The 245,808-nt window shown below is 37.6% G+C and overlaps 9 protein-coding genes, 1 long non-coding RNA gene and 1 other non-coding gene across 22 annotated transcripts; 8 read left to right on the top strand and 3 right to left on the bottom strand.

Annotated features, from left to right (window-relative positions):
- The first annotated feature begins 7,457 nt into the window (after nucleotides 1–7,457).
- Nucleotides 7,458–13,909, top strand: glb1l (galactosidase, beta 1-like). 2 transcript variants are annotated; one of them, XM_030125299.1, is made up of 16 exons: nucleotides 7,458–7,679; nucleotides 7,889–8,058; nucleotides 8,140–8,290; nucleotides 9,014–9,074; nucleotides 9,154–9,248; nucleotides 9,328–9,508; nucleotides 10,556–10,614; nucleotides 10,713–10,834; nucleotides 10,988–11,028; nucleotides 11,115–11,233; nucleotides 11,324–11,398; nucleotides 11,483–11,572; nucleotides 11,697–11,810; nucleotides 11,993–12,117; nucleotides 12,892–13,126; nucleotides 13,254–13,909. In XM_030125299.1, the coding sequence occupies exons 1-16, from the start codon at nucleotides 7,614–7,616 to the stop codon at nucleotides 13,455–13,457; spliced, it is 1,908 nt and encodes a 635-aa protein (XP_029981159.1). In that variant the 5' UTR covers nucleotides 7,458–7,613; the 3' UTR covers nucleotides 13,458–13,909. The 2 variants fall into 2 exon arrangements, with proteins under 2 accessions (XP_029981159.1, XP_029981158.1); XM_030125298.1 differs by having other exon boundaries at nucleotides 7,460–7,679; nucleotides 11,993–12,124; nucleotides 12,899–13,126.
- On the bottom strand, nucleotides 13,763–19,833 carry ankzf1 (ankyrin repeat and zinc finger peptidyl tRNA hydrolase 1). 2 transcript variants are annotated; one of them, XM_030125295.1, is made up of 16 exons: nucleotides 19,770–19,833; nucleotides 19,321–19,459; nucleotides 17,922–18,037; nucleotides 17,721–17,823; nucleotides 17,415–17,626; nucleotides 17,221–17,330; nucleotides 16,983–17,136; nucleotides 15,922–16,144; nucleotides 15,728–15,826; nucleotides 15,457–15,624; nucleotides 15,223–15,348; nucleotides 14,843–15,119; nucleotides 14,641–14,752; nucleotides 14,393–14,560; nucleotides 14,241–14,311; nucleotides 13,763–14,117 (listed from the first exon to the last, which is right to left on the bottom strand). In XM_030125295.1, the coding sequence occupies exons 2-16, from the start codon at nucleotides 19,433–19,435 to the stop codon at nucleotides 13,991–13,993; spliced, it is 2,181 nt and encodes a 726-aa protein (XP_029981155.1). In that variant the 5' UTR covers nucleotides 19,436–19,459; nucleotides 19,770–19,833; the 3' UTR covers nucleotides 13,763–13,990. The 2 variants fall into 2 exon arrangements, with proteins under 2 accessions (XP_029981155.1, XP_029981157.1); XM_030125297.1 differs by having other exon boundaries at nucleotides 19,321–19,462; nucleotides 19,770–19,799.
- Nucleotides 19,834–24,286: 4,453 nt separating this feature from the next.
- trnak-uuu (transfer RNA lysine (anticodon UUU)) lies at nucleotides 24,287–24,359 on the top strand. Its single transcript has one exon. It is a non-coding gene; the product is annotated as a tRNA-Lys (tRNA).
- Nucleotides 24,360–24,771: 412 nt separating this feature from the next.
- hce2l2 (high choriolytic enzyme 2-like 2) lies at nucleotides 24,772–26,908 on the top strand. Its single transcript, XM_030125301.1, has 9 exons — nucleotides 24,772–24,898; nucleotides 24,985–25,027; nucleotides 25,120–25,182; nucleotides 25,285–25,440; nucleotides 25,582–25,699; nucleotides 26,012–26,190; nucleotides 26,395–26,476; nucleotides 26,560–26,684; nucleotides 26,787–26,908. The coding sequence occupies exons 1-9, from the start codon at nucleotides 24,839–24,841 to the stop codon at nucleotides 26,804–26,806; spliced, it is 846 nt and encodes a 281-aa protein (XP_029981161.1). The 5' UTR covers nucleotides 24,772–24,838; the 3' UTR covers nucleotides 26,807–26,908.
- A 939-nt stretch (nucleotides 26,909–27,847) lies between these two features.
- Nucleotides 27,848–29,900, top strand: hce2l1 (high choriolytic enzyme 2-like 1). The gene is made up of 9 exons (XM_030125300.1): nucleotides 27,848–27,979; nucleotides 28,078–28,129; nucleotides 28,258–28,317; nucleotides 28,405–28,557; nucleotides 28,640–28,757; nucleotides 28,865–29,043; nucleotides 29,167–29,248; nucleotides 29,338–29,462; nucleotides 29,543–29,900. Exons 1-9 carry the CDS (start codon nucleotides 27,908–27,910, stop codon nucleotides 29,587–29,589), a joined length of 888 nt encoding a protein of 295 aa, XP_029981160.1. The 5' UTR covers nucleotides 27,848–27,907; the 3' UTR covers nucleotides 29,590–29,900.
- An 806-nt stretch (nucleotides 29,901–30,706) lies between these two features.
- On the top strand, nucleotides 30,707–36,881 carry tra2b (transformer 2 beta homolog). 5 transcript variants are annotated; one of them, XM_030124723.1, is made up of 8 exons: nucleotides 30,707–30,839; nucleotides 33,690–33,835; nucleotides 34,367–34,502; nucleotides 34,693–34,881; nucleotides 34,972–35,087; nucleotides 36,026–36,148; nucleotides 36,248–36,318; nucleotides 36,415–36,881. In XM_030124723.1, exons 1-8 carry the CDS (start codon nucleotides 30,807–30,809, stop codon nucleotides 36,423–36,425), a joined length of 825 nt encoding a protein of 274 aa, XP_029980583.1. In that variant the 5' UTR covers nucleotides 30,707–30,806; the 3' UTR covers nucleotides 36,426–36,881. The 5 variants fall into 5 exon arrangements, with proteins under 5 accessions (XP_029980583.1, XP_029980582.1, XP_029980581.1 ...); XM_030124722.1 differs by having other exon boundaries at nucleotides 34,340–34,502; nucleotides 36,251–36,318; XM_030124721.1 differs by having other exon boundaries at nucleotides 34,340–34,502.
- Nucleotides 36,882–40,656: 3,775 nt separating this feature from the next.
- igf2bp2a (insulin-like growth factor 2 mRNA binding protein 2a) lies at nucleotides 40,657–117,127 on the top strand. 5 transcript variants are annotated; one of them, XM_030124460.1, is made up of 16 exons: nucleotides 40,658–41,097; nucleotides 42,340–42,400; nucleotides 78,041–78,089; nucleotides 84,503–84,554; nucleotides 91,745–91,808; nucleotides 92,954–93,244; nucleotides 94,333–94,467; nucleotides 100,507–100,629; nucleotides 102,382–102,517; nucleotides 105,377–105,514; nucleotides 106,041–106,109; nucleotides 106,716–106,838; nucleotides 108,013–108,087; nucleotides 108,229–108,360; nucleotides 110,941–111,054; nucleotides 115,820–117,127. In XM_030124460.1, the coding sequence occupies exons 1-16, from the start codon at nucleotides 40,923–40,925 to the stop codon at nucleotides 115,916–115,918; spliced, it is 1,836 nt and encodes a 611-aa protein (XP_029980320.1). In that variant the 5' UTR covers nucleotides 40,658–40,922; the 3' UTR covers nucleotides 115,919–117,127. The 5 variants fall into 5 exon arrangements, with proteins under 5 accessions (XP_029980321.1, XP_029980320.1, XP_029980322.1 ...); XM_030124462.1 differs by lacking the exon at nucleotides 40,658–41,097 and adding an exon at nucleotides 41,523–41,582; XM_030124461.1 differs by lacking the exon at nucleotides 106,041–106,109 and having other exon boundaries at nucleotides 40,657–41,097.
- LOC115412143 (uncharacterized) lies at nucleotides 85,695–108,603 on the bottom strand. Its single transcript, XR_003934298.1, has 5 exons — nucleotides 108,593–108,603; nucleotides 106,995–107,004; nucleotides 99,001–99,003; nucleotides 93,163–93,168; nucleotides 85,695–85,801 (listed from the first exon to the last, which is right to left on the bottom strand). It is a non-coding gene; the product is annotated as an uncharacterized LOC115412143 (long non-coding RNA).
- Nucleotides 117,128–120,793: 3,666 nt separating the features above from the next.
- tmem41aa (transmembrane protein 41aa) lies at nucleotides 120,794–126,400 on the bottom strand. The gene is made up of 5 exons (XM_030124465.1): nucleotides 126,234–126,400; nucleotides 124,984–125,134; nucleotides 124,037–124,198; nucleotides 123,487–123,625; nucleotides 120,794–122,676 (listed from the first exon to the last, which is right to left on the bottom strand). The coding sequence occupies exons 1-5, from the start codon at nucleotides 126,398–126,400 to the stop codon at nucleotides 122,456–122,458; spliced, it is 840 nt and encodes a 279-aa protein (XP_029980325.1). The 3' UTR covers nucleotides 120,794–122,455.
- A 420-nt stretch (nucleotides 126,401–126,820) lies between these two features.
- Nucleotides 126,821–139,264, top strand: ehhadh (enoyl-CoA, hydratase/3-hydroxyacyl CoA dehydrogenase). Of its 2 annotated transcripts, none has more exons than XM_030124459.1 (7): nucleotides 126,821–127,123; nucleotides 130,571–130,669; nucleotides 130,894–131,063; nucleotides 131,403–131,514; nucleotides 132,052–132,156; nucleotides 135,947–136,288; nucleotides 137,648–139,264. In XM_030124459.1, exons 1-7 carry the CDS (start codon nucleotides 127,114–127,116, stop codon nucleotides 138,898–138,900), a joined length of 2,091 nt encoding a protein of 696 aa, XP_029980319.1. In that variant the 5' UTR covers nucleotides 126,821–127,113; the 3' UTR covers nucleotides 138,901–139,264. The 2 variants fall into 2 exon arrangements, with proteins under 2 accessions (XP_029980319.1, XP_029980318.1); XM_030124458.1 differs by having other exon boundaries at nucleotides 130,566–130,669.
- Nucleotides 139,265–139,986: 722 nt separating this feature from the next.
- Nucleotides 139,987–169,478, top strand: zgc:162707 (UPF0524 protein C3orf70 homolog B). Its single transcript, XM_030124947.1, has 2 exons — nucleotides 139,987–140,786; nucleotides 166,986–169,478. Exons 1-2 carry the CDS (start codon nucleotides 140,603–140,605, stop codon nucleotides 167,693–167,695), a joined length of 894 nt encoding a protein of 297 aa, XP_029980807.1. The 5' UTR covers nucleotides 139,987–140,602; the 3' UTR covers nucleotides 167,696–169,478.
- The last annotated feature ends 76,330 nt before the right edge of the window (nucleotides 169,479–245,808 follow it).

Raw genomic sequence — 245,808 nt, 5'->3', positions numbered from 1 at the left:
CTAATGTGACGGACCTCCCGGGGTCAGAGGAATTAAAATCAAACACAAGGCTTTCACAACATATCTCACCACAAACATCCCCCCTCTGACATGATCGCACCACAAATACATACCGTACCTTCTTTAAAGCTGAAGTATGAGGACCAGCTCACACTTCCCATGCTCCCCCACACTGTCAACTTCCTGTTTGTTTATGGAGCCTCATATTTCAGAGCTCCCACAGCAAAAATGTACTCTTCCATCTATATGGTCATATTTGTGGTTTGCTTAAAGTGACCTGGAAAACTGATGCCATTGATACAAACAACAGCTGAGTTAAATTAGTCATAAAAATGCTACTGGATGTTTGTCATATCACTGTGGTGGTATTGTTTATTGTTTAGCTTGTGAGCGTAGTTTTCTCTCGGAGACTTCGGTTTTAGTCGGATTGAGGCCAGCGGTGACTCACCGGCCATTCAGAGCCTGAGAAAACAGAGAGGGCACATTCTTCACGGTGTCCTGAGCTCAGGACTGATATGAGGATCTGCGGGGAATTCTGAACTCTCCTTTTTCATGATTCAACTCCGTGAATCACAGACAGCTCAGCAGTTAGATTTCCCATTAACTTCTACATCACTGATCAATATTCTTTACCGTATATGGTCAGAATTGGCAAACCCTGTAAAATCCTTGTAGATAGTTTGCTTACACTGCAAAAAAAGGCCTGTGCAAAATAAACTCATTATTGGGTTAAAACGTCTTATCTGCCAGTCTAGTTAGAAAATTGCATGCATCACGTTATATATATATATGGTCTTGTGAAGATGTAATGACTCAATAGATATGTATAAGCAAAACTGCATAAAACAAGTAAAAATTTCTTGAGGGCAAACAGTTACTGTGTTCATTGTACTTATCCCCTGACATTGTAGCTTGTTTGTTATAAATATTGCTTAAAATTAGTTGTAATATCTAAGTGGGGTAGCTCAAGATGAAAATTCTTGGAACAATTTAAATAATCTAAACAAAATTAAATCTCAATAAGTAAATAAATCTAAAAAACAATCTTTCAAGATAAGTATTCCAAATTCAAGTCAGTTTATCGAAGTCAGATATTCCTTTTTTGCAATGTACAGCTGAATTAAAGCTCTTACTAGTTTCTTACCCTATGTCAGGGGTTCCCAAAGTGGGGTCCATGTATCCCCAGGGGTCCTTGGAAGAAGCCCAGGGGGTACATTTTGGGGAAAAATACACTAAATAAGTCATCATGTACCAAATACAACATAAATACTGAAAATTAATGTTGAAATATAAGACACAATAAAAACATTCATATAATAGTTTTATTGTCAATCATCTTGTTTAAGCTTTGGTAACATTTTGAGAACCGTTCTTTTTTACATTATTCAAAATGAGTTTATTTGAGTAGCTAAGTAATTATTTTTTGTGACACGTCCCAAATAAATTTTTCTCTCTATTTTAACCTTTTTTAAGTGATATATCACCATTTATTGTAATATTATCTTCTTTATTTTGCATTTTTTTCAGTGAAAATCTCTTATTTTCCTCTATTTAATTCACTGATTGTGTAGATGTTCATTAAAGCTCAGATTAAAGTTGAAGTTCAGTATATCAGAAATGGAGAAAACTGAAGAAAAAGTGACTTTTACAGTAAAATATACCATTAACTGAACATAAACCAAGTGTATCCATCCTCTGAACATCCAAACGGGTCATATCTGATGACCATACACTAGTTATTTACGTGTATTGATAGGAGTAGTGGATCAACAGGTATTAAACAGTTGAGATCAGTAGATGCTTTTGGTCAAGGGTGGTTGTTTGGGTTTTTATGGATTAAATCGAGCAAGGAAATATCGGTGTGTTGGAGTTGTTTTTGTTTTTTTTTAACCTACCTTGAAGTGCTCCTTTAATATCACCCTTATTAATTAAACTGTATTTCCGATTGTTCAGTTGTGAGGGGGCAGGGGGTGGTTCTGAATACACCTGCTTCCACCAGAGACAACAAAGAGGGTTAATGTTGGGGGTGGTACTGCAGGAGTAATGGTTCAATCTAATTACAGACTCTGCAGATGACTTCAATGAGGTGACGCCCGACCCTGGGGTGAGTGTTTCCCTGAGTCTGCCATCTCACTGCAGGAAGGCCTCTCCAATTACTGTAACGGGGGAACGGTCCACTCCTTTAAAAGTGATTAAAAGGCTCAACATGGGCTCAAACATATTTTTTAACCATACACCAGTGCAACTTGATCTAATCTGAGTGTGCTTGTGTCTGCAGTAATGACAGTTAAGCAGTCTCTCTGGTGTTTGTGTTAGTCTCAGTCACTTCCTTTAGAGTTCCACTTTTGCTGCAGTATCTCAGTAAGTGGTGTTGTTCTCAGTGCATTAGTCACGGGTTTGTTTTTGTGGTTTCATCTTCCATTTTCTACAAGCTCAGAGACCTCAAAGCCAGGATACTTACAATCCCTACTGCAGCGCTATCAAGCTTATAACCAAATTACAAGCCTGTATATGTCATTCTTCCTCTCATTCCCAGGACAATTAGGTGTCTGACAGAGGCCTAATGAGCCACAGAGCTGGAGCATTTTGTCCTATCTGTGGCTGACATCAGTTGCCATTAGCAATTGAGATCTCCCCCCTTCAATCTTCTTAAAACAGAGCCTGATGAATCAAGAAGCACTGCAGGAAATTAGATTATCACTGGAGAACGAGTGGGACTGAAAGCATCTGTAAAAGCGTGTTTATGTGAATATATGAATAAAGTGACAGGCCAGTGGATTATTAACCCAAATTTCCAGGATTAACTGCTTTGTGTTTACAATAAACATGACAAACAGAGACAGACTGCTGTTTCCATTTTGGAATATGACATCAGCCACTTCGGAGCTTTCTGCTATAGTAATGATGTGTAGAGGGACAGCGAATGTGTCCTGGGGGCAAATTGTTAAGTATGAAAACATTTGGAAGCAAAAGACTCCATATGAAGGCATGAATTATTATTCTGATGGAAGATATGGGAGTGAACAGTCCGTAAAATAGGCTTCTATAAGAATAAAATGACCAAAAAAAAAACAACCTGTAAATAAATAAATAGATAAATAAACTACATTTTTGGGAATTACCTTATGAACTTCTGTCATTGCCTTTTATTCCACTGGGCTGCCTGGTTCACTTTAGGTATGAAAGCGCCATCTAGTGCCTCTCAAACAAAGTAATCACAAATGTAAAATCCTCAATATTCATGTTTATAACTACACCTCCTCAATATGCCACAAAAATGAGATCTGGCATTAGAAGTCTGCAGAAGAGTAATGAATTTTCAGTGAAATCAGAATTAGTGTAACATGTTTCAATGTGATGTAACGATGAACAAAAACAGAGCTGTGTCCTGAAAGTAAAATAAAGCAAACCATTCCTGAACTGGCTGTTTTGTTATTTTACCACACAATGGGAATTGTTGTTTGACAGCATGTTGTGGGAGCTCAACATCATATTGTGTCCATTTTTTTGTTTTTGTCACAAGCAGTTTTTATGCTTTCACATTAAAGGTATAAAATGGAGGCTTTTAGTCAAGTAAAGAATGTCTGCAGAAACCAAGTAACATATTCTGTCAGTTTTGCTCTTTTTTCATTTTCTTATTGTGTAACATGATCGAATGCACAGCAGTCAAATTAAATGTTATTATTTAGTTAAAAGTATTCAGGAGATTGGGTATAGTTTTACCACTTCTTACTTTAGCGACATTAATTTTTCTAAGATACAGTTCTCAAATATTTCTACAAAGAACGAACATTTTCCTACAACATATGAAACAAATACAAACTTGTTGAAGAAAACCACAGAGCTTGTGAGTTCGTGTCAAACATTTGGTGACCCTTAATTACATTGTATTAACCCATAAAGGCCCAGTGCTACTTTTGTGGCACTTCCAAAATAAATTTTTCTCTATATTTAACCTTTCTTAAGTGATTTATCACAGTTTATCATTATATTATCCTCTGTATTTTGCATTTTTTCCATGAAAATAATGTATTTTTCCATATTTAATACACTGACCATGTATAGATGTTCATGAAAGCTCACAGTAAAGTTGAGGGTTATTATATCAAAAACAGAGAAAACTGAAGAAAAAAATTACTTTTTCAGTACAATATATCATTAATTGAACATAAACCCAGTGTCTCCATCCACCGTCATTGATCAGACTTGATGGGTTTTACTGGTGAATTAATGTTGTAGAGGATGACGGTGTTTCCACGTTCACTACGAAGCCTCTGAACATCCAAATGGGTCATATCTGATGACTATGAAAAGATGACAAACTGCATTTTACACTAATTATTTACATGCATTAATAGGTTTAGGGGTTCAGAAGTTATTAAATATTTTAGATCAGTAGATAGTTTTGGTCGCCAGTGGCTGTTTGGGCCTTTTTTTATTTTAAAATAGAGGACACCTGTTATGAATAGCCTCAAAAATAGGTTTATTGAGATAAAATACCTAATACACACACACAATGACATGTCAGGCTAGTAGAGGGAAATATATAAGTGATAATGAGATTTTTGCTGGAGGGTGTTCCTTCATGTCTGGAAAAAATGATTTACAGGCCAAGAAATTTCTCTGTCACCATAAAACTGCATTTCTTTATAATGTCATGTTGTAATGCAGGTTCAGTCCTACAATTCAAGTGTGTAAAGAACATTTAGTTCCAACAAAACAATGTCAATATGTGTGTCCATGTATCAATAATCAATAAGTGTGGTTAGTATATATTTAAGGTAATGTTGTAACCCCTACCCCTGTCAGCCATTGTTTGACAGCTGTTTCAGCATAATTGTGTGAAAGTAACACAAGAAATGTACAAAATATATTGATTGACAGACTATATTTTCAATAAAATATGTCATATGATTTTAAGACCAATCATATAAGTCCTAAAAAAAATAGTTTGGCTAGAAAATGTACTTTCTTACATCATTTACCACTTTTTTTTTGACTACCACTATTTACCGCCTTGATGCCAGTCATGTGGGGGACATGACCATGGAGAGCAAAATTCATGCCATTTCCAGTTGTGCCCCAAGAGACCTTATTTCAGAAAAAAAATTTATATATTATTATTCCAGCAATTATGCATATGATTTTTGTTGATTTAAAAGATAATTTTACAAGTCTAGAAAGTCATACTTTGTTGTAAAACTGTTGAGGAAAATATGCAAATAATCATAATAATAAAATAATAAATAATAATAAAAGACAACAGACCTGAATGCCTCTGCAGCTTCAGCATGACCAGACTGTAGTGATTATTACATCTTTTAATACTTTTTCTCATGTTGGTGTCCCACGTGTAACAAGAAATGCAGAAACTAAATGGTTCTTTGTTTTCTTGACGTGACTTTCTTGGGTTCTAAATGTATCTTTTAATTGATGTGAAACTGGTGTCGCAATTAAAATGGATCTAAAACAATTTGTCTCTTGCTATAGTCTAACATTAATGTGCAATTACACCATTGCCCAAAAGTTGGAATAAAATATTTTTTTCTCTTCTCATGAAATTATTGTGACAATGTGATCTATTCTTAACAGGTAAAGTGTAACTGGGACTCAGTATGTAATCATTGGACCTGGTCGCAGACGACTACTGATGTGTAGAAATAGGAATAAAAAGAGGAATGTGTCTGAAAACAAAATTATTTCAGTTTATGAGTAGAAGTGTATTTCCTGACTTCTCTCAAGAACCATAGATTCCTCCTTTGTATTATTATCAAATTTTTTTGCTTCCATTTGATTTAAAAATTATTATTTTATACATTTTGTCTTGTATTGTCTGGTTGTGTGTGTGTTGAATGCATCTTATCTTATCTTATCTTATCTTATCTTATCTTATCTTACCTTATCTTATCTTATCAGGTGAAGAAGGTGGGACTTTGACTCTTTATTTGACACCTATCTTATCCCAAATTGACAGAGCAGGTGGTATTACAGCCATATCCAGTTCCCTACATTATCTCCACAGATACTTTCGAAACAAAGAAAGTAAATAAGTAATAAATAATCTCATATCACATGTATTGTAGCTTATTTTGGCATCGATCCAGCTGATGTCATCATGTCTATGCGTGTGTTGATGCCAGCATAATAATTACTTCTATGTACGTGCCAAATGTGAAGTAAATTAAAACAAAATTGATGTTTTCATAGACATTTGAATTTCTGCTCATTGTAAGTAAATGGGCAAAAAAAAAAAAAAAAAAGATTTGAAAAATTCTTTAAAAATTTTTACTTTGACCTACATTTCCCAAAATGTAATGACATCTATTCTGAGTCACTGGCAATCTATAAACCACATTTGATATGAATTCTACCAAGTTTTACTGTTACAGACATATGAAATTTTGCCCATTAAAAGTAAATGGGAGGAAAAACAGACATTAAAAACTCATTAAAAAAAATTTTGAACTTTGACCTACTGTTCCCAAAAAATAATAAGACCTATTCTGGGTCACTGGCAATCTATAAACTGAATTTGGTATGAATTCAACTAACAACGTAGGGGAGTGCCGTATGTACATACCCTATATAATCGGAATAACTAGTGATGGGACTTTTGGCTTTTTGAAGGGAGTCGTTCAATCAGGAGCTGTTCACTGAAAAGAGCCGTTCAAAAGACTGGCTCTGTTATGTTTTTGGCATTATTTTGAAACACTAATGTTTTAATGACTAAATAGACTACATGTGATGATTGACATTCCATTTTAAAGGTGTTTAATTGGCGCGGCAGTAAATATTATCTTACCGAAAAAAGAATAGTTAGTTCAAATGTGTGGGCTAAATCCATGACATGAGAGGTGACATTAGGCAAATGATGGAATTGGACCAAAAACATCACGTTACATTATGTGGACTAGTATGTAGTCTAAAAATGAAGAAGAAAATAAAACATTTTCTTATGAAATAACATTTGATTCTCCTCAAAACAAAAACAATAAATGTGTGTAAACATATGGAAAAAATTGCACAAAACACAACAGTGATTATTCATTGCAATTACTGAAATACCTGAACTGTAGTGCAATTCTCAGAACAGGAACAGTATGTTGGTAAACATACAGAAATAATGCACAAAACACAAAAGCCATTTATCATTGCAATTACTTAAATACCTTAACAACTGTAGTGCATTTTCCCTCAGAATAAGAACAATAAATGTGTGTAAACATACGGGAAAAAATTGCACAAAACACAACAGTGATTAATCACTGTTATTAATCAAAACAAAAGAAAAAAAAGAATGGCTCTTTACAAAGACTCGGTTCTCATCGTTCATTTCAAAGAGCCGTTCAAAAGATTCGATTCGTTCGTGAACGTCACATCACTAGGAATAACCATGCCAGAACCCGGTGGGCTTTAGGACCCTGCAGGAGACAAAGGGGAAAGTCACATGACAGTGCAGTGGAGCGGGCGACACAACACTTCTCTTCCTCAGTTTAGAGTCATGCAGGACTCAGAGCATCACAAAAACCCCCACAGACATTAAACTGCAACAACATAACCCACAGCACAGATGTATTCACCTTAGGGCCGGTCGTCGCTCGTGAACGGAGGCCATGGCTGCGGGCTTTTTGACGTTTGTTGCACTGAACTTTGCCTGTTTATGTGTCAGTGGAAACTTGGTAAGAAACTAACTGAAAAGTTACTGTTTAATTCATAGTGAAGTCACCTGATCAGTCATAGGCTGGCACTTCCTGGAAAACAAACATTGCATTTTTAAGTTTACAGTTCAGTGTGAAAAGTTAAATCCAAAAGCATGTGTAAAAGATTATGTTTTAATGGAAATTATAGTTTCACTGAAGATTAACTCTTACCTCTGATCTTGTTGCAGGCCTCAGGAAAAAGATCCTTCTCTATAGACTACAAAAACAACTGTTTCCTCAAAGATGACCAGCCTTTCCAGTACATCTCAGGCAGTATTCACTACTCCAGAATCCCACAGTACTACTGGAAGGACCGGCTCCTGAAGATGTACATGACTGGGCTCAATGCTGTCCAAGTGTAAGCTCAACAGATGCTGTATTCCATCCAGTGTGTTGTCATCTGTCATGTGTCCTCACTGTGGTGGTTGACTGTGTGTAGATATGTGCCATGGAACTTCCATGAAGGAGCCCAGGGGGTGTACAACTTCACAGGAGACAGGGATTTGGAGCATTTCTTGAATCTGGCCAATCAGACGGGACTTCTGGTCATTCTGCGTCCAGGCCCTTACATCTGTGCAGAATGGGAAATGGTGAGGAATCTAGTATTTTATGGTCAAAAATATCAATCAGGATAAAAAAAAAAATCCTATCAGAAAGTATCAGGTTGATTTGTGGTCTTGAGTAAAAGTTGTTGTGGTTTTATGCTCTAAGACATATAATTTCCAAGAAGCCAATCTAGAAAAAGGCATTCAGAAACTAGTGATAACATTATGTCAAAATATTTATGACAAAAAGTGACTTTTTAGATGATATAACTAAAACTAAAAAATGACAAAGCATTGAACATTTTGTAACTGTTTTGACAATGTCAGCACAAACTCTAAATAACAGATTTTACTTAAAACTTAACTCATATCTGAAAATTATTAATATTATTAACACAGAAATGTTCTGCTGTGTTAACAGAATCTCAGTCTAAACACTGAAAAAGAAGAAAACAAAATAGAATATAAAAGAAATGTACTTAAAATAGATCAAAGTAAGTACTTTTACATTTCTTATTTCACTGTTGTGTTTAATTTGGTTTTACTCTCAAATTTTTTGATCAGTTTTTTTTTTCTCATAGCTTTTTGATTTAATTTAAAAAAAAAAGATCATTGTAAGTTCATAGACAGCCTAAAGTACACTGGTAATGTCATTGGAAATTAATTTACATTATTATAGTTGTGTTGATATACATGGATGTCCTTCTAATTAATTAATTTCTTGTTAATATTATTACCTGATGAGATGGTATATATGGTTCTTGACAGGGTGGGCTTCCAGCGTGGTTACTCCAAAAGCCAAACATCATACTTCGCTCAGCTGACACAGGTATTATATACAAATATTAATCATCTGACTCTAAATTTCCAAATGTATTTTTCCACTGATGTGCTTTTGTCTGCTTCAGATTATTTGCAGGCAGTCAGCAACTGGTTCGCTGTCCTCCTCCCAAAAATTAAGCCATGGCTCTACATCAACGGGGGGAACATCATCAGTGTCCAGGTAGATCAATAAGGAATGAGGTGCTGGTAAAAGTACCAATGTTAATATAATTTTAATGGGTTGTCCTCTTCCACACCAGGTTGAGAATGAATACGGAAGTTATTATGCTTGCGACTACAACTACATGCGTCACCTGCAAACCCTGTTCCGCTTCTTTCTGGGTGAGGATACGGTCTTGTTCACCACTGATGGGAACACAGATAAGGAGATGACATGTGGGACTCTGGAAGGATTATACGCCACTGTGGACTTTGGTACAGGTTAGTATTATACACAGGATCATCAACAGACAGTATGATCTACATTTCTGGGTAACATTAAAGTCCTTGTAATAAGCATGAATTAACAGATAATTAAGCCATTATAAGTCCTTATAAGATGCTAATAGACTTTATAACATGTTAGTAAGATTATGTAGGTGTTAATAAGCATCTGAACAGTACCTACAGGGATTACAGTTCAATGCCTGGTTTGGTTTATCAGCCACAAATGTTTAATTGTGTAATAATGGATTTATTATCCACCAAAAAGCATTATTCTCAGCTCATCGGTTGTCTGCAAAAAGCACTTCTAGCTGTTAATAAGAGCAGGTACCTGCTACTAAATACATAAAAAAGAATGTCTTAATCTTAAATAAAACAATGACCATCTTAGTAAATGTGACATTGTAGTAAATAGTAAATAGTTACTGTATAATATTCACAGTTATGTTTTCATTCATCTGTATTCTATTAAAATAAGAGTCATTTTCATTACTTTTACTACCTTAAAATGACCGAGGGAGTGGTTCACTGTTCATAGAGTGCACCACAGTACACTGCCATGTGTCTTCAGTAGCTCAGAACCAACTTTCTGTTCTTGTTTTTCCGTTTAATAGCACGTGGTATTCAGTGTGAAGCTGCATTACTATCATTTAATAGGTTTGAGTGTAGACTAGAGTTAACATCCACTTTATAAAAACATCCGTAACCAACAAGAACAGGAGCTTGTTTGCAACCATTGCAGGTGGGGTGTATTCAGTAAATTACAGTCTGTAACATCACCACTAGATGCCACTAAATATCACACATTGAAGCTTAAAAGTCAAATAAATATATTTTCTATATAATAGGGGAAATGTTCAGAACTTTCTAATGAGATCAATATGATGCTAGTATTAATATTTATAGTCTTTATTATACATAATAATTCCAACAAGCGTCTTATAAGACTTATAACGGCTTTACGACCTATGAATGAATGCTTATTTCAATGATCTTGTTTGAAGTTACTAATTCAAAAACTCTGTTATTTATTCTCCTATTCAGACACCAACATTTCCGAAGCCTTCAAGCGGCAAAGACGGTTCGAACCTCGAGGCCCCCTGGTTAGTGTGACCTTAATCCTTAAAATACATTCCATGCAGACACGAATGAACCATAACACCAGCATAACATGAGGAAAATGCTTTGGATGATGTTACAGGTGAACTCAGAGTTCTACACCGGCTGGTTGGACCACTGGGGAGATCAGCATGCTAGGGTTACCACTGAGAAGGTTAGCAAAGTGCTAGGAGAAATGCTAACCATGGGGGCCAACGTCAACATGTATGTCTCCCCTAATCTTCCAGTCTTTTCCTCCTTCTTCCAGTACAAAAGTGTAATGCATGTGGTGTTCTTAGCTTGTATTGAAAAATCCTATGAAGATTGGTCATTTTTAGAAGATTTTAAATAACACATTGTACACCTCCTTCTTTTCAGGTACATGTTTGAAGGCGGTACTAACTTCGGCTACTGGAATGGTAAAGACAACTGTTGTGTTAAATCATTTTACTTCTCCATAGTTTTGATGCCTTTTTTCTAATATTACTCTTTTGTTCTCTAAAAGGTGCTGATCATGACAGACGGTTCCGCTCAGTTGTGACCAGTTATGACTATGACGCCCCGCTGTCGGAGGCAGGAGACCCCACAGAGAAGCTGCTGGCTATCAGAGATGTCATTAAACAGGTACCACTAAATGAACATTAAGCCACCAGTGTTCCTGTTGTGACAACAGGTGAACAAGTGTCTCATTAATGCAACACTGTCTTGGTTCAGTTTCGAGATATTCCCGCTGGACCCATGCCTCCTGCCACTCCAAAGTTTGCCTACGGCTTTGTGACTCTTAAAAAGGTAAAATCATTTTTTTAGTTGCTGATGGCTCTAATGTCATCAGGGTGGATGTGATTGACACTAATAATACATACGCCTACTCAGGTTGGAAGCGTCAGTGCTCTCTTGAGCACCCTGTCGCCCATGGGACCTGTCCAGTCCCACTATCCTCTGACATTCGAAGAGATGAAACAGGTACGTTGTCTGTCTGAAGGCAACAATGGGAGAGGGACTTTCATTGTACTCACAGTAAACCTCTTGAAACATGGAGAACTTCTAGACTTTTGTGTCCACGACCTGTCATGTCTATTGTCCTTAGTACTATGGATACATGCTGTACCGGACCACGTTGCCCAGGGACCTCTCAGAGCCCACGCCACTTATCTCTCCACTGAATGGGGTTCATGACCGTGCATATGTGTCCGTCAATGGGGTAAGCGCTTACAATGAACTTTTGTTGTCTGGCCAATCAGATTTCCAGGTCAGGTGTGGGGAAAACATCACAGGTTAAGACCATGCATGCCTGTTCGTATACCATCGTGGTAGAAAAACAGAATTATTTTGTGTTTTCTTGCTCGTTTTCCTGATAAAAATCATGTGTTTATGTGTAAACAGGTTTATCAAGGTCTGTTGCAGAGAGACACAGCGCTGGTGATGAACGTCACTGGACACCAGGGGGACACAGTGGACATCCTTGTTGAGAATATGGGCAGGGTTAACTTTGGGAGCAAGATCAACGACTATAAGGCAGGGGTCAAACTCAAAAAGTCACTTTTCCCATGCAAACAAAATCACTTTAACCTTCTGTGTCTCCTCAGTGTGTGTGTGAAGCATTGAAGCATTTCTTTTTGATTTCTTTCATTTAAAAACCCAGCTAATAGGCTATACACTGGGGTCAGCAGCCTTCACCGAGAGGATGTTTTGCCCAGAAATTAAATTTGTAATAAAAAAAATTAGTCCTAAATTAGCCAACAACCACATTACATTAGGTCTAAATAAGATTTCATTCAAGTGGCTACTTTGCAGTGTTTGTATTATTCAATACTTTCTGCTTTTTCTGGACTATTTTTAGAGTATTTCAATGTTTTGGTGCATTTATGAAATTATAGAACAATTAAGACAGTTGACATTTTTATTTATGTTTTAGGTTCTTATTTAGTGGCATCATAAAATAAAAAGTAGTCTGAGGACATTAGAATTTTGTTTGGACATTATCTTGGTTGTAATGTAATGGTGTATTTGATTTACATTTTGCTGAGACATTTTTTAAATCATGTGTATTAGTTACATATTTTTTAGAAGTAATTAATTTAATAATGACTTTAGACAACAATTAAAAGTAAAAATGTTACAAACTGAGACACATTAGAGCCACTAGAGAGGTTTAAGAGTCATAGGTTGCACACTGCTTGTCTGAAATATGTATGTGATATTTAGGTTTTCTTTAATGTGAATTTTCTATGTGAAAACGGTTTAAATACATGTACTGATATGAAGTGGTAATCCGTGTGTGTTTTCCAGGGCCTGTTGAGTAACCTGATCTTGGGTAAAGATGTACTGACTGATTGGAAGATTTACTCATTGGACATTGATGGCGCTATCACAGGGGGGTGGCCACATTCAGCCCGTAAACAGTCCAACCCCCCCATGAAGAAAGAACTTTCATTTGGGCCAAACTTGTACATGGGGACATTTCCACCAAATGGCCTGTCGTGGGACACTTTTCTCAAGCTCAATGAATGGACAAAGGTATGTTTCTAGTGATACTTAATTTACAGAAATATTGTTTTGTCATTTCTCGAGAAAAAAACAAAAGGAAGGATTGAGCACTGGAGACCCTATTGTTTTCATTGTTCTCCTTTTTTCTTTAAATTAGGGTCAGGTCTGGATTAATGGTATGAACCTGGGTCGATACTGGCCAGCCAGGGGTCCTCAGCAGACCCTTTATGTCCCCGGACCCCTGCTCAGCTCCAACCAGCCCAACAACATCACGGTGCTGGAACTGGAGGGGGCTCCGGCACACCTGCGGGTCCTGTTCATGGACCGGCCTCAGCTCAATGCCACTACTGACAAGTCTTGACAGAGTTTTGTTACATAGGTCTAATTCTGTGCAGCGGAGTTTCTCAACACCCAGCTCAGAGGAATCATTCTGCCAGTGGCTGTTATAGTGTCTGTACATGAACATGCTCCGAGGCACGATGCTTTGTTCCATATAATTTCTGTAGCAACATTTTATCATAACCACTCGAGATTTCAGTGTTTCATATGTTGGCATTTGTTTACTGCTCTGCAATTCAGACATTATACCGTCATCTGCTTTCAACTTGGGCCTGTGGAACAAATGACACAAACAGAATTACTGTGTATTTTTATTGCATTTGATTCTTTTTTAGCTTTAAATAATTTTAAACATTGTGAACAAATGTTTCTTTTACTACATTTGCATCCAGTTAACATTCTGTTTATTTAATTTTAGACACTAAGGTGGTGTCTCAAATCATCTGCCATAATAAAAAATACCTTTGAAATGTGGCTCTGAGAGCAGATTGGTAAGACACAGTATTTAATGTGCTATGAGGTAGATTCCCCCTGACTTTTAACTGTCTGTATGTCTTAGGCTTTGGCTGGAGGAGCATTTGCTTTTCGGTGTTGCTGGACACAGCGAGGGGTGCAGAATGAATAATCCAGGTACTGAAATGGAATTTTCCCCAGCAGAGACTCCCCACACATCCAGCACCTCCTAGGAAACATAAAGAATATGAGGTTTTATTGCCCATTGTTCAGTAACCAGTCATTTATGCGTTGCTTAACTGTAAGTCCTAAATTACATAATAATAAGAATGACTCTTAAGGGGGGTCTTACTTGACATTAGAGAGGCTGACTCCTGTTGCAGCTGCCTGCTCTGCTAACCTCCGCTCTGCTGCCAAAGCTCTCTAAAATCAAAACCCAAAGCACAATCCTTTATTCCAACAGACAATGAATAGTGAATACTGATGATGAACATGTCAACCTACCTTTTCACGATCCGTAAGTGCTGCGAACCTCTTCTTTTCCTCCGCCTCCAACTCATGTTTCTTCTTCTCCTCCTTTTGCTCTTTTTCTCGCTGTTTTCTTTGAGCCTTTTGTGCCTTTTTCTTCTCTGCTTTGTTAGATTCAATCTCCGCTGTAAGTGGCCCAGGAACCTTAAGGTGCAGATGTGTACACTATAAGTATGCTTGATTTTGTGTAACGTGTTAAATATTATCAGAGATGAGCCTCTTACCTGGGCCTTAATGTAGTCATACTTGTCGGGATTCTCGCCCATGTATTTGCGAAAGACATTCCTCGTGTCTTTATCAGGGGCGACGATATATGGGGTTTGCCCTTTGTTATCCCTGTTAAGGAATATTGCAGAAAAAGATGTTGAAGTATGCATCCACTCCACTTTCATTGTCTTATACCGGTACTTAACCCTTTCCTCATACCTGCAGGCGGGGTCTGCTCCTGCATCCAGAAGCATCTTGATGGTTGCCTTCTGTGCAGCTGCAGATGCAACATGTAGCAGAGTAAACCCTGATGTGTCTATAGGCTTATTTAGAAGCACCAGAGGACTTTGGACCTCAGAAATGTCACTTTCCTCTGCAGTTTCTGTCTTCTCTCCAGGTAGATGGAGAAGTCTTTGTAGACCTTCCACATCCCCAATTTTGCATACTGTAAAGAGTGCGTCTCTCAGGCCGTACTCCCATGATTCATCAACAATTTCTAGAAAAATGCAAAAATATTCAAATAAATTCTATGACCAGAGCTGTGACTAGTTGAGCGATAAAGAAACAAACACAGGTTCATGAAAATACCAAGTAACTACCTTCCAGTTGTTGCTTAGCCTGTGCTCTCTTCTTCTTCTTGGTCTTTGATTGCGTTTCTTGAAATGTGTCTTCTGCTGGTGGAGCTTCTGGTGTCTCTTTAGCGTCTGTTTCTGTATTACTCACGTCTTCACATTAACCACAAAGGAAAAACAAAAAGGTGAAAATTCTGTGTAGAGCTTCTGGGTATTTTCCATGAATTATAGACAAGTTAAGCTGCCATATTCAATATCTACCCTCATTTTGGATTTTGGTGTCCTCCTTCTTTCTCCTCTTTCGCCTTTTACGTTTGGAGGGACAGATTTCAGAGTCCCTGAGATCCAGGGTCACTAGTGTCATTTCCACTGTCTCCAGCTGGATTTCTTCACCATCCTCCACCTCATCTGTGCTTTCATGATTATTTTCTGAAAACAAAAATATAGGGGAGTGTTGTTACCTTTTAAAATATAACTTCATTATTAAATTTTAAATTAAATCCACAGTGTGAATTTGAACTGTTAAATTCACCTTTTTCTTGATCCAAGTTGATTTGTAGTGTAGGTTTGACAGCTTTTTTCCACGTTTTCTTGGATGGACTGAAGATGGCAGCAACATCTGTGTCATTCCCTATATCAAGATAATTTACCCACACTATTGATTATACCTTTGCTCAACTACAAACTGAAAACAGGTTATTATAACAACTATATCATTTAACTTACCATAAACATGAACGCTGGAAAGTACATCATGCACCCTCTGCACCTCTCGGAAAGTTGCCCTCCGCGTAGCAAATGGAAGGCTGCGTATCCTGGGATCTTTTTTGTCAAGAGGAGCTGCACGACCACCAAAAAATATGGTTTTATTGTAGCTCGGAGCTCGCACAAATATTGCAGAGGCCCCTTTCAAGTGTTCAGCCCAGCTTTCTAGAAGATCCTGAATGTCCTGAAAATGTTAACAGAGATGCTTTTATGTAAATTAAATGACAAAATGAATTCACAATTTAGTTCAGTTATTATTTAAGAGAACAACTGTCAGAGAATAAGTGGATGATGGAGGATTTAGAAATTACCATTAGTACATTAGTAAAATATAAAGATTTCAGCAGTGTTGTGGAATAATAATATCGACCCTGAACACATCACTCGTGCCGTTTGTCTTCTCTAATTAATCTCTTTTTAATCATCTTTTAATTAATCAGCAAAACAAGTACATAAATAGTCTCTCACTATGAATAAATAATTAGTCCACTTGTTTTTTTAGGACCCTTTTACATGCCCCTTGTTTGTTATGGACTTTAAAACTTTTCAGTTTGATCCAAACCAAATTTCTGGACCATGGTGCAGATTACGTAGCTGTTTTTTTGGTCTGACCACAAGAGGTGGTCTTGGACATGATCAAACTAAGCCATAGTTTGGCTCATTTACGGTACAGAAACACATTTTTCACAGTCTGAACTTTCAGACTACTCCAGACAGTTCTGCATGGCTACTGTTGCCAATAAACAAAGAGTGAAGAAAACCAATAGAAAAGGATAAAAATGAGCAAGTTAACACGCTGATGTCAGCTTTTCACCAGTCGATAAAGCAGTTAATGACTCATACAGGAAAATGCAGCATACATAAATGATACATGATGTACATACATGACTGCACTGTGAAAGTAAGGACTAACCAAACCAAATGTATAAAATGTTAAAAGAAAACATCAACCTTGGTATGGACTTTCAGATGTGACAACACCCTTCAAGAGAGAATAATTCATGGCAGTGCTGTAATCTTGCCTTGACTAGTGCTGCTTCATTGTGCCGCCTCAGTGCAGCTCCTGCAGATTTGGGGGCGTGACTGCGGTTCTGAGAATCTCTGAGTCCTTGAGCAGTCCCTCGCTTTGCTCGCACAGTGTATCGGTGAAATGTCTTGTGCTGAATAACGTCTTTTCTGTAGGTGACATAAATTACAACTCTTCATATATTATGTAACCCAAGACACAGAGGAGATCGAATCTAAGACCTATCCTCTTACCCCTGAAATACAGCGCCGGCAAAGTGGCCTCCACCTGTCATGAGGATGACCCACACTGTCTTCTTACTTATAGACTTCAAGGCGGACCCCAAATCTTGCTCATCATCTGACTGAAATATTAGAGAACAGAACATGATCCAGACAAAAGGATTAAGGAGCAACATTAGACAGTTTATGTCACTACTGAGTCTCACCTTCCCCTGGAGAATGCAGCGGTATACTGATAGATACTGTCCAGCAGCATTCTGGAAAACCACCTTGCTAGACAGACGGCCAGTGATTAAAGTGGTTTCAGCTGAGCTTTCATTATCTGTGCCGGTGACGTTACTGCTTGTTCCTCCATAGTCACTATCTGAGTCTTCGTCCTTGGAGTCGGACTCTGAGCCTGAGATACTTGACATATCTCCTGTAAAGCCAAAAGTGAACGTCACTCAGCAGCTCACACACCTCTTACAGGTCTAGCACCCTGCAAGACTTAGTTAAATGACCAGTTTCCTCACCAGCTCCAGTCTTCTTCTCAAACTCCTCCACTGTGACCGAGGACAAACCTGCCACCTTCTGTCTCAAGTTGAAACGATGCCAATCAAGCTTGTAGTGCTCCATCTTAAATTAAAAGTAAAAAGACACATATTGCTTGCATGTTTTCCTTTTTACATTTTTTTAGCGATTAAATGTGTTTAGAGCTTCGTTGTTCAATTTACCTGTTCCTCACGATTAGTAAAGGAACACTTGCAGGCTGAACATGTCATCTTGTCTGACACCTCTCTCACCAGGCTCACGTCTCGTTGTCTGTCATCCTGGTTTTTACTCTCCAACCCTGTGTTAAAGGCAAAGCAAACAGTGACTAAAAGGCACTGTCTCTGGATTAAGCCACATACACTACTCCAGTTATCAAATACCCAAAAACAAAGGGGCAAAGAGTATGTTTGAGTGAGACAAAATAGGATGCATTACATATGTTGATTAAATATCTGTCCGACATAAAAAATGCACATGGCAATTTGCATAGGTTACAAGTTAAACCCTCATCATGTACAGTTATATTATAGTTGTTGCAGTTGAATGAGACATCTCTACCACTGAAAGTTCATACACTAAGCATAAAAAGACAGTGCTTTATGTACGTCTTAAAGCAGTGGTTCTCAACCTTTTTTGGCTCATGACCCCATGTTAACATCACAAATTTCTGGCGACCCCAGGCATTCAAAATGGAGACTTTTTTTTTTTTTGGCTAAAATTAATTTGTTTTTGATCATGTAATAGTTTGCTATACTATGTTGAAAATAAACATTAATTTTAGATGCCATTTAGTCTATATAATGTATATTATTATGGATGGAGGCAGAAAAGCCAGGTGTACATTACTGCACAAAGTGAGAATTTTATTTTCCTTGGTCAGGATATGTACAGTCAGTCCATCTTGGATTTACAAGGCTGACAATTAATACTGAACAAACAAGAACTTAAACTATGAATTATGAAAGAGCTGCAGCATCTTAAACTGACCACAATGAACATTTGAAAGATAAACAGTACCACAGTGCTTCAGCTTCAGCATTTGACATGTTTTTTATGTATTGTGATTGTCTTTCTCAACTCACCATATATTTTTTATTAGTATTTTTTTTTTTTTTTTTTTTTTATCAATTACTAGAAATTTCAGGCGACCCCATTTGAATTCCAGGTTTTCCAAGGTTGAAAACACTGTCTTACAGTCTAAGTAGATCAATCATTCACAATATGGTACATCATCTCAGTATGTGGTGACTTAGGAAAAGGGATAAAATGCTGTTCAGTCCTATATTATGTCTAGTTGCTGTTCTATGAGTACTGACAGGTGAATGTGTATGTGGCTGTCATACGCTGCTATGAATGTTTTGCATTTGTTTGTTCCTTAATTGTTTGGATGTTCCATAAGGCAGGTAACTGTGAACTGAATTGGCCTTCAGGAATGAATAAAGTAGTCTGGATCTGAATCTGATTTTAGTTCAGGGGCCACATTCAGCCCAATATGATCTCAAGTGGGCCCGAGTAGTAACATAACAGTGAAAAAAGTAAAATTCATATAGCCACACTGTAGTAGATACAACATATACATACCCTCTGGGGCTGGATCAGTCTGTTTCAGGACGGAGCTGACTTCTCTGAGCCCACATACAGACTCTTCATTGGGACTGAAGTCAAACACTGACCGCTGAGCAGCACAAGTCGTCATTCTGATAAGTATTTATCTCAAAACCTGCTGAGACATTAGTATGGGTTTTTCGCCGGGACTTATCCAAAATAATAATTTCAACTCTATCCACAACAGTACAGTGCAGTGTGTTGTTAACAACTCAACATAAAGACACAAGTGTTCAATTCTGGCAACAACATCAGAGCCACTTTTACACCATTATGGTCTTTGAACGACACGTGTTGTCACGTCAGTAAATAACGATAAATATTATTTGTATTAAACGGCTGATGTTTCTGCGTCTTCCTAGGTGTCTTTATGAAAACATACAACTTATACTACAATTATCAATCGTAAAAATAGCAAAACTTACCATAAAAGGCTGATCTGCACTAACGTATCAGACTGTCATTACCCAGGGCTTCCTCATAACTACGGTAGCCGCAAGGTGTCAAGAAAAACGCGCTCTCACAGAAATCGCGAACCATAACAAATAACCAGTAGATGATTAAATTAATCTTGACTCTACTTTGACATTTTTGTCCAATTTGTAAAGGTTTTTCCCTGAGTGTGTGGAAGGCTATTGTGCCATTTTGTTATTATAGTTCTTATTTAAGAAACAATTACGCATTTTTTGGAATTATGTCATTATAATCTTTGGAAAGTCACTCAAATAAACACAGTGATGGTTAATGTGTTTCATACTGTGCACACATAAATCCCATTTAATCCATAACTGGCTTCATAAAGGTTGATTCCCAGACAAACTGTGTCTTCAGGTGTTTCTTTGTCTTCAGCTTAGGTGTGAAATAGTACTGAGGTGTTCACCCTAGCCATTTGGCACAATGCATTTTATAGATCCCACCTGATAGCTTCCCTACTTGGTTTATAATGATCAATGTTTTAAACCTTGTTCTTAAATATTCTTTAACATTTAAGTTGATTTCTTCACAAAAACAATGAGTTAAAAAAGGACTAAAAGCTATATGGACTTGAAATGTGGGGAGGCTTAAGTCATCTTAAACTGTTTTATTGCAATTTTTTTCCTTTTAAGTGGCATGTAATATGATGGTAGAGTGGAAAACATGGCATACATTTTCTTTGTAAATCTCTAAAGGTGGTTGTAGCAATAAAGTGACAAAACAAGTCACATCTCATTACATTTTAACAAACTGAATGTAGGCCACAGTTCATTTCTGAAACATTCTATTGGTGAAATCTGTGCACACTAACATTAGGAGAGAAATTACATGTTTGTTATTTTTAATATTATTAATGTTTTTAACAATTCCTCTTGTACAGAAACTGCATTACACTGATTCATAATAGCTCTCTGCGTAAAGATACTTCGTACCTGAGGTCCAACCTTAAGGCGAATGAAAAGGAAGTAAAAATGCTTTAAGAATAATGTTATATCAAAGACTTTATTAGATGTAACAAAAGTACATGAATCAAAATGCATTTGAAGTAAAAACAGGGCAGCAGTAAATCAGGTAACTGAATCACTTGTGTTTTCTTTGATTTCTCTTTGATTTGCTGGTTGGTGCTGATATCAAAGCTTGTGCTGTAGGCAGAAGACGAAATCATTACAAATGACCTAAAATACAAGTTTAGCCAGATGTTTACACACCCTACAAAACCCTTACCAGCTTTGTACTGAGCTTCTCCAAGACGCTGTTTCACTTCCACTATTTCAGCAGTGAGGGTTCTTGCTTCACTTGTGAGACACTCATTTTGTTCTTGTAAAGCCCTCCATTTTCTTCTAAAAGATAACAAATACAGTGGGTGTTTGCGCAATCACCTCTTGTTTTCCTCTGTACACTGCATGGTACCTGTCTGCAGAAGGTGGATGCTCCAGCTGTTCATTTAGGTACTTTTCCTCTTGCAGCATTTCGCCAAATTGCTGCAACAAATCCACAACTCCATTTATCTCCTTCAGCAAATCCACTCTTCGCTCAGCTTCCCTAGTGCTGCAAGTTTGACATTAATGACAAAAAACACACAGGAAATAATTTACTGTTTGTCAATGCACACTTTAAAGCCTGGGGCTAAAACTGAGGTTTGCTCACTATAATTTACTAATTGTAATTTTGACTATTCAACTAATCACATTCTTTATAAAATGTCAGATAGACTACTAACATAGCCAAAAGTAATGTATTTGAATGCATTTGAAATAACTTGGGGTTCATTACATTTGACAAATCTAAGCCAAAAGAAAACCACTTTTATGCAAAAACCAAAAAAATTAAAGCCGCAAGTGGCATCTAAAGGCCCTCACCACAGGCACGTCCAGTACAAACATGTCCATCGTTCAGCAGGTGGCGCTCTAGCACCAAATTTTAATGTCTTCTGATAATTGGTGTAGGCCTGGGAGACTGACAATTAACTCAAATTTCAGGTAAATCAGTGTTCGTATGTACGAACTAAAGAAATGTTTGTATAAGTAAATCTGTAGGGGGTGCTATGCAGCCAAAATTCAATTTGTTCCATTGAATGGGTGTAGGCCTGGAAGATGTACCACTGAGTCAAATTTGAGCCAAATCGGTGTTTGTATGTCTGAACTGATACAATTTTCGTAAAGGTAAATTTGTAGGGGGTGCTATTGTGTGAATTTTCAGTGTCTTCTGACAAATGGGTGTAGGCCTGGGAGATTGGCAACTGATTCAAATTTGAGGCAAATAGGTGATTGTATATCCAAACTGAACCAATTTTAGTAAAATTAAATTTGTAGGGGGCACTACGGAGTCAAATTTCAAATTTTTCAGAAGAATGGGTGTAGGCCTGGGAGACTGACAACTGACTCAAATTTGAGCCAAATCGGTGATCGTTTGTCCGAGCTGAAGCAATTTTTGTAAGGGTAACTTTGTAGGGGGCGCTATAGTGCAAAATTAAAATTTCTCCCAATAAATAAGTGTAGGCCTGGAAGATTGACAACTGATTCAAATTTGAGCCAAATCGGTGTGTGTATGTCCAGGCTGAAGCAATTTTTGTAAAGGTAACTTTGTAGGGGGCGCTATAGTGCAAAATTTAAATTTCTTCCAATAAATGGCTGTAGGCCTGGGAGATTGACAACTGATTCAAATTTGAGCCAAATCAGTGATTGTATGTATCTTGATGAAGCAAGATTTGTAAAGGCAAATTTCTGAAAAAACTTTGCAAACTTTGCGACCTCCTCACACAAAAATGGTAAAACTGATCCCAAAAATTCTGCTGACTTTTGACGCTCCACTTCTCTAGATACTGTACACCGATTTTGAGCTCATTCGGCCAAACACCCAAGGAGGAGATAGTTAAAATACAACGTCAGCGAAGACGCTGACTCAGCACTTTGGAAATTTCAATCCAATATGGCCGACTAAGGGTTGGTTTAGGGGCATGGCCATAGTAATATTTTTTGTTTGTCTCCTCATGATGAATCTGTGTACCGATTTTCATGGCTCTACGGCAAACTTTACGTTGGACGTGCTCCCATTGGCGTAATGCATTTCCACTTTTCAAGGGGGTGCTGCCGCAACATTTCTTTACCGACATCTACGAAACCTACATGTAAATTCAATTTCACGCACTTCTGAATTTTGGGCAAAATCTGGTGAGTTTTCGTAAATGTTCAGGGGGTCAAATTTGAGCTCAATGAGCAGGAGAAGATAAATAAATAAATAAATAAAAATATATAATAATAATCTGTGCAAGAACAATATAGCTGATTCTATGGCAACCATATATTTGGCCTTATTTGAAAGCTCTCGAGGTCCCCCATATGTTTGTGGGGTCAGATGTCTCCTGTCATGCACTACACACACGTGACTGACCCCGACTGGGCGTGTCCCATTGACTCCCATTCATTCTGAGTAGATGTAAATATGTATTACTGCACACGTCATGTACATCTTCGGAAAGGTCTCAGTGCCATGAATGTGAATATGTGTGAGAGTGGCGACAGTGGCAAAAGGCGACCGCGTCACAGGCGACTTCGTCCCCATGCGCCCACTGCAGACTCAATTGGCCCTGCGCCGGCTTTATTCGGCTCGGGCCTAAAAAACAATTCACTTGAGACAGATTTGAGATTTTTTTTGTGTAAAACAAACTGAGGCTGCGCAATAGTGACCGGAAGTTCTCAAGTAACGCTAATTAAAAGTTTCACATATTATAATCAAATTGGGAAATAGAAAAAAAAACACAGAAAGCCTTCATTATTCAATAGGTCTACAGTGGAGAAAGTCTGAAAAATAATTTATGACGGCAAAGAAGAAAATGGAAAAACAAAAAGGCTGGGTTCAACAACAAGTGGAATCTCACCTGAACGGAATACAGGTCAAACAAATCACGTTTTTACATCGATAAATTTTAAGTAATGCATACATAAAACACCAAGTTGGAGTGTGTTTTTAAGCCCACTCAGGTTCACTTGCTACGCATGTATGATACATTACCACTGACAGGTTTCTTTGTCAGTTTTGAGTCTTTTCTGTTGAACCTCCTGTAGTTTCCGACAGCTTTCTCTGATTTCACACTGCAGCTGTTGTATTTGGTTCTGTAATGGAGAAAGTTACGATTAGTACATTTAAATACCTGAACCTGCGTTGAGAATTGTTAAGGCATTAGAGTTTCTTGTTGCTTATTTGTAATTTATTTCGACACTTGTTACCAACAGCAAAACCCAGCACTAGCATGGTGTTAGATTTAGTTAGCTAGCGAACTAAGCTAACAGTGAGTCACGTGGTTAAAGCCAACTTACTGTAGAATTATCGTCCTGTGCCAAAAACGCATCGTCAGAAAATGCCGTCATTGTCTTGTCTTAGTATATGTTGTCTAATTGAGTCGCTTATATGGAACTGACGTATCTGTGTACATATGATTTAACAGTGTGCTTCCGGTAAGTTTGTCAGAGCCCGGATAGCTCAGTCGGTAGAGCATCAGACTTTTAATCTGAGGGTCCAGGGTTCAAGTCCCTGTTCGGGCGAACGTACTTTTCCTTCTCGGGTCTCGATTGTTTTCCTTTTCTCAACACGATGAGTAGATATTTTCCCAACATAATAACAAATATTCATTGTCATTTATTCAGTTTAGCAGTGCAACATAATGTGCAGTTGTTGGAAGCTTCAGTAGAAACAAAACAGCACTCCTGGTATATGTATAATACATTTAAAGCCTAAAATTGCCCTTAACCGGTGCCAAACATCAAACCATTTAATTTAACGCTGGTCATTGAACTGGAGCTGTTATTACACACAGTGAGACCTCACATTATCCTACTGTTGGAGTTGCTGTTTATAAAAGAATGTAACTAATTCAGGGATTAAACTCACTGACAAACAAATACCAGTCACCCTGTAATTTACCAGAGATAATCATGGGTATTTTTTTCTGAACAGTGATTGGGAACACCTATAAAGCCGGGTGTTAGTCCAGGTAAAATGGCAACACTGAAGACTGGCAACGATGGATCGGATTATCCTCTTGTGCCTGGTTTCTAGCTGGCTGTCTGCTGTACATGCTCAGGTAAATTTCCATAGGACAAGAGTAAAATAATAATAATAATAGATTTATAGCATCACAAACTAACCGTTCTCTCTCATTTTTTGCAGAAATTCTTGATCAGCCCAAAATGGGTTCCCAGGGGCTTCAAAGGTAAATGCAATTAGAAAAAAGTGACCCAACTGTTATCTGTGTATCTTAATTTCTGTTAAAGCATGTTCACTGACTTGAATTTTCTGTTAAAGAGCGTGAAGAACGTGGGGATGGGACTGCAATGGATGAAATCATTAAAGCAAATGAGTTCCATTGTGAGTTGCAGAGGGAAAATTAATTATTTTGTAGGTGATACAACATAAACACAATATTTAATGTCCAGAAAGGATTGGATTTTTCTCTGATTTCTCTCTCAGCTACTCGAATCATAGATGGTTCTACCAGCCTCAGAGAGGGAGACATCGCTGTTTCTGCTGGAAGGCGCTCCAAAACCTGCTTTGCAAGGAGCTGCCTCTGGTCTAAGTCAGTGGATGGACATGTCTACATTGCATATAATCTCTCACCTGAATACAGTATGTTTTTTTTGTGTGTTTAGCATGCAGATAGATACAGCATAATATAGTCTGAATCCTTTTTAAGATTTACCAACATAGCATTCATCAATGACTGTTAAATTGTTTGCCTATGTACATATTGTCTGAACCAAAAAATAGGTGAAATGGAGGAAAAGGTCATAAAGAAAGGGATGGAAACCATAGAGAAAGGTACCTGTGTGAGGTTTGTTCCCCGGACCCACCAGCGAGACTACATCGACATCCAGCCAAAGTCAGGGTGAGAGCCTTTTCTTTGGAGAATTTGATTCCATAATGTCTTTTCTTGAAATGTTGCTCCTCAGGAAAGTGTTTTGTCTCTGTGGAAAGGAAGTTAAATATCCTAAATCCCATACAACAGCTGCAGAGTTGAGTAGCAGTATTTCTTAGAAAAGAAGAACAATAAACCTGACAAGTAATACATGCAGATAAAGTGTATTCTAATCATCTGTCTTGTAATTTCTGTTTTGCTCCTGACCGGTGCAGCAGTAACCTCAGTCCTTGAAGATGTCGTAATGATACATATTGTGTCTGGGTGTGCGTGTTATATCAGGTGTTGGTCCTACCTCGGTGCACGTGGTGGAAGACAGACCGTTTCTCTGCAGGCCCCTGACTGCCTCCGGACCGGAGTGATCGCCCATGAATTCATGCACGCCCTGGGCTTTGTGCATGAGCAGTCCCGCTTTGACCGGGACAACTATGTCACCATCATGTGGCCAAACATTTGGAGGGGTAATTTGAAAGGGGTGGGGGGGGGTGGGGGTGGCATTAGGGAATGAAATCACCTCAACTGGTAAATTAGAAAATATTACAATCTCATTAAATCAGTTACATTGTAAATTTCGAAAGAAAAACTAAAATGCTTCCCACTGTGTTTGTAAAATGAAAATGGAAATAAATGAAAAAAAAAAAACACTAAATATTTTCTTCCATCAGATCGTTTGAGGAACTTTGAGAAATTCAAGACTGACAGCATGAACCTGCCCTATGACTACGGATCAATCATGCACTTTGGGATGTAAGTAACTTTCATTTTAAATCACTGCATCTCACTGGGTTATTTAATTTACAATAATTTAATATATAAATGTGTTTGTTTAGGTATGCTTACTCACAGGATGGGGAGCCAACCATTATTCCTAAGAACAGCCAGAATATAAAGCTGGGCCAGGCATTGACTCTCAGCCACATCGACAAGATGAAAATCAACAGGCTCTATAAGTGTGGTTAGTTGCAATTTTCTTAAAACGAGCGTCTTGAATTACCAAATAATTGCTGAAATGACTCAGGTTGATAAATGTTTGATTCTGCTCTTCTCTTCTCCTCAGGTGACAAAGACGATTACTAACCGAACTGAACTGAGGGGAAAACAGGAGTGTACTGAAAGCTTATATAATAAACATATATTTAATCATGAAAACAATTTCAATAAAGATTGATTCAAGCTTTCCATCAGCACCTTCTTTGTGTATATGTAGTCATGTGTGTGAAATAAACAAGTTGTGTTCTTTATGTCTTGAAGGTTAGGAAGGAAACAGCTGTGCAAATGTTTGCCACAGCTGGTGGATGAGAGAAACAAAGGATGTGATGAATGTAAACTAAAAGATAGCAGAATGGTAGACAGAGATTGAAATGTCCTGATTGACTAAATGTAAGCTGTGTGAGTCCCATCAGAAACAGAGAGGAAAACGATGTGTCACATCACTAAAATGACAGAAAGTAAGGAAAGTAGTTACAAGTTTACTTAGAAATGACTAAAAACAACAAAGTGCTATCTGTTTATGGTGCAGCAACATGTTAAATATATACTGTCTTTGGCTTATACACTTTTTAGTTATAATGAAGAGAAATTTAACTGTTACTGCACTAACTGTAAAAACTATTTCATAAACTGCCAACCCACGGGGAACCTATCCTCAGTCATCACCCTGCAAATTGACCCCTTGCTATAAATAGAAATAATGTTTGGAGGATAATGTTTTGTTTTTATATATTTACGAATGCGACAAAATGATTGTTGTCAAGATAGCTATCAGCTGATAGTTTATCACAAAATCACCGGTTGCCACTCCAGTCAGACACAAATTGACGGTCTGTAGAACTGGGTGGACAGTTATTCTCCCGATTGCAACTGCTGAGCCGAAGCTTGTGCAACAGCAAAACACCTTTAAGTGTCTCATTTCTGAAAGTGCTGAATCTTATAGGAGCTAAGTACAGGGCACAAGTGAAGGTCAGCATGGACCACCTGTTACGGATCAGCTGTGGACTAGAGTAAATTACATGCAGTGGATGATGAGGGGTCTTAATCATGCTTCATCACAGAATATGTGCCCAATCAGTACAGAGCACACGAGGAGAAGTGGGTATATAGATTCAGTGGAGGTGTGGAATTCATTTAGCTCCTGGAGGACTGTGGACTGAAACCGGTATACCAGTCTGAAACACAACAATGTATTCTACCATGATCCTTTGGGGCATCTCCATTGCCTTGTTGACCCAAGCCTACACTCTACCTGTTAAGGTCAGTACGGAGAGAGAATATTTTAGTGCAAATCCCCCTTTTAATCATGTCAAGCATTTGCATCCAAAATGTATTAACATGCCCTTTTTATATTGCAGAATTCTACTGGAGTACATGAGGGGAAGGTGAGGTTAAGAAGGAAATACTCAGGTAAAATTGGATTTTACTTTTAATTTTTTTTGCAGTTTTCCACAAACCTCAGTCATCCAGGTCATGGTATATTTAGGTAGGCAACTATACCTTTTGATTATACTTGCTCTTCATGTTTTTATAATCAGATGAAATAACAGACCGTGATGAAATGAATGCAATGGATCAAATCCTGGAAGTCAACAGCAGTAAGTAGGTTGTAAATTATGTAAAACAATTGTGTTAATAAAATAATGTACTACTTTCTGAATGTAATCAAATGTTTTTGTCACCAGGGTTGCGAGCGCCCAGAGGACTGACGTTCAGAGAGGGAGACATCGCCACCTCTTATGTACGGAGTGCTATAACGTGCCCTGGAAATGCCTGTCTGTGGCCCAAATCAGTTGATGGATTTGTTTATGTCCCATATATCCTCTCTCCATTATATGGTATGAATCTTCATATTAAGAGTTTTTTCAATGCAATGGGAGCTCAAATTGTTTTTAACTTAACTTTTTTTTTGTATATTAGATGACATGGACAGAATTACCATAGAGACTGGGATGCAAGACATTTCTTCAGGAACATGTGTTAAATTTGTTCCACGCACTCACGAAATGAGCTTCCTCGATATTCAGCCTAGATATGGGTGAGTGAGACATTTTTGGTTTAATTTTGCATAAATGCTTCATGTATGTTAGATTCTTTCTGTTAATATGAACTGAATGGAGGCATTTGTTTCTTATGCACCCAAAGCTGCTGGTCATTTCTGGGGCAAACAGGGGGAAGTCAGACCCTGTCACTGCAGACCCCTGGGTGCATGTGGTCAGGAGTTGCTGCCCATGAGCTCATGCACGCTCTTGGATTTGTGCACGAACAGTCCCGCTCAGATCGAGACCACTATGTCACAATCGTATGGAAAAACATCATGCCAGGTTAAACTGAATGATCTCTAAAATCACTTCAATCAGCTGATTTTTCAGAAGCTGTGTGTTTGTTTTCACTTTTTTGTATTGAGTATCTTCTTCTATAGCTTGTATTCTTTTTGTTTTTGCCAGATCATATACACAACTTCCGAAAACATGCGACAAACAACCTCAACAGCCCATATGACTACAGTTCTGTTATGCATTATGGAAGGTGAGCTGCTCTTCAAGGTGACATAATCATAGGTTCGACGTGCTTGATGTAGAGTTACTGTAACATATATTTAATATATTCCCATATAGGTACGCCTTCTCAGAAGATGGTGGACCAACAATAATCCCAAAACCAGATCCTTACATTCCCATTGGCCAAAGAGATGGACCCAGTGCTCTAGACCTTCATAAAATAAATGTCCTCTATAATTGTGGTAGGTGACCTCACATGTACGTCATAAGTTGCATTTTTCCTTATATGTAAAATTAATTTGTCCTCTTCGCTCCACTATAGGTGCCAATGATCCTGGATCCATGATTAGCATGGTGTCATTCCACTGAACTCCGATCTTCAGTCAAGACTTGAATCAATATCTGGTCCTGAGTAGATCACATGGACAACATCTTATTTAATAACTCATTATCAGCTATAACATGTTAATTTCTTAGCCGAAATTCTGGTCTGTACTCATAATACACAGCTTTCACAGTTCAATTTATGAATTTATTTTTGAATTCATAGCCTCATGTTTCATGTTAGAAAAAATGCTTTAAGATGTTTAAGACACGCTTTGCTAAAGCTATCATTTAGATCTCCGAATGAAATCCTTCCATTTTCTGTCTCAACTTCCGCTCAGTTTAAATAAAGACAATGCAACAATGATTTCCATGAGTGATGGTTTACTTTACACATACTTAAACATGACAACAAATCATACTGGGTCTTACGGGGGTGAGTGATAAATTAGGTCTCATATCATGGGATTTATGTTACAGAACAGAGTTTGACTGTAGAGTATTGGCTTCAGTTCAAGACTTTCTATAAATAAGCAAAAATACACCTTCTGTTCCCATCACACACACATACAAATTGAATTTTAGGGCAACAAAATGAGCAATTATACAATTATTCCTGGTATTTCCCTTTTCTGCCACTAAACTGTGTAAATGTTGAGAGGATAGAGGTCAGGGGAAATTAAATCAAGCAAAAATAAAGTTTTTTTCTCCAGTGTATGAGGTGTTTTCAAGTCCCCTTTTCAGTGATTGACAAATACAGTGAGGAATGCTCTTACATCTGAATAAACTGCAGCATCTGATCCTGACTTTATCTACAGGTTACATGACATTGACTGCTGTTTACTAAAATTGCAGTGGAAAAAGGCCATATGTAGTATTTTGACAAATGCTCTTTCCTGTCTGGTAAAAAGGGATTATTGCTTAAGATATATAGTGAAACTTATTAATTATTATGGAAGTGTTAAAACAAGTGTATTATTCTTTAGTTTTATCTTATAATGTCTGCGTTGAACGGCTGTGACTGTAGCTGCTTCATCTTTATAGAGAGATATGATGTATTTGTTGTCTGTACATTTGTTTTTCCTGGGCTTGGTGTCATGGTCCTTGTGCATTGGTGGCATCTGTCCCATTGAGGCCCGGTAGTGGGCGGAGCCAATGCCTCTGCAGCCGCGCGCGCACACACACACACACACACACTGTAGTTGGTAGCTGGTTAGCATTGGACACAGTCTATTTCTTTAATATATTCACCCTAAAAAATCATGAGCGATAACGACAAAGGTTACGGCGATCGGGTATGTATGAACTTTAAGAAGGCTTCATTATAATGGACCAAAGCATCATTTAGTTGATTGAAAATTAAAAGGTTACCTTCTCTTTGTACTGTGTTGGCTAATGCTGGTTAGCTAAAGTTTGCTGCCGCGCATAAGTTTGCTGTCGACTACTGTTAGAGAAACAGTATGTGATTTCCAAAACACAAATTTGTCTCATTAGATTTATTCAACGAGTAAACGATAACAATGTTTCCTAGTGTATAGACAGCTTTATCGTCTGTCCAAATTACTCGGCAGTCTCAGCGTTAGCCTGCTAGCTAACGCTTGCCTGTTGGTGTTAACTAGGCCTCAGGCCTGCATGTGCGGGCGATGCAAACTGCAAATGTCGGTGCCAACTTTAGGCGACCAGCAAGCCAAAATGGAATTAGAATAAATGGTGTTAGATTTATTGGTAGTGCTAATTCATTTAAGCTCATTTTCCATGTTATATAATGTTGTTGAAGCAGCCTTACTGACCTAAGCATGTTAAACATAGCGTTAAGTTACCCGCGAACTGAAACCGAATCTAATATGGCTACATTAAATACAATAATTTATTAGAATTTACCATTTCCGTGTCGTGTAAACTATTCTGTCTTATTTTAACATTGTAAAAAATTACGTGCGATAGATAAAACCCGTATTGAACATTAAATCTGACGATTTTTCGTGTAGATTTTCTTTCCCGGGGCGTGGGCCGCGTGGTTCCATGATTAAGTTAACCGACATTATGATAGTATACCGTTTAGGAAATCTACCAGCAATACGAATGACCTCAAGATTTATTCTCATTCGTTTGCATTAACTCCCACGTGTCGCCCTTATTTGTACATGCAGAAGTGACCAAGGGTTGTCTTGGCTACAACATGACGATACCATGATTCAGTGTGCAGCGAGTCAGAAAATAGATTAGACCCGTGTTCGTGTGTCTGCACATATTAGAAAGCTGAAAAATTAAGAAACCCCCTCTATATCCCGTTATATAATATACCGTGCACGCTGTATGCACCATGCATAGGCTCTTTGAGGAATCTAGAGCAGTTAGCTGTAATTAAAAATTTAATGTAATGTAAATGAGCTCCATATAAAGGTCACAATAAATGTTAAAGAGTTAAATGAGATCTGAGCTGTATGAGGATATTTTTGACACCAGAAATGATGGAGGAGCATGTTTTGAACTAATTTTCCCACCAGTTTGCATGGAAATTGAGTTTTTTTTTTTAACAGTTTGTGCTCTTTGGTGTCAAAATTAACTCTTCAGTTCATATGCACATCAACTTCACCAATATGATGATATGAAGCTCATCATATGTAGTCTTTATGAAGAGTAGCAATTTAACTATCACAATTAATTATTTGACTATTTAGTGTTAGCATTATATATGCGAGAATGGACTTGCAGTTTTTGATATCACAAAGTTTTTACATTTGTTTTTTTTTTTTCATTGAGGTATTGCAATCATGTTTCATAAATATAAGATCTAAAATGAAAAAATCAACTATTAGATGTATAATATAATTTAAGAACACATGCAGAAACCCTATTACTGCAAAAGTATAAGTACCTATATGTGTATTTTGTGTTGTATTTATCACCTGATTGTGACCTCAGTCTTGATTTAGTTACTATGTATGTTGTAGTTGACTGATAAGTTTTCATGTTTGTCTTGCTAAACAGTGCTAGTGATGTAAGTCAATATGAATGAGTAGCAGCAGCATCTTGAGGTCTTTTGTGCTAGCTTAGGAAGTAACAATGACTACTCATATTTATGAAAGTATGCCTCTCAGTTGGCATTATTCACATTCAGGGGTTTACCGTGATCTACAATGACTTAGGGGCCACTTAAGTTATGTCAGTGGTGTCCAGTTGGATACTTAGTTTTAATGAACATCATTTTCTTTATTACAGAAGAAATAGAGGTACAAAATGGAAGGTAATCATAGTCAAGGCTCAGCCAAATACAGATTATATTGCTGTTCCATGTTTACCTTTCACTTTTGGCTATAACTTAAGGTATCTATATTTATCTTTAAAATATTTGTACACTTTATAGTGTACTACAAGTGGCCTTTAAGACATGTGGATTTAGAACCACTGAAAGTGAAACCCTGTAACTAACATCTAAAGTTTTGTATTTTGTGGTCTTAAACATTCCCATGCATGTAATAAGAACATAACACATTTAAAGTTTAATGCGGGTGCAGTTTTAATTGTAGTTATATTCTTCATCCTTTTCTTTTTCATAAAGGTTAAGGTTGGACGAAGAAAATGCGGAAGAAGTCCACTTTATTTTCAATAATATGAAGCTCAGATGTGTGAAGCTGAATTTGTGAATGCATGCTAAAACATGAGGAGGGAAGAAGTATGGGCAGTGTGTGAGATGGGGGAAGTAAGAAGAAGTAAGACATTTGAAGAAAGAAGAATAATGTGAAGTAATGAAGTTACTGAAATGAAGTTAAGGAAGTAATCTGGATAAGGTCACTGCGCTAAGTAATTTTCTGGTCTGTTTGTCAAAATGCGTGCATGTTCTTGTTACTGAATGCAACACACATTAATTTAAATCATTACAATTTTTACACAACTGATAAATTTCTGTTTTTCATCATGTTGACAATTTAAATTTTGGTAAATGTAATTCTATTGTTTTCATTAGTATGAAGAACTACAAAATTGCTTTAACCTGCATTCTTTTAACTACAATTCTAAATTTGTTCCTTTCTATATTCCTCACAGGCTAGTCTTAATTCATAACTACATAGTTATTTGTAGGCAAAGTTTTCAGCTTGCCCTCTGATCTGTGCTGATAAGAGCTGTGTGTGTGGTTCGTTCAGGACTCCCGTTCTGGATCGAGGAGCATGAGTCCACGTGGCTCAGGGAAGTCGGCAAGCCGATCCCCTGCTCGCTCACCTGCTCGGTCTAAAGAGGGATCCCGTCAATCCCGCTCCAAATCACGATCTCGCTCCAGGTCAAAGTCTGGGTGAGTAACCTTTACATTTGTATTTCAAATAACTTACAGAAAGCTTATTGTAGGCAGCTTTTTACTGTCAGTGTTTGTTTTTGGCCTTTTTTTATTGGTTTGAGATTTAAAATGAAGTAAAACTCTTTTGTTGCCCTTTAACTGTCTGATTATGTGACAGTGGCTGGATAACAAACTTCAGGACTTTCATGACACTGACCATTTTACTTAGATATTGTCACAAAACTTCAAATTTCAATGTTGTAGAATTAAATCTGATTGACTTCAATGCATGGATCATGCACACTTGGCTTTCATTATATAAACAGGCAACTCCAGTTGTATTTAATGGGGTTATCTGAGTAAAGCTAAAGATTTCCTTTTTGTTAGAATGGGAAACTGGTCATTTTTTAATCATTCCCAGCCATATACGTATTAGCAGATAATAGATGGATAGATAAATGGAATAGATAGATGAGAATAGCTATAGAGCCAGCCTTTATGTAGATGATGGTTTTTAAACAGGTCCCATTCCCATCGTGGCTCACGCAGACACTACAGCCGATCTCGCTCCCGTTCAAGATCCTATCGACGCCGCTCTCGCAGTAGGTCCTACAGTGGAGAACGCCGGCGCAGGAGCCACAGTCGCTCCCCCATGTCCAATCGCCGCAGACACATCGGCAACCGCGTAAGTGCTTGCTGGTTTTTGCATGTGTCTGGTGTTTCTGTTATGTTTGGTCTATTTGGATGAATCTGTTGCATCATGGTAACAGATTTGTGTTTATATCTCAAATGTAAAAGAGAAGAATAGAACGGATTGGTTATGCTGAAGCATATAGATAAACTCATAACTCAAAAAAAACCCTTCGATGTTCTAGGCTAATCCAGACCCAAACTGCTGCCTGGGAGTGTTTGGCCTGAGTTTGTACACCACAGAGAGGGATCTGAGGGAAGTCTTCTCAAAGTACGGCCCCCTTGCAGATGTCAGTATCGTGTACGACCAGCAGTCGAGGCGCTCCAGGGGCTTTGCCTTTGTCTACTTTGAGAACACAGATGACGCAAAAGAGGTATAACACAAGGAACTGACACAGGCTCCTGTCAGACCTGTTCATGAAATATGTAAAGGATTCACAGAGGTGTATTGTTTTATCACCCAGGCAAAGGAGCGAGCGAATGGCATGGAGCTGGATGGTCGAAGGATCCGCGTTGACTTCTCCATCACAAAAAGACCTCACACCCCAACTCCCGGTATCTACATGGGCCGTCCCACATAGTAAGACATGACTTTTATTGTGTTACTGCATTCACTGTAGTGTTGAATTTTCTTTATGTCAGCATTTAAGTTTAGATGTGTTAATATCAGGTTTTGCTCTTTTTTTTTTTTTCTTTTTGAAGATGTATGTTATATTTAATCCTTATGATCCCAGACGGTCTAGACATCGAATATAAAACTGCTCAGATTGAAGATTCATAAAAAGATGAGTTGATTTATGATGAGATGAGGTGAAACTTGGCATCTACTTGCAAAGCAAAGTTCTGAAATGTTACAAAAAATCTCCAGTTTATACCAAAGTGAAGGTTAAGTGTTCTATAATGTCTCTTTTGACTGCCGACTTTTCAGGCTTCTTTTGATCCTGGGTATAATTTATAGTGTTGTAAAATATGAATGAGGGTAGTGGTACTGAATTACTTGCTAGAGCTGCATTTCTAGCACTGAGTTAACGGTGAAAACAAAAACAGGGTAGATACTTTCTCCAATGTTTCCCTGGAGTAGTTTCACTGTTTAGAGGAGTTTGTCACATCTAAGCAGACAATAACAGTTGTGGAAGGCATTTCAGTGGTTGAACAGGTGATAATGCAGTGCTTCTTACTGAGAAAACTGTCCTGAAACGCTGTTCTAAAACCCGCCGCTGGTGACATGACGAGCTGAGTTGCACATGACACCAATCAGCTCACTTGAGTGGTACAGATCACTTCACACTGCTGCAGCATTTCCCTGCATTATCTCATCCTGAATCTTTGGTCTGAAGTGGACTTAAGTTTCCTGTCAGGACTAGACTCATCTTAAGTAAATGGAGGTTCTTTAATCATAATGCTTCAAGTACAATTGATTTTATTCATTTCAAAAGATGAATCATAACCATAATTGTCTAAATGTAATGTTGAATTATACGACTACAGAATCTAATCTTATTGTTGTCCTCTGTGTAGCGGTGGAGGTGGTCCGAGTGGTCCTCGCCGCTATTCACGTGACTATGACCGAGGATATGATCGCGGATACGACAGAGGCGGGTACGATCGCTATGACGACAGGGATTACTACAGATCATACAGGTACATCTATTAAATAGCACAGATGTTGATTATGATAATGGTAATAAAATTGACTTTTCCTTCTTGTTTGGAAAATGGAAACTTCTCATCTTGTTTCAGAAGGCGATCTCCTTCACCGTACTACAGAGGCGCATACAGGTCCCGGTCCAGATCCCGGTCTTATTCTCCACGTAAGTCGCCTCCCATAAATTATCCAGCTGTTTTGTTTAGACATACATTAGGCCTGAATGTTAGGACTGGCCTAATGACTCTGTTTGGTTTCACAGGCCGCTACTGAACATTTGCATCCAAGACAAACTTCATCCTCCCCCCGAAGCACAGAAAGAATTATATTTGACTGGTACATGATCTTAATTTTACTATGGAATTTATGGTGATCATCAAAATCTGTAACACTCATGAGCAGTTTGAGAAACATTTGTTAAACACTTAATGTGACACATTAAGTCCATTCACGTTTTAATTTTAAATGTATAGGAAACATGCTGTCAATGTCATTTTTTATTTTGTTTTTTTGTATGCAGTTTGAGTGCAAAAATTCATGTTTAAGGAAATTAAAGCAAGATGCGTTTTTTTTTTTTTTCGTTTTGAGTCATGTCCTTTCTTACAGCACGTCTCTATAGTCTTTAACCATTTGCTGTTACAAGACTGTAATCCAGACAAAGATGTACAGTGTTAAAATTGTTTTTTCTCTCAGTTGATGTTTTCTTTAAAAATAAAATTGTTTGCTACATTTTTTTTTTTTTTTTTGCGATACTTTTCTGACGACCTGCTTTCAACTGTAAAAATTCGACTAAGATGGCAAATTTTGGTATTTGCAAATGTTGCCTAAAATTTTTTTTGCCACACATTAAGACTGAACACTTACAAATGTTTCAAACCACAGTATATTATCCTCATGGGGAAAAATCTTGATTGCAAGCCTTGAACAGGTCACCTTATAGCAGATAATAAGTTTACTATTGTTAACACAAGTTACTTAGTGCGGTTGCTTTTGGAGGCATAATTAACTGACCTTGAACGAGACCTTTCTTGAAATACTGAACTCTCTCTCTCTCTCTACATATATACAGGGTGGAGAAGCAAAATTTACAATATTTTGAGACAGGGATTGAAAGACAGTGTATGACCAATTAGTTTATTGAAAGTCATGAGAATTTATTTGCCACAAGAAAATTGACATAATAGAAAATGTTTTTGTTTTATGTGTCCTTCTTTCTCAATAACTGCCTTCACATGCTTCCTGAAACTTGCGCAAGTGTTCCTCAAATATTGGGTTGACAACTTCTCCCATTCTTCTCTAATAGTATCTTCCAGACTTTCTCGTAATAGTTTTGCTCATAGTCATTCTCTTCTTTACATTATAAACAGTCTTTATGGACACTCCAACTATTTTTGAAATCTCCTTTGGTGTGATGAGTGCATTCAGCAAATCACACACTCTGACGTTTGCTTTCCTGATTACTCATATGGGCAAAAGTTTCTGAAAAGGTATGGATAATAGTGTTAGGTATGATTATGACATCAATATATGTTTGGTTTCAAAACAATTGACGTAGTGCCTGCTGAGAAAAAACGACTAAATGTTCATTGTAAATTTTGCTTCCCCACCCTGTGTGTGTGTGTGTGTATATATATATATATATATATATATATATATATGTATGTTTGTATATAATTTTTTTTTTTTGAGGCTGAATTTGGACAAGATGAAAAATGTTTTCTGGTTTATCCAACAACCATTGAAAGTAGTTTAATAATGCTTAATATAGTCATTACCTGGTTTCACATCTCTAAATTGATGACCATATCTTCTATTTATTTATTTATTATAACTCAGCAATTCATGTGTTCACATACTTCTAAACTTGAGTTCCATTGTGAGGGGTTTACATGTCAGTAGTGGTTTATTTTTCAAAGAAGCAGGCACATAATTGGATGTTCTGATGATACTTGTTGACAGATCCATGAATAAACACAGTTGAACAGTAATTTAATATCATAAAGTAGCCTGTTTGCGCTCTGACTATCAACCAGTCCGGTCCAGATGGGTGTGATGGAGTCGAGGCCAATATCTACCCCTGCTGGTTCAAATATGGTCCAGCATCCATGAGATTCAGAACATAACATGGGTCTAATTATGGTCAAATAATATACATTTTTGTAAGTTGCTGTAAGCTTGTAAAGCATGTGAAAACCCAATAATTTGAGGAGAAAAAGTACTAATTAAAGCCAGAGTGCGACTAAAAATGCATATTGAAACTATAGTCATTTAACCTAATATTAATTAAAATAGAATAAATTCAAATACCCTGGATGGGGTCTGGAATTGGGTGATGAAGCATAAAATATAGGTACACCGGTAGTAAAAGTTCAGTATTTATTTTGTCGTAATGACACTGATGTAGTTATAAAACCCAAATTCTTACATTATGAAGTAAATGCAGCATTCCAATATATAATAAAAATGTCTCCAAATGTTCCTCAAAAACAGCATTTGTGTGCTATTTTTGAATATGTTTGACACTTGCTTTACTCTTTAAATTATTAAGAAAACTGCAGAGCATGACGGGTGTGTAAACAATGACAAATCACAGCCATAAAACACATAAAGGTCATAAAAAGGAATTCCAGTTGTCCAAAAAAAGTGCTGTTCGCGTGAAAAGCAGTGAAAACAACAGTCTCAGATGGTCCTGAAACTCAACATAGTCCAATTTATTTCCCAATTTTCACCACAAGTTTACATGTGTAGTTTGTTTTGTTGAGCAGCTCTCTGTGCAGTCACCAAACATCACACCCCTTCCTTCCAATTCCACTTCATTTTCTTTCCAGACGTCCCTTTTGTTCAGCTTTATTGATATGTCAGCATATTTTTGGGGTTGCACGCACAAGGGAAGATACAAAAAAAAATAAATAAAAATACTGAGTGTTCCTCCTGATGACTGGAATGTTATAAAATTACCACCTAAAGGGCAAATGCAAGCAAATAAATACAATAAGGTTAGTATTTTGCATGTAATTTTTTCATTGTTTTTTTTTTTTCCATGAGTGGGGGGTTTGTCAGAAAGCAGGGCTGCCACACTGTGTCAGCATCTCATCATGTTGGTCACTACAGAGGTGTTTGGTAAATAAACAGGCCTCGGCTCGGACATTCCACCGTTCACACCGACTCTGACGTAAACAAGGAGAGGAATGGTCACTCCTGCTGCTGGCACTTTCTCCACTACAGTAGGGTGGCAGTAATGTTCCAAGGCACAGGCGAGTCACATGTAGAAACACTCAAGTGGTGGAAGGCAAAGGCTCCTCCTCCTCCACCTCCTCCTCCACCTCCTCCTCCTCTATGGTGGTGTACAGTAGGTACAAGACATCCATGCATAAGCACTGCAGCCTGTCCTCCTCAACCAGAACCAGCTCAACCTCTGCTTTGAAGTCCACCTGGGCTTCTTCCGCCTATACACAACAGAAGCCATACTATGTGTTTGTGTGTCTGTGCAGCCTGAGTGACACCATAAAGAGGCACGGAACAGTAGTGTCAGATAAAGTGAGGGCCAGGAATCCCCTCTTATGTCTCCTTATCAGGCTCTAAAAATAAATATTTGCAGTTTAACATTTTTGCATGTCCTATTAGCACTATTCACATGTCAGTATAGAAAACAAAGGCACCATCATCTATAATAGTAAAGTTAATGGAGTATAAATAGGGGGTTACTGGTAAAAAAAAAAAAAAAAAAATTCCAGTGTGAATTATAAACACAAATTCTGCAAATCTAAGAAAATGCTTTAGTAAAATAATAACTACTTTTTCTATTATTATTTTCTGCAAGATTTTAAACATCTATAAGAGGACCTGTGCAAATCTAAGACAGTACTTTGATAAGATAATACACACTTTTTCCATTATTATTTTGCAATATTTTAAACATCTATAAGAGGACATGTGCAAAAAATCTAAGACAGTACTTTGATAAGATAATACACACTTTTTCTATTATTAAAGTTATTATTTTGCAGAATGTTAATCATGCACCTCTGCAGGGCTGCACCCCCTCTGCTCCAATAATCCATATTTCTATGTTGCTCATAAATAAATTAAAGCCAAAGTGCGGGGATCAGTGACACTGTTTGAGTCGACAAGTACTGTGACAACGACTTGATTTTCCACACAGTAGCTTTTTTTTTTTTTTTTTTTCCTTCACTCCACCAGCCTAGAGAGAGGAACCCAAGGCACGGCCCTTATTATGATTTGATGAAATAACCCCTCTGCCTTCCTTCTTTTTTTTTTTTTTTTTATTATAGCCCATCCCTTTGCTTCAATGATGTACCCGGTGATCATCATGCCACTTTCATACCCTAATGCACTTTCTTACCGCTGGAAAAGCAGGACTGAGCCCACATGTTACCTCCAAACATTTTTTTCTTCTGATTTTAAGGGAGATTTTATTTAGAGGCGGTGCTTGTTGGCTCCAGAGTAGCGTCGTAACGACACTTTTTTCCCCAGTCCCTGTTAAAAGAGTTTGACCAGGGCCAGAGTTGGTGCTGGGGGGCCGCCTCTATATAGCTTAGTATTTCCTGGGGGGCGATTGCTGCGTTTTTTTTTTCCTCTCTCTCTCTCCCTTCCTCCTCTTCCTCTCCCAGCTGATTTTTTTTTTCTATTTTATTTTTATTTTTTATTTTTCTACTTCTCTGAATATCGCCACTCTCTCCCTCTCTCTTACACACACACTCTCTCTCTCTCTAAGATCTGATACCCCTTCGAGATTTTTCCTTGCAGATCATGAACAAACTATATATTGGGAATTTAAGTCCTTCGGTCACTGTCGAGGACTTAAAGCAGCTCTTTAGGGAGAAGAAACTGCCAGTGCCCGAGCAGATCTTGGTGAAATCCGGCTATGCTTTTGTGGACTTCCCCGACCAGAACTCGGCCATAAAGGCTATAGAGACTCTTTCTGGTAAGTGTGGATTTGATAAGTAAACGGGTGATGCTGCGGTGACAGGAAAAATACACAGCGACTCAAACTGCAAGATCAGGTTTAAAAAAAAAAAAAAACACAATAGAATTGCAGGATCCGAAATGTGAAATATTAATAATTGCTTATGCTTCTTTTTTTGTCTTTTCTTTTTGCTTTTTTTTGTTGTGTGTGCTCGGGACAGTGTTTTGCGATCACATCCGTGTGCCATCAGAGTTTAGATGAACGCTCAGTCATACACGCTCCAACAACAACAACAACAGCACAAAAAAAAAAACAAAAAAACAACTGGATAAATGATCGATCACAGGACACACTCAGGGCTTTAGTGCCCGTTTGCGTAAAGAAAACACCAACCGTCGTAACGCAATTAACGCACACAATAACAGTATTTTGGGAGATTCCGATAGTGTGGGCGCTACTTTGCAGTCACCCGCTGGAATGTATGGGATGGTCTGATGGTTCGGGTAGGCATAATTATTTTTCACTTATTTTTTATCTTGATTTTATTGAAGAGAGTACAGCGAAGCCAGCGCGGAAAACTTGTCAGATCCGTGTTCCTGTGATGTCTGGCTATGTTTTTACGAGGTGTCTTGGAGGTGGGTCATGGGGGTCCGGAGGAAAGAGCTAATAAACAGGTAGCTGAGTGGGGGACGAGGTGAGACGCTAATTCCGTGCTGCGCCAGGCAAGGCCACTCATAATAGTAACGGAGACCCGTGTTCGAGCTCGCCGTGGTGCGCGTCAAATCCACCCCGGCTTGTCCAACACGAATTAAGAAACACCTACTTACATTAGAAAGAGTACAAGTCATTTGTCCTTTGCAAAAAACCATCTCTTCTTTGATGTTGCATTCTTTACTGAAAGCTGAAAAAAAAAAAACATACCCCACATTGCACTGTGAAGGGCTGTGGGAGTGGAAAGCATGGCTGCCCATTTCCCCCCCATACTATATAAGCTTATCATGCTTCATTTTGGCGCCGATTCCCTCAATTGTTGCACATAAAACAACACGCTGTGCACGATTTAATGCAGACATAACCCGGTTTATCCGCTGCCGTGCACACAACGCGCCGTTTTAAACTAGTTTGGAAGGCTTGAGCTGTATGAATGGGGACGCACCTACTTGGTGAAGTGATTCAAAGTCTTTGCTGTAGGCCTACCAGCTTGTATTGTTACTTTCATGACACGGGCTAATGTTACACTATCAATTTTCGTCCCTACAGGTAAAGTTGAATTACACGGAAAGGTGATAGAGGTAGACTACTCTGTTCCCAAAAAACTAAGGTAGGCCTACAATCTGACACAAACACACACTCACCCATTTGCACGCACACATTTTGTCCTACGCCTCTATACTGACTGACTGTGAGCCCCATGACAGACTGTGTGACCTGTAGGCTTCCGCTGTGAAATATAGCAAGCAAGATCTCCCCTCTTTTCTCGGTTTGTGTAAGTGTGTGTGGGCTTTTTTAACCTGTGACTTGTTTTGTTGGAATTGTCCAGCGTCTGAAATGGAATTACATAGCAAATAAACTGAATCTACAAAGCGTTACAAAAGCAGGTTTTTTTTTTTTTTTTTTAGTCCCAACATGCACAGCACACACGCTTCTTTGCTGCTGTTGCTGCTGCTTCTGTTGCCATATCGCGTGATCTGCAACGAGGCCTATCCCACTTTAAAATCCACACACACTAACATATGAAATAATTGCGTCTTAATTGGATTTTATATATAAGATAGGGATTGGAGTGTATTCCACGCTGTTGCACATGTATGCTTTTTTTTCCTTCCACGCAAGGCCATTTTTTCTTTCCACATACGTAGGCGATAAAGTTAGGTTTCATTATTGACTTACACTGCAATGCACGATGAGTTGCATACAAATCAGCTTCTCCTCTTCCTCTGGTTACTTCCATGCATGTGTGTATGTATGTGAGACACTCAGATTGGATGTGTGTATGTGTGTATGCGTGGCGAGACTTGGAGGTTTGTGTGCGAATCCTATAGGGCGACCCTAAACTCCACGTCTGCAAACCCACTCCCATGTTTTGTACTGTGGATCTGTTTATCCGCGCTGTTTTACAACCATCACACATACATGGGCTTTTTAATCATCTGGAATAATAATTAAAAGCAGGATTTTCCTGTGCGTAATGCGCTCTAAACGCCATTGTTTGTGGAATATTGTTACGCAGCATGGTATATAAAGCTTTTTTTTTTTACGTAACAACGCCTTTTGAATATAGGGAAAGACTACGTTGCGTGACAAAAAGGTAAATATTCAAGCCCCTTGTGGATGAACACGTGACCCATACTTTACGCTTCCAGCAGTCCTCCCCCTTCAGTGCAGGCTCTAGTTTTTCTGCATTTTCAGCCCTCGTTTTTTTCTGCTGGGGCAAACTGTAGAGGAAACGTATAGATTAGTGTGTAAACTGACGAATCATCGAGCCCCTTGTGTGATTCCTTCGCTTTAAAGGCTCGATTTGGAGGTGTTTTTGCCAGCAGCAGGGCGCAACATGGTGCACAAGCCTGCGCCACTCCCCACAGTTGTGCACGTAGGCCATGGCAATGTTGGAGAGCCTCATAATGGCTGCCATGATGGCCCTGCTGCACACTGCACGGCTACAGGCGGAATCAGATGGAGCTAATGTCCATACATGTGCCTGCATGTGTCCAATCGGCGCCGTGTGAGGCTTGTGGACCTGCGTGCGCGTTCAGATCAGGCCCTGGAAACGCACAATGTTCGCCATATGACACAGGCGGACGGCACCGAGGCGTAATGGCACGTACAGGTGTTCATTTTAAAACACGCACACCGTCAACGTCAAGTAGGGCAAGTCACGTGGAAAAAGCACAACTTTATGTAATTTCCTCAAATCCGTTTCAAGACAATAGTAGATTAGATTTAATTAAATGCAGGATCCGCCCTAAAGTTCCGCAAGTTAAAAAGTTTTTTGCAGATATTTGTTCCTACACTAAAAAAAACGTGTGTAAAGCATATGTTTTTGTCTTTTTGTTGTAAAATGATGTATTTTGGCAATTAAAACGTCTTCTATAGCGAATTTAGATTTATGCTCTGAATATTTAATTTTAATTCATCTTCTCGTGTCAGACAAAATGGGAATTAATACATTTACTTAAATTCAAATTAAATTTCCAAATGACATCTCCTTTATATTTACCACTATAAATAATATAAATAATTATCCTGGTAATCTGTCCTATGGATTAGATGTTGATATGTGTTTGTTTTTAGATGTGTGTGATTTCAGAGCTGGGTTTTGTTTTGTGTGTGAGCTCAGTTTCCTCTTCAGGCCTTGGTTTTTGTGAAGTTGCTGTAGTTTTCACTGCTGTTTGCTTTGTTTCGCTGTTTGTTTATGCTGTTTAGTTGTGTTTTCTAATGTCTTCAGTGCACTAATAGGCACAGAGGGATTAACAATTAAATTATCTCTATTTTCAGGGACAAATAATTATAACAGATTATGATGCTCTCTCTGAAATTACATTTTGTCTGCATGTGAGTTCATTCTGTAAAAAAACAGGCCTTTTTACAATTGATTTAGTGTAACTTAAAACACAAATGTCTGAATAGTTGTTATTTTAACATCTTTTGATTAATTTAAATGTTTCTTAACTTCTGTTAATTTAAAATATTAAGATGTTATCATATACAGCAGTTTGTATATGATTTTAATATGATTAGTTTTTGTAAAAGTAAATTATGTTTTTTGTTTAAATTTTTTTAAATGGTTTTGAAGGTGTTTGTCTTGGAAAAGCTACAATAAATAGTTCCATATTGTTTCAAATAGTTACAGGAATTATTAGGATTATATGATTTATTAAATCAATTTGATTACTTAACCAGTGTTATAATAATGTGCACAATTCAGTATTCTTGTTTATTGTATTTCAGTGGTAGGGCAGCTGTTATTTATAATATGTTTCTATTTAAGTGACTAAAACATTTTGTGATGTGTATAATTTAATTGTTGTTATCTTTAGAACTTCTTGTGTAATTGTAGTATCAAAATCTAAACAGTTTTCAGTTATTCACACAAATAATTATATTTCTACACCAGAATGACAAAAGCCTATCTAATAATTGCCCAGATTTGATTGAAAGAATGGAGCTGTGTATAATAAGGAAACTAAGCGTATGTGCGTAAAACAATTTATCTGTTATGTGTTTTTGCGTCTGTATTGTGCCAGTGGCAGCCGATTTTAATACCAGAAATTAGAAATAGTGTACACACCGTTCTATTTGTCAAGTTTTCTTTTTAGGCAAAGCATATGGTAAAGTCTTTTCTATTATAACACACATGCAAACAGAGTGTGACCTGGTGATTAATTGATATTATTGCAATATAAATGATATGCAGTGTTGCTTGACTCTGTAATAGGTGGGGAAGGTGTGGACAAAGTGTTTTCTCACTCAGAGCCTGATAAATGAGTAATAATCACCATGTGAAGACAGAGTATTTGTTGTTGTGGAACACATGTAGAGCTATCCTCCTGAAAGGTTTACATATTTGTTTACTAGCTACTTTAGCAACAGAGAGTCACTTTACCTCTATTAATGATCAATCTACTCCTTGGACTTAACCTGGAGTGGAAATGTGTACAAATAAAGAAGTGATGGACTTGAAAGTTACTCGTAATGTGACGTCCTGTTGACTTGTGTCACACTGAATGCATCTACCCTGTGCTTTTCATTTAAATCTAAGGTTTCCCCTTAATGATGTTTGATGAAGCTAAATTGACTAGAGCCATCTCTGACGACAGGATACACACCAAGACATGGGTGTAAACATCTGCATTGCACCACAGTGCACATGCAGATGTGTGTGTTAGGTTGTCAATGCACACTGAGTCAAAACAGCGAAATACGATAGCCATCAGTTGATCCACTCCGAATCCATTAATACTCCCTAGTTGATCCTGGGTGTAGGGGAAGCTCTCCAATTTAGGCTCCGGTTTGGTCCGGCGTGATAGTAGGAGGCATCACACCGCTCCCTTGTAAAAGCCACATCCGCTGCACCCTTCTCCTGACTCCTAATGTCTGCTCTCACCTGTCTGGGAGGAGCCATCAGTCATCTCTAAAAGGCACACAGTGATCTGCTTTGAGCGATGAGGGGCCACAGATGAGGCTCATCCTCAAGGTTTCTCTGAAAAATGTTCATCTTAGGCTCTAAACATCTCTGCTGGTGTCCCCTTTACCTTACAGTTGGCCTGTTTTACACATCTCACCCATGACGACATTACAGTTATTAATATAGTCCTTCAGGTGCAAGACAATGCTAAAAAAAAAGACTTACACAATAGATTTTCAACAGCACTAGTAGAAATAATGACTGTTTACTTGTCACGTATTAGCTGAAGGCTTTGTGTTCAAGCTGCTGCATGTAAATTCCAGCCCTTCTCCAGGACTACTAAATTTGTGTAACAATTATTAACTTATTCTAGAAAGCAAAGCAGACTCGTGTATTTTTCTCCTGAATTGATAACAGACTTGCTCCTGCAACAGAGTACATAGCTTAGGGGAATGGCGAGATTAGATGTGAGAGAATTGTAAATTCATTGTGTGTCTATCAGAGCGGTGGGATCGCTGTTTAAGCTTGTGGAGAGTTGGAATCGCCTTTTCTTTTACAGACACTTGCATATGAATCACAGCAGCAGCCATAGAGATTTATTTCTCAGTGAGCTGTCATTCACATTCCACTCTAACCTGTTGCATGACTAATATGCGACTGCAGCTTTACACACATTACTACCGGTAGTTGGGTAATAAGCCTATAGGTGAAGCGCTGCTATAGGTGAAGCACTCCTATAGGTGAAGCACTCAGGGGATGAGGAAGGTGTGGCTGAGATGAGCAAGACTGGACGACATGAGACTGGTTTTTCTTATCAAACACAGACTTTTGAGAGAGTTAAGAGAAAGGAAATAAAATCCAGCTCTATCTTGTACATTAATGGCGTTGGAGACATTTTACCTGATGGGAAGTGACACAGATAGCAGGTGGGTTTTGTCAGTGACATAAAATTCAAGAGGAGTTACAGAGATTTTGTGCTATGTCTTATAAATGAAGGATAAAGGTTATAGAAAGACAAGCTAGTGCTAAAGTATAGAACTGAATAGAAATGTCTTGTAAATGAATGAAAGAAAATAGCAATCATTTGTATGATGATGATCCTTTGGGCGTTGTTGCTTTATCTGCTGAATTTTTTTTTTTTTTGTCTTGATTAGTCGTTTTATTAATGAAATGTCAGAAATAACAGTGAAAAACAGTGTTTCCCGAAGCCCCAGATGATATCCTCACATATTTTGTTTGGTAATTGTGTTGTTCAATTAACTGTGATCGAGGAGGAAAGAAACAAGGAGTTTAAATGTCGAATTTCTTTTCTCACTCAAACGGATTAATTTAATAGTTAACAGCTAACCGATGAATTGTTGCAGCTCTGTCAGCCTTTTCTTTTTAATGACTTTATTTCTGTGTATACCAGTCCACCAGGTATACATTAAGCTCTGAGTTTGCTGGTTATATAAATGAAAAGTGTAGCCGTCATCATCTTAATTCTCCATAGAAAGAATCATCATTGTTTCAAGCAGATGTTTGAGGATGCTGTTTAGCTAAGTAGGTTTGATAAATTACTGGAATTTTAAATGTGTTGCATGTGAATATTTAATGTGGTATAAATCATGATTATGAGTAGCGCTGTTTGTACCCAAGTTCTTTTTTGGGGAAGTAATTTGAAGATGTAACAGCTGCAGTGTCTCTCCTTCCTTTTCCACATCCGTCCATTGCTCAGTCTGTCTGTGTGTCTGCTGTCTGCATGTGTGTGTGTGTTTGTATGTGTGTTGCGGGTATAGGTTTATGCACACGTAGATATGTTCACACGCAGCTCCAGGATGGCGTTGGGAAGACAGGAAGGCTGTAGTGAACCCTGCAGCTGAATGGCGGATGTAAAGTTTAATGTTTCTCGCCCCTCCGTGTGCCAGTGCTCCCCAGTGGGCACCCAAGGGTGTGGTCTCCGTGGAAGTGGTGGGCAGCTGAAGCGCAGAGCAGGTGGCAATTCCCACACAAGCAAACCCCGTCCTTGTCTCATATCAACACTGTATAACCCCACTACCCCTCTGGAACTTAAGAGCGCTGATGGGTCTTGAACAGGTGAAATGAATATGGTGAAAACTCCCACTGAGCCAATCAGAGCAAGACACAGAGCGAGCCAGGAGCCACAATCCTTTTCCGCAGCCAATCCTATGTGAGCGGGTCAAGTGCTAGGGATCGAGGCTCATGAAGAGACTCTGTGACATTGGCTTAAAGCCTGGAGCTGGGAATGCAGTTGACCTAAAGCTTCACCCAGGTCAGATGGGGTTTTTAATCTCTTTGGTCGGATCTTTACCTCTCAGACTTCTTGCGCCCTCTTACTTTCGCGTTTTGCGCTCTAGGAACGAGCAGGGACGGCAGAAAATGAAATAAAATGCACAGTTTTTATTTTATACACCAATTACACTCGAGCTGAAGCCGCTAATGTCTTTTTGACTTAATGCACTTTGACTCTGTTGATGATATAGATTTTCCCTATTTTTAGAACTCAAAATGTTTACTTTTTTTTTTTTTTTTTACAGATTATATTTTATCAATTTTAACTTTTATTTAACCAGGAAGTCCCAGTGAGAATAGACATCTCTTTTGCCAGGAAGACCTGGCCAAGGTAGCAGCCAAAGTCAAAACTACATGATACACAATGAACAAAAAAACAGAATAACAATTATTCAACCATAATGACAGCGACGTTAGTCCTTCACAGCATTCTCCATGATACTTTTAAAATCATTAACCAAGATGAATGTTTGTAGTCTAACAGTTTTTTGAAGACTATTCCATGACCATGGTGCATGGTAAGAAAATGCATTTGACATTAAAAAACAAAGCTTATGGTTTTAACATCCAACCCTTTTACATGGATTTACATGCAAAGCACTATTTTCATGTGTGCTGTTTTGTTGCAAACTAATTTCCAGAACATTGTACCTAGTTACAGTAGGTCAAATAAATCTATTACCACCAAAACCTGGTTAACATTCCAGAGGTCACTCTGTGTAGGAGTGTGTATTTAGTGGTTCCCTATACTTCTTGTTTTGTGTTCAATGATACCAACCTCGCTTTGACCTGAGCTGAACACGGGTTCATACATTTTGACCGTGCTGGCTGGCTCCTCTAAACACACTAATTGAGTGATTTTGGCTTTTTTATGTGAGAAAACAGTACATGGCCTGCTAACCTAGATATTCTTTCATACTCAGCAGAACTGTAAAAGACCAAAATCACATTCTATCCTGTAAATGATATAAAAAAAGGAGCATGATATCCATAGTCTTAAAACTAGTTTCATAAATATTAGGCTTTAGAAATCATTAAATTATCTCAAAGTTGAAGGTGTGAAGTCTTGAAAAATGAAAAAAAAATCTTCTTTTCAAAATTCTTTTTACTGAAACTTTTCAGAAGAAAAAGTCAGACATCCAGAGATGTACAAAAATCAAGATAGCAGCATTATAGAAAAAGAACCAAAACAGAAACTACCACAAGGTGTGGTGCAATAGATGGAGCACGAAATGAAAGTAAAAGGGTTCAAAATGAACAAGAACAGACAGTCTGGTCTGCGGTTTGTAACAGAAAAATTATTCCTGATAACCCGATCAATTACTCAGGAATATGTGAAATATCAAGTTTTTTTTTATTGTTATTTTTTTTACATGTAAAGAATGTACCCCACATATAATTATTAAACTTTCTTACAGATCTGTTAAGCATATACCTGGTCCTCTTTAGTTTGGTAAAAACTAAAGGACTTTTCAAAGGCAAAGAGTAGATTATTTTCACCTGAACAATATTAATTTATCCATCTTTTTATATATATATATATGTGTATATATATATATATATATATATATATATATATATATATATATATATATATATATATATATATATATATATTTGCTTTGGCGCACATTAGTGTGCTCTTTTGAAAGATCAACTTTGGGCTATTACATATATTAAAACCAACCCCTGGAGGTTATGCTGTGTTTGTACTTGTACTGTTGTGTACTTTATATTTGCACTTTCCTGTTGGAAAAATGTACAATAACCAATCTGACTTTTAATCATATTCCTACATAAAACCTTTACTTTTACTTTCTCTTTCTCAGTGACATACTTAGCTGTATAAATTTTCTTACAGTGATTAAATAAGGAAGAGGATTTGCCCCAAACCAATTCTGATATCTTGGTAAAAATTCGTTCAATTGATTGATTTAATTTATTTGACAGGAACAATGATTCAGACTGAATTAAAGGAATGCAACTGAAGCAATGTATTTAAACAAGAGCAATGCCAACATATGAAAGATGCAACTTAGCCTCTCACACATTTGTCTACACTTTAATCCATAGTTATGCATCGGTATCGAAATCTTTTAAATCAGTTAATGTTTCCCAAAAGTTCATAAAGGTGTTAAAAACATTAGATTTAAGCGTCTGATATTAGTAGATACTGTGGAGGAAACCTGTCCTTGTGCTGCATGTGAATACCATGTGTTTTTGTGTGTTTACGGGTCCCACTGTACACCGTTCTGTTCTCTGCGTTGCCATGGGAACGGGTTTTGAGTGTTTTTTTTGCTTAGTTATAGGAATAGTGCTCCAATGACGAAGGCTTTCACAAAATGAACCCAAAGTGTAGAAAACACGTGTGCTGCAAACTGTCTGCGACTCCGTGGGATCAACACACGAGTGATTATTATAATATCTTTTGATATCACTGTCACAATCTTATGATTACAGCTTAAGTTAGTTATGAACTACCGTCACGTTCGCATACCCTGTAATTTTCACCCATTCCCAAGAGAGTGGAGACGGCCTACCAGTTATAGCTGCGAGGTTGCAGTCCAGCCATGTGTTGGTGGCTCACGCGATGGGCGGTGCAGCGGTCAGAGTGCTGATTTTATATGTCAATGAATACAGAATACATACATATATTCTAGAAAGGTGCCTCAATAAAAATGTCTGTGTAAAACTGCCTTTTCATTGAAATGTTCAAGTGCTCATTTTCTTTCCGCAAGTGTGGCAGGGAAATCTGCTGAGTAGGCTGTCCGTCTATGTCACAGCCTCAGCCCTTTAGTGACCTTTCTTATTCATAATCCCACTCAGAGCCATCATTTCCATCCTTTTCCATATGTATGCGACGGAAGCTGGGAAGCTCCCTCCGCACAGAACAAGCCGGCTACAGTGAGAATGTGCACACAGCTGAACCCCTGACATAACCTGCAGTACAGTCCCACCATTGTGTTTCCTCTGTTTCACACTCTCTGGTCAAAGAGGAAGTCATGAATCGGACTTCCGAGTCAGAGAGGCAGACTCAAAAGATGTCCCACTCGAGGGCTTGTGCCGACCAGTGTGTTTTCCTGCTCGCATGCGTTTCTGTTCTTGCATGAGGAAGAATGAGCACTGCTGGTAGAGGGCAGCATTTCTTCCCCCGGTCGGCGAGGCGGTGTGAGGCTGCTGCTGCTGCCTTTAAGTAGATTTATTCCTGTATCTGCCTCAGCAGACTGTGACAGGTCTAGTACCAAACGGCAAAATTACAGGTTTTCTGTGTGAGCACTGACAGAAAATAGAAACCTTCCCTATTTTAACCTTATGTCTTAATTCTACTGATTTATTGGATAAAGCTTGAAGTAATATGCTGCACTTAAGTAGAGTTTCTTTATGCATTTTAATACAAAAACATGCACTTCACTCCTTACATTTTCATCAGTTTTATTTTTAGAGCCTTTCTGGAAATTATCATTTATTTATTTATTTTAGAAATTCAACCTAAATGGATGGGATAATAACATAGAACACAGAAAACATGATTTCTTGCTGAATCTAAGGCTGCAATTAACATTTACTTTCACTAGCAATTAATCTGTTGATTATTCTAGATGAATTGATTAGTGGTTGTCACCAAATGTGGAGAAGCATTTACCAGTGTTTAATGTGAGATGAGATAAGATGAGATCTATTCTTGCACTAATTGCATTTTTCCAAACTTTCCAAAGTGATATGTTTCCATTATTAGTCATCATTATATTTTTTATATTTTTAGCTCAGATCTTGCTTAATTTATTAGTGTGAATTGAGTGTTTTTTCATGGGCAGAGGAATAAGCCTTTAAAAAATAGTGGGTGCTCAGTGCTTCTACATCATGAAATAAATAAGAGTTTAATATAGAGCCATGTTGTTGCCTTTTTCCCTTGTTTAGTTCAGATAGCACTAGGTAATAATAGGGCAGAGCAATATGTGGAATTAATTTGTTGATCAAAGTTGTGCTTTGTGAAAATCATGAAAAATACTTACAGCGCAATATTCAAGATTATTTAAGATTATAAAAATTCTAAATACAACCTGTTTGCTTCTCGTACCAGATGAAGTGTGATTTTTGTAGTTATTATGGGATATAGTTTTTGTAAAGAGTATTTTTGAATCATGTTTTGTTTTTAGTTCATATAGCCAGAAATTAATGGTTTAAAACAGTAAATTATCTTTAACACTGGGGAAAAAAAGCAAGATTTTTTTTTTTTTTCAGGTGTTCTCCAGTGGAGCTAAAAGTTCATTGTTACACCAGTGGCAGTGGGTTTGTTTAGTATGTGTGGTCTTACACTCCTCTAATGTGTTGTCCAGTCCAGGGACGTGCTCAAAAAATCAATTTGTCAATGAGTCAATTTGTCAGAACAGTAAGCAGTAATTGAGAGTAAATTTAACTTAGTGGATGGAGGAAGAGATTAATGTTTTACAACAGAGAGACAAGAAAAAAAAGCTGAAAATTGTAAAAAAAAAACAAAAACAAAAACAAAAAAAACCCCCTGAATATTGTGCTTGTAATTCAGCCACTCTTTACTGTGTTAACTATGACTTCACAACTAATCAACTTAAATTGGCTCAGTTATTTACTGTTAAAAAATTATTAACACATCCTGCCCTAGTTTGGTATAAAATCCAAAGGTAATCCATTTACTGTCAAAGTGGAGGAAAGACCAGGAAATGTACATGTTTCAGAAGCTGGAGTCAAAGAAATTATACTTTATTCTCTTCAAAAATTCCTTAAACTCATTAATCAAAAGTCAAAATAGTTACTGAAAACTAATCATTAAATTGCACAACCATTGTAGCTCTCGGTGCATCCATGCGTGCACTTCACTCAAGTGAAATGTAAGATGGAAACTGCACTTTTACACTCCAGCAAAGAAGTTGAACCAGTCCTTCTACTTTCACAAGTCTTTTCACTTCCACTTGACTAAAGAATGTGTTCATTTGACACGCCTGTTTATCATCTGTTTTCCCTGATTGTTCAGTCTTTCACTGCAAAAAACTCAACTTGACTTCTGTCTCTCCTGACAGGAAATACGATGTAAAAAAAAAAAAAAAAATCTATCTTATTAGAGAAGTATTCCAGCCTATAATAAGGAAGATTATTTTGTAGAGTCACAGATAATAGCTTTGGTTTGACAGACAGTTTTAATCATTTACATTTTTTAAAGTAGCCCCAAAAGGTTGTTCCAGCTCGTTGGAGAAACGTATTTTTTTTTCTCCAACATTAATTTCAGTTGTATACATCAAAGCTGAACAATTTGTCCTTTTGCCTCTCCCTGTCAACTTTTTTTTTTTAATCTAAAAAGACATTAATTCAGGCGAAATGAAAAAAATCTAAAAAATACTATTTAAGAGTTTTACACAAAGACAGTCTTATATTTCACTGCGATGTGTCGTTGTTATATTCGCAGGCTTAAGTAGGCTCGAGAGTATTTAATATTTGGTTTTGCTGTAAAGCCTGTTGTTTTAAGCTGCTGAATATGATTTGCAGAACCCAAATATGAGTGGGGTAATGTAGGCCAGGCAGGTGCGAGGCAGTGGGACGACTCTATCTGCCTCCTCTGCCAAGTGACCCAACACATGGCGATACCCCGTCAACTCCAGCGTGAAGGAGAAAGAAACAGATAAGAACGTCAGCAATAGAAAGAGAAGAAGACGAATAAGAGGGCGATCGTGCAGCATCTTAGCGCTCTGAACAGGGGGGAAACTCTTATGGGAGCCCTTTTGATTTGATCACACCAAGGTTTCGGGGGCGTGAATCAGAGTATTTCCATTGAGCCGCTGCAGAGAACTGCACACGCCAGGCTGTGAGCAGAATGTGGAAAGGACTGTTTGTAAATAGTTGTTGTCTCGCTGACCTCTGGCTAATATTTCCCCAGAGAAACAGAATATGTTATTGTGAAGTGTTCAATCTGTGTGTGTCTCACTAAACAGTCTATGCTCGGGGTTTCCCATGGGTGCAGTAGCTGCTGCAGTAGCGGCGCTCTGCTGCACATGACGAGCACTTCTTTCAGTCTTGAGGTTTTCAGGGTATTATGTTCTTATTCTAAATGCATCCAATTTCTCTAAACCACTACCTATAAAACTGTCAAAATGTACATGCAAGGTGATAGGATCGGATAAGCGGTTGCCAGTGCGCCTGCCGGTTGCACAGCCGGCAATGCACCACTGCTTCCTTTTGCATGCAAACAACATGACGACACTGATTGATGAATACCCCATGCCTGTCAGATTAATTGAAGCACAAACTGACACAAATCCAATTAAAAATGAAGTGCGCGCCTGTAGTAGAGCGTGATCTTGTGTAAAATGTAAAGGCAAAAAAAAAAAACACAGGCATCTTCAGCTCACCAGGTTAGTAAATATTTTATGCCGGAGCAGCCATGCATGTGTTCTTGTAGAAGGGTTGCAGAAGTTAATAGGATCTTTGCCTGTGAAGCGTACGAAGAGCAAAGCAGCTGTTTTTCCCACGTTCACTGAAAATCAGCACACTCACTCTGTGCTTGCTTAGGTGATTTACATTAGTGTTGAATCGCACAACACGCAGCTGTAGTTCACCTACTGGCTCCAGGCACCGTCACACTGTCCTTCCACTGCAGTGTTGGCTTCCTGTCTAACCTCTACCACCCCCTACCCTCCCATCCACCACACCCCTTTTATGTGCGTGTTTTGTGTCAGCCTACCATGTTGTGTGCACCACCTAGATTGCGTGCATTGTCTGCCGCTCCTCTCTAGCTCACAATGTCACTTCTCCCCAGGCACAGTGTGGCAGTGCAGAATGAAGCGGGTGATGTGTTAGCATGAGCGAGTGTAACAAGCGCTCAGCTGTATGTTTTGTACTATAAGCTGAATGTGAGCCGCCCTATCAGATAGTGTAACAGAGACAGGCAGTTTATTCTTAGTCGACTTGTGGTTACCGCTATTGGAATTCTTCGACAACAGTAGATGTTTGTATGTGTGTGTGTGTCCATGTGTGTGTGTGTGTATGTGTGTGTGTGCGTACAGTGCCTCTGTGTTCCTGCCATTCCCCAAGCGGGAGGCAACAGTTCATTTCAGAGATGGTTGCTAAGATGGTTTTTGTTTTAAGTGGTGTGAGGAGTGACTCCAGGCAGCCTGGTTTCCGGTCGAATAACGTTGCGGGTAAATAAATTACAGAGACGTAGAATGACAAGCTTCAAAGGCGAGTTTGATGTGAAGATGATACGACATAAAGAAGAGTCAGATTCAACAGGACCCGGGTTTGTTCTTCCTTTGGTCAAGAGCAATTGTTGCATCCTTTGTTGGATGTGGGGCCACGGTCTGCATTTACATCTTTTACAGTATATTCCCTCTCATTACCACAAAGCATCAAAGCTGGCATTTCCCTGAGCTCACACACACACCGATGGGAGGGTTTCTGTTAAAATGTGCTTCATTATAGTTTGCAGACAACAGCCCTTAAATCTAATTTGCAACATATATTAGATCAGGGATTCCTACACTTCTTAAGCTCAAGACACAAAAGAGAATTTCGGAGTCTCCCAGGACCCAAACTATTGCCATGACATCCTGTCTTTGTAATTGACTCTTCTACTTTGTTGAATAAATGCACTTTGGCGCCTAATTCACTTTAGAAACAAGGCGATGAGTCAGGATCAGCAGTTACTTTTGACATTAACAAGCATTATTAGTTAACAACATAACTAACAGATGAATGAAACAAAGCTTTTCACACACACTGATGTACACACAGTCAAAAGTCTTTTATTTCTTTAGGAAGGGTTTGCTCGATACTAAAAGTCAGTCACAGATTATCAAGTATTACCGAGCTCCTCCCCACACAGAAACTTAAAGGAGTGATATTTTGCTTTTTTGAATGAAATTATGCATTTTAAAACATTTCCCTGTGGTCTACATAAACTGTAAATGCTATACTTGGTTTTGAATTCTTCATTAATTCAACTCCACAGGTCCATCTTGAACCCTATTTCTGAGTAATGACGCCAGAAAGGTCATTTTGAGCGCTGGCCCTTTAAATGCACACATGCCACTTCATGCCCCACCCCCTCCAGGTTGCTGGCTGTGCTGCTCTGTCCCGTTCAACCAACAACTGAACATTTTAGGTAATTGGCTCGAAGTTTGGACATATTTTCAGTTTTTACTACAACTGCTGCTGCTGACAAACAATTATGAGAGAAATGTTCATGGGAAGTCTTGACCTTATACGGGCAAATGTCGTGACATAACTAGTTATAGACGTAACAAATTAAGCAGGAATTAAAACAGGTTGTAGAAATCCACTCAATTTTTGCCAAAATCAATATAAAGATAGCTTTGCAGCACCTGGAGGGTTCAAATTCCAACTTTATGTGCTATTAGGGTCCAAATACACAAATAAATGAACCAAAGACTAATAAAAGTGGGTTTAGCAAAATATGACCCCTATAAGTCTTCATGTGTTTTCATGTCAGCTTTTGCCACTAAAGAGTGAAAGTTGGAAAACATAGAAAAAGGTAAAAAAGAACTCTCTAATTCTATTATGATAAAGAAAATGTATTAATAATGATTACTCCAATTACATACATATGCAAATTTGGGCAGGTCCATGATCCATTTAGGGATTACTGAAAGTGACTAATCTATTTTACATACTTTAGCTTACTTCCATGTTCTATGAATAGGACATTTACACTGCACTGCTGCCTTAACTAGACCGAACCCATGAACGCTTCCCTGTTGATATAACCTAGTAAATGTAACACAAAAGTAGTGTGGTGTTTTGTATGGCAAAAACATCTGTACTTTTCTCTGACCTTTTACTTTCGACAACATCAAATTAGAGGGAAAACCAGTAAACAAAAACGACTTCACAGTTACACGTTTTGTTTTTGCACAGCGTAAGTGCAATTTGTTTCCTTGCAATATGTAAAAACGACTCCTTCCTTATTTTCCCACTTTATTAAATGGGTGAAGAAGATGAATAAAAGCCAAAAATGCACATGTAATGCTCAGTCGTACATTCAACTTGTAGACTACACTGAACGGGGTTTATGAGAAAGCCTTGTAAATTTTAGATAATAATGTAGAGCACAAAAAAGCGAGGCTGATTTTAAGAATATGCATGTACTCCACAAAACCACCAAAAATACAGTGACTTCTGAATACATTTATTCTACTCTTCGACTGCTGTTCCCAGCCCATGACTCACAACCCAGACACAGATGGAATCTGATTTGATCAAATGTACGTTATAGCAGAAATGTCACCAGACAAAACACAGATCAGATTTGTTTTCCGTCACTCTGGTCATTTTTTTTTGCAGACAACTCTCAGAGTCTGTATAAACCCACCATCTCATGAGAAGTCGACAATGAGGCCTGACGGTGACATGTTATTACCATTTTGTGCCGGTGACATGTTTTTCATGTCTCTGTGGCCGTCCGACCATGTGCCAGTGCTTTGCAGAGCAGCTGTTGTAGTTGTTTTAAAGAGTGAGCAGCCAGGTTTCCAGGTCAGCCCTCACTCCTAATATCCCATCAACTTAGACAGGGTGTTTGTTAGCGGGGAACCAGCCTCTTATGTTTTCTGCCTGGAATGATGAAAGCAGCCGGTCTGTAAATGCTTACAGATTTGTTTTGGTGTTTCTGTGTGGAGGAGAGTCGTAAGCTTGGGTAGGGCTGGAAATAGTTGTTAAATTAGTGGAATGGATTCTTGAATATCCAATCTCAGAAGTTTTAGACCTTCTCTTGTCTTATTATGAACCTGCTATGTGTAAGCACAGGCAGACATTGTTAATATACATGCTTTTTTTCATGTTTCTTATTCTTCTGATTTGAGTAACTCATCCCGCAGCTTTGAGAAAACACATCAAAATGTGTGAAAATTTCAGGAATGGTGTGTTATAGCTTTTCTTAGAGTTTCAAGTAACAGTGGCAACAAAAAATGCACAAAAAAAAAATCCCATTTATTTTCTTTGGGGAGGTAGTTATGGTGAGAAAATGAGCAAACCCATCCATCTTTGGAGCCACATTACTTTGTCGTACTTAAACGTAGAAACGTAGTTCGAACTATAAACGCATCTCAAGACTTCAAACTTTATTCTTCACTGTTAGTTTCTCGAAATGTTGAATGATATTTGTAAAATCCCACTTCAATCTTTATGCTTTTTACTTATTTTTGCACAGAATGCTCAGATGGAAATATGGAAAACATTTCTTCTAAAATTGCTGTGACTCCAAGACTGTTTACAACCAGTGCAGTATATTGACAATAAATGTAGCGGCATTTGTCTACTTTCATACAATGTGACTCCCAAAGCCCAGTAACTTAAAGAATTTGATCGATGAGCCTCAAAGTAACAACTGTTCCCTCCAACCGCCCCATTAAAACCAATGATAAAGAGCAGGCGTTTCAGTTAAAATCAATTTTTTACATCACATTTTCCCCACACATTACACTAAATCGATATAACCTTATATCAGCGTGTTCAGCTATGTCTCCTCTGCCTAACAGTGGTAACATTTTGGTGATATGAGGCATGGTGTGTGATTGAGGAACCTCTATTTGATATCTACATTAAACCAAATATATGGTTTTTGTCAAACTAAATGACTGTGAAAGGGGAGCTCAGAGGGAAAAATTTACACCAAATAATTAGTGTGTTTTTCGACTTAACCTTTTAATATTAAGCCTCAGTGTCTTATATTTACCTGATCATTTACCATTTGGGCCAAACTTTGCCACTTGTTGTTAAATCCCAGTTAAACCTGCGGTAAAACCATTATTTCTTGGCATCAATGGGTAAAAATTCTATAATTGCTTTTCAGTATTTATTAGGTCTGAGAGGACACTGCAGACCTCTGTGAAATGGCCAAAAATGACATCTACATTTTTTTTCCAATGTTATGAACAATATATGATTTTAATGAACTTTTTTTTTCCATTACAGTTGTAGCCAAAAATTTTGTGAATGACATAAGTTTTGTTATCTCCAAAGTTTTTTTTCTATAGTCGTGGAAAAAATTATTAGACCATCAAAAGTCATCAGAAACAATGGTTATGCAATCAAGTACTAACTCCTGTGTGTATCATGTGACTAAAACAGACAGAAAAGAAAACATGGAATGCCTAAAAGCACTGTTTTTGGCAGTACAATGACATAGCTATTGATGTAAGAACTGAAGTGATTTTGGTTATTATCAAGAAAACCATAGAAAATGTCTAGATTTCAGCTCTTAAATTAAACTCTTATGAGCTATTTTTGTTGTTATTATTATATTTGTACAAACAAATGTGACTTAAGTTGTACCAGGCATTAAAATGAACAAGAAATGGAAGAAAACAAGGCTGGTCTAATAATTTTTTCCATGACTGTATGTGTTTCTGAGGTATGCTGAAGAACAATTAGAAGAACTAGCCGCATTGTACCCTTGGTGCCATTGTGTGTGAAAAGTGCCTATACATTATTGTAAATGCGACCTTCACATTGTAGCATTGTCTGCTAGCGGTAGAAATTTCATGAACGGCAGCATAACCACTTCTGAAAATGGAGTATGGTGGCAGGGATGAAGAATGCAAAGCAGAGAGAGGCTAAAATCGCCCAGCATACCTCACAACATTTGAATACGGACATAAAATTGTGTCTAGTAGATGGTGAGGTAATGTTTATATTAATTTGGTGAGTTTGGCGGCGATTGGGCCTGTGAAGGCTGAGGAAAATCCATACAAATGCCCTCCTGTGCTGCAACATGGATGGGACACAGAACGTGTAGTATATAGTAATATAGTAGGATTAAATAGGTTTCCAAGACAACAAAGGCATTGATAAATAAATCACACTTCAGAAAGAATGCATTCATGTCAAAACTTTTGGCCACAACTGTAACTGAAGACAACATTTTATTAAATAAATACTCTTTACTAAAACTACTTTATTATAAGAAGCAAACAGGTTTTGAAGTATTTCATTGCATTGCCAGATCGTAGCTCTTAGTCTGTGGGGTGTATTTGCAGGTTGTATAATATCTATGCAATAACAGGAGATTTCAGATGCTAATAGGTGTTTTCACAGAGGTAGGAGGTTAAATAGAGTCAGATCTGAGTGTAATGTTCTATTCTACAGTGTGAAACTGCATAAGGTCATCTATATTCATAACTAATCTTTTCATTTGGATGTCAAAGAGCTCCAGAGGGAAAGGGTGTATTTTCAAATTCTGCCATTTTTCCTTTCATTTTTGCTCCTGCAGCTTTAATCCAAAAACAAACTTGCACTCATGTCTAGTTTCTAAATGTAATCTCCATAAATATGTATTTTTCCGCAGTTTTTTTAATGGTATTTTATGCTGTTGCTGTTGTGTTTCTTTCCGGCTTCCCTGTTTTATATCCTCTGTCTCGTAAAAATCCCTCACGAGTCAGGATTCGATGTAAACACTATGGTACTTGCGTTTGATAGCAGTTTTCAGTTCATCTGTCGCTGTCAAATGAACCATAAGTAGTGCTATACGCTCACTTCTGTTGTTTCTGTCGTTGATTACAAAATGGACTAGAAATGTGTAAAAAAAAAAAAAAAAAAAAAAAAAGCGTGAAAGGACAAAAAAAATGAAACCTTGAAGACAAACAATAAACAAACATAAACTGTTGAAGAGGCTGCAGCTTTTACAAGTTGAAGAATTGCTGTGTGTTGGCAGAGGTCTAGGCTCTACAGAGTTCCTTCTAGTCACAAATATAAGAGGCATCAACAGCAAACCTCTCCCTCAGGCTTTTCCTCAATCGCCAATAATTCTCTCTCGCCTTTTCTCTCTCACTTTAAATGCTGCCCACACAACAGGCATTTCCACCCGCTCTCTTCCGCTGTGGAGCTCTGGCACCTAACTTGAGATATTGATGTCAACTAGAATATTTACCTAAGTGTTTATCGCATATTGATTGGAGCCGACACCCCTGTGAGCGCCCCTGATAATTGAATTAGTCTGAAATATTACATTCCCACACATCACCGAGACATCCGCCAAGCTCCAGATACCGTCCCCCCTGATCCAAATCAACCTTTTTTTTTTTTTTTTTTTTCCATGCAGCGCCCACCTCTCATCAAGCCCAACGTTTACGCACAAACACGCATCATACATCAGAGGGAACTCCGATCCCAAACCACCGATACTCCACTTCCTCTCAAACCCCCAGCCTCATTTCACTGAGTATAGACCAGGATTTGGAGCCATTTTAGCTGCAGGATTAAAGTCTGACAGGGATAATGCCATTTCAGCCACTTGGGAGGCACGTGACCCAAGATGGTTCTAAGGTTTTGTGAGGAGCGCCGTAATGTAATGAATGTACCAGAGGCTCTGATCCATTCGACTCCACCTTATTCTAGACCTGGACGCACCTTTGGTTATTACAATTTTTAACCTTAAACCCCATTTTGCTGCCCTTCAACCTGCACGAGGGTGTCCTATATAGATAATCCCACCGGTTTGTTAATCTCTTGATGGCTTATCGGGGTTACCACACTTTATTTACCTTACCACACTTCACTTTACTTCTATTTTGTAGTTCATTTTAATCTATTCATCTGTTCTCATCTATCTTTAGTTCTATTCTCCAGAGGGGTTGTGAGATTTAAGAGAAAAAAAAAAGTTAATAATTCACATCTGGGGTTATTTCTGTCGGAAAACACAGCATTTATAACCATTAGCATATTAAATTTACCAAATGTGCGAGGCCATTTAACATTTTAAAGCAGCAACTAATAATTTCTTGCTGATTAATCTGCTTACCAGTTTCTTGATGATTTGAATGATTTATTCAATGTCAGAAAATACTGGAAAAACACTCTGGCTCCCACAGCTCGAGTTAATATCTTGTTTCAGCTCTAAAATAAATATTGCTTAATACTTGTGCCATTTAAAGCCACTTAAATGCAGAGATGATCAAAAGCAAACACATAGCTAATATTGGACTTATATTAAACCCCATGCATGTGTCAGCATTGACAATTTCACCTCCTTGAAGGTGTCCGTCAGGCTGAAAAAGGGTCCGACCTTGTGTTTTAATACATACAAACCTCTATTTTCAGCAGCTTTGTCCTGTCACCAGCTGTGACCTGCAGGGGCTTTTATGGAATATGTGCCACTTATTGACAAGACTTTCTATTTCTTAAATGATAAATATTCTTCTCTCTCCTCCTGCTAGTTGCTGTACATGTTTTCACTTTCTGCTAGGAACTTCCCTGCAGATAGGGGGAGGGCAAAGAGAGGAGAGAGTGTGTCCATTTGTGTGAACAAGGGAATCTCTCTCTCTCTCTTTCCTGAGGGAGTGGTGAGACGGGTAGAGAGGGACGACGAAATGAGAGACAGATTGCAAACAGATAGACAGGCAGACAGACAGACAGAAGGCTTGCGTAATGTTGAGTGTTGTGCGTGCAGTATTGATCCAGGTTAACCCCGCTGGGACCTACACCTATGGCAAGCGGGCTCAGCCGCTCCAGCAGCAGTATAATACCTTATGGTTGGCAGATTAAAGGATGAGACCTAAGGAACAAGCTGCACAACTCAACATAAAGCAACAGAACGCAGCCATGAGGAGCAGCTAACATCGGATCCATGCTGCACCACAGCAGTATGAGCTGGTATCCACCTGTCAATAGATCCTAGCACTGAGAGGTGTGTGAGATGGACACAGACACAGAAAATACATCAGTGTGTGCATGTTGTTTTTGTGAGTAGCCACAGCAGCTGCTATAGGTTAGTGTATCCGTTTGTGTGTGTGTGTGTGTGTGTGTGTGTGTGTCAGATGCCGGCGTGTCCCTGCAGACTCGCTGTGTGCCTGTCGGTGACAGTGCTGCTGACTACGTGCTTTGTGACGGGAACTCTGAGGAGTCCTCAGTCTGTAAAGTAGCGGCGTGGTGAAGCATTCAGGCGTTTGATGTGTGCAGGACAGGACAGAACAGAGCCACACATGACTCTGCAAGTCCTCTTGGATCAGCTTTCTGTGTATTATTAATTGTTTTTATCTGATGCTTGTGGCTCAATGGCAAGGGAAGTGGTTCTAGTGCTAATAATTTGCCACCTTAGGCATAGTTTACTGAAGTCATTCTAGGACTTGTGCGGCTGTTTATTCATATCCGTTGCAATTAACATGTAATTTACTTGGTTTTAGAAACAGGTAAATACTACTAGAACTGGGTTTTGTTGAAAAGAGTTGAAGATGGGTCCTTGGATACTCACTGTTGGAGCCAAAATACATTTTTGTTTGTTTATTCCTCTTTTTATTTTGACCTTAATTTAATAATTGTTTAGTGGGTGTGGCTGTGATGATCACCACCGGTGCCATTTATCATGGGTGTTGGTACGGGTATGGCAAATTTACATATACCTGCTGTGTGAGGTGAGCGGTGTGTGTGTGAGGACAGCCCCAAACAATTTTCTGACCGTGAGAAAAGTGGATTGAGTTGGTTGGCGTTTTCAGTGTTTTCTTTTGTGTTAAAGAGCCTATTTTGTTTATTTGTAGAAAGAATATGGAAAGACAATTGTGACTTATAATGAACTCTTGGACTTAATGAAGGTGAATAAATGGATTGGCATATCCAAAGACAAAGAAAACCAACCGGACACTCATTCATGCACGCGTCAAAAATACAAGTTGAACCCTTCCACACCGTAGACATGGCTAAAGGTAAAGCCACTACACTCACTATTTGGTTGTTGCACTGAGGTTTCAATTAGAGATTTACTGATTATTGCACTGATAGGATGATTTAGAAACTATGAGTATGAGCAGAACTGGGCTCCAATAGACTTAAACTTTAAACTGTAACTTAAAACTGTGCAAACCAGTTCCACAATGTTTTTTTTACTGTCCTCGAAGCCTCAAAACACTATATTTTAACTTGCTCTAACAAATAATTAACTAATTCCCAATATCCTGTGTAAACATGTTAATTATTCAGTGCAAACAACAGAAATGTTAAGATAATTAACTCACTCACAGAAGATAATAATGTGTGGGCACAATGTCAAAAATATCACTTTTCATGGGTTCTGTATGACTTTAGCGACATATTCATTTCACCCTCTGTCCGATATCTAAAATGAACATCTAACATAATCCATTTGTCATTTTTTTCCCTTTCATAGGCTGATATCAGCTGATTATCAACTATTGACCTCTTCACGTTGTAGTCTATCATTACTAGACATGCCTTTAAAAATCAAGCGGTCGACCTCAGTTCTGTGTCATTATCGTAGCAGTAGCGTCACTTTCTGTCAGTGAAGTTCCTTCAAGGAAACTGATATAGGTCTGACTTGTTATTACCTCGTGCCTATACCACTGTTTCCTGCTGCTGCGGTCACATACCGGTTGAAGAAGGTTTCTTTGGTTCCATTTTAGTCAGAGCTGTTAAATGTCCTTCAGTTTTTTAGTGTGTGAATACCTGTTTGGAGCCACATTGTGATACAGTACACTTTTCATTAAAATATAAATGTATTGTGTGTGATAGGCAAATGGAATGTTTTAAAATACTAATTTCATTGGCTTAACGGGCATGACGGGAGAGAATTTGTTTTGTGTCAGCTGGGCACCCAGTGGCATTTTAAGCACTGACTGAAAATTAATTTTTGGTGATTAGACCTGAGAGCTGAAAATGATTTTAAATCTGTAGAGGTGTGCAAATGGCTTTGGACTTTTTATTAGTGCTTTTCAGGTTGCTAATAGTTTTGTCTTTTTAGACTTATATTTGATTTTGTTCTGTTGATGATATATGTTTTTCTTTGACGTACATAAGCAGAATATAAGTAAACATTACACCACCACACCACCGTTCCGTCATGTAGCGGTGGATGATTCATGTCATTGTGATCATAGCAGCTCCAGTAGACGTCATCACTGTACCTTGAGCCACATGTAACGCAGCATCCGAGTTTTCTGTATTTACTTCTTTCTATCGAACAGCTGAGTGCGTGTTGGCAGGCAGAAGTCAACAGGAAGGCTGTGGCTTTAAGTAGAGCTGCGTGTGTCTACCTGCCTGCCTTTAAGCCCGATTCCCCACCTCGGTGCCACAGAGGAAAGTAATGCATGAGGAGAAACAGGCAGGCAGGTAAGCCTCCTGAATTCTGATGAGTTCTTCAGCGCCAAAGGCTGAACGGGGAAAGAAACAGAACCACCTGAGTGCTACACACTGGGATGAGATGGTTCGCAGCACCGCGGAGCTGCGGCTTTGTTCACTCTGCGGTATCAGTGGGGAAAAATATGAGGTTAGGAAAACATAAAAAGAGCAGATACAAGGCTTGTACTGTGGCACGTGGGATGAGTAGATTTCAGATAAATGCAAATTAGAACTGGATGGAACACAGGGATTCAGTGACACTAAACTGTAGCAATAACCATTACCTTGGAACCTTTATTTTCATTTAATCCAACCAGAGCCTTTTTTTTTTTTTTATCTTGAAGGTACTCGATGCTTTGAATACTTTTCTACAACTTGAGCACTTTTACCTTTAAGAGAAGCCTCTCAAGGTTTCCTCTTGAAGATATGGTAACAGCTGTGACACTCTTTTCAGATCTCACACACACCTATTAGGGTGGATTATAACTGTAATTTGTTACCCTTCCAAAAAAAGTCAAATGTCTTGTTTAATCGAACTTTCTTTTTTTTTTTTTTTTTATTGTGTCTTCTGGTAAATTAGGGTAATCAAAGTGTGAATAGTGTGAGATTTGTCCTTCCCACAAGTCAAAGAGTGATTACTGGATTTTGGAAAAAGACTAAAGCACTAAGTACCAACCAGTAGGTGAAGCTGGTGCTAATATCTCAGCTCCTTGAAAAGGTTATTTACTTTGTGTTTTCCAAGAGAAATAGGGTGTACTTGAAAGATTTGGGGGCCACTCATTCATTTTGTAAATAGAGTCGATACACCTTTGTGTGACAACCTTGCAGACGTTTTAGTAATTATGAGATGATTAGAACTCATTATAATCATGATGAATTCTGCTTCATCTTTTTACCCAAATATGTGGATGAGTTCACACTAATTCCCATATTCTAAATGAATACTTTTCTCTTCTAATAAAAGGGGAAAAAAAATATCCACCCGCTCTTTATTTTGTATAATATCCATGCTCATAAGAACAGATTCTGTGATTTCCATTTATGCTAGTGTGCGATGAAATGCTGAAAATGAAAAAATATCTAGAGTTTTGAGCCTTTGTGACAAGTAGAACTGAATTATGGGTAAATAAAATTGGCTACAAAATTGATCTAATGCTTAAAACGTGATGCATTTTAGTTCCTTTGTTTTAGAGAGGATTTTGACAGGAAAAAAATTGTATAAGTTGGTATTTAGAAGGGAAATAGAGGTGTTTTGACAATAATCTCAACTTGGCTGTGCTTAAATTATGTTAATTAGTTATTCATTATCAGTAAAAGTTTGCTTTGTACGCTGTATTTTGAAGAGTTTACTTTAATTTACATACAGATTTAGCAGTAATCCAGGCTTTCACTAGGCTTTAAGAGGTTTTTCTTTAGGTGCATTCTGTCTTCCAGCATTTTTAGGTTCATAAGTGATGAGTTTGGAGATGTTCCTGCAAGAATTATGTTTTTCAATATTTTTTGGAAAAAACATTCATAATTTCACATCATTTTGTACCATTGTTATTACCATATCTGCAAGCAAAATGTGGAAAAATAATAAGTAAGCGAAAACATCCAAAAGCTAAAACTCGCTAAATAAATCCACAGAGGACAGTGTGCAAACATTAGATCTGTGAAGAGTGATTTACGGTAGTTTCGATGGTTTAGGTGGTGCCCAGAATGCCTTGGGTGCTGCACCTGAGCCTCATACACTACACTAGCAATTAATAAAAAAGGAATTAATTAGTAAGTATATAGTCCTGTCTCTGTCAGAGCCTTTGAAGTAGTTCTTAACTGGAAACATGTCAAAAAAACTTTCAGAAATCAATGAGTCTAATTTCTTTGCCAGATGAGATGAAGTCCTTATGTTGTGTTTACTCATATCTGTGTAAAAAGTGAAATCAACTGAATTCAATCCTAGAAACAAATTGGTCTCATTTAACTTTATGTAACTGAGTTGGAAAACTGTTCCCGCTGTTTGTTTGTCCGCGGGGAGAACAAATAGCAACAAATCTACTTGGCTGGAGAACAGTAACAGTGCAGGGACACTTCTATCATACAAATCCTGTTATCTCTGCTCCACAACAATTGGACGGGCCTCGGAGAAGTGCTTAGAAGCTCTACACAGAAATGGCCCGGGCTCTCTGTTAATCCAGCGACTACGAGCGGGACACAGTGGGAGCGCCGCCACAATCTGAAAAGCAAAACAGAGGGACATCTTCCACGCAGTCGGGTCTCCTCAATATTGTTGACTTGTTGCTTCCTCTCTGAGATTTCAAGGCACTTTAGGCGCTTAAGAGCTTAAGGGTCGAAGCTAGAAATTGGGTTAATTCAGATTAGAAGCGTCTGTGTGTGGTGTTTAAGGACCTCCAGACTTGCTGACCAACCCACCTGAATGCATATATATATCCTCTTACATAGAACTGTTGTGCATACAGTGGACATAAAATAGTCTCGTCTACTTGGAAAAATAATACTGCTACTACTGTACACTGGTCTTTTGAGTCCACATTAACCCTTTAACAACAGCAGTCTCTCAGATGCTGCATTTTGTACATAGGGATGTAACGATATGAAAGTGTCTTATCACGGTTATTTTGACCAAAATTATCACGGTTATCATTATTATCGCTGTATTATTGAAATTGTGCTCAAAATGTTCAAAAAGTACTAATACACACTGAAATAATTTAACCAAGTTGTATTTTGGAAAAAAAAAAAAAAAAGGCACAATGTACTTTCTGTTGCAGAAACATTCAAGTGGTCTGAGCCTATTTTGTCCGTTTTTCAGTACTTTTGATTTTGCCTTTATATAAACAAATGTTTACTATACGCATGTTTGGTATCTGTTTTTTCAGCACAACTTCATCTATATCATCAGTCTATTGTTTTTTTCACTTTAACCTACTATGAAAACATAAAAGGCCAGAAAACAAAAAATAAATATATAAAATCCGATTTGAAAAATGTTTGTAATTTATTGCATAAATAACACAAAGATGCTTAATGAACCTTTTCAAAGACTTTAAAAGTGAATGTTGGTTCCAAATATTAGGTATATGAAATTAAAATTCTAATAAATTAAAACTATACGCAAATATTTGACATAAAAGCAGATCTTTACATAGGCGTTTTCTCCCCTAAAAGTGTGGTGATCAAACACGGTTATCATGATAATTAGAATTTAAACGGTAATACTAACTGTCTGCGATTTTACCGCGCTTTATCGTTATACCTGTAATCGTTACATCCCTATTTGTACATTACAGCATTCAAATTACTGTAACTCCTGAACTGCTATCCACAAAATTCAAATGGTTTTGGAAAGCTGAGATCCTGAGCTTTCCGACACTATAAAGCACTTTTTGGCAGCAAAGTGGGACTCTATCGTTTCAGCGACTTGGAACACTTGGAAATAACAAAAAATATGAAGCCATAATATGGATATTGAATGTTCAAAACCAAAAAGCATGTTTAAACAGATGTAAAATAGTTGAAAGTTTATTTCTTCAATCTCAAAAAGTTTCATTATGGACATTTACAGTTATGTTTGATAGCAAATATACTAAAAACTTCAAGTGTTTTTTTTTTTTTTCTTTTTTACTAAAACACACAGTTTTAAGCATTTATTATTTATAGTAATGATAATTAATGGCCAGATATTGAAAGTTAAGTTCTTCCTGACAACAAAGATGCAAGAATAATTGGTAAAAAAGACATTTTCTTACACTTTTATTTTATTATTTTTTTATTGAAGAAAACATGAAAACACTTAAGTGGCTTGTTATAATTAGGGCTGTGTATTGGTGAGAATCTGCTGATATGATACAAATCACAACACTAGGATCATGATACGATATATCACGATATATCATGATACTGTTAAAAAGGCAATTTTTTGTTTCTTTCTTTTTTTTAAAAATTATTTTAAGATTATTTCCTGGAAGAATTGAATTACACAATAAGTATATACAAATACTAAACACATTTTTATTTGATCAGAGCAGGATCTAATGCTATATCACAACATTTTTCTAATCCTCCTAGTTTGCAAAGGAACTAACATCTGCCTCTCAGACAGTAAAAAGTGCTTTTAGAATGTTTCAAATAACCTTTATTTAATAAAAGAGTGTTAAATAATAATAAATAAAATATAAACAATAAAGAAAAACAAAAAAACATAAATGAACCTCCACAATATCTGCATCTGAATAAATACCTGAAAATATTGATACAGTACTTTTTAATATCGATACAGTATTGTGAAATGACATATCATGATATATTGCAGAACTGATATTTTCTAACACCCCTAGTTATAATGGCAGTCTTAAAAGGGTTAAAGCTCTAGTAATGGGAGAACAGGACCCCTCATACATGCACATAAAGATATAGATGTATTAGTGATCATATTATACAGCACTCAGCCATGATTTATTAGTCTACCACACACAAAAGAGACATTAGTGTTGCTTAGAAGGTATATCACTGGGTTTGCAATATGAGCATGTAATAGTGCATAATCACAAGCCTCCGGTGTGATTTATGACCGCAGAGTCTTTCATTTCCTATTTTATCTGCATGGTATGGCAGCGATGAAGGATAGATCATCTTTCATTTTGAATGTCATCAATTATCTTTCGTGCAATATGAAGTCGATGTGAGTCCGCCGATGTGGACCTCTGGTATCTAATGTATCATTTGTAAGCCTGGGAATCAGTGTGAACAAAAACACTTTGTGTGACAGACGGGCAGGAATAAAGATTTTCTCAAATTAAGCTGATCCGGCGATATCGTGCACCATTTTATCATCAGATGAGGAAAAAAACTCTTACATTAAGCAGCAAATACTATGTGACTTCTGCTGTGAAACAACGTGGAGGCAGTTCATAATTGGACCTTTTTTCCACTGGGAATTAACCGGTGAGCGTGTTGACAGCTAAATGGACACTTCAGGAAAGGAAATGACAGTTAAATGGAGAAAAAACTTATCAGATTGGTGGATTTTTTTTTTTTTTTAACATGGAGTAACAATTAGGCGTGTTGTTTCCTGTAGAAGTGACCGTGCATGCAGAGGTGTCTATGTAAGCTGTTGGAGGCGGCGTGCCCCAGACGGGCCCAGTGGACTGAAAGGCTATTTGAGATGTCTTTTTATTCGTCCGGAGAGAGCCTCCCTGCTGGGCACAGAGCGGTGTGTCTTGTGAGGCGCCTTTGACAGTACGGGCATCTGCACAGAGCTGGGAGGGAAAGGTAAACAAGGCTTTTAAAGGCCTCATTAGACAGAATCCTTGAGCAGAGAAGGAAATGTTTAATCATTCACTCCTGCTTGTTTCTGTTTCACCCTGAATCACTGGATCTGGAACTCACAGGAGTTTTGTGGACTCTAATAGATGCCTGAAGAAAAAAAACACTGACATTCTTCTGGTTATACTCTAGTAACATGACTATATTTGACTATATTTTCATGTTTTCTCGAGATCAGAGCCGTTTATGGTAAATTGGATAATATTATGTTCAAAGCATTTTTCCTAATGTCAGAAAAACTCATTCCTTACTCTTTCTAATTCTAAAGGTTATATAAATGATTAATCTCAAAGTGCCTTTTATCGCATCGTTTCATCAAAACAGCTCTGTTGCAGCTGAAGCAATTCATCTGTCTCTCAAAAGAAATTAGATGAAATAAAATCCTTTACAAAATCACCCATTTCGATCATTCTCAGCAGCACCAACGCCATTTACTGGCTATTGCGAGTTTGTCAAACACATCACACGGTTTCATTTGCTGAATGGATGCGACTCGGGTGTCATTTCACAACTTGTAGAACTGTAGTCAAGTGATCTTTGTTGTTCAGATATGAACAGCTGGGACACAAAGAAGAAGAAAGATCATTTTATTTACATGCACCCACAGTCCATTTCTCAAGGTTTAAGGAGTCTGACTAAATAAACAAGCCAAAATATGTTATCTGGCACATAACAATATACAGATCTTTCATTTTACTCCAGTGATGATTTTATTGTGTTTAGGAGAAAATATTGTAAGAATGAAGATGAAACTAAAGGTAAAATATGACGATTAAAAACACAATATATACTCAACTATCACTTAGAAGTCATTAGAGGTAATTGCATTATAAAGTGTTTTACATCGGTGACATAAAACTGCTAAAATACAAAGTTATAAAGAGAAAAAAAGCATAATAAATGAGCAAGACTTAAAACAATAATACAGTTCGAAAGCCATGAGTAAATTAAATGCAATAATAATGCAATTTAAGCAAGTTTTTACTTGTAATGACACTGAGTCTACCTATATTTTTAAATTTTGCTCTTATTTGAGGTTTCTGTATGATGTCTCTTATCATTGTATTTCTCAACGGTGTTATTGCTCATTCGCTCGTTGCAGATTTTCCTCATATTACACAGTTTTTAGTAGTCTTGCTCTATCTCCAGATGTAACGCTAGAATCGCCAACAGGTAAAATCTGCACATGGATCTTTTTCACTTGTGCATTTCTATGCTTTATAAAATATTGAAACCCTTCCAGTTTTGACTTTAACCAAAACTGTGTTATGTTAAACTCCTTACTGTCAAACGTAGTCAAGATAAATTCAGTTTAAAAATGTGTAGTTATGCTTAACACCTCCAACGGGTAAATTTTACCCCTGCAGAAACACATTAATTTCCACTGAGCTAACTTTTAAACATTACAACATTAGAAGCAGACAGCAGTGTTTGTTAATGTTATTTGGTTAGACATGAAGTCATTTACAACAAATCGCATTGGATAAGAGATTTACTGAAATAAGCACAGATTTTCTTCTCATGCTTACTTTCACTGTCATTTTAGATTGTGTTTATATTAGGGCGCTTCTATGAAACTGGGTACTTTTTGGTATCTGACACTTTGCCAGCTTTTTTAGATCCAATAATAAGAGAAATGTAGATATTTCCCCCCAGGATGTACCTAATGATGACTTCAGATAAAAGCAAAAAAATATACTCTTGCTCTGAGCCATCCCAAAATTAATGAGTTTTTAATAAAATATTGGGGCCAAAAATAGGACCAGAATTGGGACGGGAAAAGCTACCTAGGTGTCCTTGTATCTGGAAAACAGGGCTATAAATGGTCTTATATACCGCTATAAATAAAGACACTATATTAAATTTGATGATCTTCATGGTTTTTCTAATCCAGACGTGCAGGTTTTTTGTGTGTGACCCATCGTGTCCACTCGCGTTACATGCAGAACATACACATTCAATCACAAATAAATCATGAATGATTTCTTAACAGTAGCCATTTTTGTGAAACAGTCTGTCTTGCATACTTTAGTTCAATTCCCAAAATGTACCTGTGAGAGAATGAAAAGATATTTTAAAAAAATAGTAGCGCATCATTTTCATGTCCTTTTGACAGTGTTACATACGGATTTTTGTTTTAAATATGATGTAAAATAATATAAAAATGTTTTATCTGAAAAATAGTTTCTCTTTTATCTCAGTAAGTATTTATTTTTTAAATAGACCCAGAGTGCTTCCAAACTTGCTTCATAACATTAGTCTACATTTGGTTTGAATTTTTAGCCCCTCTCTCCTGTCCTGGGGCCAGTTTCCTAGAAGCACCCACTAGTAGACATGTAAAACAGTCAGTGTTGATGATCGAAACCAGGTGATGTGACATTCCCTTGAGAAGAGAATGACTTTAATATGTTTTACTGTGTGCAGTTTTGTGGACTGGAAATGGTGCATGGGTAAATTACATACAGCCCTGGTGGTGATCAATTTCTAGAAGCTGCCCTATTCTGAGCATAGCCTGTATTTTAGTTCATGCCATGTTTTCTGTTAATCTATTGTCTATCATTTGTGGTAGAACAGTTCCTTTGCTGTTGATGTCTTGTACCGCCACTTTTCTTTCATTTCAAAGCCTTTGGCCTTTTCTGCTGGGAGACTTTGGCCTTTATGTTCACTCCACTGCTCCGTTCACATGCAGGCCTGTGTCCCGTTTATGGCGGCCTTAACTGTTAATAGTCGCTTTCCCATTGACCCTAAAATTGTGGGAATATAACTAGTGCAAAAAAAAAATTTACCTAATGGAAAAACGACAATTTCGCCAAAAGGCTTGTTTTTCAATATAAAGTTTTTGTGCTGGCAAGGGGTGGTTTTTTGGATGTAGCGCAATTGGTATATCACACAAAACTACAATGGAAAGACCTTTTTCTGCAACTAGAGTCACGTGAATTAAAAAAAAACAAATGTTGTCAGATGTTACAAGCAAAGAAGAAAAGTTAAAAAAAAAAACACAGAGTGGTATGTGTGGACACACCAGGACACGGAATCATTTTTTCATTTAGTACGAGATAGAGGGGTAGTATAATAATGAATACATCTGTAAATCAACACGATATTTATGTTTGTCCCCATGCTTATGGAAGAACTTCTTGTGTCATCTCGCGATAATAAATAAAGAAATCATCGCATTTGTGATTTAATGGAAAAACCAACATTATAGACTTTTGTTTTTTTGACATTTAGTAAATAGCGGTAAAGTTTTGCATATATGTCCAATGGAAAAGTGACTATTGTTGATGATCAGACATTCATCTTTAGGATTACTGAAAACTTCTGGCGACGGGTGAATACCCTCTTTCTCACCTCTCGGTCTGGTCTTTTCAGAGGTTAAAATTCCTTCGACTGCTCCACATGCGTGTGCGCAGACACATCTTTTTTTTTTTTTCTACCTAGTGCAGGTGGGTGCAGTAAATATTAGCTTTTCAAATGAACATGGCCACCCTCAGATATTTAAAGGCAGAAATTGAGAGGCTTTCTTTTTTCTCTTGGCAGGCCGTTCCAAACCAACAGCAGACAGCTTGGTTACATTCAACAAACATTAAGTAACCATTGACTTCAGTCTGTATCTTCTACTGCAGTTCATTTTGGACTTTGGGGAAGAAGGAGGAGCAGTAGCTGAGAAAGGGCACTGGGTTCACCTTGAATGCAAACAAACAGGAGATATTAACAGATGCCTGCTGCTTCACATAATACCACTGGGTTATTCCTTCTAATTTTTAATAAAAAAGAAACACATATGACCTGAGGCTGTAGAGCTAATGTCTGCACCCAGACCTGAACACTGTGGAGAGACAATAGTATATGTTGCAGGGTGGCATATACCGTGGGCCTCTCCCTGCCCTGGAGACAGACAGACAGACACAGAGCAGTGATCTTTTGGTTTGCTGGCGGCCACAGGAACGCTGAAAATGAAACCTTGAAGAGCTGTTGGGAGGCACTGTCACTTTTTCCGAGAGATGTCCGTTCAGGGAGCTTCCTCTGCATATTTCAGAGTGACAAATAAGCAAATGTGGAAGGTTATATACAAAAAAAAAAAAAAAAAAAAAAAAAAAGACGGAAGGAATTCACATGAGATGATATTTGTTATTGAGGTAAAGAGGACTCTGCTGCAGAGTCTTGTCAAAGGTGTGCATTGACATTAAAAGGTAACAAAGGATGTCATTACTGCTGCTGAGCACTTCATCTACTGTCGCATTAAAAGTAGAGTTAATAAATCAATTAACAGCGACACAATAGAGAACCTTGCCCTCAAAATTCACGGGCTATTTAACCAGAGGAGTCTGAATGAAAGGAGCTTTTAGTTTCCATATTCGGCAGCTTAGGGATGCCAGCTTCTGGGGTTGTTTTGAGGTTTTCGAGTTGGCCTTAAACAGTTTTCAGCGATTGGCTGCTTTTGAAATACAGGAGGTTGTTTACTACGTTGAAAAAGGTGATGTGTTTTAGCGGTGCAGACTGATTTGATCGGTTTACCCTTGTTTGGATACTGGTTGCCAAGACAGATCTTTCATCGAACCACTCACTTTAAACCACTGTCAGTGACAGAAAGCGTGCAGGCCACTGTGCGGTAGGGCACGCTGGGAGTTGTCAGTTTACTCTTTTTCTTTCTGGGCTTTTGTGTTCCCTCTTTGCTTCTGTAGGAGGGAGCACATCGTAAACCACGGAGATTCAGCAAACACAACCTGTTGCTTTACTCCTTTGTGCTTATCAGTATGTTGCCAGTCCAAACGGGTGGATAAAGAGAGGGGGATGAGAGGAGTAGGGCAGTCCCAGTCCGAGTGACGCTCCTCTTTTGGGTTTTTTCCTCGGGCACCACAATCAGAAAGAGTCATTCATTCATGTCCAGCTGCCAGCTCAGTCCTCACGTCCTCTCCTCGCTGCTGACAGGAAATTCTGACCTGCAGACATGTTCAGACAGAACCTACAAAGAATAATGTGTGCAAAGTGTCACAGTGGAGAGTGGAGATATAGCCTAACAATGAGAACTATGTGTGCATGTATTCGGCGCCCCATCCATGTGGATTGTTTCTAGCATAATTTACTTCATTTCGTTACCTTTCATTCTGCAGCCTTGCTCCTGAAAAGCCTCTTTAAATGGTTTTTGGGATACAGTTGCACAGCGGTGTGGCTATTTCTCTGCCAGTCTCTCTGCTTTTTAAATCAGCGGCTCTCAGTGCGGAGCCGGACTCTCTCACGTTAATGTAGTTGTTAACAGCTTGTGGTCATTGGGCGGTTAGTGTGGCTTTGCTGTTTGAGCTGACATGCTCAATAAAGCCAGAGAGAGACTGCCTAAAAGCTCTGGATCTTAAAGACTGGGCAGAGACGGACATAGATACATAGATGGATAGATAGATGTCAACCGGAATCATGACGCATCTTAAAAGTATAATATTTCCACTTTCTTCTTCTTTCAAATACCAAACCAAAAATGCAATCTCTGGGGCTTCACACTACTTTGCTTAACCTATTTATTTTTCTTCTTACTCAAATAGATTTTCTGTCTTTCTGATCAAATTTATTCACAGTGTACAAAAAAAAAAAAAAAACAGCTAAAGTTGAGGAGAATCCTGCACAAATTACAGTAAAATACAAAAATGGAAATAAGGCACAATAAAAACAGCAATAAAAAGGAAAACGATAAAACCGTAAGAGAATATGAATATATATATACATACACAAATTAAATATGAGACAGAATAAAAAACTACAGGGCTGTGCAAAAAGTCATCGTTTTAGCAAAGTTCCAATAACCATACATACACTATGCATTTATCAGTATGTGTATCACTATATATTCAAGAGGAATATGCAGGAAATATTAAAAAAGTATTAAAAAAATCTGAAAATATGTATGAATATAATAGCAGCTGTATAGGATCATTTGGACAGGGAAAGAAGTGAAGAAAAACTGGGACATTCTGCATGAAGCTTGGTGTAATATACCACAAGAATATTTAAGAAAAATTCCAGACGGTCGACCCATGAGAGTTCAACATGTACCGAGTTCTACCTGTAGAAACCATTTAGTTCTTTTTTGTGTGTTTTTGTTTTGATACCTTGCACATATTTCCTGCATTTTCTTCTTGTAGCTTCATAAAGAGACCAGAAATAAAAATGCATGCTCTTTACAACCCTACAAACACAACAAAGATGGCCTTAGACTTTTGCACAGAACTGTAGAGAAATGGGTTTATATGTGAAATATTTATTTATTTTGAACATGCAAAGAAACAAAACAAAATGAAGCAAATTAAGATAAAAACAAAGTAACATTTAAATGAACAGAATCTATCCTCAAGTACGTGCAAATCTGAATTTTGCATGGTGGAAAAGGAGTAGGAAGAAGTATAAACTTATTTAATCCCACCCCTCAAGTGCTTTTACACCTTTATCACTAACTTAATACAACAATCAAACAATACATTTTTCCCGATTTTAACATTCAACCACAACAAATACATAATGCAGTCATTGAATTATACACAACAATATGACCATGGCAGTACAGTCATGCAAACAGACTCAACAATTCATACAAATACACAAAATAGTTTGAGTTTTTTCACTTAAACCGCAGTAAGTTCACAATCTTTAGAAGGAATCTTTGTTGTTTGTTGAACTGTTACCTTATGAATAAGTGTTAAATGTGTGATTCATCTGCTGTCACTCTACAATCTAACATCTTGTCACTTGCACTGTGTTTGTAGGAAGGTGTTACTGAAAGTCACTCGCTGCTCTCTAATAATAACCCTCACCTTCACACCCACATTTCCCTGCTCTTCTGTAATAGTAATGTAATTTGTGCTGCTGTCTTTACAGTGTAAGTAAGATTCCCGCTGACTGTTAAATTCATATAAGAAAACCCTGACTTTGCGTGTTTGCCTCCATCGATGAAACGTCTTAAACTCCCGAACTGCCCATGTGACAAACAAATGTCTACGTTCAGTAAGCGAATGAAGCCCGCTTTGCCGCAAAACACAGCAGACGACTGTAAATCTTGTGTTTTATTTATTGTTTGTGTGTGGTTCAGGTCTGTTAAATCCACTCTGTCTGTGTCTCTCATCTCTGCAGGAGTCGGAAGATCCAGATCCGGAACATTCCCCCTCATCTACAGTGGGAGGTCAGTTGTTTGTGTCTTTGTACAGTATGTGTGTGTGTGTGTCTGCATGTGTGCGTGTGTGTGTTTGAGACAGAAAAAAGACGGTGATGCCCAGTTGAACAACACCAGGTAGCACATAAACCAGTTTCCTGACAATGACTCACTAGCCTTGATGCTGTATTTGTCTGTAGACTTACAGTAAGTGCTTGTGTTGGTGTTTTGTCTGTGCTCATATCCATATCCGCTTGGTTACAGTGAGGATGATGCTGTGTCAACATCTGTATCCTTGCTGGTGTCCAGATTGTTTTTCTTTTTCGAAGTGTCTTTTGTCTTCCTCTCTGGGTTTTCAGCCAAGTCTGCACAGTCCTAGAAAACTCTCAAAAGTTTCCAGGCAAAACCACATTAGTGCACAAATCCATGCCTCAGTTTTGTTTTGTTTTGTCATGAGTACATTTGTATTTTCATTGGAACCTGACAAGATTGATTGTTTAACAGGAAAAAAAACAAATTATTTTTTTGCTTCAAGCTGAAATTGCCGAGAGGTTGTGAATGTGAAAGTGATTGGTTGTTCATCTCTATATGTCAGCCCTGCGATGAAGTGGCGACCCCCCCCCCCCCCCCGACCCTAGTAAGGATAAAGCGGGTTCAGGGTTCAGAAGATTATTGAATGAATTTTTTTGCTCCTTCAATCTATGTTATTTTACCACAAAATTACAATTAGAAACATGGTGACTGTGGATGTTTGTTTGTTTGTTTTTTTTTAATAAATCAAAACAACTAAGAATCTTTATTTTATTTTGTCAGTAGGGGTTCACACACATAAACATGCACCACACACCAAAATTTATCTGATGCCTTTAACCCACTGGTGTCAAACATGCGGCCTGGGGGCCAAATCTGGCCTGCCAAAGGGTTCAATTCAGCCCCTGGGATGAATTTGTGAAATGCAAAAATTACTGAAGATATTAATAACACTGGGTTACAAAAAAATGTTTTTTGCAAGTTGTCTAGGTTTTTCAACTGAATTAGGACCATTTTGCACTGCTAAATCCAAAAATCTGTTTTTCTCAATCAGGTCAGGTTTTTTTGCTAATTTGATTTGGAAAAATTTGATCTTCTCACAAAATTGATTACATTTCTGTGACTTTATCAGTTGATTTTTTATGTAGTTCTCACCCAAAATAGGTTTTAAGAGAAAAAAAATCATTTTCTAACAGGATTCCTGTTAGGTACAATGGTGTATTCACCGCAGATGTAGCAGAATACATCAGGCTTATTTTTGCAAGATCTTCTAGTCAAAGCCATTTCATTCACCTGTAATATTAAAAAAAACATTAATCATAAATTGGCAAAAGTAAAATCTTCAGAACTCGTTTATTGCAAGAAATATGAAAGAATTTTGTATCATATGATGTGAAAATGCCCATAAATGTAAGCAAAAATGTTAAAAAGCCAATATGTAGCATAGTTCAGAAAGTTGACCTGATTGAGCAAAATTAATGTGATTTTTGGATTCAGCACACCAAAATTATCCTAAATCAGCTCAAAAAACTTAAACAATAAATTTGTTGTTGACCAGTGTAATCAAGGATGTTAAAACATTTTCGGTCATTTCAGTCTAAAGTGGATCAGACCAGTAAATTGCTATCAAAATAACCTATAAATAATGAAAACTGTAAATTTGTTTCTTTGTTTTAGTGTAAAAAAAAAAGTAAAATTACACAAAAATGTTTACATTTACAGACTAGCCTTTTACAAAAAAATATGAATATCTGAAATGTCTTAAGAGAAGTATGTAGAATTTTAATAATATTCTCCCTGTTATTTAGTGTTGTGTGTATTTGTAGATCCACTGTGATCTCTAAGTTGTGATTCACATGTATAAACGATAAACTAAGGTGTAATATTGTTAACATTGTACTTATTTTACTAAAGAATTTTCAGCTTGCTCATGTTATGTTCAAGTACAATTCGTGGATATAAACATTTTCATTATGGAATTTACTTTTTTCACTCAAAAGTTCTTATCCTATTATTTATATTATTTTACTGGTCCGGCCCACTTTAGATCATATTAGGCTAAATGTGGCCCTTGAACTAAAATGAGTTTGACACCCCTGTTTCAACCCATCATTAGATAGTGCATGCATCACAAACTGTGTACTAGAAGCAGTGGGTTTGCCATATTGAGGAGAGCATATGGGGGTGGGGGTGGGGGTTCAGTGCTTTGCTCAAGGGCATATCAGCCAACAACTCTCTGCCAGTTCAGGGAATCGAGCTGGCGACTTTTTGATTACAAGCCACAATACAGGCAGATCAGAACCCACACATTCAGATTCAGAGACAGTTCCTTTCCAACAGCCATCAGGACACTTAACACACACACGTGACCAGTCACTTCCACTTATTTATTTATTTATTTATTTATTTATTAATGCACATCCAATTATACTGCCTGCACTTTTTTAAAGTATTTCCTGCTGCTGTGGTGCTGTTTTATATATTGTGTTTTTAATCATTTGTATATATATATATATATATATATATATATATATATATATATATATATATATATATATATATATATATATATATATATATTTTGTACATTGTGCCTACACTGAAGGAGAGCAACCCTGAATTTCATTGTAACTTGTTTTTTTTACAATGACAAATAAATGAATTCAAATCTCCAGCCATCTAGGCCATGGCTGCTCCTACTTTTTAACACAAGTGTAAAATAATCATCTGTATGTGTTCAATGTTAAAGACAGTTCTATTCTTCATCTTTTAGTTTAATTGGGATTATAAGTCTAAATGTAATTGTTTAAGTAGGGATAATCAATCTAAAGTTGTTGCCAATCACATGCTGATTTACATGTGTGTGATTTATTTGTGTACTGTGTACTCTGCATTTAGCAAGGAATCAACTTTAATCATCATCATCCGTAATTTAGATCAAAATCTGCAGAGATGGATGTCTGGCAAATCACGAAGATTCATGATTGGTCGATAGGAGCATAAGTCATGTGCTTGACTGACTGCTAATTGGACTAAAATTGATATAAACAAATAAATAAACAAATTTCAGTGTCAATGTAGAGAACCAGAAATGCATTCACTGAAAATACATTTGTTACTCTCAGAAACAGTAGCATCTCAGTGCAAATCTCAAGTGTGAAATGGGGTTTAAAGTCTTGCATATAGAGGCTGACATATCTCAGCTCAACTCAACCTGGCTTATGGTGTTGTGAAATCTGCAAAAAAAAAAGTCACTAGATTTGTTGTTACTTGCTTTTCTGGAAAAACAGGGTCTTAAAAGACTCCAAATGACAAAAATCTAAAGTAATCTCAAACATCCCCTTGAACTCTTGACAACACCGTGAATGGATAAAAGTAGGTCAGTAACAATGCAGTAATATGTCTTTTTTTTTTTTTTTTTTTTTCTTTTTTTACTGGTATCCAACTAATTTAATCAGAATTATAATTAGCTTTTTTTTCCTGCTCACTTTACCTCACTTAGAAAAGATTTGAGTTGCCAGATCTTGTGAGAGTTTGGTGCTGAGACAGTAACAGGCCTCAAACAAAGCCAGTTTTCGCCTGATCCAAGTGTCTGAAAAATAACAATTGGTGGAAATCTCTGTAAATCTCATTAATTTCTCCCATTGGATTGAATGGCACAGGGTTTGCCTCTAGTCTCCTAAAGGGCAGAGGAGTAGAGAAACCACCAAAACAGGAACTCAGTCTCCAGTGAACAGTCTTGTTCTTCTGTCTGCAGAAAAATGTCTTAAAATTTTGGAAATATTACATGGTAACACCAGTAGCTATCATCCAATCAGAAACAATTATGCACAAATCTTTAATAAATAACAGTTTTATTAAGACCATATGAGAATTTTCCTTACATATCATCAGTAGAGGTACGAATCACTCATTTTGCAACTATGTAAACTTGAAAATACATATTTGAAGTGGGGAATCTAGGTGTATTTTTGTACCCAGTTAGCTGTTTTGTATTGCCCTCAGTCTGTAGCATTAGCAACTAAGCTAATCTTCTCCAGCTCTACATTGTTACCTTGTGGTCAGATTAAGTTTATTATTTAATTTGCAAAGAGAAAACATGGTAAGATATTTCTATAAAATTTACCTTTAATGGTCAAGTTGCATTAAAACACAAAGTAGACATTTAGCATCTTCAATTAAAAAAGCTAATAGCCTAGATAACATTCCTGTTTTTAAGTCCTTTAATTTTGATATTTGTAATATTTGATTTAATGTAGAATATTTGTGCATTGTTATAGCATTTTAGGCATGTGAGAAGTAGTTAAATTGAGTTCATCTTCTAGTTCTTTAATGCAAGATTATAAGGTGTAGTAATTCTAATGCTAATATACTGTTTCAAAGGTACTTTGAGGTTTCCAATCAGTTTCCAGGTGTGTGGATTTCCTACACTATTATTCTTAAATTTTTAAGCCTTTTCCCCATTTTTGTGAAATATGTAAGAGTGTTTGGGGGTCCTTCACATACAAGGAGATGAACAATTTACCTTCTAAAATAAAAACAGGTAATGAGACATAATTTTGGCCTATTGTCCTTGCCATATATTTGTGCAAAATTGTGGAAAAGCTTCAGCAGATGACAACAGCTCCTAAAAAGCTTGAAAACAAAACTCACCAAAGATCTTTACATTAGATCAGGAAAAATCATAGATTTGGTAATTATGCTCTTTACATTAATTTAACTTTAAGTTGTTTTAAGTGGTACCCAAAATGACTGGAATTCTGCTCCTTAGTCTTATAAATATATGGAAAACCTTGAGCACTTTATGTTTTCTAATGAGCTGATGCAAAATTGATTCTTATTAATTACAAATTAGGCTGGAGACTTTTAATAAGGAAATACAGTACTATTTGTTGAAACAGTATACAGCGTTTTAGATTAGAATATCCTAAAATGACTAGAATACAGTATGTTATGTTATTTATTAAATTATGTACTTTATATCCAATTATTTTGAAATTCAGCGCAGTCTTTAATTTATTACCTACACCACTATGTTTGATTCGGTCATCAGTGGTATTATATCTGCTGTCATTAAATTGTGGCTCTTTCTTTAGAACTAAATAGCATAAACTTAATAAGAATATACATCTGAATGAAACTACAACCTATTTCATTGAGTTACCTCTTGGTGAAATCCTTGGAGTGACTAAATCCAGTCACACAGGGTACATGTGCATAGCTTTTATTATGAAAGGCAGTTGGATCTGTAATGCACACCAAATGCTATTGTGGTTTTGATTGATAGATGAAGAGTGGAGAAAAATACATACTCTGCTTTTAAATGAATGATATTACATTTAATGTTCAGTGTGTGACTTCTGATGTTGACATTTCTCAATCAAAACTGTAGCAAAAGACAGAGTGACTGAGTGGAGTCTCACACAGTATTTCAACAAGTAGTAATTGTATTCACATCATGTTTGGTGACATACTGTATATTCACTTTATACCATTTCATTCAAGTGAAACAGCCACAAGTATTTTTTCGTTTAATAAACAGCATATGACATAGATGAATGGTGACCAGATGAATCAGATGATCAGAGTGAATAAATTGTGGATTTGTTGAATTTCAACAATGTGGGAAGCATTTAATATGATGTAACTATAGCGGTCAACAAAATTCTAAACAGTCAGTCATTTTTGGATGTCTGAAGTTACTTTATAGCAGTGTTTTTCAACACTGGAATGCCTGGAATTCAAATGGGGTCACCTGAAATTTATAGTAATAGATTAAAAAAAAAAAACTAATAAAAAATATATGGTGAGTTGAGAGAGACAATCACAATATGTAAGACATGATAAACTCTGAAGCTGAAACGGAAACATTGTGGTTCTGTTTATCTTTCAAATGTTCATTGTGGTCGGTTTCAGATGCTGCAGCTCTTTCATAATTCATAGTTTGAGTTATTGTTTTTTCAGTATCAATTGTCAGCTTTGTAAATCCAAGCTGGACTGACTGTACATATCCTGACCGAGGAAAATACATTTCTCACTTTGTGCAGTAATCTACCCCTGGCTTTTCTGCCTCCATCCATAATAATATACATTATATAGACTAAATGTAATCTAAAATTAGCGTTTATTTGCAGCATAGTACAGCAAAATATTACATGATCAAAAACATATTAATTTTAGCAAAAAAAAAAGTCTCAGTTTTGAATGTCTGGGGTCAGCAGAAATATGTGATGTTAAAATGGGGTCACAAGGCAAAAAAGGTTGGGAACCACTGCTTTATAGACACGCAAGCTCTGAAATTTCAGTTTCATTTTGTTACATTTCAGTTTGTACCATTGCATTTGCAGCTCCGTACATTTGTGTGTGTTTATGCATCTTCATCACTCTAACTGGCTTTCTCTCATCTTCCCCAGGTTTTGGATGGCCTTCTAGCTCAGTATGGTACTGTAGATAACGTGGAACAAGGTAAGGAACTCTTCTCTGCGTCGTGATGCTGTACGTCTCTTCATCTGGCTCCCACAGTTCAATGCACATGTGTCTATTTAGTAACACGCAGACCTCCCAGTGAGTCAAGTCTCCCTGTGTGACTTGACTTCCTCGTTACCATCATCCCACACACCATTATCTAAACATAACCCATCTCTGCATATAAATCACCTTTTATCATCTCATTTGTCTGCGTGCATGTGTGCGTCGTATAAGTTTGACCCAGTGAGAGGAGCGTTAGAATTACATGCAGCCTCTGTAATAAGCACTGTGTAATGCCACGGGTCCCCTTGGCCTGAGCGTATGGATTGAAGTGGGCAGACATGGCAGGCGTCCAGCAGTCATGTGTCAGTGTGTGTGTGTTCATGACTGTACATTTTGCGTGTGCATCTCTTTTGGGGCGGTGCATCGTGGTAATGTGGGAGGACACCGTAGGCGCCTGTGGTGAGGCTTTTGCACTGTCTGATGGAGTGTGTCTGTTTGTGTGTGTTCAGTGCAGGCAACTCTAGAGATAGTAAACTCTGAGGGACTCTTTGCTGTTCACACATAAACACACACAGGGGGCTCAACCTAAATGTTTTCTTTCACTGGCCCAGTTGAGCAAGAGGGATGAAAATCTATTTGGTTCAATCAGTTTTTACTTGCCCCTTTATGAAGCATTTTATTAACGGAATGCTAACAGGTAAAAAAGATGAAAGGAAATATTAAAAGATGTGTGTCAGTACAACATCAGACCTGCTGAAATTGCAAAGAGTAAATAGGCTGATGCAGACAAGCTGCAATATCCTCACCAGAATATCACGCAAAGTCCAAAAAGCTTCTTGAGGAAATAAACAGTGACACAACTGAAACAATGCGATGGTACAGTTCAACCAAGGCAGATAATGGTAGCTGTATTTTATGATTTTATGATTTTATTTATTTGCACATCATAGACAGCAAGAGAAAAAATTAAAAAACAATTTTCATGCAAGTAACACCATTGTGCAGGAGAAGATAGAAGCCAAAAAAAAAGGCTTATGTAAATACCTCCCCGGAAATAAACAATACACATGGAAAAAAAAAAAAGTATTAAAAATACGATAACTGAAATAATAATCTAAAAAAACTTTTAAAAATAAGCCACTGACATGCACATGGATTTTCCGTTAGTGGGGAAATATCTAAACCAAGTTAATAAATTAAAAACTGTGTAAACACTATTGTCAGTAGCTGCACACACAGTACTTTCTTGCAGGCTTGAGGTTGACGTATGTCTTCTTCATGTCCTACAAATATCCTTCAATAAGTAGTTTATGTAGTTACTAGTGATGCGTGGGTCTGGTTTTTTTTCAACCTGCGGGTCCCACTTTTGTGGTGTTATTTGACCCGCCCCGCACTACTGCATCTATTCTTACAACCCGACCCAACCCGCACTTGCAACCAATTAATTATCTATGGCGGCCGGGCGTCACTGCTTGCTGCCCTCGTGACATCAATCCGCAAGTTATGCAAGTTATGTAATACTAACCATCAAATAATATAAAATATAATAGGCTATATATCGCTAAATATTTTAACATGCTATGGGGAATTTATACATGGTACTGTAGATATTTTTGTGTCTCTGCTCAATCAGTGACCTGCCCCGCAAATAAAGTGACATTTTTTGACCCGCTCCCATGGATAACCCACTGATCCACGCATCACTAGTAGTTACAGTTCATATTTCATACTAATACCTGCAAAGTGCTGGAGGAAATGCTGTGTGCCCTTGTTATAGAGACGTGAAATCCTTCTCTTCCAGTGATCCTGTTGGAATTGTGCCACCATTTACACCAGGGTTGTCAAATACATGCTCCACGGGCCAAAACCAACCTGCCAAAGGGTCCAGTTTGGCCTGTTGGAGGAATTTATCAAATGCAAAACTTACACTGAAGATATTAAATGTTGGGAGAAGAATTTAGCTATAGTTTGTTTATGTTGTGTTTATGTGTTGTGGTGGGTCACACAGACACTAGCATTGGAAAGATACAGTTGTAGAAGTCTGATGAAGTCTATTGAAAGCACTTATAAATAAAAGGGAGTTCAGAGACACTTGACTGTTTGAAAAGTGCAGTAAAACAGAACTTTGAGGACAGGATACATTAAAGTGTTTTTTTTAACCCTGTTGTGACTCTGACTTCACCAGCTGAGTGATTCTGAAAACAGCTACAAAGTTAGAAACAAGCTGCGAGGGAGATGATCCAAGGTCGAATATTAAGGTTTGGATGTGAGACAGGATTAGTTTAGGGATGTCCAAAGGATTAAGAATCACAGTACACTTATGCAGAACCAGGTGGGGGCTTTTAAAGGGTTAGTTTAAGTTTTGTTCTGATTTTACCACCTAAAAAAAGGCCAACTAAAAATCAATATCCATTAATGTGTATGGTATATTTATAGTACTTTTTCTTCTTAAACTTAAGTGCATTTAAACCTACCAGAGTTCAACAACAAATGGAGTGATTCTGTAGCCTGTGTTGTTGTGTCACCATGGTATGTGAATACATTATTTTGGATACAAACTGACAAACAAATTAAGTAATCGAGGCAGCAGTTTTACAAGGCAAAAGCCCCACTTTCCTGTGAGTCTGGTATTTCTGAATGGAGTTACATAACAGCTTCAGTTTAATCTGTTTTAGAATTAATAAGGTTTGGCAGAATGTGACTGAAGAACAGATGAAGTGAACACTGGATTAAAGTATAACTTAGGAAAAGTACAACAGGAAGTGAAGTTTTCACCTACAAAATGCAGATTTTTACATGCATGTTTTTATGTGTATTATAATCAGAATGGATGCATTTCATTACAATTCAGTTATATGATTCTGTTTAAAGCTCAATAAGCACTTTAGATTTAGTATCACTTCAACTTGTGGTGAAAACTGTTTACAATTGAATCAGATTTTGAGGCCAGCGAAGATTCACACCTCAAAAGGCAATCAAAGGTTTCTAGATTTATTAGCCCAACAAAGCAATCAATCAAATAATCCCTAGTGTTGAACTGAGACAAACATTACACACATGTATAAGTGATGCACAGGGAGCTACACACACATATAGAAATCACAAACACACACTAGCAGGTCACCTCTCTGTCTTAACTGTTAAAGACCCAAATAGCCTAATAGCTAAAAGCGTCTACTGATCTAAAATGTTTAATCACTTTTAAACCACTAAACATGTAAATAGTGCAAGTAAAATACAGTTTCTCAGCTTTTCGACAGATATGACCCATTTGAATGTTCAGTGGCTTTAGTGAATATAGAAACACTGTCATCTTATACAACATTGATTCCCCATGAAGTTTGACAAATGGCAGTGGTTGTAGGCGCTTGTATTAATGTTCAGATTATGGTGTATTTTGTTGAAGAAGTCAATTTTTCCCCTGTTGTGATATAATAACCTTTGAATCTATGCTTTTATGAGTTTTTATGAACATCAATATTATCAAGAAATTAATGCCATGTATACACGTAGCTGCTTATCTGGGAAAATGTGTATTTCCTCATGAGTTTTTGTTTTTTACCCACATGAAAACTCTGGTTTAGGTAACTGAAAATGATTATTTCTCAAAACTCCAGCCAAAGTGGAGATTTTGGAAAACTTTTCACGGTCATTTGTGTACAGGGAGAAACAGAGTTATAGGGTCCTGAATGTCACAGTATGCAACAAATATGCATCTACGTCATGTGTGAAACCTTTGTTTATCCTAACACTAACCCCATGATGACACTCTACAGGCATATTTATGCAGGTTTGTGTAGACGAATAAAACGACCTGGTGTGTATGACGTTATTGAAAATGGAGGTGGGGAAATATCCGTTTCTGTTTATCAGAAAATCCTTGCTTTTCAATTAAAAATGCAGAGGTTAAAACAGTGTTTTTCAACCTTGGGGTCAGGACCCCACGTGGGGTCACCTGGAATTCAAATGGGGTCGCCTGAAATTTCTAGTAACTGATAAAAAAAAAACCAAAAAACCAAAAAACAAAAAAAACTTACTGACAAAAAATATATGGTGAGTTGAGAGAGACAATCACAATACATAAAAAACATGACAAACTGAAGCTGAAACTGAAGCACTGTGGTACTGTTTATCTTCCAAATATTCGTTGTGGTTGGTTTGAGATGCTGCAGCTCTTTCATAATTCATAGTTTGAGTTATTGTTTGTTCAGTATTAATTTGCAGCCTTGTAAATCCAAGCTGGACTGACTGTACATATCCTGACCAAGGAAAATGAAATTCTCACTTTGTGCAGTAATATACACCTGGCTTTTCTGCCTCCGTCCATAATAATATGCATTATATAGCCTAAATGTCATCATAAATTAACGTTTATTTGCAACATAGTATAGCAAACCATTACATGATCAAAACCAAATTAATTTTAGCAAAAAAAAAAAAAAAAGTCTTCGTTTTGAATGTCTGGGGTCGGCAGAAATTTATGATGCTGAAATGGGGTCACGAGCCAAAAAAGGTTGGGAACCACTGGGTTCAAATAATAAATAGTGATAAATCACTCAGGAAAGATTAAATGTAGAGAAAAATTAATCATAAAAATAGTCCTGGGTCTTGATCCAGCCAGGACCACCATCCACTGTAGTCATGACAGGTGTTGAAAGCGATCCCAGCAGAGAAATGACTCCATTTAAATGCTACCGTAAAACAGGCTTTTTTATTTGTATTGCTCCAGCATATTGTTCCAACTCCAGCGTTTCCTCTTCATCTCCTTCATCCTTTAGTGCAGCTCTCCACAGTTACAGTGTGCAGTCAAAGCTCCCAGAGAGCCGCCTTGTTTATGCATCATCCTCCATTTAGTCGCTCTCGGTGTCTCCGTCCCACTTCCTGTCTGTCTGTCACTTTTGTCTGCCTGCGTCCCATCCATGCGCTCTGGTTACGGGCTGAGGTTTTGGAGTGTGATGTTCTTGTGTGGCATTGGTGAAGGCTGTCAGTGGCGGGACGGGGTGGGGCGGGGCAGAGCTGGCTGTGAGCGCCGGGGCCGGGCACCGAGCCAGACTCTGCCCACTCACCCTCTCTCAGCCAGCTGGGCACTCTCACTGGTTTTAACCCTTCGAAAACTGCTGTCCGCTAAGCACCAGCAAGTCAGGAAATCTGCATTTTCACTTGCAGAGAATTTGTCTGACGCCTATTGTTGAAAACACACACACAGTTTTCTTTGTTATTGGTAGAAGAACTGGCTTCGGTAGGCTCATGTTTCCTGGTGTTTTGTTTTTCTTTCTTTCTGCATTTTTTTTGTCCATATGGCCAACTTCCCGAATGTTGAAGGAAAGTTTATTAGCACATTTAATTAGCTGTCTTGGCATCTGCAGTACATGCATTTCAGTGGGCTTTGCCTTTGTGGATGCAGCATTGTTCTTGTAGGAGTTACATAAAAAGAGATCCATTAGTGACCAAGTAAACATGCCATTTGCTTTTCTGACAGAGACCTTGGTAAACAGAAGTAATCGATCTGCTGCCTGTACAGTCAGAGTTGGCTAAGACACACACATTCTCTATCTGAACAGAAGTAGATCTACTTGTATAACAAAGAGTGAATCAGCTTCTTTAGCCAAGGAGAGTGACATGCAAACGTATTCTATTGCAGGACATTTAATTTTATTACCAGATGTTTCTGTGCAAAGCTAACTGAAACTCATGATGATAATACTGTATTCGCATTTTTCACAGTACAGCTCTGTTTTTGTCTGTTTCATCTTTAGATTGAAATCAATGGGAATGGTTTAGATTGGTCTTGATGTTCGGAAAATTAAAGTAATAAACTCCCCTCAATTGCACGAAAACAAAAATTACAAGAGTCTTTGATAAGTTTAGATAGAAAGGACAGATATTTGTGTTAAAATGTTGGAAGTAAAGCAAAAAATAAAAGAGAAATACTTACTAAAACATGACTAAAGATACTGAAAATTGCTACTTAAGAACAGTAACAAAGCATTTGTCCTTCATTACTTCTTATGTCTGGTAGCTGTTGTATTCTGCTTGAGATTTATCCTTCAGAAAGTGGGCTTTAGTCCAGTCCAGACCACTTTTCGGAGGTCTTCTCTTGGTTTTCAAGGACTCTGAAAATTACCTCAAGACCGCAGCTGTACTTGTATAGTTTAATATTTATTGGACTTCTTATCAGTTTGGTGTAAAATGTTCTGGCTTAACACAGTCTGTCTCTTTCTGCCAGTTCACCTGTGAACAGAATCACCTCATGCCTCGTATCATGTAAATCCATGATGTTTGACAAACTTGGTGGCATATCTATTCTGGTCTTGGTCTTGACTTTGTTTAGATCCTACAACGTTTTGTCTGAGTCTCAATACACCCTTGTCGCAGTAGCAGTTATAAGATACAGAGTAAAAAAAGTCACTTAACTCAGGCCAAAAATGGTCAGATAAAACTAGGTAACAGGTTAAAAAAAATCTTATGTCGTATTGTTCTGTTTTGTCATTTATGTATGCTCCTTTAGACTAAAGCCTTTATTCTGCAGGTCATGTATACTTCACTTAGGGCTACAACTATTGAGTATTTCAGTATTGATTAATCTGCTGATTGGAATAATCAAAAGTCCTTATGCCAAGTCTCTGTGACAGATGTTCAGTTTAGTTTCACACACGACCAAGAAAAGCCACACATTACATACCAAACCAGTTCGCCGTGTAGGTTTTGAAGAGTTTGCACTTTAGCCGTGCATGTAGTGTATATTTGACATTAAAATCAAATTCGCCCTAGGGTTTGTCTTTTTAAGGCGTGTGCTGCCAGCAAGACTCCTTACCTTACGGAGCCACAAATAATCCAAAGGTTTTTCTGTTGTGCATTACATTTCAGTTTGTGCAGTGATTATTTGCTTTACTTAGGCTGTCATGTCAACGTTAAATCCCGTATTGTGGAAGTGGTGGAGAGCCTATTGTGCTTAGCAGCTTCTATCTGTAGAGGCAGCAGCAGGGCCTGGAGGGAAGCCAGTGTTGTGATAGCTATAATGGATTCACACAGACAAGTGGCTCTCTAGGTCACCACGGGAACCTGGACGCGTGTCCAACTCACCTACGGCACCAACAAAGATCTGCTGCATGCATGTGTCAAAGCGTCCATGTTTACTGTGCTTGATATTTTTTCCCCCCTTTCCTTTTTCTCTTTTTCTACAGTGAACACTGACACAGAAACAGCAGTGGTGAATGTTACGTACGGAACCAAGGAGGAAGCTAAAGTGTAAGCAGCACAAATACTGACTCTGATGCAGCCAAGTTGCAAGAGTAAGGCTTGTGAAATACTTGCTTTTTACTGACACTTATGCACAGACAAGCAGCTGCAACATTAGCAGCACTGTTCACATACCTGACTGTGTATACCTAAACTATATCCATTGTGACTGTAAGGATGGCTTAATATTTCACACAACTTCAGTGAAACTAAACTGGAGAAACCTCCTCATTAATGACAAGATCATGGCATTAAAAGCTGACCAGAATGGAGCACTCAACCTAAAGTACTGTATTCTGGAAACAGTATGCAGAGTGGATGCACATATCACACAACTAGTGTCACCTCTTAACTATTTGTGAGCTCAATTAGATCAAATGCCAGTGTTGCACAATGTGTGTTGAAGCTGTTGTTAATGTTATTAATATTTGTTTGGTCAGCTGATGTGGTTGTAAAATATGAAATTCATCACAGTGCAGTTGATTACAAATGATTCAGTAAATGACAAAGCAGTGTGTGAGTCACACTCAAAGTCAGTCACAGTTGTTTACTTGTTCTGTTTTTTAATGGTGGGAAAATATGCTTTGACAAAGAGGAGGCACAGAAGAGGTTTAATCAGCTGTGACCCTGTACACTCTGTCAGTGTCACTGTCTCTTGTCACACCTGTTTGCTGTGACAAAGTTCTGTGGTTTGCCAACTAAGAAGAGGAAAAAGCCAAGAAGTTGTATGCTGGTGTCAGGACTGGGGAAGACAAAAGAACTAAAATATCCATATTTGTGTTTCTGGCTTTTTAAGCCAATGTGCATTAATTATTTGATGCACACAACCAAAACTCAGAGGAAATACAGGATGTATGTATGCAGTTGTTGTCATGTGCACGCAATTGTCTTGTTAAAAGCAAGTATATCAGAAGCTTAAGAAGTCAATAAAAGAAATAAAAGAGTAACCGAAGAGTAACCAGAAGCTCTGTACAGTACTATATAACTAGTATTTATATCTGTGTAGTATTCCTCTCTTGCTCATATGGATGTACAGTACTTATACCATTTACCCTATATTTATTGCCTCATACCTCTTACTCATCCTTTCCATCCTCTTCCTCCACCTTCTCTACAAATCTCCACCTCTCTTCTTGTTCCTCTCCACCCTCCAGAGCCTTTGAGAAGTTGACAGAACACCAGTTCGACGACTACTCCTTTAAGGTTTCATATATTATGGACATGGATGCTGCTCCGCCCGTCCAGGCTCCTCGTGCGCGACGCGGGGGCCGATCATCTCGGGACCAGGGCGACTGTCAGCCTGGGCCCTCAGGAGGCTTCGGTGGTCCACGCCTCAGGGCAATCGAATTCCCCTTGCGCATACTTGTGCCTACACAGTTAGTGGGAGCCATCATCGGCAAGCAGGGCCAAACCATCAAGAACGTCACTAAACAGACACAGTCAAAGTAAGTTTAAGGACTCTGTGTGTTTGAAAACAGTAAAGATGATTGATCATTTTAAAACATTGTTGATTGTTGCTACAAAAAAAAAATCCCAAAACAGCGGGTCTCTGATCGTTATTAGCACTATTTGCATCAGCTTTTAATACCATCTTAGTTAAACCAGCCATTCAGAGACATTCAAAACTCTGTGTTATGACGGTTATATAAAACATACATTTAAATACTTGAATAGTGACATAAAGATGCAAGAGCTGAAATCAAGGAGGAAAGAGAACACCAGAATTTACATATACACATCTTTCCTCTGCAGTTCTCTCGTCTCAGCCCATATCAAAACATTAAACTTGTGGTTTTATGCTGTAATGAAAAAGTGAAGCCACTTTTCCAAACTGCCGTGAACATGACTAGAGCAGTGGATTCATGTCCAGGTCACATCTGACAGAATCTGATCAACGACGACTAATTACAACTGTCAATCCTGTTTTTAACCTTCCGACCTATCTGAAAACACCTCAATTTGCTCAAATTGAGGCAAAGTACAAAGTACATTTTCTGCAGCCCAAAAACACAGGAACGCTGTAGATGCACAAGTCTCCTGACCTTTCAATCCATTTGAATTGTAATATGGTGAAAGGTAATAATGGAGGTTTTTCACAGTGACACTAAAAAAAACCATCAAACCCTGCAGATTAAAAGGAGACCAAACAAGCACATTTTGGTTTTATGTTTTTCTTTTTCCAGTACAAGACACAGAATACAACATACTATGCTGCTGTACTACAATCCTCAGAACAATACGAACATTCTCTATTATCCAAGGCATGCCTCTTGCTTGAACGGCAAATGTAATTGGTGACCCAAATAAAGTCCTGTGGGTCATGACCCAGTCCTCAGCATTGTATGCCTTACAGTATCAAAATCCATCTAGTGTTTAAATTCCTCTCTTTTTTTTAATGCTCTTCTTTTCAGCTCCTCTTCTTTTCCTTCTTTTGTTGTGATGGTTTAATGTGTATAGCCCTTTATTTACAAAGCAAGTACATTTTTCTTTTCTGCCTATTTGCGTTAAGTCTTCCTTATTTCTTGTTTCTCAGGGTGGATATTCACCGGAAAGAAAATGCAGGTGCAGCGGAAAAACCCATCACCATCCACTCATCTCCCGAGGGCTGCTCCTCTGCCTGTCGCATGATCTTGGATATCATGCAGAAGGAGGCCAACGAGACCAACATGTATGTCAACACTGAAAGATACACAAACGTTCATAAACATGTACATAAACACACTCAAATGTGCTTATGCCGTTCATGTATACACTCCCATGTGGAGATTAGCCATAATGTCTGCAGGCTATAATCTTATCCTTTAACCTGCCTGCACACCTTTTAATCTCACTGTGCATTCTCTAGCCTGGACCACTAACACAGTAAACACAGTGCACACGACACACAACACACTCACACGTGATCGCAGCTTAGCATTTAAGAAACGAGGCCAACATGTCTAATAAGGCTTGACACTTTTAACAAGACACTGCACTTTTTAAACTCTTGAGCTCCTACTAGACCTGAGTACCAGAGATTTCCCTACAATTTATAATATACAATATCTGTAACATGTGAAAAGATTGTAAACTATGTACAGTGCTTCAGCAAGTTTTTTTGATAAACTCTTTTAAGTTGATGTGTGCTCGGGAGTTTTTGGCCAGTCTTGATGACATCCTCTAACGTTACTGATCAGCAGCAGTGGTTCTCGTCCTTTGTCACACATTACCACACCTGTAACGAATATAATAGTATATAATAAAGCATAAGAGGAAACTTTTTTTGGTTGCTATTGTGATCTATGAATATACAGTCAAATAACTATTGGCTAAAGTGAAAAAATAAGTCTTATTCTGTTAAAGAGAGCCTTTCTATATTTGGCTAAATTAGGCAAGTCAGTAACATATAGTAGTGGAAAAAGGTTTTTGGATGCCCTTAAAATTATGCGCAGTCTCAAATGTTATCATAAAATACTTGCGGAATTTGTTTCTTTGTGTTTCAAAAGGTGTGGTTCCATCAGACAGACACAAACAAATGCAAGTGTTTTTTTTGTTTAATGTTAACAACAAAAATAACAAAACTAAATTCATGATAGCTTCAATACATCATACCCTGGGTCTGTATCAAGTTCAGTGATTCCAAAAACTTTTTTCCACCACTGCATATGTATACGTCCCCTCTGAATTTACCTAAGCACTGGATAATTACGGCATTGATCCGAGTTCTTTAACTCTAACTGATGCAGTGAGTAGCTTGTGTTTCATCAGTTTGTAGAGATCATAAAGGTTGGATTGTGTTTCAATGATAAAAGGTCATGTGGTCTGATGAGTCCACATTGACCCTGTTTCAGAGTGATGGTTTCATCAGGGTGAGGAGAGACGCAGATGACGTGATTACCCATCATGCTTAGTGCCTACAGTACAGGCATGTGGAGGAAGTGTTATGATCTGGGTTTGCTTGAGTTGGTCAGGTCTAAGTGTCCTTAACATGTGGTCAGTTGACAAGACACAAACTGACAGAAGATGATAATGCCAGGATTCATCAGGCTAAAATTGTGAATGAGTAGTTCAAGGTGCACGAGATATTTTCACTCATGGTTCAGAGTCCAGATCCATTGTAAATCTATGGGATGTTCTGGAGTTGACTTTACGCAGCGATCTGACCCACACATCAGCAATAACAGATATTAGCAAAAAATGAATGCATCTCCAGATGGCAATACACGTTGTGACGCTTATTGTGTGCATAAGTATTACAAATGTGTGTCATGAGCTGAAGGCAGTCCAATGAAATATTGTATGTGTGAATTGTTTTTTGGCTTGGTGTTGTGGTGCTAACTCGCAGACTGAGAAGGACAAGGTTGATTCTCAAGTAGGTCGGCTGTAATTGGATTCTGGCTCTCATGGCTCAAACATACATCCATTTCTCAATTCACAGTGGTTTTTGACCTTTTTGAGGATCTGCAGTTTTCCCACATTTGGGTGTTGTCTCAGCATCTTCTGTGGACATGACCCTTGTGTTAAAGAGCAGAGTAAACTGCTTATTTTTGTACTTGCTGATTTCTGGTATCATTGAAATGTCTGTAGGTACAAGTACAGTAAGACTCGTGTTTGTCTAAACTTTAAAGGGACACTTAATTTTAGGGATGTAAGCTTATTTTCTGGATTCTTGCATTCAACAGAACATATTTTCTCCCATAAAAATAACTTAATTGTCTTCATGGCGTTGTCAACAAGTCTTATTATGACGTTTGGGTTTTAATGTGCCATACATTCATGGGTCAGTCATTGATCTGATGAGTATTTTAGGCAGTTTGAGAAGATGAATAAGAGTTTACCTACATGTAAAACAAGAGTATGTGGCAAAAATTTAACTATATTCAGCATTCAAGACCAGTTGTAAACACATCAAGGTCCAAAATTATCTAAACATTATCATATTGATGAATGTGATGTTATATAGTAGAGCTGTCAAACGATAAATTTTTAATCAGAATAACCACAGGGTTGCTGTGGATTAATTTCAATTAATCACAATTACATATCATTCATTTTTAATCTATATTAATCACGTTTCATTTTGCATGAACAGACTTAAGAAATAAGGGAACATATATATGCACTTAACATGTTTATTAAACACCTTCAACAGTTTCAACAAAACAACTTGAAACAACTGTTTTTTCTTGGGTTTTTTGTCCTCATATTTCCATCCAGAGGGCCAACGTGCTGTTTAGTGTCTTCTATCTTTATGAGTTGGTTCTGCTGCCTGTCACTACCGGATTAACTGCCCATTTGCACATGTGCGACGGTAACTCTACTTGGACAAACTGCCCCAAATGCGTTGCCAGAGACGATCAGAGTCATTCTGTGCTGCAGACAGGTTAATTGCATTAACCTTTTCAATCAGATTAATCATGATGATGGATTAATCCGCGTTAAAGCGTTAATTTTGACAGCCCTGTAATATAATAAACAAATCTGTCATTTCAGTGTCAATTCCTGCTGTACAGAGCCACACTGACTTTCACACCTCTGGCTAAATTACACCACCCTACTTCCCTTAGATGTGGGCGTCACACCCCACATCCTGTAATTTCACCAAGTAAGAGAAGCCCAACACCCAGTGAAACCAGAACAAATAAACGTAGTGAACTCGCAACACTGTCATCTTCCTTTACACGCCCCTCAACTCACCCCAAAACGGCACAGATTACAGCCCGCCCTGACCTGCCACCCCCTTCCCTTGCACACACCACAACCACCGCCACCAGCACAACGCTGACTCCACCCAAAAGCCCCACCATAACCCACCACAGCCTTCAGTTATACCGAGTCACGCCCCATAGATGTGCCACAGAACAGAAATATAGATTACAAAGACATCATACCCCCCCTCTTTTAATACCCTCTACACTTAGTCTCAGTTGTTTTTGGTTTTAATTGGATAATGACTTTTCTGTGACAAACTATGTAATACAGCCCCAGTTACGCAGAAAATGCAGTACAAATTCAGAGACTGTTGCTTTATTTAGTGGAATTGCGTGTAAAAGCAGTAATTGATTTTTGCGTCTGTGTTTGCAAACTTTATTCTTCATGTATTGAACTGCACTTTGTTAGCTCGGCTGATGGACTGTGCACGGAGTACAACATTTAAGGTTAAGACTGCTGCCTGGGGTGTTCAGGGTTTGAGACGTGTACTGAGATCTACAGTGTGCTGTTTGTGTCCATCTGGGAAGCTTTGTCTCACATTATTTTCCAGCTCGCCCTCCAGTGTTTTTGAAATAACTATTCAGATGTGAACCAATTGAACAGTCTTTTTGTCGCTGTATATCATTTTCAGTTTTCTGTTCACTATCTACCAACGCAGGCATGATTGGACTGTTCATTCTGCATCAGATTCTTCCTGATTAGATGGTTCTTGCAGCAGTTAAAATGATAACTCTCACCCAGCAAGGATCCATTTTTAAACCTGATTAAGTCAAGATTTAAATTTGGAGTGAACCTAATATTAAAATTAAGAAATAATTAATTTAAGCGTCTTTAAATGTATCTTGAGCTAAAACTTAAAACTCAGCATTTAAACTTATCTCTCTTTTTATATGTATTGAGCAAATTTAATCAAGTTCCTTAAAGAAACTGAAGGCACAGACTGTTTTTTTCACCTTGGTGTAAATAGTCGTACGGCAGATATAGTGCTGTTTATACCCAAACACATATGCGTAATCATGTTTCCTGTTAATACAATGTAAGACTAGTGTCTGAACAGCACTACAGGTGAATGGGTCTGTTGCTGCGGGTTACAGTCCAGCACATGGTATTTAGTTATCCTTTTCTTTTTATTTTCTAATTTCAGGCACAGTTTTTTATTGCTTGGTTAGACTCAGGGTCTAGGTTTGGGATGAAAAACAACCTTTCACAGTGTTATCCATGTGTTTGAAAAAGTGTCTGCCAACAGACTTTGTAGTGGGGTGTAAATATCAGACAACCCAGGTGCAAATAGCATCTGCTTTTTTTTTTTTTTTAAATCTGTTATTTGGCCATATGGCTCCATTAATTTGGCCAACAAGTGTCTCCCAAAGGAGCAGAAACTTGATCTCCTCTGTCAAGCTAGCTAACTGTAACTAACTCTTTAGCTTTTAGATAATAAACATTCTTGCATTTTGTGAAGGAGTACAGAGTTTCAGTGTCCAGTTTCCTGGTTATTTGGTACTTATTATACTCACTATTTGTATGTTACTTTATTAGCATGGGTAAATGAGCAGCTCTGTTGATGCTGATTAAACTGTTTTCAATAAACATAGGAATATTGTTGTGAATCATAGCTCTGTGTAATTACAATTATGTCCTTTTTATTTTTCAGTTCCTAAACTCTGAGTCGTACTAATGTTAGATTCAATAATTTTTTTGCTGTTCCAACCCTGTCATAGGCTACACTTACACTGCAGGCAAAAGTGATCCAAATCTGATCTTGACCCCCTCCATATCTGATGTAAAATCAGGTACAGATCTGATGTCTTGAACTGAAAACTCAAACTGAACAGTCGGATCAGAATTCCTGTCATTTTTTCGTTACACTACATCGAAACTGTGCATTGGAGGGAGTGACTCAGATACGGTGATGTTGTTTAAATGAGCGCAAATGTTAAACATGTAGAGAAATAAAATGTAACGAGCACACAGGCACATTAATGCAGCAGTAACAAGAATCCAATACCATCATTTAAAACACAGTCGTAGAACACTAATGAAGGACACTGCGGCATCACTATTCGATGATACACATTTTTATTTTTGTTTTGTTTGTAGTTAATTATTTTCAGTGTGTATTTGTACTTTCACTGAAGGAAACAATCAGAACGAATGAATGAATGCAGTCCAGTTGAGTGACCTGTTCACACTGGAGGCTGATGTGAACATTCAAACAAAAAAACAAAGATCATACTAGAGTAATGTATTGTGTGTTGTTATATATACAAGCTGCATTAAAATTGTCCAGACTAACACATGTCTTTGTGGGCTTCATGTTGGTCGTGATGAAAAGAAAAATGATGAGGATGATGCGCAACTAGGGCTACGTTCAGACCGCAGGCAAATGTGGCCCAAATCCAATTTTTTTTTTGCCCACATCTGACCTGTATCTGATCTGTAAAAGACACTTTGAACAGCTCCAATCCGACCCAGGCCACTTTCATATGTGGTCATAAATCCGGTACGTGTCTGATATTTTTGCAATGCGACTTCAGTCTGAATGGCCAGGTCGCATTTATCCGACCTTTACGTCATTGAAATGCAATAAATGTCATAATTCTGCATCCCAGGAGGAGGAGCAGCAGGAAAAACATAAACGTAGTGTGTGCCTGCATGGTCACGTAATACGTCAGGACCTCTTTTGTGCATGTGGGTCACTTCAGGGTCGCATTCGATTCATACTAAAAACTGATAGAAGTCGTATTTATTGTGTAATATGAAAGAGCACCCAAAAAAAAAATCAGATTTCACCCAAAAATCCAAATTGTGCATTAAGACCTGCTGTCTGAACGTAGCCTAAACGAAAGGCTCTCGTCTTAACATCGCTGCCTGTGCTTACAGCAGCACTTCCAGCTGGGCAGTTGTCCACATTCCTGTTCACCCCCATCACACCATAACATTCCCCACAGCACATCAGTGACACTCAGCTGAATTTCTCCTGCTCATCTCACCCAAACCTGTGTGTGTGTCTACGCAGGACCGAACACCCCGCTTTGAAAATTCTCGCCCACAACAGCCTGGTGGGTCGGCTGATCGGGAAGGAGGGCCGCAACCTGAAGAAGATCGAGGAGGAGACAGGGACCAAGATTAACATCTCCTCGTAAGTTGTCTCTCCCGAGGCGCCCTCGTTCGTCTTTCACACACGCCCACAGAGCTCTGCAGCTTCGCTACTAGACGTACTAGCACTTTGAGGAAAACAGAAACACTCTGGTGTATTTCAACACTCTGAAGTGAAAGCCTGTATGACTGAGAATGGTGAAATAGGAGTGATAATTTATACTCTTAACTGATTTCTAAGGCTTATGATGTGCTGATTATTATCATTTTAACCACTATACGCTAAATAGGAGTTGATTTTTCAGTTCGTTTTGCCCCTTGTTACACCTTTTTTCCCCTCAGTGCTCATTAACCTCTCAGCATGTGGTTGTTTCACTTAAGTGAGACGTTAGAGAACAAATTTGAGGAGTTTATTACAGCCCCATCACTCCAGAACATGATATTAGAGAGGTAGTGATTACAACGCATTTAACGGACCGTGCTCGCCAACCCCAGTTCATTTAGACCTAATGAATTGCTCTGTCTCTGTGTGTGAACTCTGGGAACGTAATGAGGCTCGAGTAAGAAGACAGCAAGGAAGAGAAAGAAGAAGCAAAAGGGAGAGGGTCCTTTGAGAAGAGGCGAGCAGTACACTCAGTATTGATGTTCGGTTTTTATCTCTTGGAGTGTTCTCCACACGCTCTCCAATACTGGAGAAACAGATGAGTTCAGCCTCAAAAGCCTCAGAGGTTAACGTTTGTGTAACTTCCAGGCTAACTGGTCTGTTCAGCGGCCACTTATTTGATTCATGTATTATAAGATTATAAGGCTGTTCAGAGTGAGCTTCACCTGCTGGACCGGTTAAAGTTAAGTATAAAGTAACCTTCCAAGATTTTGCTTTAGTTCTCTTGACAGTTTTTTAATGAAAGTTTTTGTTCAGGTTTTTGTTCCAACCTGAAAACTTTAGTTTGTATTTTGCTGGGGTTAACTGTGGTTAAATTCAGACATTTGGAGGTTTTGCAAAATCAAAATACACGTTGAAATGTATTGCTGCAGTTTTAGCTGTCAACCGATATACATGCTGGAAATAAAAATAAAAATCTTGGTGTCAACATTGAGAATAACACAAACTCCAACACAAAACTTTGTTCAGATGTCTTCAAATAAACAGCGCTCTCAGTGGCATTCCTTGTAAAGTTAAGCAAAATTTTTGATAAATAAATCAACAAAATGGTTCTTCAATATTTTATGAATTTATTATAAATAAACAAAACTAGTGACACTTTGTAAAAGTTAATCTGTAATGAATTAGCCCTCCAATTCAGCAGCAGACTGTAGTTTGAAAAGTAGAGCTGCACAGTGGACCGCAGACTGACAAAGGCAAAGTCACACATTTTTAGATTAGTTTGTCACATATCAGATTTTAAAAACATGCCAATACTCATAAAAATACTGAATATCTGTTTTGATGATCAGCCCGATTTCTACTCTTCATTGCTTTATATGAAAAAGAAAATCGTCTTGAAAATTTGATGATAAACGAGCATCGAAACATCCACCTAATGTGTGTATATGCTGAGGTATGTACTTGTTTTAAGGTTCACTCCACCTGTTTTCTACATGATGTTTAGTATAGTCACTACCTCCTAGTCAGTCTGTGAAAGCACTTGAATAATGTCCTCTGTCTCTGGAGGGGCCTGTTCATTTTGAATTGTTTTCTTGCCTGTGTTGTCTTTTCCCTTCAGCTTTTAAATGAGCAGCACTAAATTGCCGTTATTAATGGAGCACTTGTATTTTTTCCCGATCCCTCATTCAGGGTACATGAATTAACCTTTTACAACCTTGAGAGGATCATCACGGTGATTGGCACCTTGGAGGAGTGTTCTAAAGCCGAGGGGGAGATCATGAAGAAACTAAGGGAAGCCTACGAGAATGACATTGCTGCTAGACACGTAAGCCGAACACAAGCTTAAAGGTTACCATCTGCAGTGTGTGTGTGTTGGGAGTTTATGATCTCAGGCTTACTCACAAAGACTGACAGGTGAACAACAGCAAGGACTGATGATGTACAGCAAGGAAATATCGCCTTCCCATTCATACATGTTACCACCAGCATTAGTAATACCCGATGCTGTCCTTGTGGTAAATGGATAACAGTAAACGATCGCTGAATAGCTCATCAGTGACTCGAGTGTTTGAGCGCAGCATGTGTGTGTGTCTACGGAGCCTCTGACTCACCCTCACTTCCCTGCTGTGTGTCTGTGTTCCTGCTGTAACACACTGCGTTTCCCAGCATCCATCTGATATCTGTAGGCTGCTCCTCTTTCACAGTGCCCTGATGACATCACCAGCTCTGCAGCCAGAGAGGTCAACCATGGAGGAAGTGAGATAGTGAGGATATCGTACACTGCACGCGCTCTACAGCACTGCAGTCATACACAGATGAATGCTCATAAAGCGGGATCAGATTTACAGTAGCAATGATGCTTTCAGTAGCCTTGGATGTGCTACTTACCTCTCCTGTGCATGAAGCTTTTGCTTTCTTTTTCAGAGCCCAAGTTAACAGGTCAGAACAGTCACACAGCATGTTTGAGAAGCGTCGTTGCTGTGATGCATCATCTAGAGTTTCAGCGTGGCGCGTTTTTTTTTTTTTCATGCGTGAGGAAGCAAAAATAGATGGTGAAAAGATCTGTTGATTAGAGATGCACAATTAATCAAATTGCAATGTCAGCCTGCTCAATTATATAATCGCAAAAGGCTGCAGATTAATTAAACAAAAAATGTGCACGTCTGAATGTGACAACCTCTGTTTGTGTGCAAACTGTTAATTATCTACTCATGAGATTCCTGGGTCCGATCCCAGTGGCGGCTGGTGGGGCCTTTCTGTGTGGAGTTTGCATGTTCTGCCCGTGTCTGCGTGGGTTCTCTCTGGGTACTGCGTCTTCCTCCCACTGTCCAAAGACATTCACCTTAATAGGTTAATTGGTCAAAATAAAATGCCTGTAGATGTGGGCCTTTGCCCATTGGTAGGCGGGATAGGCTCTGGCTTCCCCACAAGCCTCTCAAGGACTAAACTGTTAAGAAAAAGAATGAATGAATCGACTCATGTAGTGAAGAAGTGTCTTAAGTGTACAAGAGCCAATGAGCTAAAAACATTAGCATGATCTGTGTTATGTAATGATATTTTACATTTTTGCTCACACTGACCTTTATTGCAGAGCAAATTGCAATATCATGAATATTTTCACCAAATTGTGTAGCACTACTGTTGATAGTGAGACAATTTGATGTCAACACTTTAGATAAATTACACCTTCCACATGGTTTCCCATGGCTTGAGTAATGTGACAGCTTTTTGTTTTGTTGTTATTTGATGAAGAGCAATGCATTTCTGCAGAATTTTTATACCAATATTATTACAATATTTAGAGAATAGCTCAAAGAAATGCAAAACAAATCTGCTCATTGATGAAATCAACACAAAATGTTATGAATAATAGACAGTCCTCAAATTTTAAAAGCTTATTTGTAGTCTTTTCGGGCTAATACGGTAAACCCAGAAGCACAGAAATCTCACTCAGGAGAGCTTTTATGTTTCTTCAAGTGCTGCGCTCACGTCTTATAATAATGATAGAGGAAACCCTGCTTTTCAGTAGAGTCTCAGGCTTTATGTTAAATGTGTCAAAGACATGAAAACTAAATTTAATTGTTACACATTAAAAGATAAAGTAGAGATGGAATGTGTACTACATATTATGTAGTCATAGGAGTAATAGCTCTTTAAATAATTGAGCAGATGCTTTGGAATTTACTTCTTTTTTATGATGAAATGAAATCAGTCATTAAACATTCAATCACTCACAGCCTTTATCAGGAGGAAACTGAGTATACAAAGTAGGACTGGCATTAGCAGCACACTCTGTGAACACACATACAGGAGAGTTCAGTGATGCAGTCGTTGCAGAGGTGAGGTAGGCGGTGTGTGTGACCCAGAACTAATGAGCAGCTGCAGCCTTTTCTTTTTCTCACAAACTCCCACTTTTCCTCCTCATTTGCATATTGAAATATAGCTTCATAATGATGAACCAGGAGAAGCTCGCAGCTCAGCAGCGCTGGTTGTGTGATCCGTCCGGGCACCTGCCAGCCCGAGCATCTAAACCAAGCGGTTAGGGCCATCTAGCGAAACAGTAATGATATTACACAAAGCCTTTCTGAACAAGGACTTGAGAGGAGACCACATGTCTTTTTATACAGCTATCAAACCAAAATATCTGACTTAAAGGAAATATTTCAGCTTGACATATACATATACACATACACATACATATACATATACATGGAGACCAGGGCAGTAAAGGAGCAGTACACTTAACATGTAGTACATATTCAACTGTTTTGGCTCAAATTTGAAAAAGAGTTTGAGTTTGAAAGTGTAATGTTGTCCTTGGGAAAAACTCATATCACACAGTATACAGAGAGGACTTACAGTTGCACTAAGACATTTGTCTTGATTTTATTGAACTCTAGACCTGAGCCACATTAAATATACAAGATTGCAATTACATAGCTTGCTACTAAGTACCATTTATCAGGGGAATTTACAAGTATTTTAGATAAAATATACACTTACTTTAACTAGGAGGCATTGCTTATGTTTAGGTGCTTCATGTCATCTTGCACCAAGAGACAAAATCCAGGTTAAAATCTTTTTTTTTTTTTCCTGAAGATTGGTGGGGAAAAAATTAAAAACTGTTAAAGACAGAAATATAAATCAATGTCTATGTGTCTCTGCTTCTCTTCTTTCTCAACAGCAACAGGCCAACCTTATCCCAGGCTTGAACCTGAACGCTCTTGGCATCTTCTCCTCGGGTCTGCCGGTGCTGCCCCCTGCTGCCGGACCACGTGGTGCAGTGCCCCCTGTGGCACCAACAGGATACAACCCATTCTTAGTGAGCACACTCCTCTTGAATTTATCACCGCACACATCCATAAAAAAGGAGGCAGACGAGTATGTCAGGCCTCACACAAAAATGCTTCTTTTGGATGATTTTCCCACTGTTGGTTTGTCCTGCCCCGCGCAGCAATGCACAGCTCCCGCAAGGGTTAGTTTTGACTTGATAAAGCAATTTGTTTCCAATACATGGTAAACCAGGTGCCCCTGAAGTGCATTTAGAAAAAACAGTACTGCGTTGACTCAGGTCTTCCTGCACGATGTTGTACATAGTTTGAAACGGCCAGAATTCCCCCTGTTCTCCAGAGATGAGTCAGTTTGTGGAACAAAGTCTCCACTCATTGCTTGATGAAGTGGTGGTGTGAGACAGTGGGCGAGAATGCATTTGCGTGCTTCATAATCAAGAAAGTCAGTGTGATTCATTCTTGAGTTTTTGGCCTGAATTCCCCTAATAAGAGCTTGAGTTGTTGTGTGTGCGCATGTGTATATCCATCTGAACGGTCTGCTTGTCACTTCACTTTCAGAGTCACTCTTCACATCTCAGTGGCCTGTACGGGGTTCCTCCAGCAAGTGCCATCCCTCACCAGCACTCAGTATGTTTCCTGAAATATATCAAGTAGAGGCCAGTTTAAAGCTGCTGCACGCACAAAGATTAGATAGAGCTCTGAGATGTAGGATGTGACAGTGTAATTGTGTAGGATGTACTGAGAGAGAGAGAGAGAGAGAGAGAGATAAAGGATACAGGGAAACTAGAGAGGGAGGCATGAATAACAAAACATGACAACCTCTCAGTCAACCTCTATGCTGGACTGAGCCTGAAATTCCTGCGTACCATCGCCCAGTCACCAGAACACCACAAATATTTCTGGAAGGGGACTTTTTCAGCCCAGAGTCCTCCTGCAGCTCGTGAAAATTACCTTAATAAGCGTAGTGAACATGAATGTTACCATGCTAAGAAAAACAACAACAACACAGGGCAAACATCAGCCCTAATAGGAAGTTATCCCCTTCGAGCTCAGCTGGATGTTTACCCAGTTTTAGCTTTCCTTGCATGTGGTGTCATCATTTTTGGCTGCGCTTCAAGTTTAATCAAATTTTGTGTAACTATTTAAAAATGGGTCTTTAACTGCTCTGATCTGAGTCTGTGCAAATGTAATAAAATATTTTGTCTCTGTGTTTTTTTTTTATATTTTTAACAGCAACAGGCTCCAGAACAGGAGGTTGTCTACCTCTTTATTCCAACTCAGGCAGTTGGGGCTCTGATCGGCAAGAAGGGCCAACACATCAAACAACTCGCCCACTTCGCTGGAGCCTCCATCAAGGTAGGTTGGACAGTCTCAGTTACCTCAACCACCTTGACACCCACCTACAGATAAAAGTTATCTTCTATTTTATCAGTTGAGTCACTGATCCTATTGTTCAGCTTCTTGGCTTTTCGCTTTCTTGTTTGGACATTCAGAAGCTCTGTGAACAAACACTAATAAATGGCTGCAGCTCAGGAAAATTAGATTTATTTTGCAGTCCAAAATATCTAAATATAGAGGCTCATTCTGTGTTTGCATCTGATTTTTTACTGTGATTCTTTAAAGAAACATTGGTAAATTCATCCATTCTTAGACAAAGCTTGTATTAAATTAATATTTTTTAGAATATGACCAAAATACAGTGGGACACCCTTAAAAATTCTTCAGGATTTGAGGGTTAAGCTGCAACTGGGTTGTGGTGGTGAACCAAAACCAAGACTAAAACCCTAAGAAATGAAAAAAATTATGTTAGCTGAAACAAAACAAAAATCCAAAATAAATAAAACTACAATGAGCATAACAAAATATGAAATAAAATTGCAGGTAATCAGCTTCGTTTTTATTTTTCAAGTATTACACTGCTGTGGTTCATGGAATAAAAGAAAGAACATCTTTCCACAACATAATAAATGTAATGTAATTCTTTCATCCTGCCTCATTCAGCATCTTTAAATATAGGCTTTACTCATAATACCTGAAAAACCTGAAAGTATAAACTAAGAATAGTGAGTTCTTCAAAATAAAAATAAAGGTAAAACTACTTATGCACTTGTGAAACACTGAAAGTAAACTGAAACACTGAAAAAAAACCCTTAACTATAATGGACTGTAATAACTCTGGGCTGGTGTTGTTTTCTTTTATTATTGACTAAAAGTGCAGTTAAATCCTTCATATGAAGTAACTAAAGAAGCAGTTAATGCTCGATGAGTCAGCAGCAGTTCATGGACCACAGCTGAGGATGTTAGGATTTTGTGGTCAAAAAAGCAACAAAAAAAAGTGATGACTAGTGAACTGAGCATTTCAGAAATGCCCCTAAGCACGTCTGAGGAGGTGGGACTGTGGGTCAGTGAATTCTCATAACGTAATCTAACATGATGTGATGGTTACAGGATGACCACACACTCAGATCTCCAGTTTTGGACAAATTTTCTCCGTCTTTGTGTCTATAACAACTCTCTATGTTTATGTCAGATTGCACCAGCTGAGAGCCCAGATGTTCCTGAGAGGATGGTAATCATTACAGGACCCCCAGAGGCTCAATTTAAGGTAAAATACCATGAATATCTGTAGCATTGCTGAAAAATTGTTTTAAACAGAAACTACTTTGAAGATATGACTGCAGTGGATCACCATGTGTCCCCGTTTTCCCCAGTCTCTTCTTGCCTCATACCCTCCTCTGTATTCCAGGCCCAAGGTCGGATATTTGGGAAGCTGAAAGAGGAGAACTTCTTCTCGGCGAAGGAGGAGGTCAAACTGGAGACGCACATCAAGGTTCCCTCAACTGCAGCCGGTAGAGTCATTGGAAAAGGAGGCAAGACGGTGAGTCGCTGTTTAAGGAATAATATTCACTGAAGTACATGTGAAATGGACATATTTTTCAGCATATATTGTACATACTTTGGCTACTTTGGTTTTAATAAACAGGAAATAATTAATAGATGACAAAGTACTTAAAAGACAACATTTGTTGTAAATATGACATGAAAATCCATCCACGTTTTTTGTCTGCAAACACACGTGAAAGTTTGCTTTACAAATTTAAAAAAGAAACAATCTGTATTTAAATTGATGGCAACAAACCCCAATTTTTGCAATAATAAGCAACATATAATTAACAAGTGGTGCCAGGCACAACAAACCCCACCCCTCGCACATATTGTAGTTTATTTTGGCATCAATCCAGCTGATGTCATCATGTCTATGCATGTGGTGATGTCAGAATATTAACTGCCTCTATATATGTGCCAAGTTTGAAGTAAATTGAAACAAAATTAATGTTTTTATAGATCTTTATAAGTAAATGGGAGAAAAAAAAAAAAATTAATTCATAAAAAATTTTAAATTTGACCTACTTTTCCCAAAATGTAATGACATTTATTCTTGCTCACTGGCAATCTATAAACCCAATTTGGTTTGAATTAAAGTAAGTAAATTAAGTAAGTAAGTAAGTAAATTTTATTTATAGAGCACTTTTCACAGACAGAGTCACAAAGTGCTTTATCAATTCAATTCAAATCAGAATCAAATCAAGTTTACAGAGACCCAACAGAATCTTCCAGTCAATCAACAGTTTTGCTGCTAGAGTGTGAACAAACAAAAAAAACCAACAAACTGAACCAAAAACAATACCCCTTGCCTCTCCTTCGGGGGGTGGGGTAGTAACATCTGATACCGAAAGACAATCAAGAAACTAAGACGTCAACTGATAGAGGATTTTATCCAATATAACAATAATACTTTGGAACAGGAAAGAGCCAATAACTGATGAATTTGTGATTATCATCCTGTCCAACCTCCCAGAAAATAATGACTTTGAAAACACATTATGCTTCATCTACTTTCACATTATTTAAAACGGCGAGATGTTTTAACCGAACACTAAGGAATAGTAATAAATCTGAACCACTAATCTTTGAGCTCAAAGCAATTAATCAATAAATGTGAGAATTCATTCATTTTCCATTGAATCCTTCGAGGCGGTCATGTGGGGGCTGGAGCCTCATCCATCTGACATCGGGTTAAGGTGGGGTTCACCCTGGACATGGGGCCAGTTCATCACAGAGCTGGTATATACAGAAAAACCACACAGTTACTCTCACATTCAGAGCAACCAGTTCATATTAACCCTTAAAGACTTAGAACTGTTTTTGTGGGAACTTCAAAAATTAATTGTTCTCTACATCTTACTATTTATCATCATTCATTATATTATCTTCTGCATTTTGCATTATGTCATTGAAAGTCAGGTATTTTTTTTAGATCTGATTTACTGTCTAAGTATATGTTTGTAAGAGAGCACATTCAAAGATTATTGTATCAGAACAAAGAAAACTAAATATATCATTAATTGAATGGATTTTGTTTTACTGGTGAATCAGTGTTGCAGAAGATGACAGTGTTTCCACATGCACTATATAGCCTGTAATGGTCCAAATGAAAAGTTGAGAAGCTGCATTTTACTTGAATTATTTCAACATGTGGATAGATTTTTCTTTGTTTAGTTAAGTAAGTAAATGTATTTTTGATGTAGCACTAAACAGAGCACAAAATGCTCAAAAATTAAAGACAATTAAAAATGGGGGAAAGAAATAACAGATGTAACAACAGATTATAGACACATTATATTATTATGTTATATACAGATTACAGAGTCACAATGTCATTACAGTGTTTTGGTAAAAATGGTTATAAATATGACAAAAGTCAGTAAAAAAAATCAAAACTAAGAAACCACAGACTTTTAAAATAGGTTCGATTAGAACAGAATGCTTATGTTGTCTTCTGCACCAGGGCTGGCAAACATACGGCTCATGGGCCAAAATCGGAAGCTCAAAAGGGTCCAATTTGGCCCACAGGATGAATTTGGAAAGTGCAAAAATTACACTGAAAATATTAACAGTCAGGGGTGTCAAACTCATGTATAAATGTATAACAAATTCATTTTAGTTCCAGACTCCTAAATTTTAACAATATTCTGCCTGTTACTAAATGCTGCCTATGTAGATCCACTGTGATCTGCAAGTTATAATGCACATGTAAATAATAAGTTGAGCCATAATATTTTTAATTGTTTAACACTGTTGTATTTATTTCTCTAAAGAAATTTCAGGTTTTTCAGATTCACATTTTTTGTGAAAGGATAGTTTGTACATGTAAACAATTTCATCACCTAATTTTATGTTTTTGCACTAAAACAAAGATAAGGGAGGTTGGATTTCTCATTATTTATATGTCATTATATGATTATTTTTAATGGTCTGGCCCATTGGAGATCATATTGAGCTATATGTGGCCCCTGAACTAACATGAGTTTGACACCCCTGCTCTACATTTATGTTCTGGAAGTAAAGTGTGGAAGTTAAAACTGAACAAAATGCTGAAGTTTTTGTCTGTTTTCAGGTAAACGAGTTGCAGAACCTTACAAGTGCAGAAGTCATCGTACCACGGGACCAAACTCCAGATGAGAATGACGAGGTGTTTGTAAAAATCAGTGGGCATTTCTTTGCCAGCCAGGTACGCAAAACAGGTTTCACATCCCTCCAATAGTTAAACATGTTTCTCATAAAAACCATCTTTGTCTTCCCCTGTTAGTGTTTAGAGTTCGACCTCCATTAATCTTCATTGTCATACATCTAGTTTGCTTGTTAAGTCGTACATTCAGTTCAAAGGTTGCTGCTCTTTCACCCCTCCCCTTTTCAAAAGAGCGTGCAGTGGCCGTCCCTTCAACATGAAATAAATCATGAAATGGAGCCAGTATTGGGTTTGTCCTGTTAAGAGGAACCGCTCCCTCTGCAAACAGAAAGGGCTCATTGTAAGCTAAAGAAAACACAAAAGAAAATACGCAGAGGAAACCATGATTATGAATAGTGTTTGTGAGGTTACTTTTGAAACATATCAGGTTACAGATGACTAGTAACACTGTTACAATACAATAATACAAACACTGAGGCGAGAAGTCCCACAAACAAGACTCATTTTCTGATTTGTAAAGAAAAATGTTGAATTATTTCAGCACTAACATGGTCATTCGTCTTTTTTTTTGTGTTGTTGCTGTTATATTCTTCATATGAGCTTTTTTAATGATAAATTACAGATTACAGTTACTTTTATTTTGTAATTTGACGCTATTACATGTGTTATTGAGTTACTTACTGTCACTGCTTTCATTTCTGCCGAATAGATCTCCTTAAATCTTACTCACTGGTCCCATAAAAGATGACTCATTAGTGCTGAAAGTCCCATTGTAATAAATGCTAAAAGTAGACTCAGTCAGTTCAATACGTGTGTGTTTAATGAATCCAGCCAATCACAGTACACACTATATGCTAGACAGTATGTGTACTACTGTAGTACTCTGCGGTACCACCTCTGTTCTATTGGCACCCATGCTGTGTACTTTAATGTGACCTTACTACACGCCTCCCACAGAAAATATCATTTGTGATTATCTGGCAGGTGCCTGTCAGTGTTGCTTGTGTTTATCTAAGTAGAGAGTGTTTGCTCAATTGCCATGGAAACGGTTGGATCGGCTGGCAAGCACGCTTAGCAACAGCGCTATGGATGAAATCATAACAGGTACTGGGTCTGCAGTTCCGTCTCCATGACAACTGACCAGACTCCATCCGAGCATGAAGACTCGGGAGTAAAATTTTAATATGAAGTCTTAAAAACTGAGCCTCGTGATCGTCGAAATACTATTTTTAAGGCCGATAATATAGTGTAACAAATGATGACTTATTGACGATTGATTTGCAACATTGAACGTAATGATGTTTAAAACGGCTAGAACTAAATAAAATCAACACAGTTTTTCCAGGACCTTAAAAAACCTCAAGATGTTTAAAATCTATTAAGCTTAATTAAAAGATGTTAACAGTACTTGTTTGAAGCCTGTAAACCAGTGGTTCCCAACATTTTTTGGCTCGTGACCCCATTTTAAAATCACAAATTTCTGGCAACCCCAGACATTCAAAGCGGAGACCTTTTTTTTGCTAAAATTTAATTTTTTTTTTATCATGTAATAGTTTGCTTTACTATGTTGCAAATAAATGTTAATTTTAGATGACATTTAGTCTATATAATGTATATTATTATGGACGAGGGCAGAAAAGCGAGGTGTAGATTACTGCACAAAGAGAGAATATTTATTTTCCTAGGTCAGGATATGTACAGTCAGTCCAGCTTGGATTTACAAGGTTGACAATTAATACTGAACAAACTATAACTCAAACTATGAATTATGACAGAGCTGCAGCATCTGAAACTGACCACAATGAACATTTGAAAGATAAACAGAACCACAGCGCTTCAGTTTCAGCTTCAGAGTTTGTCATGTCTTTTTTTTTTTTTTTTTTTTTTTTTTTTTGATCAAGGTCTTTTTTATTTTCAATTTCAAATGCAAAACAAGAAATATACAACTTGGACATGAAACAACTGTATCAGGTCCTATCCACCTGCCCTCCCACTCATCCCACCCACCCTAAGTACTGGGCCTTCGTTAAATTTATTTACAGCCAGACGTAATATACTTGGGTACAAAATATATAAATCCCCTTCAAACAAAGAGAGTTTGTCATGTCTTTTATGTATTGTGATTGTCTCTCTCAACTCAACATACATTTTTTTGTTAGTAAGTTTTTATTTTTATTTTTATCAATTACTAGAAATTTCAGGCAACCCCATTTGAATTCCAGGTGACCCCAGGTGGGGTCCCGACCCCAAGGTTGGAAAACACTGCTGTAAAAAGTAATACACTTGATGCCTTACACCGGAAAATGCTCAAATTAGCAACTTTGGGTATAAAGAGTTGAATAGTAAATCAGAAAAACATAAAGCCACTGTAAAAAGACACCTGCAATTATCTGCCATTTTATGTTTCTCTTTACATGGAGGGCAGAATCAAAGTCTTGCATAATGCAGCATAATGGGACATGACTTCTATTGTATTCACTATGATCATGAAAAGGTCTTAAAAGTCTTAAATGTACTGTAACTTGATGAAACCTACAGAAACTATGCTAATGGTATTCTTTTCATTGCCCCATTGCCCTTCAATGCTTTTGTTTTGGTCTTTTCATTTGTAAGGGTTTTTCCATAAGTGTTTTTCCCCATCGCCATCACCTATTTTGCTTCGAAATTTACATTGGTCTTAAATTCCATTGATAAAATTTTTTAAAAAGTCTTTAAAAAGTTTAACCTGTGGAAATCTGCAGAAACTCTGGTAATTTATTGATAAAACAAGACAAAACAATGATTCAACAGTACATCAAATACATAGATCTTTACATGTAAATGCAGGGAATATAAAGAAATGAGTGACTACAGAGAAATTAAAGTGAAAAAGAATGAAAACTTTCATTTTAGAAATCGGGGGGTTAGGGGGTGGGGATACAAGTCATAGTGGGATCAGAGGAATGTGTTTGGTTGAGGTGATGTGAAGAGGAATCAGCTCTGGATGGACACAACCAAGAGGACAGGTTATATGGAAAGGGATGAGGTTGTAGTGAGGGTTTTTTTTTGTTTGCATGATCTGTTCACAGGTTAAAACAGTCATTTACTGATAATTTTGTTTGGTGTGTTCTGTCTCTTTATGTCTCCCATGTTGGACATTCAAGTTCATTCCCATTACCATCACCTAATCACACGGGTCTGAAATTGCCTCAATTATATCGTCTTAAAAAGTTAAACCTGTAGAAATCGTCACAAATTGTTAATGCTCTTCTTTTTCAGCAACTTAATATTGTTTTGTTTTGATCTTTTTTATCTGTAAGAGCCTTTAGATTTTAGTTTTTCTCTCAACATTACAGTTTTTTCCCAATTTATTGTTGAAACAAGACAAAACACTAGGTGTTTACATATACACATGTAAAGTAGAGAAAAAAGTAACTAAGAACCAGCATTGTATAAAGTACTGTAAAGTCACGCTTGAGTAGAAGTACAGGTACTCTACCAAAAAATGTCTTTGGTAGAAGTTCAAGTCACCAACTGAAATGTTACTCAAGTTAAAGTCTTGAAGTATCTAGTATTTACTGTACTTAAGTATATCAAGTAATCTACAATTAAATTTACTTACGTAATGAAAGCAAAAGTACAAGTAAATGTTAATAACAACTAAAGGCAGTTAGAATTTTTTAATATTGTGCAGCTGCTCACATCAACAGATCACCAACAGGTTGAGTGTGGACCGTCATTTGCACTTGCACATTACATGATTAGGTCTCAATGACAAATCAGCTTCCTGACTTTGTTACAATTTCATTTAACTTTTTTTTGTAACGAGTAACAACACTGCATTAAAAATGTATCGGAGTAGAAGTATGCATTTGAATTAGGAAATGCAGTGAGGTAAAAGTGAAAGTATTTCTTTTCTATTTAATGTGTTAGCAGTGTTGTTTTGTAACAAAGTAATAATACGTCGCTACTGTACTCAAGTATGTTTTGGGAGAATTTGTACTTTACTGAGTATTTTTTATTCTGTTTAACCCTTTCATGCATCGTGGTCACTGCAGTGGACAGCTATTCAAAGCTGTTGTCTTGAATATTCATAGGTTTTGTTGTTTTAGTTCCATATCAGCCAACACAGTGGACACTTATGCATCATCCCATACAGTGCAATTCAAGTCATTACTGTAACTGTGCTGTTATTGATAAACTGGATCTCCAGTGACATGTTTTAGTGTAAATCAACAAACAAAGCAGGTTTTTTTTTGCATAGTATCTCCATGAAGTGAATAATAATTAGAGTATGTTAAAATGTGGGAAAACATCTGATTAGCAGCATTAAAAATGTTTTGTTTTTGTTTTTTTTGCATAGTTTTCCATATCACTTACTGATATTAGGTTTTAAATACATGTTTCTTTGCTTCAAAAATTAAATGCATGGTGTCTGGCTGAGTGGACGTATTTGCAACTCCTTAAAAAAAAACAAAAAAACGTGATCACATTGTTTTTTTCATGCCTGAAGAGGAATAAAAACACTCAGGAAAAATATCTTCACTAAGGTTCTCATAATTCATGCATGAAAGGGTTAAAATGTAAACTTGAATTTACGAAATCTGGCAGATAGGGGTGGGTTTTGTGGGTATAAATGAGATTGTCATTCATGGTTGTAGTGAGTTTTTCTGCATTTCCTATGTCTTTGCCTGTTGTTATCATTCGTTATTTTTCTAAATTCACATTGATCTCGTATTGATTGTCGTCTTAAAAAACCTGTTGAAATCCACTTAAACTGTGAATGGCTGATAAGTCGTTGCTGTGCTGTGTGATCTCTGTCTTACAGACTGCACAGAGGAAGATCCGGGAGATCGTTCAGCAGGTCAAACAGCAGGAACAGAAGCACCAGCAGGGCGCCGCAGTGTCACCGCACCACTCCAAGTGACCAGCGGGGTGGCTCCAGCAGGCACCAGCCAATGAATGTAGCCCTCCCAAACGGACAGAGACCCACCCAGACAAAGGCCACGGCCAAGGGGGACGCGCAGGGCAGACCAGCAGCACTGGGATCAAAACCAAAGAACTTCACTGGAGGGAAACAAGTGAGAGCCAAAGGCTGAGGGCATTGTGTGCACTGCCAGCCCTGTGAAAGCAGTTAGAGTGGGAGGAGACCGTACTGATATAATAATTTACAAAAAAAACAAACAAAAAAGACCAAAAAAAAAAAAATCAACAAGAAAGGTGGAAATGGCAGAGAATTGGGAACTGTTGTCTTTACAATAAAAAAAAAAACAAGAAAGAAACAGGAAATAGTATGACGCCCTGCATAACGTTATCTCTTTAGTTGGACTAACATAGGCCTAACCAACGGATAAAGCAACTGTATTAACATGAGCGCATAAGAGACATTGTGATTGACATTTTGGTTTAGAATGAGAGGAAGTGACAATGGACACCTCTCACAAGAGTTTGAGATATTCAGATTGCAAGATAAAGTATCCTTAGCAGTATTAATACAGAGTAGACGAGTATATTGACACACTAAGAGTATGCACTGTTATTTTTCTATCAAAATGACAGTACGACTTGGTGAAGTTTTCAACTTTTTGCTTGTTCCACAGATTGACTGGGCTGCGAAAGCCACTTAAAGCGGTTTCCCTGGTTTGTTTTATATTTTAGGCGTCTGAAATCGAGACAACCCCTATAAGTAAATATGGTGAATGAGTCTTTGTAACAAGCCTGTGTGTGTGCCAACGCAAAAGATAACGTCACCATTCATATCTAATGCTACACTCATTTTTTTCCTCTTCTCATTTCACTCTTTCACTCGAATCACTTTCTCATCACTCTCTCTCATCTGACATTTTTTTTATATGATAAAAAAAATACTTGTTGTCAAGAAAAACTTTTTTTTCTGTAGCCTTTTGATAACATCGACTGACTGCCACTTTCGCTCAGCAGAGGTTAAACACAACAGAGGGGTTTTCATTTCTTTTTTTTTTTTTTTAAACCAGTAAAGTGGTATCATTCTCCCATGCTGTACAGTAGACTGTATCTACATTCATGCTTGTTGTCCTGTTAAAAATAATAATCAAACGGATGTCTCTAAAGGCATTCTCCTTGACGATCACAGCAAAAATTGACGTCTTAAAAAAAAGAAGAAAAAAAAAGCAAACAATTGGTGCACCTTTGCTTGTTAAAACCAGGTGACCAGTTACTTTGAATGTGCACCGCCACACGCTCAGCCTTACGAGGACATCACAAGGGCCAACACAAAATGTGAGCTGAGGGCCCGGTTTGGGGGATTTAGGGGAGTTAAAGGGGTGGGGGGAGGGTGCAGACTTGTGGAGTGGCAGTGAGGGCAGTTTTTTTGGGTGGGGGTGTGGGTAGGGGTAGGTGACTCTTTTTGGGGGAGGCACTGTATGACCTGTGGTACACACACAACCGCAAACGTGACCGCAGCCGCGTTTGGCTTTAACCCTCTCTTGTCAGGGAGCTTTCTAAAACGGCATGACAGCTGTGAATGTACGATATGCAGAGCCTTTTAGAAACATCACCCCTGCCGTGTCCAGCGGGCCAGACACACAGATTGTCATTGTCACTCTCGCTGTTTTCTTTAATTTTTGTTTTTCTTTTCTTTTTATTGTTTTGGCGAGCTGGCTGGCTGCTCCGACAGTACGCTGGACACACAGGTCCTGGTGTCCCTTTGTGCTTTACTTTGGAGACCATGGAAGCTTGTTGCCTTATTTTGTCACCTTTCAGACGTCACCTATCAGCTTCATCTTCCAGACGCAAGGTTATTGCCAATACGCACAGCTTCCTCCGTGTGTGTGTATGTGTGTGTGCGTGTGCGCATGTGTGTGTGTATATATATATATAAAAAGAGAGAGTAATATTTATGAATCTATTTTTTCCTATTTTGTGATGAGAGCTATTGATAAGAAACAAAAGAAAACAAAGTCCTTTTCTTTTTTTCCTCAGTGGGACACTGCCATATTATTTTGAAGGGAAGTGTTTATTTTCTTGAAAACTAGACTATGAATAATAATATAATAAAAACCTGAAAAAATAGGAGAACAGTAAAGTGACCACCGTGTTAACTATGGTCAGGATGTGAACAGTGCGCATGTCAGTATTGTGATCTACCTCAGGCTTCAGGGTACCTCAGTCCAATCTTTCATTTCCCCTTTTTCCACATTTTGTATGCCTTGTTAACTGATCATTTTGAGCGTTTTTAATTTTCTTTTTTAATGAAAACAAAAAAGAACAAGAGAAAAGATCTACAGTAATCTCTAAACTCTTCAGGTCCAGCCGACTAGTGATGGCAGAATAGCTCTGCGAACTTTGTAAACTGTAGTCAACTCTGTTGGACTGTCTTTGCCTGGACACCACACGACCTCTTAATGATACACGTCAAAGGATTTCCAAATCAGTTTTGCTAGGAAAGGAATGAAGAGCAGGATCTAAGGGGTACATGCCTGCCCGAAGTGGTTCTGAATGTGGATGTTGTGTACTGATTTCACTGTCAATGAAAGGAAAATATAAATCAGTCGATAGAAACAGATACTTAAACCTCTGTACCTCCTGTTTTTCCCAACTGTACCTCCAGGGTTTTCGAGACTTTTAAAAAAACAATGAAGTTTATTCATTCACTTGTGAAAAAAAAAAAAAGATTTTTGTAACAAACTACCCCGTTCTTACCAGCTCTTTTTCGATAACAACAGCATACTCTGGGGTTGATTTGAAGAAAACATGAAGCTGCAAAAATACACTGACAGGACTCTTGAACATGGTGTAAAACCTAGTCTTCTGCGTAGAATGTAGAACAACTCTAGTCGTTTGAAATGTCACTGTGTATGACAAGATAACTGTATATCTGTAAACATGTACAATAGAGTCACACATAAATGCATCGTTTTCTGTCTCTCTTTAACACTTCAGTCTGCACCTGCGTTGTGAGAGATGGTAGGAGACATTTTTAGAGCGTCACAGCTTCCCTCAAAACTGACCTCTAAATGCTTTTCTCATCAATCTACAGATTTAGATTTTTTTTTTTTTTTTGTGCTGTACATTTCAGAATTACCTCTCAGAATCCAACGCTGACTTTAGTTACTAAAATTGATGTAGGGGCAAAAGAATTAAATAAAAGAATGATATAGTGAAAGTTAGTGCTTGTCTTTGGAGTTCTTTAACCGTTGAAAGCTGATATATATATCTTTATATATATATATATATATATATATATATATATATATATAGTTGGTTTTTTTGGAGGGTAGATTTATTTTTTCCGCTCAGTCATCAGATGAGGTGGATCTTTTTTGTCCCAGTGAACACAGACAAGCAATGCTGAAATAAACAACATTAAGGTCTATTAATCTCACACAATGCCTGAGGCTGTTTCAGCGAGCCTCCCCACAGCCAGTACAGTACCTCATACTGATGACATAGCTCACCAGACCGGACCGATACCTAGACCTTACACATATATGAATGCAGTACGGTGCTTCTACTCCATTGCATGACTCCTGTGGCGGTCTGATCACTGCAGTAGGGCACGTCATGGAGGAAAACGGTTTTCACAGTAGCACTGGAAGTCGTAGTTCATCACTCACGGTTTTGCTTGACTGCCTGGACTCGAGTATTTTTAGAGCAGTTTTGAAGTTGGGGCTCTTTTTCTTGCAGAGGAATCTTCAGATATCTGTCTGTCTTGTGCTTTTTTTTTTTTTTTTTTTTGGGGCTCTTTAGGTGCAGGTTTCCCTCTCGCTGGTTCATGATGTTTCATTGTGGTGTTGTGAGCTGCGGTTGTCGAGAACATCTGTAACTAAGCCACATTCGGAGGTGAAACTTGTCAATGTAACTTTTTTTTTTTTTTTTACTTCCAAGGATTGGTGTTTCTTAGTTTTGTGGGGTGTTGCTAGGCATTAATATTCAATACCAGAAAACCACAGTTTCACACATCACTGAGGGTGTACAGTGTTGTTAGTCATATCACATGGTGGTTGGATAGTTTAGCCTTTTTTTTGTTTTGTTTTCTGTTGATCTGGTTTTTCTCATCATTTAATAATATACCATAGTCTGGAGAAAGTAGCTGGGATTCTTTGCTTGAATATTCATTCCTGTTAGATCACTACCAATACTAGCTGTTAAAGTGGTTTAAAATATCCTAGCTAATTTTTGAACAGATTTGGGAGTAAGAATGGCAAGAAAATAATAATTTGTGAGATGCAAAGTAGATACATGTTTGACAAGTGGAACAGTAGGCGCAGTATCCGGTCCTGAGACATGAAGCAGATTACATTTGTTTTAGTGTTTGGGACTGAGAGAAAGCAGGAACGAGGGCAACAACTATCCAAGAAATATGGATTTGGCCGAGAAGGGATTTCGTAAAGTCTGGTCAGATGTATGCAGAACCACAGCAGTGTTTTTGTTTTGTCTTCTTGTTCAATAAGAAACACACAAAGCATTGCATGAGACTGTTGTACTGTAGGCAATCCAGTATGTACACTTTGTATAGCACTAGACTTTCAGTAGGGGTTTTATATGGATCCATTTTTATTAACTGCGTTTCACCATTTGGGAGATTCCTTTTGTTTCCTCAGTAGGTCACAACCCTCAAGTCCTACATTTCCCATGGGACAAAAGGTCCCAAACACCTCAAGGTAATCAGTGACTGTATGCCGGACTGACACAAGATCTGTGTTCATTACATCTCATGGATCCATGCCTTTCTGGTAACAGCCATGCTGTTGTTTTGAGTTGTGAGTGAACTGTATTGCTGAGCAACCTGGATCTGAGCAATAAAGAATATTTGAAAGAAAAATTTCAGACTCATTTTTATTATTTCAAAAGTTAAAATAAACGTCCACGCATTTGTGATGACGTACCACAAATGTCACAGCTGAACAGTGCATTAAATTACACTTCAAGATACATTTCAAAGAGGATGCTGATGAAGGATACGTCTGAATCAAAACAATCTTTAAAATAACACTTAAAGCGGTCGGAATAGTACTGTACAAAATATGTGTGCGTGGTTTTAACAAAGCAAAGTTAAGGCTTGATTTAATACAGGCCTGAAGAAACTGCACATTCAGTTAAATAAGAGCCCAGCTGATTAAATACAAAGACATGGAAACGGTCACCAAAGTCTTCCAAGTTAATACACAAAATGACTGGCAATTCTGGTCCGACTGAGACCAAACTGAAAGACATTTGGCTCAAACGGTCAAAAACGTGTAAAAACTGCCCTATATTGTTGACTGTATTCAAATCTAGTCTTAACTGTAAAATGATTGTCATACAGTGATAATATTCAGATTAAATTAAACAAGAAAAATACAGCTTTAAGTATACTGTCTGTTTCAAAAGTAAGCCTCTCATTTAGAAATAAAGAAACGGTGTCATTAAAACAAGCACCTGAACCATCTGGGACGTTAAATGACTGGTTCCACTCGTCTGCTGGAGGTAGAAGTTTAAGAAAAGCCCATAAATGCACCGACAGGCACTTTGAACACAAGCTGTTTACACCGAAGCACTACCCAAACCGTAGAACAATAGTGCAAAGTTTTTAACATTAACGCCTTCCCTTTTACTGTACATTCACACATCTATATACACACACACCATAGACTTTATTCATCGGCTTCAAATACTGGTAACTAATAAACACATTTAACACACAATACTCATCTTCAAATCCCATTTTTAGACTCAAAGTTTGTTCTTTTTGTAATCTCATTCCATTTAGAAAAAACACACACTGAAACAAGGCTATGCAATGTGACAAAAATATGGTCCCAATTTGTTTCCATATTAAATCAATGTCCATATTTATCGTGACATATTACTGGATGATGTTACCAGTCTGAGTTTTCTCAAAACGCCTGAAGAGCAGAGAAAGGAGATTGGCAAACTTTAGAATATTATAATAATATGAGATGCAGTTTCATACTGTTAAGTAATGACAGATATACTAAAGACAAATATATGTTTTAAGCAATTTCCGTGGCCATACAAGTATAGGTTACTTAAATTATAAGGTGCACCTGAATGCAACATTACATCTGTTGGTGCCTTTTGTTGTTCACTGAACGTACCATGAATTCTCCGTTCCTGTGTAAAACTCAGACAGAAGCGGCTCATCCAAAATGCAGTACACACTCTTGACATAGTTTGTACTGTGACCGCTGTAATATAGACATTCACCTGCCACTGCTCAACAGCCTTTCAAGACTAACTCGCCAAATGGAGAATCAAGACAGGCTGTAAGTCAGTCCATACAGGGAAAAAAATGTCGAAAGCTCATCATGGTAATTGATCTTATCACGGTCCGGTTTTGGGATCATTTTATCGGCCAAGCCTACTCTGAATAACAGGTATCCTCACGCTGGTTTTAAGCAGAGTTCCCACTCTAAATCATATTCACTCCTGAGAGCAGAGGGTGACACTGTGCCGGAAAGCCCTTCCCAGAAAAAATGTGAAATCACTGGACTTTCTTATCCGTGATGAGTCCGTTGTGTTCGCGGGTGTCCAGTTTGAGGCGTCTCTGACTGAGGCGGCGGATGAATATCCCCGGCAGCAGAGCCATGCAGGCAATGGCCATCAGCTGGAACAGACGCTCCCACGAGAACAAATCATCCAGCGACGACACCTCGGACAGTACGACACCCGTCTGGACGCAGATGAAGTTGTACGGTAAGAGGCCTACAAATGAAAAAACAGAAGAGGATTTATTTAGAGACATGGGAGAAATAATTTGGTATCGTTTTAACTGATGGATTAATACTGTCACATAACTCAGAAAAAATAATTACGAGTAAGATTACCATAAAACTACTGTAAGATTTGTATTGAACTTTAAAAAACAACAAAAGGAAATACAATCAAGAAATTCCAAAGCATCTAAATCATCTACGTCCTAAATCACAGACTGTACAGAACCTGTTTCTGCAGAACAAGGTCTTACAGTCATCAGGACAAAATGCCACAGTCACACACCAACAGGAAAGCTAATAATTACTGTCATTAATGATCCACTTCCACATTCATTTCCCAATTAGTTGAAAAATCACTGTCTGAAAATGCCAGTGTATGGCATAAATGTCAATTTTAATTACGCAGCCAGTCTTTAAATGATTTATTTTATCTGGCTGACAACTCAGGATTGAAGATCATTAAATATAAAAGATAATGAATATACTACAGTAAGCAATGCAGAGGAAAAACAGGAAATCACATATTTATAAGAGCTGAGCTAGAGTATTTTGATGTTTGATTTGAGAAGTGGCTCAAATTATAAATCAATTTCTACAACGCAGTCTGATTAGTGTAATCAAATAATTAAGCAGCTATTAAGAATACAAAAAGAGTCTGTAATTTTACCTGAGTGTGTGGGCTTAAGGAGTGCTTAATGCTACTTAATATAATGAATGTAAAGATCATCCACTCACAACTTTGTCAAGACTTCAGATCTCAAGAAACACTCAAGCATTTGGGTAAAGCCTCTGTGCTCACCAATGAAGACGGAGCCGAAGAAGAAGGTGATGGGAATGTTGACGATTGGAGCCGACATGTTCAAAAACCAGTTGGGCGACATGGGAAAGAACCTCAGGAAGAGCAGGAAGAAGAACAAACAGTCCTTATTATCCTCCACCTGAGAAAGAGACAGAAAGACGTTAGAAGTATCAAGGTATTATGGAAGGATGGACTCTGGATTTTACTTCATGATTACTAGATGAGACCTACGCTGCAGGGACACCTCTAAATTCCCGGTGCATGTTCTGATTTATTTCTTACCATCATTACTGTGGTCTAAAAAAAAGTCTTAAAACACTTCTTTTTGGTGTAAAACTTTGTCAACTCTTGATCCACCTTACTACAGGCTGCCTCATTCTGCCTAGTCAAAGGAAAGTCTGTAAAATTAGAAGACCCAGGTGGCTGGAATGCTACCATTGTCCATTTGATCTAGTCTTGGTCTCGTCTTCTCTCAGTGTTGATACAGTCTGGTCTCAGGTGGTTCTGACTACAACACTGGTGTTCTCTTCCTGTGGTGTCACGGACGTACCTTCCTCTGCAGCATGGAGACTTTATCAGGGAAAAGATTCATGATATACTGTTTTCCAAAAGCTTGGGAAAGGGCGTAGCACAAAGTGGAGCCCACAGTAGTGAGGACACAGGCAAGCAGCAGTCCTTGATAAGGTCCAAATATAGCTCCTGCAAGAATGTTCTGCACAATGACAAGAGAGGGACAAAGGCCTGCATTACTACACATCACTGGTGTAAAATGAAGAGACAGAACAGTCTAAATAAAATGTAATATACTTGGAATAGTTTGTGGTTTATAGCTCAGGCTTCTCTGCAATGTTGAGTGAGAAAAACACTAAAAATGTGCTGACACACAAAGGCGAGTTTGACATCCCTTTGTTGTTTTGCACAAGCTGGATATTTTTATCCTCCTCTAAACAAAAAAATCCAAGTTTCATACATTGTTCATGCAGTTTTTTTAAAAATTATTTGTAAATTTTAATCATGTTTTTTTAATCATGGGCAATAACTAAGAGTTATTCATGAAATTAGGGCTGCACAGTTCAGTGAAAAGTAATATTGCAATTATTATGGGCAGTACTTAGTGTACTTGATTGATTATCAAGGAAAATTCAAAGATAACTCAATTGGAAATCTCAAGTCAAAAATACAAAAATGAACACATATCAACACAAAAATACAACAACATGTTGTGACATTAATTACCTCTCTACTCAATATCACAAACTCCAAAACGTCACAATAAACAGAGGCTGTATGTATTTTTTTTTTTTTCCTATTTCTGACATCAGGTCACTTTACATCCTCCTAAACCTGGACCTTTGAACTGCAGCCTTTTGCAATTCAATATCTGCATGGGCTGATAATGTGACCAAATCAATAAATTAAACTCTTTCCTTGTCTAGACAAAAGCCACTTGTATTATAGCATTAGTAGAGAAAATATCTGAGACTAATTTTACTTTACCAGGACTGAGGATCCAGGAATGGCGAAAGATTGCTTGTAGAGATATGCACTACAGAACAGGAGCAGGACATATCCAGTGTGCTCTGTCTTGTAAAACTGCAGGAGCTCCGCTAGTTCCCTCAACTCCTCCAGGTCTGAAGGAAACGTCAACCTGTGAGGGCATCAGCAGTGAAGTTAGTCAGCTTTTTATACAGACACACCTGAACAGTAATGAAACTGCAGAAAATCTACTGCAAAGTAAACAAAGCATGTTTGTATTTGCCAGCATCCTTCATATTGTTTGATGATTATTTACAGTCGGCATTGCAACTCAATTCACTGTGCAATAATAATAATAATACATTTATTTATTTCAGTGCTTCAATTACCAAGTTTTTTTTGTTGTTTTTCTTCATTTCAACACATTTATGGTAAGCAATTTGGACTCAACTTGCCAAATGACACTTTAATATCACTTTTTATTTGTCTAAATGGAGTTAACAGTTAAGCTATTGTGAACATTTCCACAGAACAGTAGTAGCTGAATTACTACTATTAAAACGATGTATTTGTATAATCATAAATGTTATACAGCTTTGTAGACAATGATTACACCATTGGTGCCTTTTTGTAGAGCCCTCCTGGATGATCTTCAATATTCAGTTCTTTTAAAATAAATTGACTACTTTTAAAAAAATTTTTAAACCATCAAACATTGGTACAAAACATTTATTTCTTACATGTTAATTCTTTTGGCAGCACCAAACATTTCATGTGTCTTTATGATAACTTTTCATCTCTGTCACAATGGTCTAACAAGTTTTTCCAGAGTCATATGTGGATCACTAGTGTGTATGTTATTATCAAATAAAGAAAGAACCGTTAATTTTGGATAAGTGTTAGGCTTTAAATGGGAAAGCACATGGTTAATTTGGATTTAACAACTACTAATCTGTAAAAAATTACACAATGACATTTAATTAGGGTATAAGGTTAACATTTTGACGTTTTTAGTCAACCAAAGTAAACCAATAACTTACTTTCTAAAATGTTTTCAAACATTACACTTGTATTTCTTTTCGTTATACTATCTGAATGAATGTATTAATTAGGGAGAAGCTAGCATGGCATTAGCTAGCACATACAGTAGTAGGATTTATAACGCTGTTTGGGACAGTTGGGACAAACTGACATGTGAATGTGTTGCAATACTTGCATCTTCTTCTATCTTATCTTGGCTGACATGTTCAGCTCCAGCTAACCAGTGTTACCTGCTCGGTTCGTCTGCAGTTTGCCCCGACTTTTCTGTCTCCACATGTTCAGACTCTGCAGATGCAGGAGGACGTCGACGGGGTCCGGCGGGGAGGTATAAAGACAGTAAATATAGATACAAAGTGGCTGCAATAATGACAGCGATGAGTCCGACAAGTGAGCGCATATTCCTCACTTCTTTTACCCTCGGACTGCTTCTCCTCCGTGGTGTCAACACTCACCAAAAACCGACTGTCAACCGCTGCAGTGACGTCACATCCGGAATCAAGGACCGCAGCGATTACAGCAAAAAAATAAATAAAATAAAATAAATTAATATATATATTTATGTACTGTTTTTGATATTTAACAGTAGTAGCCTCTGAAATAACATGTTTTTAACAGAAGAAAATAAATATAAATATCAGGACTGAGTTTTTTTAAAAAGCTCCTGACCGGTAGGGGGCGGTAATGGTTAAAGGTTAACCACCATTTGAAAACATGAGAATGAAGAAAAAAAATTGCTAGAAGCTATTACATAATTTACAGGGAAGTTGTTGCTTACTTTTAGGAATATTGATACATTGGTGGAGAAGACGGTTTTAACTGTTTTTCTTTTTTTCTTTCTTTTTTTTTTTTTTTTTTACTCCAATCCACTCCATTCCAGTGGAGGGCAACATTAGCCTCCCAGCCTGCAGCAAATACATTCGACGAAGAAGATTGTTTGGCTCTTCGTAGGGAGTAAATATGTGATAAAGGTCCTGCCAGCTGGAGTTCAGAAGTGACAAAGTACAGTCTGCAACAAAAAAAGAAGTGCGCAGTGTTTGAGCGACAGCATGGCTCAGTTAACTCGTGTTTCGGGGTCTGTTGGCTTGATCACCCTTCAAAATCCTCCTGTTAATGCACTCAGGTGAGACTAAGTCCAAACTTTGCAGCAAAACTTAGCTTTTTCATCGCAATGTTCTTATTTACAAACGTTTCTAAGTTATGCGAAGATGTATAAGCTACTGCATTAATGTCTTTTGTGATTTCAAAAAGAATAAGAATATAGTGAAACTGTTTTGTTTTGCACGCTTCTAAATACTTTGGCTCAATGTGCATAAAATGCATGTAAGATGACGAGCAAGGAAATATCCTTTGTACAGGGTCACTTGTCCAGTTATTGCATCTTGCCATCTTGTTAAGTTCCACTATAAGTTGATCATTGTTTGAATATTTTGTCTGTCTCACACGGAAACTACGCAGTTTTCTTTTCACTAAAGAAATGACTTTAATTGACTTCACAATATGTCACACTCCACCACCAGTCTCTTCTCTCTTTTATGTGAATGTGGACATTTTTTCTTTGGTTTTACCAGGGGTATCAAAATTATTTTACCTCAAGAGAGCCAGTAAAACACCAGTAAAATAACAGCATAATAACCTGTAGTAGATAATAACTAAAAAAGGTTTCATATGGTTTTAGTCAAAAAAGAAAAAGTGCAATTTTAACCATATTATGCCTCAGCTTCTCATTTACACATGTGCATTACAACTTACAGATCACAGTGGATCTACAAGGGCACAAAACATTTAGTAACAGGCATAATATAGTTAAAATTCCACTTATTTTCCTTAAGAAATTTCAGGTCGTTCATTGTTTAGAGTACAGGTGTCAAACATGCGGCCCGGGGGCCAAAACCGACCCGCCTAAGGGTCCAATCCGGCCCGTGGGATGAATGTGTGAAATGCAAAAAATTATACTGAATATATTAACAATCAAGGATATAAAAATCATTTTCGGTCAATTTAACCTAAAGTGAGTCAGACCAGTAAAATACTATCATAATAACCTATAAATAATGAAAAACACAAATTTTCCTCTTTGTTTTACTGTAAAAAAAAAAAAAAAAAAAAAAAAAAAGTCAAATTATACAAAAATGTTTACATTTAGGCTAGTCCTTTTACCAACAACCAGAGCAAATATGAACAACCTGAAATGCCTTAAGAGAAGTATGTAGAATTTTAATAATATTCTACCTGTTGTTAACTCTTTCCCTGCCAATGACGAGATTTTCTGTCAATCCGTGTTTTCACTGTTATGCTATAGTTGGAGGTGTTGCGGATCATGTGAAATACTTTCCTTAGTCCAAAAACAAACAATTAAGCAGTTTTTTTCGGAAAAATGAAGGACCGGGTTTAACGTTCTCGCACTGGAGTCTCCGTATCCCATGGCAACGCATCCAGCGGCAGTCACTGTGAATGAGGAAATGCAGACTGTGCAGGAACCGCGCGCAGTTTCAGAAGCCTTAAAGATGATTATGGAGACAGAGTCCGATAGTTCAATATGTGATGGAGCTACAGAAGAACCATTTAGAGACAGGAACGGAGAAATAGAAGGTGAGGGAGACGGACACGGAACACGGGAAACACGGAGCGGCTCAGGTCCGACACGGAGATGGGGGGGGGGGGGTCACGGAGCGACACAGAAAAAATGACAGACAGGAGGAAGAGAGAAGAGACATTTCTAGGGGACATTCAAGGAGAAGACAGACAACCAGACGTGGGACAAGATAAAGGACAGCTAGTGTTCATCTGTTAGAGTGAGTTCAGATTCAGACTGAGGACAAAGATGTGGTTCAGCTCCATAATGTCAGTGGGGACAGAGGTAAGACACTGTTTGATTTAGCTTTTGTATGAAATAAATAAATAAATACATATATTCATGCAAAGTCCATGTCCATATAATTATTTACAGATCAAACACAGCAGGTGGTCCAACAGGAGGATGTGGTGCAGCCAAGCAAAGGCTAGAAATCTACAGTATTTAGTGCATTTGTTTCTTTTTTTCTTGAAAATGAGGACTATTGAAGTGTTGATATCAAAAAGCTAAACTAATATGTTGTTACTTATAACTGATGTATCTCAAAGTGTAAAGTTTAGAAGGAACCTGGTGCTTTAGAAGATGTTTGGTCTAAAGTTTGGTGTGGATTCCACTAACATTTTGTGGAATGATGGGATATCTTAGAGCTGTTTGTTATTATTATTGTTGTTATAATTATTTTATTTTGTGATTTTGAATACAGTGTTACTGTTGGTAAAGAAGAAAGAGTCAAAAATGTAAATAGGAAATCAGTTTTATCTTGAAAATCAATGTCTTCGAAAAAAATTCAATTTTCTCAGTTTTTTGCTCTAAATTCATTTTTTTCCTGAAAATGACCAATATTCAAATATTCATATCTCACGAACGAATGAAGATAGAATAAAATCGTTTTTTGTGTTTAAAAGTTGAAGTTCTGTTCTTTCTTTTGATGTATTCAGTGTTCACATACTCCTAACACAACAATTTCAGTGAGCCTCCAAAGATTAGTGAAAATGACCAAAAAGGCTGGCGCTGGCTACCAACTCACTGGAAAATGCTCTGGTGGGGAAAGAGTTAAATGCTTGCATTTGTAGATCCACTGTGATATGTAAGATATAATGTACATGTGTAAATGATAAACTTAGGCAGATTATTGTTAAAATTGCACTTATTTTTCTTTAGAATTTTCAGGTTCTTTTTAGTTCATGTTATGTTCGAGTACAGTTCATAGATGTAAACATTTTCATTACGGAATTTGACTTTTGTTTTGTTTTTTTACTCAAAAACAGAGAATACTTTGGAGTTGACCTTATTTATACATTTTTATCCTGTTATTTATATTATTTTACTGGTTCGGCCCACTTTATATTATATTAGGCTGAATGTGGCCCCTGAACTGAAATGAGTTTGACACCCCTGGTTTAGAGTATTCACAATTTTTTTTTTTTGAAAGGATACTTCTGTGTACTCGTGTAATTTTACTCTTTTTCACAATTAAATAAAGAGAAAAATTTGGAGTTGTCATCATTTTCAGATTATTTTGCCATTATTTCACTGGTCTGATCCACTTGAGATCAAATTGGGCTGTATGTGGCCCCTGAACTAAAATAAGTTTGACGCCCTTGACTGTTAATATCATCAGTGTAATTTTTGTCCCTTTCTTCCCATGCCTTTTCGGGCATGTAAATGAAACTATTGTGCTGTTCTTCTAAGATTGTTATGATTGTTGATATTTGTATTATTATGTATGTTTTGCTTATTCGCATATATGTTAAATTCCATTGCATGTTTGGAATAAATCACTAAATCACAAAATTAATATTTGGCATGTTTGACACCCCTGGTTTATGCACTTCCATGTTTTTCACTTGGAAGCCGCCCATTAAATGCATTAAACACTTTCAAGTTGGCCCACTGGTCCCTCAAGATATGAAGAGTAGTGCTCATATGACTATATTTATCACAGTTTGTTTCAATTAACCTCCTACCTACCTTCTTTTGTAATATACAGTGCAGCAGTGAGGCAAGGCATCGTTGACACAGTGAAGAAAGCAGTCAGTGACCCACTAGTGAAGTGTGTGGTCATTTGTGGACAGAATGGAGTATTTTGTGGCGGTATGTACTTAGATGAAAATGATTACTGTAAGATAGAACCCCTCTGTGCTGTAATACTCAGGTATAGGTATAGGCTAGTTTCTTGGAATCAGATGAGAGCATGTGGGTAATTGGTTAAGAGTATTCATAGGAGCATTTTTATTAAATCAGACCCCTCATATATTCTGAGCTTTCTATTTGATTTAACCCTCTGAGGATGTTCTTCATGTGGATTCATGCTATAGGAGCGGACATCAGAGAATTTGGAGCCCCCATGACTGGACCTCCACTGGTGCCAATGATCCACGCTATCGAAGCTACGAACAAGCCGGTGGTGGCGGCCATAGAGGGAGCAGCTTTAGGTGGAGGCCTGGAGCTGGCACTTGGCTGTCATTATCGCATCATACATTCCAAAGTCAGTTGACAGATTTCCATTTGTCTCTTTCTATCAGTGTTTCACTAGTGTTAGAGTTGAGCTATATCAGAATTTGACTGACATTATCCTTTGATGTTACAAGAGTGATGGTTTGCTCTGATCTCCAATGTACGACTTCTTTCTAGTAAATAATATAAGCACCTGCTCATTTACGTCAGATTGATAATAATACGTTTTTGGTAATTGATAATGTCTAGTGCTCATCTAAAGGAAAGAGACACAGTTTTTATTTAATTTCAAATTTATTCAGTAAAGTCAGCTCTGTGTCAGACTTTCCAGTGTCTGTTCATCAAATACTGTGCTTTTGTGTCCTTTTAGGCCAGAGTGGGGCTTCCAGAGGTGACACTGGGTCTGCTGCCAGCTGCAGGGGGAAGCCAGCGTTTGCCAAGGCTCATTGGGGTCCCAGCTGCCTTAGAACTCATCACCACAGGTAGCACTGCCAGGGTAACCTTGTAAAGCTGTTGCACTGTTGATAGTGTAAAAAATTAATTCAGAACAGAGCAAATTGTTGCAAAAGTAATAGTTTTCCATTAACTTACTTTCTGTTAAGTATTTACTTTTTCTTTCTGCACTGTTGTGTTTGTGCACTGGCATGTTTTGAGTTGAGCCTTGACATAGTACAACATGCAGTGGGTGCAGATTATATTGATGATTATAATCAAATAAATTGTACCTTGGCAGAGCCCTGTTTGCACATAAACAAAGCACATAAAGGTGCACCTGCTTGTATTGAAACACTGACTTACTGTGACCAGCAGAGGGCAGTGTGCATTTACTTTTACTTCACAATCGCCAGTAACAAAGCTTGTGTTATTCATTTCTCTTTGAAGATTTTTTTTAATTTTATAAAATTAATCATTTTCTTTCCATGATTTGATAAGTCTGTGCAAAATATATGATGACACCTCATTATTCCTTCTGTAGAGATCCATAATGTTGCAGGTCACTTATGTCAGTCCTTCCACAGGCCGCCATGTGAGTGCAGCTGAGGCACTGAAACTTGGAATAGTGGACCAGGTTACTGATGACAACACCGTGGATACGACTGTGAAGTTTGCCCTGAGTGTTGTTGGTAAGAAACAAAGGCTGTCCACACCAGTTACCTGCTGGAGTAACATCCACTCACTCTTCACTAGTTTAAAGTTCAACTTGATGGAAGTCAGAGAAATTCCTCCCGGGGTAGTTATTTTGGGCAAGTCCAACATCAAGAACTGTCGACATGTAGGTTGTGGAAGTCAAAGGAAGCAGAATACACGGCAGGCAGATCCTCTACCACTGAAGCCATAAATGTTTCATGGTTGTGTCAGATGTGCTCTGATGTCTTCACTGCATTTGCTGTATTATTCAGAAGGGCGAAAAGGGACAAACTTTCCTAGAATATTAATAATGGGTCCTTGCCTGCAATTCAGGAAGATGAGGATTGCCCCACACTCTTGAATCAAACTCATTTACCCACTGAATAGATTGCTAAAGTGTGCCACGTCCCTGCAGTTTAGAAGAAACATTTCTCAGTCTGTGTAAAGGGTTTCCCATCCACATTTTCTACATGATGATAACGCAGACACCAGTTAAGTACATGAAAAATCTGATTTAACATTGATCTCTTAGAAATACACCATTATCCTTTATGACCATCGTTGCATCTCCTTTTGAACACAGGATGATGATAGTTTCATACACATACCACCCACTCTATTGTGTGATTTTTATTTATTTATTTTGTGTTAACATTGTGAGAACACATTAGGGGGGATATGTATTCCCTACACAGCTTGGTTGTACGAGAGCCTCTGATTCTTCTACATGACATGAACATGAAAGCCCAGTTGATGACTGTACATTGTGGAGGAGCGTTTTGGAGTTGTCTCTTTCATGCAGTATCTGGTTCAGTTGTCGACCACAGCTCATGCATCTCAAACCTGTTAGTTTTTCTCAGATACTGTGCCTTCTGTATTGTGCAGAATATCAACTGATTCAACACTAAGCCTCATGGGCCGCTTGTAAAACATTTAACAATCAAAAGATGATTGCAGTCTTATGGTTTTTTTTACAAGTGTTTTTTTTTTTTCCACACAGCCCTGCCAAGATGACTTTGAGTGGGTGAGAAAGTGAGTGTTGTTAGTAAAGCCGAGGCTTAGAGTGAGTCAGGCAGAGAAGCCAACAGCATACAAGATGGAGATTTGAGGAGATGGAACTGAGATCTGCGGAGATTGTGACGGATACTCCGGTCATGGGTTGATTAGCAGAGGTGTTAAATGAGGATGGGAAATGTGTGGCTAAATTTAGAAATGTGAGGCTTTGTGGCATAGAAATTCATGCAATGGATTAAGTCTGTCACATTCATAGTTGCAAAAATGACACTGCAAATGTGGCACATGGGTGTATGTAGAGGCAGAAGGCCGTTTATGTCTTTTTTTACTTCATGCACGTGTGTACAACCACACACACACACACATGCACTCAACACGTTCTTGCTGGTGACAAGATTAACTTTTTACCCCGGTTGTTACAACATCTGGCCACTACATCTGTCAGGACAACCAGGCCTTCTTACTTGCTGTGCTGCAAATCCATTGACAAAGCTCAACCATTTACAGATTAACCGCTGCAATAATGCCCCGCTAAAGTACATTGGGATCACATTGCACTGCCTCTCAGCATCTCATTAAAACTGGTGTGTGGACAGAATGCATATTTAACCACACTTGGCCTGAAATTACCACCATCTTTCTTTTTTGTAGCCTTGATTTATCGATTGTGACTTGATTGTGTTAGACAGAGTTGTTTGTTACTTGACTAAGGGAGGACCTCAGATCAAATGCTGCTGCTGTCCCTTTAAGCTTTGCCATGGTGACCCATTTTCTGGCCTAGACCCACAGCTGAGTGTAATTCAGTGGAGTTGTGAAGGATTCTGACTACTGTCTCATGTAATCACACCAGAGAGGACAGGGAAGGGAATTAAGATGCTTTTAACAAGGTTTTGCAGAGTTACCTTCATCTTTACTCTCATTCTTCTCCAACTTAAATTACTGTAGACCAGGGGTGTTCAACTGAAATCACCACAGATCCACTAAGTGAGCCTTCCTCTCCAGCTGATGTCTGAACACTTAAATACATACATATAAGTGCAGGTTTGTGCTATTTGCTGCAATAAAATGCTTGTTTTTTAAGATTTTATCATCAACATATGGTGTAAATGTTCACAGTTTTAAATTAACATGACATAACTAAACCTTAAAAAAAGATATCCGGTTTAGCTCACTCCTCTATTGTGCTGCAGGCAAATATACATCATTCATAAACTCAATAAGTACAAATAATAATACCAATGAAACAGGAACCTGAAGTATAGATGTACATGAAAGAATGTAGAGAAAATGCATGTGAATAAACACATGAATCTAATTTGTGACCTGGTTTCTTTTTGAAGCGAAGGAATTTATTCTTATCTGTGAGTGATTATTCCACCTAAAGAAGCTTTAGTTTCCCTCTGAGGATGAGGATAAGGATAAGAGGGATGTATTTACGATACACGTTTAGAAATTTGACACCCTTCAGTCATTTTCCCCCCTTTTTTTTGTCTTCTTTTTCAGTCAGTGTCCATAACATATCATCATATGTTATTTTTCCCTTTAAGTACAAGGATAACATGATCCTGGGAAAACAGCATGCCTAATGGTTGTCTAAACTTTGAATGCAATATGATTAAAATCTCATATTCCTGTTATGTAGGTAATTGTATTATGATACATTCCATAATATAATCTATTTTCTGTCAATTCAGCAAATAAATTCTTTCTATAAAATAACTACACGAAAAGGCCTGTGTATTTTACTTTAACTTTTTGAGTTTTACACTTAAAAAAAGTTATTTTCTTTATTCATTTAGAAGATCTGTTTCAATTCGGTGTGAAACAGTGCAAGTATAAATACCAAAAAACTCAACAGGACCACATGTGAACACGTCTCCTCAAGTTGTAAACAAAAAACAAATGAAAACAGGTGATTCTTACAGAGATAAAAGGAATTTGTGGTGTTTGAGTCTGCAGCTTGCACAATTTCTAGTGTGACAGTTTTTCATGTTGTTTTCAGTCCCAAATCATATCCGTGACAGAAATAGATCTTTTAGGTACAAGGTCCTTGTTTTGTTTTGGTTATTTGGAGTCCTTCTCCTGTTCACATTAGTTCACTCTCTTCCATTTTTATTTGTGTTGTACTTGCTGCCTGTATGTGTCATGTGGTTGAACTCATAATGCCATACAAATGATGAAAACAAATTGCTGTAAAGACACGGTGGAGTAAAAAATGAATAGGATGGACCCTTTTCTGTCGTCACAAGATATATCATCATATGTACCATACAGGTGTACAGCTCCATGTGGTTTTAACTGGAGAATTGCTCCTGTATTGTACTGTGGTTTACTGGTCTTAGCATCACAAGATTCAGTTTCTTTCCCCTTGTCCTCCCAGTCAGGAATTTACCAACTATTTTGGCCAGAACTAAATTGTTGCTTTTCATTTCACTTCAGATTGGTATAATTCAAGGTGAACTGTAGCAGAGCTCTGACAGAGTCACTTCGATTATCTTGGAAATGGGCTGTCAAATCATTGTGCTCTTAGTAGCTACTAGGATATCTAGTGGTTGAGTGGATGAGTGTGCTGGAAAACCAATTATACTCAGACAGAATGCCGCCTGACAAAGTAGGAAAAAAAAGTGGTACCGCTGGAAGCACATTTCAGTTTAGAAAAATCAAATTATGCACACTTGCTTTACAGAAAATTTTTGATTTAGTTGGAAGTTAGATCTGTTTTCAAAAAGTCACAAAACCATAAATCTTCTGTCTTCTATGTTTACTTTTCAGGACGGTCTCTAGAGTCCCGCCGTATAAGCACCTTCCCGTGTCCACCCGTCTCAGACCTGGACGCCGTGTTTGATGTGGCGATGCAGAGGGTGCGTCAAAGTGCCCGTGGAGCCATCGCACCGGTCACGTGCGTCCAGGCGGTACGGGCAGCTGCCACTCTGCCCTACACTCAGGGCATGAAGCGAGAACAAGAACTTATGGCCACTCTGTTCACTTCAGGCCAGGCCCGTGCTCTCCAGTACTGTTTCTTTGCTCAGAGAGCTGTTAGCAGGTGGAGCATGCCCAGTGGAGCTCGCTGGGACACGAGCAAGCCCAGGCCCATCAGTAAAGCAGCGGTTATTGGTAAGAGCTTTGGGCTTTTAATTTTAATTTGTCTGAACATTTAATAAACGTACAGTAGATAAGCACATTGACCTACCAAGCTGTTTGTGTAGCATCTCCAAATTCATGTTTCCTATGGAAACTAAGCCCCCATGTGTAGATCAGCTGACTTTAAATGGATGAACTCTCTCCTCCCCTGCAGGGAGGATTGGATCTATGACAGTCTGGATATGGGAGCTCAGCAGCTTGTACATTTAAAAATGCATGCTTTGGAAAAACTTTATGTTGCCATGCTGCTTACGGCTTGCATTGTGCACTTTTCATTTGAAAACAGTTTTTGTTCAGCTCATACTGTATTTTGTGGTTTGTGCAGACCAACACACTGTTTTAAAAATGTAAATTATTGAATATTGTTAACATTGACGTGACTTATAGTTTTGGATTATTTCATCAAGACAGACATCGTAAACACAGCTGAAGTGGTGAAAACATTCAGTCACCATTCTTTTCAAATTCACTGATTCCTTGCAGCCTGGTTATAAATAAAATGCTCTACCTTCTCTTCCAGGCTTGGCAACTAAAATTCATTACAAAAAAATTGCCTTCCTGAAGCACATGTCGAATTCTTTATAATCCTCAAGCCAAAAGGAATCGATATAAATGGAGGGCATTTTATGTCCTTGTCGACAGGATAGTAAAACAAAAAAATGAACCTCACTCCCAATTTCACCCATTTCACACAACAAACAAAGTCTGTCATCATCTGAAATAGCATTAAATCATTAGATAAAACCTGTCACTATAGCTGATGAAATGTTCTTGAGTGTAACTCTTGTCATAAGGATGCTTGTTGTTCTTTGAATATTATTTTACATCTGGATTCTACACTATAGTCATTTATATAAGAATATGTTTCTATGTTTTTCTTTAAACTATAAATAGACTGTTTGTTTTTTTTCTATACATGAGCAACGTTTTTTTCCTTATCTTAAAAATTTCAAAATAAACTGTTCTAGAAAATGAATGACAGATATTTCAAAGCTTAAGTATGGTTCATTTATGTTTGGTGTTTGGTGGCTTTCTTTGCATATTTTACTCTATAGTGCACAGTGTTACAACCTGTGTGTCCAATGAAACACCAGAACCATGATATTTTAGTGGTGTTCAGTCCAGATTCCAGCCTTCTACATGCTGACTGAGCTAAAACATTGACAGCTACTTTAAATGTCATGTGCTCATCCGGTGGCAGACACACTAGAATGCTGAAAATAAGGTTTAGCTCACAGCACAGCCAGTATGTACTTATCCTCTTAAACTGTCAGAGGTGGTTCTGAAGACATATGCCTGTAGTCACTGTGTATATTTCTGTCCTTTTTAAAGGTCTTGGCACTATGGGGAGAGGCATAGCAGTGGCCCTGGCTCAGGCAGGGTTATCTGTGGTCGCTGTGGAGACCCAAGAGAAGCAGCTAATGGATGCAAAGCAGGCAGTGTCGGGCATGTTGGAGCGAGGTGCTAAGAGACGAGGAGTGGCCCCTGCACTTGGTTTGGTCAGTTACAGCCATAACATCCAGGCTGTAGCAGAGGCAGACCTGGTCATAGAAGCAGTGTTTGAGGACATGGACTTGAAGAAGAAGGTCTTTCAGCAGTTGTCTGCTGTTTGTAAACCAGGTACGTTGCTGTGCACCAACACCTCTTCACTAGACGTTGACCACCTGGCCTCTCAAACCCCCAGCCCTGAGCTGGTGGTTGGGATGCACTTCTTTGCCCCAGCCCATGTCATGAAGCTTCTGGAGGTGGTGTATGGACCTCGGTCTTCCCCTCAAGCTGTGGCCACTGCTATGCAGCTGGGCAAGAAAATGGGCAAAGTCAGTGTGGCTGTGGGCAACTGCCGGGGCTTCGTGGGGAACCGGATGCTGAAGCCGTACATGGAACAAGCCTTTTTCCTGCTGGAAGAGGGGGCCACGCCTGAGTTAGTGGATCAAGCTCTGGAGGAGTTTGGTTTTGCCATGGGTGTCTTCAGAATGTCCGACCTCTCTGGGCTTGACGTCGGCTGGAGGGTCAGGAAGGCAGATGGGCTGGTGGACCCTGATGCCACATCAGGACGGTCTGCTAGGATCCGTCAGGGCCGCAGGTACAGTCCTCTGGGGGACCTCCTCTGTGAGCAGGGTCGCTTCGGTCAGAAAGCAGGCCGGGGCTGGTACCAGTATGACAAACCCGGCAGTCGGGTGGCAAAGCCTGACCCTTGGCTGCACAACTTCCTGGAGCAGTACAGAGCCCGACATGGTCTGGGTGTACGCCACATAGACCACCAGGAGGTTTTGGAGCGCTGCCTCTATGCGCTGATCAATGAGGGTTTCCGCATCCTGGAGGACGGGATCGCTGCAGGACCTGAGGACATCGACGCCATCTACGTATTTGGCTACGGCTGGCCCAGATACCGTGGAGGTCCCATGTTCTACGCTGGCATGGTGGGGTTGGCAAACGTCCTGGAGAGGCTGGAGCACTTCCACCAGGTTCACCCTGATGTGCCCTACCTGCAGCCCTGCAGCCTGCTCAGGAGGCTGGTGGCCAGCGGCAGCCCCCCCATCCAAAAGTGGAGGGAGGTCATCAGGAAAGTCCACAGCCAGCTTTAACATGTAGACCTGAAGCTTTAATCATCTAACACTAAACATTAATACTTTAAATGAATGTAAATTAACTGCATTGAAATGATGCTTTTCAAATTGAATTCTGATTAAGTTTATGTGATAATTTGGGGATTTAATGAGGCTGAAGTTCTTTCTGTGATTATTTATTCTAACATTTCTGAATGTCCATGAACTATTGAGCCAACACTGAGATTTCAAACATTAACAAACAATAATATGAAGAAGGAATTTTGTGAACAGAAATACAATTATTATATAAATGTAAAAAAAAAAAAAAAACTAACTACAGTGAGCAATGCATAATTGAGTAAAATGAAATTGTGCAGATAAAATCAGTTTTGTTTCCTGAATCTAACCAAACCTTTCATTCACAATGGTTTTCTAATCATATGTCATGCATTTTTTCATCCTACTTTTTCTTCTTCTATAATCAAGATGTTTGTTAATAAAAAGAAATAAATAAAACTAAACCAAAGACAAAATTAAGCCTTTAGGCAATCTCAGAACTACCAGTACTAGTTAGCAGTTCTGCATGTAAATCATGTAAAGGATGTTTCAGGTGTTGAGTCCGCTTTTATACTTTTGCTGAATTACTGACTCACCTAAACAGCCCCTGTGATGACAAATGTCTGTATGTATGCTTAATAAATGTAAGTACAAAATGTAAAAATAAACATCTTGAATGCATCAGTAAAAACATTGTGCATCTTTGTGTAATGTGTGTGATAGGCCGTATCTTTATTTTTATACCCAGGTAAGCATTTCATTTATTTCATATGATTTGCTTCATCTGGGAAACAAACATTCTCCTCTGGAGGAGAAATGATGAAAACTGTTGTGCTTCTTGGTTTTAATTTTTTTTTGTTTTGGTTTTTTTATTTTTCACTGCTGCTGGGATTGAGGAGAACTGAGGGAGACGCAGCTGTAAATGCTTTCATATTAATCACTGGCTCATTCCCAAGTAAATCACACTCCTCATGACGAGCAGATGTTGGGGTTGCCACCTAGTGGAGACTCAGCCTGAGCAGCTGGATTACACTGTAATATGCTCCATTTTGTCTGCTTCCCACATCATTTCTGAGCTTTTCTTTCAGTGTTTTCTCTGATGCACGACTTGTGAGAATCATGTTAGTTAATTCTTAGTGTGACAGAATAAGCTTCCATGGGGGTAAATGTGGAGAATTGGTTGTATTTCTGTCCTGGTTGTTGTAAAAGCTTTGTGTTGAAGTTCTTGATGAGAGGTTTTGATGTGTGTGTGTGAAGTGCGCAGACAGAGCAGCTGGCTTTGTGTGTTTGTGGACTCCTCCCGTTGTGTGATGAAGTTCAGATGCGCGCCGTTGTTCCGTACGCGCGTCACCAGCGCGCAGAGGAGCTTCCCAAGCGCGAGGGGTGGATGGAGAGATGTGACGATCACGACCACGGGAGGCTCGAAATATGACATTCCACATCGCTAATTAACACCCCTCTACTTTTCCAGGATATGTTTTGATATTTTGTGTGAGCTTGAGCTCCAGCTGCTCCGTGTTTTCGCATCCAGATCCCGTTTTACGCCTCTTCCTTTCTGGGCTGCGTGGACCGTAAACCTCGGCTCGGTCGGTTCATAAAGGGGAGGGTTTTTTGTTTTTTTTGTTATAGTTTACTCAGACGAGGCTGTGCGCGTCTTTTTTTGGATTCGGGAGATGTTGGCATGGCCACCTCGGGAGCACACAAGTGTCCGAAGAGTGAGAAGTTGGACGAGGCGCAGGCTTTGGCCAAAAGCTGCGCGGGCAGACCAGACTTCCTGCCTTGTGATGGACTCTCCATTTGCGCTACGCACAGCCACGGGAAGTGCTTCAAGCTGCACTGGTGCTGCCACTTGGGCTGGTGTCACTGTAAGTTTGTTCTACAATACTCTGCTTCAACACAAATACACCTCACAGTCTGCATGATGCCATTTGGAGAACATAATGTCAATTCAGATGCATCACTATAATAATGCAGTTATCCAGCCTTTTTAAAATAATAATAATAATAATTATTATTATTATTAAATTAATGTTGATATACGCCTATATTAACCCTTTCATGCATGAATTATAAGAACCTTAATCTTTTTTTTTTTTTTTCTCCTGAGTGTTTTTATTCTTCTTTTGGTATAAAAAAAACAGTGTGATTGAATGTTTTTTATGGACCTATTTTTCATGGGGGTGTAAAAATGTCCACTCAGCTGGACACCATGCATTTAATTTTTGAAGCAAAGAAACATGTATTCACTGATATACTGTGTGAAACTATGAAATACATTTTTTTTAGTGCTGCTAATCTGATGTTTTGTCACATTTTAACATACTCTAATATTAGTTATTACTCACTTTATGGAGAGAAGATGCAAAAAAAAAAAAAATCCCTTTTTGTTTAAGAAAAACTGTTAATTACAGTCTAATATCAACAAGCAATTGATTTCCACTCAAACATGTTAGTGCAGATCAGATTTATCTAGAACAGCAAAGTTACAGTAATGGTATGAATTGCAGTGTATGGGATGATGCATAAGCGTCCACTGTGTTGGTTGATATGGAACTAAAACAATAAAATCCATGAATATACAAGAGAACAGATGTAGAATAGCTGTCCACTGTAGTGACCAGTGTGCATGAAGGGGTTAAATAATATATGAGAGGCTGGTTGCAGAATGAAATTATCTCCATGTTTTATTCCTTCATTATTTCCTAAATGAGAGTCACATTTATCCTTAATCAGGGTCAAGCTCTACAGTAAACGCCCCTGTTTGGATATTTGATGTGTATAATAAGCAGCGGAGGCAGCAGAATATGGAGATTAACGTTTGAGTTTAATGTTTTCAGTGCTCACCGCTGGTCCTTTTGCTTCTGTTGTTTTGGCTCTTGGTAGACTGTGGTAAATCCAATGACAGGAAAATGCAGTCACATTTTTATGTCTTTGTCCATCAGTCTTAATGTGTTGTTTAACCCTTTTGTAATGGGACTAGTACGAAGGCTGAACCCAAATGCAAGACCAGAATGCAGATGACCAACTGAGAGTGTTTATTAAACACAATCACAGTAGTAAAAACACAGCACAAAATAGTTAACACGTCTGTGAAGGCGTGTGATTCTGGACTCTTCGTCCGGGCTGTGAACGGGGAATATGGATGGTCAGCACGGCCGAGCCGGAGGATTCCCGTCAACACCCCGACTAGGGCAAAACAGAGGATAGTCAAAAAACAAGCCAGGTCATACACAGGAGGGCAATTCAGGAGGCAACGGGACATGAGGGAAAGGCTACTCACGGTCAGGGTCCAGGCGAGGGTCGAAACACAAGGTAACACGTTGGAGGCTGAGGTAATCAGGGAATAGGCAGAATCAGAAGTCGAAGTACGAACCAGGTCAGAACCAGACGAGCAGGCAGACAAGGAACAGGCAGGATCGGTGGTCGGAAGGCAAAACGGGTCAAGAACGGGCAGACAGACTGACAGGTATCCAAAAACGCTGGTAAGTGAGCACACAAAGGTAGAACACAAACTGGCAAAGGAACAGGGGAAAACACAGGGTTTAAATACACAAGAGGGCGGGAAGACAATTGGACACAGGTGGAGATAATCAGGGAGGAGTCAGGTAATCAGGAGCAGGTGAAACAATCAAGGAGGGGAAGTAAAAACACCAGACATGACACAAGAGGGAAACTTAACAAAATAAAACAGGAAATGACAGAGAAAACAGAAAAGACAGACACAGTCTGGGAGCAGACATGACACCTTTCATGCATAATGGTTACTCCAGTGGACAGTTATTCTACAGCTGTTCTCTTGTATACTTTATTTTATGTATATTTTATATGTATATTATATTTTTTAGATTTTGTTGTTTTAGTTTCATATCAGCCAACCCTGTGGACGCTTATGCATCATTCCAAACACTGACATTCATACCATTACTGTAACTTTGCTGGTCTTGATAAACCTGATCTGCACTAACATGTTTGAGTGTCAATCAATTAATTGTTAGACTGTAATTAACAGTTGTTGTTTTTTTTTAAGTTTTTTTTTTTTGCATCTTATCTCCATGAAGTGAGTAATAACTAGTATTAGAATATGTTAAAATGTGAGAAAACATCAGATTAGCAGCATTAAACATGTCTTTATTTCATTGTTTTCATGTAATTTTCTGATATTGGGTTTTAAATACTTGTTTCTTTGCTTCAAGAATATAATGCATGGTGTAGCATGGGCATTTTTGTAAATCTTTGGGGAAAAAAAACACAACTCAATTGTATTGTTTTTATCATGCCTAAGGAGGAATAAAAATACTCAAAAAAACCCAAAAACTCAACTAAGGTTCTCATAATTCATGCATGAAAGGGTTAAAGTGTGCAGTGTCAAAATGCAAAAAACCCCCAAAAAAACGTGTGGTATCAGGTATCCAGATGAAAACTGGAGCCTAGTCTTTTGAAAGTAAAAACAGGAAAAATTAAACATAGGCTTGTTTATATGCTTTGTCCGTGCCTATTTATCAATGTACATGTATGAAAGCTTGTGTCATCTAATGGACAACCTGGGTAAAGGTGTAGACACAAAAATCCAAAGTTGTCTACACAAATTAATGACACACCATTAAATCCACTGTCATCATTTCCATCGCTGGAAATCCTTGAGACATCCCACACTTGAATCATCACTTTCATTTCTGCTTTAAACTTTCATTATCATCAAAAACCAGCAGAATAAACCATAAGTAACCTCACCACAGTGCATTTTTGTCAACCCCAAAGCCTAATTGTCTCCATTATTGCCCAAGAACTATTAAGAACACATTATTTTCATTAAGATGAACATCGTACTCTAGTCTATTTTGAGTCATTCCCACACACACACCACCCTGTTGCTGTAAATACTCACTAGAGTAACCAATGTGTTATTCCACAGCTGAAAATAGTGCCTCTCAGATTTGCTAATTACTTACAACACAAAGCGCTTTGTTAAAAACATTACAGTACCTGGCTGTTTTAATGTTATTTGGTGTTTTAAATTGTTTTGTTTGTTAATTTTAAAGCATTCATGACTGCAGATGGAGAGTTTAGACAGATCTGTAATTAACACATTATCAGTTTTTAGCTTGTTCTGAGATAGTGAACAGCAAAAACATAAAATACTGCCATCTGGCTCACACATACTCCTTGCAGTCTGGAGAAAAATGAGCAAAAATGGAATAACTAAGTAATTTTTTTGTAATTATACGCTTCAAATGGACTGTACTGGAACAGAGTGGATGGCTGCAGCAACTCTCAAACACAAAACACATTTTTCTTTTTCTTTTTTTGTTTGTTTGAGAAGAGTCAGTGGCATTTTCACAACCCCATGTTACTCTCACCCTTTGTCTCTGTTCAAACCTTTCTCAACCTGACACTTCAACGCTACCACAGAATCACGATACCCGTGACTGAACCTGACAGCATGTCCGTCTCTTTGTGCTGCTCTAATTTATCCCATCCCCGGCCGTTTCCCCCCCCCTGAAAATCCTCAGATCAGTGTAAAACACAATCACCGTCCAGTTTGCACCAGTCACTCAGAGCTTATACTGTGCAACTGCAGAAAGTCACATTGTAATCTTTGCCGTGTAATCATTGGATTTAGATGTCTGGGCCTATCCAGGACGAGGCAAGTGATTTGAAATATCTGATGTGGCACAAAAATGATGAATTCTTTCCAGTGTTTATCATGAGACGCAGCTGAGATTTGTGTCACAGCAAAGCCTGTCCGGTGTTACATCATTTGTAAACATTTAGACTCACTCCTGTTGTTGGCTTTTGAAATATCCAGCTCCGACACTGAAAATGTGCTGCAAAATGAGCAGTTTTTACTTATTATTTAACTCCGGCTCACAGAACAAAAGGAGCAGCCGCATCATAATGAGGCTCCTCACCTTCACGTCTCTTTCCTCAGTTACTCAGGTTCCCCTTGCAGGACAGTCATGCTTCACTGTGAGAGCAGAGCACACCAACTTAGACTGCTGAATCAGGCAGAACCAGGGCACCTAGTGAGAAAAGTATAGCGTCGTGCCTCTGCATGCTCGGCTCGGCTCACACCCTGGGCTGCTGGTGATGCATAACAATGTTGGATGTTAAAGAGCAAAATGTTGTTTATCTCGTTGCGTTTTTCATTTTGAACGTGCCTATGAGTATAAACCCGCTCTGAAGCTCATAATTGTGCATTCACCACAGGGAACCTTGCTAGGCTGCCTTTTTAATTACATTTTTAATGGGTTTTCATGCAAACAAGTATGAAAGGTCACTGTCTAGTAAGAGTAGTCTCAGCATTTATATTTTCAAACAGAAATTATTTCCATTATCTTACCTCTGGAGCAGTGTGAGGCTATTACTTGTGACATCTCTTGTTTCTTACACTACGTGCTGCTGCAAACTTAACGCCTTCAAAATATCTCAGCCCATACTGTTGTTTTTCTCATTCTGGAAAATCGCTTTTTTTTTTTTTTTCCTGAAGCTTACTCTTTCTTGCAGCTGGAGCTTTGTCCAATACCTTTGGCTCAGAAAATGGGGGAAACTGCAGTTAAATGTAGGTGAAGGCAGTGTTCCCAGCTGGTGACAACATCAGTCCAAGCCTCTCATTACAGTAATTAGCTATGTTTAGTGTCACTGCCAATATGTCTGATGAAGGCTTTTGCTCTCAGCAGCAATGCAACCACCTGGTCTGAGTGTTTTTTTCCTCCTTTTTTATCCCCTACAAACTGATTACAATTGCCACACATTGCAATAAATTAGTGATTAACAACATCTAACTAAGTCTAATGAGTCCTGATCAGCGTTGTCAGTCTGCTCGTACTCTGTCATCTCTAATTCTTTGCGCTGTATTTCTCTTACAGATGCAAGTCAGCCTGATTTTTTTGTGTCAGACTTCCTTAGCAGCTTCATCTGTCAAAACCACGCAGCTGTTGTTGAATCTATTTGGAAAGGAGAATAAAGAGGTCTATTGGATAACGCGCTGTATTGATAGATTGATCTAGAAACTACCTTTAACTTTTGCTGAATCATATAAGACTTCACTTTTCACTTACAGATCAATACACTGTCAGCACAAGCCTGAAGGCATACTTTTTGATTGATTGTACATGTTTTGGATCCACAAGCTCTGTGACTGCTCTAACTGCTGGTTTTTCCAGACTGATCTCATGAAATGGTGTTGTATATCATGCCAGTTCTTAGTGCATTTGGCGTGCTTAGGGATGTAACGTTTACCGGTTTAACGATAAACCGCAGTAAAATTGCCAACGGTTAGTATTACCGTTAAAATTCCAATTATCGTGATAACCGTGTTTGATTACCGCACTTTTCTGGAGAAAACACCTATGTAAAGATCTGCTTTTATGTCAAATATCTGAGTATAGTTTGAATTTATTACAATTTTAATTGTATATACCTAACATTTGGAACAAATATTCACTTTTAAAGTCTTTGAAAAGGTTCGTTAAGCATCTTTGTGTTATTTATGCAATAAACTATATACATTTTTCGAATCGGATTTTATATATTTTTTTGTGTTTTTTATCCTTTTGTGTTGATATAGTAGGTTAAAGTGAAAAAAATAATATGTAGATGATATAAATGAAGTTGTGCTAAAAAAAAAAGATACCAAACATGGGTATAGTAAACATTTGTTCATATAGTATATAAAGGCAAAATCAAAAGTACTGGAAAATGTTTCTGCCAAGAGAAAGTGCATTGTGCCAATTATTTTATTTTATTTTATTTTATTTTTTTTTTCAAAATACAATTTGGTTAAATTATTTTAGTGTGTGTATAAGTACTTTTTGAACATTTTGATCACAATTTCAACAATACCGCGATAATAATAACTGTGATAATTTTGGTCACAATAACCGTGATATGAAATTTTCATATCGTTGCATCCCTAGGCGTGCTATACCTATGCATTTTCGAACTTTCTCTTGTTATTCAACACCATTTGATCATGTGTCAATTAACGGCGAGATCTCCAGTTCACATAAGCCTAATCCAGTGGTTTCCAACCTTTTTTGGCTCGTGACGCCATTTTAACATCACAAATTTCTGGCGACCCCTGACATTCAAAATGGAGACTTTTTTTTTTTTTGCTAAAATTAATTTATTTTGGATCATGTTATAGTTTGCTATATTATGTTGCAAATAAATGTAAATTTTAGATAACATTTAAACTATGTAATGTATATTATTATGGATGGAGGCAGAAAAGCACAAAGTGGGAATTTTATTTTCCTTGGTCAGGATATGTGCAGTCAGTCCAGCTTGTATTTACAAGGCTGCATATTAATACTGAACAAACAATAACTCAAACTATGAATTATGAAAGAGCTGCAGCATCTTAAACCAGCCACAATGAACATTTGAAAGATAAACAGTACCACAGTGCTTCATTTTCAACTTCAGAGTTTGTCATGTCTTTTATGGATTGTGATTGTCTCTCTCAACTCGCCATGTATTTTTATTAGTACGTTTTTTGTTTTGTTTTTTTTTATCAAGTACTAGAAATATCAGGTGACCCCATTTGAATTCCAGGTGACCCCATATGAGGTCCTGACCCCAAGGTTGAAAAACACTGCCCTAACCCCTAACCCTAACCCTAACCCTCAGTGCATGGTATTTGACGCATCAGTTCAGGTTGGACAGGGGGCTAATAACAGCGTGGACACTGACATGGAAAGCTTATAATGTGCACAGATAACACACCAATTAAAAGTGGCATGTTTATTTACGTGAGGCATGATATCACATTGGGTTTTTCACTTCTTGGACACAGAGCAGCAGCAAAAATAAAGTTCAGAAAGTCATGTTTTAAAGGACATGTTCAGTTTTCCTGAGATTTTGAGCCCAATACCAATTTCTCTATCACACCGTGCACAGTTTGCATGGGGGTGTTTGTTGCAATTCCATTCCACTGTGAGTGTACCTGTACATCTACATGTGACAAATAAAAATCATGAATCTTGAATCTTGAACCTTTCCAGCACATTAACAAACACTGTTCCCTGAAAAGCAAATAGGGAATTTAGTATGAAAACATTAACATAGAGATATGCTTGATTTGGCAAACTCAGACTGCATCTGCTGCATTTTAAATAAATAATGGTTATTCCAATTTCAGACAATCACATTCAATTTCAGAGAGAAAATAAAATGTGACACTTATTTTGGAAAAGCTGTGATTTGTGTCACCTTATCTTTCACACTTTTTATTTACATGTGGACATGCAAGTACCACATTAACCCTTTATAGTTCACTCATAGAAATACTCTGAAATCCTGGATTTCAACCTTAGTGTGTTATTGGAGGACATAACAACACTTTATGACTTTTGTGAAATTTTTCCAAAATTTTTTATTGTCATGTAGAAAATCAAGGTCAATGAAGTTACCATATTTGGTTCCTTGCCTGTAAGTGGCGCAAAAAAAAAATATCCAAGAAGTAGGCCTGTTTATAAAAAAAAATACAAGAAAAACACATACTGTGAAAGGAGCATTTTTTTCTTTTTAGAACATTCGAACATCACTTTTAGAACATTATAACAACATAAGTGCTGATCCAGACACCTGTCAACCTACATATTATCCCTCTGAACATCATTACTTATGTTAGTACCATTACTTCATGGTACCAAACAATGTGTGCATAAATGACCAAAAATAGTCACTTGCCTTATAAAGGGTTAAGATGAACATGAAAAGCTCTGAAGTGGTCCTTGACAAGCATTAAGGTTTCTTTTTGTGCACACAGGGATGCATTCTTCACTTCAGAGACTAGACTAAACAGTAGATTTAAAAGCAGCTGTAAATGTGGAACAGCCTCCGGAGGCATGAAACAGGAAGCAGGAAAGGAGTTTCACATGATGCTAGGTCAGTCCATCCCCTTGGCTGAAACCTGAAACTTGTGTTTTTGCTTGGGCTGCAGCCCTTTTGTCGGTCAGATTTACACACAAAGAGCAGCGGAAGCGCGAGTGGACCGTATCCACCAGCCAAATGGGTGTAGCAGCTGTAGCGAGGCATGATTACAATCTGCTATAATAATTGTTTTCATTCACATTGATGCTGCTTTGACCTGGTGTGTTGCTTTTAGAATACCTGCTGCTCAGTCTGCACAGAGACAGCTGACTTTGGCTAATATACACAAAAAAAAAATTCCCACTGAGGGGGTTGTTAATGACTCAGCTGCTACTGACGCTTTGATATGAGCTTGATATTAAAATGACAAGGTTGTGGTCATTCATCTAAATTTTTGACTGATGAATTTTCCCACAATGAAGTATTTAAACAGATATTTTCTTACTCTCTGGGAGGTGACAGTGGGGTGAAATTTTTTGGACAGAGTGATGTGGAATGCTACCTGAAAGACAATGTGAGATGGATGGGCAACATGCTGCATTATTTAGACAGACGGTTTCTCGTATTAAAGCAGACTGTGTTGCTGTCGGCTTGCCATAGGCCCAGTGCAGAGCAGAGGAGGTATGCAAGATGGAGATCAGAAGTGGGAGCAGCTGACTTGGAGATCCTTATACCTCCTCCACTGTGTTCCCTCCTCTGCAGAAAGAATCTCTGACTTCACAGAAAAGAAATGCCTGTGCTCCCTTTTTCTTATTAACCCCATGAACTTTTGTTTTTTTCCTATAAATGCCTCACGAGTCTATTATATCACGTTCCCTATCTGCTAGATCCAGCCCTACTATGCATTAAAGCCTCTGAGTGATTTTTCTTTTTTTTTTTCCTAGCATCATCGAGCGAAAATTCCACAATTACTTTAGTAATTCAAGTGGCCTGAAGCAAGACTTCTTCACCTCCTCTTGACACCATTTACACACCCTTGACGACGGATAATCACACGTTTTTAGAGTTGAGATTGTGAGATGTGACTCTACTGAGGCACAGAAGCAACATAGCAGCTCCAATAACTGTGACATTACGGCTTTTTTTTTTCCCTTAAGTTTTAACTGAAATTTTATAAACACAGTCACCAAAAACAACAAAAAACGAACAAACAAACCTTGTACACTACGCAACACTACATTCACATTATTCAGTCCTTCCACCATTCCGGGTTCTTTGATCAGTCCATTTTTTCCATTTTTTGTCCCTTCTTGTAATCGCAGTTTGTGAGTTATTTTTTCCCATTGTATATACCTTTAATAATTGTGATCCATTGGTCCTTTGTTGGTGGTTCTGTCTTTCCCCAGTTCCTTGTAATAGCTTTTTTGCAAGCCACTAAGAGGATATTGTGGCTTTATTATCCACTGTGACCAGATACATTTTTCTTCATTTCTTTGTGTTTTCAACACTTACACTAAAATTGCATCAGTAGGCGTTAAGAGTCACCTTCCAGTGTTTTAACTGCACATACAGGGGTTGGACAAAATAATGGAAACACCTTAAAAAATCAACAAAATATAATTTAATATGGTGTAGGTCCGCCTTTTGCGGCAATTACAGCCTCAATTCTCCGAGGTATTGATTCATACAACTTGTGAATTGTTTCCAAAGGAATTGTAAGCCATTCTTCAGTTAGAATACCCTCCAACTCTTTTAGAGACGATGGCGGTGGAAATCGACGTCTTACTTGAATCTCTAAAACTGACCATAAATGCTCAATAATGTTGAGGTCTGGGGACTGTGCCGGCCATACGAGATGCTCAACTTCATTAGAATGTTCCTCATGCCATTCTTTAACAATTCTAGCTGTATGGATTGGGGCATTATCATCTTGAGGTGAAGGTGTTTCCATTATTTTGTCCAACCCCTGTAGTTAAACTTACACACTAACCTTTATAATGAAGAGTGGGTATTTCCTCCTGGTGTTTACATCTCCCTTAGCTAGACACCTCCTACATCTCCCAGAATGCCTCTGTCAGACCCCAGTGAGCTTTCAGCATCATACAACGGATAATCACATGTTTTTAGAGAGTTGAGATTGTGAGACGCAACTCTGCTGAGGCACAGAAGTAACATAGCAGCTCCAATAACTGTGATATTTTGATGTTTTGTTTTGTTTTTTTTTCCACTTAAATTATGAATTATTGAAATTTTATAAACACATAGTCACCAAAAACAACAAAAAACAAACAAACAAACCTTGCTTGGGTACACTACATGACACTACATTCACATTATTCAGTCCTTCCACCATTCCGGGTTCTGTAATCAGTCGATTTTTTTTCTCTATTTGTGCTTCTTGTAGTCATAGTTTGTGAGTTATGTTTTTTTCCATTTGTATATATTCCTTCAGTCATTGTGATCCATTGGTCCTTTGTTGGTGGTTCTGTCTTTCCCTGGTTCCTTGTAATAGCTTTTTGCAAACCACTAAGAAGATATTTTTGCTTTATTATCCATTGTGACCAATTCCATTTTCATCATTTCTTTGTGTTATCAACACTTACACTAAAATTGCATCAGTAGGCGTTAAGAGTCACCTTCCAGTGTTTTAACTGCACATAGTTAAACTCACACACTAACCTTTATAATGAAGAGTGGGTATTTCCTCCTGGTGTTTACATCTCCCTTAGCTCCTTTACACCTCCTACATCTCCCAGAATGCCTTTATCAGACCCCAGTGAGCTTTCAGCATCATACAACGGATAATCACACGTTTTTAGAGGGTTGAGATTGTAAGATGGGACTCTACTGAGGCACAGAAGCAACATAGCAGCTCCAATAACTGTGATATTTTGGCTTTATTTTTTTTTTCACTTAAGTTATGAATTATTGAAATTTTATAAACACATAGTCACCAAAAACAACGAAAAAACGAACAAACAAACCTTGCTTGGGTACACTACATGACACTACATTCACATTATTCAGTCCTTCCACCATTCCGGGTTCTGTAATCAGTCCATTTTTTCCATTTTTTGTCCATTTGTCCTTCTTATAGTCACAGTTTGTGAGTTGTTTTTTTCATCGTTTATATTCCTTTAATAATTGTGATCCATTGGTCCTTTGTTGGTGGTTCTGTCTTTCCCCAGTTCCTTGTAATAGCTTTTTTGCAAGCCACTAAGAGGATATTTTGGCTTTATTATCCACTGTGACCACATACATTTTTCATCATTTTTTTGTGTTTTCAATACTTACACTAAAATTGCATCAGTAGGAGTTAAGAGTCACCTTCCAGTGTTTTAACTGCACATAGTTAAACTTCATTGTAAAGGTTAGTGTGTAAGAATGGCTATTTCCTCCTGGTGTTTACATCTCCCTTAGCTAGACACCTCCTACATCTCCCTGAATGCCTTTATCAGACCCCAGTGAGCCTTCAGCAGCATTTAATGATAACATGATGAAAGGATTTCCCATCCACAAACAATACCAGCCATTCTCCTTCCTCAATGTGCAACATGTCCTGTGGCAGCGTATTATTCAGGTCTATTGAGGCGCCTGTCAGAGGAAAATATTGTGTGACTTTCCTCTGCAGCTGGTTTCTGTCAGTAAGTGTAAAGTGGTAGGTCTGCAGAGGAGCTCCCACTGTTTGATACCAATGCACTGGATTTTATGACATTTTGTGCTTCGGATGATTGACGTATTTTAAAATCTACTCAACGTTTATGGGAGGAAGCCAAAAATTTCTTCAGTGTGTTGTCAGCTGAGTAGCCAGTTTTCTATAAGAGGCTAAAAATACGCATCAAAACAACACAAACTGCAGAACAAGTCAGTTGAGAGTTGGGTATCTGTTATTGAGGTTAAGGGCTAATCTTTTTCAGCTGAACCCTAACACTTTAGTTGCAGTCTAAAGAAAAAAAACGGGCTTCAAATTCATCATGCTAACAAGTATGTGTGTCTATCCAGTCCTCTGTGGTTGTTTTTTCCTGCCACAGAGCTCAGATACGATCTAAAACTAGCAAAACCACACCACATTGTTTCACTGACATTGACATGCTCCTTCACAGCACTATGTGATATGACATATAGATCATGTGATGATAAATGAACGTACTTGTTGTGTCACACATCATACAATATTTCTCATCATCTAGTCAGTCTCCCACGCATCAGGGTCACAGACAGGAAATACGCATGAAGGAAACACATCAAACACAGAAGAGAGGGAATGTTATAAAGCATGTTTAGATTGGTTTTAGTGCTGTACAGTTAATTGAACTGTAATGGCAGTATTAGTTTGTGCAGTTATATAATCACAAAAGGCTGTGATTGAAAGGGCAAGGATGAAAGTGCAAAAATAGAAAAAGAAAAAAAATACAAGCTCCTTTGGGAATATTTAGAGGTGCTGAGTAGAGAGATACTGTGTAAAAACCGTAAATGAAGATCAAACATTTTTGTATTTTATTAAATTTTATTATTTTTTCTAGTTTAAGGGTTTTTTTTAAAATATATTTATCAAATTTTCATTTTCAAAACAAAACAAAACTGCTCAGTCAAAACAAAAGTAGAGACTTACAGTCAGCATAGAGACAGATTCCCGTCATATTCATATCTGTATAATATAATAAGAGTCCATTTTAAGAGCAGATGAAAGCCCGAGACAGAATTGAGGACACATTTTCCTTCAGTATAGTCCAAGAAGGGTTTCCAAATGCAGTGGAATATTTCAATCTTAGAGTGTGCCAAGAATGTCAAAAAGTCAAGTGGAATGTGCTCCAATATTAGCTTTCTCCATGCAGAAATGGTAGGGGATTTATCAGACGTCCAATGTAGTAATATATTCTTTAGGGCACAAAAGGTTCAAATATTATACAATTCACTATTATGTTTATTATTAATATGTTTATTTGCAAAGGCAAGGAGAAGAGATAAAGCATCAAGATAAAGGGTGTGTATTGGAAGAATCTAGTGATACGATACAAATTACAATACTAGGATCACAATATGACATATCATGATACTGTTAAAAAGGCAATTTTTTGTTCGTTTCTTTTTTTTAAATGATTATTTCCTTGAAGAATTGAATTACACCCGAAATATGCACAAATACTAAACACATTTTTATTTGATCAGAACAGGATCTAATGCTATATCACAAAATTTTCCTGTGTTAAAACTTAAATTATGTTTCACAGACATTACAGATTAAGATCCTGTTCAAATGTTCATATTCTATTAGTTCATAACTAACATCATAACATTATTTTTGTGCAGTCCCAACAAAGGAACTAACAGCATTTAATAAAAGAGTGTTAAATAATAATGAATAAAATATAAACAAAAAAGAAAAACAAAAATGAACCTCCACAATATCCGCATTCGAATAAATACCTAAAAATATCAATACAGTAGTTTCTAATATTGATACAGTAGTATGAAATGAAATATCGCGATATATTGCAGAACCGATATTTTCTTACACGCTTAATCAAGATCAGTGTGGGTTTTAATAATTTTTCTAATTTCAAATAGGACAGACTCCCAGTATCCCTGAATCTTGGGGCATGACCAGAGACAATATGTGAGGCTGTCTTCATGTGTTCTGCATTTAGAACACTGTGAAGAAGAGCCTGGTTTGAATTTAAATACAGGGTTTGGGGCCAAGTGGGCTCCATGTAACAGTTCAAGTTGTATAAATAATGAAACTCCAATTTGCACTCTGCACATGTTACAACATAAACCCACTGTAAATCTCAACCCATCGTTGTCCTTGTCTTTAGTCAAATGTTTGTTTATTTTACGTCTATATTTAAGTGTGTTTGGGTTCATGTTGAAACTGTGCATTGTGAGCAAAGAGAAACCGAAGCCAAATTGTTCATATACTTGGCCAATAAAGCTGATTCGGATTCGGATTCTAAAGTTGTAAAGCCCAAGAACAATTGCAAAAGGTTGTTTTTTAAATGAGAAATCCATTAACTTGATCAACAAGCAACTAAACTATAATCACAACTGTAGTATTCCCAACAATAATCACAGTAAAATGTTTTCACCTAATGACGCAGCCCTATTTTCTGATTCTATTTTTTGACAACATGTATATTTTACACATTTAACCTGTTTGCAACCATAATAGAAAGGCATTTTTGCCTTCATTTATTTATTTATTGCCCTTTTACATTTTATACATAAATATTTTATATACACAGTATGAAATATGAAATATGATAAAAATGTTTTTTGTCAGTTATTGTCAATAATCATCATAATAAACATTTCTTTAAATTTTAAAGCAGTGTTTTTCAACCTTGGGGTTGGGACCCCACATGGGGTCACCTGGAATTCAAATGGGGTCACCTAAAATTTCTAGTAATTGATAAAAAAAAAAAAAAAAAAAAAAAAAATTATATATATATATATATATATATATATATATGATGAGTTGAAGGAGATAATCCTAATACATAAAAAACATGACAAACTCTGAAGCTGAAACTGCAGCACTGTGGTTCTGTTTATCTGTCAAATGTTCATTGTGGTCAGTTTCAGATGCTGCAGCTCTTTCATAATTCATAGTTTGAGTTATTATTTGTTCAGTATTAATTATCAGTCTTGTAAATCCAAACTGGACTGACTGTACATATCCCGACCAAGGAAAATAAAATTCTCACTTTGTGCAGTAATCTACACCTGGCTTTTCTGCCTCAGTCCATAATAATATACATTATATAGACTAAATGTTGTCTAAAATTAACATTTATTTGCAACAAAGTATCCATACTAACCCTTACATATTTAAAAACAAATTAATTTTAGCAAAAAAAAAGTCTCTGTTTTGAATGTCTGGGGTCGCCAGAAATTTGTGATGTTAAAATGGGGTCACAAGTCAAAAAAGGTTGGAAACCACTGGTTTAAAGTCTCATTTTTTTCCCACTGACTGAGGCATGAAGATATAATTTATTCATTTATCTTACTTTTGGCCAAAAAATGGTGCAGATGTTATTTCACATGACATAAAACCAACATAAGTACAACATGATTCATGCTTTTTTACAACACACACAAGCTCAACCTGCCAAGGCTTTTTATTTTTTTGTCACTGACCCATAAAACAAAACAAAGATACAGTTGGGATTTCTGAAACCAGTGACAACACTGAGAATACTGTTTGGTTTGACGTTGGTGAACTATGCAAAAATGTTGTATAATAGATGTTAAGAGGTGTATTATTATGTTCTTGTAGGCTATTAATATTCAACCAGGCTTCAGAAATACCACATAAAAAGATCTGTTTTGTGGAATAACAGCTTCTTTGTGCAAAATGAATAATAGAACTTTTACCCTTTAATGAACTTCATGCTACTGATTTCATGCTACTGCTTGGAAAGTTACACTGGAATAATTAGAAGTGCTGCTGAAGACCTTTTTATGTGGTCATTTTATGCAAGATTTCTGGTTTAAAGGTGTTACTGATGTTGCTCAGCCTTTCCATAAACCAAGGGACTGGACTTTAATTTGAGCCAGTTTCACACATACAGTCCTGGTACTATAAAGACTCACTAGTGCACGAAATATGTATTGATCTGCAGCAGAAAATAGTCCTCAAAGACATTACTGCTGTTATAATAACTAGCAGTGAAGTAGAAAAGTGTCAGGAGACCTTAAACTAGAGAAAAAAAGAAAAAAAAAAAACCTGGTGAAATGTCCTGGCGGTGGGGTGTTTTGCAGGTTTGTCTTTTGTGTGGACATCTGGTGCTTGTTAGTATGGAAATATAAACACACACAGGGGGCAGAGGGAGGGCACTGAGGCTGCAGAACAACTGTCGAGTGAGGGCTTCAACACCGGACACTACAAAAGCAGAGAGTCCCAATGAATATCAATATGGCCTGTTACTGCGTTGGCAGAGTTCACTGGCTGTCAGTTACTGTTACTGTAGCCTTGTGGGGCTGTTTGATGTTCATGCTGGTTACACAGACATGGTGACACCAAGTTGAAAACAGTGTTTAGAAGGGAAATGATTTCAACTGTAGTAGCTGAAAGAAAAATGTACTTTCACACATAAACATCTGACATCAAGTAGCTTTAAAGTAATGTTTGCTACTTGTGCTATTACTATTTCTGTGAGTGTGTGTTTACAATATAATCCACTACATGTGTGCTAAATACAAACTAATATAAATACAATATGCAATCTGCTATAATTTCTAATCATATGTAACCGGTGGTGTCGGACTCTACGTTGTGTTCTTTTTAAGGACGAGACCCACACGTATGTCTTTGGAGGCAGTCTCCGTTTATTGTTTTTTTTTTTTCTTCGTTCCTGACAGAAGTGACAGAACACAAAAACCTTCGGTCAGCGACCCCCTTAAAACAAGCTCCTACACAAACCAAAATGATATAGAAATGTGTTTCAGCACATTATAAGCACCTCATACAGCTTGAACTAGCCAGTTCATATAAAAAAAATTAAATTAGCAGAGGCTAAACCAAAAATTTTCATGAACTGCACGGCTGCTTACCTCTCCCACAGAAATCCGGAACAAAAGGGAAGAGGCAAAGGCATGAAAACTCAGGTTATAGCGTGCAGTGTCACACAGTAAATTGCTCGTTGGGGAGCAGACTCAAATTAAAAGTTCCACATACTGACCCGGCGGCCCACAGTATCAGGTACCAACCAAAAGAAATGAAAATAAAATGAACAGATTTTGTGTAATTATAACAATACACAATATCATATACGTACATACCCACATTGCTGTGAAATAATTGACCCTGTTACACATATACAAGTTTCCTTATAATTTATACTATATATGACTATCTCAATTATGTTTTTTATGCAACTGTCACAACAAAATTAATTTGTATAAAGATATAAAATATGCATTCCACTACATATTAGCTAAGGCATCTAAGCTACATTCTATCTCTATCTAGAATTAATATCTTCCCTCTTCCATTTACTGCTTCAGCAGATTTTTTTTTTTTTTTTTTATATACATATTTTTTTTTCCTAATGATTAATATTTATAGATTTTTTCAACTCCTTTGTCAAACCGTTCCACAAGTTTGGAGGATTCTGTTGGGTTTCTGTAAATTGACTTAGAGTCTGGTTTTGACCAACTCTATATATAAAATGTCAAGAGATAACTTTTTTGTGATCTGGCGCTATATAAATAAAATTTGATTGATTGAGTGATTTAATTGGTTTTCCCCTGTAAGTCGCTTTGGAAAAAAGCGTAAAAAGAAGAAAAAAAAAAAGAAAAAAAAGTTCACCCCATATATTGTTTGGCACATTCTGGTCATTATGGTTCATATGTTTTTTCTTTTAACATTTTTTTGGTAGTAGATTATTTCGTGCCTTGTAGGCTATTTGTGCATTATTTGTGAAATTTGACCAGATTCATAAATTTCAGTTTGTTTGTCTTTAAAAATAGTGGATTTGTGTGAGCTCGATAAATTGATGAGCAAAATTTTAACTGGTTAGCCTTCATTAATCTTCAATTTGTCATATTAATGTGTATTTATGTATGAACTCAACTGTGAATTTACCAAACCTGAGGCTGATTCTGCCCCCCTCATTAGTAAGATTTATCGCCCACATGTGTAGCTTACCTTGTTCTAAGGCAGTGTTTTTTAACCTTGGGATCAGTACCCCATGTGGAGTCATCCGGAATTCAAATGGGGTAACCTGAAATTTCTAGTAATTAATAAAAAAAAAAAAAAAAAACGTACTGATAAAAAATATATGGTGAGTTGAGAGAGACAATCACAATACATAAAAGACATGACAAACTCTGAAGCTGAAACTGAAGCACTGTGGTACTGTTTATCTTTCAAATGTTTTCTTTGTGCACCAATCTCAACCTGGCTTTTCTGCCTACGTTCATAATAATATACATTATATAGCCTAAATATCATCTAAAATTGACAGTTATTTGCAACATAGTATAGCAAACTATTACATGATCAAAAACAAATTAATTTTAGCCCAAAAAAGGTCGGGAACCACTGCTCTAAGGGCTGACGCCAACCGTGATATTTGTAATTTAGTGCAATCGAATTCTATATTCCGCAGACGTCTTGTAAATCTACTTGTTGTGCGCCAGACAATCTGTGTTCCATCTAAAGGCTTTGAGGACAATCTGTGTTGATATAGTGTTAGCCCCATATGTCTGTCTGGTGTTTTTTTCTGCCTATGCATCTGTCTGTCCCCCAGTATTGCTCTCAGTTTTTCAACCTCCAGATGGGTGAATGCTATTAGACATAATATGCTAAAAACTAAATGTCAACACACCGTTCTCTACGGTTTTAACTGTCATTTATTGCGGCTGCCTGAATAGGCTCGCATCGGTCCGACTACGCACCATTGACTTTCTCTCATTAAACAGAGGACTGTGACCATTCCCCTCTTATCTTTAACAACATTAGCGCCTTTGTTTTGTGTTAACAATGTTTTCAAAGTATATGACGATCAAGCTTTACTTACCTCTTTGAAACACTTCACATGGATGGATAATGCAGCTTTGAGGCTCTAATAACAATCTGGTCGCTTGAAATTGGTTAAAGCTGTTCAATTAAATTTTAACATTACTGCGCTACGTTTGGGATTATAAACACTCTGGGTCTATTCAACAATGCAAAACCGAGCTACTTCACAATGTTGATGTCGCTGGATGTTTTCAGTGGAACCTGGGAGAAGGTTTTGATTGAGCAGGTCCCCCTAGCCCGTAAAACGAAAGACAAGGACACAGAGTGAGAGGAAGTGATGCGTAGGCCTGTCATCTTCTGTAGTTTCTCTCTCTCCGGGGAACCAGTTAAACACACATCTGAGCCACAATATCCAGGCAGAGTGGAGGCAGTGGGCTGCAAACAATGAGTAACATTTGGAAGCAGTCATCTCACACAATCACCACGAGCTGGCAAAAAGGAAAACTTAACAAAGGCATTAGAAATGTGTATATGAATGTAGGCTAGTGTAAAATGTGAATGACACAACCCACAAATATACGTAGGGTTCTTTTATTTCTCGACTATTCTCTGATATGAGAGAATAGAGAACAGTGGGAAATGAATTTGGAGTTATAGTAACGCTACACTATGCTTTGGTACAACAAATCAGAATCTAGCAGCATGCATGACATAAATATATATAAATATTGTACATAAATGCAGCATATAATCCCTTGTCTGTACATCTAGTGCATGAATTTAGCACAGGGGTCTCAAACTCATTTTCTTTCAGGGGCCACATTCACCCGGATTTGATCTCCAGTGGGCCAGACCAGTAAAATAATAGCATAATAACCTATAAATAAATACAACTCCAATTTTTTGTCTTTGTTTTAGTGCAAAACACCCCCATGAAATTATGAAAATACTTACTTTTATAAACTATCCAAACAAAAAAGATGTAACAGCCTGAAAAAAACTGAAATTTCTTAAGAAAAATAAGAGCAGTTTTAACAATATCAAGGTGACTTTATTTGTACCCGTGGGTAGATTTGTTTTGCAGCAAGCTCTCGCTCACTGCCGGTCGCTGCGTGCGCAAGCGCCCAACACAAATCCTTCGAAAGAATTACAGTGGAGATAATGCAAGCACATCCATCACATACATAAGACATAAGACATTATAAACACAGTACATGTGGTCACGTGATGGAACTTTTTCAATGGATTTGGTTGTGGGAGGGGGACAGGAAGAAAAGAAGAATGTTGTGAGGCAGACAGAGATGGGGGGGGGGGGTTAAATGCGTGTATGTGGTGAGTCCTTGAAAGTCTGTTTGTGTATGAAAAATAAGAGACTCAGACTTCTGTCCTTTATCAGTTCATTCAGTCCTGAATCTTGGCCTTGGAAGGATGTTTTGACTGCGAAGGAACAGATTAGACCAGAGTGGCTCCAACTGCTTTACCGGCTCCCAGGAGAAACAGAATTAAACGGGGAAAAATGATTTGATTTATGCTTAATTTAGTTATAACTTAATTTTTGTTATAACTGGGCCTCAGCATTACTCATCACTTCAGAGCAGGTAGGTCCTGCACAGTTCGTCTTTTTACCCTCAGTCCCGCGATTTGCCAGAGCGCATCCACAGTCTGTCCAGCGATGTAATCCAACTTTTGTGTGAGTCCACAGCTCATGCAATCCTCCGACTGTGCCACCATCCGCTGTAATACCTTCACGTTGTCACTAACCACTCCGAAGTGCTCCTTAATTTCGATTGATAGCAGCGGGGTCTCTATGTGGGCTGCTGTCTTTCCAACTTTGCGATAAACCAGGGCAACTCCAAGACCAATTAGATGGTGTCCTGTTATCAAAAATCCAATCAGGTAAATATCAATCCTCCACCGACAGAACCCACAGCCATACTACCTCCACTTGTTCCAAGCGTCGATCGCATACTGTAAAAGTTCTGTCAGGGCAGGCGGGCTCCTCCAGATGCCTTTGTTCCTGGGTGAAAAAATCTTGTCAATTGCGCTGAGTGTCCAGTTGATCAATTCCATAATTTAGTTGTTCAGGAGTACAGCAAGCAGGGGATCCAAAGACAAAAACAGACAAGACGCAGAGGCAAAAGCAGGAGAAAAAAGAGGAAGGCAGGGACAGCTCAGAAACACGTCTGCTCTCGACAGAGGACAGGAAGGAAGGCCAATATTATGCCTCAACTTATCATTTTTATATGTTCATTATGGATGAGATCTACAAAGACGCTAAACACTTAGTAACAGGCAGAAAATTGTTAAAATTGTGCTTAATTTTCTTCTAACATTTCAGGTTGTTCATATTTGTTCAGGTTATTCACATTTTATTGTTACAGGATAGTTTGTAAATGTAAATATTTTCATAATTTGATGTTATTTTTTTGCTCTAAAACAAAGAAAAATATAAAATTGTCATTATTTATAGGCATAATGCAATATTTTTTTCACATCAAACCAAATTGAAAATATGGAGTCATTATTTTTTGTAGGTTATTATGCTGTTATTATTTGACTGTAGATCATATTGGTCTGTATGTGGAACTTGAACTAAAATGAGTTTGACAGCCTTGACTGTGGAATTTTTGCACTTTGCAAATTCATCCCACGGGCCACATTGGAAACTTTGGCAGGCCGCATTTGGCCCCCGGGCCGCATGTTTGAGACCCCTGATTTAGCAGATAACAGTAGTGTATAAATACAAGATATGAATAACTGTGATGGTAAAACTAAAATCTGCAATGGTTTTGTTTCTTCTAGTGAAACAAAACTAAAACAAAACCAAAATGAACCATCTGGCAAAGAAATATCAAACAAAATGTGCACCAAATACTCCCTTTACACAGTCACTGTTATAGCTCCTGGTGGCAAATGTTCTTGTATTGGCAGCAAACAGACAGAAAAAAACAGGACCACATAAGAAAAATATAAACATTATATATACATTAGTCTCAGTACCTCATAGTAGGTTTACACAATACATATTCTCAGTCATAAAATAAAGATAGACATTCCCGAACAGGGATTGCAAGAGTTGCTAGCCTAGAGGTCCCTTCCAGCATCATTCAGCACAGGAAGCATTTAGAAAGCAACCTCACCAAAGTGAATCATAGCAGAAAAAGGCTTTTCACTGGTTTTTCTCTATAGTGACCTGATCCTTCTTGAATTATGCATCATTTCCACATATGATGTTTGTTAAATGAAAGGATGATTTTACTAGTCAAGAAAGTTGGAGTTTGTGGAAAAAGTGTTGACCTATCAGGCCTTGAAAATATCTAAATATAAAGACTACACGCCAGAACATTGCGGAGGTGACATCAACACAATCTGTTCAGAGTCACAGAAGATGTCTGTGCAGCTTCATCATAACCAGACTGTAATTACTGTCACCTCATCTCTTAAAGGAGTGATATTTTGCTTTTTTAAATGGAATTATGTATTTTAAAACATTTCCCTGAGGTCTACATAAACTGGAAATGCTATGTTTGGGTCTGAATTCTTCATTAATTCAACTCCACAGGTCCACCTTCAGCCCTATTTCTGGGTAATGACACCAGAAAGGTTGTTTTGAACGCTGGCCCTTTAAATGCAAATGAGCCACTTCATGCCCCGCCCCTTCCAGGTTGTTGAATGTGCATTCTGTCCCGTTCAGCCACTTGTAATTGTTAATACAACCAACATCTGAACGTTTTAGGTAATCGGCTCGAAGTTTGGACATGTTTTCTGTTTTTACTACAACCGCTGCTGCTGATAAACAATTATGGCGTACATGGAGAAATGTTCATTATATGTGCAAATGTTGTAATGTAACTAGTTATGAAACGTCACAAATTAAGAAGGAACTGAAACGGGTTGTAGAAATCCACTCGATTTTTGCTGCAATGAATATAAAGATAGCTTTGCAGCACCTGTCGGGTTAAAATTCAAACTTTTTGAAATATTAGGGTCTAAATACACAAATGTACCAAAGACTAATAAAAGTGGGTTCAGCAAAATATGACCCCTTTAAAGGTTATAGTAAAATACACTAACGCAACGTCCACTTTGGTGTTAGTAATGTGTATTGTTTGTTTATTCTTTATTTCGAATACCAACATTTAAAACCAAAAACATAAAAGAAATATATTCAAAAAGGAGCGTGATGAAGCGCAACATATATTCTCCCGCCCCCTTTGCCACATCTTCCTCTACAGACCACGAAGTCCCGTGTCAGCACCACAAAATAACTTAAAAATCATACACATATCAAAATAAATTCTGACCATTTCATAGCAGCATTCTTAAAGCTCTCCATTACTCCCATATTATATATTACATTGCATATCACAATACGTTTTCCATAATCATAATTTACTATACTTGACATACAGTACATTTCTCTTAATACAAGTTTAACATGAATCTAGATATTTCTTTACTATCTTTGCTACAAACTGTGACTTTCTTGACTTTTAAAATTATCTCATAAATTGAGAAACATTACAACTCAAACAGAATAAAAAATATATAAAATTCTCTCACCATTGACTTTAACCAGACTGGTCCTTTTCCCACTGGGCTTTATAAATATGGCCCTTTTATATGAAGTGATTTAGATGTAAAACAGCACCATGTCACATTCTAGCAGTAAATGTTAAATTCTCTAAGTCTTTTCTGCTTCAGTTTCTTGAGATTAGAAGTGATTGTTGCTCTGTTCTCTGAATGTTAAACTACGCTACTCTGCAGATGGAGGTGGATGGGCAGGTGTATTTTTTTTAGCTGTTGGCAGCGTTGTGATGTGAAAATTGCAGCCACCCTCAAAGGACAGATGATCATAGATGATCACAGTCGCCCTGTTCATGTGCCCCCAGTCCATTTTTGTCAACTTTAGCTGACAACCATGTAAAATTTCTCAGCATGTGTTTACCTCATAGGTTAAATGTATTTTATATGAGGGAAATAGTTAATATCTGATCGCAAATATGTGCAGAAATGCTTAATTTTACAGGAAAATGATGTACGTAGGTATTTTTTTGTGAGTTTTAAACACATTATTTCCACATTAAACAATCTATAAATAGCCAGGTGAGGTGTGTTATATATTTCTTTTACATGTGAACTTACTGTTTCTAACAAAGATTACATTAAGCATTAAAAACATTACATTACTACATTATTACATTAAGACCACATGAAGCGAAGTCCATCATTTTATTCAGTGTAATGGTCAGTTTCATTGGAGTGGCATCATATTAGTACTAACATCCAGCTATATGTCACTAAATGTAATGTGAATAAAACTCTAATACACTGCCTCATCTATAAACATTTCAGCCTAATCTCAGATTTTTGTCCACAGTGTGAGGGAAACAAAAACTCCCATGATCCCACACTAATTCATAGCATATTAAAGGCTCAGAGTGTAAGATTTAGGGGGATCTAGGGGGATGTAATTGCAGGCACTGAATACAATATTCATAATTATGTTTTCATTAGTGTATAATCACCTCAAAATCAAAAATGCTGTTTTTCTATTAGCTCAGAATGAGTCATTTATCATGTTCCATTGAGGTCTCTGAGTTGTATTTGTATGTTTCTGCAGTAGACCAGAAAAGACTTTGTTTATTGTCTGGAATCCAGTGTTAAATTATATTACAATCATTTTCATCATGTTTGAGTGAGGAGCAGAATTAATATCATTTTAATGAATGAAACAATGGCTCCAACACAGACCTGTTATATTCTGCAGTTTTTCGTCTGTTTTTTTCACATTTTGAGCAGCCACCATAGAGGATCTGCTGCTAGATATCACTAAGCATTACACACTGAACCTTGAAACTACATCTCTTGTTATTGTGTCATAAATGTCACACTGTGGGTTTGGTTGATTCATTTATTTGGCATTTATACAAAGAGACAACAGATAAGGAGCCATGCTATTATTATTGCAATCCACAATTATATGAATTACATTTTCAGAGGGTATACACACACACACACACACACACACCTGCTGCTGGGATAGCACTATATTGATTAATTTACTTTATTTATGTGAAATAGAAATAATGGCCTCATGTAGCAACATGCTCTTAAATATCTCTTATATTTTGTCTTAATGAAAAAATCAACTCTGGATGCACCAAACATTCTTACCGTCTCAGGTCTGATGAATGTTGAATCTCACTTGATCATAAATGGGATGGGCGTGGCCAATTACCACATGTAACGCCCACTAAACACCATAAAAGGGCAGATGTTGTACTGTGTGCAAACAGCTGACTTTGGGTCAGCAATTTCAGACACCAAAAAAAGGAAGAACTTTTGGGGTTATGAAACTGAAATACTTTAAAATCAATTCAAACAAAGGAAATGTGATCTTTCAGAGTGTCAGTACTGGTGTTACAGGAACAGCAAAAACACAGCAGTGGAAATCTATATGATGCTGTGAATGTCAGCAGTGGAACAGAGTTACAGAGAAAGAGGTTTGATATAAATCTGATCTCTGACATGTTCTCTATAGTTTTGCAGGTAAAAGTACTAAAAAAGGGAGATCAAGTAGGTTCTGTCAGACTCTTGCAGAAGAAAAACTATGGTACTCCATCTTGCCACGAATAAAAAATATTAGTTCATGAGTGTAGAGAATAGACAAACAAACAAACAAACAAACCAACATGTATGGATGATCATCAGGGTCTAAATAAATTCTGTTTCACTGCCTGTTGTGCTCAGAATTTTATTAAAAATTGTATTTTTTCACTGCAGGACAGAAGGCCATCTTTTTTTTTCCTTGCTACGAAAATCAGAAAGGACTTAATGCAGTGGTTCCCAACCTTTTTTGGCTTGTGACCCCATTTTAACATCACACATTAATGGCGACCCCAGACATTCAAAACGGAGACATTTTTTTGCTAAAATGAATTTGTTTTCAATCATGTAATAGTTTGTTATACTATGTTGCAAATAAACATTAATTTTAGACAACATTTAAGCTATATAATGTATATAGTGCACCTTTTTAAAATTTTTATAAGGAAAAGTGTGTGTTGTTTTCATTATAATGACACATCTATTTAATCATTACAACATTTTTTTTTAATCAATTACTAGAAACTTCAGGCGACCCCATTTGAATTCCAGGCGACCCCACGTGGGGTCCCGACCCCAAGGTTGAAAAACACTGACTTAATGCATCTCCCCCTGTTTTATTCATTTATGGACTTTCATGACAAAAACAAATCTGAAGGACAGCAAGTTAAAGTGAAAAATATTTATTTCCATTGTGATCCAAAGATGTCCTTTTTTTTAATTATTTATTTTTGTTTTTATTTTTTCTTATACAAAGATCCATACCAGTCAGATGCTTCATTTCAACTGACGAATAAGATATTTTTTAACCACAAATTTAATAATTAATCATAGATGTTCCTCTAAATCATAAAAAAAAAATCTGAGTTAGATTAATTTCTGTGTTCCTAAAATGTAAAATATGTGTTTCTGTGAATTGAACCAGTGCTTTCTGAGCTGTGATGTTTTTCTCTTATCTTGGTAAAATGCCCTCGACCACTTGTAAAATTCAATCTTACCTGGAATAAGAGCAAAAATAAGAAAATATTGGTAAATGCTACAAATCTATGGATACTAACAAAAATAAGAGAACGTGTTCATATATGGTTTCTTACAAGGCCCATTGTCTCCAATCTGCTTTTTTTGCTGCACAACAATAATCTTTTGGGTTTTTTTTTCTTTTTCTATTTTACAGGCAAGTATGTTTACCAGCCCATGACCAATGTGTGCCAGCTGCCCAGCACCGCCGTGCCCCCTGTCGGGACAGAGTACAGTAACACCATTGACCTGTCCGTCTCTCTGGCTGAGCGCTTCCTCAAACTGGCGCCCTGCTTCCGGTCCCCGCCTCACCTTGAGTCGCCTAAGTACTGTGTCATCGCAGACCTGTTCGTCGACGACTACATAGTCAAACGCATTAACGGGAAGATGTGCTACGTGCAGCGCCCGCCGCCGCCTCTACCAGAACCGCCTCAACCTCCCACCCCTCCCCCGCCCGCTCCAGCTACACCTCAAATGCCGCAAAATCAAAGTCAGCCTCAACAGCAGGTCAAGCCGGCGCCGGGCAAACATCACACGCCTGCACCTGCGCTTGCGCCTGCGCCAGCGCCAGCGCCAGCGCCGGTCCAGCAGGTGAACACTGAACACAAACACCTCTCGCCTGTGGACAAGGTAAAAGGACCCAAAATGGAACACTGCTCCTCTCCGTCCAGCTCCGAGGACTCTGGGATCAACGCTCTGGGTCTGCACTACATGGAGTCCTGTGAAGATGAGAGCGAGGAGGACGACGAGTTGAGCACAGACGGGAACTCCAGCCCGGGAAGCCTCTGGGATCAAGACGACTGTTCTCTGCTGTCTCCTTCAAAGTCAATGATAGAGATCATCGAAAAGATCGAAACGACTGTGTAACCGACAGCACGGACATGGACGCCGGCTAGAAGGGAGCGCGATCTACCGAGCTGAAATTTATTAATGAGAATAACACTCTAGGATTTATTATAGATGGACCGATAGGAAGCAAATTCCCCCACCCCCTCTATTGCTTCAGGAAGGTGTTGTTGGACTGTCTGGAGCTGAATTAGTTTTTCTGCAGGTGACTAAGGACTGCACATCTGTACTCACACTTAGCCTCTGTCCACGTCCCCTGCATGGAGAGAATTTCCAGACCTTATTTCAATAAAAGCACAACAACACTATCAAGCACACACCATGTGGACCAAATAGATGTCTTTAACTTGGCAATTACACAGCGAAAAATCTAAAATACAGCAGAGTTAAGAGTAGGTGTAGAGAAGGTGAGACTTCTTTGACAACGCATACATCATTGCGGCTGAATTATGTATGAACACAATTGTTTTGAGTAGGTTTCTTGACGATAATGAGCAGCGTGGTCATTCTTAGTCATCCATTCCTCAAGCAAATTCACTTTAATTCTGCCTTCGAGTGGCCAGAAAGCATGCCATTTCTTGTTTTCTGGTCAGTGGCTCCACCAACACATATTAGTGAGTCTGACACTTCAGCTTAATAACTCCAAGGTCATGTGCCTCTCATGAGCCTGAAGCACATCAGCCTTTAAACCTGTTAATTACCCTGCTCTGAGCTGCTGAAAAACACCTGCATTTATCACATTAAAAAGGTCCACGTAGTTTGTCTACACTTTACTGACACCAACACAGGTCAGTGTTCGACAATCAACGATTACACAGAAGCACATTTCTATGCTGTACCTGCCAGTGACGACCAAGGATACTTATTAAAATATTAATAAGACGCCAACACGCTGCGTTGACCGTTTCTTCTGGTCAGGCTGAACAGTGTTTGTTTAAGGTTAAATGAGGCGTTAAGTCAAACATGACTTATTGGCCTCAATTAGCAACCGCGATATTAAGTAACATGGACGTGTCTCTGGCACCGCTACAGTGTCCTGAAACAGCGCAGAGACCCCAGAGAAGAGGCATTATACATATACAGTAACTTATATAATGAAAACTGAGTTGTTGTTTGCTTTTTGGGCTTAAGAGTGAAATGTATTGTGTTGCCGGCTGTAAGTCTGGGAAGGTAGGCTAGAAATAAACCATACAGGAACTGTGTTTCACAATTGTTTTGTGCTATAAAGCAGTGAAAATGTCACTTAATGCACCTTTAAAGAGAGATTAGAATATGGAATAGAATGGTGAGTACGTGTTTTCATATTGTGATGGACATAAAGATATAAGAAATGCCCTGATATATATATATATATAAATATATATGACAATAGTGGACTGCCCCTTGTTAGTAAGTTAGTCAAATAAGGCTGAGCTGAGGAAATGTTTTTCAGTCTCTTTTTTTTTTGTAAATGTTTAAAGATTTGTTTCCTTGGGAGGTGCACAAATATTCACAAATATGTATCGCTACAGTGCTACAAACACTAGATGTTTAAAAGTCATTTTGCATGACTGCTTTTATTTGTAGAAGTTCCTCAGTTGAAAAAAAAAAAAAAAAAATCAACAATTTGTGATTCAGAATGTGCAAAGAAATGTAAAAATCCTGTATCTGTTATTCAAAGAAAATGTTTCTATTCATGGATGGCCCTTAAAATTACTCTGAACACAGTCCCACTAAATGCAGATCAAAACACGTCTTATGTTCTTATTATTGTTATATTATTTTCATATGAATAAATCTTAATTAAACTAATTTTTTCCACTCAGTCCTGTCTTTGTAGCCGGTGGTTTAATATGCATGGACCTTTCTTGTGCAGAATAGCTGATTTGACTGTCTGACTGAGTCTAAATCTTCACTGAAATGCACTTAAACTTCCTCCACCTGACACGCAGATGACTAATCCTCTCTGGAGATTGGGTGGAATGGTAAAGTAAAGAAAGCGTCGCTGAGTTGGAGTCATTACTGAGGCATTACTTTCGTTGGGGTTGTTCTCTGCCATGTCTTGAGGAATGTTCTTTGTTTTTTTCTCACATTCATTTCTTTACATCCTTCATTTTTCTGCGCTATAAAAAAGACATTGCAGTTTTTCTTGATCAATAGTATATTAAAACTACACATATTACCATAAAACCAGAGAAAACTAACACTAAGCAGATGACCTACACTTGAGTTTTTACAGCAGAAGACAGGTCATGGTGAAGCCCCTCGAAAACAATGCAAAACTGATGTCCCATGGGCCTCCATCCCAGACAGTCTCCTCCACACTTTGTCTAGCAGCTGATTTTATGAGAGACCATGTAAGTGCCTTTCTCACCTTGACTTTAAGCCCAGATTGATTTCTCCACACATCTTTTCCCCCTCTTGCAATGTGTCTATTGATTCTTTGTTCTGGAATAAAACGTTAGTCCAGAATGAAATGCTAATTGGTTTATAAAATGTACATTCGGCACTCTGCTCTGTGACAAAGAGGGAAACTGTGCAAAGTAATGAACAGTTTAGGGAGAGGAGAGGAGAGGAGAGGAGAGGAGAGAGGAGAGGAGGAGAGGAGAGGAGAGGAGAGGAGAGGAGAGGAGAGGAGAGGAGAGGAGAGGAGAGGAGAGGAGAGGAGAGGAGAGGAGAGGAGAGGAGAGGAAGGTCATGACTGTCCTGTTTTACTTTAAGTCACCTTTCTCGTCTGTCCTTGCTTGTAACCCTTCCTGCATTTATGTTTTTTTTTTTCCTCCACAGTTTTACTTGTGTTTTGTTAATGATCGTCTATAGCAAGGGTGTCAAACTCATTTTAGTTCAGGGGCCAGATTCAGCTAAATTTGATCTGAAGTGGGCCGAACCAATAAAATAATAACATAATAATATATAAATAAGGTCAACTCCAAACTTTTATCTACGTTTTAGAGTGAAAAAAGTAAATTTACATAATGAACAGGTTTAGATCTACAAACTATCTTTTAAAACAATGTGAATAACATGAACAAATTGAAAAAAATAAGTGTAATTTTAACCATATTCTGCCTCAGTTTATCATTTATACATGTACATTATAACTTATAGATCACAGTGGATCTACAAATACACAAAACATTTAATAACAGGCAGAATATTGTTAAAATTGTACTTGCTTTTCTTAAGACATTTCAGGTTGTTCATATTTGTTCAGGTTATTCACATTTTTTGCGAAATTATACTTTGTTTTGTTGTAAATGCATGAAAATATTTACATTTACAAAAGAAACATTTAGAATTGTCATGTTTTACTGGTCCTGCTCACTTGAGATTAAATTGTTCTGAATGTGGAACCTGAATTGAAAGGATTGTTAATATGTTAGTGTAATTTTTGCATTTTACAAATTCATCCCAAGGGCCGGACCGGACCCTTTAGCAGGCCGGATTTGGCCCCCGGGCCGCATGTTTGACACCTGTGGTCTATAGTGATTGTATCGATCTCATTTTTGTGCAGGTGCAACATACAGCCCAATATGATCTCTAGTTGGATGGACCAGTGAAATAATAACAGTAAAAAAAAGTAAAATTATATCATGAAAATGTTTACATCTACAAAGTGTCCTTCAACAAATGTGAATAACCATGAACAAACTGAAATCTCTTATGAAAAATAAGAGCAATTTATAAAAATATTTTGCATCTTATCATTTATACATGTGCAATACAACTTACAGATTACAGTGGATCTACAATGACACAAAACATTTTGTAACAAGGAGAATATCATTCAAATTTGACTTATTTCTCTCAAGACATTTCATGTTGGTCATATTTAATCAGGTTATTGGCATTTTTTGTAAAAAGGTAGTTTGCAATTTTGTTTTTTCACACTAAAACAAAGAGGAAAATTTGAAGCTGGTATTATTCATATAGTATTTTACTGGTCTAACCCACTTGCCCATTGAACTGGGCTGTATGTGGCCCCTGAACTAAAATGGTTTTGACACCTTTGATTGTTAATATCTTTGGTGTAATTTTTGCATTTCATAAATTCATCCCATGGGCCAGAATGGACCCTTTGGCAGGCTGGTTTGGGCCTACACGCCGTATGTTTGACACCCCTGGCTCATGTCATGGAATGTATCATAGTTAAATTGCTTACAGCACAGGTGTCAAACATGCGGCCCGTGGGCCAAAACCGGCCCACCAAAGGTTCCACTGTGGCCCGCAGCACAAAAATGACACTGAAGACATTAACAGTCCAGGGTGTTCAGCTGGTTTTAGTTCAGGGGCCACATTCAGTCCAGTGTGATCTCAAGTAAAAGAATAAAATAAACAATAAAATGTAAACCTGAAAATGAAGTACAATATTAACAATATTTTAGTCATTGTTTTGCAGATTTTTAGATCAGATCTGTAAGTTGTTAATAATAATCTGACACATGATTTTGTAGAAATCATTCCTTTGTAAGGTCCAAATTCCAGGCTTGAAAATGTTAACATTATGCATGTTACCAAATATTTGTGTAACACTGTGTGTAATGCACATGTACAAATTATAAGTTGAGGCATAATATTGTTAAAATTACACAAATTTTTCTTCAGAAATTTAAGTTTCTCTGGTTATTAACATCTTTTTTGTGAAAGGGCAGTTCATAAGTGTAAATATTTTCATAAGTTTGTGTTTTTTATGGCACTAAAACAAAGAGAAAACTTGGAGTTGCCATTAGTTATAGGTTATTATGCTGTTATTTTAATGGTTTGGCCCGCTTGAGATCAAACTGGGCTGAATGTGGCCCCTGAACTAAAATGAGTTTGACACCCCTGGGTCATGTCATGGAATGTATCATAGTTAAATAGCCTACAGGATAGGAGATTTTGGTCATATCAAACTAACTATACAGATTTTCTCCAAGTAACACCCAAATCAGTACCATTGGAGGGTTTCATCCAGACTATCATTTTGACTTCAAAAAACAAACCCACCATTTGGATATTTTCTTTTATTGCCATCAGATACTTTTTAACACTCAACTCAGATGTAATAAATAATCCAAACTTGATGAAGTAAAGGAAGAGGAGAATGTGGACCTGGTCAAGGAAGCTTGGGGTTAGTATTTTTAGTAACATTAACATATGCATCGCATTGATTAATGCATCATCTCTTACTGACATCCCATTGGTTGATTCACTGATGTAGGTCATAAGAGCAGTCACACTGAGACGGTCATCATAAATTTATGACATAATTACAGTTTCATCTCATGTTGTGTTTGGTCAATGACTGAATGTTGAACACCCCACAAAGCAAAGTAGAAAGATTGGCTTTACTATGACTGAAGATACTACTATGTTCATGTCATCTTTAATCAGGGACAGCCCAGGCAACCAATATTCAGCTTTACTCATCTTTAAGTTCAGTTTTGTTTTATCTTTGTTCCTGCCTGTTTCAGTTTTCCTGCCTCCTTTTTGCTAAATAAGAGCCCTTTGACCTTCATCCAACCTAAACTACCCTTGTAAATATTAACCTGCATATAACCCCTATCCAGGCACTGACACCAGCTAATTCAGGAGTCACTGCAGACGTCTCAGCTCCACAAACAGAAATAAGTTCTTTATATAATGTTATAATATGCACACTCCAAGCCGTGCAACCACCAGACCTCTGAACATAAGTTCCACGTCTACACATCATATCGTCTTAATTGTATTTGTCTTCATGAGCCAGATGTTCAGGAGAAGAGAGAAGAAACTAGGAGAGGAGAGGATAGAGTGCATAGTGAGCAGCAGGCAAAGGACATGAAGCTCAATTAGAAGCACGATGATGCAAGCACATGAAAAGTCTTAGAAGTGTGTGTCTGTGTGTGTGCATTTAGCTTCAAACGCTACAGACAGATCTGTTGGAGAGATATATTGCTGCACTGTTGATCCCTTGCAGCAAAGTCATTCAATTGCCGCACACCTTGAGCACCAGGACACTCGCAGACACACACAACAAAGACACACAGCGATTCAAAAACTGCCCTTGTTCAAGGACGGCTTTACAAGCGTGCCTGGCACAGCACAAGTCCTAAGCTGTTCTGAGATGTTGTCAGTCCCACTTACTTCTTTTGATGTGCGTATAAACATATTAGCTTCCCAGGAATGTTTTGTTTTAATTTCATACCATTTCATTTTATCTCTGGGGGGCAGTTATCAGCACTGAGCAACAAACTTTAGACATGGATCAGCTGTCGTCGCTCAGTCTCCAGAGAAGGAGAATTATGAGCAATCAATTCTAGACCTTTAATATTTTACTGATGGGATTGGACTTTGTGTCAGGTTGATACAGGTAAATAGTGCAAAATTAATTTGTGATGCTGACTTTTATTGACTAATTTCCCAAAAGTATGTCTTTAACCTTTTAAAGTTCAATCTGACAGATAATTTAGACATCACTGTGCTGAGGAATTTATCTATATATGACTTTATTAGCCCTTTCATGCATGAAATATGAGAACCTTAATCAAGATTTTTTTCCAAAGGGTTTTTATTCCTCTTTAGGCATGAAAAAAAAAACAAAAAACAATGCGATTGAAATTTTTTTATGACCCTATTTTTCATAGACTTGCAAAAATGTCCACTTAGCTGGACATCATGCGTTTAATTTTTGAAGCAAAGAAACATGTATTTACTGATATATTGTGTGAAAACTCTGAAGTAAAACCATGTTTAATGCTGGTAATCTGATGTTTTCTCACATTTTAACATACTCTAATACTAGTTACTACTTACTTCATGGAGAAAATATGCAAAAAAAAAAGTAAAAAAAACAAAAAACAGTCTAATAGCAATTAGCAATTGATTTACAGTCAAACATGTTATTGCAGATCAGGTTTATCAAGAACTGCAAAGTTACAGTAATGGTATCAGTTGCAGTGTATGAGATGATGCATAAGCTGATACAGAACTAAAATAACAAAATCCATGAATATACATGAAAACGGCTGTAGAATAGCTGTCCAGTGTAGTGACCACTATGCATGAAATGGTTAAACAGGACAATTATGCAATATCAGTATAAGTAATGCAATACGACAAAATCAGATTGAATTTGCATAGCCTTAAATGTATGTAAACATGTACACAGCCATGAAAAAAGAAGGACCACTCCTAATTTCCAACCCTGAAATCCTCGAGGGCAAGATGAACGGTCACATGTCATCAAACATGGCTGAGCTGCTGCATTTTCAAGCCAAAACTGGCATAAAGCACCCAAACGCTGATATGAAAGAGAAGAGAAGAGCATTTAAAGACACATGAAAGGTCCTCTTAACTTAAAACATGAGGATTTTGTTGTTTCAAGGTTGATGCAGCTTAGTTTCTTGTTATTTCAGCTCAAGCCCCAAAAGAGAAATTTGGTGTCTCTCCAGGACGTAAACATAAAAACACACACAAACTGCCTTGACAAACACATTAATGCAGATTTTTTGCCAGATGTCAGAACGCCAGTTACAGATAAATGTAATGTTAGATCACTAGTAGCAGTAGTCACAACCAAAATCCAGCACTAACGTAGACAAATAAACACTGATTGACTTTTCTTCTTAGTCCAATCAGATTCATACTGTCTACTGAAGATATAAAGATTTCCTTTCCTTCTTTTTATTCCCATAATGTAAAAATCAACCTTTGTTTATCTGTCTGACAAAAAAAAAAGAAGAAAGGGAAATTTTTATGACTTTTCTTCTATCAAAATGATGTCTTTGCTCAGGAAAATATGTATTTGATTTGTGTTTAAACTGAGATTCTTGTCCAGTTTGTCCAGTTTTACTCTTTATCTGCTGAGTGCACTTCTCTCATCTGCATCCTTTTAAAACCCTGCCTCTGATCAAAACTGAGGGAAAGTCACAAAATCAGATGGTGTGTTGCCATAAACATATTTAATGCTCATTTTACATTTGGCATTGGAAGATGTTTATGGGGATTACAATTTGCTTGAGGTGGTTTTATTTATTTATTTATTTATTTATTTTTGTAGCAGATGAGTAAATGCACACAGATAAAGTGGAAACATCTTTTCGGCAAAAAAATCTAATGTGGTGAATATTTCACTCACATTACTCATCAGATGTTTGCCGCATCTTCCCAAATAATCCAATAATGTCTGAAAACATGTCTGGTCCAACGTGTAGTGTACGGACTAATGTTTTTCTGTGAAACAAAGACATCACAGCCATTTTTGACAAATAAGTAACATAACAAAAATAACATTTTGGAAAATAACAACTGACCCTTCTACTTCTACATTGTTTATTAAAACCATTTGTATTGTTGTCTATAGGGAGCCAAACATACGGTCTGTGGGCAAAAACCCGGCCCACCAAAGGGTCCAATCCGGCCCCGTGGGATAAATGAAATGCAAAAATTACACTGAAGTAGGGATGTAACAATATGAACATTTCATATCATGGTTATTGTGACCAAAATTATCATGGTTATCATTATTATCACAGTATTATTGAAATTGTGCTCAAAATGTTCAAAAAGTGCTAATACACACTGAAATAATTTAACCAACTTGTATTTTGAAAAAAAATAAAATAAAATAAGAAATAATAATAATAATGATAATTGGCACAATGCACTTTCTGTTGGCAGAAACATTCAAGTATTAACCCTTAGTGGTCTGAGCCTATTTTGTCCGTTTTTCAGTCCTTTTGATTTTGCCTTTATATACTATATAAACAAATGTTTACTATACCCATGTTTGGGATCTTTATTTCAGCACAACTTCATGTATCTCATCTGTCTATTGTTTTTTTCACTTTAACCTACTATATCAACATAAAAGGCCAGAAAACACAAAAAATATCTAAAATCCAATTTGAAAAATTTATTGCATAAATAACACACAGATGCTTAACGAACCTTTTCAAAGACTTTGAAAGTGAATATTGGTTCTAAATATTAGGTATATACAATTAAAATTGTAATAAATTAAAACTATACTCAAATATTTGACATAAAAGCAAATCTTTGCATAGGCGTTTTCTCCAGAGAAGTGCGGTAATCGAACACGGTTATCATGATAATTAGAATTTACATGGTAATACTAACCATCTCCAATTTTACTGCGGTTTATCATTATACCGGTAATCATTACATCCATACACTGAAGATATTAATAGTCAAGGGTGTCAAAATTATTTTAGTTTATGGTCCACATACAGCCCAATTTGAACTCAAGGGGGTTGGACCAGTAAAATACTATCATAATAACCTATAAGTAATGACAACTCCCAATTTTTGATTGGTTTTGTGTAAATAAGTACAATTACATTAAAATAGTCACATTTTAATAATGTAATTAAAATTTTTCCACTCTAAAATATCCTCCTGAGACCCAGCAATGCATTTTTGTACACTTTAGGGGATGAGTTTCACAGTTTTACTTAAATCCTGTCCACTGAAAAGGACATTGCATAAAAAATTAAATAAAAATAAAAATTGTACCTGAAAAACTGTTGTATTATGCTTTTTCCAATCAAGGCAATTATTTCTTGTAAAAAAAAAAAAAAGCCAAAACATTTACTTTCCTGGGTCTCGGGAGGATATAAAGAAAAGTCTGGAGTTGATATTATTTATAGGTTATTATACTGAGATCATATTATTGTGTATGCAGCTCCTGAGCTAAAATGAGTTTGACACCCCTGGAATAGGTTATTATCTTCTAACCAATTTATGGAAGCACAGATAATTCACATTTAGTTTTGTGTGACATTTCAAACACACCACTAATATTATCTCAGCTGGACACTGATCATGTTTTCAGGTCTGGCTTGAACTGACAGTAAAATGAAGTGACGTATCATGTGTATTTATGCATCTCACCAACATACACATACCACAGCCCTATAAAACCAGTAGACCAGGGGTGTCAAACATGCGGCCCAGGGGCCAAAACCAGCCCACCAAAAATTCCAGTCCGGCCCTCGGGATGAAAAATTACACTTAAGATATTAACAATAAAGGATGTCGAACTCGTTTTAGTTGAGGTTCCACACACAGAAGAATGTGATCTCAACTAAAATATAATAGCATAATAACCTATAAATAATGAGTCCAAATTTTCTAAGTTTAATGTGAAAAACATAATATTACATTCCACCTATAAATAATGAACTCCAAATTTTTCTCTTAGTTTAAGTGTGAAAAGTTACATTAAATTATGAAAATATTAACATTTACAAACTATTCTTTAACAATAAAATGTGAAAAACCTGAAATTTTAACATTATTCTTCCTGTTATTAAATATTTTGTGCTTTTGTAGATCCAATGTCATATGCATGTATAAATGACACGTTGAGGTGTAATATTGTTAAAATTGCACTTATTTTTCTCAAGAAATTTCATTTTTTTCAGGTTATCATTTTGTTTGGATAGTTTGTAAATGTACATATTTTCATAATTTAACCCTTTCATGCATGGTGGTCACTACAGTGGACAGTTATTTTACAGCTGTTCTATTGTATATTCATGGGTTTTGTTGTTTTAGTTCCATATTAGCCAACACAGTGGACGCTTATGCATCATCCCATACATTGACATTCAGACCATCACTGAAACTTTGTTGTTTTTGATCAACCCGATCTGCAGAAACATGTTTGAGTGTAAATCAATTGTCATTTGTTAGACAAAATCAGGTTTTTTTTTGCATATTATCTCCATGAAATGAGTAATAACTAGCATTAGAATATGTTGAAATGAGAGAAAACATCAGATTAGCAGCATTAAAAATGTTCTTATTTCATTGTTTTTATATCACTTTCTGATATTGGGTTTTAAACATGTTTCTTTACTTCAAAAATAAAATGCATGGACATTTTTGTAACTCCATAAAGAAAAAAAAAAAAAAAAAAAACTTGATCGCATTGTTTTTTCATGCCTAAAGAGGAATAAAAACACTCAAGAAAAAAAATCTTGACTAAGGTTCTCATAATTCATGCATGAAAGGGTTAATTTTGATTGCAGTAAAACAAAAAGAAAAGTTTGAAGTCGTCATTATTTACAAGTTACACTGGTCTACAAGGAAAATGCTTCCAGAATAAAAGTAATGAAATTTTACCACATGAGAGTCACTGATAAAGAAAAATCAAGTCAAAAATGCTGGTTGGCTGAACTTTCCAAGATACAGCCTTGGGTCAAAATGTGAAATTCAAGAATTAACGAGAGAATGGGTTTGACTCAAAAGGAATATTTGTCTCAGAGCTACAAGATCTATTTCAAAACCCTGTCTGCACATTAGAATACATTCACTTTACAGGTTCTATTTCGTGGAAGATTTATAAAACTATTATATAAATGTACATAAACCAATATATATATGTAATAACACTTAATCATAGAATAGAATAGAATAGAATAGAATAGAATAGAATAGAATAGAATAGAATAGAATAGAATGCTCTTTATTGTCATTATACATTGTACAACGAAATTGGGGGAGCTTCTTCATATCAGTGCAACAAATATTAAAAGAGACAAAGTAGAAATAGTGCAATCGAAAAAATACGATAAAAGTGCAAAATGCTCTATATACAAATGTACAATAAGGCGTCTGAGGTAGAGGTTTTAAAAAATGTAAAGAATATAAGGGTATGAGTAGTGAGGAGTTATTGCACACTGACAAAGAATAAATAATTAAACTAGAAGCACTCGGAGAGCGCAGACCTCCGCCAAGGCTGATTAGTGGCCCCCCCCCGTGGGCCCCCCCACCCCCGATCACCACCAAAATTTAATAATTTCTTCCTTATCCCATTTCCAACAAACCCTGAAAATTTCATCCAAATCTGTCCATAACTTTTTGAGTTATGTTGCACACTAACGGACAGACAAACAAACAAACAGACAAACAAACAAACAAACCCTGGCAAAAACATAACCTCCTTGGCAGAGGTAAAAAGTTTTTAAGAAAAACAGTAGCATCAGTGGTGTGTATAAATATACAAATATGTTGGAATATAAGAGTGTGAAGTTATTGCACATGTGGAAGAAATATGAAATATGAAAATACAAGGTATATGATCATGGATGTGAGAATTATGAAAAGTTATTGCACAGTAAGCAGTTATTGCACAGTAAAGTGTATACCTTGAAAACATCAGCAAACCGGCACTTTTGTCATTTATTTTCCAATTAATCTTTTTAAAATACGTAACATTTAGCACATTTAATCTCTGAAGCAAATCATTTCTAAAAAATGTAGACCAGTGTTATTATGCTCCTGTTTTACTGGTCCGGCCCACTTGAGATCAATTTGGACTTAATGTGGCCCCTGAACTAAAATGAGTTTGACACCCCTGCAGTAGACTGAATTTTTCTCAGAGCTGCAAAAGTCTGCGGTGGAACAACTTAATCTAAAATATGCTATACTGTATGGATTATCAGTAGCCTCCAAACTTAAAGCTTCCTCACAGGAAATGAAAGGGTTAGTCTGGTTCAGCAGTGAAAGTCAGCTTCATAAACATTCATATCAGCTCTGTACAGTGATCCAGAACTATACAGCAGGTATGCAGCTTCCTCCTATAGCCCCAGTCTAATCTGAGACATACAGAGTCAAACTTCAACCACAGCACTCTGTTACCAAAGGGCCATTTATATGTCCAATTTACAGCATAATGGCGGTCTGATTGGGGCGATGCAGGCAGGGAACAGGTAACGCAGGAACTCACCAGTATGCAGCTGATAAACAATCAGGCACATGGCTTTTGGCTTGCTTGATGTACGATGGGTTTCTGTGAACTCTATAAATGTAAGAGTGTCACCTGGAGTGCAGCTCAGGACTCCCTGCCTGTAAAATATTCATTACTTTTTCCCTCACTGTCTGCCCTCGTCTTTGAAATGGATTTAGAGCACTTCATAGACACAGAGCGTGACTTCCTGGCTGCAAACTCGAGACAACAGCTTCAAGCTTCAGTGTCGATAGACGGGGCAGTGTTTGACAGTATTGTGTTTTGTGGCTGCTTACAGCTCCTCGGCGATTCTCTCTTTGACTCCTTGTGGTGAATAGACTGTGAGTGGGAATGGCTCACAGGAGTATGTCTTTAATGTGATTACTGCACTTTGTTGCTTTGGATTAGTCTGTATTAGCTGACGACTGTGGCTGCAAAACAGGTGATTATAGTAGCACATGAAATTTGCAGTATTTTAGATTTTCCGTGTTTAATGTGTTGGATCTTTAAAACCTCAATAATGAACCTGATGTAAATTATTTGGAACAATTAAAGCATTTAAGTTTAAGTCCCGCCCCTTCTGCTACATCCTATGGAACATAACTTCAGAAAAAATATAAATTGCTGTCAAAGATCAACCGTTTTGATTATCCTGTTTGAAGTCATCCATCCATCCATCCACCCACTCACTCACTCATCCATCCACCCACCCAGCCGTCCTTCCATCCATCCATCCATCCATCCATCCTTCCATCCATCCATCCATCCATCTATCCATTCATTCATTCATTCGTCCATCCATCCATCCATTCACTCATTCATCCATCTGTCCATTCATTCATTCATTCATTCATTCATGCGTTCATCCATCCATCAATTCATTCATTCATTCATTCATTTTCTGCTCAGTCCTCTAGAACAGGGGTGTACAATCCTGGTCCTCGTCAGCTACTATCCTGCATATTTTAGATGTATCCCTCTTCCAACACACCTGATTCAAATGTTAATCCTATCATCAAGCCCTGCAGAAGCCTGATAATTCATTCATTCATTCATTTGTTCATCCGTCCATCCATCCATCCATCCATCCATCCATCCATCCATTCATTCATTCATTCATTCGTCCGTCCATCCATCCATTCACTCATTCAGCCATCCATCCGTCCATCCATCCATCCATCCATCCATCAGTTGATTCATTTTCTGCTCAGTCCTCTAGAACAGGGGTGTACAATCCTGGTCCTCGTCAGCTACTATCCTGCATATTTTAGATGTATCCCTCTTCCAACACACCTGATTCAAATGTTAATCCTATCATCAAGCTCTGCAGAAGCCTGATAACGACTGTCAGGTGTGCTGGAAGAGGGAACATCTAAAACATGTAGGATAGTAGCTGTCGAGGACCAGGATTGGACACCCCTGTTCTAGAGTGTCACATGGATGCCAGAGTCTATCCCTGCTACCAACAGATGAAGGTGGGGCACACCCTGGATATGATGCTAGTTCTTCACAGGGCTGATGTATACAAACAAACACCCATTCACTCTCACAGTCACACCTATCATGATTTAGATTGACCAGTTCACCTACTGGTACCTGCATGGATGCTGGGAGAAAGCTAGAGGAGTAAAAAAGCTAACCATTTTACCACCGAACCAATTGAACTGTATGTATCTTATAAACCTACAAACTGAGAAAGTCACAGTTTGTAGCAAAGATCGTGAAGAAACACCTAGTTTTGTACTGAACAACTAAAAAGACTGCCTCTCATCGCTTATGATACTTCACAGTGACACTAAAATGGCCACTGCATTGACACATTTTACCTCATTCTACCAGAATGAGGAGAAAAATTATTAAAAGGGGTGAAAATCCCTACAGTCTGGTTATGTTATAGCTGCAGAGACATCTTCAAAGACTCAGAACAGCTCCGATGACGTCTCCTCCATGACTTTCTGGTGTGTAGTCTTTCTACTACTGCTGCTGATTTCGGCTGCTTCCTTTAGGATTCACCACAGCAAATCATCTGCTTCCATCATCCGGTATGGAAGTCATGTTCCATGATTTGCATAGTTAACTTGGCAGATATTTTACGCTGGATGCCGTCCCTGATGCAACCCTTTCCATTTATCCAGCCTTGGGACCGGCATTAGAAACCAGAATTAGAACACGGACTATAAAGCTGGCTGTGTGTAGTCTATCTATTTATGTATTTTTATAAGTTTAACAGTTGGTTTTTTTTTGCTTTTTATTATTATTTACTTATTATTATACTATACTTATGCTACTATTATACAAATTATACTCTTTATTAGGTTTGTCTGTCTGTTAGCAAGATATCTCAAAAAGTTATGGAAGGATTTTGATAAAATTTTCAGGAAATGTTGATACTGACACAAGGAACAAACGATTACATTTTGGTGGTGATCAGGTGATCGGTGGGGGAGGGGGGCAACAACAACGTATCTGCCTTGGCGGAGGTCTGCGCTCTCCGAGTGCTTTTCTAGATGTAACTTTTTAAAAATACTTTTACAGCACAGCAACAACAATAACAGAGCACAAAACAACAAGGAGGGGGGGGGGTGCTTTTTTGCATCAGATCTGGTGACAAGAAGTAGTGTCCATTTCTCCCATCTTCAATTAAATGTTCCCACCTTAATCCTGATGAAACCTTTATTTTTCCATGGTACATATTTCCTCTATAATGTACAGCCATTGCTGTGGTCAAAGCGGGTCACTTTTTAACCAGTTCCTTGAGAAAACATTTTTGCAGGCAAGAATTAATATTTTATACACCTGTCTTCTTCTTTTTTTTTTTTAAACCTTCTGTTTATTGGTTTTTGTTATTTTTTTAACATATATAAAAAAAAACATAGTTCCGACATATGATACAAAAGTCCAACACACAGACAAACAACAAGCAGAACAAATTCCCCCTCCCCTGGCACACATCCCCTCCAAATCACAGGAAAGATAAAAATAAACAAATAAATAAACAGTAAATAAATACGAAATAGAAGTACAAAATTCCCACTTTAAATGTTACGGGAAAAGAAAAATTGTATAAGAAAATACTCAGTCAAGAGAAACATGACTGTCTTCTTTTTTAATTACATTATCGGGTATTAGACCCAGGTAGATAGTCTGGTTGTCCATTGGAATTTTATCATTCAAAATTACCTCCATTGTCTGCACACCACTGTTCCAAAACATTACAAATTTAACAGTTTTATCACAAAATCTAACTTTCCAGACTTGAAAATTTATGTTTGAAATTGACAAACTTTGTATGTATAAATAATGCATAATTCTAAAGAGATCTCACCATTGACAGCAATACAGTTTACTTCCCATATAAAGTCCAATGAGGCATACCTAGAAGGAGCTCTGTTTTATTTCTCTGCAGTTTTTTGTTGCTATTAATGAAGAAATTGTGTGGTTTGGGGCTCTGAGGAAAAGTCTGAATCCATCTTAATCACATCAAAGCGACAGAGGATGTTGAGGATACCTACGCCGGCTTTCAACTTGAAAGCCACCGGTTTGGTGTCTGATTTTCTCTGGGAACTTTTATTCTTTTGCTGCTTTTGATTTTTAGACGCAGGACAAAGAGAACATTAACTATTATCACAGGATTGGGCAGATGTCCCTGAGGTTTGTGAGAAAACAGGATTAATTTGAGCACTTGTAGCTCTCTTGCATCTTTTTGTTTTCTTTTTGGGAACTACACAGTTGACTATTTATTGTGAAAGGCAGGAGCTGAGTGGGATTTCAGTGTCTGTTAATGTGTAGATACTGAACATTTTATAGGAATCTTAAAATACAAAGGACAGAGAGTGGCTTGTTCTTTTTATTCTTTTTATGCGGCACTCTAAAATAAGAGTTCTCTGTTCTACCATTTTAAAGGTCAGAACAGCTAAAAGCACTCAAGGAGCTCATCAAACTCTGGTGCCTTACATCATTTGACATCTGACAGCAAACATGCCCAAACAAAGACAGTTATAGATCATATTTCGCCATCATACACATTCAGATGTTAGATCAGGGGTGTCAAACTCATTTTAGTTCAGTTTCACATTCAGCTCAGTATGATCTGAATTGGGCCGGACCAGTAAAATAATAGCAGTGAAAAAAGTCAAATTACATTATGATAATATTTACATCTACATTTCCTTTAAAATCTGAAAAACATGAGCAACCTGAAATGTCATAAGAAAAACAAGTGCAATTTTAACAATATTCTGCCTCAGTTTATCAGTTTATCATTTACATGTGTGCATTACAACTTACATTACAATTACAAATAGGGATAGGAATCGATAAGAATTTAACGATTCTGATTCCATTATCGATTTTGCTTATCGATCCAATTCCTTATCAATTCTCTTATTGATTCTCATTGAGTGAAAGAATAAAAGAGTACAAATGGGTATGTTTGCATTAATGGTCTTTTATATTTCCATCTCTACACATAAAATGTAACATATACAGTATACACAAATAATAATAACAGACGACGCCGGGCCCAGTTTGGGGTGGGGGGTGGGGGTAGGGTGTACAGTGAAAGTGAAACTAAAGATGCTTTACTAATTCCTCTATTGCTGCATTTCTAATACATGGAACCGGATCGGCTCAGCTCAGTTCCCATTGTTGTGCACCCCATTTCCTTTCCCCTACTTTCGGAAACTTGTATTTGAGGGGATACGACGTTTGTTGCCCACACCAGAACTGGGCCCGAATGATGGCCTGGTGCTCACTCTGCTGCTACATTCACAAGCACCACTAAGTAGGGTATCACATGCTGTTGACAAATGTTTGAGCATTTTGGAGGGATTCCACCCTTTTGAAGAAATAGAAGCTTTGCAAGTGTTACAAGTGGGCCTGGTGCCGTTTCTGCCTCAACACCATGTTGGCTGCGTTCTGACCAAATCAATACAGCTTACGCGCGACGTCATCGCACATGCGCAACGAAGGTGGAATCGATAAGCAGAATCATTAAGCAGGCACGCAAACGATTCCAAGGAATCAACCTACTGGGATCCGGTTCTCAAAAAGAACCGGTTCTCGATTCCCATCCCTAATTACAAATACACAAAACATTTAGTAACAGGTATAATATTAATAAAATTGCATGTACTTCTCTTAAGACATTTCAGGTTGTTCATATTTTTCAGGTTATTCACATTTTTTGGAAAAGGATAGTTTGTTAATATAAACATTTTCATGTAATTTTACTTTTTTTTTACACTAAAACAAAGATAAAATCTGCTGTTTTCATTATTTACAGGTTATTACGCCAATATTTTACTGGTCTGACCCAATTGAGATCAATTGTTCTGTATGTGGAACCTGAATTAAAATGATTTTTACACCATTAATTGTCAATATCTTAGTGTAATTCATTCTACAGGCCGGATTGGACCCTTTGGCGAGCCGGATTTGGCCCCGGGCCTGCATGTTTGACACTTGTGTATTAGATTAAAAAACTCTCTTTCCCCTCTGTCTGCAGCAACTGACAAATCATTAGTATCTCTGTCCACATTTACATGATTGGTGCCACTCCAGCCCTCGTCCACTTTGGACAGATGTGGCTCTCATCTGCAAGTACATTTCATAATGCTGCCGCTAAAATTGCATTGTTCTCTCTGTTTAATACTTTCTAAAGGGTTGCCCAAAATAGAGGGACAGAACTAGGCCAGTGCTGGACCTAGATTGCTTCTAGCAGATATGACTAAAAAATATGGGACGTAAGCTTTCTAAATCTAAATGCCGGCTGCCTGTCAACCGTAAAAAACAATGGTTTCGGGGGATTTATTGCATTAGGTGATCTTAACCACAGTGCCCACCCCCCAGGATTAGCTTTACCGTTCCATTAATGTGTGGGGATGAAAACGCTGTTGTCCTCAAAAATGTCATCGACTGACTCAAGTTTAAGGAGCAGCAGAAGTTTGAAGATGACGTAGGCGTCATACTCCGATAGGTTGATAGTATTTACCGTATTTCTGAAAGGGCAACGAGTGAATGTTTACCACAAACAAGAACTGAAATACGTAAATATAGACTCTGAGAAGCTGTCATGAAGGAATACAGGAGTCACACTGATGACGAAAAACAAAAACAATCAAATATTTTAAGAGAATAACAGTAATTTTATCTGTGGAAAATTTTTAATGAAAAGTAAAAAATAAAATAACATCTCCAGTTTCCAGCATGTGGTTCATCAGCTGATTTTGATATTTCCACATATAATAATGGCATTTTTCAGCCAAATATTGACTTCACACAATGTTATAATTTTTGTTAATATATTATGACTTCCTTTCAAAATAATCACAACTGAATTCTCATTCTATTGTGGCTGCTTCCTCAAAGTATTATAATGGTATTCCAATAATATTATGAGCTTTTACTCTAAATCATTTAATTATGCACATTACACCTTTATTTTTGTAATATTAAGACTTTTCCTTCTCAGATATTATACCTTTACTCTTGGAATATTATGATTTTTTTTCTCAAAATATTCACCTTTATTCTCATATTATTATGGCTTTTTTTAATGAAATATTGTATTCTTATAATACTTTTACTTTTTTTTATAATACTATAATACTTTTCCCTCCAAATATTAAGCCATTATTGTTGTACTATTGTGACTTTTTTCTTTAAATATTATCATCTTATTCTCATTTTATTATGTCATTTTTCCTCAAAATTATTACACCTCTATTTTTTTTGTAATATTATGACTTTTTTCTCTAAACATTACAATTGTATTCTACTGATCTTCTCATCATTTCTCAAAATATGATAATTTTTTCCTTATGATTTTCACCAAATATTATGACTTTTCCCCTCAAAATGTTACATCTTCATTCTTGAAATATTTGGACTTTTCTTCAGATTTTTTTTTTCTCCAAATATTATCTTTATTCTCATAATTCTATGCTTGCCCTCTGTTTAATATGACTTTCATTCTCAAATGATTACACCCTATAAATAATAATGGCTCTGCAATTTTCTTTTTTTTCTATTCTTGAGCTTTATTCCTTATTTTTCTTATTTTCCTGTGGATACATAAAGTTAAAATCCGCCCACACCAACCTTTGAATCTCATCTAAATAGAGGACATTACATCTACACCACACAGTGAGCATGTGGGTGGAAATTAGAGGTTGTTGATTTCCCAGCCTTGAATTCTGTGCATATATTAATAAAGACATGTGCTCAGTATATGACACATGAAATATCAATATGTTCTTTATGATATTTCAAGAAAAAAGCTGCAGCTCAGCCTAATGATGACAATAAAAAGAGACAAGCAGAACCTTCACAGGTGGAATGCAGCGACTCAGTAGCTAAAACAGACTCATTTGTGTTGAAAAGGGTTTTTTCTTCTTGTGTCAGAGAGGAGGCGTCCAACAGACCTGTCTGATTAAACGCCGTGTAAATGGATCTGCTGCCTAGACCAGATGAGGACCAGCAGATGGTTATCCACGCCACAGTAGAGATGTATGTGGCCCCCAGAAAACCCCCTCAACCCGGCAGCCCAGCACGGCCCCCTGCCCGGGCCCCGTTCACCTCCTCTCCGCTAACACCATTAGCATGTAAATGACAGCTGAGCCCCTTCGGCTGTGGCTGCTGATAGGCCACATCAGACCTCCAGCTTTCCACTGCATTATATCATTTTTTTGTTCATTGTTGTGGGATTAAGTGGGGGTGGGTGCTGCTTACGGAGAGGTCAGGTTGGCTTGATTCTTGGTATGAATACCAAAGGTTGTTATTGTAATGAATAAAAGGACGGTGCTAAAAAGAAGGAGTTGTTCTCATTGAACTAGTGTCGACAAATCCAGTGACAAAACCCAAACCTACCAGTGAAAGTACTCCTGACAAACTGATTCCACTGTGTTTTAACCTTCAAAGATCAAAACCCTCAAAGGTACAAACAGCTATTGTTCTGAAATATTGAATAACTCTGAAGCCATCCTATCCATACACTTAAAGACATCAGGTAAAGCAGAGTCTCTCAGCTTTATCACATTCACACACATTTGCATATAATTTTTGAAGATAATTTGCACTAGTTGTATTTAATTACAAATCATCTTTCTTTCCTTTGGTTTCCTTTCTGAAGCCAGTTTTCTCACACATTTGTTCATGTTCAGCTGTAAACACTGGTCTACATTGTTTTAGAAATGCTCTGCTTCAGACATTAAAGGAGTGATAGTTTGCTTTTTTTTTTTTTTTTTTTTTTTAATGGAATTATGCATTTTAAAACATTCCCCTGTGATCTGCATAAACTGTAAATGCTATGTTTGGGTCTGAATTCTTCATTAATTCAACTCCACAGGTCCATCTTCAGCCCTATTTCTGAGTAATGACACCAGAAAGGTCATTTTGAGTGCTGGCCCTTTAAATGCAAATGAGCCACTTCAAGCCCCACCCCCTCCAAGTTGTTTGCTGTGTTTTCTGTCCCGGTCAGACACTTGTGTTCGTTAATACAACCAACAACAAGAAAAAAACCTGTAAAGTAAATATGTTGTAATGTGTAGACGGTGATTTGAAGTAGATCTAGTAGCTCTGAGACAAACATTCCTTTTGAGTAAAACCAATTCTGTCATTAATTGTCATGATTTCGCATTTTTTGGCAAAGACTGTATCTTGGAAACCACAGCCAACCAGCATTTTTCACTTAATTTTTCTGTATTAGTGACTCCAACTTCATAAATGTCACTACTTTTTTTCTAGAGACATGTTATCTATAGACCAGTGCAAAACACCTTTGACTTCATGTGACTGTGATTTATTCAGGGACCGTGCACATCAATCAACAGTACTGTAACTGTACCAGCATTAATCAAATGACTAATTTTCAGCTGTTTGGCCTTCACCAAATGTTGGATTCACCAGCGACACAACAAAGGAACACTCAAAGTCAGCACAGACAAAGCAGACAGAACAGAATAAAAGGACTGACACATGGAATGTGCAAAGAAAGACAATGTAGAAAAGAAATTAAGACAGCTAAATGAAATCAGGCCAATCTATGACTTCTGAATTGATATAACACGCTATTTTACAAAGCTTAAAAGACGAGCACCATGCAAAGTAAGATATTATAAGTGTGTGTTTGAGTTTATGGTAAGATACATAAGCCTTCGTTGCAGCCTCCACCCTATGGAACTCACTCCCACAAAACATCAGGAACTCAGACTCAATACAAAACTTCAAATCACTACTCAAAACTCTCCTGTTCAAACTTGCATTTTCTGGAGCCCCTTGTTCTCTTTGGGTTTTTTTTGTTTTGTTTTGTTTTGTTTTGTTTGGTTGTGAAGCATCTTTGACTGTCCAAAAAAGCGCTATATAAGTGTGATGTATTAAAATTACTGATACTGTTATTTGAAAAATTCTGGTAAATTCATTTATTTTTAGACAAAGAAAATGTATAATTTGGGTTTTACATCAACCTGACTAGCATGTGCTGGGACACCGTAAAGAGGGGGTAAACATGACAGATTCATGGGACCCAGCATTCCCAGGGGGTCCAGTGGATATAGGTTAGAAGTTGTGAAAATTTTGTGTAAGCTTTGCAGTAAAAGAGAAGCGTAGAAGCCAGGAGTCAGACATCCAAGGTTAAGTTTCACTTTCGGGTTCATGTCAGCTATGGCACCAACGGAACACGGATAAGTGAGTGATGATGATGATGAAGACAGGAGAGAGGAAGGACCACAGCAGTAGGTCCAGAGATGATCCAGGGAAAACCTGTGAGGACATAAAGCACAGAGACTCCAGGGAAGAGGACAGTTCTAAATAATCCCAAACGTATCAATTAGTGATATGTGAGGTATTTAAGACTGTTTAAAACCGACAAAGTCTTTTTCCTGGATTTTTATTTTTCTCACAATTGTTTTTTCCTGTTTTTATTTTTCCCACTAAAGTTTTTCCCTTTTTTTGTTTTCCTCACTAAATTTTTTCCAAGTTCGTTTTTTCCCCCACTAATTTTTTTCCCTGTTTTTTTTCCCCACTAATTTTTTTCTGGGTTTTTGCCCCCACTAAATTTTTCCCTGTTTTTTTTCCCCACTAAATTTTTTTTCCCACTAAATTTTTTTCCATTTTTTTTTTTCCACAAATTTTTTTTTTTTCTGTTTTTTTCCACTAAATTTTGTCCTGGTTTTATCCCACTAAATTTTTTTCAATTTTTTCCCCCACTAAATTTTTTTCCTGTGATTTTTTTCCCAACAAAATTTTTTTCCAGTTTTTTTTCCCACTAATTTTTTTTCCACTAAATCCCTCCCCCTAACAAATTTGCAGACACTTTTATTTTATGAAGGGCCCATAACATTAACCTTTCATGGGGCCCTCAGCTGCTAGCAGCGCCCCAGACATATAATGTTTGCTCGAGTAGGCTACAAAAACAAAATAAACACAGGAGGGAAGTGGTCTTTAAGGGTTAAACTGAAACGTCAAAATCACTGCTTCACTGGGTCACATGTTTATTCATCACTGAGCATGACGAGCACACCAGACGGATTTGTTTTCTTCTGCTCTAAGTGATGCTCAACTGAAAGAAATCTGTACGAGAAGTAAGACTGACGTACTATTTACTGATGTCAAAATATGCAGAGCTAAAATATTTGGGGAAAAATTCATTTTTAAGTCTTATTTTAAACATTCAGCTTTACTGGGACCAGTGGGATTTCTGTTGACACAAAGAGTCAGTAGGAGTATCTGACACATTTTTTGATGTGGGTTTCTTTTCATTTCCTGTCAGCGTAGAACAGAATATCTGGAGATTAAGACATAAATGGAGAGTTTCTATACAGCCTCCATCTGTCTGTCTCTTATCTTTTGTTTTCAAACAAATATTCAAGGTCAAAAGCATTAGAAAGTAGATCTACAGAAGAAATAAACACATAAATATATAAACCAGCTCTGGTCTTCTGTGAGTTGAATGTAGATTTAACTACCCCATTTCATTTATACAAACATGCTGATGAGCACATTGATGCTGTACTACATGATGAACCAGTTCTCAGTCTTATTGTACATCTTCATCAGCCACAGCAGCGTTTCCTTCTGATGCTAATTTGTCTTCATAACCCGCTCCAGATCCAGGCTCTGTTTCTTTGTTCATCATACACATTTCTGCAGCACACAGAGCTTTGTGAGCACAAATACAATACGTTTAATTAACTGCTGACTGTTACTTCGGTGTTTTTAGCCAAGGGCTGCAATGGTCTCTCAACCAAAATAACAGGAATGTAGCCACTGTCGCATATGCAATAACCTGAAAATGGTAATAATTATTATATCTGCTGCATAGAAGCCATACCTTTATAAAATCCTCAGATATTTAGAGCTGGGAGGTAAAATGGGAAAAGAAGAGATGAGCACAAATACATCCGAAAGAATCCTGCTGTAATGAAGAAAAATGACCTCATGAAATATATCAAAGTAAAATTAAAAACACTGGCTTTATAGTTACCTTTTATACTTGAACATCCAAATATTAAATGTACATGTGCTCTGTTAGGCTCCTTTTCTTTCTTTCTTTCTTTCTTTCTTTCTTTCTTTCTTTCTTTCTTTCTTTCTTTCTTTCTTTTACTATGATTATAAATAGTACTTTGTGCGTATACATATATATACGTATATCTATTTAGGCATAATTTTCTTTGTCTTATGTCCCAAAAGTGTGATTGGCTATGTGTGCAAACTTGTTAATATCATTATTATTATCATCCATTTTTTACTTACTTATTTACTTTATTTATTTTACTTTTTTTACTATGACTATAAATACTACTTTGTGTGTACACATATATACCTATTTATGCATAATTTTCTTTGTCTTATTTCCTAAAAGTGTAATTGTGTACAAACTTGTTAATCTCATTATTATTATCCATTTTTTAAACTTATTTACTTTATTCTTCCTACTCTTTTTCCTTCCGCTTTCTTTTTCTTCCTTTCAGTGAGCATTACTGATACCCATTTTCTTTACAAAAAAAAAAAAAGAGAACAGTGTACTTTGTAGTATTGATGTCCTGTATAATGTCTTATGAGACTGTTGTGAATAAAAATTTGAATAAAAAAAACAAAAACAAAATAACACTGGCTTTGTGAAATTAAATAAGATGTTAAAATGCGATGGTATATTATTTTTAAAAAGAATATTTTTTTTAAATCCTGAGACTACAAAAATGCATTCTGAATAAACTGAAACCATCCTTTTAATATTGACCTTGAATATATATCCATTACCTATCCACCATAACATCATTTACTGTTTCTGCGTCCACTTATGTTCATTCCTCTTTATTCAGTCTGCTGCAGTACTGTGTCTCTGAGTTCATAAAACACATCCTGTTGTCATTCCAGCATTTTCTATGTGATGACAAAGAGCAGAAGCAATGGATGAAGTTGATAAATTAAGCTTTAATTGTTAAACCAATGACAAAAAAATAAATTTTGGCGCTAGCTAACAGTAGTGTGTCAGCTTACTCACATCACTTCCAACTGCATCTGTCGAACCAGATTTTTATGATTCCCCTGAGACAGAATAAAACTTTTATGAGGTGTTTCACCATTTCAGACTTTGTGTTTCATCTGTCAGTCTTTTATCAGTGCTGCCCAGTTGAGGGGAAAGTGAATAAAGTACTGATTTATGTAAACACATGCAGATAAGCACGAAGTGAAGCGATTGATGTTAATATATAACCCATTATTAACCCATAAAGAACCAGAGCTATTTTTTTGCAGTGACCTCCAAATGAATTTCGCTCTACATTTAACCATTACCAAGTGATTTATCGCCATTTATTACATTATTATCCTTTGCATTTTTCCAGTGAAAATCAGCTTTTTTCCTATATTTAATTGACTGACCATAAACATGTGAAAAGAAGCTCAGGGGATTTAAAGGTTATTATATCAAAACAGAGAAAAATGAAGGAAACTTGACTTTTCGGCAAAATATATCATTAACCCCTCAACCCCTGAAGCATTATTTCAAGTAAACGTACTGCTATGAATTTGTGTCTGTTTCAATGTTGTAAAAGCTACTGTGAGTATGTGTTTGGGTTCCTTTTCTTCAGTGGTTTTGCTTTACTGTTTGTTTTAGGGTCAAAACAGGGTGAAATAACAGAAAAAGACAAAGAGGGGAATTGAAGTTTGACAGGTTTTTACTAAATAAGTCAGACAGAATGTACATCAATATGAGATTTAGGATGTTGAACATGAACTGTGAAGTGGAACACACTGAACAATGACAAGAATTTGAATTTTGGCCTAGTTGTTTTTGTTTTGGGGCTCTTTTTTCTAAAACAGTCCAGCTGCTATTGGTACGTGGTTGAACTCCAAAAAGCAGGTACACTGTCAAAACTCGTTAAAAACAAAGTTAAAAAAAAAAAAAAAAAAAAGGAAAATCACAAGTACACTGCAAATAACAATCAAAACAAAAAAACACAAGGAAAGTGGTGTAAAAAAAAGCCCAAACCATCAAACCATCTATTTCTATAGCAAGTCAGTCTCACTCACTGCTCTGCCCCCCACCCCCACCCCCAACCCCCCCGTTACACATGTCTATGGAAAGAACAAGGTCTATTCTATCAACATGGTTTTAAATTTTTCATAATGAGCAATGTTTGTGAATATTTAAAATGAATCATATAATCAACAAGCACCACAGACACGTCAGGGGTTAAAGGGTTAATTCTGCATAACAACAAGCTTCTACAACACAGGTGTCAAACATGTGGCCCGGGGGCCAAATCTGGCCCGCCAAAGGGTCCGGTCCGGCCCTTGGGATGAATTTGTAAAATGCAAAAATTACACTAACATATTAACAATCCTTTTAGTTCAGGTTCCACATTCAGAACAATTTAATCTCAAGTGAGCAGGACCAGTAAAACATGACAATTCCAAATGTTTCTTTTGTAAATGTAAATATTTTCATGCATTTACAACAAAACAAAGTATAATTTCACAAAAAATGTGAATAACCTGAACAAATATGAACAACCTGAAATGTCTTAAGAAAAGTAAGTACAATTTTAACACAATATTTTGCCTGTTATTAAATGTTTTGTGTATTTGTAGATCCACTGTGATCTATAAGTTATAATGTACATATGTAAATGATAAACTGAGGCAGAATATTGTTAAAAATTACACTTATTTTTTCAATTTGTTCATGTTATTCACATTGTTTTAAAAGATAATTTGTAGATCTAAACCTGTTCATTATGTAAATTTACTTTTTTCACTCTAAAACATACAGAAAAGTTTGGAGTTGACCTTATTTATATATTATTATGTTATTATTTTATTGGTTCGGCCCACTTCAGATCAAATTTAGCTGAATCTGGCCCCTGAACTAAAATGAGTTTGACACCCCTGTTCTACAATTTGTCAAACTGCATGAGTTTTAATAATGAACCAATAGTGTTTTCATGTTCATGTTCACTACAGAATAATGGATGCATCTGAAAAACACATCTGATGCTGTTGAAAAACTGACAAACTGCATTTTATCTGAATTATTTCACTATATTGACAGGATTAGTTTTAGATCAGTGGATACTTCAAGGCCTTTGAGGGTTAAAAATCATGACTGACTCCAGGTAAATTAAGGGAAATAATTTAAGTTAAATAAATGAATTTAGCTCTTTCTGAACCTTAAATTGCACCTTTAAAGAAAGAAAGTACAAAAAACAAGTATACAGGCTCCACTGTTGTTTACTGTTTACACCCAGAAATGAGTTTTATGGCTTAATAACATTAGACTTAATAAAAAACAATCCACTTGTTAAACTGTGATGCCCTTTCCTGTTTAGAAGTCGAGTTGTGTGAAGTGAAGTGATGCACTGCTGTAAACGCACCCTCAGCATTTTTTATATAAATCTTTTTATTGGATTTTTCATACACACACACACACACACACACAGCAATATCTGACATATATGATGTTTCCAGGTAATCTAGCTGAAATCTAGATGTCTTACACCATGTATATTGAGAACCAAGGTTATTATCGTTAACGAAAACTAATTAAATGACAAAAACTAGAATTGTAAAAACATTTTCGTTAACTGAAATAAATAAAAACTATAATTAAAAGAAAAAAACAATAACTAACTGAAACTGTATTGTGTGCTTACAAAACTAACTAAATCGTATAAAAATTATGGATAAAATTCCCTTCGTTTTCGTCTTTGTCAATGTCGGATTGATACGAAATTGATTTATTTCCCTGAAGCAATTTTAGCTGTTGGCACCATATGATATTTAACGGTCCGTCACTTCTCGTCACTTGTTGTTTAAAGTTGGTTTCTCATCCCCACTCTACCTGGAAACATGGAGACTAAAGCTGGGAGAAAGTAGCAGAGTCCTGTCTGGGATTTATTTGAATACGACAGAGAAGAAGAGAAAAGATATGAAAAAAACTAAACTAAAACTAAGCATTTAGAAAATAATGAAAACTAATAAAAACTAGCAAACTTGCCCTAAAAACTAATTAAAACTAATCGAATTAGAGAAAAAAAAAGTCCAAACTAAATAAAACTAAACTATAATGAAAAATCCAAAACTGTTATAACCTTGTTGAGAACAACAACAGTTTTAATCTAAGCCAGAACGGCTTCTTTGAATGAACCATAATAAACTGTTATCTCTCCCTACCCACTATTAAGAGATAGAAGAAAATAAAACAAAACATAGAGAAAGAGACCAAAAAAAAAACAAAACAAAAAACACAACACATGACCACGACTGGATTTACAAATAAAATGAAATAAATTACAACAAGTAATCAAAACAAACTAGAAGATGGACGGATGGACGGACAGGGGGCATGTAGTCACTTTCTGGGTGAATAGTAATTCTATCTAAATACTCTATGAAGGGCTGCCAGGTTTTGTTTTAAACATTACTAGAACCTGCAACTGATAATCTAACCTTTGATGAGTTAGGACTTCTCCAAGCCAGCTATTGTGTGAAGGGGGGAGAACATGTTTGCACCATCAGCTTTAAAGGAGTGATATTTTGATTTTTTAAATGGAATTATGCATTTTAAAACATTTCCCTGTGGTCTACATAAACTGTAAATGCTCTGCTTGGGTCTGAATTCTTCATTAATTCAACTCCACAGGTCCATCTTCAACCCTATTTCTGAGTAATGACACCAGAAACGTCGTTTTGAGCGCTGGCCCTTTAAATGCACATGAGCCACTTCAAGCCCCACCCCCTCCAAGTTGTTTGCTGTGTTTTCTGTCCCATTCAGACACTTGTGTTCGTTAATACAACCAACAACTGAACATCTTAGGCAATCGGCTCGAAGTTTGGACATATTTTCAGTTTTTACTACAACCGCTGCTGCTTGTAAACAATTATGTCGTACTTAGAGAAATGTTTGTGGGAAGTCTTGACCTTATATATGCAAATGTGGTGACGTAATTAATTATAACACATAACAAATAAAGAGGGAATGGAAATGGGTTGTAGAAATCCACTAAATTTTTGCCGGAATGAATATAAAGATAGTTTTGCAGCACCTGGAGGGTTCAAATTCAAACTTTTTGAACTATTAGGGTCCAAATACACAAATAAATGTACCAAAGACTAATGAAAGTGGGTTTAGCAAAATATGACCCCTTTAAGTGTACTAAATCTTACATGCTTTACTAAAATGAATCAGAAAACAAATGACAATAGCACTGGTCACCTCATGTTTTCAATGTATACGAAAAAATATTATTACACATATATATTGGTTCATGTCCATGTACACAACAGCTTCATAAATCGTCCACTAGAAAAAAACCTGTAAAGTAAATATGTTGTAATGTGTAGACAGTGATTTGAAGTAGATCTAGTAGCTCTGAGACAAACATTACTTTTGAGTAAAACCAATTCTCACTTGATTTTTGCCGGAATGAATATAAAGATAGCTTTGCAGCACCTGGAGGGTAGAAATTCTAACTTTATGAACTATTAGGGTCCAAATACACAAATAAATGTACCAAAGACTAATAAAAGTGGGTTTAGCAAAATATGACCCCTTTAACAGAATTTAAGACACAATCATGATCTACTGCAGGAAAATTGCATCAGTCACTATATTTGAGAATGAATGCATCTTAACTGGAGACGCACTAAAGAAAGAAGTTTGAGTGAACAAACATACAGGGTTCAGAGATAAGTTTTACTGTACGGCGATGTCACAAATAACAAGCAGATAATGGCTCACATATAGTAGTTAATTAAGTATAATGGAAATTTTCAATGACATGTTTTTGTTTATGTATGCAGTAAACAACAATGCCACGCTGCCTTCACTAATACTGAATATAACGCTAAACATAGAGCTGCGTATTTCTCAGGCCATTTTGATGCCAACGTTTGTATTTTAATGAGTCACCAGGAGACACATCCATTTGTTGAAGGAGAGCCCAGACCCATGTTTGTCATGTGATTCAGTTGTATGTAAGACCAAAGAGGCTAACTGTACAAATCTTTCCACTGTTGAAACCTGGGAATACAAATATGTCTTATTTCAGAATAAATGACACATTATACTGGAAAGCACTCAGAGCAAAAATTACTCAACACATACTGTACTGTTCCCATCATATTATGCAAATGAATGCAAATGCACTCAAGATTTTATTTTGCTCTCTGAAATGGTTTAGAGATACCTCTGTTAAAACCTAAAAAAACATTTGTGGGCACAATCTTGAGATATAGTGGTGTTTAAATCTACTGTTGTTTTAACTTTTAGTGTTTTGTAATGTTTTAGAGTAAAAAAGTACAATTATATTATGAAAATGTTTACATCTACAAACTATTCTTTTAAAAAAACTGCAAATAACATGAACAACCTAAAATTTCTTGAGAAAAGTAAGTGCAATTTTTGCCACGTTATGTCTCAGCTTATCATCTACACATGTGCGTTACAACATACAGATCACAGTAGATCTATAAAGTCACAAAACATGAAATAACAGGCATAATATTGTGGCATGTTTGCCGCAGTGCATTATGGGTAGTGGGTATTTTGTTGTAAATGTGTTATTTTTATGAGCAAGAATTCAGCGGGGTTGTTGTGTTAGTACTAGTTTTGACTTAATATGTGTGGCAATGCTTATTGGCCTTTTTGTTTATTTTTTCTGTATTTTTGTAATTTGTAAAGTTGCACCCTGAGTGAGAGCCATAGGCAGAGCAATGGATATCCTGTTGTGAATATTTCAGAATTGTTCTTCCTGCATGTCAATGTAGTAGAACAGCTTGCGCCCACATTTATGCTCAGAGCTAACTTTCTACTGTACTTCTATAAATACTACAGTATCACTAAAGTACATTTTCTTCTCTTAAGACATATCATGTTGTACATATTTGCTTGGGTTAGTTGCATCTTTGTCAAAGGATAGTTTGTAAATGTAAAAATGTTAACTTTTTACATAAAAACAATGACAAAAAATTGGAGTTGTCATCATTTGTAGGTTATAATAATTGCGTTTTACTGGTCTGACCCACCTGAGATCAACTTGGGCTGCATGTGGCCCCTGAACTAAAAGGATTTTGACAGCCTTGATTGATAATATTTTCAGTGTAATTTTTACATTTCACAAATTCATCCCACAAGATGAATTTGGCGGGCTGGTTTTGACTCATGGGCCTTATGTTTAACGCCCCTGCTCTAGATCGTGACACTGCACATTTATATGGTAAATTAGAGTTTTGACAAAAATATGATATTTAATGTTAACAAAAGGGTATGGTTGAAGTAATGTGCAGTCACTGAATGCTATGCTAAGGTGCTAATAAATACTGTAGGTTAAAAGAGAATTGGAGATTTTTCTAAGTATGTCTCAAACCATAGTATGTGAATTGCATACCACCATTATTAATGTGGCATAAATATTCCAGTGCACAATCTCTGGATGCACCATCTGCATAAATCATCATCATCATCATCATCATCATCATCATCATCATCATCCACCTGTATTTATACTCAAGAAGTCATGATGGGTAACCTTCATTTGCACACATATTGAGTCAACCCATATCCCATAATGCAAAGTTGTCATGGTGACACAGACAGTAAAGTAAGGTAAACTGAGCCCAGGAGCTGTTAGTTTGTAGTATTAGACAGATGTGTTGAACATATGGTGGCAGAGGTGAGATCAGCTGGGCACCAAGGTTATGTGGCTCCATCCATTAAGATACATTTTACTGTTTATTTACACAAAAGCATGTTGAACATGAGTGTAAAAATGGAGCATGTTGTTCATATTATGGGATTTCAGATAGACCAGCTGTCATCAAGAACCCATAGGAGTGCTCTAAGGAGAAGAAAAGTGATGATGGGGCCCGAGAGAATAGTAGAACATTAGTTTTTATTGTTTGTTTGTTTTTTTAAAAAAATTATAAACCTTCACCATAAAAGAACTTTTGCTTCACAAGACACAAATGTTGTTCTTTGTATTATTTTTTTTGTTTTTGGCAAAAAATAATAAAATCCACATAGCCTCTAACCCCCCCGCCCTTTATTTCATGATATGGTTTGTTCCAGGTGCCAGCACTCCTTCCTGATGCTAGTAAATATACTTCCATCCCAAAACTAAAACTATATTTTATTTGTATTTGTATATCAATGAAAAAAAAAAAATCTAATACTATTATCACTAAAAATATCATTAAAATGCAAAAAAATTGCTTGCACCATTGTCATCAACCTTGCAGAAAATCATAAAATCTATTGTAAGAATATTGATCCATACCTACACAGTGTTATATTTTTAGGGTTTGCATAGTTTGTGGCATTGAATTGGTGGGGGCCAAAGTGATTTTTTTTTTTTCACTGGGCCCCAAATCCCGATGTGTGGACGATGTGCAAAAAACTGTGGACTCTAAACTGGTGAAAACACAACCTCATAATCATGTATTTATTTTCAGTATTTCTCATACACAAATACATAATATCATTTAAAGGTGTATTTAAATGCATTACATGTTTTCTGTCTAAAAAAGGTAATTCAGAAATAACCTAGTATGTATGTGCTTTAAATACCTTCAATTAAAATTCTAGCCATCTCTGCTGGTTTTTATATAACAGTAAAAATGCTTGATTTTTTCCCCTCGAACCAGTCTTGATTCAGCTTCCTTTGATCACCCTCCTGTTTTCATCCTCTCACCCTGAGTGCTGCAGTCCACTCGATGCTCTCCGACTGTGTCCGTCGTGTTTCCTGCCTTCACACGAATTTCACTGCATATATCAAATTTTCAGTGTTTAGTTGCTGAATTTGTACAAATCAGACCCTAAAAGCTAAACAGGGAGATGATTATGTACATTTCTTGATCTGAACATTTCTTCAGGAGGTTAACAGCATGTACTTGAGAGAGCAGTTGCATTATTTTCTCTTGTTGTGATGAGCAAAACTGTGAAGGTTTCTGCACATGCAGAGAATATAACCGTGGAGAGATGTAGGAGGTCAGCAGTGTTGGGGAGACTAAAACTACATGTAGCTCAACTACATTTTGCTGTAACTTGCTGGCAGTTAAACTACATTCATATTTTGTGCCGCATCAAGTATTTCAAGTACTTTTTGGGTAATTTTTTGTAGTTTAGCTACTCAGTTTGCAAACTACAATTCTGGGCAACAACATGAAATTAAATTTTTTTTTTTAAGATTTATTTTTGTAATATAAATTGTATTTCACCATTGAATGCAAGATAGTTCCTTTTTCTTTCATCCTGAATTGCTCTGAAGGTATGATCATGTCATGACGTCACAGCCAACACTGCCTCTGATTGGCTTGCCCTGGCAGCACTCGAATGCTTCGCAGATGTGCGATCATTACTAATGCCGTGTAGTCGTCACTAACCCTCCCACCACCCCTAACAGCAACATGCCACCCCAACCATGGCCATATTTTGTTTCATATACAGCACATGTCAATTTATTCTCAATTTAATACTGAAAATAAAAATTTGTTGCTAAAACTACTTTTTCAAGCTGTTGTTTTACAAACTCCATTTCTCCAGGGGTAGAAATGTAGTTTGTTTGAACTACTGCCATGCTGAACTACTTGTAGTTTTACAAGCTAAACTTGCAAAGTAGCTTCCCTAACAGTGGAGGTTGGTGGGTTTAGGTAGTCGGTAGATACAGTACAATAAGTTTGGCTTAGTAAGTGCCTGTGTCCTTCACTGCTCTGAGCTCCTCTGTGGCTGCACTGTTAAATTATTCATCTCTGAGGAAACCCAACAGACTTTCCCCTCTGTCCCACGAGCTCAAAAATAGGCAGACATGTAGCTGGGACACTGCTGCCGGAAATAACATGGTAGAGAAATTTGGCAGCAGTAGCTGTAGCACATGGCTTTTAACTGGTTCAGAGACTCCTGCTGCAAATGTAACTCGTGATAGCAGCAGAGTCTGAGTCAAGGTGTCCAAAGCAGATGTGCAGATGCCAAGTAGGAACAAGGGCCTCTTCTCTCACATGGTACAGGATCACAGTGGAGAGGACGGTGGTGTATCCAAAGAGCATTTCAGAGCAGCAGATGCAGCCAAGTCCAAACAAAAGAAGCTCAGTCCTCATCTCAACCTCTGCTGGCTTTTGGCTGGCCTCCAGAGCGCTCTCTTCCACACATGGAAAGGGCTATGGAAAGCGACAGCCACATCTTGCTTCATCCGCAGGCATGACGAATCAATCCTGAGAGGGTTGATAGGTGATTACTTATAGAGTCATACCAGTATTACTCCCTGCTTCTCATCATTTCAGTATTTTTTTAATATATATATGTAGTCTGGCTTGCAGGATGAACTTTGCCGGAATAAGTGTCAGGATTAACATTCTCCTTGCCTCTGCTGTCTGTGTGTTCCTGTTCTGAAAGTGCCTCTCGCTAGTTGAAATAACAACTTCAAACTGTAGCTACACACTGAAAATGGTGAGTTTTGACAAAGACACCTTTCTTTCCATGTGATGTTTTGTTTTGTAGACATCTAGCTATTTAGAGCAGCAGCGTTTGATTGTTTTTGGTGTTATCAAGTATAAATGCCATTAATACTTTTCAGCATCTTGTGATTCAAATGGTTTGAGAGGAAACGAAAATTCTGTCCCCTTCTCTAGACGTTGTTTTCAGGTTGTAGAAAATCTACCTGGTTGAACTAATGACAGGGGTTTTCAGACAGGTAGGGGGGGTTACATATGAGATGTATAACAGCTGTAATTACTGATCGCTAATCAGATTTGGTCAGACACAGTGGCATGGTTCCGGACCACTTTACATTACTGGGAGAACAAGAGCTGTGTAAACATTAATTTCGGAAAAAACATCTCTGAAATTAAAGAAAAAAAAATGCTTAAATTAACCAATAAAGACCCAAACATCCACTGGTGACCAAAACTGTTTACTGATATAAATAGTTAAATATCTGTTGCTCCACTAATCCTATCAATGCGTATAAATAATTGGCGTAAAATGCAGTTTGTCGTCTTTTCACGGTCATCAGATATGACCCATTTAGACGTTCAGAGGCTCTGTAGTTGTCATGGAAACGCCATCACCTTCTACAACATTGATTCACCATTAAAACCCATGAAGTTTGATCAGTGACAGTCTATTTGTTTTTATGTTCTGTTAATGATATATTTTACTAATAAGAGTCATTTTTTTCTTCCGTTTTCTCTGTTTTTGATATAATAAACCTTAACTTTAATTTCAACTTTTATGAACATCTATATGTTCAGTGAATTAAATATAGGAAAATACATGATTTTCACTTAAGAATGCAAAATACTGAGCATAATGTCAGAATAAATGGCCACAAATCACTTAACAAAAGTTTAAAATAGAGAAAAAATCATTTGGGAACTGTCACAAAAATAGCACTGGGTCTTTATGGGTTAATATGATATTACACTCATCCTGTGTCCTATAGTTCATGTCAGCATTATTTGAAGTTGTATTAAACTGTATTTTGTTCATTTCTGTGTGAATATGTTCACTTCTTGGTCACAGGCACTGGACAAACTGATGTTTATGTGGCTCCTGAGACTTTGGAGAAAGTGACATGAAGTTTTCTAATTTGAACTATATAGTTTTACTCAAAGGTTCATTTTTAATACTCAGTCTGGATAGCTTTTATTTTATTGTCCTTATATGAGAGTATATTTTTCACTGGGTTGCTAAGTTACCCCTGGATGACCCTGAAGCAGGCGATTAACCTGCTCCAAATGTCCTGTTCACCATGTTATACTAACATTTTTCAGCTTCTTTTTTTGGTTTTACACAATGACTTTAATCTAACAGTGAATGAAGCCAAATGCAATTTTTTTTTATTCGGCAAGGGTGATAAAAGATCAGACAACTGGTGGTCACATGGGCAGGTTGTGGGTTTGCAATATGGGATGTACATGTTGGATCCTGTTGGTAACAAGGTATTTATTTTTGTCATCCAAACAAAACAATAAAAATTCAATAAAAAAAAAATCACTTCACTTCACTCATGTTCCACCAAAACAACATTTCTACCACCACTATATAGCAAAGCCACTGTCGCAGCGTCCTGTGCTCACAGACCCAGAGAACTTTTACTTGAGTTCCAGACTGATAATGGATGGCAGACGTATCGCCAGTCAAGTGTGGAGATTGGTCCGGTGATGCAAGACTAACATCTACCTGTCTACTTGTGTAAAAAAAGACTCTAGTAGTGGTGGAAGCACTGATTCAAATTCTTTACTCGAGTTAAAAGGAAAGTGCACAGACTCTGAAATGTACTCATGGTCTGATAGTTAAAAAGTAGACCTTTGAGGGACATCTCTAATGAATCTTTCTGTGCAAAACTAATTAAACTCCTCATCATATTAACCCATAAAGACCCAGTGCTACTTCTGTGGTAGTTCCAAAATACTTTTTTTCTCTGTATTTAACTTTTCTGAAGTGACTGATCACCATTTATTATAATATTATTCTCTGTGTTTTGTGTTTTTTCTGTGATAATCAGGTATTTTCCTATATCTAACTTACTGATCATGTACAGTAGATGTTCATAAAAGATCAGATTAAAGTTAACGCTTATCATAACAAAAACAGAGAAAACTGAAGAAAAAGTGACTTTTTCAGAGAAAATATGAACACCTGAACATAAACCCAGTGTGTCCATCCACTGTTATTTGTCAAACTCCAAGGGTTTTACTGGTGAATCAATGTTGTAGAAGATGACGGTGTTTCCATGTTCACTACGGAGCCTCTGAATATCCAAATGGGTCATATCTGATGACCATGAAAAGTTGACAAACTGTATTTTACACCAATTATTTACATGTATTGATATGATTAGTGGATCAACAGGTATTAAACCAGTGTTTTTCAACCTTGGGGTTGGAACCCATATGAGGTCGCCTGGAATTCAAATGAGGTTGCCTGAAATTTCTAGTAATTGATAAAAATAATTAAAAAAAAACAACTTACTAATAAAAAAGATGTGGTGAATTGAGAGAGACAATCACATTACATAAAAGACATGACAAACTCTGAAGCTGAAACTGAAGCACTGTGGTACTGTTTATCTTTCAAATGTTCATTGTGGTCGGTTTCAGATTCTGCAGCTCTTTCATAATTCATAGTGTGAGTTATTGTTTGTTCAGTATTAATTGTCAGCCTTGTAAATCCAAGATGGACTGACTGTACATATCCTGACCAAGGAAAAAAAAATCTCACTTTGTGCAGTAATCTACACCTGGCTTTTCTGCCTCCGTCCATAACAATATACATTTTATAGCTTAAATTTAGTCTTAAATTAATGTATATTTGCAACATAGTATAGCAAACTATTACATGACCAAAAACAAATTAATTTTAGCAAAAAAAAAATGTCTCCGTTTTGAATGTCTGGAGTTTTTTGCATCAGTTTACATAGATGGTTTTGGTCATCAGTGGATGTTTGGGTCTTTATGGGTTAATACAATCTGGAGACTGTTGAAGCATTCTAACTTAAAATGGAATAGAAAAAACACACAGTGCAAATAATCAGCATTAACTGTGCTTCAATCCACAACATGATGACTCCCTTTGTTGTCTGTTTCATTTTGTTGCTTCTTTTAAGTAGGTTCTGTCTTGTTCCATTTGTCATACAAGAAATTCACTGAAGCATGCACCAAGGGATAATTATTATCTTGTTCATTTGGGCTGAAATTGGGCTTGATGTTACAAAGTTACACAATGGTGCACAACAGAAATCATGGATAATTTCCCCCAAAGAAATTGGAAGTAAATAATGAGTCTGTACAGATGTTTGTTAAAATGTAAGGTGTTATATGTCCATATCCCATTATCTCCTGCCAATCCATCAGCTCTTCAGTATATACACATATAGAATGCATAGGTGAGGATGTAACACAGTACAGACATTTGTTCTTTAAATTGTTTCACTCATAAATTAACAAACTCATGCTTCTGCAGAATGATCAATAGAAAAATGAACTCCTGCAGTTTGAAATGCATGTAACATCTCAGTCTTGGCACTTATCCTAATTTCCATTCATGCTGTAATTTGCAGACAGCAGCTTTTCCAGCAAAGAAAAGTCTGTGCAGTTTTCTGTCGCTTTCGCTTCCTTTAGCACTCATGTAAAAAAAAAAAAAATCCTCCCAGGTACCAAAACTTCACGGTGCCATTTATTTATCATAACATCCGACAGGTTCGGCTTTCGGCGTCATGTCTGAACTTGCATGCTCAGCTCTGTCGGAAGCAAATGCGTGCAAATAATTTCGGTTAATGTGGTGTAATTAGATCTGGATGCTTATCATCACAGCTCGATGTACACACACACACACACACACAAACTGTTGGCTGTGTGTCCTTTGAAACTGACAAAATATAGTCAGGTTAATCAGGTGATGTCTGGTGACCGTCTGGGCCCTGTTGTCATCCTTCTTGCTCCAAGATAATCATCGCCCATCATCTCCCTCATGGTTTGAATCCATCGTGTCAAACCATCCATCTGTATTTCCCCCACGCTCGCAGGCATATCGTCTGTCAGGCTGCATGAACATCGCAAAGGTTGCTATAAACCAATAATGTTAAGGAGCAGATATTGACTCAGAATCGCCTGTGGCTCCAAAAAGACACACTTAATGAAGACTAAACTGTTTCACTAGGCATCTCCTGGATGTATACATAGTGCAGAGAGTTTTTTTTCTTTTCCCCTGATTCCTTTCTGCCTCAAATGGCCTCTAACACAGCTGGAGAGGGAAGGAAACCGACCAAACTTTATTTCTTTAATTTGCCACCTTTATTTGAAGCTAGAGCTAATGATTTGGTACCACTTTACAATAAGACTACCCTTATAGAGGATTCATAAAAGTTCATTAGGAGGGTATTAACTTTAGAAAATTATTAATAAGCAGTTAGAATACTTACACAACAAGTGCATTAGGAGATGGTATACTGTATATGTTTGGCCAAAACAAAATGGAAAAGTATTAGATGTTCTATTGATGAAGGTGCAGTTGAGGCACTTCTCATGTAGATCAGAGGAAAAATATCGGCTCTAGTTCTGCTGCAACAACAAACAGCATGATGGATGACATCAGGGGTCTCAAACTCACTTTCTTTCAGGCGCCACATTCAGCCCAATTTGATCTCAAGTGGGCCGGACCAGTAAAATAATAGCATTATAGCCCATAAATAATGACAACTCCAAATTTTTTTAGTGTTTTAGTTCAAAAACTTAAGATTAAATAATGAAAATATTTACATTTACAAACTATCCAAACAAAAAAGTGAATGTGAATAACCTGGAAAAAGTTTAATTTCTTTAGAAAATGAAGGGCAATTTTAACAATATGTGCCTCAGCTTATCATTTCTAGATGTGTATTATAGATCAGATCTACAAAGGATCTAAACATTCATTAACAGGCATTATATTGTTAAAATTGCACTTTATTTTCATTTAAGGTTGTTCATATTTGTTCAGATTATTCACATTTCATTGTTAAAGGATAGTTTGTTAATGTAAATGTTTTCAGAATTGAATGGTTTTTTTGCACTAAAACAAATACAAAAATTTGGTGTTGTCATTATTTATAGGTATTGCGTAATATAATTTTTTTCACATCAAATCAAGAAGAAAACTTGGAGTCAATATTTATAGGTTATTATGCTATTATTACTCTGTGCCCCAAAGGGGAGGTTAGGGGTATTGTTTTTGGTTCGGTTTGTTTATTTCTTTGTTTATTAACGCTCTAGCAGTAAAATTATAGGTTGAATTCACACCAACTTTGGTTTATAGATTGCTAGTGACCCAGAATAGATCTCATTTTATTTTGGGAAACGTAGGTCAAACTTGAAATTTTTTATGAGTTTTTAAGGTCTCTTTTTTTCTCATTTACTTACAATGGGTGAAATTTCAAATGTCTGTAGCAGCAAAACTATTGGGTGAATTCATACCAAATTTGGTTTTTAGATTGCCAGCGACCCAGAACAGATGTCATTACATTTCGGTAAAAGTAAGTCAAAGTTTCAATTTTTTATCAGCTTGTTAAATCTTTTTTTTTTCTTCACCCATTTACTTGTAATGGGTGAAATTTCACATGTCACTAGCAGCGAAACTATTGGCGGACTTCATACCAAGTTGACTTTATAGATTTCCAGTGACCCAGTATAGATTTTGGAAACAGTAGATCAAAGTTTACATTTTTCATGGATTTTTAAAATCTTCTCATTTACTTATAATAGACGAAATATGTGTGAGGGGCGGGGTTTTGTTGTGCCTGGCACCACTTGTTTTAATTGAGATCATATTGGCCTATATGTGGAACCTGAACTAAAATGAGTTCAACACCCTTGACTATTAATATTTCACTGTAATTTTTTTTAACTTTGCAAATTCATCCCAGGCTGGATTGGAACCAATGGGGGGCCAGTTTTGGCCCAGGGGCACATGTTTGACACCCCTGGATTACATGAACGGAATCACTATAGTAATCTTTACACATTTGTGTAATTAATTAATATGTTACTACACTTTTTTGAACCATGGTTTGTGTCATGAGTCATTTCACACAGAATGTGAATATTATGCTGCAAAAAAAGTGGTGTTTTATTATTTTGAAAGTGGGTCCATTTTTACCTCCGCCAAGGAGGTTATGTTTTTGCCAGCGCTGGTTTGTCTGTCTGTTTGTCTGTCTGTCTGTCTGTCTGTCTGTCTGTCTGTCTGTCTGTCTGTTTGTTTGTCTGTCTGTCTGTCTGTCTGTCTGTCTGTCCATGTGCAAGATAACTCAAAAAGTTATGGACGGATTTGGATGAAAATTTCAGGAAATGTTGATACTGGAACAAGGAATAAATGATTAAATTTTGGTGGTGATCGGGGGGGCACTGATCTGCCTTGGTGAAGGTCTGTGCTGTTTGAGTGCTTCTAGTTCTGAGCTTTTACATTGTTTGACATCATGCAACAAAAACAGTGATGGACCTTTTGACTTCCAGCCACATTATTTTTCAATAAAAACACAAATGAGGAAGATAAGGAGTGGCAACATGAGGAATACCATCAACAAAAAGCTGCAATGTGAGGAGTTTCATGATGCTAATGTCAGATGAATCAAATACAGGTTCCATTGTGTGTCGCTTTACCTGGCTATTGAGACCAAGACAAACATAAGATAACAGATCACATACAAGTCAATGTCTTTTACTGTACTACCTTAGCAAAGTCAAATCACTGATGATAGGAAGAGTTTTTACATTCAATATCTGGGGACGAGTATTTTACACTGTTTTGTCATTTGTTTGTCCTGCCGTCAGTATGTAAAAGTGATATTCAATTGCATACCCACATATGGTCATTCCTTGAAAAATAGATACAAATGTGAGGATTTTTTTTTCATTTGAAAAGATGTAAAGTAGGATATGTGTATATGTAGTATATGGAAAAAATGCAATATTACCAGCAGTGTTAATGGATACCTACTTTTTCTGTGTTCTGACCAGCTTCCAGTCAGTTCCCTGCAGTTCCAGATCTCATCTTGACCTGATCTTCGTTCCCCTCAGCTGCCATCACTTAATTATATTTCACACTGTGAAGACTGCAAGCAGAAAAAGCTTCACTATGTTCTTGTAGCTTTCCCCTGCACTGTGGGTGTCAAGAACTTTCATTTTCAGACTTCCACAGCTGCTTAGAGGAACTGATGGTTTCTGAGTGTTTACACGAGGTTTTTGAAGAGTCAGAGTATTTAACTGCTTTGACATTAGCGCCAGATGACACTTCTAATGACAGTGGTTGATGTGCTAGTGAGGTGTTTAAGATGTGAGTTTGTGAAACCTGCAAAGAATCTGAGACCTGGGAGCACTTATGGAATCTAGACGGTGACAATTATGTTTTTGTTTTTTTTTTCCTTCTATTTATAAAAATAACCTTGCATTTATGTTTCTGGTAATACCGTCATCCTTCATATCTTACAGAGACTGTTTACATCTTTTCAATGAAAGAAAAAACACCAAATTAGGCTGTTTTTAAGGCCTGAAGTTTTGCAAGCAACTCTATTGTAGCTCTTTCGGTGAAGAAATATTCAATGGTTTTCAAGTTAACAAGTATAAAATAACTATTGTTATAAATTATAGTAAATATTAAGTGATAGTTTTATCTGATGAATGATAAAGGGGGAATATCTGGGATTTTACAGATGAACAATTTACAGTAGTAACTTGATCAGTGAATAGTGAGTCTGAATCAATATACACAGGAAATTTGCCCAAGTAAAATTTACTCAAATTGAAGAAAATTTTACTCTACTCAGATAACATTTGGTCCCTCTCTAAAAAGAGTTGAAGTTACTCATTGGGTAGAGCTCTCCAAAGTCAACATAGAGCCAAATTTACTCAATATAGAGTTAAATTTATTCTTTTTGAGGAAAATAATTTTGACTCTGGCAGAATTTTTCCTGTGAATGATATATAAAACACTTATCTAAAATCTTAACGACTTATTTCTTTTTGTTTTCATTTTCCTTTATATTTCACTCTCACTTGTGTTTTATATTTTTTTTTCTACCTGTCTTTCTCTTGTGCTGGTGTGTTGTATGTTGCTACTGTCAACTGTGAAATTTCCTCATCCTGATATCAATAAAGACTTATCTCATCTCATCTTATCTCATCTCATCTCACCTTATCTTTACAAAGTAATTAACAAAACCATCAGACCTTTCCACCTAACATTATATTTACACCACACTGAATAATTCCACTATGGTGTGAGCACAGTCAATTCATTGTCAATAATTTGATTACAGTTAGACTGAGTATTCATTTTTGTCAAATATGGATTTAGAAGTGAAAATATGTTTGTATGTATGACTGTCTTCAGGATCAACTAGAAACTGATGTTATTTTATTTATTTATTTATTTATTTATTTATTTATTTATTTATTTATTTATTTACTTATTCGGGGCAATAGCTGCCTTCATTCCTAAGCAAAGGGCAGAAATTTCGAAACTTGTCCTATCTACCAGTAGAAAGGAATATGTAAAGAAATTCAAGAATCTGGATTTAGACACAGATATAGATTAGCTTTATTAATCCCTAGGGGAACATTCAATGTATGTCAGCTCAGGAAAGAAACGAAAAAGAAAAAATGAGCTGGACTGTTTCTGAGGAGGATGAGCTATGGTATAGACCTACTTCATGTGCTGCAGATAACACGGACAGACAAAATGTAGCTTCATTATAAGATGGTACCAATTATGTTGAAATGTTCCTTGTATTATGTAATTCCTCTGTTAGAACATGGATTAGATAGATAGATATAACAGCAATAGTTTTTCCCCAGGAGCAGCTGTGAGGTGTTTATTTCCCTGTGGGAAGTCATCTAATGTCAATGATATACATCACATCTTCTCATTGTGGAGAAGATGTGAACATTATGAGCTGATTTCTCTTTTGTCTGTGAAGTGCAGCAGTACAGAGATGGTAAAGCCCAGAACACCCAACTCAGTAGGTGAAAGACCCACTGCTGAATACAAAGAGAAATAACATAAAATATCCTTTTTGCAAGTGGGGCAGCAAGAAAAGTACAAGATTAATCACACTAAGACGTCTTGAATTACTTTGTTTGAAATCTGATTCAAAGACTACACAAAGTAATTGTACTTTATCCTTAAAATGATGTTCCTTTTTCATCCAAAGACAAAGAGGGGCCAAGGGAAGCCTGAGTTTTCAGCCTCACAGCAGGGATTCTGCTGTTACTGTCAATAGTTTTGCCTGCATGGTGAAATTTGATGCAAGCTTTTCCCCAGTTTATTTCCACAGTCCATTACCCAATTTAATTTCCCATTGTTTTAAGCTGGATGTCTCTTTGATTTATACTCCATTCTGCACCATCATGGATCATTACAGATGTTGTAATAGACCTCCTAGCATCTCTCAGGGTTTCATTTACTTTCTCACCCGTGGATGGTAAAAATACGTGTTTATGTTGTGCTGATGACATTTGGGGTAACACTAGGCACTTTAAAAAAAAAAGGATTACGATACAACTGATTTTTTTCTCTTTCCCTGCCATCCACAGTTGTTTTAGAAGAACACCGATGAGAGAAAAAGTCAGTGAGGACATTTTTTTCTCATATAGGACTATGCTGCTGTAACTGCAGGTTAAAAATACCTGTGTCTGACTGTACCTAAATTCAAGTGGTTCAGAGCTCTAACATGAACTACACTGTTACTGGGTTAAAACCTTGTTGGGCGTTGTCATTCCTTTTTCTATGTACTCTAGTTTCCTCTCTGCTGTTAACTTTTGAACAAAGACACCCCAAAACAAACAAAAATATCCAGTATATGTAACTTTAAAGGTGTTGGATATGTATGGGAGACAATGTTGTAAATTCCAAAAATGTATTTCCAAATCCAGATCACTTCTTTTGTGACACCACACTGTGCTATATACCAGTGTGTATAGCTTTTCTAGACAGTTCACTCTAGACTCCGAACACTAAAGTAAAGTGGCATCGTTTGATGCACATATATTCTTGCTTCAAAGATGCTCAGTGCTGTCACAGCAGCAGTTTGCACGGTCTAACTTTCCTAATTCCTCTCTTGGGGAGTTGTAAATTGGCATGTCATTATAGCTGAGGTGTCAGGACAGGAGTTTCTCTCTCTTGCTATAGGGGATCCAGGTGTGAAAGGCTACATACAAAGGCAACCTGAGCTTTCCCTGGGCTGAGGAATGACACATTTTTATTGCTGAAGCTCTGCACCCAACCTCTTTCGATGTTGCAGACGACTAATCTTCACACGTCAAACAGACAGGTTGTCCTTTAAAAAAAAAAAAACACTTTGAAGGTTTCGACTCTTTCCCCTGACTTTTTGGCTTTTTTTCCTGCAGAGCTCAGATGTTGCTGATTCATTCTGTCCCCTGTAGACACTGTGATACTTATACTAGCAAAGAAGGGCTTTGCCTTAAGATACAAAGTCTCTGAGTCATGGCTTATTTAAAGCCTTTGAAGGATGTCATTAGCTGCAGAAGTTGTCAGGTGGAAATTGCCATTATAGGATCTTGTCTTCAACATGTTGAATGTGTTTTTTTTTTTTCATCAAGTACAACTTATTTCCAACATGCAAAGTCATGCCCTTTATTTTATACTGCTAACCTCTTCACCCTCACATCTTTATCTGTATCCTTTTCTGCATCCCTTTGACAGCGCAAATACAAGGCTGACACTTCGGGTGAAAGAGGAAGAAGTTCTGAGTAGAACACAAGAATGCAGATGAATTGGCAACAGAACTAAAGCACAGAGGAACAGCAGGTCCCGCATGCCCCAACCCCCTCAGCTGGCTTTGTTCCTGCATCTTCTTTGCAACAATTCAAAAGCAGCTTGCACAAATTAGACCCATGGGGAGACCAGACCATCGTACAGCAAGCTACTGTCACTCAGGAAGCCTTCTGCAGAGAAAACAGAGTAAGGGGACACTGGATACGCAAGGTGCTCAAGCAGACGAATTGGCCTCAAGGGACCAGATGTTCCTCTACTGTATACTCACTTCTCACTAATAAATGCTCCTGGCAATGCACCATAGCATTATACCTATGGGTACACTCCCTTGTCGTTGCATGCATCTTTATCAATTTCAGTACTTGGTCTACTTATAGTATTTAAAGGTACAGTATGTAACATATATGAAGAAATGTATTTCCAGTCTGTGCACAGATTGTAATGCACCTTAAAAAATAACCACTGTCTGTTGCGGTCTCAGTTATCTACATCCACGACTGCAGCCTCGATACTTAGTTCTGTGTAGAGGACTTGGTTTTGGACTCACTTGTTTAGACCCTCTTTTCTGCCCCTCTGCAGTAACTTAGAAATGAAGTTTGAAGGCAGCTGTATCTGTAGTATAAAGTATACTTGAGAATTTCTTTGTAGTTTTGTATATTGTCAATATTTTATAATTTTTTTGGTCTTTTTGCACTTTAAGTGTTTGCTGCTGAACAGAAACAGAGCTGACCTATTCTATTCTATTCTATTCTATTCTATTCTATTCTATTCTATTCTATTCTATTCTATTCTATTCTATTCTGTTCTGTTCTGTTCTGTTCTCTGTTAGTGAAGGTAATATACTGTTCTTGTGGGTGTATTTGTTTTGATTCTCTGCTGTATTTTAATTAGTGGACAGTTCGTATATGTGGAACACTGCTATAAGCTGCAGATTCAGCTAATCATCTTGGACCAATCACTGACACTCTTATCCAAAGTCCAGCCCTTCCTCTAACTGTTTTAAGGAACATGTGGGAATGGTGAGGATAAATATTACCTCTGCAGAAAAAAACCAGCACAGAAACCAGAAAGACACAGGCAGTGCAGTGCAAGATCAAACACAAGGGCCACAGCTCCAGCATTAATTCTGCTAGACTAGTATGTTTTATAAATGAATTTAGAGTGATTTTGATTGTCTCCCTGTACTAAAGTGTTCATTTATGATACTTTCCACGGATGATATTGATTCAACTTGCCTCAACTTTAACATGGCCCAGTTTTGGTACTAGCACTTTGCATTTCCACTGCAGGTATAGAATACCCTCAGTCTGGCTGGTTGTCATAGTGATCCAATGTAAACATACTGTATCATCTTCACTGATATTTCAGCTACAAGTAAAGCAGCAGAAGTGGAGGAGGAAACTTAAAATTCTAAACTATAATTTTCCAAAATAATTACAATAGTTGGGACATAAAACATATCTTTAAGAGAGTATAATTGTTTAGACTGCGGTTAATTTCGGTATTATTTAAGTGCCTAGTTGGAAATTTGACATTTTTGGAGATTTATGGTTAGCTTGGTTCCAGTATTTAAAAATATCCTGCACTGTGATATGATGATGCACGTGCACATTAATGCAGCACTTGTCCTGGATCTGCCAGTGTGTGATCTGCAAGGGTTCAGTTACTTTCAGTATCCGATGAGCTTGATTGGAATTACTGGAAGGTAATACTTAAAACACTATCGAATACCTGGATGTGCCTGCTAATACTTAATGGAAAAACAAATGGCTGTGCTGAGTTGGACTGGGTTGAGCAGATACAATCAATGAAGAAGCAGCATTAGTCCACTTTAACCTGCAGAGTTTTTTGATAAGTTGATTTGCTACTGCTGAAGAGGCACAACATGAGGCAAAGTAGGTTGCTGCAGTCTAGGTAATTAACAGGAAACACTGCAGCTCACACAGGTCTATGTACAGTTAGAAAAATATTAAATATTAACCCTTTCATGCATGAATTATGAGAACATTAATCAAGATTTTTTTCTTTATTCCTCTTTGGGCATTAAAAAAACAATCCAGTTATCATTATTATTTTTCATGGAGTTGCAAAAATATCCACCAAGCTGGACACCACATGTTTAATTTTTGAAGCAAAGAAACATGTATTTACTGATACACAGTGTGAAAACTATGAAATAAAAACATTAAATGCTGCTAATTTGATGTTTTCTCACATTTTAACATATACTACAAACAAAAAGTTATGGAAATTTATAATTTTTGGGCTATTTTTTTCAGTTGGGATTCTTGCACAACGCTTTTCACTTTTTTGTGTGTGAATTGAGTTGAAACACATTTTTTTTAATGACCAGACATAGTTTTATTTACAAATGGCAAAAATGACAAAAAAAAAAAAAAAAAAAAAAACAAAGAAAAGAAAAGAAAAGAAAAGAAAAGAAATACCCTTAACTTTTTGTTTGTAGTGTACTCTAATACTACTCATTACTCACTTCATGGACATAATATGCCAAAAAAAAAAAAAAAAAAACCTTTTGTTGTTAATTACAGTGTAATAACAATAACAAGGACTTGATTTACACTCAAACATGTTAGATCAGGTTAATCAAGAACAGAAAAGTTACAGTAATGTTTTCAATGTCAGTGTATGGGATGGTGCATGAGTGTCCACTGTGTTGGCTGATATGGAACTAATACAACAAAATCCATGAGTATACAAGAGAACAGCTCTAGAATAACTGTCCACTGGAGTGACCACTATGCATGAAAGGGTTAAATAACATTCATCATTGAGCCGATTTGTTTTAGGTTCTTTCTAACTAGCAAAATATTGAAATATTAGTCAAAACTGAAGCAAAATACAGCAAAAAGCACAAGAAACCAGAGGAAGCCTGTGCAGTTTAGGTTGTAAATAGTCCACTATTATATAGGAGGTCTAGCTGAACCAATCCTAAAAGTGGAAAAGAGGGAAAAACTAAGCCAAAGTTGTAGCAATGGTTCCTTTATAAAGAGTATCAGGGGGATGTTTTGAGGGAAAATTTCCCCACAGAGTGGCCTGGCAGTGAAATGGCTAAATCCCCTCAACTGAAAACACCACAGAGAACTAAGCAGGCCAGTCTTACTGCACAATCCAAATCTTCCTCAAAACTTGCCACTTTCAGTGTGTAGTTGCAGCTTAGAGATTGTTGTTGTTTGTGGATGGGGGGTGCCAACTATAATAGTCAGCCAATGGCAGGTTTATTCCACCAAGCTACTTCCTGTGAGTCAGACTTGTGGGAAAAGTAAAGAATAGATTATTTGTTTTTAGGTCTTTGCAACCACTTAAGATGTGTTGCACCGTCACACATATCTGATACGGATGGTGACAAGAGGTGACAACAGGAAGGGAACGAGGGAAAAAAAAAGAACCAGAGTGAAAAACACATTTTGCCAAGGGAGGAACCTGGCAGCTTCCTGAAATTTGTAGATTGCAGGTGTTGTGTTAATGATTGTGATCGTGTTAGGAATGCCACTCATCAGTACAAGCTGCCAGGAGGAGTTGGCAGGTGTTGCCTATAGAGAAATACACTGGCAAGCATGAGGTGTCATATGTGGAATGAATTGGAGAAACAGAATAAACCCTTATTCTGTCACAGCCTGCCTTGTGATATTCATTATGGTTACATCTACTGAACTGCTGCACTCTAATATCTACGGGAAAAAATTGCACTGTACACCAGAGAACTGTCTGTGTACTTCTGTATGTAGCTTTGCAGCATGATGCCTCAGCATGTCACTGCTGAAACTGGATTCTCCACACTTATTAGTAACAAATTGTATTTTATCCAATAGAGGGAATTAAACACTTGAACAGTAATGCCCAGCCGCCTGTAGGGACCTTGAGACTCCATGAGTCATCAACATTAAAAGCACCTCTTCAGAGACAGAAAAAGATCTTTGAACAATCCAGCAGGTGATGTCTAATGGAAATTAACACTACTTTGCAGCACAGCGAGAGCAGGAGAGCAGAGCTTTAGCATTTATGTTCAGCTTCATTCAGGACAGACAGGGAAAAAAATGAAATGCCACGCCACAAACATAAACTGCTCTCATTTAATCAACAATGAACTTGTTCTTTTGCTCTTTGGCAGAGACTAAATTTCACAAAATACTAGAGGGAACATGTTTCTTTTCTTTTCTGTCCTTTCACTGCCACTGTCAAGGATGGCGTACAGTTTGTAATGGCAGCCAATTACAGAGGCTTTTCATCCAGGCTGCAGCATCAAACGGTTCCACTGTCAGCTTTTGTTGCCGGTGGTAGACAGACAGTCCAGCCTGGAGAGACACTGATTCACACAGCTGCACTATTTTGTCTTTACTGAATGTCCACGTCTATGTGATAGATTATGTAATAAATAAGTGGTCAAACACTGCAGTGAAAGACTTTTCTACAGGTGAAAGAGGTGAGAAGCTGTTGCTGCAGCAAAGCTTAAACAGACTCCCAGTAAGTGTTTGTTGATTTGAGAGATCCTTATCTAACTCTACCTGTTATTAGTCTGCAGCACCCCGTTGCCACCTGAGGGATGTTCCTTAGCACTGTGGCCGGCCTCCGCTAGGGATTTGACAGATATAACAGATGCAGCTCGCCTCTTATACACACACACACACACACACACACACACACACACACACACACACACACACACACACACACACACACACACACACACACACACACAATACATGCATCCACACAGACTCAACACAGACGTAAAGGCAGCGAGGGACAAACAGTTCCTGCCTGGGAGGGGGTATATTTAGAGTCTTGCGTAATGTGCTTTTAACACAACACAGAGTGGATGAATTTTAATGCCAGGCAAGAGAGAGGGTGGGAGAGAAAAAAAAAAAAAAGAATAAAGTTAAGTATTTAATCTGTGCTGTTGCTTAGGGGAGAAACAGAGATCTGAAGGCAGACTATGAGCATCAGTCGGGGGGGCACAGGATAACCGCCGATGTACCAGATATGGATGAATGGGTCTGCAAGAGTGGGGATGGAAAGGAAGAGAGGCGGAGAGAGAAAATGAGGGAGGCAGAGGAATATTAGACGATATGTAAGGCAAGGGAGGAAAGAGGACAGTTTGCATGAATGAGCAGGAATAACTGAGCCATGTCAGTGCTGTGCTGGATAACACGAGGGAAACAAAGAAGAGCATAGTAGTAGTGGGTACCTATGTTGTCCTTGGATGTTAATGTTTACAAGGCAGAGACATGTACAGGCAGGTCTACTATGCTGTTTGACTCAAGGAAATGTTGTATATTTTAGCACCTATTGTATTAGAGGCATCATTTGTCCTGACAAGTAAAACCAGTTTTGGTTTGGCTCTATTATGTTATTTTTCTGCACTCTTTCCATTATCTATTATTTATTCTTTTGGTTGTTTTTCCTCCTCCTTTCTCAGTCCCTCTCCTTCTCTCTCCCTATATATCTATTCTTATTCTTATTCTTATTCTTATTCTTATTCTTATTCTTATTCTTATTCTTATTCTTATATATATTAATACAGTGGTTCCCAACCTTTTTTTGCTCATGACCCCATTTTAACATCACAAATTTCTGGCAACCCCAGACATTCACAACAGAGACTTTTTTTTTTCTTTTTTACTAAAATTAATTTGTTTTTGATCATGTAGTAGTTTGTTATAATATGTTGTTGTAATTAAACGTTAATTTTAGATGACATTTAGGCTATATAATGAATGTTATATAGCTTTATAGATTGAAATTACTGCACAAAGTGAGAATTTGATTTTCCCTGGTCAGGATATGTACAGTCAGTCCAGCTTGTATTTACAAGGCTGACAATTAATACTGAACAAACAAACAACAACTCAAACTATGAATTATGAAAGAGCTGCAGCATCTGAAACTGACCACAATGAACATTTGAAAGATAAACAGTACCACAGTGCTTCAGTTTCAGCTTCACAGTTTGTCATGTCTTATGTGATTGTTTCTGTCAACTGACCATATATTTTTTATTAGTAATTTTTTTTTTTTTTTATCAATTACAAGAAATTTCAGGCGACCCCAGTTGAATTCAGGCGACCCCACGTGGGGTTCCAACCCCAAGGTTGAAAAACAGTGTAATAATATTCCTATTCTTTATACTGTATATTCCCTCATTGCTACTCAACACATACACATGCAATTTGTTTTGTTTTTTTATGATCCATTTGTGCTTTATCTGTAGTCATCATACCTCCCCAGTATGTGTTTTCATTGTGTGTTGTTTAATCTCACCTGTTTTTTTTTTTCGTCAATCAATTCATTAAATAAAATGTTGAATAAAGAGGTGGAATTTGCTAATTTAGTTTTTAATTTCTGATATCAGCACTCTTATTATGCAGTGAGAATTGTGAGATATAATCATCGTCAGTAGCAACAGAATCAGTATAATAATTTGTAGTTGTAATTTAAAGGGGTTGGTATTCCAAACTTTCAACAGCTGGGGGAAGTTGTGAACCAGCATGCATCACGACTGCCAAAACCACCAATGAAGCAACACCTCCACAAACAGTATGACTCATAGAATAAAGTCTGAAGCTGTTCACACACACACACCTGTGCTATGGTGTCATCAACTTCTCTCCTTCAAACACCAACTCAGTCAAAAAACCCACTTTGTCTTATAATCTTCTATGTTGTCAGCTGATAGTTTACATTATAGCTCTGTTATCTTAGTTCTGTTTTTAGACAGAAAACAGCCATAGTGAAACCACAAATCACCTCTGTTTGCTGTACAGTTTGTCTTGATAAAAGCTGCACTAAAAGATCTGTTTGGAATCGTCCAAACAAGGTCAGAACCACCGCAGTTTAGTCTGAACTGTCAATTAACAAACGTTCAACTTAACAAAGATAATTAAATAACTATATACCATCAAGCTCACCCGTGTAGAAGAAACGCTGCCATTTCAGCATCAAATTCCATTCTTTTACTTGAGAGCTGTGTCCAGTGGTGAAAACAAAAGCAATGTTCCTATTTTTTATCCTTTTGTCAATTTCTTTGACATGACTGTGAATAAATGTACTTTATATCTCTCCAATACAATACAGTGACATTTTATTCCAAACACTGAGATTATACTTCTGAACATTGTCAAGTAGAAATATTACATGTAACTCCTTTAAATAGGTGACCATCAGAATACAGTTCCATCCTTATAACCAATATATTTGCAAGGTTTTCTTTTTTATTTGCTGAAATTTGATATTTAAAAGATTAGTAATTTCCCTGATTTACATGTAAAAGTGTATTTGTACCATTTTCTGTACCAGGCTATATACACATGTCACACACTACATGAAAATATGGGATCTTTTAATGGACAATAAATCACGTTACTTAAATATTTACATGTTACAGCAAGTGTTAAATGCATTCACAGTGACTCTTGGATTCAGTCACCTTCATGTTGCAGGACTGTGTGAATGTATCATCATTTACATGTTTACAAGCAATAAGAAAGTAAGTGTTTAAAACACATCACTTTGAGTAAATTGGGGTAATTAACACAGCTTTAAAGCTGAAAGACGCAAAGCAAGAAAACACTGCAGGTGAAAATCTTCACTTAAATCACATTGCGAAAATAATTGAAAGCAAATTTATTCCCTTTGTTTTGCAGGAGGGTTTTTTTTTTTTCACATGACCACAGAGAAAATAGAGAACAAGCCTTAGCTTGAAGCAAAACATTAAAAATAATGAAATGACATGCTCTAACGTGTTGAGCATAATTAATGCAGAGCCTTGTTTTTTTTTTTTTTTATCAGGTTTTAAATGATCAAAAGTAAAACACAGTTGGTATTAGCTCCAAGGGAACCATAATGGAGAATGAGACACAAACATACAGCGTTTTATTCTTAAGATACACCAAAATAGCAAATAAAACAGTGTGTAAATTAGCAACACATGCCCTTGCTGCTAGCTTGAAAACAACACAATGTAAAGCAAAAGTAAATAAAAGATACATGAAACGTCTTGAGGTGTCTTGGAAACACCTGCCTCTGAAACCAGATGGCACAGCAACTCCCATGGGAGCTTCAGCGCCTGTATGACTCACTACATGGTTTTCCTCTCAGCCTTGCAGCTTTTTTTCAGCAGAATAATACTTTCGAGAGTTCAAGTTGACAGAAAACATAACACAAAAGCTGCTTTTCTAGTGTCCGCCTCAAAACTTTATGACAGTCAGCATTAGTGACATTTGTGTGAAGCAGCTGAGAGTTAAGATTGTATACTGGTGGCATCCGCAAATGACAGCTGGATGGGTGATCAGGAACAGGTTATCTATCGTCTTGCATGGTTTTACTCTATGATTGAATGTTTAGGAGTGGAGGATTGTGAAACGACCAGAATGATGGCTGACAGGCAGATGTGTACGCTCAACGTTGTTAATCCTGTCCATATGCTCGAATTCCTTAAAAGAAAAATAACAGTGACGTGACAGTGAGTGATAGTCAGATTGCTTAAGACAAGATGAAATCAGTGCAAACAGCAGCTGTGAAATGAGGCAGAAACACTGTAGTTACTCTCTTACCACCTCTTATTTCCCCTTCTGTCAGACAAATGTCAACTTGCATTTGATTTTCAGTCATCTAATAACAGTATTTACCTGCAGATGTACTGCTGAAAAACATCTATTTAAACAGCTTTCACTCAAAGGAAAATAATGGTTTTCAATTAATCTCATTTTAGCCTTAACAACTGAGACACAATTATATATGACATCTTATACTGTAATAAAATGGATATCATGTTGATTTAATATTAGTAATTTCCTATTTAGATCAGAGAATTATTTTTATGACGTTTCACTGTCATTGCCTTCATCACACAAATATTTTTTTTAACATAATGACAAAAAAAAAGGCTGAATTTAATTTTGAAGGATTTGATGGGAATTGTCTTGTTTTTATTTGCACCACTGTGCACAACATCCAAACTGATTTCAGCCTTAATGTAAAGTACAATATTATATTATAAAATGGTCTCTTGCTGTAACCATCATCACATTTACATGCATGGCAAAATGAAAATACTATAAAAGATGTTACAAACCAAAGGTAATGGAGACCAGGTGGTGGAAAAAGGGCCTCATTGTTTCAAAATTCATTAGCTGCTATTATTTTCAGAGTATTTTTTTTGTCTTTGTACTACAGTCATGGCCAAAAGTTCAGTTGGTGACACAAATGATCTCTTTGCAAAAATCAAATGTATTAGTGTTTCAGTTCCTAAAATGCTCATAACGGTTTCTTGATCTACCTCAAAGACAAAAAAATTAAATCAAATTAAAATAATAATAATAATAAAAATAATAATAATAATAATAATAATTATTATTATTATTATTATTATTATTATTATTATTATTATACTGCAACTTTTACTTTAATATGTGTGTGTTTTTATTTTTATTTTATTCTATTTTATTTATTTATTTATTTATTTATTTTTGATTTTATGCGTTGTTTTCTTACTTGCTGTTTTTAATCACCTTTTATATGTTTCTTTTATAATGTTTTAAATGTGTTTCTTTTTGTTTCTTTTATTTCAATGTCCTGTGTGAAGCACCTTGAATTGCCTTGTTGCTGAAATGTGCTATACAAATAAACTTGCCTTGCCTTGCCTTATTATTATAACAATACATTTTATTTGTATAGCACTTTTCATGGAGCTCAAAGACACTTTACATAAAGCAGATAAAAACAGAAATCGAACATATTAAAAACAGATAAAAGCAGGTGCAAAAGGCAGATATATGAATATAAAACAGTTAAACATTAAAAGCACTCTTAAATAAGTGAGTTTTTAAAGGGGATTTGAAGGTGTTGAGGTCAGAGCAGAATAAATAAAAGCTGAATCAAATGAGTGTGCAAATAAAAAGTATCTTTATTCCGATATGAAGTTAAGTTCCTTTTTTAATGCATAATGAAAACATTTCATGGCTATATTTCTTTGCTGGAACTTCATTAACTGGAAAAAACTGGTCAAGATTAGAAACTTTTTTTTAATAACACCATCCTGTCAGCTGGGGTTCAGACCAGGTTGCAACCAACAGTGTCTAGAACATGAAAAGATGATGTAATAAAGATAGATGTAAACTTTGAGGGTAATACATGCATATCGCCTACAAAGTTAGAATAATTTCTTTTCATTCCTTTTTTATTCTTATTTACACGCATCAGTAATCACCTTTGACCAGAAGCAATAATTACAGAGTCCCAAATACACTTTATGGATTAACAATAAATCACATTGTCACAATCATTTCATGGGAAGATTCCAACGTTATGGGCAACAGTGTATATTATATTGCCAAGGCTGTGCACAGATATACATAACTTTTGGCCATGAGGTCGATAATAAGCATTTTTCAAACTGCAAGAGACTTTTATTGGCAAATAAATAACATTTTTTCAAAGAGAAAACTTGTGTAACTGAAAAAACTTTTGACTGTGACTGCACTATACTTAAGTTGAATACACAGGTTGAATCAGGTCTTATTTTTCTACAGTTCTGTACAAGCATCTGCTCTTCACCTTGAGCAGCAAACATCGGCACTTTTACCTTCTCTGCTTATAATAAAATTTATACAGTGTTTGACTGTAGTTCTGTAGATAATACTGTAGATGTCTGTTGAAAGATCACATTGACTAATACGTTTTTAATACCAATATCTTGAGATATGGCATAAAATACATAGTTACCTCAGGAAAGCAAAATAATTTTTTAAAGATAATTAACACCTGGTCCTGAGATAACCACATTAACCCATAAAAACCCAAACATCCATCTATGACCAAATGTATCTACTGATGTAAATTCTTTGATACCTGTTGATCCACTAATCCTATCAATCCATGTTGATGTAAAATGCAGTTTGCCACCTTTTCATGGTCATCAGACATGACCCATTTGGAGGTTCAGAGGTGCTGTAGTTACCGTGGAAACACCGTCATCTTCTGCAACATTGATTCACCAGTAAAACCCATGTAGTTTGATAAATGACATAGGTAGACACATGTGAGTTATGTTCATTTATTCATATCTTTGCTGAAAAAGTCATTTTTTTCTTCAGTTTTCTCTGTTTCTGATGTAATACCCCTCAACATTAATCTTAGTTTTTATGAATATCTACATGATCAGTGATGTAAATAAAGGAAAATACACTGACAAAATTCAAAATAGGAGGATAATATTACAATGAATGGTAATAAAACACATAAGAAAAATTAATTATAGAGAAAATTCACTTGGGAATTTACACAAAAGTAGCCCTGGGTCTTTATAGGTTAAAAATATATTTATGTCCACTCTGGGCTTCCATTAGGGATGTTACAGTTACCGGAATACTGATAAACCGCGGTAAAATTGCAAACGTTTAGTATTACCGTTTAAATTCTAATTATCATGATAACCGTGTTTGATTACCGCACTTTTCAGGAGAAAACGCCTATGTAAAGATCTGTTTTTATGTCAAATATTTGAATATAGTTTTAATTTATTACAATTTTAATTGTATATACCTAATATTTGGAACCAATATTCACTTGTAGTGTCTTTGAAAAGGTTCGTTAAGCATCTTTGTGTTTTTATGCAATAAATTATAGGCATTTTTCAAATTGGATTTTATATATTTTTTGTGTTTTCTGGCCTTTTGGGTTTTTATAGTAGGTTAAAGTGAAAAAAATAATAGGCAGATGATATAGATGAAGTTGTGCTGAAAAAAAAAGATCCCAAACATGGGTATAGTAAACATTTGTTTATATAGTATATAAAAGCAAAATCAAAAGGACTGAAAAACAGACAAAATAGGCTCAGACCACTACGGGTTAATACTTGAATGTTTCTGCCAACAGAAGGTACATTGTGCTTATTATTTTATTTGTTTTCTTTTGTTGTTGTTGTTGTTGTTTTTTCAAAATACAACTTGGTTAAATTATTTCAGTGTGTGTAGAAGTACTTTTTGAACATTTTGAGCACAATGTCAATAATACCGTGATAATAATGATAACTGTGATAATTTTGGTCACAATAACCGTGAAATGAAATTTTCATATCCTTACATCTCTAGCTTCCATACTTGACCATTTGCGCTCGTCCCTCTACTTTTTGCTTTGCTGTTTTTGTCTGTACTAGTTTTTACGCAAAACATCCAATAAAATGTAAAGTAGTAACAATATAGTTTGCTCTATAAAACATCCATAATAATGAAATAGTCAAAGGATGTCTTGGACTGCATCTGTGTCTGTATCTGGAGTAAACAAGGAAAGAACTGTATGAGCTGCAACTTTTTTGTTGTTTTGCTCAAATGGAAAAAGACAAGATAAAGTTGTGCCAGTCTTCTTCTGCTCTTTCTGTTCAGGAGTGGAAGTTGTTATCTGGCAGCATCAAACATGTTTGTATGCACACTCAGGGGGCATCTCTTCATGCTGACTTTGCTCATAGCAGAAATAAATTCAGAGGGCCATCAGTCAGAGAGGTAGGAGTGATCACTCTTCCTCCACAGTTCACACTGAGGCTATAAACTGATCTCTGTCACAGAAGGAACAAAGCAGCCTTAGCAGACAGTACACATGCAGCAGCTTCATAGGGCCGCAGGATTATTGCTGTGGTGGGGGTTTATATTTGGATACTACACTATCTGTATTCGAAGCTGTACTACGGGATGTGCAGATGGGATATCCTGTTGGGTTTTGAACCTCTGTGTTGCTTAGTAAGACAGAGAAAAAGAGATGTGGCTTTCATGTAACATGCAATGAGGATTTGCAAGACCTTACTGCCTACATTTATTTACAATTATAGATAAAAACAAAAATTGTGTTGCTTGTGTTGTGATGCAGATCCCAGATTAAGCGGAGATTGCTCATTTTAATGCCTTTAAAGCCTACAATAACTATGATGCAAATTAGTGACATTCGGCATAATTGTCATAATAGTAATTAAACACATCTTCCAGGCTCGTAGAATATTTTATTGATGCTGCAATGGATCAGTTGTTCTAGCCAACAGTCCAAACAAAACAAAAATTATCCAAAAATCAGTAGAATGTCATGAAATTAATAACATTAATAGAAAATCAGAAATCAGAAAGAGTGTCTTAACCCCTTACTGCCTACATTTATTTACAATTTTAGATTAAAAAATATATATATATTTGTGTTGGTGCTGTGATGCAGGTTCCAAATTAAGTGAAAATGGTTAATTTTAATACAGCACCTACAATAACTATGATGCAAATTAGTGACATAAGGCATAATCGTCATAATTGTCATAATAGTTATAATAATTGTAATTAAACACGTTTTCCAGTCCGATAGATTATTTTATTGATGCTGCTATTGGATCAGTTGTTCCAGTCAGCAGTCCAAACAAAACGAAAATTATCCAAAACTCAGTAGAATGTCATGAAATTATTAACTGTAGTAGAAAAAGGGTGTTGAAATTGATCCACAAACATCAGGGATAAGGTAACCAGGTAACATTGTGCAATCAGAAAGGGTATTTTAACCCCTTACTGCCCACATTTATTTACAATTTTAGATTTAAAAATATTTGTGTTGGTGCTGTGATGCAGATCCTAAATTAAGTGAAAATTGTTCATTTTAATACAGCACCTACAATAACTATGATGCAAATTAGTGACATAAGGCATAATTGTCATGATAATTGTAATTAAACACATTTTCCAGTCTGGTAGATTATTTTATTGATGCTGCTATGGATCAGTTGTTCCAGTCAACAGTCCAAACAAACCAAAAATTATCCAAAACTCAGTAGAACATCATGAAATTACTAACTGTAGTAGAAAAAGGGTGTTGAAATTGATCCACAAACATCAGGGATAAGGTAACCAGGTAACAAATGTGCAATCAGAAAGTGTTGAGCAGAACCTCATTACAAAAATAGTGGAGAATTGAGGTGAATTCACGACAGTAGTCTACAAGGGGTGAATACAGCATCTATATATAAATATGGGGATTGAACACTTTATTTTCTACCACATGCTTTGTCTGACCTACCTCACTATAAGACATCACAGCCCTTTGTCTCTTTAACAGATATGTCATGACTGAAGGAGCCCAGAGATGTGTGTGTGTGCGTGTGTGTGTGTGTGTGTGTGTGCGTGCGTGCGTGCATGTGTGTGTGTGCCTCTGTCCGGGGCTCATCTGGCCCTTGACATCCCTGAGGTGGTGACTGTCACCAGCAGAGCAGACCTCCTGCTTCCAGCTGTGGTTTCCTTTGGGCTGGAGTCTGGCTAATGAGGACATTATCTGATCAGTGTCTCCAGCCTGACACCAGCCTCGCCGCCGGCACTTCCGATTCAACCTTTCTCTACCTGCTCTCAAGATGAAAGAACAGGAGCTTGCACAATATAGTCACAGAAGAAAGGAGGTCATGGATATTGTATATTGTTTCCAGGGAGAACAAATCACAGTGGGGAATATGATATATGGAACACAGTTCAATATTGAATGCATGAGGATCACACAGCCCATTTTAGTTGACGTGGCTGCTGCATATTGTAAGTCAGCTGAAAAAAGTCCTCACAGTAAAACACTACATTAGATACATTTCATGTTAAATTCTAATTTAGTCATTTTTACAGTCGCACTTGTAGAAACAATATTTGATTCGATATCCTCCTCCCCTTGTTTCTTTCTGACACAAAACAATAGCAGCCTGTGAGCTTGCAGCAACACAGAGAAAATGCCAAGGTCTAAGAATTGAGCTGTGCAATGAGTGTGTGTAAATGGCATTCTTTCTTTTACAGGGATTTACTTGGTAAAACAGTTAAAACTAGAAGCACTCGGAGAGCACAGACCTCCACCAAGGCAGATCAGTGCCCCGGATTTGGATGAAAATTTCAGGAAATGTTGACACTGGCACAAGGAATAAATTATTAAATTTTGGTGGTGATCGGGGGTGGGGGGTGGGGGGAGGCGAGGTCTTTTCTAGATAAGCACTCATAGAGCGCAGACCTCCGCCAAGGCAGATCAGTTGCCCCCCCCCCCCCCCCCCCGATCACCACCAAAATTTAATTATTTGTTCCTTGTGCCAGTACCAACATTTCCTGAAATTTTCATCCAAATTGGTCCATAACTTTTTGCATAATCTTGCACACAAACAGACAGACAAACCAACGCCGACAAAAACATAACTTCCTTGGCGGAGGTAACAAGTATCCTTCACAATGTCCATCAGTCAATTGGTTTAAAGAAACATAAAGAGGGAAGAGAGCTTTATATCTTTTTTTATATCTTTATATCTATGTTCGCAGGTGGTCTCATCAGTTGATTTTTGGTTCCTAGAGCCAGAACAGAGTTGAGTAAGACTGCATTTCAATGTGCTGCTCCCTCTGCATGGAATGCCCTGAGAACAACCTAAATCTATCTGAACTTGTTACTGTAGGTGAAATGGTAAAATGGACTGAACTTACATAGCGCATTTTCTACACCTTCATGGTGCCAAGAGTGCTTTACAATTCCTCACATTCACCCATTCACACACACATTCATACACCAGTAGGCGACTCCTGCCATGCAAGATGAATTTAAAGCTATTTTAAAGGAGTGTGAAATCAATGAGCTTGGTAAATCTAACTGTTTTTAAACTTGCACAAATGATTGTTTTGTCACTATCAATTGTAAGTTTTTTTTATTATGTGTTGATTATGTTTTGTCTTGTCAGAAACTGTGTGTTATGCTCTTTTTCTTGACCAGCTAACTCTTGAAAAAGAGATTTGGAATCTCAATGAGACTTTTTTAACCTGATTATATAAAGGATAAAAAAAAAATCTCATATCGTGGAATGACAAATGTGTCCAAACTGAATGGTCTGGTAATTGTGGGAATGTAAAATTATTGAGAGAGGAACGGCTAAATATGATTTTACACAATAATTATAGCAAAATGAATAAATAGATTTTAGGGCGGTCAAATATAATGCATTAACATGGATTAAACCATCATCATGATTAATCTAATTTAACATTTTAACACATTTAACCCATCTGCAGCACAGAATGACCCTGAACGTCTCTGCCAACACATTTTGGGCAGTTTGTCCAAATAGAGTTAATGTCATGCATGTGCACTTAGGCAGTTAATCCAGTTGTGACAGGTAGCAGAACCTTTTAGCTTACTGTAACCAGTAATGAATGACTAAATGTAATAGCGATATGAAGTTGATAGAAGTGCTGTGAAAATGAGGATATTGGTGTTTCCACTGCAAAAACAGCTGCCTCTTGACACAGATGTGCATGAAAGACATGCAGTCAGTTTGTTGTTGCCACGGTAACATCAATGTTTGATTGAAAAGTTAAATGATAAGAGCGAGAAACATAATTTACCATTAAAGATCACTTTATTATAATAATAATGATATGGTCTGAATGCCTATGTGAAAGAAAATGCTCACAATGATTTAAATAATTCAAGGTCTTGACTCAGTGACTGCAGGAGAATGTGGGTTCCAAGGTGAGAACCACTACCTTTGAGAACAACAGCTTTTTATTTCTCCACATTCACTCTTCAGCTCGCTCAACTACTGTTGTTCTCTCCCTTAATCAATGAGCAGAGCACAAGGCGAGGTTTACGAATGACAAGGGAGAAATCTTACATACTATGTCTTCAGCCAAAGAGTCAAGTTTAACAGGAAATTCAACAGGGATGAGAAGCCGACACTGACTGAAAAAGCAGAATTCAAACCATATACTTTTTATAGCAGTACACCTGCAATTCAGATGAAATAATCAAGAGTAGAGTGTTTTATATATATATATATATATATATATATATATATATATATATATATATATATATATATATATATATATATATATATATGTTTCTGAAGGACATGGGTTCTGTGGTTCCATATCTAGGATTGTAAAGCTTGTAAATTGGCATCACCTTAGAGAGTTGTTAATGTTATAATTCTACCCATATCTATCCATGTAATTAGACGATGGATGGATGGATGGACCTTATCTGTGTACAAAAATTAAGAGGACAAAAGTAACAACAATGGGGACCAACTATTAGATTGGAGAAAAATGATTTAGATTTAGTTTTTCATGTTAACATTAGTATGGTATAGGTAATGCCCCAAAATGGAAAAAAAAAAAAAAAGCCTTTTGGGGAAAACTTTAATTGGATACACCTTGCTAGTACAACATGTACTATTAAAACAGTTCCTTTTTAAATCATCTGACTTATGCAGGAACATGTTTATTGCTATTTACTTTTTTATTTAAATTTTTGCCTATATTTCATCATCTCTACTGTGTGGAGAGGATGTGAACCCAATAAATGTGGTATATACTTTAACTAGAAATAAAGCAAAAAATGAACACACCGTCAAGTCTTTCTTTAATTAAAATGTGTTAAATTCAACAGAGTGTGAATTTAACAAGTGCCGCTGCTATTTATAACAAGTCTCTCAATCAGTGTCAGAGCTACATGTCTGTCTTTAATACTGCTCCTCAGCAATGGGTAATCAGTGTGTCTTATGTGGCTGTGTCACACTGCTGGATGGTATCATTAGTAAAACTGTGCACTTTGCCATCACACTGTCATACACCTATCGTCACACAACACTTCAAAAAAATAACAGCATCAGTCTTGCCTTTATGAAGTCTGTGAACTTCAATGGGACGCAAACCAAGTGTGAAAACAAGCTGTGATTGCAGTGTGTGCACTACTGAACATTTGCCTGATAGGGCAAAGTTACAACAGATGAGGACTGAGCAGCAGCGACGAGCCATCTGTTTTACTTTCAGTTTGAGATCAAGCTAAACAGCACATGCTGAACACCTTGATTTTGCTCAGAAAGTGTGAAAGAGTCACACTTTTCCCCCACTGATTTCAAAATAAAAGGCTTGTGGTAAATCAGAGAAACAAACATCGACAGCAAACACTAAAGCACTGAGAGACAAAACTCTTACTGGTCACTTTTCCATTGACCATCTGCGCAAAACTTCACCGATATTTACTAAATGTTGAAAAAACAGAAGTGCATTATGTCGGTTTTTCCATTAAATCACAAATGCGATGATTTTTAGGCCCGAGCCCAGACACACGTCGGTGAGGGCCTATTAAAATCGCATGGTTCCGTTATTTTTTTTTTTTTCTCTCACCACTTTGAACGCACATTTGACCCCCTGAACATTAACAAAAAATCAATTTTATTTGACCAAAAATTCAAGCCCGGTGAAATTTTTTTTTTACTTTAAGTCGCCAAGAAAAAATATCGCAAAATGACTCGGCAGTGCCCCCTCAAAAATCAAAACACATGTACAAACATGAAACTTGGTACAGACATAGCCCATGGTAGGACAAGTAAAAAAATTACATTATGGCCCCGCCCTAAACCCAACAGGAAGTCGGCCACATTGACTGGAAGTGTGGACCTATAAAATCATACCCCTCATACTTTCATCATCTTCTCCTAGGGTTTACATCCAATTTGGACCAAACTTGGTAAAAATCACCTAAACACATGTGTGATCAAAAGTTATGACCTACATTTTTGATCAAATGTTGGGCGTGGTTGTGAGGAGCTCGCGATTAAGCGGTCATTGTCAGAAGTGTAAAACTGTGTGTATCTCGCAGAATGTCGGATCAAGCCCACGATACGGTGTCCTCTCACTGTCGGTGGCCTCAGCGGTCGCATGGGGAGGCGGTCGGGCAGGATGGCGAGGGCCTTAACACCGCTTGTGGTTTTAATTTTTATTTATTATCACAAGATGACACGAGAAGTCCTTCCATAAACACGACGACAAACGTAAATATGGTGTTGATTTACAGATGTATTCATTATTATTATATATTACCCCTCTACCTCGTACTAAATTAAAAAATTATTGTGTTTCCTGGTGTGTCCACACATACCACGACATGTTTCTTCTTCTTCTTCGCTTGTTGTAACGTCTGTCAACATCCGTTTTTTTAATTCACCTGACTCTAGTTGCGAAAAAAGCTCTGTCCATTGCAGTTTGCGTGATATACCATTTGCGCTATGCCCAAAAAACCACCTCTTGCTAGCGCAAAAACTTTTAATCAAAAAATGAAACTTTTGGCGCAATTGTCATTTTACCATTAGGTAAATTTTCACACGCAAGTTATATTTGCACAATTTGAGGGTCAATGGAAAAGCAACTAATGTTCGCTTTGTCTACTTTTCTGCACTAACATCATATAATACGTGTAATCATCACTATTATGGAGGAGAGTTGTCTATGAGCTGAAACCCATTTTAACTTTCAATTGTCATCTTCCAAACAGTTTAGTAAAAGCTCTATACACAATGAGGTGCACTTCATCATCACACACAGGGAGCTAATTAACTTTAAGTACTGGCAGTGTAGTGGCGTTGCATAATGGTGGACAGCAGCAGTAGGTGTTGTTTCTCTGCAGCTGTGGTTGCACAGTCAGTTACAGACACAACTGACACGGCATCTTATTTATCTGTTTTTCCCCCTTTGGACACTGAAAAAATACTGTCCTTTATGCATGTTCATCCAAAATGGCAACTTGGGCAGCAACATTCTTGGAGCATCTCTGAGCTGAAAACATGTTTGAGTGGAGCCTCAGAAGATGACAGCTTAATGTCCTCAGTGACAGCTAATTTGGCTGTGTGGGAGTGAGAGGGAGCTGCCACAGTGTTTATTTCCCACAGAAAAATCAACATATCTGATCTCGGGTGGGAGGAAGAGTCATTTTCCAGAATGAATTTTCTTCCTCTCTGGGAGTAAATGCTGTTACAGGCACCACAAGATCACTGTGTCTCTTTGCACAGTGCTATTTCCACAGGATGCCTTTCTAAATTGAGATTAGTCACAGAGGTCTTGCTGTTACTAAATGCATGCAGTCGACAGCTTTTCAGGCAACTTGATGAACCAAACATCCTTCCATGAATATGTATGAAACAGACAAAGACATGAAATATGCATAAACATACAGGGCAGATGCAGTTAAGCTTTAAGCACTATGTCACTTATTATTTATTTATTTTTTTGTTTGTAGTTTTATGACGAGTAATTACTGCCTGCATTTACATGTAAAATACAATAGGAAATGTGTTTTTCTTTGTGTGAGGAAGTTATTCAAGAAAATCTGAAAACTTCTAAGGATGAACAAGATTGAAATGTTTTCAGAATGATTAAATGCTCCCTATAATTGAGTGCATTGTTGCAACTAAACATTATTTTCATTGTTCCTCTTGCTGTTTTGTCAACAAAATGTCAGAAAAAAAAAAAACTGTATTTAAAATGTTGAGTTTTGTCCACATCTACAGTTTACTGTCACAGAGAAGGAAATAATGGAAAATAATCACATCTAAAGGGGCTGTGTGAAATTTCAGGTGACCCCATTTGAATTGGGGTCGCCTGGAATTCAAATGGGGTCACCTGAAATTTCTAGTAATTCATAAAAAAATATAGATATATACTAATAAAAAATATTTTTTAATGATTCAATGTACACTGCTCAAAAAAATTAGAGGAACACTTCGAAAACACATCAGATCTAAACAGGGGGGAAAATGATCTTGAATATCTTTCCTGATAATAAGTAGGTGATGTATTAGTAACAAAATGATGCCACATAATTTGACAGAAATGAAAATGATCATCCTATAGAGGGGGGAAATCAAAGACACCTCAAAAATGAAAGTGAAAAAATGACGCAGCAGACTGGTCCATTCTGCCAAAATGTCATTGTAGCAACTCAAAATGATTCTCAGTAGTTTGTGTGGCCCCCATGTGCTTGTACGCATGCCTGACAACGTCGGGGCATGCTCCTAATGAGACGACGGATGGTGTCCTGGGGGATCTCCTCCCAGGTCTGGACCAGGGCATCACTGAGCTCCTGGACAGTCTGAGGAGCAACCTGGCAGCGCCGGATGGACCTAAACATAATGTCCCAGAGGTGTTCTATTGGGTTTAGGTCAGGTGAAATGGGGGCCAGTCAATGGTATCAATTCCTTCATCCTCCAGGAACTGCCTGCATACTCTAGCCACATGAGGTCGGGCATTGTCGTGGACCAGGAGGAACCCAGGTCCCACTGCACCAGTGTAGGTTCTGACAATGGGTCCAAGGATTTCATCCCGATACCTAATAGCAGTCAGGGTGCCATTATCTAACCTGTAGAGGTCTGTGCGTCCTTCCAGGGATATGCCTCCCCAGACCATCACTGACCCACCACCAAACCGGTCATGCTGAATGATGTTGCAGGCAGCATAACATTCTCCACGGCGTCCCCAGACCCTTTCACATCTGTCGCATGTGCTCAGGTTGAACCTGCTCTCATCGGTGAAGAGCACAGGGCGCCAGTGGCGTAGTTGCCAATTCTGGTGGTCTATGGCAAATGCCAATCGAGCTCTACGGTGCTGGGCAGTGAGCACCGGGCCCACTACAGGACGTCGGGCCCTCGGACCACCCTCATGGAGCCTGTTTCTGATTGTTTGCTCAGAAACATTCACACCAGTGGCCTGCTGGAGGTCATTTTGTAGGGCTCTGGCAGTGCTCATTCTGTTCCTCCTTGCACAAAGGAGCAGATAGCGATCCTGCTCAGGGTTTAAGGACCTTCTACGGCCCTGTCCAGCTCTCCTGGAGTAACTACCTGTCTCCTGGAATCTCCTCCATGCTCTTGAGACTGTGCTGGGAGACACAGCAAACCTTCTTGCAACGGCACATATTGATGTGCCATCCTGGAGGAGTTGGACTACTTGTGCAACCTCTGTAGCGTCCAGGTACCGCACCATGCTATCAACAGAGATGTTGATCCAAGCCAAATGAAAAACTACAGCAGTAGAAAGTCAGTCAGTAAAAAATCAGCCAAAAGAGATGAGGAGGGAAAAAAAGTATCAGTGGCCTCAACCTGGAAAACCATTCCTGTTTTGGGGGCTGTCTCATTGTTGCCCCTCTGATGCACCTGTTGTTGATTTCATTACCAACAAAGCAGCTGAAACTGATTAACAACCCCCTCTGCTACTTAACTGACCAGATCAATATCCCAGAAGTTTCACTGATAGGTTGCTATACTCTGATTAAAAAGTGTTCCTCTAATTTTTTTTGAGCAGTGTATGTTTCATTATAATTAAAACCCATACTTTTCCGAATAAAAATCAAGTTAAAATAAAATACAGGATATAATATCTGAGAGGGCATATCTTGATTGACCTGATCATGTGACTACGCTACAACCTGCCCGGACACAGTCACAGTCACAAAACTGGACCGAACAGAGAATGGAAAGATTTTTTCACCCAAGGGAAACTGAGAAGCAGACACCAAAAAGGCAGACACCAAAAAGATGCATTTTATAGCCTAAATGTCATCTAAAATTAACGTTTATTTGCAACAAGGTAGAGCAAACCATTACATGATCAAAAATGAATTAATTTTAGCAAAAAAGTTTCCATTTTGAATGTCTGGGGTTGCAAGAATGTGATGTGATTGTGGTGTTAAAATGGGGTCATGAGCCTGAAAAGGTTGGAAACCACTGGTTTGGAGTTAAGACTTTGGGCATTCTACAAAATATACTAACGTATTGCATTGTAGAGCGATGAAGTGAATGTATTCAACTAGTGGTCAAATGAGTTTCTGTGACCATAAGAGTATTGAGTCACTCTGCTGGTCTAACATGGTGATGAAAACTGACACTACGAGGCCAGTTCAGACTAAACTATGACAGTTCTGATGATTCCTAACAGATCTTTAGTGCAGCTATATATGACATAAACAGTACAGATAATGGAGGTGATCTGTAGTTTTACTGTGGCTGTTTTCTGTCTAAAAACAGAGCTAAGCTAACAGAGCTATAATGTAAACTATCAGCTGATGCAGCAGGCGGAGATTACAAAACACAGTGTTATTTAGACCAACTGTCAAAATAAATGAGTGAGTTTTTATTTGAAGAGGAAAACTTGACGATACCATAAAGCAGATGTGTGTTAACAATGAGCTTTATACTTTTTTTGTTTTGTTTTGTCTAAGAGCAGTTCAGAAGCCCTTATGAACAAGAAACATCTAAAAAACGTGACGTCGCCCGGTACGGCGCAGCCGGGGCCCCACCCTGGAGCCAGGCCTGGGGTTGGGGCTCGTATGCGAGCGCCTGGTGGTCGGGCCTATGCCCACGGGGTCCGGCCGGGCCCAGCCCGAAAGAGCGACGTGGGCCCACCCTCCGACGGACTCACCACCCATCGAGGGAATCATAGGGGCCGGGTGCAGTGTGGATTGGGTGACAGTCGAAGGCAGGGAGCCCGACAACCCGATCCCCGGACACGGAGTCTAGCTCTTGGGACATGGAATGTCACTTCGCTGGGGGGGAAGGAGCCAGAGCTTGTGAGGGAGGTTGAGAGATACCGTCTAGATATAGTCGGGCTCACCTCCACACATAGCTTGGGCTCTGGAACCCAACCCCTCGAAAGGGGCTGGACTCTCCACTTCTCTGGCGTTGCCCACGGTGAGAGGCGGCGGGCTGGTGTGGGCTTACTCATAGCCCCTCAGCTCAGCCGCCATGTGTTGGAGTTCACCCCGGTGAACGAGAGGGTCACGTCCCTACGCCTTCGGGTTGGGGACAGGTGCCTCACTGTTGTTTCGGCCTACGGGCCGAACAGCAGTGCAGAGTACCCGGCCTTCTTGGAGTCTCTGGGAGGGGTGCTGGATGGTGCTCCGACTGGGGACTCCATTGTTCTCCTGGGCGACTTCAATGCCCACGTGGGCAACGACAGTGAGACCTGGAGGGGGGTGATGGGGAGGAACGGCCTCCCTGATCTGAACCCAAGTGGTGTTCTGTTACTGGACTTCTGTGCTAGTCACAGTTTGTCCATAACAAACACCATGTTCCAACACAGGGATGTCCATAAGTGCACTTGGCACCAGGACACCCTAGGCCGGAGGTCGATGATCGACTTCATTGTCGTATCATCAGACCTCCGGCCGCGTGTTTTGGACACTCGGGTGAAGAGAGGGGCAGAGCTGTCAACCGATCACCACCTGGTGGTGAGTTGGATCCGCTGGCGAAGGAGGAAACCGGACCGACTCGGCAGGCCCAAACGTGTTGCGAGGGTCTGTTGGGAACGTCTGGCGGAACCCGATGTCAGTGTGGTCTTCAACTCCCACCTCCGGGAGAGCTTCTCCCAGATCCCGGGGGAGGTTGGGGACATTGAGTCCGAGTGGACCATGTTCTCCACCTCCATTGTCGAAGCGGCTGCTCGGAGCTGTGGTCGCAAGGTCTCCGGTGCCTGTCGTGGCGGCAATCCCCGAACCCGGTGGTGGACCCCGGAAGTAAGGGATGCCGTCAAGCTGAAGAAGGAGTCTTATCGGGCCTTGTTGGCCCGTGGGACTCCCGAGGCAGCTGATGGGTACCGGAAGGCCAAGCGTGCTGCAGCCCAGGCGGTTGTGGAGGCAAAAACTCGGGTCTGGGTGGAGTTTGGGGAGGCCATGGAGGAGGACTATCGGTCGGCCTCGAGGAAATTCTGGCAAACCATCCGGCGCCTCAGGAGGGGAAAGCAGTGCGCCACCAACACTGTTTACAGTGGAAGTGGGGAGCTGCTGACCTCGACTGGGGATGTTGTCGGGCGGTGGAAGGAATACTTCGAGGATCTCCTCAATCCCACTGCCACGTCTTCCATAGAAGAAGTAGAGGCTGAGGTCTCAGAGGTGGACTCGTCCATCACCCAAGCTGAAGTCACCGAGGTGGTTGGCAAGCTCCTCGGTGGCAGGGCACCGGGGGTGGATGAGATTCGCCCTGAGTACCTTAAGTCTCTGGATGTGCAGGGACTGTCTTGGTTGACACGTCTCTGTAACATTGCGTGGCGGTCGGGGACAGTACCTCTGGATTGGCAGACCGGGGTGGTGGTTCCCCTTTTTAAGAAAGGGGACCGGAGGATGTGCTCCAACTATAGGGGGATCACACTCCTCAGCCTCCCGGGGAAAGTCTATTCCAGGGTACTGGAGAGGAGGATCCGACCGATAGTCGAACCTCGGATCCAGGAGGAACAATGCGGTTTTCGTCCTGGTCGTGGAACGCTGGACCAGCTCTATACTCTCCATCGGGTGCTCGAGGGTTCATGGGAGTTCGCCCAACCAGTCCACATGTGTTTTGTGGATCTGGAGAAGGCGTTCGACCGTGTCCCTCGTGGTATCTTGTGGGGGGTGCTTCGGGAGTATGGGGTCCGGGGCCCTTTGCTAAGGGCAGTCCGGTCCTTGTATGACCGAAGCAGGAGCCTGGTTCGCATTGCCGGCAGTAAGTCAGACCTGTTCCAGGTGCATGTTGGACTCCGGCAGGGCTGCCCTTTGTCACCGGTTCTGTTCATAATTTTTATGGACAGAATTTCTAGGCGCAGCCAAGGGCCGGAGGGGGTCCGGTTTGGGGACCACAGGATTTCATCTCTGCTTTTTGCAGATGATGTTGTCCTGTTGGCCTCATCGAACCTGGACCTTCAGCGTGCACTGGGGCGGTTTGCAGCCGAGTGTGAAGCGAGCGGGATGAGGATCAGCACCTCCAAATCCGAGGCCATGGTTCTCGACCGGAAAAAGGTGGTTTGCCCTCTCCGGGTCGGTGGGGAGTCTTTGCCCCAAGTGGAGGAGTTTAAGTATCTCGGGGTCTTGTTCACGAGTGAGGGAAGGATGGAGCGTGAGATTGACAGACGGATCGGTGCAGCGTCTGCAGTGATGCAGTCGCTGTACCGGTCGGTTGTGGTAAAGAAGGAGCTGAGCCGAGAGGCGAAGCTCTCGATTTACCGGTCAATCTACGTTCCTACCCTCACCTATGGTCATGAGCTTTGGGTCATGACCGAAAGGACAAGATCCCGGATACAAGCGGTCGAAATGAGTTTCCTCCGTCGGGTGGCTGGGCGCACCCTTAGGGATAGGGTGAGGAGCTCAGTCACCAGGGAGGAGCTCGGAGTAGAGCCGCTGCTCCTCCGCGTCGAGAGGGGCCAGCTGAGGTGGCTCGGGCATCTGTTTCGGATGCCTCCTGGACGCCTCCCTGGGGAGGTGTTCCGGGCATGTCCCACCGGGAGGAGACCTCGGGGAAGACCCAGGACACGTTGGAGAGACTATGTCTCTCGGCTGGCCTGGGAACGCCTCGGGATCCCCCCGGAAGAGCTGGAGGAGGTGTCTGGGGAGAGGGAAGTCTGGGCATCCCTGCTTAGACTGTTACCCCCGCGACCCGGCCCCGGATAAGCGGAAGAGAATGGATGGATGGATGTTTTGTTTTGTTCCCAACTTTTTAACATATTTATTTATCTTTTTTGGTACAGATTTAAGTTACATTGAACATTTAAATATTCAGTTTCAGAGGCATTAAGCATGTCCCCTTCTTCCCACCCCCTCACCCTACCACTCCTGGTCCTACATAACAGACTTGATGATAGTAATAAAAAATAGCAAAGTACTCATAGAACAAAAAAGGTTAAAATAAATAAATAAAATGAAAAAAGAAAAAAAAAAGTAATAGAAGCAAAGAAAAGAAAAACAGCAGCCTAATAATAGACAAATCTGCTTATTTGCAATTACATCCCACACACAAGATACGGACATGTAGTGTTATAAATATTATTAGAGAGTACACAAGTATATACAGTACACCAAACTGGAAAAAAAAAGAAAAAGAAAAGGCGTGTATAGGAAAACTGCACTAAAAGCATTTTTTATAGTTAAAGTGTCTTACGTTTTTTTTTTTTTTTTTTTTTTTTTTTTTTAATATTTAACCATGGTGCCCCATACTACTTGAAATTTTGATGGCTGACCTCTCAAATTGTATTTAAAAAGCATGAGGTCACAAAGCCATGAGGATGGTTTTGGGGCGGTTGTTGATTTCCATCCAAAGCTGAGCTGAGCTTTATACTGAATTCAGTGAGTGATGCAGTCTGTGGATATATAGCGTTAGTGTGTTGGTAGTTTTGGTATCAGTACCACAAAGAACCCCTTTAAAAAGTTTGAATCACAGAATTTAAAAACATTTTTTTTTTTTTAAATTGACTTGAATTGATCAATAGTTGCTGATTAACCCTTTAAGCACCAAAGTTGCAATACTGGGACAAGCAACATAACTAAATGAAACAGACAGGTTTTTGGAATTACTGATGTCAAAATTTAATAAAAAAAAAAAAAAATCTGGCACCTAAAGGGTTATTTTAATAGCTGACTAACAAGTAACCGGTTAATTATTAAGCAAGGTGAAGCTGTGCTTGACTGTAAATGCATTTCTAATTCAGTGTTTGCAATTTAGATTCTATTGGAAAAAGAGATATAGTAAAGACAAAATAACATTTCATGAGAAAACAATCAAAGAAGAGCAAATAACATAACATTTCCTTCAACAGAAATACATATTTATTCTATTTATCGTTGTTTATTTCCTTTTCAAAAGAAACTGTGAGAGCTTGTTGTTCCGTCGCATACACTGTTTTGTTACACTTTTACAAGGCTGAATCTGGAATGTTCTACAGCAATACTTCTTTTTCTTTTATGCTATAATAGAAATGCAAAAAATACAGTGGAATTAAAAGGGTTATTTATCTAATCAAAACTATATGATGATAGTTTTGGATCAGTAGAACTATTTTTAGCATTTTTGGAGTCAAATGGAGCATGAGAGGATCAGTGGAAAGCACATGTTTGTGTACGTGGACAAATTATTCTGATTCTGAAGCTAATTTAATAAAACTAGGACGCACCACCGAATGTGCTCTTTTCATTAATCATACTATTCACGAGCATCTCCTATGTGACGAGAGGAAATGCTGAACACATTTCAATTATAAAGCAATAATATTAATGAAACATTTCGGCAGCAGTGTTCATCGTAGCTTGTCCCTGCGCCCAGAGGTAATAAAAAGGTGAACAGCCACATTATTATACTTATTTGAGTTGTGCTGTGTCCCCTGGTAGTTTGACTAGCTGTCACATTCCTCAACACCTCACATGAAGCCTGGTGCTATGGCTGTCTCAGGTGGGAGTAACTGGTCATACCAAACAAAATGAAAATCTCAGGGACGGTTCAGAAAAAGAATGAAGGAAAGACAGGTGCCGGAGGCGAGAAAACACACTTTAAATTTGACAAACAGAAAACGAAGGCCGACACTCTTCTCAAATTTAGAGAATGTTCTGTGACACATGCAAGAGTAAAATGCTTTTTCCTTCATTTGGAGACACCAGAGGATGTAATTGTGTATGATCCGTGAAATGTGTGCAGGTAGTGTACTTATTTTACAGTCGGTTTGTGCTATTTGTTTATTGCTGTGTTGTCACTGTAAAGGAGCCAAAGAGAAGTGCTGAACAGCTCCAGAGTGAACAAAAGGATTTCCAATGAAAATCCAATTCAAGTCCTCCACATGTCAATCAGTGTGCAGGCTCCTGGGTGTAGGCACTGTTCACACACTGGAAATAAAAAAGCAAGCATCCCTTAGCAGCCTGACATTTTTTAAGCTCTGAGTTTTGCCTTCATATTTACCACAGTAACCCTCAAAGACATAGGCCAGAGCTCGGCAAGCTTTACAACCTAAAAAGCCATTTTTGTCTGGAAAAAAAGAAAGAAATCTGACTGGAGCCATGACAAATTTTTTTAAACCCATCTACGTTTTACCCTGAGGTGACTGCTCTGTTGTAGCCTATTTGTGATTAGTTTGCTATTTAACTTTGTATTTCCATTACAATAATGCAATGTCTGGTGCATTTATGAAATTATGCAACTACAAGAAAGAAAACATTCAAGATTTATAAAATTTTTTCAATGATGGACACTATTTCCAAAACATAATTATGCTGTGTAATGGAGAAAAAGTGCAACTTTCATGTTATAGTGGCTTACTTACAAACTACGAACAAATGCAAATTGAGCATCTTGTATTAAATTCGGCAAGAAAATTATTTATTTTGGTTTTTATGCTGTCAAAAAATTATTTTATTTTGTGTAAAGCCTGCACATTTTTGCAGATGGACAAAGTTAGAAAAGATTCAGGCCCATAACAGTGTTAAAAAGTAATGACTTATTCAGTTCATTTCAAAATGTTCCTTATGTTTTTTGACCAGAGGTGCCATAAAGAGATGCTAAAGAGTCATATGTGGCCCCAGAGCCATAGGCTGCAGACCCCTGACCTAGGCCCAATCCCAATTCACCCCTTTGGCCCTCCCCCTTAACCCCAACCCTCCATTTTGCGCGTTCACATGAAGGGGTAGGGGTGTCTTGATGAGTCAGAGGGGAAGGGATAAGGTGGAGGGCTGTTTGGCCTTCAAAACGGAGATTTTTCAGTACCACACTACAAACGGAGGGGTATCAGAAATCTCCTATAATTCTGTTTGAATCATCGGCAAGACGGAGGTAAACACGGCAAAAAAGTGCAGCAGTGTGACGAAAGAAACACAGAAATGTATGAATTTTCTTCAGAAACAACTTAATCATTTGATTGACCATTTAACCCTTTCATGCATACTGGTCACTCCACTGGACAGCTGTTCTACAGTTGTTCTCCTGTATATTCATGGATTTTGTTGTTTTACTTGCATATCAACCAACACAGTGGACGCTTATGATTCATTCCATGCACTGCAAACCATAAACCTGATAAACCTGATCTGCAGTAACATATTTGAGTGTAAATCAGTTAGACTGTAATGAATAGTTTCTTTTAAAACAAAAAGTTGTTGTTTTTTTTTCATATTATCTGAGTGAGTAATAGCTAGTATTATAGTATGTTAAAATGGGAGAAAACATCAGATTAGGAGCATTAAAAAAATTATTTCATAGTTTTCACACAATATGACAGTAAATATATGTTTCTTTGCTTCAAAAATTAAGCAAATGGTGTCCAGCTGAGTGGACATTTTTGTGACTCCATGAAAAATAAGTTCATAAAAACATTTCAATCACATTGTTTTTTTCATGCCTAAAGAGGAATAAAAACACTCAGGAAAAAAAAAATCTTGATTAAAGCTCTCATAATTCATGCATGAAAGGGTTAATGCCGTTTCAATGTGTTATAAACCACATTTCCATTTCTGTCTCATCGCTGTTGATAGCCGCAAAAAGATGACCAAAGCCCATGCAACAGAGACAGTTACAGCTGCTGACGGCATGGTGAATTATTTCGGAAACAAAGTTGTCACATCTGTTTATAGCGGCATCGATGACATAACAGGTCTGGAAGGGTTGTCTCATTTCATAGGGGAATGTTTCAACCCCTACCCTTTGAAATGGAGTTGCAAGGGGTAGTGCCAAGTGCAAGGGCCAAAGGTTAGGGGGAAGGGGGAGGGCCAAGGGGTGAATTGGGATTGGGCCATAAACAACTGCCGGCAACAAAAAGCATCTTCTCATCTAAAAATGTTTCATAACGTCTTAACCATTAAGCCAACCAATACATTGCAATAATCCAGATAAAATGCAGTATCCCATCTTTTCAACAGCATCAGATGTTTTTTTTTTAAGTTCAAAGGCTGTGTAGTGAACATGGAAACACTGTCTGCAACATTGATTCACCAGTAAATCACGTTTGATAAATTGCAGTGGTTGTAGATCTGTGTTTTTCTGTTCAGTTAATGAGTCACTTTTTCTTCAGTTTTCTCTGTTTTGATCAAATAACCTTTAATTATACTCTGAGCTTTTATGAACATCTCTATGATCAAAAAATTTGAGACCTGATTTACACTGAGAAATGCAAAATGCAGATGATAATACATAAATGGAGATAAGGAAAGGCTAAATGACACAAATGATCTTTTTCCAAAAATGTGTTTTATTTGCCAATAAAAGTATTTGACACTTAAAAAATGCTCACAATTTTTACAATTGTTGATCTACATCAGAGCCATGTGGGGGAAAATTAAAAAGTGAATTTACACAGCATGCAAAAACAACATTTAGGTAACTACCAAAAGTTTTGGCCAGGATTGTACGGAAACATTAATTTGTTTTATGTTTTATTTTTGTACTTGTTTATAAATAATGCACTTTATATTCATGCACTTTGTCTAAGTGAGAGTTGGATGATCTATAGAGGCACCTGTCTTTTTATTACTCTTATTCATGTAATTTTTCATTGTTTTTTTTTTTTTTTTCACCTTGTAGTGTCTTTCATGTATTTTTATGTTGAGCTCTTGCAACTCGTTTCCAATGCAGTTTTTCTGCAAATGGCAAATAAACTGATTCTGATTCTGATTTAGAGGTCGCCACAAAAATAGGTCTTTAAGGATTAAAAATATGCCATTTCAGTATTTGATATCAGTGACTACATTTACATGTACAATAGATATTCCACCTCAAATATGTGAAATACGCTAATATTATTCTGCTTTCATGAGGATTCTGTGGACATGTGCACAGTGAATCTAATTTTCACATTTTATATTTTATCTTATTTATGGTTGAAATGAGAAACAGGTCTACTTTTAAACATTGTGAAAGAGGATATCAGTATGATTTTGACTGTGGGGTATGCAAGACAGCATGTAGACAGGGATATTAGTATCCAACTATATCCATTGTTATTCATTTTCATTTTTTCACCTCATTATCACTGTAGGGAAATTCAGTCTCTGCATTTTACACAACCTAATACAAAGCGCACCGAGCATTAGCATTAGCCACACACTTGACACGGTGTATTAACATTCTAGAGCCAAAAACACACAAAAAACAGAGCACCAATATGAATAATAACACTGTCTTTACTTTCAGAAACACAGACATGTTCAGTGTAACATTTTAAAACCTAAATATTGTGACTTTTTGTGAGTACATCTGTGATGTTAAACATTGAACTACATACAATAATGTCTCAAACCAGACATGAGATTTGGATTGTGGATTCCTGAGCTCAGTTAGTGTTCCTTATTTCTATTACTATTATTTTTATATCTCACATATTGCATCTTTAATAACAAACCTCGTCATAAAAGGCCTTAAGACAAAGAAACCCAGATGAAGTCACACTGGAGCAAAATAAATCAGTAAACACCTACCACATACCATATACATAGTAGTTATAACGTATAAGAATGCTAAAACATATTTATTCATATTTATTCTATTCAGTCCAAACGTCTTATTCACCTTCCACAATAAATCTTCCAAACTGATTTATCTATTTCATTCATTTTTTTAGTTTTAACTCCCATCATTTGTATTTGTTTAATAAATGTTCAAAAATAATAGACCCACATCTGAAAAACTCATACTCAAATTAATAATTAATTTGTCTCCAAATCCAGTTAATAATACTCTGGAGCCTTACGCTGCAATCATTTGAAATTGACATCCAAATTACAGATGCAGTGATCTTAAGAAGAAACCACTGAGCTCTGAGTGTCTCTTAGCAGCTTGGGTTTTTAATAATCATCTCCCAGAACCAATGAAAGTCAAAGACGTTCACCTCTGTGACAGCGGTGACAGCAGCGACTGTCACAGTTGTCACAGCTCTTATCCAAACCTCTTCAGCTCCAGACTGAAACAGACTAAGGACATTGTGAAGGTGACGAGAGGAAAGCGTGTAATTTACCATGCAGCCTTTGCCTTCCACTCAGTGAGCAGATGGTGCGTTGGATCAGTGCCTTGAGATTGGCTGCTATCTTCTCATCTGTGGCCTGTCTCTGCCCATCAACAGCTGCCTCTTGGGCAGTAAATGTATTGATTACAGG

Source organism: Sphaeramia orbicularis, chromosome 21 (genome assembly GCF_902148855.1).
Source record: "Sphaeramia orbicularis chromosome 21, fSphaOr1.1, whole genome shotgun sequence".
NCBI lineage: Eukaryota > Metazoa > Chordata > Actinopteri > Kurtiformes > Apogonidae > Sphaeramia > Sphaeramia orbicularis.
The sequence above is the reverse complement of the archived record's forward strand: the minus strand, read 5'-3'. Positions and strand labels throughout refer to the sequence as shown.

What these genes read in the sequence shown, in the direction of transcription:
- glb1l (XM_030125299.1), top strand. Translation starts at nt 7,614, where the DNA reads ATGGCTGCGGGCTTTTTGACGTTTGTTGCACTGAACTTTGCCTGTTTA. An exon ending in ACTTCGCTCAGCTGACACAG is followed by an intron (nt 9,075 to 9,153) that starts GTATTATATACA and finishes TGTCTGCTTCAG; the next exon opens with ATTATTTGCAGGCAGTCAGC. An exon ending in TAACTTCGGCTACTGGAATG is followed by an intron (nt 11,029 to 11,114) that starts GTAAAGACAACT and finishes GTTCTCTAAAAG; the next exon opens with GTGCTGATCATGACAGACGG.
- zgc:162707 (XM_030124947.1), top strand. Translation starts at nt 140,603, where the DNA reads ATGGCCACCTCGGGAGCACACAAGTGTCCGAAGAGTGAGAAGTTGGAC. An exon ending in CCACTTGGGCTGGTGTCACT is followed by an intron (nt 140,787 to 166,985) that starts GTAAGTTTGTTC and finishes TCTATTTTACAG; the next exon opens with GCAAGTATGTTTACCAGCCC.
- tra2b (XM_030124721.1), top strand. Translation starts at nt 30,807, where the DNA reads ATGAGCGATAACGACAAAGGTTACGGCGATCGG. An exon ending in ACAAAGGTTACGGCGATCGG is followed by an intron (nt 30,840 to 33,689) that starts GTATGTATGAAC and finishes TGGTTCGTTCAG; the next exon opens with GACTCCCGTTCTGGATCGAG. An exon ending in TACATGGGCCGTCCCACATA is followed by an intron (nt 35,088 to 36,025) that starts GTAAGACATGAC and finishes TCCTCTGTGTAG; the next exon opens with CGGTGGAGGTGGTCCGAGTG.
- igf2bp2a (XM_030124460.1), top strand. Translation starts at nt 40,923, where the DNA reads ATGAACAAACTATATATTGGGAATTTAAGTCCTTCGGTCACTGTCGAG. An exon ending in CCCCTCATCTACAGTGGGAG is followed by an intron (nt 78,090 to 84,502) that starts GTCAGTTGTTTG and finishes CATCTTCCCCAG; the next exon opens with GTTTTGGATGGCCTTCTAGC. An exon ending in GAGGCCAACGAGACCAACAT is followed by an intron (nt 94,468 to 100,506) that starts GTATGTCAACAC and finishes GTGTCTACGCAG; the next exon opens with GACCGAACACCCCGCTTTGA.
- ehhadh (XM_030124458.1), top strand. Translation starts at nt 127,050, where the DNA reads ATGGCTCAGTTAACTCGTGTTTCGGGGTCTGTTGGCTTGATCACCCTT. An exon ending in CCTCCTGTTAATGCACTCAG is followed by an intron (nt 127,124 to 130,565) that starts GTGAGACTAAGT and finishes TGTAATATACAG; the next exon opens with TGCAGCAGTGAGGCAAGGCA. An exon ending in GTTTGCCCTGAGTGTTGTTG is followed by an intron (nt 132,157 to 135,946) that starts GTAAGAAACAAA and finishes TTTACTTTTCAG; the next exon opens with GACGGTCTCTAGAGTCCCGC.
- hce2l1 (XM_030125300.1), top strand. Translation starts at nt 27,908, where the DNA reads ATGTATTCTACCATGATCCTTTGGGGCATCTCCATTGCCTTGTTGACC. An exon ending in TCTGTTATGCATTATGGAAG is followed by an intron (nt 29,249 to 29,337) that starts GTGAGCTGCTCT and finishes ATTCCCATATAG; the next exon opens with GTACGCCTTCTCAGAAGATG. An exon ending in AAATGTCCTCTATAATTGTG is followed by an intron (nt 29,463 to 29,542) that starts GTAGGTGACCTC and finishes GCTCCACTATAG; the next exon opens with GTGCCAATGATCCTGGATCC.
- hce2l2 (XM_030125301.1), top strand. Translation starts at nt 24,839, where the DNA reads ATGGATCGGATTATCCTCTTGTGCCTGGTTTCTAGCTGGCTGTCTGCT. An exon ending in TGTCTGCTGTACATGCTCAG is followed by an intron (nt 24,899 to 24,984) that starts GTAAATTTCCAT and finishes CATTTTTTGCAG; the next exon opens with AAATTCTTGATCAGCCCAAA. An exon ending in TAATCTCTCACCTGAATACA is followed by an intron (nt 25,441 to 25,581) that starts GTATGTTTTTTT and finishes ACCAAAAAATAG; the next exon opens with GTGAAATGGAGGAAAAGGTC.
- ankzf1 (XM_030125295.1), bottom strand. Translation starts at nt 19,435, where the DNA reads ATGACGACTTGTGCTGCTCAGCGGTCAGTGTTTGACTTCAGTCCCAAT. An exon ending in ATGAAGCAGCACTAGTCAAG is followed by an intron (nt 16,145 to 16,982) that starts GCAAGATTACAG and finishes TAACATTTTCAG; the next exon opens with GACATTCAGGATCTTCTAGA. An exon ending in GTCAGCCTCTCTAATGTCAA is followed by an intron (nt 14,118 to 14,240) that starts GTAAGACCCCCC and finishes TATGTTTCCTAG; the next exon opens with GAGGTGCTGGATGTGTGGGG.
- tmem41aa (XM_030124465.1), bottom strand. Translation starts at nt 126,400, where the DNA reads ATGCGCTCACTTGTCGGACTCATCGCTGTCATTATTGCAGCCACTTTG. An exon ending in ACTGCAGACGAACCGAGCAG is followed by an intron (nt 125,135 to 126,233) that starts GTAACACTGGTT and finishes ATGCCCTCACAG; the next exon opens with GTTGACGTTTCCTTCAGACC. An exon ending in TTCCTGGATCCTCAGTCCTG is followed by an intron (nt 124,199 to 124,983) that starts GTAAAGTAAAAT and finishes GTCATTGTGCAG; the next exon opens with AACATTCTTGCAGGAGCTAT.